At 48.3% G+C, this 288,358-nt stretch overlaps 1 protein-coding gene across 1 annotated transcript; it reads left to right on the top strand.

The window, feature by feature from the left end:
* The first annotated feature begins 147,377 nt into the window (after positions 1-147,377).
* LOC147083896 (uncharacterized) lies at positions 147,378-282,488 on the top strand. Its single transcript, XM_085980075.1, has 4 exons — positions 147,378-147,498; positions 158,694-159,950; positions 274,331-275,049; positions 282,179-282,488. Exons 2-3 carry the CDS (start codon positions 158,979-158,981, stop codon positions 275,027-275,029), a joined length of 1,671 nt encoding a protein of 556 aa, XP_085836201.1. The 5' UTR covers positions 147,378-147,498; positions 158,694-158,978; the 3' UTR covers positions 275,030-275,049; positions 282,179-282,488.
* The last annotated feature ends 5,870 nt before the right edge of the window (positions 282,489-288,358 follow it).

The raw sequence follows: 288,358 nt of genomic DNA, 5'->3' as shown, positions 1-288,358 counted from the left end.
ACCGTCAACCCTTTGAGTGCCATTCCCCAATCAATCCTACCCAACTCGCTCCTCAGACCATCGTAGTTTCCTTTATTTAAATTGAGGACCCTAGTCTCTGAGTCAACTACTTCATTCTCTATCTTAATGAAGAATTCAATCATATTATGATCGCTCAGACCCAAGGGGCCTCGTACAAAATAAAAAGTTGCCGCCCAACACCTGCCCTTTAAGTGGCGTCGCCATGGTTGCAGGAACGACCCCTGACCCTGTCAGACATATCGTCCAGCGATAGGTCAGAGGTCGCAACCCTAGGTTGCAGCCGGGGTGCTGCACATGGTGATGACGTCATTGCCGGCGGTGCAGTGCCATGGGGCGTTACCGGCTACCGCCACCGCTAACCTCCCACTGAATATCACAGGAGGCACAAAGCAACCCAATTTCACCCCCTTGTCCAAGTAGTGAGTGGCCTCCTTATTCTTCCCACCAAAACACACCACCTCACACTGACCTATAGTGAAATTCATTAACACACCACCTCACACTGATCTACAGTGAAATTCATTTGCCAATTACATGCTCATTCTGAAATTTATTAATGTCTTCTTGCATTTTGTCTTCCTCAGTATTAACTCTACCTCCCAATTTGGTGTCATCGACAAACTTTGAAATTGTTCTTCTGATTCCCGAGTCCAAATCGTTTATGAACAACAGTGATCCCAGCACCGATCCCTGTGGAACTCCACTTCCCACCTTTTGCCAGTCTGAGTAGCTGCTCCCAACCCCATCTCTCTGTTTTCTGACCAGCTTGCTATATCAATAAACAGTATGTAAGACCGACAAGATGACCAAGGTCAGGCCGTGTGGAGTGAAGGGCCCGGCAGCAGAATGGATGGAAAGCTGGCTACAAAACAGAAATCAGAGGGTTGGAGTTAAGGGAAGTTTGTTGCGATCTTTCCATCCATTCTGCTGCCTGGCCCTTGACTCCACATGGCCTGACCGTGTTCATCTTGTGGACCGTACATACTGCAGACACAGCGCACCAGTGGTGGATATTGAGTCCTGTGGCAGGGGCGTCCCTGACAGGGTTACAGACCCTTCAGCCACTGGAGCAACATGGAGGCTCTTGTTCGGGGCCTGAGGCCCACCCTGGGTGTTTGTAAAGCGGATAATGTTGAGTGTTTTAATAATGGGGCTCGGGGCCTACCTGCAGTTTATTAACCTCCCGACCCCGCTCCCGCCGACCAGCAGCTCCGCCCGGCGACCGCGCGGGGCTTTCTTTGTAAAGTCGGTGAGACACGTGACCCAGGCCCAGGGCCTGATTGACAGGAGCTTCTGACCAATAGGGAGCGAGCGGGGTGGGGCTGGAGGAGCAAGCCGGCAGCGGGTCCTCCAACCAATCGGGGAGCCTGAGGGGCGGGACTTGCGCCGGCTGATTGTCTGATCCACAGGGCAGCGAGTTTCTCCAGTCCCTTGTTCAGGGCCCGGGGCCAGGGGAGGCTGTGGGCCTTTATTCCCCTCATTGGACACAAGGCTCTTTGGCTCACAACACACGGGCTCAGATTGCAATACAGACTTTTTAAATTCATCAATAAAAGCAGATAAACCTCGTGCTTCTGTGGCACAAACTTTCTAATATTTGGGAGTAAAAGTACAAGTTTTTGTCCCTCTGGGGAATTTGTTATTAGTTTCAGGAAACAACAACCACTTGTATTTATAAAGCGCCTTTAATGTAGTAAAACATCCCAAGGCTCTTCACAGGAGCGTTAGAAAACAAAATTTGACACCGAGCCACATAAAGCGATATTCGGGCAGATGACCAAAAGCTTGGTCAAAGAAGTAGGTTTTAAGGAGCATCTTAAAGAAGGAGAGAGACAGGTAGAGAGATGGAGAGGTTTAGGGAAGGAATTCCAGAGCTTAGGGCCCAGGCAGCTGAAGGCACGGCCACCAATGGTGGAGCGGTTAAAATCGGGGAGGCTCAAGAGGCCGGAATTAGAGGAGCGCAAATATCTCGGAAAGTTGTGGGGCTGGAGGAGATTCCAGAGATAGGGAGGGGCGGGGCCACGGAGGGATTTGAAAACAAGGATGAGAATTTTAAGGATGAGACACTTGAGGAAAAGCAGGGAGTGGGGGAGGGTCAAGCCCTTATGGGACAGGGTCGCTAATTCTGTTGTGCGACAGTTACTGGGACAGACTGTATCTCCCCTCTCCTCCACACAGGGATTTGTGGTAGTTAAAGGGACAGTAATTCTCCTTGTTTTGCGAGATTGTAATTAAAGGGACACTACTTTGAGATGGCTGCGAACTTTTAGTGTCGCCAGCCTTTCTAAAACATCTTCCTTTTTTGAGGATCTGTGTGAACAGGCTGGTGACTCAGCAGGTGGGATGAACTCTGAAACCTCTTTGCACAGTCAGATCATTTAAAGGGTCTCTCATCGGTTCTGGGGCAGGAGGGATCTGGTTAACAGCAGCCAGGCTCATGGCACCATGACTGGCTCTGTTGCAAAGAAGGGAGGGAAAAAGAGTGGCAGGGCTATAGTAATAGGGGATTCGATTGTAAGGGGAATAGATAGGGGTTTCTGTGGTCGCGACCGAGACTCCAGGATGGTATGTTGCCTCCCTGGTGCAAGGGTCAAGGATGTCTCGGCGCGGGTGCAGAACATTCTGGAGGGGGAGGGGGAACAGCCAGTTGTCGTGATACATGTTGGTACCAACGACGTAGCTAAAAAAAGGGAAGAGGTCCTACAAGTAGAATTTAGGGAGTTAGGAGCCAAACTAAAAAGTAGGACCTCGAAGGTAGTAATCTCTGGATTACTACCAGTGCCACGTGCTAGTAAGAGTACAGAGAACAGGATAGTTAGGCTAAATACGTGGCTTGAGCAGTGGTGTAAGAGGGAGGGTTTTAAATTTTTGAGGCATTGGAACCAGTTTTGTGGTAGGTGTGACCTATACAAAAGGGACGGTCTACACCTGTGCAGAGATGGAACTGATGTTCTCGGGGTAATTTTTGATAAAGCAGTTCGGGAGCATTTAAACTAGTATGGCAGGGGGCTAGAAACCTATGCAGTGAAATAGAGGAAAGTGAAAGGCAGACAGAAATAAATGATAAAAGGGTGAGGAACAAAAAACAAAGGGCCAAACTAATTCATAAAAAATGTGAGCATAAAAAAAGCCTGAGGGTTTTATACCTTAATGCGAGAAGCATCAGGAACAAGGTAGATGAATTAGCTGTGGAAATAGAGGTTAATAATTATGATCTAATTGGGATTACGGAAACATGGTTGCAGGGTGAGCAGGGCTGGGAGCTTAACATACAGGGGTATTCAGTATTTAGGAAGGATCGACAAAAAAGAAAGGGAGGAGGGGTAGCATTGCTAGTAAAAGAGGGGATAAATGCAATTGAAAGGAAGGATATTAACTCAGTTAATACAGAATCTATATGGGTGGAGCTAAGAAATAGCGAGGGGCGAAAAACATTAATAGGAGTGGTATATAGGCCTCCAAATAGTAAAATAGAGGTTAGGGAGGGCATCACGAGGGAAATTAGAGAAGCGTGCAATAAGAGCACAGCTGTCATCATAGGTGACTTTAACTTACATATAGATTGGACTAGCCTAATCAGTAAAAATAATGAGGAGGAGGAATTCCTTGAGTGTTTGAGGGATGGTTATCTGGATCAATATGTCGAGGAACCAACTCGGGAACAGGCTATATTGGACTGGGTACTGTGCAATGAGAAGGGACTAATCAGTAATCTTGTTGTACGGGGACCCTTGGGTCAGAGCGATCATAACATGATCGATTTCTCACTCGAAATGGAGAGCGAAGAAATTGACTCAGAGACTAAGGTCCTGAATTTAAACAAGGGGAATTATGATGCCATGAGACGGGAACTGAGTAGGTCTGAGTGGACAACGTTCCTGGGAGGACTGGAGGTAGATAAACAATGGCAAACATTTAAAGATAGAATGACAAAATTGCAAAAATTGTTTATACCAATCTGGCATAAAAGGAAATCTAAAAAGGTGACTCAACCGTGGATAACAGGGGAAATTAGAGACAGCATAAAATCCAAAGATAGGGCGTATAAAATAGCCAAAAAAAGCGCCAGAGCGGAAGATTGGGAACAGTTTAAGATAGAGCAAAGGAGGGCAAAGGGCATAATCAAGAGGGGCAAAATAGCTTACGAAAACAAGCTGGCGGAAAATATAAAAACTAACTCCAAAAGCTTTTATAAGTATATCAAAAGGAAAAGACTGGTGAAAACCAAAGTTGGTCCATTGCAGTCAGATACGGGGGAATATATAATGGGAAATAAGGAAATGGCAGATCAACTAAATGCATACTTTGGGTCAGTCTTTACGAAGGAAGACACAAAAAACCTCCCTGGGATATCGGGAAAAATAGGGACATTGGCAAAGGAGGAACTGACGCAAATCAATATCTCTAAGGATATGGTGTTAAGGAAGCTAAAGGGATTGAAGGTGGACAAATCCCCAGGGCCTGATAACATGCATCCTAGGGTACTGAAGGAGGTGGCCCTAGAGATAGCGGATGCACTAAGGATGATTTTTCAGAATTCATTAGACTCGGGAACAGTACCGATGGATTGGAGGGTAGCTAACGTTACCCCACTATTCAAAAAGGGGGGTAGGGAAAAAGCAGGTAATTACAGACCTGTAAGCCTTACATCAGTTGTGGGCAAAATGCTGGAGTCCATCATTAAGGATGAAATAGCGGAGCACTTAGCAAATGGGGACAGGATAGGACAGAGTCAACATGGATTTACAAAGGGTAAATCGTGCTTGACTAATCTATTGGAATTTTTTGAGGGAGTAACTGGTAGAATAGATGGGGGAGAGCCAGTAGATGTGGTGTACCTGGACTTCCAAAAGGCCTTCGATAAGGTCCCACATAAAAGATTAGCATGGAAAATTGAGGCTCATGGGATAAAGGGGAAAGTTTTGGCGTGGATAGGGAACTGGCTGTCAGATAGAAAACAGAGAGTTGGAATAAACGGCTCATTTTCTGAATGGCAGGCAGTAACAAGTGGGGTACCACAGGGATCTGTCCTGGGCCCCCAGCTGTTCACAATTTACATTAATGACCTGGATCAGGGAGTCGGATGCAGCATTTCCAAATTTGCAGACGACACTAAACTAGGAGGGGGGGTGGGCTCAGAGGAAGAGACCAGGAAGCTCCAGAGCGATTTGGACAGACTGGGCGATTGGGCGGATAAATGGCAGATGCACTATAATGTGGACAAGTGCGAAGTTATCCACCTTGGGTGCAGGAACGGGAGGGCAAATTATTATTTAAATGGCAATAGATTGGGAGAGGGGGAAGTACAGAGAGACCTGGGTGTTCTTGTACACCAGTCACTGAAGGCGAGCATGCAGGTGCAACAGGCGGTCAAGAAGGCAAACGGTATGCTGGCCTTCATAGCAAAAGGGTTAGAATACAGGAACAGGGATACCTTGCTGCAGCTGTACAGGGCACTGGTGAGACCACACCTCGAGTACTGTGTACAGTTTTGGTCGCCTCATCTGAGGAAGGATGTTCTTGCCATGGAGGGGGTGCAGCGGCGATTCACCAGGCTGATACCAGGAATGGCGGGAATGACCTATGAGGAGAGACTATGTAGTTTAGGGATGTACACACTGGAGTTTAGAAGATTGAGAGGGGACCTCATAGAAGTGTATAAAATTCTGACAGGTCTAGACAGACTGGATGCAGAAGGAATGTTTCCCTTGGCGGGTGAGAACAGAACTAGAGGACATAATTTAAGGATAAGGGCTAAACCATTTAGGACAGAGATGAGGGGGAATTTCTTCACTCAGAGAGTGGTGAACCTGTGGAACTCATTGCCACAGAGGGCAGTGTACGCCAGCTCATTAAATATATTTAAGAGGGAATTAGATATATTTCTACGGGCAAAAGGGGTTAAGGGTTACGGAGAGAAGGCGGGGACGGGATACTGAATTAAAGGATCAGCCATGATCTCATCGAATGGCGGAGCAGGCACGAAGGGCCGAATGGCCTACTCCTGCTCCTATCTTCTATGTAAACAGTGATCACAATATCATTAGGTTTAAAGTAGTTATGGAAAGGGACAAAATAAAATCAACGGTGAAAAGACCCAGCTGGAAGAGAGCCAGTTTCAGTGATTTGAGAAGGGATCGAGCACAGGTGGACTGGAAACAAAGATTGTCCAGGAAAACAGTGAATGACCAATGGCAGGCCTTCAAGGCTGAGATAGTTCGGGTACAAACCAAGCATATTCCCATAAGGAGGAAAGATGGGCCATCCAAAGCTAGAGCTCCCGATGACAAAGGACATCGAGGTTAGAATAAAACAGAAAAAGGTTTACGACAAATGTCAGGTACAGAATACAGTCAAAAACCAGGCAGAATACAGAGAGTGCGGGGGAAATTGAAACAGGATATAAGAAGGGCAAAGAGAGAATATGAGAAAAGATTAGGGGGTAACATAAAAGGGAAAAAATCTTCTATAAACATATGAAAAGTAAAAGGATAGTTAAAGGAATGGTGGGACCAATTAGCGACCAAATAGGATCTCATCATAAGAACATAAGAAATAGGAGCAGGAGTCGGCCATTTGGCCCCTCGAGCCTGCTCCGCCATTCAATGAGATCATGGCTGATCTGATCTTGGGTTCAGCTCCATTTCCCTGCCCGCTCCCCATAACCCATCACTCCCTTATCGTTCAAAAATCTGTCTATCTCCACCTTAAATGTATTTAATGACCCAGCCTCCACAGCTCTCTGGGGCAGAGAATCCCACAGATTTACGACCCTCGGAGAGAAGAAATTCCTCCTCATCTCAGTTCTAAAAGGGCGACCCTTTATTCTGAAACTATGCCCCCGAGTTCTAGATTTCCCCACGAGGGGAAACATCCTCTCTGCATCTACCTTGTCGAGCCCCCTCAGTATCTTATATGTTTCAATAACATCCCCTCTCAGTCTTCTAAATTCCAGTGAGTACAGGCCCAACCTGCTCAACCTTTCTTCATAAGTCAACCCCTTCATCTCTGGAATTAACCGAGTGAACCTTCTCTGAACTGTCTCCAATGCAAGTATATCCCTCCTTAAATAAGGAGACCAAAACTGTACGCAGTACTCCAGGTGTGGTCTCACCAATACCCTGTACAGATGTAGCAGGATTTCCCTGCTTTTATACTCCAGCCCCCTTGCAATAAATGCCAACATTTCATTTGCCTTCCTGATTACTTGCTGTACCTGCATGTTAACTTGTGTTTCATGAACAAGGACCCCCAGGTCACTCTGTACTGCAGCATTTTGTAATCTCTCTCCATTTAAATAATAATTTGCTTTTTTACTTTTGTTACAGTTTGCCAACCTGAAAATACATAGAAACATAGAAGATAGGAGCAGGAGTCGGCCATTCGGCCCCTCGAGCCTGCTCCACCATTCAATGAGATCATGGCTGATCATCCAAATTCAGTACCCTGTCCCTGCCTTCTCCCCATATCCCTTGATCCCTTTAGCCTTAAGAAATATATCCAACTCCTTCTTGAATATATTTAGTGAATTGGCCTCCACCGCCTTCTGTGGTAGAGAATTCCACAGGTTCACCACTCTCTGGGTGAAGAAATTCCTCCTCATCTCTGTCCTAAATGGCTTACCCCTTATCCTTAGACTGTGACCCCTGGTTCTGGACTCCCCGACCATCGGGAACATCCTTCCTGCATTTGACCCATTTATCCCAACTCTCTGTTTTCTGTTAGTTAGCCAATCCTCTATCCATGCAATATATTACCCTCAACCCCGTGAGCTCTTATCGTGTGCAGTAACCCTTTATGTGGCACCTTATCAAATGCCCTCTGGAAATCCAAATGCACATCCGTTGTTTCTCCTTTATCCACCCTGCTCGTTACATCCTCAAAGAACTCCAGCAAATTTGTCAACAAGATTTCCCTTTCATAAAACCATGCTGACTCTGCTTGACTGTATTATGATCATACGGAGGCAGAGGGTGTGGCTGAGGTACTGAATGAGTACTTTGCATCTGTCTCCACAAAAGAAGAGGATGAAGTTAATGTCGCAGTAGAGGAGGGGGGGAGTAGAGAAATTGGATAAAAATGGATAGAAAGGAGGTGCTAAATAGGTTGGCATCACTCAAGGTTAACGAGTCACCCGGTCCAGATGTAATGCATCCTAGGTTGCTGAGGGAAGCTAGGGTGGAAATAGCAGAAGCTCCGACCACAATCTTTCAATCTCCCTCAGATATATGGGAGTGGTGCCAGAAGACTGGAGGATTGCAAATGTTGCACCCCTGTTTAAAAAAGGGGAGAGGGATAAACCTGGTAACTACAGGCCGATCAGTCTAATGTCAGTGGTGGGTGAACGATTAGAGACCATTGTCAAGGACAAAATTATTTCTCACTTGGAGAAGCATGGGTTAATAAGGGGCAGCCAGTATGGATTTGTTAAAGGTAAATCATGTCTGACTAACCTGATTGAGTTCTTTGATGAAGTAACAGAGGGTTGATGAAGGTATTGCGGTAGATGTTATATATATGGACTTTTAAAAGACATTTGATAAAGTACCACATAAAAGACTTACTCGGAAAAGAGAAGCACATGGTATTAAAGGGCTGATGGTAATTTGGGTATATAATTGGCTGAGGGATAGGAGACAGTCAGCGGTGCTGAGGGATGTTTTTCTGACTGGAGGGAAGTATGCAGTGGGTTCCCCCAGGGGTCGGGATTAGGACCATTGCTTTTCTTGTTATATATAACTGACCTGGACTTGGGTATAGGTGTACAAGTTTGAAGTTTACAGATGATACAAAACTTGGCAACGTAGTAAATAGTGAGCATAGTAGTAGCAGACTTCAGAAGGACAGAGACAGACTGTGAAATGAGCAGACACAAGGCAGATGGAATTAAATGAGGATAAGTGTGAAGTGATGCACTTTGGGAGAAACAACAGGGAGAGGCCGTATAATCTAACTGGGACTATTTTGAGGGGGTGCAAGAGCAGAGGGACCTGGGGGTCCATATTCACAAATCTTTGAAAGTGCCGCGGCAAGTTGGTGAGGCGGTTCAGAAAGTGTGTGGGATACTTGGCTTTGTAAATAGGGCCACTGAATACAAAAACAAGGAAGTTACACTAAACCTTTACAAAACACTAGTGAGGAACATAGGACAGGAGGAGGCCATTCAGCCCCTCGAGCCTGTTCTGCCATTCAATGAGATCATGGCTGATCTGTGACTTAACCCCATAGACCCGCCTTTGGCCCATATCCCTTAATACCTTTGGGTAACAAAAACCTATCAATCTCAGATTTAAAATTAACAATTGATCTAACATCAATTGCCATTTGTGGAAGGGAGTTCCAAACTTCTACCATCCTTTGTGTGTAGAAGTGTTTCCTAATTTCACTCCTGAAAGGTCTGGCTCTATTTTTAGACTCTGCCCCCTAGTCCTAGACTGCCCAACCAGCGGAAATAGTTTCTCTCTATCTACCCTATCTGTTCCCCTTAATATCCTGAAAACTTCGATCAGATCACAACTTAACCTTCTAAATTCTAGGGACTACAACCCTAATTTGTATAATTTCTCCTCGTAACTTAACCCTTGGAGTCCAGGTATCATTCTGGTAAACCTACGCTGCACTCCCTCCAAGGCCAATATATCCTTCCTAAGCTGTGATGCCCAGAACTGCTCACAGTGCTCCAGGTGTGGTCAAAACAAGGTATTCGGGAAAGATAGAGAACAAAAAAGAGAAGGGGTGGCCGTATTGATCAACTAAACTATTACAGCGCTGGAGAGGGTGATGTAGTCGAGGGAGCAAAGGCAGGTTTGAATTCAGGAACAATCGAGGAGCGATTACACTGCTGGGTGTTTACTACAGGCCACCAAATAGTGGGGAGGAGACAGAGGAGCGATTACACTGCTGGGTGTTTACTACAGGCCACCAAATAGTGGGGCGGAGATAGAGGAGCTATTACGCTGCTGGGTGTTTACTACAGGCCACCAAATAGTGGGGAGGAGATAGAGGAGCTATTACGCTGCTGGGTGTTTACTACAGGCCACCAATTAGTGGGGAGGAGATAGAGGAGCGATTACACTGCTGGGTGTTTACTACAGGCCACCAATTAGTGGGGAGGAGATAGAGGAGCTATTACACTGCTGGGTGTTTACTACAGGCCACCAATTAGTGGGGAGGAGATAGAGGAGCGATTACACTGCTGGGTGTTTACTACAGGCCACCAAATAGTGGGAAGGAGACAGAGGAGCGATTACACTGCTGGGTGTTTACTACAGGCCACCAAATAGTGGGGAGGAGATAGAGGAGCGATTACACTGCTGGGTGTTTACTACAGGCCACCAAATAGTGGGGAGGAGATAGAGGAGCGATTACACTGCTGGGTGTTTACTACAGGCCACCAAATAGTGGGGCGGAGATAGAGGAGCGATTACACTGCTGGGTGTTTACTACAGACCACCAAATAGCGGGGAGGAGATAGAGGAGCGATTACACTGCTGGGTGTTTACTACAGGCCACCAAATAGTGGGGAGGAGATAGAGGAGCGATTACACTGCTGGGTGTTTACTACAGGCCACCAAATAGTGGGGAGGAGATAGAGGAACAGATTTGCAGGCAAATTACAGAAAGATGCAAGAACTACAGAGTAGTGATAATGGGGGACTTCAATTATCTGAATATAGACTGGGATAATAACAGTGTAAAGGGCAAATTGGGGAGGAATCCCTGAAATTTGTACAAGAGAACTTTCTGGATCAGTGTGTTTCCAGCCCAATGAGGAAGGAAGCAGAGCTAGATCTAGTTCTGGGGAATGAAGTGGGGCGCGTGGAGCGTGTTTCAGTGGGGTGTATTTAGGGGATCAGTGATCATAATATCATCAGGTTTAGAATAGTTATAGAAAAGGACAAAGAACAATCAAGCGTAAAAAATAACTGCAGTGAGAGGAAAAGGGATCTGGCCCAGGTGATTGGAGTCAAAAATTGGGAGGCAAAACAGAAAATGACCAATGGGAGGCCTTCAAAGAGGAGCTGGTTCGGGTACAGAGCAGACACATTCCTATGAGCGGGAAAGGAAGGGCATCCAAAGCTAGAGCTCCCTGGATGACTAAAGATAGAGGTTAAAGTGAGAGAGAAAAAGGAGGTTTATGACAAATGTAAGGTTGATAATACAGTGGGGAATCATGCTGAATATAGAAAGTACAGAGGAGATCTAAACAATGGAATAAGAGGGGCAAAGAGAGAGTATGAGAGCAGATTAGCAGCTAACATAAAAGGGAACCCAAAAGTCTTTTATAAACACTTAACTAGTAAAAGGGCAGTCAAAGGAAGGGAGGGGCTGATTGGGGACCTAAAGGGAGATTGTCTTGTGGAGGCAGAGGGCTGGGCTGAGGGACTAAATGAGAACTTTGCATCTGTCTTCACTGGAGAAGAGGATGCTGCCAATGTAGCAGTAAAGGAGGAGGCCGGAGCGATACTGGACAGGATACAAATAGATAAAGAGGAGGGACTTCAAAGGTTGGCAGTCCTCAAAGTAGAAAAGTCACCGGTCCGGATGGGATTTGTCCTCGGTTACTGAGGGAAGTAGGGGTGAAAATTGCGGAGGCTCCGGCCACAATCTTCCAATCCTCCTTGGACATGGGGGTGGTGCCAGAGGACAGGAGGATTGCAAATGTTACAGCCCTGTTTAAAATAGGGGAGAGGGATAAACCCGGCAACTACAGGCCAGTCAGCCTAACGTCGGTGGTGGGGAAACTTTTAGAGACATTAATCCGGGACAAAATTCATTGGCCCTTAGAAAACTACCATGGGATTGAAGGGATCAAGGGATATGGGGAGAGTTGGAATAAACGGATCTTTTTCCGAGTGGCAGGCAGTGACTAGTGGGGTACCGCAGGGATCGGTCCTTGAACCCCAGCTATTCACAATATATATTAATGATCTAGACGAGGGAACTAGATGTAATATCTCCAAGTTTGCAGACGACACAAAGCTGGGTGGGCGTGTGTGCTGTGAGGAGGATGCTGAGAATCTCCAGCATGATTTGGACAGGTTGGGTGATTGGGCAGATGCATGGCAGATGCAGTATAATGTGGATAAATGCAAGGTTATCCACTTTGGTGGCAAAAACAGGAAGGCAGATTATTATCTGAATGGCAATAGATTGGGAGAAGGGGAAGTGCAACGAGACCTGGGTGTCCTTGTGCACCAGTCGCTGAAGGTAAGCATGCAGGTGCAGCAGGCGGTTAAGAAGGCAAATGGTATGTTGGCCTTCGTAGTGAGAGGATTCGAGTACAGGAGCAAGGATGTCTTGCTGCAGTTGTACAGGGCCTTGGTGAGACCACACCTTGAGCATTGTGTGCAGTTTTGGTCGCCTTATCTGAGGAAGGATGTTCTTGCCATGGAGGAAGTGCAGCGAAGATTCACCAGACTGATACCTGGGATGGCAGGAATGACGTATGGGGAGAGATTGGGTCGATTGGGCTTATACTTGCTGGAGTTTAGAAGAATGAGAGGGGATCCCATTGAAACTTATAAAATTCTAACAGGACTAGACAGACCAGATGCAGGAAGGATGTTCCCGATGGCTGGGAGTCCAGAACCAGGGATCACAGTCTAAGGATTAGGGGTAAGCCATTTAGGACAGAGATGAGGAGGAATTTCTTCACCCAGAGAGTGGTGAACCTATGGAATTCTCTACTACAGAAGGCAGTGGAGGCCAATTCATTAAATATATTCAAGAAGGAGTTAGATATATTTCTTAAGGTTAAAGTGATCAAGGGATATGGGGAGAAGGCAGGGACAGGGTACTGAATTTGGATGATCAGCCATGATCTCATTAAATGGCAGAGCAGGCTCGAGGGGCCGAATGACCGACTCCTGCTCCTATCTTCTATGTTTCTATATTTCTATTACTCTCACTATTACCTCAATGCTAATGAATTGGGGGGAAACTCTCCACTGGCTGGAGTCAGACCGAGCACATAGGAAGATGATCTTGGTGGTTGGAGGTCAATCATCACAGCCCCAGGATATCGCTGCAGGAGTTCCTCAGGGCAGTGTCCTCGGCCCAACCCTCTTCAACTGCTTCATCAATGACCTTCCCTCCAACATAAGGTCAGAAGTAGGAATGTTCGCTGATGACTGCACAGTATTCAATTCTATTTGCAACTCCTCAGATAATGAAACCGTCCATGCCCGCATGCAACAAGACCTGGACAACATTCAGGCTTGGGCTGATATGTGGCAGGTAACATTTGCACTACACAAGTGCCAGGCAATGACTATCTCCGACAAGCAAGCATCTAATCACCGCCCCTTGACATTCAACGGCATTCCCATCACCGAATCCCCCACCATCAACATCCTGGGGGTCACCATTGACCAGAAACTTAACTGGACCAGCCACATAAATATTGTGGTTACAAGAGCAGGTCAGAGGCTGGGTATTCTGCGGCGAGTGTCTCACCTCCTGACTCCCCAAAGCCTTTCCACCATCTACAAGGCACAAGTCAGGAGTGTGATGGAATACTCTCCACTTTTCTGGATGAGTGCAGCTCCAACAACACTCAAGAAGCTCGACACCACCCAAGACAAAGCAGCCCGCTTGATTGGCATCCCATCCACCACCTTAAACATTCACTCCCTCCACCACCGGTGCACCGTGGCTGCAGTGTGTACCATCTACAAGATGTACAGCAGCAACTCGCCAAGGCTTCTTCGGCAGCACCTCCCAAACCGACAACCTCTTCTACCTGGAAGGACAAGGACAGTAGGCGCATGGGAACACCTGATAGAATACACATATCCCTGAAGGCAGCAGGACAGACAGAAAAGGTGGTTAAAAAGGCTTATAGGATACTTGCCTTCATTAGCCGAGGCATAGAATATAAGAGCAGGGAGGTGATGATGGAGCTGTACAAAACGCTAGTTAGGCCACTGCTGGAATACTGTGTGCAGTTCTGGTCGCCACACTATAGGAGGGATGTGATTGCATTGGAGAGGGTGCAGAGGAGATTCACCAGGATGTTACCTGGGCTGGAGCGCTTCAGCTATGAAGAGAGACTGGACAGGCTGGGGTTGTTTTCCTTGGAGCAGAGAAGGCTGAGGGGGGACCTGATTGAGGTGTACAAAATTATGAGGGGCATAGATAGGGTAGATAGAAAGGAACTTTTCCCCTTAATAGAGGGGTCAATAACCAGGGGGCATAGTTTCAAGGTAGGGGGCAGGAGGTTTAGAGGGAATTTGAGGAAAAACTTTTTCACCCAGAGTGTGGTTGGAATCTGGAACTCACTGCCTGAAAGGGTGGTAGAGGCAGGAACCCTCACATAAGAACATAAGAAATAGGAGCAGGAGTAGGCCAATCGGCCCCTCGAGCCTGCTCCGCCATTCAATAAGATCATGGCTGATCTGATCCTAACCGCCAATCCACTATCACAGAACCATCTCCTGAATCTAACAGAATTAGACACGAAATAGGAGCAGGATCAGGCTACACGGCCCCTGGGCCCGCTCCGCTACCCACAGGGCCATGTCCAAATTCCTGCCCGCTCCTCGTAACCCTTAATTCCCTTTACTTCTAGGAAACTGTCTATTTCTGTTTTAAATTTATGTAATGATGTAGCTTCTACAGGTTTTTGGGGCAGCATATTCCATGGACCTACCACCCTCTGAGTGAAGTAGTTCCTCCTCATCTCAGTTTTGAAAGAGCAGCCCCTTATTCTAAGACTATGCCCCCTAGTTCTAGTTTCAACATTCAAGAAGCATTTAGATGAGCACTTGAACCGCCATAGCATACAAGGCTACAGACAAAGTGCTGGAAAATGGGATTAGAATAGACAGGGCTTGATGGCCGGTGTAGACACGATGGGCCGAAGGGCCTCTTTCTGTGCTGTATAACTCTATGACTCTATGACCACCAACTCCAAGTCAAACACCATTCTAACTTGGAAGTATATTGCCATTCCTTCATCGGCGCTGGGTCAAAGTCCTGGAACTCCCTCCCTGACAGCGCTGTGAGAGTACCTTCACCACACGGACAGCAGCGGTTCAAGAAGGTGGCTCACCACCACCTTCTCAAGGGCAATTAGGGTGGGCAATAAATGCTGGCCTTGCCAGTGATGCCCACATCCCATGAACGAATTAAAAAAAAACTTCATCCCATAACACGCGTACAAGGGCTCAGTAATGTTTAATTCATCAGAAAAAGACAAAGTACAACAAAATACTGGTCAGCTTAACAGAATCTCATCATATTTATATTGCTGCAGTTGTACAGGGCCTTGGTGAGACCACACCTTGAGTATTGTGTGCAGTTTCGGTCACCTTATCTGAGGAAGGATGTTCTTGCCATGGAGGGAGTGCAGCGAAGATTCACCAGACTGATACCTGGGATGGCAGGAGTGACGATTGGGCTTGTACTCGCTGGAGTTTAGAAGAATGAGAGGGGATCTCATTGAAATTTATAAAATTCTAACAGAACTGGACAGACTGGATGCAGGAAGGATGTTCCCGATGGTCGGGGGGTCCAGAACCAGGGGTCACAGTCTAAAGATAACGGGTAATCCATTTAGGACAGAGATGAGGAGGAATTTCTTCACCCAGAGAGTGGTGAACCTGTGGAATTCTCCACCACAGAAGGCAGTGGAGGCCAATTCATTAAATATATTCAAGAAGGAGTTAGATATATTTCTTAAGGCTAAAGGGATATGGGGAGAAGGCAGAGACAGGGTACTGAATTTGGATGATCAGCCATGATCTCATTGAATGGCGGGGCAGGCCCGAGGGGCCGAATGGCCTACTCCTGCTCCTATCTTCTATGTTTATGAGGCCACAAACTTAAAATAGTCACTAATAAATACAGGAGTGAATTCAGGAGAAACTTTTTTACCAAAAGAATGGTGAGAATGGGGAACTTGCTACCACAGGGAGTGGTTGAGGTGAACAGCATAGATAGATTTATGGGGAAGCCACATGAGGGAGAAAGGAATGGGAGGAGATGTTGATCGGGTTAATTGAAGTAGGGTGGGTGTGGAGCATAAACACTGGCATGGACCAGTTGGGCTGAATGGCCTGTTTCTGTGCTGTACATTCTATGTAACACCATGAACTGTCAAATCAAGGAAATCATCAGCACAACAGTCTTAAAGATTAAACAGCAGTCCAAGAATTTATAAAACATTCATCCATTCCACGTTCATGTCACCCCAACTGTCTCCAGGGCCCTGCACTACAGAACAGTGTGAACTCGCTGGTGTCTCAGTAGGTCCGATGACCGAGTGAATCCTTTCCCACACACGGAGCAGGTGAACAGTTTCTCATCAGTGTGAACTTGTTGATGGCTCAGTAGGTCCGATGACCGAGTGAATCCTTTCCCACACACGGAGCAGGTGAACGGTTTCTCATCAGTGTGAACTTGTTGATGGCTCAGTAGGTGGGATGACCGAGTGAATCCCTTCCTACACACGGAGCAGGTGAACGGTCTCTCCCCAGTGTGAACTCGCTGGTGTCCGTTCAGATTCCTGGAGCGTTTAAAGCTCATCCCACAGACAGAACATGTAAACGGTCTCTCATCGGAGTGAACTCGCTGGTGTCCGTTCAGATCCCCAGAGGTTTTAAAGCTCTTCCCACAGTCAGAACATTTAAATGGTCTCTCATCAGTGTGAACTTGCTGGTGTCTCAACAGGTCGGATGACTGAGTGAATCCCTTCCCACACACGGAGCAGGTGAATGGTCTCTCCCCAGTGTGAACTTGCTGGTGTCTCACCAGGTGGGATGGTCGAGTGAGTCCCTTCCCACACACGGAGCAGGTGAACGGCGTCTTTCCTGCTCTCTCCAGCTGGTGTCCCTTCAGCTCCTGGGACATTTGAAAGCTTTTCCCACAGTCGGAATGTTTCACCGGCCTCTCCCCAGTGTGAACTCGCTGGTGTGCCAGCAGATTTGAGGACCGAGTGAATCTCTTCCCACACAGGAAGCAGGTGAACAGAATCCCTCCTGCTGTCTCCAGCTGGTGTCTCTTCAAATCCTGGGACCTTTTAAATCTCTTCCCACAGTCAGAACATTTAATCGGTCTCTCATCACTGTGAACAAGCTGGTGTCTCAGGAGGGTGGCAGAATGAGAGAATTGCTTCAAAAACACGGAGCAGGTCAACAGTCCCTCTTCGGTGTGGACAAGCTGGTGTCTCAGCAGCACGGAGGGTAAAGGTCCCTCCCTCGTGTGAACTTGCTGGTGTATCATCGGAGCGGATGGCTGAGTGAATCCCTTCCCACACACGGGGCCCGGGTTTCCCCCAGTGTGTGGCCACTGGTGATGCTTCAGGTATTTGTAGATTTTGAAGCTCTTTCAGTACATTTAGAAGTTCTCTCCCCAGTGTGAACTCACGGGTGTGCCAGCAGATTGGAGGAGCGACTGAATCAGGTCCTGAGGAATCGTCTAACCCTCAGACCTTGAGGTGATGTTTGGTTTGAGCTTCCTGTCTGTAAATGCTCCACTTCTAAAACCCTGTAAAAGGAGTGTAGAAAGGGTAAGGGGGGAAGCAGGAATTTTTTTTGGCTTATTTTGCCTCAAAGAACAAACAGGGTAGAGCCGGTCCCACTGGTGTCTAGCCGTGCCGACAATAACTAGTGGGCCAGAAACAGCCCAATCCACCTCACTGACTTGGCCCTGAAGTCAAATCAAGTCTCAGCAAAGTCTCATCAAATGACATCCTTTGTGACTGTGACAAAGGTAAACTATCCCTCCTCGTCCTTCCTGACTTGTGTGCAGCCTTTGACACGGTTGACCACTCCATCCTTCTCCCAACGCCTCTCCACCGTCGTCCAGCTGGGTGGGACTGCACTCGCCTGGTTCCATTCTTATCTATCTAATCGTAGACACAGAATCACCTGCAACGGCTTCTCTTCCCACTCCCGCATCGTTACCTCTGGTGTCCCCCAAGGATCTATCCTTGGGCCCCTCCTATTTCTCATCTAAATGCTGCCCCTTGGTGACATCATCTGAAAACACAGCATCAGTTTCCACATGTACGCTGACGACACCCAGCTCTACCTCACCACCACTTCTCACGACCCCTCCACGATCTCTAATCCAGTTCTGTGTGAGCAGAAACTTTCTCCAATTAAATATTGGGAAGACTGAAGCAATTGTTTTCAGTCCCTGCCACAAACTCCGTTCCCTAGCCACTGACTCAATCCCTCTTGCTAACATCTCTCTGAGGCTGAACCACACTGTTCACAACCTTGGTGTCATCTCTGACCCTGAAATGAGCTTCCGACCGCATATCCGCAGCATAACAAAGACCGCCTATTTCCACCTTGGTTACATCGCCCGTCTCCACCATTGCCTCAGCTCATCCGCTGCTGAAACCCTCACCCGGGCCTTTGTTACCTCTAGACTCGACTATTCCAACGCACTCCTGGCTGGCCTCCCACATTCTACCCTATGTAAACTTGAGGTGATCCAAAACTACCCGTGTCGTAACTCAACGCCAAGTCCCGTTCACCCATCACCCCTGTGCTCGCTGACCTACATTGGCTCCCGGTTAAGCAATGCTTCGATTTCAAAATTCTCATCCTTGTTTTCAAATCCCTCCACGGCCTCGCCCCTCCCTATCTTAGTTATTCCCTTCAGCCTCACAACCACCCGCCCCCCGCGATAGAATCACAGAAAAATTAAGGCACAGAAGGAGGCCATTCGGCCCATCTTGTCTGTGCCGGCCGATTAAGTGCTATCCACACTAATCCCACTTTCCAGCACTTGGTCCGTGGCCTTGTAGGTTACAGCACTTGAAGTGCACATCCAAGTACTTTTTAAAATGTGATGAGAGTTTCTGCCTCTACCACCCTGTCAGGCAGTGAGTTCCAGACCCCCACCACCCACTGGGTGAAAACATTTCTCCTCAACAAACCTCCGACCAATTACTTTAAATCTTTGCCCCCTAATTGCGGACCTCTCTGCCAAGGGAAATAGGTCCTTCCTATCTAGGCCCCTCAGAATTTTATACACCTCAATCAGGTCTCCCCTCAGCCTCCTCGGTTCCAAAGAAAACAACGCCCCCCCCCCGAGACATCTGCGTTCCTCCAATTCTGCCCTCTTGAGCATCCCTGATTATAATCGCTCAACCATCAGTGGCCGTGTCTTCTGTTGCCTCGGCCCTAAGCTCTGTAATTCCCTCCCTGAACCTCTCCACCTCGCTATCCTCCTTTAAGACATAGAAACATAGAAGATAGGAGCAGGAGTAGGCCATTCAGCCCCTCGTGCCTGCTCCACCATTCAATGAGATCATGGCTGATCATCCAAACTCAGTACCCTGTTCCTGCCTTCTCCCCATATCCCTAGATCCCTTTAGCCTTAAGAAATATATCTAACTCCTTCTTGAATATATTTAATGAATTGGCCTCCACTGCCTTCTGTGGTAGAGAATGCCACAGGTTCACCACTCTCTGGGTGAAGAAATTCCTCCTCATCTCAGTCCTAAATGGCTTACCCCTTATCCTTAGACTGTGACCCCTGGTTCTGGACTCCCCTGCCATCGGGAACATCCTTCCTGCATCTAGTCTGTCTAGTCCTGTTAGAATTGTATAAGTTTCAATGAGATCCCCTCTCATTCTTCTGAATTCAAGAGAATACAGGCCTAGTTTACTCCATCTCTTCTCATACGACAGTCCCGCCATCCCAGGAATCAATCTCGTGAACCTTCATTGCACTCCCTCTATGGCAAGTATATCCTTCCTTAGGCAAGGAGACCAAAATTGTACACAGTACTCCAGGTGTGGTCTCACCAAGGCCCTATATAATTGGAGTAAGACTTCTTTACTCCTGTACTTATATAGTTCTTAAGGCTAAAGGGATATGGGGAGGAGGCAGGGACAGGGTACTGAATTTGGATGATCAGCCATGATCCCATTGAATGGGGGAACAGGCTCGAGGGGCCGAATGGCCTACTCCCGCTCCTATCTTTTATGTATTCAATCTTTCCTTGTAGCTGAAATTCTCTAGTCCTGGCAACATCCTCGAAAATCTCCCGTCTCGAGCAGTCACATCTTTCCTGCAATGGGGACGGCCAGAACTGCACGCGGTGCCCTAACTGGTGTTTTTGTAAAGTTCAAGCAGAACCTTCCTGCTCTTACATGATACAGAAAGAGAGAGGCACTGCCCCTTTAAATACCTGGGGGGCACCCATTCCCCTTTAAATGGCCAAGCAATTTGTTTTGTTGAAAAGGGGCCGCAGTCCCCTTTGACTCACCCCCCACCCTCTCACCCACCACAAATACTCACAAGAGAGAGAGAGAGAGAGGAGGAAGAATGCTGGTCTTTGTCCCTTTAAAAGTGGCTGCCCACCAAAATGTTCACAGCACCAGGGCTCTTTGTTCTGGATAAAAGTCAAAAAGAGAAAAGGTTCACTTATTTTTAAATGAATGCAGTTGATGAATAGCCTTGCAATAAAGGTAATGCAAAGGAATAAACACTCACAAGCTGGGTTTTTTTCCACCCCCTCCTCCTCCCCTTCCCTTTAACAGCTCCTGCAGACAATGAAAGCAGGAAAGCGGCCTGCAGCCCACCGAGGTCCCGCCCCCCTCCCTCCCGCGCCGCCATTGGTTGGAGGACCGTCAGCCCGCCCGGTCCTCCCAGCGTTTTCCGCGCTCCTGATTGGCGGGCGCCTCGCGTCAATCAACCCCCCCTCCGATTACGCGCTGACGCCAGCACGCAACGCCCAGGGGTCGGTTGGATCGGCGCACGCCACCGCAAGGTAAAAAAAAGACACCCCACACAAGTGAGGAAAAACAAAAATAATAATAATCGCACTTTAGAGGGGAGGAGGTTGCGGGAATTAATGAGTGTTTTCAATTTGTTTCGCAATAAAAAATATTTGAAAAGCTTCCCAACGGTGCGAGGCGGGCTGCGCATGCGCTTCAGCCAGCCTTTGACCCCCCCCACGTGGGCCCGGGGGCCGGACACGCCCACTTGCCTTCCCCTGCACCAATCACAGCGCGGGCAGGCGCTTCTATCAATCGTCACCTGTCAATCACCCTCCCTTCCCCAGCCAGTGCGCCTGCGCGGGGCCTCCGAGGTGCAGACGGAAGGCCGGGCCCGGTGAAGCGGCGGAATCAGCGGCCGGGGTAAAGTAGTGTTGGGGAATCGATTTAAATCGAGGTGAGGTGGGAGCGGAGAACGAGATTATAAAGTAAAATACGAGAAAAAACAAACCTGAGAGTCGGGCGGGCGGGACCTCCGCGGACGCCGAACGGAGCGATTGAACCGCGCGCGGTGGCGGAGTAAGCCGGAACAAAGTGATTGTGACTGACGGGAGCGCTGACCAATAGGAACAGGGCTGAGCTGGGAGGACTGAACTGGGCGGCCTGGTCCTCCAACCAATGGCGGCGCGGCAAGGGGGCGGGACCTTCTTCCCTGGCACTGGTGGGCTGGGGCCTGATTGTGACGTCACCAGAGGAAGAGGCCCAATCAGGTGGATGGAGGCCGGCCCGGGCCTATGACTGACGGGAGTTCTGACCAATAGGAAGAGGGCTGAGCTGGGAGGACTGAACTGGGCGGCCTGCTCCTCCAACCAATGGCGGCGCGGCAAGGGGGCGGGCCTCCTCTCCAGCTCAGGTGCGCTGGGGCCGATTGTGACGCGCTGTCCCCAGGTGAGAACAGCTCAGTCAGCACAGAGCTGGGGCTGGAATCTGGGAGAGGGCCCGCAGGCAGCGGGCCTGGCAAAGGGGCACAAGCTTCACAATACAAGCTGCTTTCAAATGCAAAATTGTTTCCTACAGACAGCCTTGGTCACTGTGCAAAAAAGGGGCCGCTCCAGGGACGTGAGCATATAAAGCGAGGCACTGTGGGAGGCGCAGTACTGAGGGAGCGCCGCACTGATGGAGGGGCAGTACTGAGGGAGCGCCGCACTGACGGAGGGGCAGTACTGAGGGAGCGCCGCACTGTCGGAGGGGCAGTACTGAGGGAGCGCCGCACTGACGGAGGGGCAGTACTGAGGGAGCGCCGCACTGTCGGAGGAGCAGTACTGAGGGAGCGCCACACTGTCGGAGGGACAGTACTTAGGGAGCGCCGCACTGTAGGCGGGGCAGTACTGAGGGAGCGCCGCACTGTCGGGGGGGCAGTACTGAGGGAGCGCCGCACTGTGGGAGGGGCAGTACTGAGGGAGCGCCGCACTGTGGGAGGGGCAGTACTGAGGGAGCGCCGCACTGTCGGCGGGGCAGTACTGAGGGAGCGCCGCACTGTCGGGGGGGCAGTACTGAGGGAGTGCCACACTGTCGGAGGGGCATTACTGAGGGAGCGCTGCAGTGTAGGCGGGGCAGTACTGAGGGAGCGCCGCACTGTCGGGGGGGCAGTACTGAGGGAGCGCCGCACTGTGGGAGGGGCAGTACTGAGGGAGCGCCGCACTGTGGGAGGGGCAGTACTGAGGGAGCGCCGCACTGTCGGCGGGGCAGTACTGAGGGAGCGCCGCACTGTCGGGGGGGCAGTACTGAGGGAGTGCCACACTGTCGGAGGGGCATTACTGAGGGAGCGCTGCAGTGTCGGAGTTGCTGTCCTACGGATGAGACGTTAAACCGAGGCCCCCGTCTGCCCCCTCAGGTGGGTGGAAAAGATCCCGTGGTGCTATTTCGAAGAAGTTATCCCCGGTGTTTTGAGCCCAATATTTATCCCTCAATCAACATGATGAAAAAACAGATTATCTGGTCATTATCACATTGCTGTTTGTGGGAGCTTGCTGTGCGCAAATTAGCTGCCACATTTCCCACATTACAACAGTGACTACACTTCTAAAGTACTTCATTGGCTGTAAAGCGCTTTGGGATGTCCGGTGGTCATGAAAGGCAGTTAAGAAGGCAAATGGTATGCTGGCCTTCATTACAAGAGGATTTGAGTACAGGAGTAAAGAAGTATTACTCCAATTATATCTTCTTCTTTCTCAGGCGGAACCGAGGGTGACTTGTTTCCACATTAAAAATGAGTTCTCGGGTGTAAGGGTAAACCGGGAGAGCTTCTTCTCCCCGAGACGGACCCTCTGATATAAAGGGTCGACTGGATCCATGTTTATCTGTAATTTAAACAGAGGTCTGGTCGTCTTCCGAGCTCTTTCCCCTGGAGGAGAGGGTAGAATGGGGGTCTTTAGTGTTAAATGGTTTCACCTAGGTCCATTGCTTCCATCGCATACCCATCGGTTCCTGTAGACAAACACACGTATCACTTGTCATTAATACAGTACATGGCCCCATCCAACGGGCCCCATTCCCTTTCTTCCGATAACTTGCGTCATTACTTGTTGACCTATTCTGGGCAACTCGTCTGGTTTAAGTCCAGCATTCTGCCTTTCTAGATCTTTAATCTGTTGTTGGTTCCTTACTTCTTTATTTAGTGCTTGTACCTCCTGATTTAGTTGCACTAATTATCGCCTTAATCTATCTTGCACTGGTCCTGGGCTTAAATACATATTTTGGTTCTGTCTTCACAAAGGAGGACACAAATAACATCCCAGAGATGTCGGGGGAACATCGGGTCTAATGAAAGGGAGGAACTGAATGAAATTAGTATCTGTAGGGAAATGGTGTTAGGGAAATTGATGGGATTGAAGGCTGATAAATCCCCAGGGCCTGATAATCTACATCCTAGGGTACTTAAGGAAGTGGCCCTAGAAATAGTAGATGCATTGCTGGTCATCTTCCAAAATTCGATAGACTCTAGAACAGTACCCATGGATTGGCGGGTAGCTAATGTTACCCCACTGTTCAAAAAGGGTGGGAGAGAGAAAATGGGGAATTACAGACCGGTAAGCCTGACATCGGTAGTGGGGAAAATGCTAGAGTCCATTTTAAAGGATGTAATAGCAGAGCACTTGGAAAACAGTGACAGGATCGGACAAAGTCAACATGGAGGGTCCCTAAACTGACATAGAAACACAGAAGATAGGAGCAGGAGTAGGCCATTTGGCCCCTCGAGCCTGCTCCGCCATTCAATGTTCAAGTTTCTGGAGTGGGACTTGAACCCACAACTTTGTGCCTCAGAGGCGAGAGTGCTACCCACTGAGTCACTGACTGACACTAAAGAACAAGCAGTTCTGACGAAAGGTCATTGACCTGAAACGTTAACTCTGTTTCTCTCTCCACAGATGCTGCCTGACCTGCTGAGTATTTCCAGCATTTTCTGTTTTTATTAAAGAAACGAGGGAGTGATTGCTGACAGGAGGAATGTTGGGTCGTCCTGCACATGCGCACCTCCTTGGCGGCTGAGGCGAAACACCGACTCGTCCCCACCTGAGCCGCTCATGCGTACCAGATGTTGCGGCTCCGCATGCGCGCCCGATGTTTCAACCGTGGGGTTTTTTGTGCTGATCATGCGCGTTGTGGACCGATTGGGACGGGCGATTGTGGAGCAGGAGGGAGAGCGCGGGGGCCATGAGCACATGTGCGGGACTCAGCGTCAACAGAGCGCTTTCTGCAGCTTGTGGGTATTGCAGCCGCCATTACTGCTGATATTTTCAAACAACCTGTGCAGCAGCTGGAGCCTGAAAATCAGCTTCACTGCCCCTAGGTTCGGAAAGGGGAAAATTAAACAACAGTTTGCCTCTGATCCTTTTCTGATCTCAATTTACAGGGTTATAGAAGTGCAGCAGTTACAGGAGGGAAGCTCAGACCAAACATTACGTCAACATCTGACAGAGTCGCTGGATTCATCAGGACCTGAATATCATCGGCCTTTGCACATGGAAGGAGAAAGCAGCGATCGCAGCGATGACAAACCGCACACGTGTTCGGTGTGTGGACGCGGATTCAGCCGATCGCCTGACCTGGCGCGACACATACACCATCACACCGGGGAGAAACCGGGTAAAGGTGGGGACGGTGGGAAGGGATTCAGTTCCCCGTCTGTTGGAAGTTCAACGGCGCAGTCACACCAGGGACAGTCCGTTCACCTGCTCCGTGTGTGGAAAGGGATTTGTTTGTTCATCCCACCTGCAAATACACCAGCGAGTTCACACTGGGGAGAGACCCTTTCAGTGTTCTGACTGTGGGAAGAGCTTTAAAAGCCCCGGGCATGTGAAGAAACACCAGCTTGTTCACACTGATGAGAGACCATTTCAGTGTTCTGACTGTGGGAAGAGCTTTAAAAGCCCCGGGGAACTGAAGGCACACCAGCTTGTTCACACTGATGAGAGACCATGTCAATGCTCTGACTGTGGGAAGAGCTTTAAAAGCGCCAGGGAACTGAAGGAACACCAGTTTGTTCACAAAGATGAGAGACCATTTCAGTGTCCTAACTGTGGGAAGAGCTTTAAAAGCCCCCAGTATCTGAAGCAACACCAGCGAGCTCACACTGATGAGAGGCCGTTTAAATGTTCTGACTGTGGGAAGAGCTTTAAAAGCTCCGGGGATCTGAAGCAACACCAGCGAGCTCACACTGATGAGAGACCCTTTAAATGTTCTGACTGTGGGAAGATCTTTAAAAGCTCCAGGGAGCTGAAGAGACACCAACACCTACACACTGGAGAGAGACCATTCACCTGCTCCGTGTGTGGGAAGGGATTCACTCAGTCATCCAACCTGCTGGCACACCAGCGAGTTCACACTGACGAGAGACCCTTTAAATGTTCTGACTGTGGGAAGAGCTTTAAAAGCTCTACAAGCCTTAAGAGACACCAGCGTGTTCACACTGATCATCGAATCTAACAGCACAGAAGGAGGTGATTCGGCCCATCCTGTCTGTGCCGGCTCTTTGAAAGAGCTGTCCAATTTAGTCCCAAACCCCAGCTTTATCCCCAGAACTCTGCAAACTAGTCCTCTTCAAGGACATGTCCAATCACTGTTTGAAAGTTCCTGTGCAACCTGATTCCAGCATCCTTTCAGATGGTGCGTTCCAGATCTGAACGACCCTCTGTGTGAAAACAATTCTCCTCATTCCCCTCTAGTTCTTTTTGCAACTATTTTAAATCTGAGACCTCTGGTTACCGACCCACTTGCCAGAGTGAACAGTTTGTTCCTACTTGCTCGATCAAAACCCCTCGTAATTTTGAACACCTCTATTAGGTCTCCTCTTAACCTTCTGCTCTAAGGAGAACAACCCCAGCTTCTCCAATCTCTCCACATAACTGAAGTCCCTCATCCCTGGTACCATCCTGGTCAACCTCCTCTGTCCAAGGCCTTGACATCGTTCCTAAAGTGTGGTGCCCAGAACTGTACACAATACTCCAGCCGAGGCCTAACTAGTGATTTGTAAAGGTTTAGTGTAACTTCCTTGTGTTTGTATTCAATGGCACTATTTACAAAGCCAAATATCCCGCACACTTTCTGAACCGCCTCACCAACTTGCCGTGGCACTTTCTAAGATTTGTGAATATGGACCCCCAGGTCCCTCTGCTCTTGCACCCCCTCAAAATAGTCCCATTTAGATTATACGGCCTCTCCCTGTTGTTTCTCCCAAAGTGCATCACTTCACACTTATCCTCATTTAATTCCATCTGCCTTGTGTCTGCTCATTTCACAGTCTGTCTCTGTCCTTCTGAAGTCTGCTACTACTATGCTCACTATTTACTACGTTGCCAAGTTTTGTATCATCTGTAAACTTCAAACTTGTACACCTATACCCAAGTCCAGGTCAGTTATATATAACAAGAAAAGCAATGGTCCTAATCCCGACCCCTGGGGGACCCACTGCATACTTCCCTCCAGTCAGAAAAACATCCCTCAGCACTGCTCACTGTCTCCTATCCCTCAGCCAATTATATACCCAAATTACCATCAGCCCTTTAATACCATGTGCTTCTCTTTTCCGAGTTGGTCTCTTGTGTGGTACTTTATCAAATGCCTTTTGAAAGTCCATAAGAACATAAGAAATAGGACCAGGAGTGGGCCATACGGCCCCTCGAGCCTGCTCCGCCATTCAATAAGATCAGAGCTGATCATCGACCTCAACTCCACATTCCCGCCCGATCTCCGTATCCCTTGATTCCCCTAGAGTCCAACAATCTATCGATCTCAGCCTTGAATATACTCCAAGACTCAGCATTCACAACCCTCTGGGGCAGAGAATTACAGAGATTCACAACCCTCTGAGTGAAGAAATTCCTCCTCATCTCAGTCTTAAATGGCCGGCCCCTTATCCTGAGACTATGCCCCCTAGTTCTAGACACTCCAGCCAGGGGAAACAACCTCTCCACATCTACCCTGTCAATCCCCCTCAGAATCTTGTATGTTTCAATGAGATCACCTCTCATTCTTCTAAACTCCAGAGAGTATCGGCCCAATCTACACAATCTCTCATCACAGGACAGCCCTCTCATCCCAGGAATCAATCTAGTGAACCTTCGTTGCACCGCCTCCAAGGCAAGTATATCCTTCCTTAGATAAGGAGACCAAAACTGTGCCCAGTACTCCAGGTGTGTTCTCACCAAGGCCCTGTACAATTGGAGCAAGACTTCCTTACTCTTATACTCCAACCCCCTTGCAATAAAGGCCAACATGCCATTTGCCTTCCTTATTACTTGCTGTACCTGCACGCTAGCTTTCTGTGTTTCTTGCACGAGGACACCCAAATCTCTCTGAACACCAACATTTGAAAGTTTCTCACCATTTAAAAAAGATTCTGTTTTTCTATTCTTCCTACCAAAGTGAATAACCTCACATTTCCCTCCATTACACTCCATCTGCCACCTTACTGCCCACTCACTTAGTCTATCTATATCCCTTTACAGACTCTGTGTTCTCCTCACAGCTTACTGTCCCACCTAGCTTTGTATCATCAGCAAACTTGGATACATGACACTCGGTCCCTTCATCTGGGTCATTAATATAGATTGTAAATAGCTGAGGCCCCAACACTGATCCATGCGGCACCCCACTAGTTACAGCCTGCCAACCTGAAAAAGATCCATTTATCCCTACTCTCTGTTTTCTGCCCGTTAACCAATCCTCTATCCATGCTACTATATTACCCCCAACCCCGTCAGCCCTAACCTTGTGTAATAATCTTTTATGTGGCACCTTGTCGAATGCCCTTTGGAAATCCAAATATACTGCATCCACTGGTTCCCCTTTATCTACCCTGCTAGTTACATCCTCAGATAACTCTAATAAATGTGTCAAACACGATTTCCTTTTCATAAAACCATGTTTACTCAGCCTACCCATGTTATGATTTTCTAAGTGCCCTGATACAACTTCCGTAACAATGGATTCCAGCATTTTCCCAACGACTGATGTCAGGCTAACTGGCCTGTCGGTCCCTGTTTTTTCTCTCCCTCCTTCCTTGAATAGCGGTGTTACATTTGCGACCTTCCAATCCGCTGGGACCGTTCTAGAACCTCGGGAATTTTGGAAGATCAAAACCAATGTATCCACTGTCTCTTCAGCCACCTCTTTAGAACCCGAGGATGTCGGCCGTCAGGTCCAGGGGATTTGTCGGCTTTTAGTCCCATTAGTTTCTCTAGTACTTTACATTAAGTTCCTCACCCTCATTAAACCCTCGGTTCCCCACCATCTTTGGTTTGCTTTTGTGTCTTCTACTGTGAAGACAGATACAAAATATTTGTTTTATCGTTTCTGCCATTTCCTTATTCCCCATAATAATTTCTCCTGTCTCTACCTCTAAGGGACCAACGTTGTCAGCTGTGGCTCAGGGGGCAGCTCACTCGCCTCTGGGTCAAAGGGCGGTGGGTTCAAGTCCCACTCCAGAGACTCCAGCACATAAAGCTAGGCTGACACTCCAGTGCAGTGCTGAGGGAGTGCGGCACTGTCGGAGGGGCCGTCTTTCAGATGAAACGTTAAACCGAGGCCCTGTCTGCTCTCTCGGGTGGATGTAAAAGATCCCATGGCAGTATTTTGAAGAAGAGCAGGGGAGTTCTCCCCGGTGTCCTGGCCAATATTTATCCTGCAACCAACATAACAAAACAGATTATCTGGTCATTATCACATTGCTGTTTGTGGGAGCTTGCTGAGTGAAAATTGGCTGCTGCACTTCCCACATTACAACAGTGACTACACTTCAAAAAGTAAAACGCTTTGAGACGTCCAGTGGTTGTGAATGGCGCTATAGAAATGCAAGTCTTTCTTTACTTTTGCTACTCTCTTCCTTTTTGATGCTTTTGATTTAATGATTAAACATTTAAGAAATTATTGCAGTGACAAAGGCTGTCTGAAACTGGAGGAAATTTGTCTTTAAATAATCTTTTAAAAAAATTTTTTAATGTAAAATTGAACATTTTATTGACAGTGAATGACATTTACAGAGCTCAGGTCTCAGCTCTTTGTACAAAGTCACAAGCCCTCATGCTTACAAGGCAGGGGTCCCAGTCTCTACAAGCTTCTTGGTCGTCTTCACTTGTTCATCTGGATAATGGGTCTCCAGGAATTCACACAGTTGAGGGTCGGCGCTCCCAGTGGAGAGTTTGTGCAGATCCAGCAGACTCTGGTTGACATTCTTCTCCATCTGCAGGGCTCTCTGCATCGCCGAGCGGAGCCTCTCGCTCTCCCGGCCGAACAAGTGGACTGTAATGAAATTTAAAAACTTAAATTAATTTTTGAAACTTATCAAATTAAATTAAATTCACCCCGGCCAGGGTGACAATGCACTCCAGTCCCCGCAGCGCCCACCGGTCTCGGAAGGTCTCAAGTGTGCCGGCAGACACCGCGTGCTCCATCTCCAGGGCCACCCGGGCGTGAACATGGCCGCGGAAGAGAGGCAGGCAATCAGGCCGAAGGACCCCCTCGACCGCCCGCTGCCTGGACCTGTTTATGGCCACTTTCACCAGGCCCAGGAGCAGTCCTATGAGGAGGTCCTCCGCCCTGCCCGCTCCCCTTCGCACCGGGTGACCAAAGATCAGGAGCATGGGACTGAAGTGCAGCCAAAAATCGAGGAGCAGCCCCTTCAAATAGTGAAAGAGGGGCTGCAACCTCTCACATTCCACGTAAATATGGAACACGGACTCCTCCAGGCCGCAGAAATAGCAAGCGGCCTGGGAGTCCGTGAACTTATCCAAAATCTTATTGCACGGGACTGCTCCATGCAACACCCTCCAGGCCAAGTCCCCAATAGATAAAGGGAGGACTCCCGCACAGAGAGCCCTCCATTGGGGACCTCTGCCTCTGCTGGACGGCAAGATGGCATGCCAAGGCGTGTCCGGACAGCAGGCGAAGATGACAAAGTGGAGAGTGTGCAGGAGCAGCCCATACAGGAAACCCCTCCACGCAGAACTAAACATCACGGAGGGCATTTCCCTGAGATGGCTCAAGTTGAGAGGCGCCGGTTCCCGAGAGGGGTTTTGGGGCCGTGCGCTGATGAGGAATTCCGTCTGAACGGGGGTCAGTTCGGACGGGACCACCCCATGTGCTTGAGCCTCCTCGATACACCTAGTGGAGTTGGGGCCCAGTGCTGCGGGATCACGGGTGTCAGACGCACCACCTAAGCTCCTACCTTACCTGTCAAGAGGGAAGGAGCTGTCTGTCACATCAGGATGCCTCCTTTGGGGCATGCGAGTGATCATACCACCAAAGCTGCGGAAACATGTCCTCAACGAGCTGCACTCAGGACATTGTGGTATTGTCCGGATGAAGGAGCTTGCACGAAGCTACTTCTGGTGGCCCGGTCTGGATCATGAAATTGAAGTTGAAGCGAAATCATGCCCATCATGCGAGACAACCAGGGATACGCCAAGAGCAGCGCCACTGCATCCATGGGAATGGCCAGCGACACCGTGGCAACGGATCCATTTGGACTTCGCAGGACCAGTGGAAGGAACGATGTTCCTGGTCGCGGTGGACTCCCATTCCAAATGGCCGGAGGTTGCAGTAATGTCCACTACCACTACGGAGAAAACCATCGAGACTCAGAGAGATGTTCGGGGGATTTGGTCTGCCGGAGCAGATCGTAGCCGACAATGGAACACAGTTCACATCCCAGGAGATGGAGGAGCTCCTCAAGAGCAATGGAATCCAGCACACATTCTCCGCACCTTATCATCCATCCATGAATGGATTGGCGGAGAGATTTGTCAGAACGCTGAAATGCGCGTTGAAAGCTGCAAGAAGTGATGCTCCTCTAAAGCAGCGCCTGAATGCTTTCTTGCTGAAATACCGAAACACGCCTCATGCTATGACTGGAGCATCTCCTGCTTACCTACTCATGGGAAGGCAGCTATGGACACGCCTTGATCAAGTCAGCAGACGAGCTCAGAGGTCCAAAGAACGACACTTTGTGGTGGGGGGCAAAGTCCTCACGCATAACTACACCACCCCGGAGTGGTGGGTCCCGGCTACGGTCATTCAAAAGACGGGCCCCGTTTCATACCGAGTCCGCACCGGAGACGACCGAACGTGGAGACGGCATGTAGACCAGTTACTGCCAAGACAGTTGCCACAGGTTACCCAAGAAACATAGGATCAAGGACCTGCTGGGGGCTCCAGCCGGGACTGGTCGTCCGACCGAGATGGTGGCACCATCCACTCTTGTGCCATCGAGGGAGGAAGCCACGCCTGCAGGGTCATGGGAGAGCCAGCCAGAGCCTGCTCCTGAGACTAGGCGTTACCCCCAAAGAGAAAGGCAGCCTCCAGAGCACCTTAGTTACAGTTAGTGCTAACCTGTGTGTATGGGGCAGAATAATCCCCAGGGTTAGCGGAGTGTAGAGGCAGTCTACCATCTCTTCCAAAGTTATAGTCATTTTCAGTTACTCTGTTTTGTGGACATTCTATTTTAAGGGGGAGGAAATATGTTGTGTATTTTGAATGTGTATTAGAATTGCCCACATGGGATACCGTAGTGGTGATTTGCAATGCACTATGGGAAATGTAGTGCATAGAGTGAAGAAGCACATTGTAAATAAAATGGCCATTAACTAAACTCTCCACCCCGGAGTCCTTCTTAATTGTTATATAGATAAGGGTATAAAACCCCTTGAGACACAACACTTGGGCTGATAAGTGGCAGGTAACATTCGCACCCCACAAGTGCCAGGCAATGACTATCACCGACAAGCAAGCGTCTAACTACCGCCCCTTGACATTCAACGGCATTACCATCGCTGAATCCCCCACCATCAACATCCTGGGGGTCACCATTGACCAGAAACTTAACTGGACCAGCCACATAAATACTGTGGCAACAAGAGCAGGTCAGAGGCTGGGTATTCATGGCGAGTGTCTCACCTCCTGACTCCCCAAAGCCTTTCCACCATCTACAAGGCACACGTCAGGAGTGCGATGGAATAATCTCCACTTGCCTGGATGAGTGCAGCTCCAACAACACTCAAGAAGCTTGACACCACCCAAGACAAAGCAGCCCGCTTGATTGGCATCCCATCCACCACCTTAAACATTCACTCCCTCCACCACCAGTGCACCGTGGCTGCAGTGTGTACCATCTACAAGATGTACAGCAGCAACTTGCCAAGGCTTCTTCGGCAGCACCTCCCAAACCCGCGACCTCTTCCACCTAGAAGGACAAGGGCAGCAGGTGCAGGGGAACACCTGATCGAATACACATATCCCTGAAGGCAGGACAGGTAGAGAAGGTGGTTAAAAAGGCATATAGGATACTTGCCTTCATTAGCTGAAGCATAGAATATAAGAGCAGGGAGGTTATGATGGAGCTGTACAGAATGCTAGTTAGGCCACAGCTTGAATACTGTGTGCAGTTCTGGTCGCCACACTATAGGAAGGATGTGATTGCATTGGAGAGGGTGCAGAGGAGATTCACCAGGGTGTTACCTGGACTGGAGCACTTCAGCTATGAAGAGAGACTGGACAGGCTGGGGTTGTTTTCCTTAGAGCAGAGAAGGCTGAGGGGGGACCTGATTGAGGTGTACAAAATTATGAGGGGCATAGATAGGGTAGATAGAAAGGAACTTTTCCCCTTAGTAGAGGGGTCAATAACCATTAGTTTCAAGGTAAGGGGCAGGAGGTTTAGAGGGGATTTTAGGAAAAACTTTTTCACCCAGAGGGTGGTTGGAATCTGGAACTCACTGCCTGAAAGGGTGGTAGAGGCAGGAACCCTCACAACATTCAAGAAGTATTTAGATGAGCACTTGAACCGCCATAGCATACAAGGCTACAGACAAAGTGCTGGAAAATGGGATTAGAATAGACAGGGCTTGATGGCCGGTGTAGACACGATGGGCCGAAGGGCCTCTTTCTGTGCTGTATAACTCTATGACTCTATGACCACCAACTCCAAGTCAAACACCATTCTAACTTGGAAGTATATTGCCATTCCTTCATCGGTGCTGGGTCAAAGTCCTGGAACTCCCTCCCTGACAGCACTGTGAGAGTACCTTCACCACACGGACTGCAGCGGTTCAAGAAGGCGGCTCACCACCACCTTCTCAAGGGCAATTAGGGATGGGCAATAAATGCTGGCCTTGCCAGCGAAGCCCACATCCCATGAACGAATTAAAAAAAAACTTCATCCCATAACACGCGTACAAGGGCTCAGTAATGTTTAATTCATCAGAAAAAGACAAAGTACAACAACATACTGGTCAGCTTAACAGAGTCTCATCATATTTATGAGGCCACAAACTTAAAATAGTCACTAATAAATCTAGTAATGAATTCAGGAGAAGTGTCTTTACCCAGAGAATGGTGAGAATGGGGAACTCGCTACCACAGGGAGTAGTTGAGATGAACAGCACAGATGGATTTATGGGGAAGCCACACAAGGGAGAAAGGAATGGGAGGAGATGTTGATCGGGTTAATTGAAGTAGAGTGGGAGTGGGGCATAAACACCGGCATGGACCAGTTGGGCCGAATGGCCTGTTTCTGTGCTGTACATTCTATGTAACACCATGAACAGTCAATCGAAGGGAATCATCAGCACAACAGATTGAAAGATTAAACAGCAGTCCAAGAATTTATAAAACATTCATCCATTCCATGTTCATGTCACCCCAGCTGTCTACAGGGCCCTGTGCTACAGAACAGTGTGAACTCACTGGTGTCTCTTCAGCTCCCCGGAGCTTTTAAAGCTCTTAGCACAGTCAGGGCATTTAAATGGTCTCTCATCAGTGTGAACAAGCTGGTGTCTCAGCAGGTGGGATGACCGAGTGAATCCCTTCCCACACGGAGCAGGTGAACGGCCTCTCCCCGGTGTGAACTCGCTGGTGTCTCTTCAGCTCCCTGGAACTTTTAAAGTTCTTAGCACAGTCAGAGCATTTAAATGGTCTCTCATCAGTGTGAACAAGCTGGTGTGTCAGCAGGTTGGATGAGTGAGTGAATCCCTTCCCACACACTGAGCAGGTGAACGGCCACTCCCCAGTGTGAACCAACTGGTGTACCTTCAGATTCCCAGAGGTTTTAAAGCTCTTCCCACAGTCAGAACATTTAAATGCTCTCTCATCAGTGTGATATTGCTGGTGTGTCAGCAGGTTGGATGACCGAGTGAATCCCTTCCCACACACGGAGCAGGTGAACGCCCCCTCACTGAACGCCCTCTCACCAGTGTGAACTCGCTGGTGTTCCTTCAGATTCCAAGAGGTTTTAAAGCTCTTCCCACAGTCAGAACATTTAAATGGTCTCTCATCAGTGTGAACTTGCTGGTGTCTCAACAGGTTGAATGACTGAGTGAATCCCTTCCCACACATGGAGCAGGTGAACGTCCCTCACCAGTGTGAAATCGCTGGTGTTTCTTCAGATCGATAGAGGTTTTAAAGCTTTTCCCACAGTCAGAGCATTTAAATGGTCTCTCATCGGTGTGAACCAACTGGTGTCCCTTCAGATCCCTAGAGGTTTTAAAGCTCTTCCCACAGTCAGAACATTTAAATGGTCTCTCATCAGTGTGATATTGCTGGTGTGTCAGCAGGTTGGATGACCGAGTGAATCCCTTCCCGCACACGGAGCAGGTGAACGCCCTCTCACTGAACACCCTCTCACCAGTGTGAACTCGCTGGTGTTCCTTCAGATCCCCAGAGGTTTTAAAGCTCTTCCCACAGTCAGAACATTTAAATGGTCTCTGATCAGTGTGAACTTGCTGGTGTCTCAACAGGTTGGATGACTGAGTGAATCCCTTCCCACACACGGAGCAGGTGAATGGCCTCTTCCCAGTGTGAACTGGCTGGTGTTTGTTCAGATTCCCAGAGCTTTTAAAGCTCTTCCCACAGACAGAACATGTAAATGGTCTCTGATCGGAGTGAACTCGCTGATGTTGCTTCAGCTCCCCGGAGCTTTTAAAGCTCTTCCCACAGGCAGAACATTTAAATAGTCTCTCATCAGTGTGAACTCGCTGGTGTGTCAGGAGGTGGGCTGACCGAGTGAATCTCTTCCCACACACGGAGCAGGTGAACAGAATCTCTCCTGCTCTCTCCAGCTGGTGTCTCTTCAGATCCTGGGACGTTTTAAATCTCTTCCCACAGTCAGAACATTTAATGTGAACAAGCTGGTGTCTCAGGAGGGTGGCAGAATGAGAGAATCGCTTCAAAAACACAGAGCAGGTCAATGGTCTCTCATTGGTGTGGACAAGCTGGTGTCTCAGCAGCACGGAGGGTGCAATTAATCCCTTCCCACACACGGAGCGGGTTAAAGGTCTCTCCCTAGTGTGATCTTGCTGGTGTATCATCGGAGCGGATGACTGAGTGAATCTCTTCTGGAACACGGGGCCGGTGAACGGGCTCTCCCCAGTGTGTAGCCACTGCTGTTGCTTCAGGTACTTGTATATTTTGAAGCTCTTCCCACACTCAGAACATTTAAAAGGTCTCTCATCAGTGTGGACTCGCTGGTGTGCCAGCAGATTGGAGGAGCGACTGAATCAGGTCCTGATGAATCGAGCGACTCTGTCTGTTCTTGACGTGATGTTCGGTCTGAGCTTCCTGTCTGTAAATGCTCCACTTCTAAAACCCTGTAAAAGAAGTGCAGAAAGGGGTAAGAGGGAGAAAGTTGCCTCATGTCCCCCTTTCCCAGCACAGGGGCAGTGAAGCTGATTTTCAGGTCCCAGCTGCTGCACAGGTTACATATGAACATACGAATTAGGAGCAGGAGTCGGCCATTCGACTCCTCGAGCCTGCTCCGCCATTCAATAAGATCATGGCTGATCTGATTACTCCACATTCCCACCTACCCCCGATAACCTTTCACCCCCTTGCTTATCAAGAATCTATCTACCTCTGCCTTAAAAATATTCAAAGACTCTGCTTCCACCGCCCTCTGAGGAAGAGAGTTCCAAAGACTCACGACCCTCTGAGAAAAAATTTCTCCTCATCTCTGTCTTAAATGGGCGACCCCTTATTTTTAAACAGTGACCCCTAGTTCTAGATTCTCCCACAAGGAGGAAACATCCTCTCCACATCCACCCTGTCCAGACCCCTCAGGATCTTATATGTTTCAATCAAGTCACCTCTTACTCTTCCAAACTCCAGCAGATACAAGCCTAGCCTGTCCAACCTTTCCTCATAAGACAACCCACCCATTCCAGGTATTAGTCTAGTAAACCTTCTCTGAACTGCTTCCAATGCATTTACATCCTTCCTTAAATAAGGAGACCAATACTGTACACAGTACTCCAGATGTGGTCTCACCAATGCCCTGTATAACTGAAGCATAACCTCCCTACTTTTGTATTCAGTTTCCCTCGCAATAAACAACAACATTCTTAGCTTTCCTGATTACTTGTTGTACCTGAATACTAACCTTTTGCGATTCATGCATTAGGACACCCAGATCCTTCTGCATCTCAGAGCTCTGCAATCTCTCACCATTTAGATAATATGCTTCTTTTTTATTCTTCCTGCCAAAATGGAACACTTCACATTTTCCCACATTATACTCCATTTGCCAGATCTTTGCCCACTCACTTAACTTATCTATATCCCTTTGTAGCCTCCTTATGTCCTCTTCACAATTTACTTTCTTACCTATCTTTGTGTCATCAGCTAATTTAGCAACCATGCCTTCGGTCCCTTCATCCAAGTCATTTATATAAATTGTAAAAAGTTGAGGTCCCAGCACTGATCCCTGTGGCACACCACTCGATACATCTTGCCAACCAGAAAATGACCCATTTATGCCTACTCTCTGTTTCCTATTAGCTAGCCAATCTTCTAGCCATGCCAACATGTTACTCCCTACACCATGAGCTTTTATTTTCCGCAATAACCTTTGATGTGGCACCTTATCAAATGCCTTCTGGAAATCTAAGTACAGTACATCCACCGGTTCCCCTTTATCCACAGCACATGTTACTTCCTCAAAGAACTCCAATAAATTGGTTAAACATGATTTCCCTTTCACAAAACCATGTTGACTCTGCCTGATTACCTTGAACTTTTCCAAGTGCCCTGCTATAAAGTTTTTAATAATAGCTTCTAACATCTTCCCGATGACAGATGTTAAGCTAACTGGCCTGTAGTTTCCTGGCTTTCTGTCTCCCTCCCTTTTTGAATAAAGGAGTTACATTCGCTATTTTCCAATCTAATGGAACCTTCCCCGAATCTGGGGAATTTTGGAAAATTAAAACCAATGCATCAACTATCTCACTAGCCATTTCTTTTAAGACCCTAGGATGAAGTCCATCAGGACCCGGGGACTTGTCAGCCCACAGCTCCAACAATTTGCTCAGTACCACTTCCCTGGTGATTGTAATTTTCTTGAGTTCCTCCCTCCCTTCCATTTCCTGATTTACAGCTATTCCTGGGATGTTACTTGAATCCTCTATAGTGAAGACCGATGCAAAATACCTGTTCAATTCAACTGCCATCTCCTTATTTTCCATTATTAATTCCCCAGACTCACTTTTTATAGGACCAACGCTCACTTTGTTAACTCTTTTCTTTTTTAAATATCTATAGAAACTCTTACTAACTGTGTTTATATTTCTAGCTAGCTTTCTCTGGTACTCTCATTTTTCTCTCCTTATTAATCTTTTAGTCATTCTTTGCTGTTTTTTATATTCTGTCCAATCTTCTGACCTGCCAGCCATCTTTGCACAATTATATGCTTTTTCTTTAAGTCTGATACTATCATTAACTTTTTTAGTTAACCACGGATGGTGGGTCCTCCCCTTGGAATTTTTCTTTCTCGTTGGAATGTATCTATTCTGTGTATTCTGAAATATCCCCTTAAATGTCTGCCACTGCAACTCTATTGACCTCTCCCTTAACCTAATTTGCCAGTTCACTTTAACTAGCTCTGCTTTCATGCCCTCATAACTGCCCTTATTTAAGTTTAAAATACTAGTCTTGGACCCACTCGTCTCTCCCTCAAACTGAATGTAAAATTCAATCATATTATGATCGCTGCTGCCTAGGGGCACCTTCACTATGAGGTCATTAATTAATCCTATCTCACTGCACAATACCAGGTCTGGTTGGCTCCAGAACGTGCTGTTATAAGAAACTATCCCAAAAACATTCTATGAACTCCTCATCCAGGCTACCTTTGCCCATCTGATTTTTCCAGTCTATATGTAAATTAAAATCCCCCATGATTATTGCCATACCTTTCTGACAGCACCCGTTATTTCTTCCTTTATACTCCATCCTACCGTGTGGTTACTGTCAGGGGGCCTGTACACCACTCCCACAAGTGACTTCTTGCCTTTATCATTTCTCATCTTAACACGTTGGTGCAGCAAGCAATTAGGAAAGCAAATGGTACGTTAGTCTTTATTACAAAAGGATTGGAGTATAAAAGAGTAAAGTCTTACCGCAATTATATAGGGTCTTGGCGAGGCCACACCTGGAGTATTGTGTACAGTTTTGGTCTCCTTACCTAAGGAAGGATATACTTGCCTTAGAGGGAGTGCAACGAAGGTTCACCAGACTGATTCCTGGGATGGGGGATTGTCCTATGAGGAGAGATTGAGGAGACTGGGCCTATATTCCCATGAATTTTGAAGAATGAGAGGTGATCTCATTGAAACATCTACAATTCTTACAGGGTTTGACAGGGTAGATGCTGGGAGACTGTTTCCCCTGGCTGGGGAGTCTAGAACCAGGGGTCACAGTCTCAGAATAAGGGGTCGGCCATTTAGGACTGAGATGAGGAGAAATGTCTTCACTCAGAGGGTGGTGAATCTTTGGAATTCTCTGCCCCAGAGGGCTGTGGAGGCTCAGTCATTGAGTATAATCAAGGCTGAGATCGATAGATTTTTGGACTCATGGGGAATCAAGGGATATGGGGATCGGGCGGGAAGGTGGGGATGAGGTAGAAGATCAGCCATGATCTTATTGAATGGCGGAGCAGGCTCGAAGGGCCGAATGGCCTGCTCCTACTCCTATTTCTTATGTTCTTAAGAAAGCTGTTTGCTATAGCCTGCTGCCCCACGACAAACACACAGAGGATTTCAGTTATGTGGAGAGACTGGAGAAGCTGGGATTGTTCTCCTTGAAGCAGAGAAGGTGCAGCGGAGATTTAATAGAGGTGTTCAAAACATGAAGGGTTTTGATAGAGTAAATAGGAGCATGGGAACAGGAGGAGGCCATTCAGCCCCTCCAGCCTGTTCCACCATTCAATGAGATCATGGCCGATCTGTGTCTTAACTCCACCCACCTGCCTTGGCTCCATATCCCTTTGCTCCCTTGTCTAGCAAAAATCTATCACTCTCGGATTTAAAATGATTAATTGAGCTGGCATCGACTGCTTTCTGTGGGAGAGGGTTCCACACTTCTACCACCCTTTGTGTGAAGAAGTGTTTCCCAACTTCTCTCCTGAATGGCCTGGCTCTGATTTTAAGGTGATGTCCCCTTGTCCTCGACTCCCCCACCGGCGGAAAAAGTTTCTCTCTATCTACTCTCCCAATTCCTTTCAAATTCCTAAAATCCTCAATCACTCCTTAACCTTCTAGATTCCAGGGAACACAAGCCTAGTTTATGTAATCTCTCCCTCATAATCTAACCCTTGGAGCCCGGGTAACATTCTGGTCAATCTGTGCTGCACTCCTTCCAAGGTCAGTATATCCTTTCTGAGGTGCGGTGCCCAGAACTGTACACAGTGCTCCAGGGAGTTCCTGGGAGTTACTGTGCGTAGGTCCCTGAAGGTGGCGGGACATATTGAGAGTGGTTAACAAAGCATATGGGATCTTGGGCTTCATAAATAGAGGAAATAACAACAGAAAATGCTGGAAATACACAGCAGGCCAGGCAGCATCCGTGGAGAGAGAAACAGAGTTAACGTTTCAGGTCTGGGACCCTTCCTCAGAACTGGAAAAAGCTGGAGGTGTAACAGATATTAAGCAGGTGCAGAGTCGGGGGGGTGGGGGGGGGTTAGGAGGGAGGAAGGAATTGAAAGAACATCCTGTACTTTTGTAAGAGGCAGGAAAGATAAAATGTTGCAAATGGGAATGGCAAAAATCATACTGCATGAAAAATGAGGTCAGGGATAATTATCTGAAATTGTTGAACTCGATGTTGAGTCCGGCAGGCTGTAAAGTGCCCAATCGAAAGATGAGGTGCTGTTCCTCGAGCTTACTTTGAGCTTCATTGCAGCAATGCAATAGCCCAAGGACAGAGAGATCAGAGTGGGAGTGAAGTGGTGAATTAAAGTGACAGGCGACCGGAAGCTCAGGGTCACCCGTACGGACTGAACGGAGGTGTTCCGCAAAGCGGTCACCCAATCTGAATTTGGTCTCGCCAATGTAGAGGAGACCGCATCGTGAGCAGCGAATACAGTATATTAAATTGCAAGAAGTACAAGTAAATCGCTGTTACACCTGGAAGGGGTGTTTGGGGCCCTGGACAGTGGGAAGGGAGGAGGTAAAAGGGCATGTGTTGCATCTCCTGCGCTTGCACGGGAAGGTGCCAGGTGAAGGAGGTGGTATTGAGTACAAAAGTAGAGAAGTTATGCTGAACCTTAATAAAGTGCTGGTTAGGCCACAACTGGAGTATTGCGTCCAGTTCTGGTCACCACGCTTTAGGAAGGATGTGAAGGCCCTCGAGAGGGTGCAGAGGTGATTTATCAGAATGGTTCCGGGGATGGAGGATCTTAGCTACAAGGACAGGTTGGAGAAGCTGGATTTGTTTTCATTAGAGCAAAGGAGGTTGAGTGCTGATTTGATAAGAGGTGTACAAGATTATGACGGGTTTGGATAGGCTAGACGGGGAAAGGCTGTTCCCACTAGTTGATGGTACAAGGACTAGGGGACACAGAGTTAAGGTTTTGGGCAAGAGATACAGGGGGGATGTGAGGGAAAACTTTTTTACGCAGCGAGTGGCGAGGACCTGGAACTCGCTGCCGACGGAAGTGGTGGAAGCGGAGACACTCAATGTTTTCAAGGGGAGACTGGATAGGCACTTGAGGGAAATAAACTTGCAGGGCTACGGGGATAGAGCGGGGGAATGGGACTGACTGGATTGCTCTACAGAGAGCCGGCACGGACTGGATGGGCCGAATGGCCTCCTTCTGTGCCGTTATGACTCTGTGACTCTCTGGGGTCTAACCAGGGCTTTGTATAGCTGTAGCTTATAAGGAGAAACTGTTTCCAGTGGCAGGAGGGTCGGTAACCAGAGGACACAGATATAAGGTCATTGACAAAAGAACCAGAGGCGAGGTGAGGGGAATTTTATTGACGCAGCGAGTTGTTGTGATCTGGAATGCGCTGCCTGAAAGGGCGGTGGAAGCAGAGTCAATAATAACGTTCACTGGGGAATTGGATAAATACTTGAAGGGGAAACATTTTCAGGGCCATGGGGAAAGAGCAGGGGAGTGGGACTAAATGGAGAGCTCTTTCAAAGATCCGGCACAGGCACGATGGGCTGAATGGCCTCCTTCTGTGCTGTATGATTCTAGGAGCCACTCCTAGAGTGGAGTGGTGCCCGCAGGGATCGCTTGGCAGGAAATTGGGAGGAGGTGGGTCACACGCAGACAGCACCCGATTTCGAGACACTGTCCTTTTAAAATTGGTCCTCCACAGGCAAGGAGTGACTCATCCCTTTAATGAAAATCACATTGAAAAGAAGAGTCCCTGTCCCTTTAAGAGCCCTCCGCCCACCATTCCCACCTTTTTCGTAAAGTCTTTGAAAGTAATAATAAAAGTTCATGCAGAAAAAATGTGAGTGTGTGTCTGACTGTATTTTAGTGAGTATCTGTGTCTGTCTGACTGTATGTGTGTGTGTCTGTGTAGAATAGCATCATAGAATGATACAGCACAGAAGGAGGCCATTCGGCCCATCGTGCCTGTGCCGGCTCTTTGAAAGAGCGATCCAATTAATCCCACTCCCCCTGCTCTTTCCCCAAAGCCCTGTAAATGTTTTCCCTTCAAGTATTTATCTCAATCTCTTTTGAATTATAATATCGAATCTGCTTCCACCGCCCTTTCAGGCAGCGCATTCCAGATCACAACAACTTGGTATAAAAATCTGTTTCCTCATGTCACCTCTGGTTCTTTTGCCAATCGCCTTAAATCTGGTTTCTGTCCCTTCAGCCATTGGAAACGGTTTCTCCTTATTTACTCTCTCAAAATCCATCCTGATTTTGAACAACTCTATCAAATCTCCTCTTAATCTTCTTTGCTTAAGGAGAACAACCCCAGCTTCTCCCGTCTCTCCACGTAACTCAAGTCCCTCATCCCTGGTCCCATTCTCGTAAATTTCTTCTGCACCCTCTCCAAGGCCTTGACATCCTTCCTAAAGTGTGGTGCCCAGCGGAAGCCTAGCCAGTGTTTTATAAAGGCTTAGCATAACCTGCTTGCTTTTGTACTCTATTCCTCTATTAATAAAGTCAAGGATCCTGTATGCTTTTTTAACAGCCTTCTCAACTTGTCCTGCCACCTTCTAAGATTTGTGTACATACACCCCGAGGCCTCTCTGTTCCTGCACCCTCTTTAAAACTGGACCATTTAGTTTATATTGCCTCTCCTCATTCTTCCTACCAAAATGAATCACTTCACACTTCTCTACATTAAATTTAATCTGCCACGTTTCTGCCCATTTCACCAGTCTGGCTACATCCTCCTGAATTCTGTTACTATCCTCATTGTTTGCTACATTTCCGAGTTTCGTGTCATCTGTAAGTTTTGAAATTTTGCCCTGGATCCCCAAGTCCAGGTCATTGATATATATCAAAAAAAGCAGTGGTCCGAATCAATGTTCACGTTAAGTTGCGTGGCCACGCAGCGGTCTGGAGGTCCCGCGCAGCCGGCTCACCGCCCTATAAATGGAATAAACGCGCATGCGCGGAAATTTGAATGGGCCGTGCAGCCCGTTAAAGGGGCCACGCACCTCAAAAGAAATTAGAGGGGACATTGGTCCTAATACCGACGCCTGGGGAACATCACTGTTTACCTCCCTCCAGTCTGAAAAGCAACCATTCACCACTACTCTCTGCTTTCTGTCCCTTGGCAGAAAATTGGGAGGGGGCGAGTGCAAACAGCACCTGATTTCTCGCTAAGCACTCAGGGGAGCAGGGGATTAGCCCTACTTTAAATGTCAGTCTCTTACATATATACATTATAAAAAGGGAGACGCTGTCCCTTTAAAATCGGACATCCAAGGGGACGCGGTCCATTTAATGAAAATCACACAGAAAAAGAGAGTGCCTGTCCCTTTAAAAGAACCCCCACCACTCCCATATTTCTCTTAATAATAAAGTGCTTGAAATTAATAATTAAAAACGCAGAAAATTAATATTTAAAAAATTAATTCAGGGAGAAAAAATATTTTTGATCACATTTGCTCCGCAGGGTTTCTTGTTTCTGTTTCATCAATTTAAAAACAAACTGCTTTTTTTATGATCAGCCATGATCGCATTGAATGGCGGAGCAGGCTCGAGGGGCCGAATGGCCGACTCCTGCTCCTATCTTCTATATTTCTATGTTTAAAACAAGCATCTTCTGTAAAATAAATTAGTTTGAGCTTTAAAATGTGAAAGGAACATTAAAAATAAACTTTCCCAGGATCACAGATCCTGACCAGGCCGCTTTACAAAATGGCGGCGGGCCGATCCCAGGTCCCGCCTCCTCCTTCGCCGCGATTGGTTGGAGGACCAAAGCCCCTCGGTCGGTCCTCCAGGCTCCGCCTCCCCTCGCTCATTGGTGGAGAGCTCAGTGTCAGTCAGTGCACGCCGGCGATGTCGTGACGTTGCAGGGTGGGCGGTTGGAGCAGGCGGGAAATTAAATTCACTTAAATTAAATCTCCCGTCAGCCTCCTCTGTCCCAATCAGCCGGCGCAAGTCCCGCCCCTCGGGCTCCCCGATTGGTTGGAGGACCCGCCGCCGGCTCGCTCCTCTAGCCCCGCCCCGCTCGCTCCCTATTGGTCGGAACCTCCCGTCAATCAGGCCCTGGGCCCGGGTCCAATCTTCTATGTACTTTCAATGATGACTTTTATAAACTGGTTTTGCAGGAAATTAGAAGAGGAGGGGAGAGATTTGAAGACACTCGATCCCTTTGTGACTCAAAAGTTGCAGCTGACCCCGCGCATGCGCTCCATGGCCCCGCCCTCTCCTGCTCCACAGGCGCCCGGCCCGCACCGCGCATGCTCAGCACACACCCTGGGCCCCTGTCAATCATCCTACCCCTCTGAACAGGCCCCGCCCCCTCTACCTACTCCGCATGAGCCGCCAGGCCCCGCTCTCGAAGTTGAGCCGGTACCGCGCCTGCGCAAGGCCTCGCATTCTGGGGAAGGCCCGGGCAACCGCGAGAGTCCGGATCACCGGCGGAAAGTGAGTTTTATCAGGGTTTTTTTTATATAGCGGAGAGAAGCGCGGGCGGGGAGATAAATAAATAGAAAATACAAACCGCACCGTCCCGGCACCGAGTGGAGCAGATTGAGCGGCCGCAGCCTCTTCTCGGAATGGCCTCTTCCAGTGATGACGTCACAACCGGGCCCCAGCCTCAGCGCCGGTGGAGGAAGGTCCCGCCCCCTAGCCGCACCGCCATTGGTTGGAGGACCAGGCCGCCGAGTTCAAGCCTCCCAGCTTAGCCCTTCTGCTATTGGTCAGCGCTCCCGTCAGTCAGAATCACGTTGCTCCGGCTCTTCCGTCACCCCGCGCAACTCAAACCCCTCCGTTCGGCGTCCACGGAGGTCCCGCCCGACTCTCAGGTTTGGTTTTTCTGGTATGTTACTTTATAATCTCGCTCTCCTCCTTACCTCGATTTAAATCGATTCCCCAACACTTTACTTTACCCCGGCCGCTGATTCCGCCTCTTCCCTGGGCCCGGCCTTCCGTTTTCGCCCCAAAGGCCCCGCGCAGGCGCACTGGCATAAGGACATAAGAAATAGGAGCAGGAGTAGGCCAATCGGCCACTCGAGCCTGCTCCACCATTCAATAATTTCATGGCTGATCTGATCCTAACCACCAATCTACTATCACAGAACCATCTCCTGAATCTAACATAATTAGACACACGAAATAGGAGCAGGATCAGGCTACGCGGCCCCTGGGCCCGCTCCGCTACCCACAGGGCCATGTCCGATCCGAACCTAGACTCATGTCCAAATTCCTGCCCGCTCCCCGTAACCCTTAATTCCCTTTACTTCTAGGAAACTGTCTATTTCTGTTTTAAATTTATGTAATGATGTAGCTTCTACAGCTTTTTGGGGCAGCATATTCCATGGACCTACCACCCTCTGAGTGAAGTAGTTCCTCCTCATCTCAGTTTTGAAAGAGCAGCCACTTATTCTAAGACTATGCCCCCTAGTTCTAGTTTCACCCATCATCGGGAACATCTTCCCCGCATCCACCCGATCCAACCCCTTCACAATCTTATATGTTTCAATAAGATCGCCTCTCATTCTTCTGAACTCCAATGAGTAGAGTCCCAATCTACTCAACCTCTCCTCATATGTCCATCCCCTCATCCCCGGGATTAACCGAGTGAACCTTCTTTGTACTGACTCGAGAGCAAGTATGTCTTTTCTTAAGTATGGACACCAAAACTGTACGCAGTATTCCAGGTGCGGTCTCACCAATACCTTGTACAACTGAAGCAATACCTCCCTATTTTTATATTCTATCCCCCTAGCAATGAAAGCCAACATTCCATTGGCCTTCTTAATCACTTGCTGCACCTGCACACTAACCTTTTGAGTTTCGTACACCAGGACACCCAGATCCCTTTGTACTCCAGTACTTTCCAGTTTCTTGCCATTAAGATAATAACTTGCTCTACGATTTTTCCTGCCAAAGTGCATAACCTCACACTTTCCAGTATTGTATTCCATCTGCCAAATCTCTGCCCACTTACTTAGCCTGTCTATGTCCCCTTGCAGGTTTTTTATGTCCTCACTCACTACTTTCCCTCCCATCTTAGTATCATCTGCAAACTTTGATATGTTACACTCGGTCCCCTCCTCCAAATCGTTAATATAGATTGTAAAGAGTTGGGAACCCAGCACTGACCCCTGCGGAACACCACTAGTTACTGATTGCCAGTCTGAGAATGAACCATTTATCCCAACTCTCTGCCTTCTGTTAGATAGCCAATCCTCTATCCATGCCAGAATATTACCCCCAACCCCGTAATTTTTTATCTTAAGCAATAATCTTTTGTGTGGCACCTTGTCAAATGCCTTTTGGAAGTCTAAATACACTACGTCCACTGGTTCCCCTTTATCCACCCTATATGTTACTTCCTCAAAGAACTCCAGCAAATTTGTCAAACCTGACTTCTCCTTCATAAAACCATGCTGACTTTGTCCTATTAAATTATGATTATCCAAATGTCCTGTTACTGTCTCCTTAATAATGGACTCCAAAATTTTACCTACCACAGATGTTAGGCTAACCGGTCTATAGTTTCCAGCCTTCTGTCTGCTGCCCTTTTTAAATAAGGGTGTTACATTAGCAGTTTTCCAGTCTGCCGGGACCTTTGCCGAGTCCAGGGAGTTTTGGAAAATTATTACCAATGCATCCACAATCCCTACCGCCACTTCCCTCAAGACCCTAGGATGTAAGCCATCAGGTCCAGGTGATTTATCTGCCTTGAGTCCCATTATTTTACCGAGTACCACTTCCTTAGTGATTTTGATCGTGTTTAGCTCCTCCCCTTTAGCCCCCTGTTTGTCCAGTGTTGGGATATTCTTAGTGTCTTCTACTGTAAAGACTGATATAAAATATTCATTCAGTGTTTTTGCCATCTCCATATTTCCCACCATTAATTTCCCGGTCTCATCCTCTAAGGGACTAACATTTACTTTAGCCACCCTTTTTCTTTTTATATAACTATAAAAACTCTTACTATCTGTTTTAATATTTTTTGCTCATTTACTTTCATAATCTATCTTCCCTTTCTTAATCAATCTTTTTGTTATTTTTTGCTGTCTTTTAAAGTTTTCCCAATCCTCTGTCCTCCCACTAGATTTGGCTACCTTATATGCCCTTGTTTTTAGTCTAATACTATCCTTAATTTCTTTACTTAGCCACAGATGTTGTGGTGGTGCCGAATGAGAATGCGTGGCCCCGCCTCTCCACATTTAAAGGGACACCCACCCCGTCCAAATTTAAAGGGAAACCCACCCCCTCCACATTTAAAGGGACACCCACACCCTGCACATTTAAAGGGGCACCCATCCTCTCCACATTTAAAGGGACACACACCCGCTCCACATTTAAAGGGACTCCCTCCCCCCCCTCATGTCCTCTACTGTGGAGGAGGAATTCCTTGAGTGTTTACGGGATGGTTTCCTGGACCAATATGTCGAGGAACCAACCAGAGATCAGGCCATCTTAGACTGGGTGTTATGTAACGAGAAAGGATTAATTAGCAATCTTGTTGTACGAGGCCCCTTGGGTCGGAGTGATCATAATATGATCGAATTCTTCATTAAGATGGAGAATCAAGTTGTTGACTCAGAGACTAGGGTCCTAAATTTAAATAAAGGAAACTACGATGGTCTGAGTAGCAAGTTGGGTAGGATTGATTGGGGAATGTCACTCAAAGGGTTGACGGTGGATAGGCAATGGGAAACATTCAAAGACCGCATGGATGAACTACAGAATTTGTTCATCCCAGTTTGGCATAAAAATAAAACAAGAGGTGACTCAACCGTGGCTAACAAGGGAAATTAGGGATAGCATAAGATCCAAGGAGAGGACATATAAATTGGCCAGAAAAAGCAGTAAACCTGAGGATTGGGAACAGTTTAGGATTCAACAAAGGAGGACAAAGGGATTAATTAAGAAGGGGAAAATTGAATATGAGAGTAAGCTTTCAGGGAACTTAAAAACTGACTAAAAGCTTTTATAGATATGTGAAGAGAAAAAGAACATAAGAACATAAGAAGTAGGAGCAGAAGTAGGCCACACGGCCCCTCGGCCCTGCTCCGCCATTCAATAGGATCATGGCTGATCCGAAACTAGACTCACGTCCACTTCCCTGCCCGCTCCCTGTAACCCCTAATTCCCTTATCAGTTAGGAAACTGTCTATCTCCATTTTAAATTTATTTAATGTTGCAGCTTCCACAGCTATCTGAGGTAGCAAATTCCATAGATTTACCACCCTCTGAGTGAAGAAGTTTCTCCTCATCTCAGTTTTGAAACGGCAGCCCCTTATTCTAAGATTATGTCCCCTAGTTCTAGTCTCACCCATCAGTGGAAACATCCTCCCCGCAGCCACCCGATCCTCAGGTTTACTGCTTTTTCTGGCCAATTGATATGTCCTCTCCTTGGATCTTATGCTATCCCTAATTTCCCTTGTTAGCCACGGTTGAGTCACCTCTATTGTTTTATTCTGAATTCCAATGAGTAGAGGCCCAACCTACTCAACCTTTCCTCATAAGTCAACCCCTTCATCTCCGGAATCAACCGAGTGAACCTTCTCTGAACTGCCTCGAGAGCAAGTATATCTTTTCTTAAATATGGAAACCAAAACTGTACGCAATATTCCAGGTGTGGCCTCACCAGTACCCTGTATAACTGAAGCAAGACTTCCCTGTTTTTATACTCCATCCCCCTTGCAATAAAAGCCAAGATTCCATTGGCCTTCCTGATCACCTGCTGTACCTGCATACTAACCTTCTGTGTTTCATGCACCAGGATCCCCAGATCCCTTTGTACTGTAGCACTTTGCAGTTTCTCTCCATTTAGATAATAACTTGCTCTTTGATTTTTTCTGCCAAAGTGCATAACCTCACACTTTCCAACATTATATTCCATGTGCCAAATTTCTGCCCATTCACTTAGCCTGTCTATGTCCTTTTCCCATGATTTTTTATCTTGTTCAGTAATCTTTTGTGTGGCACCTTGTCAAATGCCTTTTGGAAGTCCAAATACACCACATCCACTGGTTCCCCTTTATCCACCCTGTTTGTTACATCCTCAAAGAATTCGAGCAAATTTGTCAAACATGACTTCCCCTTTATAAAACCATGCTGACTCTGTCCGATTAAATTATGCTTATCCAAATGTCCTGTTACTGCTTCCTTAATAATGGACTCCAACATTTTACCAACCACAGATGTTAGGCTAACTGGTTAATAGTTTCCAACCTTTTGTCTACCTCCCTTTTTAAATAATGTCGTTACATTAGCAGTTTTCCAATCTGCTGGGACTTTGCCTGAATCCAGGGAGTTTTGGAAAATTACCACCAATGCATCTGCAATCCCCACTGCTACCTCTCTCAAGGTCCTAGGATGTAAGCCATCAGGTCCAGGGGATTTATCCGCCTTAAGTCCCATTATCTTACCGAGTACCATCTCCTTAGTGATTTGAATCGTGTTTAGCTCCTCCCCCCCCATAGCCCCCTGTTTGTCCAGTGTTGGGATATTTTTAGTGTCCTCTACTGTAAAGACTGATATAAAATATTTGTTCAGCGTTTTTGCCATCTCCATGTTCCCCACAACTAACTTCCCAGTCTCGTCCTCTAAGGGACCAACATTCACTTTAGCCACCCTTTTTCTTTTTATATAACTATAGAAACTCTGCTCTCATACCTTCATAGTCTCCTTTATTTAAGCTTAATACGCTGGTTTGAGATCCAACTCTCTCACCCTCCAACTGAATTTGGAATTCAACCATGTTATGGTCACTCATTCCAAGGGGATCCTTTACTAGGACATTTTTTATTAATCCTGTCTCATTCCGCACGACCAGATCTAAGATTGCCTGCCCCCTGGTTGGTTCAGTAACATACTGCTCAAGGAACCCGTCCGTAATGCACTCTGTGAACTCTTCCTCAAGGCTGCCCTGCCCAATTTGATTTGTCCAGTCAATATGAAAGTTAAAATCTCCCATGATTATAGCTGTTCCCTTAATACAAGGCCCAACTATTTCCTGATTTATACTCCGACCAATAGAGTTGCAACTGTTAGGAGACCTATAGAGTACGCCCACTAGTGACTTTTTCCCCTTATTATTCCTTATTTCCACCCAAACCGTTTCACTATCCTGATCCTTTGACCCAATATCATTTCTCACTATTGCAGTGATTCCATCCTTTATTAACACAGCCACCCCACCTCCTTTTCCTTCTTGTCTGTCCTTCTTAATAGTCAAATACCCCTGGATGTTTAGTTCCCAGTCATGGTCACCCTGCAGCCATGTCTCCGTAATGGCCACCAGATCATACCCATGTGTAGTTATTTGTACCGTCAACGCGTCTATTTTGTTACGAATGCTGCGTGCATTCAGATAAAGAACTTTTAAATATGTTTTGTGACAATTTATTCCTGCTTATACCCCCTTTACAACTTTACCTTTATCTTTATATATTGTGTTCCTTCCTGACACGCTCTGGTTTTTAATTCCTCCACTGCTACCTTGCTCTATTGCCTTCTCCGCTGACATTTTTATTTTTCGCTCTCTTGAAACCTCCCCCCCACTAATTAGTTTAAAGCCCTCTCTACAGCCCTAGTTATTCGATTCGCCAGGATTCTAGTCCCAGCACTGGCCAAGTGAAGTCCGTCCCAACGGAACCGCTCTCTCCTGTCCCAGTACTGGTGCCAGTGTCCCAAGAAGCAAAACCCATTTCTCCCACACCAGTCTTTGAGGCATGCATTTAACTCTCTGATTTTATTTACCCTAGCCAAATTTGCTCGTGAGGGCAGGTACAGCACAGGTTAGATACAGAGTAAAGCTCCCTCTACACTGTCCCATCAAACATTCCCAGGGCAGGTACACCATGGGTTAGATACAGAGTAAAGCTCCCTCTACACTGTCCCATCAAACACTCCCAGGGCAGGTACAGCACGGGTTAGATAGAGAGTGTCAGCCGTGGCTCAGGCGGCAGCACTCTCTCCTCTGAGTCAGAAGGTTGTGGGTTGAAGTCCCACTCCCGAGACTGGAGTCTAAAACTCTGTGCTGCCCCTCCAGTGCAGTGCTGAGGGAGTAAAGCCCAGTGCAGAGTAAAGTTCCCTCTGCACTGCTCCACTAACAGGCCTGAGCCCCAAATTCAGAAGAGCGCCCTCTGCTGCATTCCACTTGTCTCAGCAGCGGGAGAAGCGGGCGGCGGAAGTCCCGCCCCTCGGACACCCCGATTGGTTGGAGGACCCGCTGCCACCTCAGTCCTCCAAGCTCCGCCCGCTCTTTCCCTATTGGTCGCAGCTCCCGTCAGTCACCGCCGTGGAATTGATGACGTGCCCCAGTCTGGCTCCCCGCAGAAGAGAAGGGGCTGCGGCCGCTCAATCCGCTCCGCTCGGTGCCGGGACGGTCCGGTTTGTATTTTCTTTTTATTTATCTCCCCGCCCGCGCTTCTCTCCGCTATATATATAAAAAACCCTCATAAAACTCACTTTCCGCCGGTGATCCGGACACTCGCGGTTGCGCGGGCCTTCCCCATAATGCGTGGCCCTGCGCAGGCGCGGTAGCGGCTCATCCTCAGGAGCGGGGCCCGGCGGTGCATGCGGAGTAGGGGGAGGGGGCAGGGCCTGTTCAGACCCCGCGCTCACCTTGGAGCGGCGCATGCGGAGTAGGGGGAGGGGGCGGGGCCTGTTCGAGCCCGCGCTCACCTTGGCGCGGCGCATGTGGAGTAGTGGGAGGGGGCGGGGCCTGTTCAGAGCCTGCGCTCACCTTGGAGCGGCGCATGCGGAGTAGGGGGAGGGGGCGGGGCCTGTTCAGAGCCTGCGCTCACCTTGGAGCGGCGCATGCTGAGTACGGGGTGGGGGCGGGGCCTGTTCAGAGCTCACCTATAACAATAAGAACAACAACAACCTGTATTTCTATAGCGCCTTTAACGTAGGAAAACATCCCAAGGCGCTACACAGGAGTATTGTAAGACATTGAAAAATGTGACCCCGAGCCACAGAAGGAGAAATTCGGGCAGATGGTCAAAAGCTTGGTCACAGAGGTGGGTTTTGATCAGCCATGATCTCATTGAATGGCGGAGCAGGCTCGAGGGGCCGAATGGCCGACTCCTGCTCCTATTTTCTATGAAAGAGAGGCGGAGAGGTTCAGGGAGGGAATTCCAGAGCTTAGGGCCGAGGCAACAGAAGGCACGGCCACTGATGGTGCAGCGATTATAATCAGGGATGCTCAAGAGGGCAGAATTGGAGGAACGCAGGTGTCTCGGGGGGGGGCGGGGGGAGGAGGTTGTTTTCTTTGGAACCGAGGAGGCTGAGGGGAGACCTGATTGAGGTGTATAAAATGCTGAGGGGCCGAGATAGGAAGGACCTATTTCCCTTGGCAGAGGGGTCCACAACCAGGGGGCGTAGATTTAAAGAAATTGGTCGGAGTCTTAGAGGGGAGTTGAGGAGAAATGTTTTCACCCAGAGGGTGGTGGGGGTCTGGAACTCACTGCCTGACAGGGTGGTAGAGGCAGAAACTCTCATCACATTTTAAAAAGTACTTGGATGTGCACTTGAAGTGCCGTAACCTACAAGGCTACGGACCAAGTGCTGGAAAGTGGGATTAGTGTGGATAGCACTTAATCGGCCGGCATGGACAAGATGGGCCTAATGGCCTCCTTCTGTGCCGTAATTTTTCTGTGATTCTATCGCGGGGGGCGGGTGGTTGTGAGGCTGAAGGGAATAACTAAGATAGGGAGGGGCGAGGCCATGGAGGGATTTGAAAACAAGGATGAGAATTTTGAAATCGAAGCACTGCTTAACCGGGAGCCAATGTAGGTCAGTGAGCACAGGGGTGATGGGTGAACGGGACTTGGCGTTGAGTTACGACACGGGTAGTTTTGGATCACCTCAAGTTTACATAGGGTAGAATGTGGGAGGCCAGCCAGGAGTGCGTTGGAATAGTCGAGTCTAGAGGTAACAAAGGCCCGGGTGAGGGTTTCAGCAGCGGATGAGCTGAGGCAGGGGCGGAGAAGGGCGATGTTACCGAGGTGGAAATAGGCGGTCTTTGTTATGCTGCGGACATGCGGTCGGAAGCTCATTTCAGGGTCAGATATGACACCGAGGTTGTGAACAGTCTGGTTCAGCCTCAGAGAGATGTTAGGGAGAGGGATGGAGTCAGTGGCTAGGGAACAGAGTTTGTGGCAGGGACTGAAAACAATTGCTTTAGTCTTCCCAATATTTAATTGGAGAAAATTTCTGCTCACCCAGAACTGGATTAGAGACCGTGGAGGGTCGAGAGACGTGGTGGTGAGGTAGAGCTGGGTGTCGTCAGCGTACATGTGGAAACTGACGCTGTGTTTTCAGATGATGTCACCAAGGGGCAGCATTTAGATGAGAAATAGGAGGGGCCCAAGGATAGATCCTTGGGGGACACCAGAGGTAACGATGCGGGAGTGGGAAGAGAAGCCATTGCAGGTGATTCTGTGGCTACGATTAGATAGATAAGAATGGAACCAGGTGAGTGCAGTCCCACCCAGCTGGACAACGGTGGAGAGGTGTTGGGAGAAGGATGGAGTGGTCAACCGTGTCAAAGGATGCAGACAAGTCAGGAAGGACGAGGAGGGATAGTTTACCTTTGTCACAGTCACAAAGGATGTCATTTTTGACTTTGAAACTTGATTTGACTTCAGGGCCAAGTCAGTGAGGTGGATTGGGCTGTTTCTGGCCCGCTGGTTGTTGTGGGCACGGCTGGACACCAGTGGGACTGGCTCTACCCTGTTTGTTCTTTGAGGCAAAATAAGCCAAAAAAGGTTCCTGCTCCCCCCTTACCCTTTCTACACTCCTTTTACAGGGTTTTAGAAGTGGAGCATTTACAGACAGGAAGCTTAAACCAAACATCACCTCAAGATCTGAGAGTTACGCGATTCCTCAGGACCTGATTCAGTCGCTCCTCCAATCTGCTGGCACCCCCGTGAGTTCACACTGGGGAGAGAACTTTTAAATGTTCTGAAAGAGCTTTAAAATCTACAAGTACCTGAAGCAACACCAGTAGCCACACACTGAGGGAAACCCGGGCCCCGTGTGTGGGCAGGGATTTATTGCACCCTCCGTGCTCCTGGGACACCAGCTTGTTCACACTGATGAGCGACCAATTAAATGTTCTGACTGTGTGAAGAGATTTAAAAGGTCCCAGGATCTGAAGAGACACCAGCTGGAGAGAGCAGGAGAGATTCTGTTCACCTGCTCAGTGTGTGGGAAGAGATTCACTCGGTCCTCGAATCTGCTGGCACACCAGCGAGTTCACACTGGGGAAAGGCCAGTGAAACATTCCAACTGTGGGAAAAGCTTTCAAATGTCCCAGGTGCTGAAGGGACACCAGCTGGAGAGAGCAGGAAAGAGGCCATTCACCTGCTCCGTGTGTGGGAAGGGATTCACTCGGTCATCCGACCTACTGACACACCAGCGAGTTCACACTGATGAGAGACCGTTTACATGTTCTGTCTGTGAGATGAGCTTTAAAAGCTCCAGGAATCTGAGCGGACACCAGCGAGTTCACACTGATGAGAGACCATTTAACTGTTCTGCCTGTGGGAAGAGCTTTAAAACCTCTGAGGATCTGAAGCAACACCAGCGAGTTCACTCCGATCAGAGGCCATTTACATGTTCTGTCTGTGGGATGAGCTTTAAAAGCTCCAGGAATCTGAGTGGACACCAGCGAGTTCACACTGGGGAGAGACCGTTCACCTGCTCTGTGTGTGGGAAGGGATTCACTCAGTCATCAAGCCTGGTGAGACACCAGCGAGTTCACACTGGGGAGAGGCCGTTCACCTGCTCCATGTGTGGGAAGGGATTCACTCGGTCATCAAGCCTGGTGAGACACCAGCAAGTTCACACTGGGGCGAGGCCATGCACCTGCTCCGTGTGTGGGAAGAGATTCACTCAGTCATCCCACCTACTGTCACACCAGCGATATCACACTGATGAGAGACTATTTAAATGTTCTGTCTGTGGGATGAGCTTTAAAACCTCTGACGATCTGAAGCAACACCAGCGAGTTCACTCTGATCAGAGACCATTTACATGTTCTGTCTGTGGGATGACCTTTAAAAGCTCCAGGAATCTGCACGGACACCAGCGAGTTCACACTGGGGAGAGGGCGTTCACCTGCTCTGTGTGTGGGAAGGGATTCACTTGGTCCTCGAATCTGCTGGCACACCAGCGAGTTCACATTGTTCTGTAGTGCAGGGCCCTGTAGACAGCTGGGGTGACATGAACATGGAATGGATGAATGTTTTTTAATTCTTGTACAGCTGTTTAATCTTTAAGATTGTTGTGCTGATGATTCCCTTTGTTTCACTGTTCATAGACACATAGAAGATAGGAGCAGGAGTAGGCCATTCAGCCCCTCGAGACTGCTCCGCCATTCAATGAGATCATGGCTGATCATCCAAATTCAGTACCCTGTCCCTGCTTTCTCCCCATATCCCTTGATCCCTTTAGCCTTAAGAAATATATCTAACTCCTTCTTGAATATATTTAATGAATTGACCTCTACTGCCTTCTGTGGTAGAGAATTCCACAGGTTCACCACTCTCTGGGTGAAGAAATTCCTCCTGATTTCAGACCTAAATGGCTTACCCCTTATCCTTAGATGGTGTTACATAGAATGTACAGCACAGAAACAGGCCATTCGGCCCAACTTGTCTATGCCGGTGTTTATGCCCCACACCCACCCTACTTCAATTAACCCGATCAACATCTCCTCCCATTCCTTTCTCCCTCATGTGGCTTCCCCATAAATCCATCTGTGCTGTTCACCTCAACCACTCCCTGTGGTAGCGAGTTCCCCATTCTCACCATTCTCTGGGTAAAAAAGTTTCTCCTGAATTTCCTCTTGGATTTATTAGTGACTTTTATATTTATAGCCACATAAATATGATGAGATTTTGTTAAGCTGACCAGTATGTTGTTGTACTTTGTCTTTTTCTGATGAATGAAACATTACTGAGCCCCTGTACCCGTGTTATGGGATGAAGTGCCAGACAAGTAAAGACACAACATATGGGTGTGAATCTAATAATAACCTCACGGACCGTATAGGTGTGATAACCAGACGGGCTTGTGGTTATAGTCTGGTCACAGATGGACTAAATTCCCTGAATTAGCAGGAGTTCAGGAGGCGGTCAACAGATGGGTCCAAACAATCCCATTTCCTGAGCAGTAACCAAGCTTGTGTATAAGAACAGGCCACTTAAGCCGTTGTCAGTTGGAACAGACTCGAGAAGATCGCGCGAATCCACTGTACTTCTATTCTCCAGATTGAGGGAATTATCACCCGATCTGTGTTATGCTGCGCTCTTAATAAAGTCTGGAGACACAATTTGTGTTCTTGTGAGCTTGATTATCTGGTATCCGAAACCCTGGGACTCCCGATCATTAGAGTCAACCTCAGTGTGTGGAAAGGGATTCCCTGGTGTATCCCACCCGCTGACACACCAGAGTGTCCACATTGTGACTGCGGTGGTTCGATTCCACTGTATCCGATGCCTTTAATCACATCCAGGACTGAACCATGTTACTTCAGGCAACTGGGGCTTGTTAATGTTAAGAGCCCCCAATAACTGGGCTGGATTTAAAGATTATTCCCTGTTCTCTCAGTACTAGTGATATAGAATCATAGAGCACAGTAGGATGCCTTACGGCCCATCGTGCTGGTGCTGGCTCTCTGAAAGAGCGATGCAATTAGTCCCACTGCCCTGCTCTTTCCCCACAGCCCTGCAAATTTCTGCTTTTAGTATATATCCAATTCCCTTTTGAAAGTTACTATTGAATCTGCTTCCACCTCCCATTCAGGCAGTGCATTCCAGATCATCACAATTCGCTGTGTAAAAAAAGTCTCCTCATTTCCTCTCTAGATTCTTTTGCCAATGATCTGAAATCTGTGTCCTCTTGTTACCGACCCTCCTGCCAGTGACAACAGCTTCTCCTTGTTTGCTCGATCAAAACCCCTCCTAATTTTGAGCACCTCGATCACAGCTCCACTTAACCGTCTCTGCTCCAAGTTATATTGCCGTTGTTTTGTGAATTGTTGCTGTGATCGAGGTGCTGGATGTCCGTGCCTGGGGAATGGGACATTCTATCCTCGTGAGCACCGAGTGTCAGCATCCAGCAATCTCTGGTCAGGGACTGTCTTTTTAAACTGCCTCACCTGAGCTTTTTGACTCCCTGATTTCATTATTAAACATTTCAGAGTTTTTGCAGAGTGACCAAGGCTGAACAGATAAATGTGAGGTGTTACATTTTGGTAGGAAGAATGGGGAGGTCACTTATCACTTGGAGGGTGCGAGTCTAGGTGGGGTAGAAGAACAAAGGGATCTCGGAGTACAAATACACAAATCACTAAAAGTCGCGACGCAGGTTAGCAAGGCCATAAAATAAGCAAACCAAGCACTAGGGTTTATTTCTAGAGGGATAGAATTGAAAAGTAGTGAAGTTATGCTAAACCTGTATCGAACCTTGGTTAGACCACACTTAGAGTACTGCGTACAGTTCTGGTCACCATATTATAAAAAGGATATAGAGGCACTGGAGAGGGTGCAGAGAAGATTTACAAGGATGATACCAGAAACGCGAGGGTATACATATCAGGAAAGGATGAACAGGCTGGGTCTCTTTTCTCTTGAAAACAGAAGGCTGAGGGGTGACCTAATAGAGGTCTTTAAAATTATGAAAAATGTTGATAGAGTGGATACAGAGAGAATGTTTCCACTTGTGGGGAAGAGCATAACTAGAGGCCTCAATATAAGATAGTCACCAAGAAATCCAATGGGGAATTCAGAAGAAACTTCTTTACCCAGAGAGTGGTGAGAATATGGAACTCGCTGCCACAGGGAGTGGTTGAAGCGAATAGTATCGATGCATTTAAGGGGAGGCTAGACAAGCATATGAGGGAGAAGGGAATCGAGGGTTATGCTGATAGATTTAGATGAGGAAAGACGGGAGGAGGCTCGAGTGGAGCATAAACACCGGCATGGACTGGTTGGGCCGAATGGCCTGTTTCTGTGCCGTATATCCGATGTAATCCTATGTCAAGTATCCCAGCTGGCTTAGCTCCAGGCACTTTAGCTCAGTGGGCAGCACTCTCACCTCTGAGTCAGAAGGTCGTGGGTTCAAGTCCCAGTCCAGAGACTTGAGCATAAAAATCTAGGCTGACACTCCAGTACTGAGAGAGTGCTGCGCTGTCAGAGGTGCCGTCTTTCGGATGAGATGTTAAACCGAGGCCCCCGTCTGCTCTTTCAGGTGGATGTAAAAGATCCCATGGCACTACATTGAAGAAGAGCAGGGGAGTTCTCCCCGGTGTCCTGGGGCCAATATTTATCCCTCAATCAACATCACTGAAATAGATTATCTGGTCATTGTCACATTGCTGTTTGTGGGAGCTTGCTGTGCGCCAATTGGCTGATGCGTTTCCTACATTACAACAGTGACTACACTTCAGAAGTTCTTCATTGGCTGTAAAGCGCTCTGGGACGTCCTGAGGTTGTGAAAGGCGTTATATAAATGCAGGTCTTTCTTTCTCAGCAAGAGGGCGAGTGTCAGTGGTTGGAGGGAGGAGCTCAGTGTTGTCACTGGGTGGACACAGACAGATTGAAGCTAAAAGACAGAGAATGCTGAAGTTTGGAATGATAACACCCAAAGTCAGGAGATGAGCCCTTTGCCTAGATAAGGGAGGTGGTTGCTAAGAGACCCACAGACCTAATAACACTGCAAACTGCTCAGGCAGCAGACTTGTTGCAACATGTGAGGTCACGAGTGAGTTGGTGCCCAGACAACAGAGCCTTGGGCATTCCTGAGAGAGACAAACTGGTTCTGTAACCGGGAGAACAGGTTGAGGGAGTCACTCTACGTGGGACAACTCATCTGAAGTGTTAACACAGAGGCAGCTTGGGAATGGGATGATTAATGAATCATAGAATCATAGAAATTTACAGCACAGAAGGAGGCCGCTCGGCCCATCTTGTCCGTGCCGGCCGACAAAGAGCTATCCTCCCTAATCCCACTTTCCAGCACTTGGTCCGTAGCCCTGTAGGTTACGGCACTTCAAGTGCATATCCAAGTACTTTTTAAATGTGATGAGGGTCTCTGCCTCTACCACCCTTTCAGGCAGTGAGTTCCAGACCCCCACCACACTCTGGGTGAAAAAAATTTCTCCTCAAATCCCCTCTAAACTTCCGACCAATTACTTTAAATCTGTGCCCTCTGGTTATTGACCTCCCTGCTAAGAAACATAGAAACATAGAAGATAGGAGCAGGAGTCGGCCATTCGGCCCTTGGAGCCTGCTCCGCCATTCAATGAGATCATGGCTGTGATATACCTATCAATTCGTCCAATGAAAAGCGACGAGTTAAGAAAGTAACTATAGGTTTTTATTGACTAAATAACAGAGCCCACCCTCGTGGGTGATCGGATCCAAGAAGGAGGAATACCAGCCAGTCGACCACCTTTATACCCAGGCAGGTAGGTGGAGCCATGGGCGGAGTCGGCAGTGGTCAGCCCAGGTATAGGAGCGTGACGAGGCGACCTCGTACAGTGATACAACAATGTGAACAGTGATAACTATAGGGAAATGATCTAACAGTGATAACTATAGTGTAACGATAGTAAACGGTAAAAGTGGTTTACCACATTCACCCCTTGTTTAGATTTGAGTCCGGCGGGGTGAAGTGTACTACCAGTTCTGGTATGTCAGTCTGTCCGGAGGCCTCGTAAGCCTGTCTGATCGTCGCAGCGGCGGTGTTGCGTTCTCTGGTGTTAATGCTGGCGTCTGCGAGGTAGGCGAAGGCTCTTGGGGTTCCGGCGTACCGTCTACCTGGGCTGGAATTGGGGGGGTGGTGGGGGGGGTAGCGGTGGTGTCTCCGGAGTGCCCGAGGGTGCGAGGTCTCGTAAGGAGACTGTGTCCTCCCGCCCGTCTGGGTATGCCATGTAAGCGTACTGGGGGTTGGCGTGCAGGAGGTTCACCCTCTCGACCAGGGGGTCCATTTTATGGGCCCTCACGTGCTTTCGCAGCAAGACAGGCCCCGGAGAGGTCAGCCAGGTTGGTAGCGTGGTTCCCGTAGTCGACTTCCTGGGGAAAACAAACATTCGTTCATGGGGGGTGGCGTTAATGGCAGTGCAAAGTAGTGACCGGGTGGAATGCAGCGCCGCCGGGAGGACCTCCTGCCAGCGAGAGGTTGGGAGGCCCTTAGACTTTAAGGCTAAGAGGACGGCTTTCCATACCGTCGCGTTCTCTCTTTCCACCTGGCCGTTCCCTCGGGGGTTGTAGCTGGTGGTCCTGCTAGTGGCGATGCCTCTCGCTAGTAGGAACTGACGGAGTTCCTCGCTCATGAAGGAGGCGCCCCGGTCACTATGTATATAGTTTGGGAACCCGAACAAGGCAAAGAGGTCGTTCAGGCATTTGATGACCGTGGTACTGGTCATGTCTGGGCAGGGGAAGGCAAAGGGGAAACGGGAGTACTCATCAACAATGTTGAGGAAGTACACATTACGGTCAGAGGACGGGAGGGGCCCCTTAAAATCGATGCTCAAGCGCTCGAAGGGGCGGGTGGCCTTGATCAGGCTTGCTCTGTCCGGCCTAAAGAAGTGCGGTTTGCACTCGGCACAGGTCTGGCAGTTCCTGGTCATGGTCCTGACCTCCTCGATGGAGTAGGTCAGGTTGCGGGCCTTAATGAAGTGGTAAAGCCTGGTGACCCCGGGGTGGCAGAGGTCGTTGTGGAGGGTCTGAAGTCTATCAATTTGCGCGTTGGCGCATGTAATTCGCGATAGAGCGCCAGGGGGTTCGTTCAGCTTACCAGGCCGGTACAAGATATCATAATCGTAGGTGGATAGCTCGATTCTCCACCTCAAGATCTTGTCATTCTTGATTTTACCCCTCAGCTTGTTATTAAACATAAAAGCGACCGAACGCTGGTCGGTGAGGAGGGTAAATCGCTTGCCTGCGAGGTAATGCCTCCAGCGGCGTACCGCCTCCACAATCGCCTGGGCCTCCTTCTCGACCGAAGAGTGTCGGATCTCAGGGCCCTGTAGGGTCCTTGAGAAGAAGGCCACCGGTCTCCCCTCCTGGTTGAGGGTAGCGGCTAGGGCAAAGTCAGATGCATCGCTCTCCACTTGGAAGGGGATGGACTCATCCACTGCGTGCATAGTGGCCTTAGCAATGTCTCCCCTGATGAGGGAGAAGGCCGCGCGCGCTTCTTCCGTAAGGGGGAAGGAGGTGGACTTCATGAGGGGTCTGGCTTTGTCCGCATAATTCGGCACCCATTGGGCATAGTAGGCGAAGAGCCCCAGGGTTCTCTTCAGCACCTTTGGACAGTGGGGAAGGGGTAGCTCCATGAGGGGATGCATTCTTTCGGGATCGGGGCCGATGATTCCGTTCTCTACTACGCAGCCGAGGATGGCAAGGCGCGAGGTGTTAAACACACATTTATCCTTATTGTAGGTGAGGTTCAGCCGTTGGGCCGTACGGAGGAATCTTTCCAGATTAGCGTCATGGTCTTGCTGGTCGCGGCCGCAGATGGTGACGTTATCTAGATAGGGGAACGTGGCTTGCAGCCCGTTCTGGTCAACCATCCGGTCCATCTCCCTTTGGAAGACCGAAACCCCGTTGGTGACGCCGAAGGGGACCCTAAGGAAGTGGTAGAGGCGGCCATTCGCCTCGAAGGCGGTATACTGGCGGTCCTCGGGGCGGATAGGGAGTTGGTGGTAGGCCGACTTAAGGTCGATGGTAGAGAATACCCGGTATTGAGCAATCTGATTGACCATATCAGATATGCGGGGATGGGGGTATGCGTCCAGCTGGGTGTACCGGTTTATGGTTTGGCTGTAGTCGATGACCAGGCGGTTTTTATTGCCGGTCTTAACGACTACAACCTGGGCATGCCAGGGGCTGCTGCTCCCCTCGATGATGCCCTCCTTCAGGAGACGCTGCACCTCAGAGCTAATGAAAGCTCTGTCCCCGGCGCTGTACCGCCTGCTCTTGGTAGCGACGGGTTTGCAGTCGGGGGTGAGGTTAGCGAACAGGGAAGGTGGCGGGACCTTGAGGGTGGATAGGCCGCAGGTGTTACGCGGTGGGCGATTTAAAGGCTGCTGGTTGTCGACTGTGAGCGGGGGGAGGGGTCCACCGTATGCTAGAGTGACGCTTTGGAGGTGGGATTGAAAATCCAGCCCTAGTAGGACGGCAGCGCATAGCTGGGGCAGGACGAGGAGTTTAAAGTTTTTATACTCCGTGCCCTTAACCGACAGGGTCACAACACAGTAGCCGCTGATGTCTGTGGCGTGGGACCTCGATGCCATCGAGATCCAGTTGCGCGTTGGCTGGACAGTGAGGGAGTAGTGGCTCACCGTGTCTGGATGTATGAAGCTCTCCGTGCTTCCGCTGTCGAACAGGCAGGTCGTGGCGTGGCCGTCTACTTTGATGTCCATCATTGACTTGGACAGCTGATGCGGGCGAGCTTGGTCTAGTGTGACGGAGGCTAGTGTGTGGCTGAGCGGGTCGCTGTAGTCTGTAGGTGAAGCGGTCGTCAGGTCTGGAGGTAAGGTGGCGGTCGAGCGTGGTGGGTAAAATGGAGGCACCCACGAGGTGGGGCAAAATGGCGGAGAAGATGGCTGCCCCCACAACCCACATGAGGCACTGCTGGCGTCGGTTGCCTGGATCAAAGATGGCCGCCCCCATTGCTCATCTGTGGCCTTGATAAAAGATGGCCGCCCCCACAGTTCGCATGAGGCACTGCTGGCCTCTGCTGCTCTCCCTCTGCAGGCCTTCGCGAAGTGGCCTTTCTTCAGGCAGCTGGAGCACGTTGCGTTTTTGGCTGGGCAGCGCGACCTCGGGTGTTTCGCCTGCCCACAGAAGAAGCAGCCGGCGGCCCGGTCGCGGGGGTCCGAAGTCGCAGCCGGTACCGGGGGTGTTGGTCCCGATCGGGTCTGGGACGCCGACGCTGAGGTAGGTCCCGGGGGCGGCGCTACGAGGGGTATTGCGGTCGGGGTCGGGCCCGAGTCCCAGAGTCGCAAACTGTACCTGGAATACACCTCGAGGTCCCGCTGGGTCACTTCTAGGGAGTAGGCCAAGGCTGCAGCTGTGTTCAGGTCGAGGTCCTTTGATTCCAGCAGTCTCTGCCGTGAGTAGTCGGACCGAAGGCCTTTCACGAAGGCATCGCGGATGTTATCTTCAGTGTTTTCTGCAGCCGATACTGCTTTAAAGTCACAGTCCCTGCCGAGTGTTCGTAGCGCCCGTAAAAATTCAGCTACAGACTCTCCTGGCTGTTGCGGGCGGGATCTTAGGAGGTGTCTGGCATACATGGAATTTACCGGGCTCCGGTACTGCTGTTTCAGTAGGTTGATAGCGGCCTCGTAAGTAGTAATGTCCTGGATGAGTGCGTATACTTTAGGGCTCGCTTGGGCGGTCAGAACTCTTAGTTTGGATCTCTGAGGGATGCCGGATTCTTCCAGGTAGGATTCGAAGCAGCACAGCCAGTGTTTGAAGTCGAGGGCTGCGTTTGTTGCTTGTGGGTTTAGATCCAGGTACGGTGGTTTGAGGGCTCGCAGCCAAGCCGGCTGCTGTGGCTGTTGTAGCTGGGCGTCTGGCTGGTCGTTTGGCTGCTCCGTTGACTGGTTGTTTGGCTGCTCAAGTGACGACATTTTAAAATTTAGTCAATAAAATTGATATACCTATCAATTCGTCCAATGAAAAGCGACGAGTTAAGAAAGTAACTATAGGTTTTTATTGACTAAATAACAGAGCCCACCCTCGCGGGTGATCGGATCCAAGAAGGAGGAATACCAGCCAGTCGACCACCTTTATACCTGGGCAGGTAGGTGGAGCCATGGGCGGAGTCGGCAGTGGTCAGCCCAGGTATAGCAGCGTGACAAGAGGCGACCTCGTACAGTGATACAACAATGTGAACAGTGATAACTATAGGGAAACGATCTAACAGTGATAACTATAGTGTAACGATAGTAAACGGTAAAAGTGGTTTACCACAGGCTGATCATCCAAATTCAGGGAAATAGGTCCTTCCTATCCACTCTATCTAGGCCCCTCATAATTTTATACACCTCAATTAGGTCTCCCCTCAGCCTCCTCTGTTCCAAAGAAAACAACCCCAGCCTATCCAATTGTTCCTCATAGCTAAAATTCCCCAGCCCTGGCAACATCCTCATAAATCTCCTCTGCACCCCCTCTAGTGCAATCACATCCTTCCTGTAATGTGGTGACCAGAACTGCACGCAGTATTCTAGCTACTGCTCGGTCTCTCCAACAGGAAACCAAGACTGGTTCGACGAGAATGACCAGGAGATCCAGGAGCTAATAAGCTGCAAGTGCAAGGACTAATCAGTAATCTTGTTGTACGGGGACCCTTGGGTCAGAGCGATCATAACATGATCGATTTCTCACTCGAAATGGAGAGCGAAGAAATTGACTCAGAGACTAAGGTCCTGAATTTAAACAAGGGGAATTATGATGCCATGAGACGGGAACTGAGTAGGTCTGATTGGACAACGTTCCTGGGAGGACTGGAGGTAGATAAACAATGGCAAACATTTAAAGATAGAATGACAAAATTGCAAAAATTGTTTATACCAATCTGGCATAAAAGGAAATCTAAAAAGGTGACTCAACCGTGGATAACAGGGGAAATTAGAGACAGCATAAAATCCAAAGATAGGGCGTATAAAATAGCCAAAAAAAGCGCCAGAGCGGAAGATTGGGAACAGTTTAAGATAGAGCAAAGGAGGGCAAAGGGCATGATCAAGAGGGGCAAAATAGCTTACGAAAACAAGCTGGCGGAAAATATAAAAACTAACTCCAAAAGCTTTTATAAATATATCAAAAGGAAAAGACTGGTGAAAACCAAAGTTGGTCCATTGCAGTCAGATACGGGGGAATATATAATGGGAAATAAGGAAATGGCAGATCAACTAAATGCATACTTTGGGTCAGTCTTTACGAAGGAAGACACAAAAAACCTCCCTGGGATATCGGGAAAAATAGGGACATTGGCAAAGGAGGAACTGACGCAAATCAATATCTCTAAGGATATGGTGTTAAGGAAGCTAAAGGGATTGAAGGTGGACAAATCCCCAGGGCCCGATAACATGCATCCTAGGGTACTGAAGGAGGTGGCCCTAGAGATAGCGGATGTACTAAGGATGATTTTTCAGAATTCATTAGACTCGGGAACAGTGCCGATGGATTGGAGGGTAGCTAACGTTACCCCACTATTCAAAAAGGGGGGTAGGGAAAAAGCAGGTAATTACAGACCTGTAAGCCTTACATCAGTTGTGGGCAAAATGCTGGAGTCCATCATTAAGGATGAAATAGCGGAGCACTTAGCAAATGGGGACAGGATAGGACAGAGTCAACATGGATTTACAAAGGGTAAATCGTGCTTGACTAATCTATTGGAATTTTTTGAGGGAGTAACTGGTAGAATAGATGGGGGAGAGCCAGTAGATGTGGTGTACCTGGACTTCCAAAAGGCCTTCGATAAGGTCCCACATAAAAGATTAGCATGGAAAATTGAGGCTCATGGGATAAAGGGGAAAGTTTTGGCGTGGATAGGGAACTGGCTGTCAGATAGAAAACAGAGAGTTGGAATAAACGGCTCATTTTCTGAATGGCAGGCAGTAACAAGTGGGGTACCACAGGGATCTGTCCTGAGCCCCCAGCTGTTCACAATTTACATTAATGACCTGGATCAGGGAGTCGGATGCAGCATTTCCAAATTTGCAGACGACACTAAACTAGGAGGGGGGGTGGGCTCAGAGGAAGAGACCAGGAAGCTCCAGAGCGATTTGGACAGACTGGGCGATTGGGCGGATAAATGGCAGATGCACTATAATGTGGACAAGTGCGAAGTTATCCACCTTGGGTGCAGGAACGGGAGGGCAAATTATTATTTAAATGGCAATAGATTGGGAGAGGGGGAAGTACAGAGAGACCTGGGTGTTCTTGTACACCAGTCACTGAAGGCGAGCATGCAGGTGCAACAGGCGGTCAAGAAGGCAAACGGTATGCTGGCCTTCATAGCAAAAGGGTTAGAATACAGGAACAGGGATACCTTGCTGCAGCTGTACAGGGCACTGGTGAGACCACACCTCGAGTACTGTGTACAGTTTTGGTCGCCTCATCTGAGGAAGGATGTTCTTGCCATGGAGGGGGTGCAGCGGCGATTCACCAGGCTGATACCAGGAATGGCGGGAATGACCTATGAGGAGAGACTATGTAGTTTAGGGATGTACACACTGGAGTTTAGAAGATTGAGAGGGGACCTCATAGAAGTGTATAAAATTCTGACAGGTCTAGACAGACTGGATGCAGAAGGAATGTTTCCCTTGGCGGGTGAAAACAGAACTAGAGGACATAATTTAAGGATAAGGGCTAAACCATTTAGGACAGAGATGAGGGGGAATTTCTTCACTCAGAGAGTGGTGAACCTGTGGAACTCATTGCCACAGAGGGCAGTGTACGCCAGCTCATTAAATATATTTAAGAGGGAATTAGATATATTTCTACGGGCAAAAGGGGTTAAGGGTTACGGAGAGAAGGCGGGGACGGGATACTGAATTAAAGGATCAGCCATGATCTCATCGAATGGCGGAGCAGGCACGAAGGGCCGAATGGCCTACTCCTGCTCCTATCTTCTATGTATCTATGTATCTATGTATTCCTGATCTGGAAACAGCAACACAACTCGAGAGCAAGAAAGCAGCTCTACAGACGCCTGAAGGCCGAGGTCCAACAAAAAACTCACGACCTAAAGAACAGATGGTGGAGAAAGGGTAGGAGTTCCAGCAGCTAGCTGACAACCACAACGTGCGTGGATTTTTTGTGCAGTCAAGACCATCTACGGCGCAAGGTCCTACCCCACTGCGGGCCAAGAATGGAGAGGTACTCATCAAGGACAGAGAGGCAGTCAGTGCCCGCTAGAACAAGCACTTCAGAGATCTCCTTAACCGAGATGCTGTCTTCGACATGAGTGTCCTCAACTCCATCCCGCAGCATGCTACCCGCCACCATCTCAGCACAACCCTAGCCCGGCATAAGGTTGAAATGGCCATCCGAGAACTGAAGAACAACAAGGCCGCAGGAGCAGATGGAATAGAAACACAGAAGATAGGAGCAGGAGTCGGCCATTCGGCCCCTCGAGCCTGCTCCGCCATTCAATGAGATCATGGCTGATCATCCAAATTCAGTACCCTGTCCCTGCCTTCTCCCCATATCCCTTGATTCCTTTAGCCTTAAGAAATATATCCAACTCCTTCTTGAATACATTTAATGAATTGGCCTCTACTGCCTTCTGTGGTAGAGAATTCCACAGGTTCACCACTCTCTGGGTGAAGAAATTCCTCCTCATCTCTGTCCTAAATGGCTTACCCCTTATCCTTAGACTGTGACCCCTGGTTCTTGACACCCTGACCATCGGGAACATTCTTCTAGCATCTAGTCTGCCTAGTCCTGTTAGAATTTTATACGTTTCAATGAGATCCCCTCTCATTCTTCTAAACTCCAGCGAGTACAAGCCCAATCGACCCAATCTCTCCTCATACGTCATTCCTGCCATCCGAGGTATCAGCCTGGTGAATCTTCGCTGAACTCCTTCCATGGCAAGAACATCCTTCCTCAGATAAGGTGACCAAAACTGCACACAATACTCAAGGTGTGGTCTCACCAAGGCCCTGTACAACTGCAGCAAGACATCCTTGCTCCTGTACTCAAACCCTCTCGCTGCAAAGGCCAACATACCATTTGCCTTCTTAACCACCTGGTTATCTATACATCTATACTATTTGCTTCAACCACTCCCTGTGGCAACTAGTTCCACATTCTCACCACTCTTTGGGTAAAGAAGTTTCTTCTGAATTCCCTATTGGATTTCTTGGTGACTATCTTCTATTGAGGCCTCTAGTTATGCTCTTCCCCACAAGTGGAAACATTCTCTCTGTATCCACTCTATCAAAATCTTTCATAATTTTAAAGACCTCTATTAGGTCACCCCTCAGCCTTCTGTTTTCAAGAGAAAAGAGACGCAGCCTGTTCATCCTTTCCTGATATGTATACCCTCGCATTTCTGGTATCATCCTTGTAAATCTTCCCTGTACCCTCTCCAGTGCCTCTATATCCTTTTTATAATATGGCGACCAGAACTGTACGCAGTACTCTAAGTGTGGTCTAACCAAGGTTCAATACAGGTTTAGCATAACTTCACTACTTTTCAATTCTATCCCTCTAGAAATAAACCCTAGTGCTTGGTTTGCTTTTTTTATGGCCTTGCTAACCTGTGTCGCAACTTTTAGTAATTTGTGTATTTGTACTCCGAGATCCCTTTGCTCCTCTACCCCACCTGGACTCGCACCCTCCAAGTGATAAGTGACCTCCCTGTTATGTCTGACATTGGTGATAGGTACTCGATTGCCTTGGCCTGAGCACATGGAGTTTGATGGTACTGTTATCATTGTATTGTGTCTGACATTGGATATATGTATTCGATTGCTTTTGCCTGTGAGAGTTTGTTTGGATCAGCCATTAAAAGCAACATGAACTGAGCTCTGCAAACGGCCTCTGGATTATCTTTGCAAACGCAACATTTGGCGACGAGGATGGCTGAAATCTCACTTCCACCACCTCCTCCCTTCCTTGCACTACCCGGTGAGCCCCCGATCCCATGGGTTCACTGGTTACAGTCCTTTGAAACCTACCTCATTGCTCTTGGACTAGAAAATGTGAGTACAGCATGGAAAAAGGCACTGTTAGCCCATTGCTTGGGAGCGGAGGGCCAGCGTGTTCTTGGGACATTATGCACAGCAGACTCAATTCAAACGTATGATGTGCCTGTGGCTCTGTTAAGCACACACTTCTCTGCCCCACAAAGTGCCCTCCTGCAGTGATTCATTTTTAAACAGCGTCACCAACTCCCCGGTGAGTCGGTGCATCAATACGTGGCTAATTTGAGGGGGTTAGCTAGCTCATGCAAGTTCGGTGCACTACAAGACGAGATGGTGCGTGATCAACTAATAGAGCACACCAACAACGTGAGAGTGCGTGAAAGACTGTTACTCGAGTCCGACGATCTGTCGTTGTCACAGGCAGTTAAGGCAGTTAACATTGCCTTTCAAGTGGAGTCTGCAGCCGAATGTGCAGCGAAACTAGCACACACACCCAGTGACGGCGCCCTCGGCCCTGACAGCCCTGACACTGTAACGCTCGCGCGACGGCAGCAACGTGCGCTACCGCGGCAACAGTGTGGAAACTGCGGATCTCGTTCACATGCTACCAGAGCGCAGAATTGCCCCGCGCGCAGCCAAGCCTGTCGCAATTGTGCAAAACAAAATCACTTTGCCAATGTCTGCTGCTCTGCCCCTGTTGCTACAGATGAACACTCTCAGTCCTCAAGCAGTTGGCCTATAATTCACAATGTGAGCTCTGGGCCAGTAGTGGCTTTCAAGTCATGCACAATTAACCTGAATGACGTGTGCATCCCTCTGTTGTTGGATACCGGTGCCAGCGTCTCACTGCTGAATGTGAACACATTCAAATGCTTTTTCAGCTCCCTGCCACTCTCTGCGTCCTCCACTGCTCTTTGCGGGTATGGTAATTTGAAAATTGGACTAGTGGGCTCAGTCAACCTCACTGTACGCTATGGAACAAAAGTTTTGCTAGATTTTTGTTTTCATGTGGCACGCCAAGGAGCTAACCTGATGGGACTGGATCTTTTCACTGACCTGGGTTTTTCTCTCTTGGACACCGGCGGGTCTGCAATTCTGCACGTCACCTCACCGTGGCACCAAACATGACCAGCACTCTTCGAGGGTCTGGGCTGCCTGACTGCCTTCACCCACCAGCCCATGGTTGACTCCACCGTTACCCCTGTCATTCAGCCACTGCGCCGCATCCCGCTTGCTCTCTGTGACGGGGTCACAGCTGAACTAAAGCAGCTACTGGAAGCTGGCATCATCGAACCAGTTGATGCCTCCCCAGGGGTCTCCAACCTGGTGGTCGCAATGAAAAAGTCAGGTGGTCTATGCGTCTGTGTTGATCTTCGAGCAGTGAATAAGGCTGTAATCCCTGACAAATATCCACTGCCCACATCAGAGGAACTCACAGCGCAGTTCTATGGTTCCATCCTGTCCTCGAAACTGGACCTTCAACAGGGCTATCTACAGGTTCCCCTCCACCCCAGCAGCAGGGACCTCACTGCTTTTGTGACACATGCTGGCATCTTTCGGTACACCAGGATGCCATTTGGACTTAGCTCTGCACCCAGCTGCTTCCAAAAGGTGATGTCCTCTGTGCTCGCGGGCATTCCTGGGGTGGCCATCTACCTGGATGACATCGTTGTGCATGGGCCCTCGACCTCCACTCACGATGAACGCTTTCACAGAGTTTTCACGGCTCTAGCAAAACACAAGCTCACACTGAATGGCGAAAAGTGTGTCTTTGCTGTTTCAGAGATCGAATTTGTGGGGTTTCGGTTGTTGGCTGATGGTATATCCCCACTCCAATCAAACGTGAATGCCATTCACAGCATCCCAGAACCCAGCTCTGCAGCACAGGTTGCCTCCTTCCTTGGCATGACTGGGTACAACCTGAAGTTTTTGTCCCAGTACTCAGCCACCACAGCCCCACTGCGCCAGCTCCTGCGAAAGGATGAGCCCTGGGTGTGGTCACATGCCTGTACAGAAGCTGTTCACCTCCTCAAATCGCAGCTCACGTCGCCTCCAGTGTTGGCTCACTTTGACGTCGCCAGCCCCACCCTCGTCACCTGCGACGCGTCCGTTGCAGCTGTGGGGGCGGTATTATCGCAGATACAGAATGGAGTGGAGAAACCAATCACCTTTGCCTCCTGAGCCCTTAGCCCCACTGAACAGAAGTATTTAGTAGGCGAGCGTGAGGCACTGGCGTGCATCTGGGCATGTGAGCGGTGGCACCTGTACACGTATGACCATGCCTTCACCCTGCAAACCGATCACCAGGCTCTCACTGCTCTGCTGTCGACATCCGGCATGGGCCACAGACCACTGCGTCTACACCACTGGTCTGACCACCTCCGCCAATACAATTTCAGTCTCCAGTTCACACCAGGACATGACAATTTTGTTGCAGATCTGCTCTCCCGCACTGTCTCTGCCCCAGCCCCACTCGTCGGGTCTGAACATGTGGAACAGGATATCGTCCAGATGCTGCACACACCCCTCCAAACCACAGTCTCCAGGAGTTCAAAGAGGCCTCTGAACAGGATCCAGCTCTCTCCCAGCTGTGCACCTTCATCAGAGATGGCTGGCCTCGCAAGGTGCCTGAGGAACTGCCTGCCTACTCCAGAGTTAAAGAGGAGCTCTCCTGCTGGAATGACTCCTGTGTTGCACGTGGGCTCTGCACTGTGGTCCCAAGTGCCCTTCGTGCGCGTGTTTTAGCCATGGCACATGAGGGCCACTTGGGCATAGTGAAGCTCAAACAACGATGCCGAGACCTAGTGTGGTGGCCGGGTATTGACAGGGAAATCGAGGCCCTGGTCAAGGACTGTGCAGCCTGCCTTGTAAGTGGCAAGACTGGCCACCAAGCTCCTCCACCCCTGAAACCCCTTGCCTGGCCCTCTCAGCCCTGGGAGCACCTGCAGCTGGACATCTGCGGGGAGATCCATGGTGTCCCCCGCCATCAACGGTTCCTAGTGGTGACCTATGACCTGCACTCAAAATGGCCAGAGGTCACTGCCATGGGCTCCGTCAACACTCGGGTCATCGTCGATATCCTTGAGTCCCTCTGCTCCCGCTGGGGGCATCCAAAGGCCATCACCACAGACAATGGCCCCCAAATGGTCTCTTCGGAACTCTCCTCTTACCTTGAGAGCAAGGGCATCTGTCACATAAGCGTACAGCCACCCCGAGTCAAATGGGGGGGTGGAGCGTTTTAACCAGACAATGAAAAATGGCCTCAGAGCACACTTATCCCAGGGGTGTGCGTTTGACAAGGCCCTCCTCCACACACTGCTGCACTACAGAGCCTCCCAGCATTCACTACAGGGATCTCACCCGCATCCCTCATGCTAGGCCGTGAGCTCATGCTGCCCTTGGCAGGCTGCGCCCCTCGCTAGCTCAGAGCCCTGCTCCACGGGCTCAAGCCACAGTCGCTAGACAGCAGGAGAAGATGAAACTCCGCTTCGACCAGTCGAAGAGGGCCAAGGCGCCCAACATCTCAGTCTCCGACTGGTTCAGAGTCCGCAGGCCTCACCGCAACAATAAGATGGCCTCATTCTGGTCCTCCCCTCTCCAAATCAGCCGCCAACTTGGACCAGCCACTTTCTGCCTCACTGACAGCTCTCGGTGGCGTGCCAGCCGCCTTCGGAAGGTGCCAGCACCCCCTGATGCAGGATTATATGGACCTAATCCCCAAGCCTTACCCCCAGAGTGGCGGGATGCACATGTGGCTCAGCCAGCCAACCCTCAAGCAGATATTGTGCCTCAGCCTGCTCTTCAACAGTCCACACCACAGCCTGTCCGTACACGTTCTCGCCCTGGCCACCTACAGGACTTTGTCACTACATTTCATGTTTGAAATTCTGTGAGGGGGGAGGAAATGTTATGTCTGACATTGGTGATAGGTACTCGATTGCCTTGGCCTGAGCACATGGAGTTTGATGGTGCTGTTATCATTGTATTGTGTCTGACATTGGATATAGGTATTCGATTGCTTTTGCCTGTGAGAGTTTGTTTGGATCAGCCATTAAAAGCAACATGAACTGAGCTCTGCAAACGGCCTCTGGATTATCTTTGCAAACGGAACACTCCCCATTCTTCCTACTAAAATGAAATACCTCACATTTATCTGTTTAGCCTTAGTCAGTCTGCATAAACTCTGAAATGTTTAATAATGAAATCAGGCAGTCAAAAAGCTGAGGTGAGGCAGTTTAAAAAGACAGTCCCTGACCAGAGATTGCTGGATGCTGACACTCGGTGCACACGAGGATAGAATGTCCCATTCCCCAGGCACGGACATCCAGCACCTCGATCACAGCAACAATTCACAAAACACTGGCAATATAACTTGGAGCAGAGACGGTTAAGTGGAGCTGTGGTCGAGGTGCTCAAAATTATGAGGGGTTTTGATCGAGCAAACAAGGAGAAGCTGTTGTCACTGGCAGGAGGGTCGGTAACGAGAGGACACAGATTTCAGATCATTGGCAAAAGAATCTAGAGAGGAAATGAGGAGACTTTTTTTTACACAGCGAATTGTGATGATCTGGAATGCGCTGCCTGAATGGGAGGTGGAAGCAGATTCAATAGTAACTTTCAAAAGGGAATTGGATATATACTAAAAGCAGAAATTTGGAGGGCTGTGGGCAAAGAGCAGGGCAGTGGGACTAATTGCATCGCTCTTTCAGAGAGCCGGCACCAGCACGATGGGCCGAAAGGCATCCTACATAAGAACATAAGAAGTAGGAGCAGGAGTAGGGCACACGGCCCCTCGGGCCTGCTCCGCCATTCAATAGGATCATGGCTGATCCGAATCTAGACTCACGTCCACTTCCCTGCCCTCTCCCCGTAACTCCTTATTCCCTTATCAGCTAGGAAACTGTCTATCTCCGTTTTAAATTCATTTAATGTCGCATCTTCCACAACTCTCTGAGGTAGCAAACTCTATAGATTCACCACCCTCTGAGTGAAGAAGTTTATCCTCATCTCAGTTTTGAAAGGGCAGCCCCTTATTCTAAGATTATGCCCCCTAGTTCTAGTCTCACCCATCAGTGGAAACATCCTCACCGCATCCACCTGATCAAGCCCCCTCACAATCTTATATGTTTCGATAAGATCGCCTCTCATTCTTCTGAATTCCAATGAGTAGAGGCCCAACCTTCCCTCATAAGTCAACCGCCTCATCTTTGGAATCAACCGAGTGAACCTTCTCTGAACTGCCTCGCGAGCAAGTATATCTTTTCTTAAATATGGAAACCAAAACTGTACGCAATATTCCAGGTGTGGCCTCACCAGTACCCTGTATAACTGCAGCAAGACTTCCCTGCTTTTATACTCCATCCCCATTGCAATAAAAGCCAAGATTCCATTGGCCTTCCTGATCACCTGCTGTACCTGCACACTAACCTTCTGTGTTTCATGCACCAGGTCCCCCAGATCCCTTTGTACTGTAACACTTTGCAGTTTCTCTCCATTTAGATAATAACTTGCTCTTTGATTTTTTCTGTTAAAGTGCATAACCTCACACTTTCCAACATTATATTCCATCTGCCAAATTTTTGCCCACTCACCCAGCCTGTCTATGTCCTTTTGCAGGTTTTTTATGTCCTCCTCACTGTGGTGATTATTCTTGTTTTATAAGAAGCATTGTAATTGGTTGCCTGTTTTCCTGCCTTGAGATATATGCTGTAAACTTATTGGTTAGTTGATTCCATGTGACCTGTGGTGGCCATCTTAAATTCAGTTTTCTACAGTTTGGTTGAGACTGGGTGCTCAACATGTACTGCTGGTTTTTTAAGGTTAATAAAGCCTAGCTTTTGAAAGGCAATCTACTCTTTATTTCAATTTATTAACCTTTTGCTATAATGGAACGATATCTTCGACCGGAACGATTTAATGCTGACCCTAATTCTGCAGGAGTGGATGATCAATGGAAACATTGGTATCGTACATTTAAAAACTTTTTGGGTGTGTTGGATCAGCAATCTCTAAATAAGTTGGATATACTAATCAACTACATTGCTCTGGATGTGTATAAGTATATTTTGGACTGTGAAACTTATGAATTGGCTATTGCTACGTTGGAAATTTTTTTTGTTAAACCCAAAAATGAGCTATTTGCACGTCACCTTTTATCTGCTCATAGGCAGCAGGCGGGAGAATCCTTGGATGCTTATTTACAAGCACTCCGGCGCCTTGGTGCTAACTGTAATTATAAGGCCGTGTCTGCAGAAGAACATAGGGAAGAGTCGGTACTGTCTAGATCAATTCATCAGCGGTTATTAGAAAATAAGATCTTGGATCTTAAGAGTGCTTTTGAGCAAGCCTCTACATTGGATTTGGCTCAGAGAAGTTCGGATTCTTATGCTCTTTTTGATCGGCCTGCGACCGTGGTTTCGGCAGTTCCAGATGAAAGGGAGTTACGTGGATTTAATAGGAGTGGTTTGCCAGATTCCGAAACAGTTTCTACTTCGGCAGCTGTTGCCTCTAGGATTCAGAAGTGTTATTTTTGCGGGAACGCCCGGCACCCCCGTCTGAAGTGCCCTGCCCGGGAGGCTGTGTGTAGTAAATGCGGCAAGGGAGGTCATTACGCACGTGTTTGCAAATCGGTTGCCTCCTCTGCGACCATTCAGCCTTTAGATAGGGCATTTATTGCATCAGTTTCTGCCGCCTTTTCCCATGGCCTAAACAAAGCTATAGTTATGGCCCAAGTTAATGGGTTAGAAGTGAAGGCCCTTATAGATACGAGCAGTACGGAGAGCTTTATAAGTCTTCAGTTTGTGAGGGAGAAGCGTTTGAAAATTTTGCCTGTTTCCTATCAGGTGTGTATGGCTCAGACGACTCTCACCTCACAAGTAGCTGGTTGTTGCCTTGTGAAATTAATTCTCCTAGGTAATACGTATACTGATATACGCCTATCCATTCTGCCTAATCTCTGTGCGGACATTTTGTTTGGTCATGATGTACTTCAATTACATGAGTCCCTCGGTCTTTCTTTCAGAGGAACCAAGCCACCTTTGTCTATTTGTGGATTAACTTCTTTATTCATTTCTCCATTATCACTTTTTTCCAATTTGATGCCAGACTGTAAGCCAATTGCTACCAAGTCAAGAAGGTATAGCAGTCAGGATAAAGAATTTATTAATTCTGAAGTTCAACGTCTTTTATCGGAAGGAATCATTGAACCTAGTTTTTCGCCCTGGCGGGCACAGGTAGTTGTCACCACTAATGAGAGACATAAGAAGTGAATGGTGATAGACTACTCTCAAACTATTAACAGGTATACTCAATTAGATGCGTACCCCCTGCCTAAGATTGATGAGCTTATCAATAAAGTATCTCAATATAAGGTTTTTAGCACTATTGACCTAAAGAGTGCCTATCATCAGATTCCTATCGCTAAGAGGGACAAACCATATACGGCCTTTGAAGCTGGCGGAAAGCTGTACCAGTTTTGCCGAGTACCATTCGGTGTTACTAACAGTGTCGCCTGTTTTCAACGGGCAATGGATGCTTTTATAAGTGATAACTCTCTCTCTGACACCTTCTCATATTTAGATGACATCATGGTGTGTGGCAAATCAAGGGTGGAGCACGATTTTAATCTAGAAAGATTCCTTCAAGTTGCGGAAAAAGTTGGCTTAACTTTCAATAAAGAGAAGTGTATCTTTTCGACCACCGAGGTAAATTTACTGGGGTATATTATCTCGGGAAACAAGATTAAACCAGATCCAGAACGGCTGCGACCACTGATTGATTTACCTTGCCCTACTAATTCTAAGGCCTTGCAACGAGTTGTTGGACTGTTTTCTTATTATTCTAATTGGATTGCAAACTTCTTGCAGAAGATCTGGCCCCTTATTCGGGTTACGACATATCCTTTATCATGGGAGGCCAGGATGTGTTTTGATAATCTTAAAAAAGATATCCTTGGAGCAGTTGTGCATTCTATTAATGAGCAGGTTCCCTTTGTGATTGAGACGGACGTTTCCAATTTTGCAATTGGGGCTACCCTGAACCAAAATGGAAGACCTGTGGCCTTTTTCTCACGTACTCTGAGCAATAGTGAGCAGAGACATTCATCAATAGAGAAAGAGGCGTACGCAATAGTAGAAGCACTGCGTAAATGGAGACATTATTTATCTGGGCGACATTTTACGTTAGTAACTGACCAAAAATCTGTGTCCTTCATGTTTGATGTCAAACATTTCGGAAAGATTAAGAATGATAAAATAATGAGGTGGAGGATCGAGTTGGCATGCTACCATTTCGATATAGTCTATCGTCCGGGGAAGGATAATGTTGCCGCTGATGCGCTGTCGAGGGCTTATTGTTCTGTGCTTCACAGAGATATGCTTATTAATCTTCATAATGCTTTGTGCCATCCTGGTGTTACGAGGATGATACACTTCGTACGCAGTAAGAATTTGCCCTTTTCAGTTGAAGACGTCAAGCGGATGACTTCGTCATGTTCTGTCTGTGCCCGGTGTAAACTGAATTTCTTTAAGCCTCAATGAGCTCATCTTATAAAGGCTACTTCTCCCTTTGAACGTCTGAGCGTTGATTTTAAGGGGCCTCTTCCTTCAACGACTCAGAATCGATATATATTTACTGTTGTGGATGAGTTTTCAAGGTTCCCTTTTGCTTTTCCTTGTGCAGATGTATCAGCTGCTACAGTTATTAAATGTCTGACTCAACTTTTTGTCATCTTTGGGATGCCTGCGTATATCCATTCGGATCAGGGAAGTTCTTTTATGTCTTCCCAGTTGAAGGAATACCTCCAGAGTCGGGGAATTTCTGCTAGCAGAACTACCCCGTATAATCCCCAGGGTAATGGACAGTGCGAACGATACAATGGGGTGATCTGGAAGGCAGTTATGTTGGCTTTGACATCCTGGAACCGTAAGAATACACAGTGGGAAATGGTACTGCCTGATGCCCTGCATTCCATTAGATCATTGCTTTCAATGGCTACTAATGTGACCCCCCATGAAAGGCTCGTCAACTATCCACGGAGATCCACTACGGGATATTTGGTACCTTCATGGCTTACTATGCAGGGACCTGTGCTGCTCCGACGCCATGTTAGACTGTCAAAGTATGATCCTTTAGTGGAGGAGGTGGAGCTATTGGAGGCAAATTCCCAATATGCTCACATTCGATTCCAAGATGGGAAAGAAAGCACGGTTTCAGTTAAAGACTTAGCTCCTTGTGGTGGCCAGCCCTCTCCTGAAGAAGGGTCAAACCCGAAACGTCAACTCAAATTTCTCTCCACGGATGTTGCCTGACCTGCTGAGTTTTTCCAGCATTTTCTGTTGTTATTTCCTCTCCTGAGGACATTAACAATGGCCATAATTCAGATAATGTTGATGTCGTCGCAGATACTACGAACATTTCCAATCCTATTGCAGACACTTACAATTCTCTTAGTCTGCCCCCGATGGATGTTCATGACACTCCCAGTCTACCTTCTAATCGGGATATTGATAGCCTCCCTGCAGAAGATATTTCTGTGTCTCCTGGTGTGGGAGGGCAAGGAACTCCACCAAGGCTAAGAAGGTCGACACGAACAAGATATCCGGTCGACTGATTAAAAATGGACTTTTAAAATAATTAATAATTTAATAGTAACATTTTAAAATTGTTGAAGGCATTATACATGTATTGCTCTAGTCATAAATAACTAATTGTAAACTGTAAAGGCTACCTAGGTTGAAGTATATTTTAAAAGGAGGGGTGAATGTGGTGATTATTCTTGTTTTATAAGAAGCATTGTAATTGGTTGCCTGTTTTCCTGCCTTGAGATATATGCTGTAAACTTATTGGTTAGTTGATTCCATGTGACCTGTGGTGGCCATCTTAAATTCAGTTTTCTACAGTTTGGTTGAGACTGGGTGCTCAACATGTACTTGCTGGTTTTTTAAGGTTAGTAAAGCCTAGCTTTTGAAAGGCAATCTACTCTTTATTTCATAACCTGTGTCACAACTTTTAGTAATTTGTGTATTTGTACTCCGAGATCCCTTTGCTCCTAGAACTCGCACCCTCCAAGTGATAAGTGACCTCCCCATTCTTCCTACTGAAAAGTAATACCTCACATGTATCTGTTCAGCCTTGGTCAGTCTGCAAACACTCTGAAATGTTTAATAATGAAATCAGGGAGTCAAAAAGCTCAGGTGAGGCAGTTTAAAAAGACAGTCCCTGACCAGAGATTGCTGGATGCTGACACTCGGTGCTCACGAGGATAGAATGTCCCATTCCCCAGGCACAGACATCCAGCACCTTGATCACAGCAACAATTCACAAAACAATGGCAATATAACTTGGAGCAGAGATGGTTAAGTGGAGCTGTGATCGAGGTGCTTAAAATTATGAGGGGATTTGATCAAACAAACAAGGAGAAGCTGTTGTCACTGGCAGGAGGGTCAGTACCGAGAAGACACAGATTTCAGATCATTGGCAAAAGAATCTAGAGAGGAAATGAGGAGACTTTTTTTTACACAGCGAATTGTGATGATCTGGAATGCACTGCCTGAATGGGAGGTGGAAGCAGATTCAATAGTAACTGTCAAAAGGGAATTGGATATATACTAAAGGCAGAAATTTGCAGGGCTGTGGGGAAAGAGCAGGGCAGTGGGACTAATTGCATCGCTCTTTCAGAGAGCCGGCACCAGCACGATGGGCCAAAAGGCATCCCACTGTGCTCTATGATTCTATAACATCAGCTTCTCTCTGCTCACCAGTACTGAGAGAACAGGGAAGAATCGTTAAATCCAGCCCAGTTATTGGGGTTTTAACATTAACAAGCCCCAGTTGCCTGGTTCAGTCCTGGATGTGATTAAAGGCATCGGAAACAGTGGAATCGACCCACCGCAGTCACACTGTGGACACTCTGGTGTGTCAGCGGGTGGGATACACCAGGGAATCCCTTTCCACACACTGAGGTTGACTCTAATGATCAGGAGTCCCAGGGTTTCGGATACCAGATAATCAAGCCCACAAGAACACAAATTGTCTCTCCAGGATTTATTAAGAGCGCTGCATAACACAGATCGGGTGATAATTCCCTCAATCTGGAGAATAGAAGTACAGTGGATTCACGCGCGATCTTCTCGAGTCTGTTCCAACTGACAACGGCTTAAGTGGCCTGTTCTTATGCACAAGCTTGGTTACCGCTCAGGAAATGGGATTGTTTGGACCCGTCTGTTGACCACCTCCTGAACTCCTGCTAATTCAGGGAATTTAGTCCATCTGTGACCAGACTATAACCACAAGCCTGTCTGGTTATCACACCTATACGGTCCGTGAGGTTATTATTAGATTCACACCCAGATGTTGTGTCTTTACTTGTCTGGCACTTCATCCCATAACACGGGTACAGGGGCTCAGTAATGTTTCATTCATCAGAAAAAGACAAAGTACAACAACATACTGGTCAGCTTAACAAAATCTCATCATATTTATGTGGCTATAAATATAAAAGTCACTAATAAATCCAAGAGGAAATTCAGGAGAAACTTTTTTACCCAGAGAATGGTAAGAATGGGGAACTCGCTACCACAGGGAGTAGTTGAGGTGAACAGCACAGATGGATTTATGGGGAAGCCACATGAGGGAGAAAGGAATGGAAGGATGTGTTGATCGGGTTAATTGAAGTAGAGTGGGTGTGGGGCATAAACACCGGCATGGACCAGTTGGGCCGAATGGCCTGTTTCTGTGCTGTACATTCTATGTAACACCATCTAAGGATAAGGGGTAAGCCATTTAGGTCTGAAATGAGGAGGAATTTCTTCACCCAGAGAGTGGTGAACCTGTGGAATTCTCTACCACAGAAGGCAGTAGAGGTCAATTCATTAAATATATTCAAGAAGGAGTTAGATATATTTCTTAAGGCTAAAGGGATCAAGGGATATGGGGAGAAAGCAGGGACCGGTTACTGAATTTGGATGATCAGCCATGATCTCATTGAATGGCGGAGCAGTCTCGAGGGGCTGAATGGCCTACTCCTGCTCCTATCTTCTATGTGTCTATGAACAGTGAAACAAAGGGAATCATCAGCACAACAATCTTAAAGATTAAACAGCTGTACAAGAATTTAAAAACATTCATCCATTCCATGTTCACGTCACCCCAGCTGTCTACAGGACCCTGCACTACAGAACAATGTGAACTCGCTGGTGTGCCAGCAGATTCGAGGACCAAGTGAATCCCTTCCCACACACAGAGCAGGTGAACGACCTCTCCCCAGTGTGAACTCGCTGGTGTCCGTGCAGATTCCTGGAGCTTTTAAAGGTCATCCCACAGACAGAACATGTAAATGGTCTCTGATCAGAGTGAACTCGCTGGTGTTGCTTCAGATCGTCAGAGGTTTTAAAGCTCATCCCACAGACAGAACATTTAAATAGTCTCTCATCAGTGTGATATCGCTGGTGTGTCAGTAGGTGGGATGACTGAGTGAATCTCTTCCCACACACGGAGCAGGTGCATGGCCTCACCCCAGTGTGAACTTGCTGGTGTCTCACCAGGCTTGATGACCGAGTGAATCCCTTCCCACACATGGAGCAGGTGAACGTCTCTCCCCAGTGTGAACTCGCTGGTGTCTCACCAGGCTTGATGACTGAGTGAATCCCTTCCCACACACAGAGCAAGTGAACGGTCTCTCCCCAGTGTGAACTCGCTGGTATCCACTCAGATTCCTGGAGCTTTTAAAGCTCATCCCACAGACAGAACATGTAAATGGCCTCTGATCGGAGTGAACTCGCTGGTGTTGCTTCAGATCCTCAGAGGTTTTAAAGCTCTTCCCACAGGCAGAACAGTTAAATGGTCTCTCATCAGTGTGAACTCGCTGGTGTCCGCTCAGATTCCTGGAGCTTTTAAAGCTCATCCCACAGACAGAACATGTAAACGGTCTCTCATCAGTGTGAACTCGCTGGTGTGTCAGTAGGTCGGATGACCGAGTGAATCCCTTCCCACACACGGAGCAGGTGAATGGCCTCTTTCCTGCTCTCTCCAGCTGGTGTCCCTTCAGCTCCTGGGACATTTGAAAGCTTTTCCCACAGTCGGAATGTTTCACTGGCCTTTCCCCAGTGTGAACTTGCTGGTGTGCCAGCAGATTCGAGGACCGAGTGAATCTCTTCCCACACACAGAGCAGGTGAACAGAATCTCTCCTGCTCTCTCCAGCTGGTGTCTCTTCAGATCCTGGGACCTTTTAAATCTCTTCACACAGTCAGAACATTTAATTGGTCTCTCATCAGTGTGAACAAGCTGGTGTCCCAGGAGCACGGAGGGTGCAATAAATCCCTGCCCACACACGGGGCCCGGGTTTCCCTCAGTGTGTGGCTACTGGTGTTGCTTCAGGTACTTGTAGATTTTAAAGCTCTTTCAGAATATTTAAAAGTTCTCTCCCCAGTGTGAACTCACGGGGGTGCCAGCAGATTGGAGGAGCGACTGAATCAAGTCCTGAGGAATCGTGTAACTCTCAGATCTTGAGGTGATGTTTGGTTTAAGCTTCCTGTCTGTAAATGTTCCACTTCTAAAACCCTGTAAAAGGAGTGTAGAAAGGGTAAGGGGGGAGCAGGAACTTTTTTTGGCTTATTTTGCCTCAAAGAACAAACAGGGTAGAGCCAGTCCCACTGGTGTCCAGCCGTGCCCACAATAACCAGCGGGCCAGAAACAGCCCAATCCACCTCACCGACTTGGCCCTGAAGTCAAATCAAGTTTCAAAGTCAAAAATGACATCCTTTGTGACTGTGACAAAGGTAAACTATCCCTCCTCGTCCTTCCTGACTTGTCTGCAGCCTTTGACATGGTTGACCACTCCATCCTTCTCCCAACACCTCTCCACCGTTGTCCAGCTGGGTGGGACTGCACTCGCCTGGTTCCATTCTTATCTATCTAATCATAGCCACAGAATCACCTGCAACGGCTTCTCTTCCCGCTCCCGAATCGTTACCTCTGGTGTCCCCCAAGGATCTATCCTTGGGCCCCTCCTATTTCTCATCTAAATGCTGCCCCTTGGTGACATCATCTGAAAACACAGCGTCAGTTTCCACATGTACGCTGACGACACCCAGCTCTACCTCACCACCACTTCTCTCGACCCCTCCACGATCTCTAATCCGGTTCTGGGTGAGCAGAAATTTTCTCCAATTAAATATTGGGAAGACTAAAGCAATTGTTTTCAGTCCCTGCCACAAACTCTGTTCCCTAGCCACTGACTCCATCCCTCTCCCTAACATCTCTCTGAGGCTGAACCACACTGTTCACAACCTCGGTGTCATATCTGACCCTGAAATGAGCTTCCGAACACATATCCGCAGCATAACAAAGACCACCTATTTCCACCTCGGTAACATGGCCCGTCTCCACCCCTGCCTCAGCTCATCCGCTGCTGAAACCCTCGCCCGGGCCTTTGTTACCTCTGGACTCGACTATTCCAACGCACTCCTGGCTGGCCTCCCACATTCTACCCCACGTAAACTTGAGGTGATCCAAAACTACCCGTGTCGTAACTCAACGCCAAGTCCCGTTCACCCATCACCCCTGTGCTCACTGACCTACATTGGCTCCCGGTTAAGCAGTGCTTCGATTTCAAAATTCTCATCCTTGTTTTCAAATCCCTCCATGGCCTCGCCCCTCCCTATCTTAGTTATTCCCTTCAGCCTCACAACCACCCGCCCCCCGCGATAGAATCACAGAAAAATTACGGCACAGAAGGAGGCCATTCAGCCCATCTTGTCCATGCCGGCCGATTAAGTGCTATCCACACTAATCCCACTTTCCAGCACTTGGTCCGTAGCCTTGTAGGTTACGGCACTTCAAGTGCACATCCAAGTACTTTTAAAATGTGATGAGAGTTTCTGCCTCTACCACCCTGTCAGGCAGTGAGTTCCAGACCCCCACCACCCTCTGGGTGAAAACATTTCTCCTCAACTCCCCTCTAAGACTCCGACCAATTTCTTTAAATCTACGCCCCCTGCTTGTGGACCCCTCTGCCAAGGGAAATAGGTCCTTCCTATCTCGGCCCCTCAGAATTTTATACACCTCAATCAGGTCTCCCCTCAGCCTCCTCGGTTCCAAAGAAAACAACCTCCTCCCCCCCGAGACATCTGCGTTCCTCCAATTCTGCCCTCTTGAGCATCCCTGATTATAATCGCTGCACCATCAGTGGCCGTGTCTTCTGTTGCCTCGGCCCTAAGCTCTGGAATTCCCTCCCTGACCCTCTCTGCCTCTCTTTCATAGAAAATAGGAGCAGGAGTCGGCCATTCAGCCCCTTGAGCCTGCTCCGCCATTCAATGAGATCATGGCTGTTCAAAACCCACCTCTGTGACCAAGCGTTTGACCATCTGCCCGAATTTCTCCTTATGTGGCTCGGGGTCACATTTTTCAATGTCTTACAATACTCCTGTGCAGCGCCTTGGGACGTTTTCCTATGTTAAAGGTGCTATAGAAATACAGGTTGTTGTTGTTCCCATTGTTGGAGGTGAGCTCTGAACAGGCCCTGCCCCCTCCACCACACGCGCCGCTCCAAGGTGAGCGCAGGCTCTGAACAGGCCCTGCCCCCTACTCCGCATGCGCTGCTCCAAGGTGAGCGCAGGCTCTGAACAGGCCCCACCCCCTACTCCGCATGCGCCGCTCCAAGGTGAGCGCAGGCTCTGAACAGGCCCCGCCCCCTACTCCGCATGCGCCGCTCCAAGGTGAGCGCAGGCTCTGAACAGGCCCCACCCCCTACTCCGCATGCGCCGCCCCAAGGTGAGCGCAGGCTCTGAACAGGCCCCGCCCCCACCCCTACTCCGCATGCGCCGCCCCAAGGTGAGCGCGGGCTCTGAACAGGCCCCGCCTCCTCCCCCTACTCCGCATCCACCGCTCCAAGGGGAGCGCAGGCTCTGAACAGGCCCCACCCCCTACTCCGCATGCGCCGCCCCAAGGTGAGCGCGGGCTCTGAACAGGCCCCGCCCCCACCCCTACTCTGCATCCACCGCTCCAAGGGGAGCGCGGGCTCTGAACAGGCCCCGCCTCCTCCCCCTACTCCGCATCCACCGCTCCAAGGTGAGCGCGGGCTCTGAACAGGCCCCGCCCCCTCCCCCTACTCCGCATGGGCCGCTCCAAGGTGAGCGCGGGCTCTGAACAAACCCCGCCCCCTCCCACTACTCCGCATGCACCGCTCCAAGGTGAGCGCGGGCTGTGAACAGGCCCCGACCCCTCCCCCTACTCCGCATGCACCGCTCCAAGGTGAGCGAGTGCTCTGAACAGGCCCTGCCCCCTCCCCCTACTCCGCATGCGCCGCTCCAAGGTGAGCGCGGGCTCTGAACAGGCCCCGCCCCCTCCCCTACTCCGCATGCACTGCTCCAAGGTGAGCGCGGGCTCTGAACAGGCCCTGCCCCCTCCCCCTACTCCGCATGCGCCGCTCCAAGGTGAGCGCGGGCTCTGAACAGGCCCCGCCCCCTCCCCGAACTCTGCATGCACCGTTCCAAGGTGAGCACGGGCTCTGAACAGGCCCCGCCCCCTCCCCTACTCCGCATGCGCCACTCCAAGGTGAGCGCGGGCTCTGAACAGGCCCCGCCCCCTCCCCCTACTCCGCATGGCCGCTCCAAGGTGAGCGCGGGCTCTGAACAGGCCCCGCCCCCTCCCCCTACTCCGCATGCATTGCTGCAAGGTGAGCGCGGGCTCTGAACAGGCCCCACCCCCTCCCCGTACTCCGCATGCTCCGCTCCAATGTGAGCGCGGGCTCTGAACAGGCCCCGCCCCTCCCCCTACTCCGCATGCGCTGCTCCAAGGTGAGCGCGGGCTCTGAACGGGCTCTGAACAGGCCCCCCCCTCCCCCTACTCCACATGCGTCGCTCCTGAGGATGAGCCGCTACCGCGCCTGCGCAGAGCCTCGCATTCTGGGTCGGCCCGGGCAACCGCGTGAGTCCAGATCACCGGTGGAAAGTGAGTTTTATCAGGGTTTTTTATATATAGCGGAGAGAAACGCGGGCGGGGAGATAAATAAAAAGAAAATACAAACCGCACCATCCCAGCGCCCTCCCGGCACCCAGCAGAGGGTATTTAAAAATAATAAGAAGAAATGTAATTAATTACATAGAATGGGAGCGCAGGTGATGTGTTACTGCTGCAATATGTGGGAGCTGGTGGACACCATTGATGCTCACGGTGATCACATTTGCAGTAAGTGTTGGCTGCTCGAGGAATTCCGGCTCCATGTTGAGACACTGAGACACATCAGGGAGGGGGAGAGTTACCTGGACTCTGTGTTCCAGGAAGTATTCACACCAATTAGATTAATTAATTCAGATGTAGTCCGTGGTCAGGGACAGGACGGTGTGACTACAAGTGAGGCAGGTACGGGGATCCAGGAGGTAATGTTGGAGGAGCCGCAGCCCTTGCTCTTGTACAACAAGGTTTGAGGCTCTTACTCCCTGTGAGGACGGGAACGGGGACTGCGGGGAGGATGAGCAACCTGGCCACAGCACCGTGGAGCGGGGGAGCATTCAAGTGAGGGGAGTTAAAAGAAATGTTGTAGTGGTAGGGGATAGTATCGTTAGGGGGATAGATACGGTTCTTTGCAGCCGAGAGCGAGAGTCCCGAAGGCTGTGTTGCCTGCCCGGTGCCAGGGTTAAGGACATCTCCTCTGGGCTGGAGAGAAACTTGGAGTGGGAGGGGGAGGATCCAGTTGTCATGGTCCATGTTGGTACCAACGACATAGATAGGACAAGGAAAGAGGTTCTGCTGAGGGAGTTTGAGCAGCTAGGGGCCAAATTAAAAAGCAGAACCACAAGGGTAATAATCTCTGGATTACTACCTGAGCCACGTGCAAATTTGGCTAGGGTAAATAAAATTAGAGAGTTAAATGCGTGGCTCAAAGACTGGTGTGGGAGAAATGGGTTTTGCTTCTTGGGACACTGGCATCAGTACTGGGACAGGAGAGAGCTGTTCCGTTGGGACGGACTTCACTTGGCCAGTGCTGGGACTAGAATCCTGGTGAATCAAATAACTAGGGCTGTAGAGAGGGCTTTAAACTAATTAATGGGGGGGAGGTTTTAAGAGAGCGAAAAATAAAAATGACAGCGGAGAAGGCAATAGAGCAAGGTAGCAGTGGGGGAATTAAAAACCAGAGCGTGTCAGGAAGGGACAGAATGTATAATGATAAAGGTAAAGTAGTAAAAGGGGTAAAAGCAGGAATAAATTGTCAGAAAACATATCTGAAAGTTCTTTATCTGAATGCACGGAGCATTCGTAACAAAGTTGACGAGTTGACGGTACAAATAACTACACATGGGTATGATCTGGTGGCCATTACAGAAACATGGCTGCAAGATAATCATGACTGGGAACTAAACATACAAGGGTATTTGACAATTAGGAAGGACAGACAGGAAGGAAAGGGAGGTGGGGTTGCTATGTTAATCAAGGATGGAATCACTGCAATAGTCAGAAATGATATTGGGTCAAAGGATCAGGATAGTGAAACAGTTTGGGTGGAGATAAGGAATAATAAGGGGAATAAGTCACTAGTGGGCATAGTCTATAGCCCTCCTAACAGTTGCAAATCTGTTGGTCGGAGTATAAATCAGGAAATAGTTGGGGCTTGTAATAAGGGAACAGCTATAATCATGGGGGATTTTAACTTTCATATTGACTGGACTAATCAAATTGAGCATGGCAGCATTGAGGAAGAGTTCATAGAGTGTATTAGGGACGGGTTCCTTCAGCAGTATGTAACTGAACCAACCAGGCGGCAGGCAATCTTAGATCTGGTCCTGTGTAATGAGACAGGATTAATAAAAAATGTCCTAGTAAAGGATCCCCTTGGAATGAGTGACCATAATATGGTTGAATTCCAAATTCAGTTTGAGGGTGAGAGAGTTGGATCTCAAACCAGCGTACTAAGCTTAAATAAAGGCGACTATGAAGGTATGAGAGTAGAATTGACTAAAGTGGACTGGGAAAACAGATTAAAGTGTAAGACGGTACAAGAGCAGTGGTCTACATTCAAGGAGATATTTCACATCTTTCAAGATAAGTATATTCCACTGAGGAAAAAGGGGAGTAAAAGGAAAGACAGCCATCCGTGGCTTAGTAAAGTAATAAAGGATAGTATTTGACTGAAAATAAGGGCATATAAAGTAGCCAAATCTAGTGGGAGGATAGAAGATTGGGAAGCATTTAAAAGCCAGCAAACAATAACTAAAAGATTAATTAAGAAAGGGAAGATAGATTATGAAAGTAAATTAGCAAAATATATAAAAACAGATAGCAAGAGTTTCTACAGCTATATAAAAAGAAAAAGGGTGGCTAAAGTGAACATTGGTCCCTTAGAGGATGGGACCGGGAAACTAGTGGTGGGGAACATGGAGATGGCAAAGACGCTGAACGAATATTTTGTATCAGTCTTTACAGTAGAGGACACTAAAAATATCCCAACACTGGACAAACAGGGGGCAATGGGGGGGGAGTAGCTAAACACGATTAAAATCACTAAGGAGATGGTACTCAGTAAAATAATGGGACTTAAGATGGATAAATCCCCTGGACCTGATGGCCTACATCCTAAGGTCTTGAGAGAAGTGGCGGTAGGGATTGTGGATGCATTGGTGATCATTTTCCAGAACTCCCTGGACTCAGGAAAGGTCCCGACAGATTGGAAATCTGCTAACGTAACACCCTTATTTAAGAAGGGAAGTAGACAAAAAGCTGGAAACTATAGACCAGTTAGCCTAACATCTGTGGTTGGCAAAATGTTGGGGTCAATTATTAAGGAAACAGTAACAGAGCATTTGGATAAACATAATTTAATAGGACAGAGTCAGCATGGTTTTCTGAAGGGGAAGTCATGTTTGACAAATTTCCTCGAATTCTTTGAGCATGTAACATACAGGGTGGATAAAGTGGAACCAGTGGATGTCGTGTATTTGGACTTCCAAAAGGCATGTGACAAGGTTCCACACAAAAGATTACTGATCAAGATAAAAAATCACGGGATTGGGGGTAATATACTGGCATGGGTGGAAGATTGGCTATCTAACAGAAAACAAAGAGTTGGGATAAATGGTTCGTTCTCGGGCTGGCAATCAGTAACTAGTGGTGTTCCGCAGGGGTCAGTGCTGGGACCCCAACTCTTTACAATCTATATTAACGATTTGGAGGAAGGATTTGCCGACGATACAAAGATGGGAGGGAAAGCAGTGAGTGAGGAGGACATAAAAAACCTGCAAAAGGACATAGACAGGCTAAGTGAGTGGGCAGAGATTTGGCAGATGCAATATAATGTTGGAAAGTGTGAGGTTATGCACTTTGGCAGAAAAAATCCAAGAGCAAGTTATTATCTAAATGGAGAGAAACTGCAAAGTGCTACAGTGCAAAGGGATCTGGGGGTCCTGGTGCATGAAACACAAAAAGTTAGTATGCAGGTGCAGCAGGTGATCAGGAAGGCCAATGGAATCTTGGCTTTTATTGCAAGGGGGATGGAGTATAAAAACAGGGAGGTCTTGCTGCAGTTATACAGGGTATTGGTGAGGCCACACTTGGAATACTGCGTACAGTTTTGGTTTCCATATTTAAGAAAAGATATACTTGCTCTCGAGGCGGTTCAGAGAAGGTTCACTCGGTTGATTCCAGAGATGAGGGGGTTGACATATGAGGAAAGGTTGAGTAGGTTGGGACTCTACTCATTGCAGTTCAGAAGAATGAGAGGCGATCTTATCGAAACATATAAGATGGTGAGGGGGCTTGATCGGGTGGATGCGGTGAGGATGTTTCCACTGATGGGTGAGACTAGAACTAGGGGGCATAATAAGAACATAAGAACAGAAGAAATAGGAGCAGGGTAGGCCAATCGGCCCCTCGAGCCTGCTCCGCCATTCAATAAGATCATGGCTGATCTGATCCTAACCGCCAATCTACTATCACAGAACCATCTCCTGAATCTAACAGAATTAGACACACGAAATAGGAGCAGGATCAGGCTACATGGCCCCTGGGCCCGCTCCGCTACCCACAGGGCCATGTCCGATCCGAACCTAGATTCATGTCCAAATTCCTGCCCGCTCCCCGTAACCCTTAATTCCCTTTACTTCTAGGAAACTGTCTATTTCTGTTTTAAATTTATGTAATGATGTAGCTTCTACAGCTTTTTGGGGCAGCATATTCCATGGACCTACCACCCTCTGAGTGAAGTAGTTCCTCCTCATCTCAGTTTTGAAAGAGCAGCCCCTTATTCTAAGACTATGCCCCCTAGTTCTAGTTTCACCCATCATCGGGAACATCCTCCCCGCATCCACGCGATCCAACCCCTTCACTATCTTATATGTTTCAATAAGATCGCCTCTGATTCTTCTGAACTCCAATGAGTAGAGTCCCAATCTACTCAACCTCTCCTCATATGTCTATCCCCTCATCCCCGGGATTAACCAAGTGAACCTTCTTTGTACTGACTCGAGAGCAAGTATGTCTTTTCTTACGTATGGACACCAAAACTGTATGCAGTATTCCAGGTGCAGTCTCACCAATACCTTGTACAACTGAAGTAATACCTCCCTATTTTTATATTCTATCCCCCTAGCAATGAAAGCCAACATTCCATTGGCCTTCTTAATCACTTGCTGCACCTGCATACTAACCTTTTGAGTTTCGTGCACCAGGACCCCCAGATCCCTTTGTACTTCAGTACTTTCCAGTTTCTTGCCATTAAGATAATAACTTGCTCTACGATTTTTCCTGCCAAAGTGCATAACCTCACACTTTCCAGTATTGTATTCCATCTGCCAAATCTCTACCCACTTACTTAGCCTGTCTATGTCCCCTTGCAGGTTTTTTATGTCCTCCTCACTCACTACTTTCCCTCCCATCTTTGTATCATCTGCAAACTTTGATATGTTACACTCGGTCCCCTCCTCCAAATCGTTAATATAGATTGTAAAGAGTTGGGGACCCAGCACTGACCCCTGCGGAACACCACTAGTTACTGATTGCCAGTCTGAGAATGAACCATTAATCCCAACTCTCTGCCTTCTGTTAGATAGCCAATCCTCTATCCATGCCAGAATATTACCCCCAATCCCATGATTTTTTATCTTAAGCAATAATCTTTTGTGTGGCACCTTGTCAAATGCCTTTTGGAAGTCTAAATACACTATGTCCACTGGTTCCCCTTTATCCACCCTATATGTTACTTCCTCAAAGAACTCCAGCAAATTTGTCAAACATGACTTCCCCTTCATAAAACCATGCTGACTTTGTCCTATTAAATTATGATTATCCAAATGTCCTGTTACTGTCTCCTTAATAATAGACTGCAAAATTTTACCTACCACAGATGTTAGGCTAACCGGTCTATAGTTTCCAGCCTTCTGTCTACTGCCCTTTTTAAATAAGGGTGTTACATTAGCAGTTTTCCAGTCTGCCGGGACCTTTGCTGAGTCCAGGAAGTTTTGGAAAATTATTACCAATGCATCCACAATCCCTACCGCCACTTCCCTCAAGACCCTAGGATGTAAGCCATCAGGTCCAGGTGATTTATCTGCCTTGAGTCCCATTATTTTACCGAGTACCACTTCCTTCGTGATTTTGATCGTGTTTAGCTCCTCCCCCCCATAGCCCCCTGTTTGTCCAGTGTTGGGATATTCTTAGTGTCCTCTACTGTAAAGACTGATACAAAATATTCATTCAGTGTTTTTGCCATCTCCATATTTCCCACCATTAATTTCCCGGTCTCATCCTCTAAGGGACCAACATTTACTTTAGCCACCCTTTTTCTTTTTATATTGATGCGCTATCAACAATACTCTTTTTATATATCTATAAAAACTCTTACTGTCTGTTTTTATATTTTTTGCTAATTTACTTTCATAATCTATCTTCCCTTTCTTAATCAATCTTCTTGTTATTTTTTGCTGTCTTTTAAAGTTTTCCCAATCCTCTATCCTCCCACTAGATTTGGCTACCTTATATGCCCTTGTTTTTAGTCGAATACTATCCTTAATTTCTTTACTTAGCCACGGATGGCTGTCTTTTCTTTTACACCCTTTTCTTCTCAGTGGAATATATTTTTTTTGGAAGTTGTAAAATAACTCCTTAAATGTACACCACTGATCATGTATCGTCTTACCCTTTAATCTATTTTCCCAATCCACTCTACTCAATTCCGCTCTCATACCTTCATAGTCTCCTTTATTCAAGCTTAGCACGCTTGTTTGAGATCCAACCTTCTCACCCTCTAATTGAATATGGAATTCAACCATGTTATGGTCACTTGTTCCAAGGGGATCCTTTACTGGGACATTTTTAATTAATCCTGTCTCGTTACACAGGACCAGATCTAAGGTTGCTTGCCCCCTGGTCGGTTCAGTTACATACTGCTCAAGAAACCCATCCCTAATACACTCAATGAACTCATCCTCAAGGCAGCCCTGCCCAATTTGATTTGTCCAATTAATATGATAGTTAAAATCCCCCATAATTATAGATGTTCCCTTATTACAAGCCTCAACTATTTCCTGATTGATACTCCGTCCAACAGAGTTGCAACTGTTCGGAGACCTATAGTCTACGCCCACTAGTGTTTTTTTCCCCTTATTATTCCTTACCTCCACCCGAACTGTTTCATTATCCTGATCTTTTGCCCCAATATCATTTCTCTGTATTACAGTGATTCATTCCTTTATTAACATAGCCACCCCACCTCCCCTTCCTTCCTGCCTGTCCTTCCTGATTGTGCTGTCTCTCCCTCTAACTTAACCTTACTGTATGTACATAACCTACTTATATATGTATAACTTACCTGTTAGGGCCGTTGCCCCTTTAACTTACCTTTTAGGGCCATTGCCCCTTTAAGACGCGCCTTAGCATGCTGACGTCACGTCACGTACGACGTAGCGTGCTGACGTCACGGCACGTATGACGTGACGTGCGTGAGGCGGCTGCCGGCCCGACTCGGCCTTCCAGAAAGGCCGCCGGCACAGCCCGGCCTAGCGTCTTCGGCCGCATCTACCAGCCGCCGGGAGCGACGCGATCTTCCGCTCCCGCGGCAAGCACCGGCTCAGCCTGGCCTCCAGCTCCCGCTCCCGACTTCGGACTCAACGGCCAGAAACGCGACCACGCGCATCACGTGACGCCCCAAGCGCGGACAACGCGACCGAGCGTGATGAGGTCATCACGCTCCCCACAGGACTGCTACGTAGCCCTCGTGGAGTCCTCGCTGGGACACAGACCTACACCACGGTGCTCCTACAGCAGCAAAGGCTCCGGGCAGTTGTATTGTCCCCATGCTTGAGTCTTGGAAATTGTTTGTCTGTAAGTATTTTAGAATGCTATAGATGATTAGTGTACACTGTATGTTGTAGAAAATGTTTAGTTGTAACTTTTCTCTGTCTAGCTGATTAACTAGTAGCTGTATTTTGATACACTATGTACAGGGCTAATTTAAAGAGAATGCCTCCCAGTTTACTAAATGTACTGTGTCGCTCAGGCGTACCTAAATTTGTGTATACATATCAGTTATGCACTTGTATACTAATGTGTGCTTCCATTTCTGTGTTGTATTTCAGTTTTACAATAATAAGAATCTTTCAGTAAAGCGTTACAAGAAAAGTCAAGCCTTGTGATTTTATTGGAAGATATCAAGTTGTTCGCTATCTGTCTCGCTCTGCATAGGATCGCGTTGCGAGGGCAGAATACTGATCGTTAAATAACCTGGTATGTTTAATTCCCAGGCATTGTCACCCTGCAGCCATGTTTCTGTAATGGCCACAAGATCATACCCATATGTAGTAGTTATTTGTGCCATTAACTCATCTATTTTGCTACGAATGCTACGTGCATTCAGATAGAGAACTTTCAAATATGTTTTGTGACACTTAGTTCCTGCTTTTTGCCCTTTTTATTACTTTACCTTTTTCTCCATACCTTCTGCCCCTTCCTGACACGCTCTGGTTTTTAATTTCCCCACTGCTACCTAAGTCTATGACCTTCTCTGTTGTCATTTTTATTATTTGCTCTCTAGGAACCTCCCCACCACTAGTTAGTTTAAAGCCCTCTCTACAGCCCTAGTTATATGATCCGCCAGGACTCTAGTCCCAGCACTGGCCAAGTGAAGCCCGTCCCAACGGAACAGCTCCCTCCTGCCCCAGTACTGGTGCCAGTGTCCCAGGAAGCAAAACCCATTTCTCCCACACCAGTCTTTGAGCCACGCATTTAACTCTCTAATTTTATTTGTCCTAGCCAAATTCACTCGTGGCTCAGGTAATAATCCATTATTACCCTTGAGGTTCTGTTTTTTAATTTGACCCCTAGCTGCTCATACTCCTTTAACAGAACCGGCTTCCTAGTCCTATCTACGTCGTTTGTACCAACATGGACCACGACAACTGGATCCACCCCCTCCCACTGCAAGTTTCTTTCCAGCCCAGAGGAGATGTCCTTAACCCTGGCACCGGGTAGGCAACACAGCCTTCGGGACTCTCGCTCTCGGCTGCAGAGAACTCTATCTATCCCCCTAATAATACTATCCCCTACCACTACAACATTTCTATTTACTCCCCCCTCTTGAATGACCCCCCGTTCCACGGTGCTGTGGCCAGGTTGCTCATCCTCCCTGCAGTCCCTGCTCCTGTCCCCACAGGGAGTAAGAACCTCGAACCTGTTGGACAAGAGCAAGGGCTGCGGCTCCTCCAGCTCTACCTCCTAGATCCCCGTACCTGCCTCACTCGTAGTCACACCGTCCTGTCCCTGACCATGGGCTACATCTGAATTAATTAACTTCATAGGTGTGACCACCTCCTGATACACAGAGTCCAGGTACTTCTCCCCCTCCCTGATGTGTCACAGTGTCTGAAGCTCAGACGGCAGCTCATCAACACGGAGCTGGAGTTCCTGTAGCAGCAGACACTTGTCACAGATGTAATCACCGTGAGCCTCAATGGGGTCCACCGGCTCCCACATCTCGCAACAGTAACACATCACCTGCCCCATTCTATGTAATTAATTAAATTTTTTATTATTAGTTATGGACACCCTCTGCCCGATTTTAGATGCTAGTATCCCCTTTAATTAATTGGATTTAAATTAAATCAATCCCTCTAATTACACCAGTTAAATGGTTTACCAACAGTCACTCTGCACCAGAAAGGCCTTATTAACTACAACCCAGAGTTAAAGTTTGAAAAGAGCACCAAACACCCCACTTACCCAAACTCACACTTACCCAAACTCACAGCACTCTCTGATGACTCGCACTCAGTGCTTGCTCGCACTAGGACTGGTCTTTTTATACTGTTTGTTTGTTTACAGCCAAATGAGTCACCCCTGCTGATTGGTTAGAAAACTGGTTTCCACTGCCTGCTGTTCCAATTTACTCCTACTGCAGTGTAACCTTGTTTTACTCTTCTTAAACCAACAGAATCCCAAATATTTAACTTTTCCCCTTTACTTAAACTGCTTAAGTAATCTTATCAAGAATGATTTAAAGAGAAATAACAATTAAAGAACTCTCACACTTACCCAAACTCACAGCACTCTCTGATGACTCGCATCTTAGAATAAGGGGCTGCCCTTTCAAAACTGAGATGAGGAGAAACTTCTTCACTCAGAGGGTAGTAAATCTATGGAATTTGCTACCTCAGAGAGCTGTGGAAGCTGCAACATTAAATACATTTAAAATGGAGATAGACAGTTTCCTAGCAGATAAGAGAATTAGGGGTTATGGGGAGAGGGCAGGGAAGTGGATGTGAGTCTAGATTCAGATCAGCCATGATCCTATTGAATGGCGGAGCAGGCCCGAGGGGCCGTATGGCCTACTCCTGCTCCTACTTCTTATGTTCTTATTATGTTCTTATGATGGGTCAGTGTAGAGGGAGCTTTACTCTATATCTAACCCGTGCTGTACCTGCCCTTTGAGTGTTTGATGGGACAGTGTAGAGGGAGCTTTACTCTGTATCTAACCCGTGCTGTACCTGCCCTGGGAGTGTTTGATGGGACAGTGTAGAGGGAGCTTTACTCTGTATCTAACCCGTGCTGTACCTGCCCTGGGAGTGTTTGATGGGACAGTGTAGAGGGAGCTTTACTCTGTATCTAACCCGTGCTGTACCTGCCCTGGGAGTGTTTGATGGGACAGTGTAGAGGGAGCTTTACTCTGTATATAACCTGTGCTGTACCTGCCCTGGGAGTGTTTGATGGGACAGTGTAGAGGGAGCTTTACTCCGTATCTAACCCGTGCTGTACCTGCCCTGGGAGTGTTTGATGGGACAGTGTGGAGGGAGCTTTACTCTGTATCTAACCCGTGCTGTACCTGCCCTGGGAGTGTTTGATGGGACAGTGTACAGGAAGCTTAACTCTGTATCTAACCCGTGCTGTACCTGCCCTGGGAGTGTTTGATGGGACAGTGTAGAGGGAGCTTTACTCTGTATCTAACCCGTGCTGTACCTGCCCTCACGAGCAAATAAGGCTAGGGTAAATAAAATCAGATAGTAAAATGCGTGGCTCAAAGACTGGTGTGGGAGAAATGGGTTTTGCTTCTTGGGACACTAGCACCAGTACTGGGACAGGAGAGAGCTGTTCCATTGGGACGGACTTCACTTGGCCAGTGCTGGGACTAGAATCCTGCCGAATCGAATAACTAGGGCTGTAGAGAGGGCTTTAAACTAATTAGTCGGGGGGAGGTTTCAAGAGAGCGAAAAATAAAAATGTCAGCGGAGAAGGCAACAGAGCAAGATAGCAGTGGGGGAATTAAAAACCAGAGCGTGTCAGGAAGGGACAGAATATATAAAGATAAAGGTAAAGTAGTAAAGGGGGTAAAAGCAGGAATAAATTGTCACAAAACATATTTAAAAGTTCTTTATCTGCATGCACGCAGCATTCGTAACAAAATAGACGAGTTGACGGTACAAATAACTACACATGGGTATGATCTGGTGGCCATTACGGAGACATGGCTGCAGGGTGACCATGTCTGGGAACTAAACATCCAGGGGTATTTGACTATTAGGAAGGACAGACAGGAAGGAAAAGGAGGTGGGGTGGCTGTGTTAATAAAGGATGGAATCACTGCAATAGTGAGAAATGATATTCGGTCAAAGGATCAGGATAGTGAAATGGTTTGGGTGGAAATAAGGAATAATAAGGGGAAAAAGTCACTAGTGGGCGTAGTCTATAGGCCTCCTAACAGTTGCTACTCTATTGGTCAGAGTATAAATCAGGAAATAGTTGGGGCTTGTAATAAGGGAACAGCTATAATCATGGGAGATTTTAACTTTCATATTGACTGGACAAATCAAATTGGGCAGGGCAGCCTTGAGGAAGAGTTCATAGAGTGCATTAGGGACGGGTTCCTTGAGCAGTATGTTACTGAACCAACCAGGGGGCAGGCAATCTTAGATCTGGTCCTGTGTAATGAGACAGGATTAATAAAAAATGTCCTAGTAAAGGATCCCCTTGGAATGAGTGACCATAACATGGTTGAATTCCAAATTCAGTTGGAGGGTGAGAGAGCTGGATCTCAAACCAGCGTACTAAGCTTAAATAAAGGAGACTATGAAGGTATGAGAGCAGAGTTGACTAAAGTGGACTGGGAAAATAGATTAAGGTGTAAGGCGGTACATGAGCAGTGGTGTACATTCAAGGAGATATTTCACAACTTTCAAGAAAAATATATTCCACTGAGGAAAAAGGGGCGTAAAAAAAAAGACAGCCATCCGTGGCTAAGTAAAGTAATAAAGGATAGTATCCGACTGAAAACAAGGGCATATAAAGTAGCCAAATCTAGTGGGAGGATAGAAGATTGGGAAGCATTTAAAAGCCAGCAAAGAATAACTAAAAGATTAATTAAGAAAGGGAAGATAGATTATGAAAGTAAACTAGCAAAAAATATAAAAACAGATAGCAAGAGTTTCTAAAGTTATATAAAAAGAAAAAGGGTGGCTAAAGTGAACATTGGTCCCTTAGAGGACGAGACCGGGAAATTAGAAGTGGGGAACATGGAGATGGCAAAAACGCTGAACAAATATTTTGTATCTGTCTTTACAGTAGAGGACACTGAAAATATCCCAACACTGGACAAACAGGGGGCTATAGGGGGGGAGGAGCTAAACACAATTAAAATCACTAAGGAGATGGTACTCGGTAAGATAATGGGACTTAAGGCGGATAAATCCCCTGGACCTGATGGCTGACATCCTAGGGTCTGGCGAGAGGTAGCGATGGGGATTGCGGATGCATTGGTGGTAATTTTCCAAAACTCCCTGGATTCAGGCAAGGTCCCAGCAGATCAGAAAACTGCTAATGTAATGCCCTTATTTAAAAAGGGAGGTAGACAAAAGGCTGGAAACTATTGACCAGTTAGCCTAACATCTGTGGTTGGTAAAATGTTGGCGTCCATTATTAAGGAAGCAGTAACAGGACATTTGGATAAGCATAATTTAATCTGACAGAGTCAGCATGGTTTTATAAAGGGGAAGTCATGTTTGACAAATTTGCTCGAATTCTTTGAGGATGTAACAAACAGGGTGAATAGAGGGGAACCAGTGAATGTGGTGTATTTGGACTTCCAAAAGGCATTTGACAAGGTGCCACACAAAAGATTACTGCACAAGATAAAATATCACGGGATTGGGGGTAATATACTGGCATGCGTGGAAGATTGGCTATCTAACAGAAATCAGAGAGTTGGGATAAATGGTTCATTCTCGGGTTGGCAATCAGTAACTAGTGGTGTTCCGCAGAGGTCAGTGCTGGGACCCCAACTCTTTACAATCTATATTAACGATTTGGAGGAGGGGACCGAGTGCAACATATCCAAGTTTGCCGATGATACAAAGATGGGAGGGAAGGCAGTGAGTGAGGACATAAAAAACCTGCAAAAGGACATAGACAGGCTACGTGAGTGGGCAGAAATTTGGCAGATGGAATATAATGTTGGAAAGTGTGAGGTTATGCACTTTGGCAGAAAAAATCAAAGAGCAAGTTATTATCTAAATGGAGAGAAACTGCAAAGTGCTACAGTACACACGGATCTGGGGGTCCTGGTGCATGAAACACAGAAGGTTAGTATGCAGGTACAGCAGATGATCAGGAAGGCCAATGGAATCTTGGCTTTTATTGTAAGGGGGATGGAGTATAAAAGCAGGGAAGTCTTGCTTCAGCTATACAGGGTACTGGTGAGGCTACACCTGGAATATTGCAAACAGTTTTGGTTTCCATATTTAAGAAAAGATATACTTGCTCTCGAGGCAGTTTAGAGAAGGTTCACTTGGTTGATTCCAGAGATGAGGGGGTTGACTTATGAGGAAAGGTTGAGTAGGTTGGGCCTCTACTCATTGGAATTCAGAAGAATGAGAGGCGATCTTATCGAAACATATAAGATTGTGAGGGGGCTTGATCGGGTGGATGTGGGGAGGATGTTTCCACTAATGGGTGAGACTAGAACTAGGGGGCTTAATCTTAGAATAAGGGGCTGCCGTTTCAAAACTGAGATGAGGAGAAACTTCTTCACTCAGAGGGTGGTAAATCAATGGAATTTACTACCTCAGAGAGCTGTGGAAGCTGCGACATTAAATAAATTTAAAATGGAGATAGACAGTTTCCTAACTGATAAGGGAATTAGGGGTTAAGGGGAGCGGGCAGGGAAGTGGACGTGAGTCTAGGTTCGGATCAGCCACGATCCTGTTGAATGGCGGAGCAGGCCCGAGGGGCCGTATGGCCTACTTCTGCTCCTACTTCTTATGTTCTTTTTCTCTTCACATATCTATAAAAGCTTTTACAGTCAGTTTTTATGTTCCCTGCAACCTTACTCTCATATTCTATTTTCCCCTTCTTAATTAATCCCTTTGTCCTCCTTTGTTGAATCCTAAACTGCTCCCAATCCTCAGGTTTACTGCTTTTTCTGGCCAATTTATATGTCCTCTCCTTGGATCTTATGCTATCCCTAATTTCCCTTGTTAGCCACGGTTGAGTCACCTTTTTTGTTTTATTTTTATGCCAAACTGGGATGAACAAATTCTGTAGTTCATCCATGCGGTCTTTGAATGTTTGCCACTGCCTATCCACCATCAACCCTTTGAGTGACATTCCCCAATCAATCCTACCCAACTCGCTCCTCAGACCATCGTAGTTTCCTTTATTTAAATTTAGGACCCTAGTCTCTGAGTCAACAACTTCATTCTCCATCTTAATGAAGAATTCAATCATATTATTATCACTCTGACCCAAGGGGCCTCGCACAACAAGATTGCTAATTAATCCTTTCTCGTTACATAATACCCAGTCTAAGATGGCCTGATCTCTGGTTGGTTCCTCGACATATTGGTCCAGGAAACCATCCCGTAAACACTCAAGGAATTCCTCTTCCAGAGTAGAGGACATGAGAGGGGGGGGAGGGAGTCCCTTTAAATGTGGAGGAGGTGGGTGTCCCTTTAAATGTGGAGGGGGTGTGTGTCCCTTTAAATGTGGAGGGGGTGGGTGTCCCTTTAAATGTGCAGGGTGTGGGTGTCCCTTTAAATGTGGAGGGGGTGGGTTTCCCTTTAAATGTGGAGGGGGTGGGTTTCCCTTTAAATGTGGACGGGGTGGGTGTCCCTTTAAATGTGGAGAGGCGGGGCCGCGCATTCGGCCCCACCACAAAACGAGGCTGCCAGTGCGCCTGCGCGAGGCCTCCGGGGAGAAGGCAGAAGGCCGAGCCCGGGAAAGAGGCGAATTCAGCGGCCGGGGTAAAGTAAAGTGTTTGGGGAATTGATTTAAATCGAGGTGAAGGGGGGAGCGATGAGCGAGATTATAAAGTAAAATACCAGAAAAACCAAACCTGAGTGTCGGGCGGGCGGGACCTCCGCGGACACCGAACGGAACGGATTGAACCGCGCGGGGTGGCGGAGTGAGCCGGAACAATGTGATTCTGACTGACGGGAGTGCTGACCAATAGGAAGGGGGCTGAGCTGGGTGGACTGAACTGGGCGGCCTGGTTCTCCAACCAATGGCGGCGCGGCAAGGGGGCGGGACCTTCCTCCCTGGCGCTGAGGCTGGGGCCCGATTGTGACGTCATCCGGCTCCCTGCAGAAGACAAGGGGCTGCGGCCGCTCAATCCGCTCCGCGCTGGAAGGGTGCGGTTTGTATTTTCTTTTTATTTATCTCCCCGCCCGCGCTTCTCTCCGTTATATAAAAAAAAACTTTCATAAAACTCACTTTCCGCCGGTGATCCGGACTCTCGCGGTTGCCCGGGCCGACCCAGAATCCGAGGCCCTGCGCAGGCGCGGTAGCGGCTCATCCTCGGGAGCGGGGCCTGGCGGCGCATGCGGAGTAGAGAGAGGGGCGGGGCCTGTTCAGTGGGGGAGGATGATTGACAGGAGCCCAGGGTGTGTGCTGAGCATGCGCGGTGCGGGCCGAGCGCCTGTGGAGCAGGAGAGGGCGGGGTCATGGGGCGCATGCGCGGGGTCAGCTGCAACTTTAGCGTCACAAAAGGACCGAGTGTCTTCAAATCTCTCCCCTCCTCTTCTAATTTCCTGTAAAACCAGTTTATAAAAGTCATCACTGAAAGTGCATAGAAACATAGGACCCGGGCCCAGGGCCTGATTGACGGGAGCTTCCGACCAATAGGCAGCGAGCGGGGCGGGGCTGGAGGAGCGAGCCGGCGGCGGGTCCTCCAACCAATCGGGGAGCCCGAGGGGCGGGACTTGCGCCGGCTGATTGGGACAGAGGAAACTGACGGGAGATTTAATTTAAATGAATTTAATTTCCCGCCTGCTCCAACCGCCCACCCTGCAACGTCACGACGTCGCCGGCGTGCACTGACTGACACTGAGCTCTCCACCAATGAGCGAGGGGAGGCGGAGCCTGGACGGCCGACCGAGGGGCTTTGGTCCTCCAACCAATTCCGGCGAAGGAGGAGGCGGGACCTGGGATCGGCCCGCCGCCATTTTGTAAAGCGGCCTGGTCAGAATCTGTGATCCTGGGAAAGTTTATTTTTAATGTTCCTTTCCCATTTTACAGCTCAAACTAATTTTATTTTACAGAAGATACTTGTTTTAAACATAGAAACCTTGAAGATAGGAGCAGGAGTAGGCCATTCGGCCCTTCGAGCCTGCTCCGCCCTTCAATGCGATCATGGCTGATCTGATCCTAAACGCCAATCCACTATCGCAGAACCATCTCCTGAATCTAACAGAATTAGACACACGAAATAGGAGCAGGATCAGGCTACACGGCCCCTGGGCCCGCTCCGCTACCCACAGGGCCATGACCGATCCGAACCTAGACTCGTGTCCAAATTCCTGCCCGCTCCCCGTAACCCTTAATTCCGTTTACTTCTAGGAAACTGTCTATTTCTGTTTTAAATTTATGTAATGATGTAGCTTCTACAGCTTTTTGGGGCAGCATATTCCATGGACCTACCACCCTCTGAGTGAAGTAGTTCCTCCTCATCTCAGTTTTGAAAGAGCAGCCCCTTATTCTAAGACTATGCCCCCTGGTTCTAGTTTCACCCATCATCGGGAACATCTTCCCCCGCATCCACCCGATCCAACCCCTTCACAATCTTATATGTTTCAATAAGATCGCCTCTCATTCTTCCGAACTCCAATGAGTAGAGTCCCAATCTACTTAACCTCTCCTCATATGTCCATCCCCTCATCCCCGGGATTAACCAAGTGAACCTTCTTTGTACTGACGCGAGAGCAAGTATGTCCTTTCTTAAGTATGGACACCAAAACTGTACACAGTCTCACCAATACCTTGTACAACTGAAGCAATACCTCCCTATTTTTATATTCTATCCCCCTAGCAATGAAAGCCAACATTCCATTGGCCTTCTTAATCACTTGCTGCACCTGCATACTAACCTTTTGAGTTTCGTGCACCAGGACCCCCAGATCCCTTTGTACTACAGTACTTTCCAGTTTCTTGCCATTAAGATAATAACTTGCTCTACGATTTTTCCTGCCAAAGTGCATAACCTCACACTTTCCAGTATTGTATTCCATCTGCCAAATCTCTGCCCACTTACTTTGCCTGTCTATGTCTCCTTGCAGGTTTGTTATGTCCTCCTCACTCACTACTTTCCCTCCCATCTTAGTATCATCTGCAAACTTTGATATGTTACACTCGGTCCCCTCCTCCAAATCGTTAATATAGATTGTAAAGAGTTGGGGACCCAGCACTGACCCCTGCGGAACACCACTAGTTACTGATTGCCAGTCTGAGAATGAACCATTTATCCCAACTCTCTGCCTTCTGTTAGATAGCCAATCCTCTATCCATGCCAGAATATTACCCCCAATCCTGTGATTTTTTATCTTAAGCAATAATCTTTTGTGTGGCACCTTGTCAAATGCCTTTTGGAAGTCTAAATACACTACGTCCACTGGTTCCCCTTTATCCACCCTGTATGTTACTTCCTCAAAGAACTCCAGCAAATTTGTCAAACATGACTTCCCCTTCATAAAACCATGCTGACTTTGCCCTATTAAATTATGATTATCCACATGTCCTGTTACTGTCTCCTTAATAATGGACTCCAAAATTTTACCTACCACAGATGTTAGGCTAACCGGTCTATAGTTTCCAGCCTTCTGTCTACTGCCCTTTTTAAATAAGGGTGTTACATTAGCAGTTTTCCAGTCTGCCGGGACCTTTGCCGAGTCCAGGGAGTTTTGGAAAATTATTACCAATGCATCCACAATCCCTACCGCCACTTCCCTCAAGGCCCTAGGATGTAAGCCATCAGGTCCAGGTGATTTATCCGCCTAGAGTCATAGAGTTTTACAGCACAGAAAGAGGCCCTTCGGCCCATCGTGTCTGCGCCGCCCATCCATCCCTGTCCAGTCTAATCCCATTTTCCAGCATTTGGTCCATAGCCTTGTATGCAATGGCATTTCAAGTGCTCATCCAAATGCTTCTTGAATGTTGTGAGGGTTCCTGCCTCCACCACCCTTTCAGGCATTGAGTTCCACATTCCAACCACCCTCTGGGTGAAAAAGTTCCTCCTCAAATCCCCTCTAAATCTCCTGCCCCTTACCCTGAATCTATGCCCCCTTGTTATTGACCCCCCCACTAAGGGGAAAAGTTCCTCTTTATCTACCCTATCTATGCCCCTCATTATTTTGTACACCTCAATCAGGTCCCCCCTCAGCCTTCTCTGCTCCAAGGAAAACAACTCCAGCCTGTCCAGCCTCTCTTCATAGCTGAGGCGCTCCATCCCAGGTAACATCCTGGTGAATCTTCTCTGCACCCTCTCCAAAGCAATCACATTCTTCCTATAGTGAGGTGACCAGAACTGCACACAGTACTCCAGCTGTGGCCTCACCAGCGTTTTGTACAGCTCCATCATAACCTCCCTGCTCTTATATTCTATGCCTCGGCTAATGAAGGCAAGTATCCCATATGCCTTTTTAACCACCTTATCTACCTGCTCCGCTGCCTTCAGGGATCTATGTACATGTACACCAAGGTCCCTCTGACCCTCTGTACTTCCTAGGGTCCTACCACTCATTGTGTATTCCCTTGCCTTATTTGTCCGTCCAAAATGCATCACCTCGCACTTTTCAGGGTTAAATTCCATTTGCCACTTTTCCGCCCATCTGACCAACCCGTTTATATCGTCCTGTCGCCGGAGGCTTTCCTCCTCGCAATTTACCACCCTACCAATTTTCGTGTCATCTGCGAACTTACTGATCATACCTTTTACATTTTCATCCAAATCATTTATGTAGATCACAAACAATAAGGGACCCAGCACCGATCCCTGAGGTACCCCACTGGACACAGGCTTCCAGTCACAAAAGCAACCTTCGACCATCACCCTCTGCCTCCTGCCACTCAGCCAGTTTAGGATCCAACGCGCCAAGGCACCCTGGATCCCATGGGCTCTTACCTTCTTGACCAGTCTCCTATGCGGGACTTTGTCAAAAGCTTTACTGAAGTCCATGTACACCACATCCACAGCATTTCCCTCATCCACCCCACTAGTCACCCCCTCGAAAAATTCGATCAGATTTGTTAGACATGATTTACCCTTGACAAAGCCATGCTGACTATCCCCGATTAATCCTTGCCTCTCCAAGTGGAGATTAATTTTGTCCCTCAGAATTTTTTCCAATAATTTCCCCACCACAGATGTTAGACTCACTGGCCTGTAATTCCCTGGTTTATCCCTGCTACCCTTCTTGAATAATGGTACTACGTTAGCTGTTCTCCAGTCCTCTGGTACATCCCCTGTGGCCAGAGAGGTTCTGAAAATTAGTGTCAGAGCCCCTGCAATCTCCTCCCTTGCCTCCCACAGCAGCCTGGGATACATCTCGTCCGGGCCTGGGGATTTATCCACTTTTTGGCCCGCTAAAACCGCTAGCACCTCCTCCCTCTCGATGCTAATATGTTCAAGTATGTCACAGTCCCCTTGCCCGATTTCTATGTCTGCATCGTCTTTCTCCATAGTGAACACAGATGCAAAAAATTTATTTAAAACCCCGCCTACATCCTCTGGCTCTACACACAGATTGCCACTTTGGTCCCTAATGGGCCCTACCCTTTCCCTGGTTATCCTCTTGCCCTTAATATACTTATAAAACATCTTAGGATTTTCCTTTATTTTGCTCGCCAGTGTTATTTCATGGCCCCTCCTCGCCCTCCTAATTTCTTTTTTAAGTATGCCCCTGCACTTTTTATACTCCTCTAGGGCTTCTTCTGTCTTTAGTCTTTTGTAACTGCCAAAAGCCCCCCTCTTATTTCTAATGCATTTTTGTATATCCCTTGTCATGCAAGGTTCCCTTTGCTTGTTGGTCCCACCCTTGACCTTTACAGGAACATGTTGGCGTTGTACTCTCTCTATTTCCCTTCTGAAAGTCTCCCACTGTTTTGATGTGGATTTTCCTATAAGCAGCTGCTCCCAGTCCACTTTGGCCAGATCCTGCCTTATCATATTAAAATCGGCCTTCCCCCAATTTAGAACCCTTATTTCCGGGCCGTCTTTGTCTTTTTCCATGACCACCTTAAATCTCACCGAATTATGGTCACTGTCGCCAAAATGCTCTCCTACTGACACTTCCACCACTTGCCCGGCTACATTCCCCAGAATTAGGTCCAGTACCGCCCCCTCTCTTGTAGGACTTTCTACATGTTGGCTCAAAAAGCTCTCCTGGATGCACTTTAAGAATTCTGCACCCTCTAAGCCTTTCACACTCTGACTGTCCCAATTTATATTGGGGAAGTTGAAATCCCCCACTATTATTACCCTATTATTTTCGCACTTCTCTGAGATTTGCCTACATATCTGTTCCTCTATCTCCCCCTGACTGTTTGGGGGCCTATAGTACACTCCCAGCAAAGTGCTTGCCCCCTTTTTGTTTTTAAGTTCTACCCATATGGCCTCATTAGAGGAACCCGCTAATATATCATCCCTCCTTACAGCAGTAATTGACTCCTTAATTAATATTGCAACACCCCCTCCCCTTTTACACCCCCCTCTGTCTCGCCTGAAGATTCTATACCCCGGAATATTGAGCTGCCAGTCCTGACCCTCCCTCAACCATGTCTCCGTGATAGCAACAATATCGTACTCCCATGTGTTCAACAACAACTTCAGTTCATCCACCTTATTTGCAAGACTCCTTGCATTAAAATAAATGCCTTCCAGCCCTGCCATATTCTCTTTTGCCTTCACATATTTGCTCTGCCTTCCCAGCTGACTTGTTTTTCCCTCTGTATTTGGCCGTAAATCACCCCCTACTATAGCTCCACTCTGTACCCCAACCCCCTGCCAAGTTAGTTTAAACCCTCCCCAGCAGTGCTAGCAAACCTCCCCGCAAGGATATTGGTTCCCCCCTGGTTCAGGTGTAAACCGTCCGACTTGTACAAGTCCCACCTTTCCCAGAAGCAGACCCAGTGATCCAGGAAACTAAAGCCCTCCCCCTTGCACCATCCCTTTAGCCACGCATTCATCTGTTCTATCTTCCTATTCCTATACTTACTAGCGCGTGGCACCGGGAGTAATCCAGAGATTACAACCTTTGAGGTCCTGCTCCTTAATCCTTCACCTAGCTCCCTAAATTCTTGCTGCAGGACCTCATCCCTCTTTTTACCTATGTCGTTGGTACCAATGTGGACCACGACCACTGGCTGTTCTCCCTCCCCCTCCAGAATGCCCTGCAGCCGCTCAGTGACATCCTTGACCCTGGCACCAGGGAGGCAACAAACCATCCTGGATTCACGTCTACGGCCACAGAAACGCCTATCCGTTCCCCTTACTATAGAATCCCCTACCACTATTGCTCTCCCACTCTTTTTCCCCCCTTCCTGGGCAGCAGGAGCACCCCCAGTGCCAGGAAGTTGGCCGCTGCTGCCTTCCCCTGGTGAGTCATCCCCCTCAACAGTGTCCAAAGCGGTATACTTGTTTGAAAGGGGGATGTCCGCAGGGGTTCCCTGCACTACCTGCCTGCCTTTGTTGCTCCGCCTGATGGTCACCCCCTGTGCTGCCCTACCCTGAGGCGTGCACAACTCGCTAAACGTGTTATCCACGAGCCTTTCAGCATCGCGCATGCTCCAAAATTCATCCACCCGCAGCTCGAGCGCCGCAATGCGGTCTACAAGTAGCTGCAGCTGGATGCATTTCCCGCACACATGGTCATCAGGGACACTGGCAGCATCCCTGACTTCCCACATAGAGCAGGAGGAGCAGAGCACGGGTCTGAACTCTCCTGCCATGACTTACCCCTTTAATTTCTTTAAAAATTTATTCAATACCCCAGTTACAGGTATGCTCTAGGGCGCTTTATTTACCAACTATCCCCACTACACCACAGAAATTTAACACCACAGAATTCAAGCTTGTATTGAAAAAAGAGAAATACTCACCAACCAATCACCTACCTGCTCCCTGGTGACGTCACACACTGATTACTTTTTACCTCTGTCCCCGCTGCTGAGTTGGTATGCCTCGCCTCCTTCCGGTTTTTATACCGGGCTCCGACTCACTGCTCCCAACTGGTCTCGGGCCTCGCTGGTCGCCGGGTTTTCTCCCGAGCTCCTCTTCGCTGCTCCCGCTGGTCCCGACTGGTCTCGGGCCTCGCCTCTCTCCGGTTTTTATACCGGGCTCCGACTCACTGCTCCCGACTGGTCTCGGGCCTCGCTGGTCGCCGGGTTTTCTCCCGAGCTCCTCCTCGCTGCTCCCGCTGGTCCCGACTGGTCTCGGGCCTCGCCTCTCTCCGGTTTTTATACCGGGCTCCGACTCACTGCTCCCGACTGGTCTCGGGCCTCGCTGGTCGCCGGGTTTTCTCCCGAGCTCCTCCTCGCTGCTCCCGCTGGTCCCATTATTTTACCGAGTACCACTTCCTTAGTGATTTTGATCGTGTTTAGCTTCTCCCCCCCCCCCCCCTTTAGCCCCCTGTTTGTCCAGTGTTGGGATATTCTTAGTGTCTTCTACTGTAAAGACTGATATAAAATATTCATTCAATATTTTTGCCATCTCCATATTTCCCACCAGTAATTTCCCGGTCTCATCCTCTAAGGGACCAACATTTACTTTAGCTACCCTTTTTCTTTTTATATAACTATAAAAACTCTTACTACTGTATCTGTTTTTATATTTTTTGCTAATTTACTTTCATAATCTATCTTCCCTTTCTTAATCAATCTTTTTGTTATTTTTTGCTGTCTTTTAAAGTTTTCCCAATCCTCTATCCTCCCACTAGATTTGGCTACCTTATATGCCCTTGTTTTTAGTCGAATACTATCCTTAATTTCTTTACTTATCCATGGATGGCTGTCTTTTCTTTTACACCCTTTTCTTCTCAGTGGAATATATATTTTTTGGAAGTTGTAAAATAACTCCTTAAATGTACACCACTGATCATGTACCGTCTTACCCTTTAATCTATTTTCCCAATCCACTCTACTCAATTCCGCTCTCATACCTTCATAGTCTCCTTTATTCAAGCTTAGCACGCTTGTTTGAGATCCAACCTTCTCACCCTCTAATTGAATATGGAATTCAACCATGTTATGGTCACTCATTCCAAGGGGATCCTTTACTAGGACATTTTTAATTAATCCTGTCAATGCGATCATGGCTAATCATAAAAAAAGCAGTTCATTTTTAAATTGATGAAACAGAAACAAGAAACCCTGTGGAGCGAATGTGAGGAAAAAGATTTTTTCTCCCTGAATTAATTATTTAAATATTAATTTTCTGCGTTTTTAATTATTAATTTCAAGCACTTTAAGAGAAATATGGGAGTGGTGGGGGTTCTCTTAAAGGGACAGGCGCTCTCTTTTTCTAGGAGATTTTCATTAAAGGGACTGCCTCCCCATGGATGACCGATTTTAAAGGGACAGCGTCTCCCTTTTTATTAATGTATATGTAAGAGACTGACATTTAAAGTGGGGCTAATCCCCTGCTCCAGTGAGTGCTTGGTGAGAAATCAGGTGCTGTTTGCTCTCGCCCCCTCCCAATTTTCTGCCAAGGGACAGAAAGCAGAGAGTAGTGGTGAACGGTTTCTTTTCAGACTGGAGGGAGGTAAACAGTGATGTTCCCCAGGGGTTGGTATTAGGATCAATGTTCCCTCTTTTTTTGAGGTGCGTGGCCCATTTAACGGGCTGCACGGCCCATTCAAATTTCCGCGCATGCGCGTTTATTCCATTTATAGGGCGGTGAGCCGGCTGCGCGGGACCTCCAGACCGCTGCGTGGCCGCGCAACTTAACGTGAACATTGATTCGGACCACTGCTTTTTTTGATATATATCGATGACCTGGACTTGGGGATACAGGGCAAAATTTCAAAATTTACAGATGACATGAAACTCGGAAATGTAGCAAACAATGAGGATAGTAACAGACTTCAGGAGGATGTAGCCAGACTGGTGAAATGGGCAGAAACGTGGCAGATTAAATTTAATGTAGAGAAGTGTGAAGTGATTCATTTTGGTAGGAAGAATGAGGAGAGGCAATATAAACTAAATGGTCCAGTTTCAAAGAGGGTGCAGGAACAGAGAGGCCTCGGGGGGTATGTACACAAATCTTAGAAGGTGGCAGGACAAGTTGAGAAGGCTGTTAAAAAAGCATACAGGATCCTTGACTTTATTAATAGAGGAATAGAGTACAAAAGCAAGCAGGTTATGCTAAGCCTTTATAAAACACTGGCTAGGCTTCCGCTGGGCACCACACTTTAGGAAGGATGTCAAGGCCTAAGAGAGGGTGCAGAAGAAATTTACGAGAATGGGACCAGGGATGAGGGACTTGAGTTACGTGGAGAGACGGGAGAAGCTGGGGTTGTTCTCCTTGGAGCAGAGAAGATTAAGAGGAGATTTGATAGTTGTTCAAAATCAGGATGGATTTTGAGAGAGCAAATAAGGAGAAACCGTTTCCAATGGCTGAAGGGACAGAAACCAGATTTAAGGCGATTGGCAAAAGAACCAGAGGTGACATGAGGAAACAGATTTTTACACCAAGTTGTTGTGATCTGGAATGCGCTGCCTGAAAGGGCGGTGGAAGCAGATTCAATATTATAATTCAAAAGAGATTGAGGTAAATACTTGAAGGGAAAACATTTACAGGGCTTTGGGGAAAGAGCAGGGGGAGTGGGATTAATTGGATCGCTCTTTCAAAGAGCCGGCACAGGCACGATGGGCCGAATGGCCTCCTTCTGTGCTGTATCATTCTATGATGCTATTCTACACAGACACACACACATACAGTCAGACAGACACACAGACACAGATACTCACAAAAATACAGTCAGACACACTCACATTTTTTCTGCATGAACTTTTATTATTAATTTCAAAGACTTTACGAAAAAGGTGGGAATGGTGGGCGGAGGGCTCTTAAAGGGACAGGGACTCTTCTTTCCAGTGTGATTTTCATTAAAGGGACCGAGTCCCTCCTTGCCTGTGGAGGACCAATTTTAAAAGGACAGCGTCTCGAAATCAGGTGCTGTCTGCGTGTGAATCACCTCCTCCCAATTTCCTGCCAAGCGATCCCTGCGGGCACCACTCCACTCTAGGAGTGGCTCCTAGAATCATACAGCACAGAAGGAGGCCATTCAGCCCCTCGTGCCTGTGCCGGCTCTTTGAAAGAGCTCTCCATTTAGTCCCACTCCCCTGCTCTTTCCCCACAGTCCTGAAAATGTTTCCCCTTCAAGTATTTATCCAATTCCCCAGTGAACGTTATTATTGACTCTGCTTCCACCGCCCTTTCAGGCAGCGCATTCCAGATCACAACAACTCGCTGCGTCAATAAAATTCTCCTCACCTCGCCTCTGGTTCTTTTGTCAATGACCTTAAATCTGTGTCCTCTGGTTACCGACCCTCCTGCCACTGGAAACAGTTTCTCCTTATAAGCTACAGCTATACAAAGCCCTGGTTAGACCCCAGAGAGGCATAACGGCACAGAAGGAGGCCATTTGGCCCATCGAGTCTGAGCCGGCTCTCTGTAGAGCAATCCAGTCAGTCCCACTCCCCCGCTCTATCCCCGTAGCCCTGCAAGTTTATTTCCCTCAAGTGCCTATCCAGTCTCCCCTTGAAAACATTGAGTGTCTCCACTTCCACCACTTCCGTCGGCAGCGAGTTCCAGGTCATCACCATTCGCTGCGTAAAAAAGTTTTTCCTCACATCCCTCCTGTATCTCTTGCCCAAAACCTTAAATCTGTGTCCCCTAGTCCTTGTACCATCAACTAGTGGGCACAGCCTTTCCCCGTCTAGCCTATCCAAACCCGTCATAATCTTGTACACCTCTATCAAATCACCCCTCAACCTCCTTTGCTCTAATGAAAACAAATCCAGCTTCTGCAACCTGTCCTTGTAGCTAAGATCCCCCATCCCCAGAACCATTCTGGTAAATCTCCTCTGCACCATCTCAAGGGCCTTCACATCCTTCCTAAAGTGTGGTGACCAGAACTGGACGCAATACTCCAGTTGTGGCCTAACCAGCGCTTTATAAAGGTTCAGCATAACTTCTCTACTTATGTACTCAATACCTCTATTTATGAATGGTGTGGAGATGCCGGAGTTGGACTGGGGTGGACAAATGTAAGAAGTCACACAACACCAGGTTATAGTCCAACAGTTTTATTTGAAATCACAAGCTTTCGGAGCGCTGCTCCTTCTTCAGGTGAAGTGGAGAAATGCATAAAGACACAGCTTATATAGTCAGAGAATCATGTCAGATGTTTACAGGTAACCTTTCCAACTGCCATTTATCGCACCTCGGCAGAGAGATAATCACAGCAGTCAAAGGTGTGAATGGTGTCCAAACAGGTCAGTCAGGGAAACATTACATCAAAGAACAATGAGGTGGGGTCACAAGGGGTCAAATATTGCAGATGCTGGGGTCTGTATGAAAAACAAAAAAACAGACAAAAAACATTTTTTTTGGCTGGAAATCACAGCAGGTCCGGCCGCATCTGTGTAGAGAGAACAAGCCAATGTCGACTCGAGTCTGGATGACCCTGCATCAGGTGGGGTTACATGTAGCGTGACATGAACCCAAGATCTCGGTTGAGGCCGTCCTCATGAGTGCGGAACTTGGCTATCAGTTTCTGCTCGACGATTTTGCATTGTCGTATGTCTCGAAGGCCACCTTGGAGAATGCTTACCCGAAGATCGGAGGCTGAATGTCCTTGACTGCTGAAGTGTTCCCGACTGGGAGGGAACACTCCTGCCTGGTGATTGTTGCGCGGTGTCCGTTCATCCGTTGTCGCAGTGTCTGCATGGTCTCGCCGATGTACCATGCTCCGGGGCATCCTTTCCTGCAACGTATGAGGTAGACAACGTTGGCCGAGTCACATGAGTATGTACCATGTACCTGGTGGGTGGTGTCCTCACGTGTGATGATGGTATCTGTGTTGATGATCTGGCATGTCTTGCAGAGGTTGCTGTGGCAGGGTTGTGTGGTGTCGTGGTCGCTGTTCTCCTGAAAGCTGGGTAATTTGCTGCGAACGATGGTCTGTTTGAGGTTAGGCGGCTGTTTGAAAGCGAGTAGTGGAGGCGTGGGGATGGCCTTAGCGAGGTGTTCGTCGTCATCGATGACATGTTGAAGGCTGCGAAGAACATGGCGTAGTTTCTCCGCTCCGGGGAAGTACTGGACGACGAAGGGTACTCTGTTGGTTGTGTCCCGTGTTTGTCTTCTGAGGAGGTCTATGCGATTTTTCGCTGTGGCCCGTCGGAACTGTCGATCGACGAGTCGAGCGTCATATCCCGTTCTTACAAGGGCGTCTTTCAGTGTCTGTAGGTGTCCATCGCGTTCCTCCTCGTCTGAGCAGATCCTGTGTATTCGCAGGGCTTGTCCATAGGGGATGGCTTCTTTAACATGGTTAGGGTGGAAGCTGGAGAAGTGAAGCATCGTGAGGTTGTCCGTGGGCTTGCGGTAGAGTGAAGTGCTGAGGTGTCCGTCTTTGATGGAGATTCGTGTGTCCAGGAATGAGACTGATTCTGAGGAGTAGTCCATGGTGAGTTTGATGGTGGGATGGAACTTGTTGATGTTATCGTGTAGTCTTTTCAGTGATTCTTCGCCGTGGGTCCATAGGAAGAAAATGTCGTCGATGTATCTGGTGTATAGTGTTGGTTGGAGATCCTGTGCAGCAAAGAAGTCTTGCTCGAACTTGTGCATGAAGATGTTTGCGTATTGGGGTGCGAATTTGGTCCCCATGGCTGTTCCGTGTGTTTGGGTAAAGAACTGGTTGTCGAAGGTGAAGACATTGTGGTCATTTCTTCCACAAATCCCAAGATGTCAGTAGCGAACCCAATGAGACAATCAATGATCCGGAACAGCAGACAGAGGGATCCGCAGTGCAGCAACCGAAGAAGAAAGAGTCAAATTGGACCCCTCCGGAGGGTCGCTGCCCTAAGCTTGACATGTATGCTCAAGCTGTCAGGAGATGCATCAACGCCAGATTCATCAGCCGCACTCAAGACAGTCCAGAATGTCACCCGAGCACAACGCAACGCCATCCACGCTCTCAAGACCAACCGCAACATCGTCATCAAACCAGCAGACAAAGGAGGTGCCATCGTCATACAGAACAGAACGGACTATTGCAAAGAAGTATACCGACAACTGGACAACCAGGAACACTACAGACAGTTACCCGCAGATCCGACCAAAGAACACACCCGCCAACTCAACAGACTGATCAAAACCTTCGATCCAGACCTTCAAAGCATCCTACATGCTCTCATCCCACGTACTCCCCGCGTGGGAGACTTCTACTGCCTCCCAAAGATACACAAAGCCAACACACCTGGACGTCCTATCGCATCAGGCAGCGGAACCTTGTGTGAGAACCTCTCTGGATATGTCGAGGGCATCCTGAAACCCATCGTACAGGGAACCCCCAGCTTCTGTCGCGACACTACAGACTTCTTACAGAAGCTCAGCACCCACGGACCAGTTGAACCAGGAACACTCCTCGCCATGATGGACGTCTCGGCACTCTACACCAGTATCCCCCACGATGACGGCATCGCTGCGACAGCCTCAGTACTCAACACCAACAACAGCCAATCTCCAGACGCCATCCTACAACTCATCCACTTCATCCTTGACCACAATGTCTTCACCTTCGACAACCAGTTCTTTACCCAAACACACGGAACAGCCATGGGGACCAAATTCGCACCCCAATACGCAAACATCTTCATGCACAAGTTCGAGCAAGACTTCTTTGCTGCACAGGATCTCCAACCAACACTATACACCAGATACATCGACGACATTTTCTTCCTATGGACCCACGGCGAAGAATCACTGAAAAGACTACACGATAACATCAACAAGTTCCATCCCACCATCAAACTCACCATGGACTACTCCTCAGAATCAGTCTCATTCCTGGACACACGAATCTCCATCAAAGACGGACACCTCAGCACTTCACTCTACCGCAAGCCCACGGACAACCTCACGATGCTTCACTTCTCCAGCTTCCACCCTAACCATGTTAAAGAAGCCATCCCCTATGGACAAGCCCTGCGAATACACAGGATCTGCTCAGACGAGGAGGAACGCGATGGACACCTACAGACACTGAAAGATGCCCTTGTAAGAACGGGATATGACGCTCGACTCGTCGATCGACAGTTCCGACGGGCCACAGCGAAAAATCGCATAGACCTCCTCAGAAGACAAACACGGGACACAACCAACAGAGTACCCTTCGTCGTCCAGTACTTCCCCGGAGCGGAGAAACTACGCCATGTTCTTCGCAGCCTTCAACATGTCATCGATGACGACGAACACCTCGCTAAGGCCATCCCCACGCCTCCACTACTCGCTTTCAAAAAGCCGCCTAACCTCAAACAGACCATCGTTCGCAGCAAATTACCCAGCTTTCAGGAGAACAGCGACCACGACACCACACAACCCTGCCACAGCAACCTCTGCAAGACATGCCAGATCATCAACACAGATACCATCATCACACGTGAGGACACCACCCACCAGGTACATGGTACATACTCATGTGACTCGGCCAACGTTGTCTACCTCATACGTTGCAGGAAAGGATGCCCCGGAGCATGGTACATCGGCGAGACCATGCAGACACTGCGACAACGGATGAACGGACACCGCGCAACAATCACCAGGCAGGAGTGTTCCCTCCCAGTCGGGGAACACTTCAGCAGTCAAGGACATTCAGCCTCCGATCTTCGGGTAAGCATTCTCCAAGGTGACCTTCGAGACATACGACAACACAAAATCGTCGAGCAGAAACTGATAGCCAAGTTCCGCACTCATGAGGACGGCCTCAACCGAGATCTTGGGTTCATGTCACGCTACATGTAACCCCACCTGATGCAGGGTCATCCAGACTCGAGTCGACATTGGCTTGTTCTCTCTACACAGATGCGGCCGGACCTGCTGTGATTTCCAGCCAAAAAAAATGTTTTTTGTCTTTTTTTGTTTTTCATACAGACCCCAGCATCTGCAATATTTGACCCCTTGTGACCCCACCTCATTGTTCTTTGATGTAATGTTTCCCTGACTGACCTGTTTGGACACCATTCACACCTTTGACTGCTGTGATTATCTCTCTGCCGAGGTGCGATAAATGGCAGTTGGAAAGGTTACCTGTAAACATCTGACATGATTCTCTGACAAAATAAGCTGTGTCTTTATGCATTTCTCCACTTCACCTGAAGAAGGAGCAGCGCTCCGAAAGCTTGTGATTTCAAATAAAGCTGTTGGACTATAACCTGGTGTTGTGTGACTTCTTACATCTATTTTTGAAGCCCAAGATCCCATATGCTTTGTTAACCACTCTCTCAATATGTCCCGCCACCTTCAGGGACCTACACACAGTAACTCCCAGGAACTCCCTGGAGCACTGTGTACAGTTCTGGGCACTGCACCTCAGAAAGGATATACTGACCTTGGAAGGAGTGCAGCACAGATTCACCAGAATGTTACCCGGGCTCCAAGGGTTAGATTATGAGGAGAGATTACATAAACTAGGCTGGTGTTCCATGGAATCTAGAAGGTTAAGGAGTGATTGAGGATTTTAGGATTTTGAAAGGAATTGGTAGAGTAGATAGAGAGAAACTTTTTCCGCCGGTGGGGCAGTCGAGGACAAGGGGACATCACCTTAAAATCAGAGCCAGGCCATTCAGGAGAGAAGTTGGAAAACACTTCTTCACACAAAGGGTGGTAGAAGTGTGGAACCCTCTCCCACAGGAAGCAGTCGATGCCAGCTCAATTAATCATTTTAAATCCCAGAGCAATAGATTTTTGCTAGACAAGGGAGCAAAGGGATATGGAGCCAAGGCAGGTGGGTGGAGTTAAGACACAGATTGGCCATGATCTCACTGAATGGTGGAACAGGCTGGAGGGGCTGAATGGCCTCCTCCTGTTCCCATGCTCCTATTTACTCTATCAAAACCCTTCCTGTTTTGAACACCTCCATTAAATCTCCGCTGCACCTTCTCTGCTCCAAGGAGAACAATCCCAGATTCTCCAGTCTCTCCACGTAACTGAAATCCTCTGTGTATTTGTCATGGCGCAGCAGGCTATAGCAAACAGCTTTCTTAAGAACATAAGAAATAGGAGCAGGAGTCGGCCATTCGGCCCTTCGAGCCTGCTCCGCCATTCAATGAGATCATGGCTGATCTTCTACCTCATCTCCACCTTCCCACCCGATCCCCATAATCCCTTGATTCCCCATGAGTCCAAAAATCTATCGATCTCAGCCTTGATTATACTCAATGACTGAGCCTCCACAGCCCTCTGGGGCAGAGAATTCCAAAGATTCACCACCCTCTGAGTGAAGAAATTTCTCCTAATCTCAGTCCTAAATGGCCGACCCCTTATTCTGAGACTGTGACCCCTGGTTCTAGACTCCCCAGCCAGGGGAAACAGTCTCCCAGCATCTACCCTGTCAAGCCCTGTAAGAATTGTAGATGTTTCAATGAGATCACCTCTCATTCTTCAAAATTCCTGGGAATATAGGCCCAGTCTCCTCAATCTCTCCTCATGGGACAATCCCCCCATCCCAGGAATCAGTCTGGTGAACCTTCGTTGCACTCCCTCTAAGGCAAGTATATCCTTCCTTAGGTAAGGAGACCAAAACTGTACACAATACTCCAGGTGTGGTCTCACCAAGGCCCTATATAATTGCAGTAAGACTTCTTTACTCTTATACTCCAATCCTTTTGTAATAAAGACTAACGTACCATTTGCTTTCCTAATTGCTTGCTGCACCTGCGTGTTAAGATGAGAAATGATAAAGGCAAGAAGTCACTTGTGGGAGTGGTGTACAGGCCCCCTGACAGTAACCACACGGTAGGATGGAGTATAAAGGAAGAAATAATGGGAGCTTGTCAGAAAGGTATGGCAATAATCATGGGGGATTTTAATCTACATATAGACTGGAAAAATCAGATGGGCAAAGGTAGCCTAGATGAGGAGTTCAAAGAATCTTTTTGGGATAGTTTCTTAGAACAGCACGTTCTGGAACCAACCAGAGAGCCGGCTATACTAGACCTGGTATTGTGCAGTGAGATAGGATTAATTAATGACTTCATAGTGAAGGCACCCCTAGGTAGCAGCGATCATAATATGATTGAATTTTACCTTCAGTTTGAGGGAGAGACGAGTGGGTCCAAGACTAGTATTTTAAACTTAAATAAGGGCAATTATGAGGGCATGAAAGCAGAGCTAGCTAAAGTGAACTGGCAAATTAGGTTAAGGGATAGGTCAATAGAGTTGCAGTGGCAGACATTTAAGGGGATATTTCAGAATACACAGAATAGATACATTCCAACGAGAAAGAAAAATTCCAAGGGGAGGACCCACCATCCGTGGTTAACTAAAAAAGTTAAAGATAGTATCAGACTTAAAGAAAAAGCATATCATTGTGCAAAGATGGCTGGCAGTCAGAAGATTGGACAGAATATAAAAAACAGCAAAGAATGACTAAAAGATTAATAAGGAGAGAAAAATGAGAGTACCAGAGAAAGCTAGCTAGAAATATAAACACAGATAGTAAGAGTTTCTATAGATATTTAAAAAAGAAAAGAGTTAACAAAGTGAGCATTGGTCCCATAGAAAGTGAGTCTGGGGAATTAATAATGGAAAATAAGGAGATGGCAGTTGAATTGAACAGGTATTTTGCATCGGTCTTCACTATAGAGGATTCAAGTAACATCCCAGAAATAGCTGTAAATCAGGAAATGGAAGGGAGGGAGGAACTCAAGAAAATTACAATCACCAGGGAAGTGGTACTGAGCAAATTGTTGGAGCTGTGGGCTGACAAGTCCCCGGGTCCTGATGGACTTCATCCTAGGGTCTTAAAAGAAGTGGCTAGTGAGATAGTTGATGCATTGGTTTTAATTTTCCAAAATTCCCGAGATTCGGGGAAGGTTCCATTCGATTGGAAAATAGCGAATGTAACTCCTTTATTCAAAAAGGGAGGGAGACAGAAAGCAGGAAACTACAGGCCAGTTAGCTTAACATCTGTCATCGGGAAGATGTTAGAAGCTATTATTAAAAAAGTTATAGCAGGGCACTTGGAAAAGTTCAAGGTAATCAGGCAGAGTCAACATGGTTTTGTGAAAGGGAAATCATGTTTAACCAATTTATTGGAGTTCTTTGAGGAAGTAACATATGCTGTGGATAAAGGGGAACTGGTGGATGTACTGTACTTAGATTTCCAGAAGGCATTTGATAAGGTGCCACATCAAAGGTTATTGCGGAAAATAAAAGCTCATGGTGTAGGGAGTAACATGTTGGCATGGCTAGAAGATTGGCTAGCTAATAGGAAACAGAGAGTAGGCATAAATGGGTCATTTTCTGGTTGGCAAGATGTAACGAGTGGTGTGCCACAGGGATCAGTGCTGGGACCTCAGCTTTTTACAATTTATATAAATGACTTGGATGAAGGGACCGAAGGCATGGTTGCTAAATTAGCTGATGACACAAAGATAGGTAGGAAAGTAAATTGTGAAGAGGACATAATGAGGCTACAAAGGGATATAGATAAGTGAGTGGGCAAAGATCTGGCAAATGGAGCATAATGTGGGAAAATGTGAAGTTGTCCATTTTGGCAGGAAGAATAAAAAAGAAGCATATTATCTAAATGGTGAGAGATTGCAGATCTCTGAGATGCAGAGGGATCTGGGTGTCCTAATGCATGAATCGCAAAAGGTTAGTATTCAGGTACAACAAGTAATCAGGAAAGCTAAGAATGTTGTTGTTTATTGCGAGGGAAACTGAATACAGAAGTAGGGAGGTTATACTTCAGTTATACAGGGCATTGGTGAGACCACATCTGGAGCACTGTGTACAGTATTGGTCTCCTTATTTAAGATGGATGTAAATGCATTGGAAGCAGTTCAGAGAAGGTTTACTAGACTAATACCTGGAATGGGTGGGTTGTCTTATGAGGAAAGGTTGGACAGGCTAGGCTTGTATCTGCTGGAGTTTAGAAGAGTAAGAGGTGACTTGATTGAAACATATAAGATCCTGAGGGGTCTGGACAGGGTGGATGTGGAGAGGATGTTTCCTCTTGTGGGAGAATCTAGAACTAGGGGTCACTGTTTAAAAATAAGGGGTCGCCCATTTAAGACAGAGATGAGGAGAAATTTTTTCTTACAGACGGTCGTGAGTATTTCGAACTCTCTTCCTCAGAGGGCGGTGGAAGCAGAGTCTTTGAATATTTTTAAGGCAGAGGTAGATAGATTCTTGATAAGCAAGGAGGTGAAATGTTATCGGGGGTAGGTGGGAATGTGGAGTAATCAGATCAGCCATGATCTTATTGAATGGCGGAGCAGGCTCGAGGGGCCGAGTGGCCTACTCCTGCTCCTAATTCATATGTTCATATGTAACCTGTGCAGCAGCTGGGGCCTGAAAATTAGCTTCACTGCCCCTGGGCTGGGAAAGGGGGACATGAGGCAACATTCTCCCTCTTACCCCTTTCTACACTCCTTTTACAGGGTTTTAGAAGTGGAGCATTTACAGACAGGAAGCTCAGACCAAACATCACGTCAAGAACAGACAGAGTCGCTCGATTCATCAGGACCTGATTCAGTCGCTCCTCCAATCTGCTGGCACACCAGCGAGTTCACACTAATGAGAGACCTTTTAAATGTTCTGAGTGTGGGAAGAGCTTCAAAATCTACAAGTACCTGAAGCAACAGCAGTGGCTACACACTGGGGAGAGCCCGTTCACTGGCCCCGTGTTCCAGAAGAGATTCACTCAGTCATCCGCTCCGATGATACACCAGAAAGATCACACTAGGGAGAGGCCTTTAACCCGCTCCGTGTGTGGGAAGGGATTAATTGCACCCTCCGTGCTGCTGAGACACCAGCTTGTCCACACCAATGAGAGACCGTTGACCTGCTCTGTGTTTTTGAAGCGATTCTCTCATTCTGCCACCCTCCTGAGACACCAGCTTGTTCACATTAAATGTTCTGACTGTGGGAAGAGATTTAAAACGTCCCAGAATCTGAAGAGACACCAGCTGGAGAGAGCCGGAGAGATTCTGTTCACCTGCTCCATGTGTGGGAAGAGATTCACTCCGTCATCCCACCTCCTGACACACCAGCGAGTTCACACTGGTGAGAGACTATTTAAATGTTCTGCCTGTGGGAAGAGCTTTAAAACCTCTGGGGATCTGAAGCAACATCAGCGAGTTCACACTGGTGAGAGGGCGTTCAGTGAGAGGGCGTTCACCTGCTCCGTGTGTGGGAAGGGATTCACTCGGTCATCCAACCTGCTGACACACCAGCAATATCACACTGATGAGAGACCATTTAAATGTTCTGACTGTGGGAAGAGCTTTAAAACCTCTGGGGATCTGAAGGGACACCAGTTGGTTCACACCGATGAGAGACCATTTAAATGCTGTGACTGTGGGAAGAGCTTTAAAACCTCTGGCAATCTGAAGGAACACCAGCGAGTTCACACTGGTGAGAGGCCGTTCACCTGCTCCGTGTGTGGGAAGGGATTCACTCGGTCATCCAACCTGCTGACACACCAACGAGTTCACACTGATGAGAGACCATTTAGATGTTCTGACTGTGGGAAGAGCTTTAAAACCTCTGGGACTCTGAAGGAACACCAGCGAGTTCACACTGGTGAGCGGGCATTCACCTGCTCCGTGTGTGGGAAGAGATTCACTCAGTCATCCCACCTCCTGACACACCAACGAGTTCACACTGATGAGAGACCATTTAAATGTTCTGACTGTGGGAAGAGCTTTAAAACCTCTGGGAATCTGAAGGAACACCAGCGAGTTCACACTGGTGAGAGGGCGTTCAGTGAGAGGGCGTTCACCTGCTCCGTGTGTGGGAAGGGATTCACTCGGTCATCCAACCTGCTGACACACCAGCAATATCACACTGATGAGAGACCATTTAGATGTTCTGACTGTGGGAAGAGCTTTAAAACCTCTGGGGATCTGAAGGTACACCAGCGAGTTCACACCGGGGAGAGGCCATTCACCTGCTCCGTGTGTGGGAAGGGATTCACTCGGTCATCCCACCTGCTGACACACCAGCTTGTTCACACTGATGAGAGACCATTTAAATGTCCTGACTGTGCTAAGAGCTTTAAAAGCTCCGGGGAGCTGAAGAGACACCAGCGAGTTCACACTGTTCTGTAGCACAGGGCCCGGAAGACAGCTGGGGTGACATGAACATGGAATGGATGAATGTTTTATAAATTCTTGGACTGCTGTTTAATCTTTCAATCTGTTGTGCTGATGATTCCCTTCGATTGACTGTTGATGGTGTTACATAGAATGTACAACACAGAAACAGGCCATTCGGCCCAACTGGTCCATGCCGGTGTTTATGCCCCACACCCACCCTACTTCAATTAACCCAATCAACATCTCCTCCCATTCCTTTCTCCCTTGTGTGGCTTCCCCATAAATCCATCTGTGCTGTTCACCTCAACCACTCCCTGTGGTAGTGAGTTCCCCATTCTCACCATTCTCTGGGTAAAGACACTTCTCCTGAATTCATTACTGGATTTATTAGTGACTATTTTAAGTTTGTGGCCTCATAAATATGGTGAGATTCTGTTAAGCTGACCAGTATGTTGTTGTACTTTGTCTTTTTCTGATGAATTAAACATTACTGAGCCCTTGTACGCGTGTTATGGGATGAAGTTTTTTTTAATTCATTCATGGGATGTGGGCGTCGCTGGCAAGGCCAGCATTTATTGCCCATCCCTAATTGCCCTTTAGAAGGTGGTGGTGAGCCACCTTCTTGAACCGCTGCAGTCCGTGTGGTGAAGGTACTCCCACAGTGCTGTCAGGGAGGGAGTTCCAGGACTTTGACCAGCGACGATGAAGGAATGGCAATATACTTCCAAGTTAGAATGGTGTTTGACTTGGAGTTGGTGGTCATAGAGTCATAGAGTTATACAGCACAGAAAGAGGCCCTTCGGCCCATCGTGTCTGCACCGGCCATCAAGCCCTGTCTATTCTAATCCCATTTTCCAGCACTTTGTCTGTAGCCTTGTATGCTATGGCGGTTCAAGTGCTCATCTAAATACTTCTTGAATGTTGTGACGGTTCCTGCCTCTACCACCCTTTCAGGCAGTGAGTTCCAGATTCCAACTACCCTCTGGGTGAAAAGTTTTTCCTCAAATCCCCTCTAAACCTCCTGCCCCTACCTTGGTTATTGACCCCTCTACTAAGGGGAAAAGTTCCTTTCTATCTACCCTATCTATGCCCCTCATAATTTTGTACACCTCAATCAGGTCCCCCCTCAGCCTTCTCTGCTCTCAGGAAAACAACCCCAGCCTGTCCAGTCTCTCTTCATAGCTGAAGTGCTCCAGCCCAGGTAACATCCTGGTGAATCTCCTCTGCACCCTCTCCAATGCAATCACATCCTTCCTATAGTGTGGCGAGCAGAACTGCACACAGTATTCCAGCTGTGGCCTAACTAGCGTTTTGTACAGCTCCATCATCACCTCCCTGCTCTTATATTCTATGCCTCGGCTAATGAAGGCAAGTATCCCATAAGCCTTTTTAACCACCTTTTCTGCCTGTCCTGCTGCCTTCAGGGATATATGTATTCTATCAGGTGTTCCCATGTGCTTGCTGTCCTTGTTCTTCCAGGTAGAAGAGGTTGTCGGTTTGGGAGGTGCTGCCGAAGAAGCCTTGGCGAGTTGCTGCTGTACATCTTGTAGATGGTACACACTGCAGCCACGGTGCACCGGTGGTGGAGGGAGTGAATGTTTAAGGTGGTGGATGGGATGCCAATCAAGCGGGCTGCTTTGTCTTGGGTGGTGTTGAGCTTCACTCATCCAGACAAGTGGAGAGTATTCCATCACACTCCTGACTTGTGCCTTGCAGAGGGTGGAAAGGCTTTGGGGAGTCAGGAGGTGAGACACTCGCCGCAGAATACCTAGCCTGTGACCTGCTCTTGTAACCACAGTATTTATGTGGCTGGTCCAGTTAAGTTTCTGGTCAATGGTGACCCCCAGGATGTTGATGGTGGGGGATTCGGTGATGGGAATGCCATTGAATGTCAAGGGGCGGTGATTAGATGCTCGCTTGTTGGAGATAGTCATTGCCTGGCACTTGTGTAGTGCAAATGTTACCTGCCACTTATCAGCCCAAGCCTGAATGTCGTCCAGGTCTTGTTGCATGCGGGCATGGACGGTTTCATTATCTGAGGAGTTGCAAATGGAACTGAATACTGTGCAGTCACCAGCGAACATTCCTACTTCTGACCTTATGTTGGAGGGAAGGTCATTGATGAAGCAGTTGAAGAGGGTTGGGCCGAGGACACTGCCCTGAGGAACTCCTGCAGCGATGTCCTCGGGCTGTGATGATTGACCTCCAACCACCAAGAGCATCTTCCTTTGTGCTCGGTCTGACTCCAGCCAGTGGAGAGTTTCCCCCCGATTCATTAGCATTGAGGTAATAGAGTAATAGAAATATAGAAAATAGGAGCAGGAGTAGGTCATTCGGCCCCTCGAGCCTGCTCTGCCATTTAATGAGATCATGGCTGATCATCCAAATTCAGTACCCCGTCCCTGCCTTTCCCCCATATCCCTTGATCACTTTAGCCTTAAAAAATATATCTAACTCCTTCTTTAATATATTTAATGAATTGGCCTCCACTGCCTTCTGTAGTAGAGAATTCCACAGTTTCACCACTCTCTGGGTGAAGAAATTCCTCCTCATCTCCGTCCTAAATGGCTTACCCCTAATCCTTAGACTGTGACCCCTGGTTCTGGACTCCCCGGCCATCGGGAACATCCTTCCTGCATCGAGTCTGTCTAGTCCTGTTAGAATTTTATAAGTTTCAATGAGATCCCCTCTCATTCTTCTAAACTCCAGCGAGTACAAGTCCAATCGACCCAATCTCTCCCCATACGTCATTCCTGCCATCCCAGGTATCAGTCTGGTGAATCTTCGCTGCACTCCCTCCATGGCAAGAACATCCTTCCTCAGATAAGGTGATCAAAACTGCACACAATACTCAGGATGTGGTCTCACCAAGGCCCTGTACAACTGCAGCAAGACATCCTTGTTCCTGTACTCGAACCCTCTCGCTACGAAGGCCAACATACCATTTGCCTCCTTAAAATCGCCTGCTGCACCTGCATGCTTACTTTCAGCGACTGGTGCACATGGACGCCCAGGTCTCGTTGCACTTCCCCTTCTCCCAATCTATTGCCATTCAGATAATAATCTGTCTTCCTGTTTTTGCCACCAAAGTGGATAACCTCGCAGTTATCCACGTTATATTGCATCTGCCGTGCTTTTGCCCAATGACCTAACCTATCCAAATCATACTGGAGTTTCTCGGCATCCTCCTCACAGCACACACACCCACCCAGCTTTGTGTCGTCTGCAAATTTGGAGATATTACATCTAGTTCCCTTGTCTGGATCATTAATATATATTGTGAATAGCTGGGGTCCAAGGACCGATCCCTGCGGTACCCCACTAGTCACTGCCTGCCACTCGGAAAAAGACCCGTTTATTCCAACTCTTTTTGCTTTCTGTCTGCCAACCAGTTCTCTATCCAAGTTAATACCTTGCCCCCAATCCCACGTGCCTTAACTTTACACGCTAATCTCTTATGCGGGACAATATCAAAAGCCTTCTGAAAGTCCAAATACACCACATCCACTGGTTCTCCCTTATCTATTTTACCAGTTACATCCTCAAAAAATTCCAGTAGATTAGTCAAGCCATGGAATGAATTCAGCAAAGATTCACCAGGCTGACACCTGGGATGGCAGGAATGACGTATGAGGAGAGATTGGGACGATTGGGCTTGTACTCGCTGGAGTTTGGAAGAATGAGAGGGGATCTTATTGAAACTTATAAAATTCTGACAGGACTAGACAGACTAGATGCAGGAAGGATGTTCCTGATGGTCGGGGAGTCCAGAAACAGGGGTCACAGTCTAAGAATAAGGGGTAGGCCATTTAGGACTGAAATGAGGAGGAATTTCTTCACCCAGAGAGTGGTGAACCTGTGGAATTCTCTACCACAGAAGGCAGTAGAGGCCAATTCATTAAATATATTCAAGAAGGAGTTGGATATATTTCTTAAGGCTCAAGGGATCAAGGGGTATGGGGAGAAAGCAGGGACAGGGTACTGAAATTGGATGATCAGCCATGATCGCATTGAATGGCGGAGCAGGCTCAAGGGGCCGAATGGCCTACTCCTGCTCCTATCTTCTATGTTTCTATGTTCTTGCATCTTTCTGTAATTTGCCTGCAAATCTGCTCCTCTATCTCCTTCCCACTATTTGGTGGCCTACAGTAAACACCCAGTAGTGTAATAGCTCCTCTATTGTTCCTGAATTCAAACCAATCTTTGCTCCCTCGACTACATCAGCCCTCTCCAATGCTGTAATAGTTTATTTGATCAATACTGCCACCCCATCTCTTTTTCCTTTCCTATCTTTCCTGAATACCTAGTAGCGAGGAATATTAAGATCCCAATCCTCCCCTTCTTTGAGTCTGGTCTCTGTTATTGCCCCTATATCATAGTCCCCTGTGGCACCTTGTGCCTGCAGCTCACCAACCTTATTTACCAGGCTATGTGCATTTACACACATACGCTCCAAACCCATCTTAGTCTGCCTTGCTATTGCCCCGTCTGATTCCTCCTATTTCTGAACTTTTCTTTACTCTGGTGCTATTTCTCTCTCTTATATCTGATATCTATGACTGCGAGTTCTGGTCTCCCCCGACAAGTAGAAACATTTTCTCCACGTCTACCCTATCAAACCCTTTCATAATCTTGACGACCTCTATCTGGTCACCCCTCGGCCTTCTCTTTTCCAGAGAAATGAGCCCCCAGCCTGTTCAGCCTTTCCTGATCGGTATATCCTCCCAGTTCTGGTGTCATTCTTGTGAATCTTTTTTGCACGTACCACTGATGTCAGGCTAACTGGCCCAGGGGTCCTTGTTTTCTCTCGCCCTCCTTTCTTGAACGGCGGGTTACATTTGATACCTTCCGATCCCCGGGGACCATTCTAGAATCTAAGGAATTCTGGAAGATCATAACCAAGACTCGAGGAGTTATTGGTAAACTCCTGGAGTCTTTAATAGGGGATAAAGTTAATTACAAACTCGCAGAACAAGGAGAATCGCTGTCCCTTTAACCAGCACAAATCCCTGTGTGGAGGAGAGGGGGAGATACAGTCTGTCCCAGGAACTGTCGCACAGCAGAATGAGAGACCCTGTCCCTGTGATTGATGAATTTAAAAAGTCTGTATTGCAACCTGAGCCAGTGTGTTGTTAGCCAAAGAGCCTTGTGTCCAATGAGGGGAATAAAGGCCCACAGCCTCCCCTGGCCCCGGGCCCTGAACAAGGGACTGGAGAAACTCGCTGCCCTGCGGATCAGACAATCAGCCGGCGCAAGTCCCGCCCCTCAGGCTCCCCGATTGGTTGGAGGACCCGCCGCCAGCTCGCTCCTCCAGCCCCGCCCCGTTTGCTCCCTATTGGTCGGAAGCTCCCGTCAATCAGGCCCTGGGCCCGGGTCACGAGTCCCTCACAAAGAAAGCCCCGCATGGTCACCGGGCGGAGCTGCTGGTTGGCGGGAGTGGGGTCGGGAGATTAATAAACTGTGGGTAGTCCGCGCCGCAGGGTTTATAAAGCTGGAGAATGGCCTCAGGCCCAAATGAGATCCAGCGGCCTGGTCTCTGTTCCACCGGACTACAGTTGTGAGGCTTTTTCCCGGTGACAGGCCCGGGTTACATGCCGCCATCTTAGTGCAGGAAAGACAGACCGGTTCCACTGGCAGCACGGCGCATGCGTGGCCATCTTGGTACAGGAACAAAGAGTGGGCGGGGCTTCAGGGTCCCTGTGACCAGGAGAGACAATCATTGACTCATTGATTTTATTCTCGCTCTGCACACAGCGGGTGTAGAACTGAACCCAACCAAAGTAGAGTGAGGGAGAAAACTGGGAGTGGAGGAAAGAAATGTTGGAGATGGTGCGATGGGTTTGGATTTCAGCACAGGGAGGAGGGAGAGTGTGTGGGATGGGGATTTACAGCTTTGGGGAAACGAGAGGAAAGAATGTTCCACAGAAACTAGAATTGTCTGTTCTGAATTTCTATCCTGTATTTACAGTGATGGCTTTTGTAAACTCCTTTTACAGGGTGTGAGAAGGGCAGGATTTACAGACGGGAAACTCAAACCAAACATCACATCAAGATCTGACAGAGTCACTCCATTCATCAGGACCTGAATATCACTGACCTTTGAATATGGAAGGACAAATGTTTGTCTGTTCTGTCTGTGGGAAAAGATTTCAAATATCCGTGTGACTGGAAAACACACACCCGAGTGAGAGTGTTCCAGTGCACTGACTGTGGAAAGAGGTTTAACCAGTTACACAGCCTGAAAAAACATCGCACCATTCACAGCGGGGAGAAACCATACACGTGTTCTGGATAAACACAAGGACACCCGCACCACGGAAAAACAGTGGAAATGTGGGGATTGTGGGAAGAGATTCAATTATCCATCCAAGCTGGAAACTCATCGGCGCACTCACATCGGGGAGAGGCCGTTCACCTGCTCCGTGTGTGGGAAGGGATTCGCAGAGTTATCCAAGCTCCAGATACACCAGTGAGTTCATACTGGGGAGAGGCCGTTCACGTGTACTGAATGTGGGAAGGGATTCACTCAGTCATCCAGCCTCCATACACACCAGCAAGTTCACACTGGGGAGAAACCGTTCTCCTGCTCCGTGTGTGGGAAGGGATTTGCAGACTCATCCAAGCTCCAGATACACCAGAGAGTTCACACTGGGGAGAGGCGGTTCACCTGCTCCATGTGTGGGAAGGGATTCACTGGTTCATCCACCCTGCTGAGACACCAGCTTGCTCACACTGATAAGAGACCATTTAAATGTTCCCACTGTGGGATGAGCTTTAAAAACTCTGGGGAGCTGAAGGGACACCAGCGAGCTCACACTGGGGAGAGACCATTCACCTGCTCTGTCTGTGGGAAGGGATTCGCTCGGTCCTCCAACCTGCTGGCACATCAGTGAGTTCACACTGACGAGAGACCCTTTAAATGTTCTGACTGTGGGAAAAGCTTTAAAAGCTCCCGGGAGCTGAATGGACACCAACGATTTCACACTGGGGAGAGACTGTTCACCTGCACTGTGTGTGGGAAGGGATTCACTCGGTCCTCCAACCTGCTGGCACACCAGCTTGTTCACACTGACAAGAGATCTGTGAAATGTTCTGACTGGGAAGAGCTTTAAAAGCTTGAAGAGCCTTAAGAGACACCAACGTCTTCACACTGATCATAGAATCTAACAGCACAGAAGGAGGTGATTCAACCCATCGTGTCTGTGCCGGCTCTTTGAAAGAGCTGTCCAGTTTAGTCCCACACCCAGCTTTATCCCCAGAATTCTGCTAATTAGTCCTCTTCAAGTACATGTACAATTACCGTTTGAAAGTTGCTGTGGAACTTGATTCCAGCATCCTTTCAGATGGTGCGTTCCAGATCTTAACAACTATAGAAACATAGAAACACAGAAGATAGGAGCAGGAGTAGGCCATTCGGCCCCTCGAGCCTGTTCCGCCATTCAATGCGATCATGGCTGATCATCCAAATTCAGTACCCGGTCCCTGCCTTCTCCCCATATCCCTTGATCCCTTTAGCCTTAAGAAATATATCCAACTCCTTGAATATATTTAATGAATTGGCCTCTACTGCCTTCTGTGGTAGAGAATTCCACAGGTTCACCACTCTCTGGGTGAAGAAATTCCTCCTTAACTCTGTCTAAATGGCTTACCCCTTATCTTTAGACTGTGACCCCTGGTTTTGGACTCCCCGACCATCGGAAACATAGTTCCTGCATCTAGTTGTCCAGTCCTGTCAGAATTTTATAAGTTTCAATGAGATCCCCTCTCATTCTTCTAAGCTCCAGTGAGTACAAGCCCAATAATCCCAATCACTCCTCATGCATCATTTCTGCCATCCCAGGTATCAACCTGGTGAATCTTCGCTGAAATCCTTCCATGGCAAGAACATCCTTCTTCAGATAAGGCGACCAAAACTGCACACAATACTCAAGGAGTGGTCTCACCAAGGACTTGTACAACTGCAGCAAGACATCCTTGTTCCTGTACTCAAACCCTTTCGCTACAAAGGCCAACATGCCATTTTGCTTCTTAACCGCCTGCTGCACCTGCATGCTTACCTTCAGCGACTGGTGCACAAGGACACCCAGGTCTCGTTGCACTTCCCCTTCTCCCAACTATTGCCATTCAGATAATAATCTGCCTTCCTGTTTTTGCCACCAAAGTGGATAAGGTCACATTTATCCACGTTATATTGCATCTGCCATGCTTCTGCCCAATCACCCAACCTGTCCAAATCATCCTGGAGTTTCTCAGCATCCTCCTCACAGCACACACGCCCACCCAGCTTTGTGTCGTCTGCAAATTTGGAGATATTACATCTAGTTCCCTTGTCTAGATCATTAATATATATTGTGAATAGTTGGGGTCCAAGGACCGATCCCTGCGGTACCCCACTAGTCACTGCCTGCCATTCAGAAAAAGACCCGTTTATTCCAACTCTTTGCTTTCTGTCTGCCAACCAGTTTTCTATCAAAGTCAATACCTTGCCCCCAATCCCATGTGCCTTAACTTTACACGCTAATCTCTTATGCGGGACCTTATCGAAAGCCTTCTGCAAGTCCAAATAAACCACATCCACTGGTTCTCCCTTATCTATTTTATCAGTTGCATCCTCAAAAAATTCCAGTAGATTAGTCAAGCACGATTTACCTTTTGTAAATCCATGTTAACTTTGTCCGATCCTGTCACTGTTTTCCAAGTGCTCTGCTATTACATCTTTTATAATGGACTCTAGCATTTTCCCCACTACCGATGTCAGGCTTACCGGTCTGTAATTCCCCATTTTCTCTCTACCACCTTTTTTGAATAGTGGGGTAATATTAACTACCCTCCAATCCATGGGTTCTGTTCCAGATTCCATCAAATGTTGGAAGATGATAAGCAATGCATCTACTATTTCTAGGGCCACTTCCTTAAGTACCCTAGGATGTAGATTATCAGGCCCTGGGGATTTATCCGCCTTCAATCCCATCAATTTCCCTAACACCATTTCCCGACAAATACTGATTTCTTTCAGTTTCTCCCTTTCATCAAACTCTATGTTCCCCGACATCTCTGGGACGTTATTTGTGTCCTACTTTGTGAAGACAGAACCAAACTATGTATTTAATTGGTCTGCCATTTCTTTGTTTCCCATTATAAATTCCCCTGATTCTGACTGCAAGGGACCTATGCTTGACTTCACCAATCTTTTTCTCTTCACAAAGCTTTTACAGTCAGTTTTTATGTTCCCTGCAAGCTTACTCTCATATTCTATTTTCCCTTTCTTAATTAATCCATTTGTCCTCCTTTGTTGAATCCTAAACTGCTCCCAATCCTCAGGTTTACTGCTTTTTCTGGCCAATTTATATGTGCTCTCCTTGGATCTTATGCTATCTCTAAATTCCCTTCGTAGCCACAGTTGAGTCACCTTTTTTGTTTTATTTTTATGCCAAACTGGGATGAACAAATTCTGTAGTTCATCCATGCGGTCTTTGAAGGTTTGCCATTGCCTATCCACCGTCAACCCTTTGAGTGACATTCTCCAATCAATCCTACCCAACTCGCACCTCAGACCCTCATAGTTTCCTTTATTTAAATTCAGGACCCTAGTCTCTGAGTCAACTACTTCATTCTCCATCTTAATGAAGAATTCTATCGTATTATGATCGCTCCGACCCAAGGGGCCCCGTACAACAAGATTGCTAATTAATCCTTTCTCATTACATAATACCCAGTCTAAGATCACCTGATCTCTGGTTGGTTCCTCAACATATTCAGGAAACCATCCTGTAAGCACCCCAGGAATTCCTCCTCCACAGTATTGTTACTAATTTGGTTAGTCCAATCTATACGTAGATTAAAGTCACCCATGATGACTGCTGTGCCCTTATTGCACGCTTCTCTAATTTCCCTTTTAATATATACCACGCCCACTAACGTTATCTGCCGCTTGGTATTTCTCAGTTCTACCCATACAGACTCCACATCATCAGAGCCAATATCCTTCCATACAATTGTGTTAATCCCTTCTTTAACCAGCAATTCTTCCCCACCTCCCTTTCCTTTTTGCCTATCTTTCCTGAATATTGAATACCCCTGGATGTTGAGTTCCCAGCATTGGGAGCTTTACTCTGTATCTAACCCACGCGTTACCTGCCCTGGCAGTGTTTGATGGGACAGTGTAGAGGGAGCTTTACTCTGTATATGACCTGCGCTGTACCTGCCCTGGGATTGTTTGATGGGGACAGTGCAGAGGAAACTTTATTCTGTACCTAATCCGTGCTGTACCTGCCCTGGGAGTGTTTGATGGGACAGTGTAGAGGGAACTTTACTCTGTATCTAACCCATGCTGTACCTGCCCTGGGAGTGTTTCATGGGACAGTGTAGAGGGAGCATTACTCTGTACCTAACCCATGTTGTACCTGCCCTGGGGGTGTTTGATGGGACAGTGTAGAGGGAGCTTTACTCTGTATCTAACATGTGCTGTACCTGCCCTGGGAGTGTTTGATGGGACAGTTTAGAGGGAGCTTTACTCTGTATCTAACATGTACTGTACCTGCCCTGGGAGTGTTTGAAGGGACAGTGTAGAGGGAGGTTTACTCTGTATCTAACTCATGCTGTACCTGCACTGGGAGTGTTTGATGGGACAATGTAAAGGCAGCTTTACTCTGTATCTAAACCATGCTGTTCCTGCCCTGGGAGTGTTTGATGGGACAGTGTAGAGGGAGCTTTACTCTGTATCTAACCCGTGCTGTACCTGCCCTGGGAGTGTTTGATGGGACAGTGTAGAGGGAGCATTACTCTGCATCTAACCCGTGCTGTGCCTGCCCTGGGAGTGTTTGATGGGACAGTGTAGAGGGAGATTTACCCTGTATCTAACCCGTGCTGTACCTGCCCTGGGGGTGTTTGATGGGACAGTGTAGAGGGAGCTTTACTCTGTATCTAACCCGTGCTGTACCTGCCCTAGGAGTGTTTGAGAGGGAGCTTTACTCTGTATCTAACCCGTGCTGTACCTGCCCTAGGAGTGTTTGATGGGATAATACAGAGGGAGCCTATTGCCCATGATGCACCCTCCAATTAATGCTCCGATGGTCCCAGCACTTGATCCCCCTGAAGATTCCTCCACTTATTGCCTCTGATGCCCTTCCTGTTACACGGAATAGACTTGTTTCAGAGCACAAAGGAGGGAGAGCTGATATCCTTGCCATATCTCAAACACCATTCCCACAAACCGTCTCTCCCTGCCAAAGCAGGAGGGAGACACACCGATATAAAGAGAGGGGAGACTTTCTGGAGTATAAAGCAAGAGGTAGAAATGGGGGCCTTTAAATAGCGGGATCTCACATTCAGAGGATGGGAGGGAGAATTTATCAGTGGTAATTTTGGGAGTCAGTGCTCCCTGCCTGGAGTCTCAGTACTCGGGAGCAGGGCTGGAGACAGGACTGATTGTACTACCTGCGTTCATGCCCAGTGGGACTGCACACCAGGAGCAGAGCCTGGTCATGTGAGTCTGTAATACCTAGAGTGGGAGGGGTTTGGGCTGCTTTGTGACACGGTCCCTGGCTCCTTTCTGATGTCACCTGGAGATGGTTTACACCCCTGGTTACACAGCATCAGTGGGAGTCAGTGTGGGTGGAGCTGGACATGGCAGCTGACACTGCCGGTGAGTCCAGTCCATATAAATAGGGGAAAGGAAAGATCAATTTAATATTAAGGTAAGTAATTCAACCTAATGTCATTAATTACAAATATATTCAAATTAAATCTAATCATAGTCACAAAAATTGTATTCCAATTACAGATTCTAGAATTAATATTAATCAGTTTTATGTTAAAGGATTCTTGGACTGAACGGTATCTGTGAAAAGTGGAGAGAGGAGTCGAATCATCGTCACACTAACTGGGACTGGATGGAGGTGGCTGGATTCACAGAGCCGATCAGGTGGGTCTAAGACCCCTCCAGAGGTGAGAGTTTAACCAGCCACAGGGAGCTGTCTGACAGCTGCCAGAAGACTCGGCCTTTGATGCGACAAGTCGACCCGAGCTTAACTCGTGTGTGAAGCTACCTGGGAGTGCTTGACACTTACACGTAGAGCGATTTTTATTCTGCATTCTTACTATGCATTACCTGAGCTGGTGTGCATCATTGGATAGTATCAGTGGAGCTGGACACTGCATTTAACACATGCTGGATCTGAGTTGGCTGTGGTTGGTGAACCAATTTAGAGAGAGCTTTACTCTGTTTCTAACCCGTGCTGTACCAGCCCTGGGAGTGTTGATGGGACAGTGTAGAGGGAGCTTTACTCTGTATCTAACCCGTGCTGTACCTGCCCTGGGAGTGTTTGATGGGACAGTGTAGAGGGAGCTTTACTCTGTATCTAACCTGTGCTGTACCTGCCCTGGGAGTGTTTGATGGGACAGTGTAGAGGGAGCTTTACTCTGTATCTAACCCGTGTTGTACCTGCCCTGGGAGTGTTTGATGGGACAGTGTAGAGGGAGCTTTACTCTGTGTCTAACCCGTGCTGTACCTGCCCTGGGAGTGTTTGATGGGACAGTGTAGAGGGAGCTTTACTCTGTATCTAACCCGTGCTGTACCTGCCCTGAGAGTGTTTGATGGGACAGTGTAGAGGGAGCTTTACTCTGTATCTAACCCGTGCTGTACCTGCCCTGGGAGTGTTTGATGGGACAGTGTAGAGGGAGCTTTACGCTGTGTCTAACCCATGCTGTACCTGCCCTGGGAGTGTTTGATGGGACAGTGTAGAGGGAGCTTTACTCTGTATCTAACCCGTGCTGTACCTGCCCTGGGAGTGTTTGATGGGACAGTGTAGAGGGAGCTTTACTCTGTATCTAACCTGTGCTGTACCTGCCCTGGGAGTGTTTGATGGGACAGTGTAGAGGGAGCTTTACTCTGTATCTAACCTGTGCTGTACCTGCCCTGGGAGTGTTTGATGGGACAGTGTAGAGGGAGCTTTACTCTGTATCTAACCCATGCTGTACCTGCCCTGGGAGTGTTTGATGGGACAGTGTAGAGGGAGCTTTACTCTGTATCTAACCCGTGCTGTACCTGCCCTGGGAGTGTTTGATCGGACAGTGTAGAGGGAGCTTTACTCTGTATCTAACCTGTGCTGGACCTGCCCTGGGAGTGTTTGATGGGACAGTGTAGAGGGAGATTTACTCTGTATCTAACCCGTGCTGTACCTGCCCTGGGAGTGTTTGATGGGACAGTGTAGAGGGAGCTTTACTCTGTATCTAACTCGTGCTGTACCTGCCCTGGGAGTGTTTGATGGGACAGTGTAGAGGGAGCTTTACTCTGTGTCTAACCCGTGCTGTACCTGCCCTGGGAGTGTTTGATGGGACAGTGTAGAGGGAGCTTTACTCTGTATCTAACCCATGCTGTACCTGCCCTGGGAGTGTTTGATGGGACAGTGTAGAGGGAGCTTTACTCTGTGTCTAACCCGTGCTGTACCTGCCCTGGGTGTGTTTGATGGGACAGTGTAGAGGGACCTTTACTCTGTGTCTAACCCGTGCTGTACCTGCACTGGGAATGTTTGATGGGACAGTGTAGAGGGAGCTTTACTCTGTGTCTAACCCGTGCTGTACCTGCCCTGGGAGTGTTTGATCGGACAGTGTAGAGGGAGCTTTACTCTGTATCTAACCCGTGCTGTACCTGCACTGGGAATGTTTGATGGGACAGTGTAGAGGGAGCTTTACTCTGTGTCTAACCCGTGCTGTACCTGCCCTGGGAGTGTTTGATCGGACAGTGTAGAGGGAGATTTACTCTGTATCTAACCCGTGCTGTACCTGCCCTGGGAGTGTTTGATGGGACAGTGTAGAGGGAGCTTTACTCTGTGTCTAACCCGTGCTGTACCTGCACTGGGAGTGTTTGATGGGACAGTGTAGAGGGACCTTTACTCTGTATCTAAACCATGCTGTACCTGTCCTGGGAGTGTTTGATGGGACAGTGTAGAGGGAGCTTTACTCTGTGTCTAACCCGTGCTGTACCTGCACTGGGAGTGTTTGATGGGATAGTGTAGAGGGAGCTTTACTCTGTATCTAACCCGTGCTGTACCTGCCCTGTGGGTGTTTGATGGGACAGTGTAGAGGGACCTTTACTCTGTATCTAACCCGTGCTCAACCTGCCCTGGGAGTGTTTGATGGGACAGTGTAGAGGGAGCTTTACTCTGTGTCTAACCCGTGCTGTACCTGCCCTGGGGGTGTTTGATGGGACAGTGTAGAGGGAGCTTTACTCTGTATCTAACCTGTGCTGTACCTGCCCTGGGGGTGTTTGATGGGACAGTGTAGAGGGAGCTTTACTCTGTGTCTAACCCGTGCTGTACCTGCCCTGGGAGTGTTTGATGGGACAGTGTAGAGGGAGATTTACTCTGTATCTAACCCGTGCTGTACCTGCCCTGGGAGTGTTTGATGGGACAGTGTAGAGGGAGCTTTACTCTGTATCAAACCCGTGCTCCGCCATTCAATAAGATCATGGCTGATCTGATCTCGGCCTCACCTCCACTTTTCTGCCTGTTCCCCATGACCCTCGACCCCCCTGTAGTTCAAACATCTGTCTGTCTCAGCCTTGAATATATTCAGTGACTCCGCCTCCACAGCTCTCTGGGGTAGAGAATTCCAAAGATTCACGACCCTCAGAGAAGAAATTCCTCCTCATCTCCGTCTTAAATGGGCGACCCCTTATTCTGAGACTATGCCCCCGAGTTCTGGATTCCCCCACGAGGGGAAACATCCTCTCAGCATCCACCCTGTCGAGCCCCCTCAGAATCTTATGTTTCAATAAGATCACCTCTCATTCTTCTAAACTCCAGTGAGTATCGGCCCAACCTGCTCAACCTTCCTCATAAGACAACCCCTTCACCCCAGGAATCAACCTCGTGAACCTTCTCTGAACTGCCTCCAATGCAAGTATATCCCTCCTTAAATAAGGAGACCAAAACTGTACGCAGTACTCCAGGTGTGGTCTCACCAACACCCTGTACAGTTGTAGCAGGACTTCCCTACTTTTAATCCCCTTGTAATAAAGGCCAACAGTACCCGTGGATTGGAGGGTAGCTAATGTTACCCCAATATTTAAAAAGGGGGGTAGAGAGAAAGCAGGGAATTATAGACCAGTAAGCCTTACATCGGTTGTGGGCAAAATGCTAGAGTCCATTATTAAGGATAAAATAGCGGAGCACTTGACAAATGGGGAAAGGATCGGACAGAGTCAACATGGATTTACAAAGGGTAAATCGTGTTTGACTAATCTGCTGGAATTTTTTGAGGAAGTAACTGGTAAAATAGATGGGGGAGAGCCAGTGGATGTGGTGTACCTTGACTTCCAGAAAGCCTTCGATAAGGTTCCACACAAAAGATTATCATGCAAAATTAAGGCTCATGGGATTGGGGGCAAAGTATTAACGTGGATAGAGAACTGGCTGGCGGATAGAAAACAGAGAGTTGGAATAAACGGCTCGTTTTCGGAGTGGCAGGCAGTGACCAGCGGGGTGCCGCAAGGATCTGTCCTGGGACCCCAGCTGTTCACAATATATATAAATGATCTGGATCAGGGAATTGGATGCAATATTTCCAAATTCGCTGACGACACTAAACTAGGAGGAGGGGTGGGCTCTGATGAGGATGTCAGGAGGCTACAGTGCAATTTGGACAGGTTGGGGGAATGGGCAGATACGTGGCAGATGCACTATAATGTGGATAAATGCGAGGTTATCCACTTTGGGGGTAAAAACAGGAGGGTAGATTATTATCTAAATGGCAATAGATTGGGAGATGGGGAAGTGCAGAGGGACCTGGGTGTTCTTGTGCACCAGTCACTGAAGGAGAGCATGCAGGTGCAACAGGCGATCAAGAAGGCAAATGGTATGTTGGCCTTCATATCAAGGGGGTTCGAGTATAGGAATAGGGATACCTTACTACAGCTGTACAAGGTGCTGGTGAGACCGCATCTGGAGTATTGTGTACAGTTTTGGTCGCCCCATCTGCGGAAGGATGTTCTTGCCATGGAAAGAGTGCAACGGCGATTCACCAGGCTGATACCTGGAATGGCGGGAATGACCTACGAAGAGAGATTAAATAGTTTGGGCTTGTACTCACTGGAGTTTAGAAGATTGAGAGGGGATCTCATCGAAACATATAAAATTATGGCAGGCCTGGACAGGCTGAATTCAGAGAGAATGTTTCCAATGGCCGGGGAGCACAGAACCAGGGGCCACAGTCTAAAAATAGCGGGCAAATCATTTAAAACAGAGATGAGGAAGAATTTCTTCACTCAAAGAGTGGTGAGCCTGTGGAATTCCCTGCCACAGAGGGCTGTGAAGGCTAATTCAATAAATATTTTCAAGAGAGAATTGGATATATTTCTGAAGGCTAAGGGGATTAAGGGTTACGGAGAAAAGGCGGGGACGGGGTACTGAACTGGTAAGATCAGCTATGATCTCAGACGAAGATCAGCCATGATCTCATTGAATGGCGGAGCAGGCTCGAAGGGCCGAATGGCCTACTCCTGTTCCTATCTCTATGTTTCTATGTTTCTATTTCCCTTCCTAATTACTTGCTGTACCTGCATGTTAACTGTTTGTGTTTCATGTACGAGGACCCCCAGATCCCTCTGTACCGCAGCGTTCTGTAGTCTCTCTCCATTTAATAACAATTTGCTTTCCTATTTTTCCTACCAAAATGGAGAACCTCACATTTTCCCACATTATACTCCATCTGCCAATGTTTTGCCCACTCACTTAACCGATCGATATCCCTTTGCTGACTCTGTGTCCTCCTCACAACTTACTTTCCCACCTATCTTTGTATCGTCAGCAAATTTGGCTACAGTGCACTCGGTCCCTTCATCCAAGTCATTGATATAAATTGTAAATAGTTGAGGCCCCAGCACTGATCCCTGTGGCACCCCACTAGTTACAGTTTGCCAACCTGAAAATGACCCATTTATCCCGACTCTCTGTTTTCTGTAAGTTAGCCAATCCTCTATCCATGCTAATGTATTACCCCCAACCCCGTGAGCTCTTACCTTGTGCAGTAACCTTTTATGTGACACCTTTTTTTTGAGGATGTAACTGGTAAAATAGATAAGGGAGAACCAGTGGATGTGGTGTATTTGGACTTTCAGAAGGCTTTTGATAAGGTCCCGCATAAAAGATTAGCGTGTAAAGTTAAGGCACATGGGATTGGGGGCAAGGTATTGACTTGGATAGAGAACCGGTTAGCAGACAGAAAGCAAAGAGTTGGAATAAGCGGGTCTTTTTCCGAGTGGCAGGCAGTGACTAGTGGAGTATCGCAGGGATTGGTCCTTGGGCCCCAGCTATTCACAATATATATTAATGATCTAGACAAGGGAACTAGATGTAATATCTCCAAGTTTGCAGACGACACAAAGCTGGGTGGGCGTGTGTGCTGTGAGGAGGATGCTGAGAAACTCCAGGATGATTTGGACAGGTTGGGTGATTGGGCAGAAGCATGGCAGATGCAATATAACGTGGATAAATGCGAGGTTATCCACTTTGGTGGCAAAAACAGAAAGGCAGATTATTATCTGAATGGCAATAGATTGGGAGAAGGGGAAGTGCAACGAGACCTGGGTGTCCTTGTGCACCAGTCGCTGAAGGTAAGCATGCAGGTGCAGCAGGCGGTTAAGAAGGCAAATGGTATGTTGGCCTTCGTAGCGAGGGGGTTTGAGTACAGGAACAAGGATGTCTTGCTGCAGTTGTACAGGGCCTTGGTGAGACCACATCTTGAGTATTGTGTGCAGTTTTGGTCGCTTTATTTGAGGAAGGATGTTCCCGATGGTCGGGGAGTCCAGAACCAGGGGTCACAGTCGAAGGATAAGGGGTAAGCCATTTAGGACAGAAATGAGGAGGAATTTCTTCACCCAGAGAGTGGTGAACCTGTGGAATTCTCTACCACAGAAGGCAGTGGAGGCCAATTCATTAAATATATTCAAGAAGGACTTAGATATATTTCTTAAGGCTAAAGGGATCAAGGGATATGGGGAGAAGGCAGGGACAGGGTACTGAATTTGGATGATCAGCCATGATCGCATTGAATGGCGGAGCAGGCTCGAGGGGCTGAATGGCCTACTCCTGCTCCTATCTTCTATGTTTCTATGTTTACCTTCTCGAATGCCTTCTGGAAATCCAAATACACCACATCCACTGGTTCCCCTTTATCCACCCTGCTCGTTACATCCTCAAAGAACTCCAACAAATTTGTCAAACATGATTTCCCTTTCATAAAACCATGCTGACTCTGCTTGACTATATTCTGATTTTCTAAATGCCCTGCTATCACTTCCTTAATGGGACAAGTTAAGAAACAGAAGATGACACGAGATGAAGTGTAAATGGAAATGGCAGCTGCCATGTGAGAGAGAGACAAAAAATGAAAGAAAGAGATCGGGGCCGAGGTTATGGTCTGAAATTGTTGAACTCGATGTTGAGTCCAGAAAGCTGTAAAGTGCCTAATCGAAAGATGAGGTGCTGATCCTCGAGCTTACGTTGAGCTTCATTGGAACAGTGTAAGAGGCCGAGGACGGAGAGGTCAGAGTGGGAGTGGGGCGGAGAATTAGTGACAGGCGACCGGAAGCTCGGGGTCACCCTTACCGACTGAACGGAGGTGATCTGCAAAGCGGTCGCCCAATCTGCGTTTGGTCTCCCCAATGTAGAGGAGAATTAAAGTGACAGACTAATCTAACTGAAATTTTTGATGAAGCAACAGGGAGGATTGATGAAGGGAATGCAATGGATGTTGTTCACATGGATTTTAGGAAGGCGTTTGACAAAGTACCACATAGAAGGCTGGTTAACAAAAGTGAGGCTCATGGAATAGGTGGGTCAGTGGCAGCTTGGATAAGGAATTGGCTTAAGGACAGAAAACAGCGAGTTGTGGTAAATGGCTGTTTTTCAAACTGGAGGATGGTAGACAGTGGTGTTCCCCAAGGGTCAGTGCTGGGGCCACTTTTTTTTTTGATATATATAAATGACCTGGATATTGGAATACAGAGTAGAATTGCGAAATATGCCGATGACACCAAACTTGGGGGTGTGGCAAACAGTGAGGATGGTACCAGTCGACTGCAACAGGACATAGAAAGGCTAATAGAATGGGCAGAGTGGCAGATGGCATTTAATACAGAGAAGTGTGAGGTGATGCATTTTGGCAGAAGGAACAGGGAGAGGCAATATACACTTAATGGCACAGTTTTAAAGAGTGTGCAGGGACAGAGGGACCTGGGAGTTAATGTGCATAGGTCCCTGAAGGTGGCGGGACATATTGAGAGAGTGGTTAACAAAGCATTTGGGATCTTGGGCTTCATAAATAGAGGTATTGAGTACAAAAGTAGAGAAGTTATGCTGAACCTTTATAAAGCGCTGGTTAGGCCACAACTGGAGTATTGTGTCCAGTTCTGGTCACCACACTTTAGGAAGGATGTGAAGGCCCTTGAGAGGGTGCAGAGGAGATTTACTAGAATGGTTCCAGTGATGGGGGATCTTAGCTACAAGGACAGGTTGGAGAAGCTGGATTTGTTTTCATTAGAGCAAAGGAGGTTGAGGTGTGATTTGACAGAGGTGTACAAGATTATGACGGGTTTGGATAGGCTAGACGGGGAAAGGCTGTTCCCACTAGTTGATGGTACAAGGACTAGGGGACACAGATTTAAGGTTTTGGGCAAGTGATACGGGGGGATGTGAGGAAAAACTTTTTTACGCAGCGAGTGGTGAGGACCTGGAACTTGCTGCCGACGGAAGTGGTGGAAGCGGAGACACTCAATGTTTTCAAGGGGAGACTGGATAGGCACTTGAGGGAAATAAACTTGCAGGGCTACGGGGATAGAGCGGGGGAGTGGGACTGACTGGATTGCTCTACAGAGAGCCGGCACGGACTTGATGGGCCGAATGGCCTCCTTCTGTGCCATTATGACTCTGAGAGGAGACCGCATCGTGAGCAGCGAACACAGTTTACTAAATTGCAAGAAGTACAAGTAAATCACTGTTTCACCTGGAAGGAGTGTTTGGGGCCCTGGACAGTGGGAAGGGGGGAGGTAAAAGGGCAGGTGTTGCATCTCCTGCGCTTGCACGGGAAGGTGCCGGGCGAAGGGGAAGGGGTGTTGGGGGTGATAGAGGAGTGGACCAGGGTGTCGCGGAGGGAGCGGTCCCTTCGGAATGCTGAAAGGGGAGGTGAGGGGAAGATGTGTTTGGTGGTGGGATCACGCTGGAGGTGGCGGAAATGGCGGAGGATGATCCGTTGAATGTGGAGGCTGGTGGAGTGAAAGGTGAGGACAAGGGGAACCCTATCATGGTTCTGGGAGGGAGGGGAAGGGGTGAGAGCAGAAGTGAGGGAAATAGAATGGACTACACTACATCTACTGGTTCCCCTTTATCCACCCTGCTCGTTACATAACATAAGAACATAAGAAGTAGGAGCAGCAGTAGGCCATACGGCCCCTCGGGCTTGCTCCGCCATTCAACAGGATCGTGGCTGATCCGAACCTAGACTCATGTCCACTTCCCTGCCCGCTCCCCGTAACCCCTAATTCCCTTATCAGTTAGGAAACTGTCTATCTCCGTTTTAAATTTATTTAATGTTGCAGCTTCCACAGCTCTCTGAGGTAGCAAATTCCATAGATTTACTACCCTCTGAGTGAAGAAGTTTCTCCTCGTCTCAGTTTTGAAAGGGCAGCCCCTTATTCTAAGATGACTCCCCCAGTTCTAGTCTCACCCATCAGTGGAAACATCCTCCCCGCATCCACCTGACCAAGCCCCCTCACAATCTTATATGGTTCGATAAGATCGCCTCTCATTCTTCTGAATTCCAATGAGTAGAGGCCCAACCTACTCAACCTTTCCTCATAAGTCAACCCCCTCATCTCCGGAATCAACCGAGTGAACCTTCTCTGAACTGCCTCGAGAGCAAGTATATCTTTTCTTAAATATGGAAACCAAAACTGTATGCAGTATTCCAGGTGTGGCCTCACCAATACCCTGTATAACTGCAGCAAGACTTCCCTGCTTTCATACTCCATCCCCCTTGCAATAAAAGCCAAGATTCCATTGGCCTTCCTGATCACCTGCTGTACCTGCATACTAACCTTCTGTGTTTCATGCACCAGGGCCCCCAGATCCCTTTGTACTGTAGCACTTTGCAGTTTCTTTCCATTTAGATAATAACTTGCTCTTTGATTTTTTCTGCCAAACTGCATAACTCACACTTTCCAACATTATATTCCATCTGCCAAATTTCTGCCCACTCACTAAGCCTGTCTATGTCCTTTTGCAGGTTTTTTATGTCCCCCTCACTCGCTGCTTTCCCTCCCATCTTTGTATCGTCGGCAAACTTGGATACGTTGCACTCGGTCCCCCCTCCAAATCATTAATATAGATTGTAAAGAGTTGGGGTCCCAGCACTGACCCCTGCGGAACACCGCTAGTTACTGATTGCCAACCCGAGAATGAACCATTTATCCCCACTCTCTGTTTTCTGTTAGATAGCCAATCTTCCACTCATGCCAGTATATTACCCGCAATCCTGTGATTTTTTATCTTGTGCAGTAATCTTTTGTGTGGCACCATGTCAAATGCCTTTTGGAAGTCCAAATACACCACATCGACTGGTTCCCCTTTATTCACCCTGTTTGTTACGTCCTCAAAGAATTCGAGCAAATTTGTCAAACGTGACTTACCCTTCATAAAACCATGCTGACTCTGTCCGATTAAATTATGCTTATCCAAATGTCATGTTACTGCTTCCTTAATAATGGACTCCAACATTTTACCAACCACAGATGTTAGGCTAACTGGTCTATAGTTTCCAGCTTTTTGTCTACCTCCCTTTTTAAATAAGGGCATTACATTAGCCCTTAGGTTGGGTGATTGGGCAGAAACATGGCAAATGCACTATAATGTGGATAAATGTGAGGTTATCCACTTTGGTGGTAAAAACAGGAAGGCAGATTATTATTTGAATGGCAATAGATTGGGAGAAGCGGAAGTGCAAAGAGACCTGGGTGTTCTTGTGCACCAGTCACTGAAGGTAAGCATGCAGGTGCAGCAGGTGGTTAAGAAGGCAAATGCTATGTTGGCCTTCATAGCAAGAGGGTTCGAGTACAGGAACAAGGATGTCTTGCTGCAGTTGTACAGGGCCTTGGTGAGACCGCACCTTGAGTATTGTGTGCAGTTTTGGTCACCTTACCTGAGGAAGGACGTTCTTGCCATGGAAGGAGTGCAGCGAAGATTCACCAGGCTGATACCTGGGATGGCAGGAATGACGTACGAGGAGAGATTGTGTCGATTGGGCTTATACTCACTGGAGTTTAGAAGATTGAGAGGGGATCTCATCGAAACCTATAAAATTCTGTCAGGTCTGGACGGACTAGCTGCAGAAAGGATGTTCCTGATGGTCGGGGAGTCCAGAACCAGGGGTCATAGTCTAAGGATAAGGGGTAAGCCATTTAGGACTGAAATGAGGAGGAATTTCTTCACCCAGAGAGTGGTGAACCTGTGGAATTCTCTGCCACAGAGGGCGGTGGAGGCCAGTTCATTAAATATATTCAAGAAAGAGTTGGATATATTTCTTGAGGCTAAAGGGATCAAGGGATATGGCGAGAAGGCAGGGACAAGGTACTGAATTTGGATGATCAGCCATGATCTCATTGAATGGCGGAGCAGGCTCGAAGGGCCGAATGGCCTACTCCTACTCCTGCTCCTATCTTCTATGTTTCTATGTATCTGCTGGGACCTTTCTTGAATTCAGGGAGTTTTGGAAAATTACCAACAATGCATCCGCAATCCCTACCGCTACTTCTCTCAAGACCCTAGGATGTAAGCCATCAGGTCCAGGGGATTTATCCGCCTTAAGTCCCATTATCTTACTGAGTACCATCTCCTTAGTGATTTTAATTGTGTTTAACTCCTCCCCCCCTATAGCCCCCTGTTTGTCCAGTGTTGGGATATTTTTAGTGTCCTCTACTGTAAAGACTGATACAAAATATTTGTTCAGCGTTTTTGCCATCTCCATGTTCCCCACTACTAATTTCCCAGTCTCGTCCTCTAAGGGACCAACATTCACTTTAGCCACCCTTTTTCTTTTTATATAACTGTAGAAACTCTCATAGTAAAGGATCCACTAGGGACCCTGCTCATAACATGATAGAATTTCACATTCAGTTTGAGGGTGAGAAACTTGGGTCTGAAACTAGTGTCTTAAACTTAAATAAAGGCAATTACAAGGGTATGAAGACAGAGTTGGGTAAAGTGGACTGGGAAAATAGATTAAAAGGTAAGACGGTAGATAAGCAGTGGCAGACTTTTAAGGAGATATTTCATAACACTCCACAAAGATATATTCCAGTGAGAAAGACTCTGAGAAGGATGAACTAAGGAAGTTAAGGAGGGTATCAAATTGAACGAAAAGGCATACAATGTTGTGAAGATTAGTGGTAGGCCAGAGGATTGGGAAATTTTTAAAAACTTGGAAAGGATGACTAAAAAAATAAAAAAGTGAGAGAAGATGAATTAGGAGAGTAAACTGGCAAGAAATATAAAAACAGACAGTAAGAGCTTCTACAAGTATATAAAAAGGAAGAGAGTAGCTAAAGTAAATGTTGATCCCTTAGAGGATGTGACTGGGCAATTAATAATGGGAAACAAGGAAATGGCAGAGACTTTGAACAAATATTTTGTATCTGTCTTCAAGGGAGAAGACACTAAAAGCATCCCAATAATAGTGGAAAATCAAGGGGCAAAAGGGAGGGAGGAACTTAAAACAATCACTATCACTAGAGAAAAAGTACTAGACAAACTAATGGGACTACAGGCTGACAAGTCCCCTGGACCTGATGGCCTGCATCCTGGGGTCTTAAAAGAAGTGGCTGCAGAGATAGTGGATACATTGGTTGTAATCTTCCAAAATTCCCTAGACCCTGGAAAGGTTCCAGCAGATTGGAAAACTGCAAATGTAACGCCCATATTCAAGAAAGGAGGGAGACAGATGGCAGGAAACTATAGGCCAGTTAGCCTAACATCTGTCATTGGGAAGATGCTGGAATCCATGATTCAGGAAGCAGTAGCAGGATATTTAGAAAATCATAATACAATCAAGCAGAGTCAACATGGTTTTATGAAAGGGAAATCGTGTTTGACAAATTTATTAGAATTCTTTGAGGAAAGGTTGAGTAGGTTGGCCCTCTACTCATTGGAATTCAGAAGAATGAGAGGCGATCTTATCGAAACATATAAGATTGTGAGGGGGCTTGATCGGGTGGATGCGGTGAGGATGTTTCCACTGATGGGTGAGACTAGAACTAGGGGGCATCATCTTAGAATAAGGGGCTGCCCTTTCAAAACTGAGATGAGGAGAAACTTCTTCACTCAGAGGGTGGTAAATCTATGGAATTTGCTACCTCAGATAGCTGTGGAAGCTGCAACATTAAATAAATTTAAAACGGAGATAGACAGTTTCCTAACTGATAAGGGAATTAGGGGTTATGGGGAGCAGGCAGGGAAGTGGGCGTGAGTCTAGGTTCGGATCAGCCACGATCCTGTTGAATGGCGGAGCAGGCCCGAGGGGCCGTATGGCCTACTTCTGCTCCTACTTCTTATGTTCTTTTTCTCTTCACATATCTATAAAAGCTTTTACAGTCAGTTTTTATGTTCCCTGCAACCTTACTCTCATATTCTATTTTCCCCTTCTTAATTAATCCCTTTGTCCTCCTTTGTTGAATCCTAAACTGCTCCCAATCCTCAGGTTTACTGCTTTTTCTGGCCAATTTATCTCCTTGGATCTTATGCTATCCCTAATTTCCCTTGTTAGCTACGGTTGAGTCACCTTTTTTGTTTTATTTTTATGCCAAACTGGGACGAACAAATTCTGTAGTTCATCCATGCGGTCTTTGAATGTTTGCCAGTGCCTATCCACCATCAACCCTTCGAGTGACATTCCCGAATCAATCCTACCCAACTCGCGCCTCAGACCATCGTAGTTTCCTTTATTTAAATTTAGGACCCTAGTCTCTGAGTCAACAACTTCATTCTCCATCTTAATGAAGAATTCGATCATATTATGATCACTCCGACCCAAGGGGCCTCGTACAACAAGATTGCTAATTAATCCTTTCTCGTTACATAATACCCAGTCTAAGATGGCCTGATCTCTGGTTGGTTCTTCGACATATTGGTCCAGGAAACCATCCCGTAAACACTCTAGGAATTCCTCCTCCACAGTAGAGGACATGAGAGGGGGGGAGGGAGTCCCTTTAAATGTGGAGGAGGTGGGTGTCCCTTTAAATGTGGAGGGGGTGTGTGTCCTTTTAAATGTGGAGGGGTGGGTGTCCCTTTAAATGTGGAGGGGTGGGTGTCCCTTTAAATGTGGGGGGGTGGGAGTCCCTTTAAATGTGGGGGGTGGGTGTCCCTTTAAATGTGGAGGGGGTGGGTGTCCCTTTAAATGTAGAGGGGGTGGTGTCCCTTTAAATGTGGAGAGGCGGGGCCGCGCATGCTCATTCGGCCCCACCACAAAACGAGGCTGCCAGTGCGCCTGCGCGGGACCTTCGGGGAGCAGACGTTAGGCCGGGCCCGGGGAAGAGGCGGAATCAGCGGCCGGGGTAAAGTCAGGTGTTGGGGAATCGATTTAAATCGAGGTGAGGCGGGGGAGCGGAGAGCGAGATTATAAAGTAAGAGACGAGAAAAACCAAACCTGAGAGTCGGGCGGGCGGGACCTCCGCGGACGCCGAACGGAGCGGATTGGGCCGCGCGGGGTGGCGGAGTGAGCCGGAGCAATGTGATTCTGAGTGACGGGAGCACTGACCAATAGGAAAAGGGCTGAGCTTGGAGGACTGAATTGGGCGGCCTGGTCCTCCAACCAATGGCGGCGCGGCTATGGGGCGGGACCTTCCCTCCCCGGGGCTGGTAGGCTGGGGCCCGATTGTGACATCATCAGAGGAAGAGGCACAATCAGGTGGATGGAGGCCTGGCACCGGGCCTGTGACTGACGGGAGCTCTGACCAATAGGAAGAGTGCAGAGCTGGGAGGACTGAACTGGGCGGCCTGGTCCTCCAACCAATGGCGGCGCGGGAAGGGGGCGGGGCCTCCTCTCCAGCTCAGGTGCGCTGGGGCCGATTGTGACGCGCTGTCCCCAGGTGAGAGCAGCTCAGTCAGCACAGAGCTGGGGCTGGAATCTGGGAGAGGGGCCGCAGGCAGCGGGCCTGGCAAAGGGGCACAAGTTTCACAATACAAGCTTCTTTCAAATGCACAATTGTTTCCTACAGACAGCCTTGGTCACTCTGCAAAAAATAACTGTTTAACAATTCATCATAACTCCCCTGCTTTAGGAGAGGCATAGAGTGCAAAAGCAAGGAAGTTATGATGAAACTGTGTAAAAGACTGGAGTCAGCTGTGGCTCAGTGGATAGCAGAGTCAGAAGGTTGTGGGTTCAAATCCCGCTCCAGGAACTTGAGCATATAAAGCGAGGCTGACACTCCAATGCGGTGCTGAGGGAGCGCTGCACTGTCGGAGGGGCAGTACTGAGGGAGCGCCTCACTGTCGGGGGGGCAGTGCTGAGGGAGTGTCGGACGGGCAGTGCTGAGGGAGTGTCGGACGGGCAGTGCTGAGGGAGCGCTGCACTGTCGGAGGGGCAGTACTGAGGGAGCGCCTCACTGTCGGGGGGGCAGTGCTGAGGGAGTGTCGGACGGGCAGTGCTGAGGGAGTGTCGGACGGGCAGTGCTGAGGGAGCGCCGCACTGTCGGAGGGGCAGTACTGAGGGAGCGCCGCACTGTCGGAGAGGGCAGTACTGAGGGAGCTCCGCACTGTCAGAGGGGGCAGTACTGAGGGAGCGCCGCACTGTCGGAGGGGCAGTACTGAGGCAGCGCCGCACTGTCGGAGGGGCAGTGCTGAGGGAGCGCCGCACTGTCGGGGGGGCAGTACTGAGGGAGCGCCGCACTGTCGGAGGGGCAGTACTGAGGGAACGCCGCACTGTCGGAGGGGCAGTACTGAGGGAGAGCCGCACTGTCGGAGGAGGCAGTGCTGAGGGAGCGCCGCACTGTCGGAGGGGGCAGTGCTGAGGGAGCGCCGCACTGTCGGAGGGAGCGCTGCACTGTCGGAGGGGCAGTACTGAGGGAGCGCCGCACTGTCGGAGGGGCAGTACTGAGGGAGCGCAGTACTGAGGGAGCGCCGCACTGTCGGAGGGGCAGTACTGAGGGAGCGCCGCACTGTCGGAGGGGCAGTACTGAGGGAGCGCCGCACTGTCGGAGGGGCAGTACTGAGGGAGCGCCGCACTGTCGGAGGGGCAGTACTGAGGGAGCACCGCACTGTCGGAGGGGCAGTACTGAAGGAGTGCCGCACTGTCGGACGGGCAGTGTTGAGGGAGTGCTGCTTCATCGGCGGGACAGTACTGAGGGACTGCTGCACTGTCGGAGGGGCAGTGCTGCGGGAGAGCCGCATTGTCGGAGGGGCAGTACTGAGGGAGTGCTGCACTGTCGGAGGGGCAGTGCTCAGGGAGCGCTGCACTGTCGGAGGGGCAGTGCTGCGGGAGAGCCGCATTGTCGGAGGGGCAGTAATGAAGGAGCGCTGCAGTGTCGGAGGTGCCGTCCAACGGATGAGACGTTAAACCGAGGCCCCCGTCTGCCCCTCAGGTGGATGTAAAAGATCCCGTGGTGCTATTTCGAAGAAGTTATCCCCGGTGTTTTGAGCCCAATATTTATCCCTCAATCAACATGACAAAAAAACATTATCTGGTCATTATCACATTGCTGTTTGTGGGAGCTTGCTGTGTGCAAATTGACTGCTGCGTTTCCCACATTATAACAGTGAATACACTTCAAAAGTACTTCATTGGCTGCAAAGTGCTTTGGGACGTCCGGTGGTTGTGAAAGGCAGTTAAGAAGGCAAATGGTATGCTGGTCTTCATTACAAGAGGATTTGAGTACAGGAGTAAAGAAGTCTTATTCCAATTATATCTTCTTCTTTCTTCTTAGGAAGTCCCTCGGAACCGAGGATGACTTGCTTCCACATTAAAAATGAGTTCTCGGGTGTAAGGGTAAACCGGGAGAGCTTCTTCTCCCCGAGACGGACCCTCTGATATAAAGGGTCGACTGGATCCATGTTTATCTGTAATTTAAACAGAGGTCTGGTCGTCTTCTGAGCTCTTTCCCCTAGAGGAGAGGGTAGAATGGGGGTCTTCAGTGTTAAATGGTTTCACCTGGGTCCATTGCTTCCATCGCATACCCATCGGTTCCTGTAGACAATCACACGTATCACTTGTCATTAATACAGTACATGGCCCCATCCAACGGGCCCCATTCCCTTTCTTCCGATAACTTGCGTCATTACTTGTTGACCTATTCTGGGCAACTCGTCTGGTTTAAGTCCAGCATTCTGCCTTTCTAGATCTTTAATCTGTTGTTGGTTCCTTACTTCTTTATTTAATGCTTGTACCTCCTGATTTAGTTGTACTAAGTATCTCCTTAATCTATCTTGTACTGGTCCTAGTTCTCCCACCCCTCCAGCCAAATCCTCTGGCAGTCTCATAGCTCGTCCTGTCATTAGTTCATAGGGGGTCAGTCCAGTCGTTCGTCCTGGGGTGGCTCGCAGCCTCATTAGTATGCTGGGTAATAATTCCGACCATCCCGTCCCTGTTTCTTGGATGGCTTTTGTCAGCGCGTTTTTCAGTGTCCTATTCATTCTTTCTACCATCCCCGAGCTCTGGGGGTGATATGGTATGTGATATTTTTGTGTCACATGTAGCAGCTTACAGATTTCTTTCATTATTTTGCTGGTGAAATGAGTGCCGTTGTCTGAGTCAATTTGCAGAGGCACTCCCCAACGGGGTATAACCTCGGTAGCCAATATTAGTGCAACTGTTTTTGCAGAGCAATCTCGGGTGGCAAAGGCTTCCACCCACCTGGTAAATTGGTCAATTATTACCAGGCAATATTTCTTCCCCCGGTCCTGCGCTAAGGGGCCGGTAAAGTCAATTTGTAAGTTTTCACAGGGTCCTTGGGGCCTGGGTTGGTTTGCTACTCTAACTCTACATCTCTGTCCTACATTATTCTTGCACATATTATACAGCGGTGGCAATATTTCGCTACTTCCCAACCTATCTTTGGCCACCACCAGTACTGTGTCAGTAGGTGCAACATGTTACTTCTGCCAGTATGTGTTACACCATGGTATAGCGCCATCAGTTGTTGTCTACAACATTCCGGTGCCACCACCTGGTTACGTGGGCCCCATTTCCAAATTCCATCTTGTAATTGCGCGCCAGCTTGTCTCCATTTCTCCTTTTGCTCTTTACTAGTATTTTCTTGTAGCTCCATTATATTCACTTCCTGTACCCCACTGACTATCATGACCATATTTATTTAGTTTTTGAACGCGTCCTCTGGTTGCATGTCTTCCGCAGCTAGTTTCGCGGCTAGATCTGCATACCTATTCCCCATAGGGGCCTGGTCCTGGGGGTCATAGAAACACAGAAGATAGGAGCAGGAGTAGGCCATTCGGCCCCTCGAGCCTGCTCCGCCATTCAATGAGACCATGGCTGTTCATCCAAATTCAGTACCCTGTTCCTGCCTTCTCCCCATATCCCTTGATCCCTTTAGCCTTAAGAAATATATCTAACTCCTTCTTGAATATATTTAATGAATTGGCCTCTACTGCCTTCTGTGGTAGAGAATTCCACAGGTTCACCACTCTCTGGGTGAGGAAATTCCTCCTCATCTCTGTCCTAAATGGCTTACCCCTTATCCTTAGACTGTGACCCCTGGTTCTGGACTCCCCGACCATCGGGAACATCCTTCCTGCATCTAGTCTGTCTAGTCCTGTTAGAATTTTATAAGCTTCAATGAGATCCCCTCTCATTCTTCTGAACTCCAGCGAATATAAGTCCAATCGACGCAATCTCTCCTCATACGTCATTTCTGCCATCTCAGGTATCAGCCTGGTGAATCTTCGCTGCACTCTTTCCATGGCAAGAACATCCTTCCTCAGATTTTCCCCACTACCGATGTCAGGCTTACCGGCCTGTAATTCCCCGTGTTCTCTCTACCACCTTTTTTGAACAGTGGGGTAACATTAGCTACCCTCCAATCCATGGTACTGTTCCAGAGTCTACTGAATTTTGGAAGATGACCAGCAATGCATCTATTATTTCTGGGGCCACTTCCTTAAGTACCCTAGGATGTAGATTATCAGGCCCTGGGGATTTATCGGCCTTCAATCCCATCAATTTCTCTAACACCATTTCCCTAGAAATACTGATTTCTATCAGGGTTTAATGAAAGGGAGGAACTATGTTTCCCAACATCTCTGGGAGGTTATTTGTGTCCTCCTTTGTGAAGACAGAACCAAAGTATGTATTTAATTGGTCAGCCATTTCTTTGTTCCCCATTATAAATTCCCCTGATTCTGACTGCAAGGGACCTACGCTTGACTTCACCAATCTTTTTCTCTTCACATATCTATAAAAGCTTTTACAGTCAGTTTTTATGTTCCCTGCCAGCTTACTCTCATTCTCTCTTTCCCCCCTCTTAATTAATCCCTTTGTCCTCCTTTGTTGAATCCTAAACTGCTCCCAATCCTCAGGTTTACTGCATTTTCTGGCCAATTTATATGTCCTCTCCTTGGATCTTATGCTATCTCTAATTTCCCTTGTTAGCCACGGTTGAGTCACCTTTTTTGTTTTAATTTTATGCCAAACTGGGATGAACAAATTCTGTAGTTCATCCATGCGATCTTTGAATGTTTGCCATTGCCTATCCACCGTCAACCCTTTGAGTGACATTCCCCAATCAATCCTACCCAACTCGTGAAGAAGGATCAAGAAGGAGTTACATATATTTCTTAAGGCTAACGGGATCAAGGAATATGGGGAGAAGGCAGGGACAGGGTACAGAGTTTGGATGATCAGCCATGATCTCATTGAATGGTGGAGCAGGCTCGAGGGGCCGAATGGCCTACTCCTGCTCCTATCTTCTATGTTTCTATGCTTCTAAAATTGTGCTAGTTGCCCATGCGCTGAGTGTATCCGAGCATTGCTCCAATGGACGCCGCGCGACTCAATCCGGTGTCTGAAATCACAGGAATCAACTTTCATTGATTTTCTCATCCTCCTCCTATTGCTTGCTCTAAATATATCTCTGCGCTCCTCAGCCGGCTGAGACAATGGCGATGGCTGTTACCCAGAATGCTCCGCGGGGTAGAATACGCCCTATCAATGCTGCAGGGGCCTTGTGTGCAGGCGCGGCGTGGGGGCAGGGCGGGTCCCGCGCGTGCGCAGTCAGTGCCGCCAGTCGGGTGATGGCGGCGGAAGGCGGAGAGAAGATTCTGGAACGGGGAGGCGGAGGGGTGCAGGGGAGCAATGGAACCGGCGGGGAGGCTTTATAAACACCCGGTGTAGGCCTCAAACCCCCGAATAAGAACTTACGGGCCCTGCGTTTGCCCCGAGCGGGGCGGTGGCTGCGGGACTTTCTCCCGGTGACAGGCCCGGCTCAATGGCCGCCATCTTGAGAGGCCGAGTGTGCAGTGGGGCGCATGCGCGGCCCCCTTGGGCCAGGGAGCAGGAGGAGAGAATGTTGTCAATTTCTGTCCTGGACACTCAGTGATGGCTTTTGTAAACTCCTTTCACCGGCTGTGAGAAGGGCAGGATTGACAGATGGGGAAACTCAAACCAAACTTCACATCGAGATCTCAGAGAGTCACTCCATTCATCAGGACCTGAAATTCATCGGCCTTTTGAGTGTGGAAGGAGAAATGTTTGGGAGGTAAGTAGCACGGAGTCCAGTTCTACGGAGTACGGCTTCTACAGAGTACTTAACTCGGGAATTGGGTGAGTGAGCGAATTCGATGAGATGGGGGTAAGAGGTGCTGCTTGATACGTGAAAAAATATAAACAACTAGGGTTTAATTAGGACTGTGGGCTAAGTTACAGTAAAGATCTAAAGCGTATAACTAAATGTAATAAATTAAACAAGGTTATTACCTAGATTAAAAACTATTAATAGACAATTGGGTATTTCAAAACTTGAAAACCTAATTAGTTAAATAAAATACAATAGAGATGGCGGGGCAGGTGATGTGTTGCAGCTGTAGCATGTGGGAGCTGGTGGACCCCAGTGTGATCCACAGCAACCACATAGAGTCATAGAGGCACAGAAGGAGGCCATTCGGCCCATCGAGTCCGTGCCGGCTCTCTGTAGAGCAATCCAGTCAGTCCCATTCCCCGCTCTATCCCCGTAGCCCTGCAAGTTTATTTCCCCCAAGTGCCTATCCAGTCTCCCCTTGAAAACATTGAGTGTCTCCGCTTCCACCACTTCCATCGGCAGCGAGTTCCAGGTCCTCACCACTCACTGCGTAAAAAAGTTTTCCCTCACATCCCCCCTGTATCTCTTGTCCAAAACCTTAAATCTGTGTCCCCTAGTCCTTGTACCATCAACTAGTGGGCACAGCCTTTCACCGTCCAGCCTATCCAAACCCGTCATAATCTTGTACACCTCTGTCAAATCACCCCTCAACCTCCTTTGCCCTAATGAAAACAAATCCAGCTTCTCCAACCTGTCCTTGTAGCTAAGATCCCCCATCCCCGGAACCATTCTGGTAAATCTCCTCTGCACCCTCTCAAGGGCCTTCACATCCTTCCTAAAGTGTGGCGACCAGAAGTGTCTGCAACTCGAGGAACTTCGGCTCAGAGTTAGAGTCATAGAGTTATACAGCACAGAAAGAGGCCCTTCGGCCCATCGTGTCCACGCCGGCCATCAAGCCCTGTCTATTCTAATCCCATTTTCCAGCACTTGGTCCGTAGCCTTGTATGCTATGGCGCTTCAAGTGCTCATCTAAATGCTTCTTGAATGTTGTGAGGGTTCCTGCCTCTACCACCCTTTCAGGCAGTGAGTTCCAGATTCCAACCACCCTCTGGGTGAAAAAGTTTTTCCTCAAATCCCCTCTAAACCTCCTGCCCCTTACCTCGAAACTATGCCCCCTGGTTATTGACCCCTCTACTAAGGGGAAAAGTTCCTTTCTATCTACCCTATCTATGCCCCTCATAATTTTGTACACCTCAATCAGGTCCCCCCTCAGCCTTCTCTGCTCTAAGGAAAACAACCCCAGCCTGTCCAGTCTCTCCTCATAGCTGAAGCGCTCCAGCCCAGGAAACATCCTGGTGAATCTCCTCTGCACCCTCTCCAATGCAATCACATCCTTCCTATATTGTGGCGACCAGAACTGCACACAGTATTCCAGCTGTGGCCTAACTAGCATTCTGTACACCTTCATCATAACTTCCCTACTCTTATATTCTATGCCTCGGCTAAGGAAGGCAAGTATCCCATATGCCTTTTTAACCACCTTATCTACCTGTCCTGCTGCCTTCAGGGATCTATGTACATGCACACCAAGGTCCCTCTGATCCTCTGTCCTTCCTAGGGTCCTACCATTCATCGTGTATTCCCTTGTTAGTCCTCCCAAAATGCATCATCTCACACTTTTTAGGGTTAAATTCCATTTGCCACTGTTCTGCCCATCTGACCAATCTGTCTATATCGGCCTGTGGCCTGAGGCTTCCCTCCTCGCTATTTACCAATCCACCAATTTTTGTGTCATCTGCGAACTTACTGATCATACCTCCTACATTCATATCTAAACCATTAATGTACACTACAAACAGCAAAGGACCCAGCACCGATCCCTGCGGTACACCACTGGACACAGGCTTCCAGTCACAAAAACAACCTTCGACCATCACCCTCTGCTTCCTGCCACTAAGCCAATTTTGGATCCAATGTGCCAAATTGCCCTGGATCCCATGGGCTCTTACCTTCTTGACCAATCTCCCATGTGGGACTTTGCCAATAGCCTTACTGAAGTCCATGTCGACTACATCAACTGCACGACCCTCATCCACACACCTAATCACCCCCTCGAAAAATTCAATCAAATTGGTTAGACATGATCTCTCCCTGACAAAGCCATGCTGACTATCCTTGATTAACCCTTGCCTCTCCAAGTGGAGACTAATTCTGTCTCTCAGAATTTTTTCCAATAATTTCCCTACCACTGATGTTAGGCTCACTGGCCTGTAATTTCCTGGTTTATCCCTACTACCCTTGTTGAATAATGGTACTACGTTAGCTGTCCTCCAGTCCTCCGGCACCTCCACTGTGGCCAGAGAGGTTCTGAAAATTTGTGTCAGAGCCCCTGCAATCTCCTCCCTTGCCTCACACAGCAGCCTGGGATACATCTTGTCTGGGCCTGGGGATTTATCCACTTTAAGCCCACTAAAACCACTAGTACCTCCTCTCTCGCAATACTAATTTGTTCAAGTATATCACAATCCCCCTGCCTGATTTCTATGCCTACATCGTCCTTCTCCATAGTGAACACAGATGCACAATATTCATTTAAAACCTCACCCACATCTTCTGGCTCTACACACAGATTGCCACTTTGGTCCCTAATGAGCCCTACTCTTTCCCTGGTTATCCTCTTGCCCTTAATATACTTAAACTTTATTTTGCTCGCCAGTGTTATTTCATGCCCCCTCTTCGCTCTCCGAATTTCTTTTTTAAGTACCCCCCTGCACTTTCTATGCTCCTCTAGGGCTTCCACTGTTTTTAGTCCTTTGTATCTGCCAAAAGCCTCCCTTTTTTTTCCTAATCCATTCTTGTATGTCCCTTGACATCCAGGGTTCCCTGGGCTTGTTGGTCCCACCCTTGACCTTTACGGGAACATGTTGCCATTGTACTCTCTCTATTTTCTTTCTGAAAGACTCCCATTGCCCCGATGTGGATTTTCCTACAAGTAGCTGATCCCAGTCCACTTTGGCCAGATCCTGCCTTATCATATTAAAATCGGCCTTCCCCCAATTTAGAACCTTTATTTCTGGTCCATCTTTGTCCTTTTCCATGACTACCTTAAATCTCACCGAATTATGGTCACTGTCACCAAAATGCTCTCCTACTAATACTTCTACCACACGCCCAGCTACATTCCCTAGAATTAGGTCCAGTACCACCCCCTCTCTTGTAGGACTTTCTACATGCTGGCTCAAAAAGCTCTCCTGGATGCACTTTAAGAATTCCGCACCCTCTAAGCCTTTCACACAGATGAATGCTGGAGGAGGGGCGTGTCTGGAGTAAAAAGGCAGAGGTTGTGAATATTTATTTTATATTTAATCATATTTTCTAAAGTATTGTCTTATTTTAAATTAAATTGAAAAGGGTTTATTTTTTGCTTTGAGGTGCCTGCTGTACATGGTCCATGTCTCTGAGGCATACAGGAGGGCAGGTATCACTACTGCTCTGTAGACCATGAGCTTAGTGCCAGGTTTGAGGTCCTGGTCTTCAAACACTCTCTTCCTCAGGCGACCGAAGGCTGCACTGGCACACTGAAGGCGGTGTTGGACTTTGTTGTCGATGTCTGCCCTTGTTGACAGTAGGCTCCCGAGGTATGGAAAGTGGTCCACGTTGTCCAAGGCCTTGTCGTGGATTTTGATAATCGGGGGGCAGCACTGCGCAGCGGGGGCAGGTTGGTAGAGGACCTTTGTCTTACGGCTGCACTCCGCCAAATTGGAGAAGCTCCGCTCGGGGCCCGGATCCGCGGACTCTCAGGTTTGGATTCCCCTTTATTCTCTCCCCTCCTCTGATCTCAATCGGATCTGGGGGAAAACTCACTTTCCCTCACTGATTGTGGCTCTTCACCAACACCGACTTTACAAAGAAAGCCCCGCGCGGCAGCCTGGAGCTCAGGGGCCCAGCGCGCAGGCACGGGGGGAGGATGATTGACAGGGGCCCAGGGTGTGTGCTGAGCATGCGCGGTGCAGGCCGGGCGCCTGTGGAGCAGGAGAGGGCGGGGCCATGGGGCGCATGCGTGGGGTCAGCCACAACTCAGCGCGGCAGCCGGAGCGCTTTCTGGAGCGCGGGGGTTTGTGGGTATTGTAGCCGCCATTACTGCTGATCCTTTCAACCAACCTGTGCAGCAGCTGGGGCCTGAAAATCAGCTTCACTGCCCCTGGGCTGGGAAAAGGGGGACATGAGTACAGGTATCGTACCATAGTGGTTATGTTACTGGACTAGTTCTCCAGAGGCCTGGACTAGTGATCTGGAGAATTGAGTTCAAGTGAAAACTATATCTAACTCCTTCTTGAATATATTTAACAATTCATTAAATATATTCAAGAAGGACTTAGATATATTTCTTAAGGCTAAAGGGATCAAGGGATATGGGGAGAAGGCAGGGACAGGGTACTGAATTTGGATGATCAGCCATGATCTCATTGAATGGCGGAGCAGGCTCGAGGGGCCGAATGGCCTACTCCAGCTCCTATCTTCTATGTTTCCATGTAATCCCAGCACGGCAGCTGCAGAACTTAAATTCAGTTAATTAAATAAATCTGGAATTAAAAGGCTAGTAATGGTGACCATGAAACCGTCGTTAAAAACCCATCTGGTTCACTAATCTGACTGGCTTAGATGTGACTTCAGACTCACAGCAATGTGGTTGTCTCTTCACTGCCCTCTGAAGCGGCCTAGCAAGCCCCTCAGTTGTACCGAACCACTGCAAAGAAGTGTAACCGCACTGTGGGAGCACCTTCACCACACGGACTGCAGTGGTTCAAGGCGGTGGCTCGCCACCACCTTCTCAAGGGCAACTAGAGATGGGCAATAAATGCTGGTGTTGCCAGCGACGCCCACATCCCGTGAAGGCTAAAGGGATCAATAGAATGGCGGAGCAGGCTCGAGCGGCCGAATGGCCGACTCCTGCTCCTATCTTCTATGTTTCTATGAATGATTATATTAAAAAAATGGAGACCACATTCTCCCTCTTACCCCTTTCTACACTCCTTTCACAGGGTTTTAGAAGTGGAGCCTTTACAGACAGGAGGCTGAGACCTAACATCACATCAAGATCTGACAGAGTTACAGGATTCCTCAGGACCTGATGCAATCGGTCCTCCAATCTGCTGGCACACCAGTGAACCAGAGTTCACACTGATGAGAGACCTTTTAAATGTTCTGAGTGTGGGAAGAGCTTCAAGATCTACAAGCACCTGAAGCGACACCAGTGGCTACAGATTGGGGAGAGCCCGTTCACCGGCCCCGTGTTCCAGAAGGGATTCACTCAGCCATCCGCTCCGATGATACACCAGCAAGATCACACGAGGGAGAGACCTTTAACCCGCTCCGTGTGTGGGCAGGGATTAATTGCACCCTCCGTGCTGCTGAGACAGCAGCTTGTCCACACCAATGAGAGACCTTTAACCCGCTCCGTGTGTGGGATGGGATTAATTGCACCCTCCGTGCTGCTGAGACACCAGCTTGTCGACACCGATGTGAGACCGTTGACCTGCTCCGTGTTTTTGAAGCGATTCTCTCATTCTGCCACCCTCCTGAGACACCAGCTTGTTTACAGTGATGAGAGACCAATTAAATGTTCTGACTGTGGGAAGAGATTTAAAAGGTCCCAGGATCTGAAGAGACACCAGCTGGAGAGAGCAGGAGAGATTCTGTTCACCTGCTTCGTGTGTGCGAAGAGATTTACTCGGTCCTCGAATCTGCTGGCACACCAGCGAGTTCACACTGGGGAGAGACCGGTGAAGCACTCTGACTGTGGGAAAAGCTTTAAAAGGTCCCAGGAGCTGAAGGGACACCAGCTGGAGAGAGCAGGAAAGAGGCCGTTCACCTGCTCCGTGTGTGGGAAGGGATTCACTCAGTCATCCAACCTACTGACACACCAGCGAGTTCACACCGGGGAGAGACCATTTACATGTTCTGCCTGTGGGAAGAGCTTTAAAAGCTCCACGGAACTGACGTTACACCAGCGAGTTCACACTGATGAGAGACCATTTACATGTCCTGCCTGTGGGAAGAGTTTTAAAAGCTCTGGGGATCTGAACGGACACCAGCGAGTTCACACTGATGAGAGACCATTTACATGTTCTGCCTGTGGGAAGAGCTTTAAAACCTCTCGGGATCTGAAGCAACACCAGCTTGTTCACAGTGATGCGAGACCATTTAAATGTTCTGCCTGTGGGAAGAGCTTTAAAACCTCTGGGGATCTGAAGCAACACCAGCAAGTTCACTCCGATCAGAGACCATTTACATGTTCTGTCTGTGGGATGAGCTTTACAAGCTCCAGGAATCTGAACGGACACCAGCGAGTTCACACTGGGAAGAGGCCATTCACCTGCTCCGTGTGTGGGAAGGGATTCACTCTGTCATCGCACCTGTTGACACACCAGCGGGTTCACACTGATGAGAGCCCATTCACCTGCTCCGTGTGTGGGAAGGGATTCACTCTGTCAGCCAACCTGTTCAGACACCAGCAAGTTCACACTGATGAGAGACCATTTAACTGTTCTGACTGTGGGAAGAGCTTTAAAAGCTCCGGGAATCTGAAGCAACACCAGCTTGTTCACAGTGATGCGAGACCATTTAAATGTTCTGTCTGTGGTAAGAGCTTTAAAATCTCTGGGGATCTGAAGCAACACCAGCAAGTTCACTCCGATCAGAGACTATTTACATGTTCTGTCTGTGGGATGAGCTTTACAAGCTCCAGGAATCTGAACGGACACCAGCGAGTTCACACTGGGAAGAGGCCATTCACCTGCTCCGTGTGTGGGAAGGGATTCACTCTGTCAGCCAACCTGTTGAGACACCAGCAAGTTCACACTGATGAGAGACCATTTAACTGTTCTGACTGTGGGAAGAGCTTTAAAACCTCTGGGGATCTGAAGCAACACCAGCAAGTTCACTCCGATCAGAGACCATTTACATGTTCTGTCTGTGGGATGAGCTTTAAAAGCTCCGGGAATCTGAAGGGACACCAGCGAGTTCACACTGATCTGTAGTGCAGGGCCCTGTAGTAAGCTGGGGTGACATGAACATGGAATGGATGAATGTTTTATAAATCTTGTACTGCTGTTTAATATTTAAGACTGTTGTGCTGATGATTCCCTTCGATTGACTGTTCATGGTGTTCCATGGAATGTACAGCACAGAAACAGGCCATTCGACCCAACTGGTCCATGTCAGTGTTTATGCCCCACACCCACCCTACTTCAATTAACCCGATCAACACATCCTCCCATTCCTTTCTCCCTTGTGTGGCTTCCCGTTAAATGCATCTGTGCTGTTCACCGCAACTACTCCTTGTGGTAACAAGTTCCCCATTCTACCACTCTCTGTGTAAAGATTTTTCTCCTGAATTCACTACTGGATTTCTTAGTGCCTTTTATATTTATAGCCACATAAATATGATGAGATTCTGTTAAGCTGACCAGTATGTTGTTGTACTTTGTCTTTTTCTGATGAATGAAACATTACTGAGCCCCTGTACCCGTGTTATGGGATGAAGTGCCAGACAAGTGAAGGCACAACGTCTGGGTGTGAATCGAATAATAACCTCATGGACCGTATAGGTGTGATAACTGGACGGGCTTGTGGTTATAGTCTGGTCACAGATGGACTAAATTCCCTGAATTAGCAGGAGTTCAGGAGGCGGTCAACAGACGGGTCCAAACAATCCCATTTCCTGAGCGGTAACCAAGCTTGTGTATAAGAACAGGCCACTTAAGCCGTTGTCAGTTGGAACAGACTCGAGAAGATCGCGCGTGAATCCACTGTACTTCTATTCTCCAGATTGAGGGAATTATCACCCGATCTGTGTTATGCAGCGCTCTTAATAAAGTCTGGAGACACAATTTGTGTTCTTGTGAGCTTGATTATCTGGTATCCGAAACCCTGGGACTCCCGATCATTAGAGACAACCTCAGTGTGTGGAAAGGGATTCCCTGGTGTATCCCACCCGCTGACACACCAGAGTGTCCACAGTGTGACTGCGGTGGGTCGATTCCACTGTTTCCGATGCCTTTAATCACAGGCATGTACGGCCCAGTTAAAGGGACATCGACCGTCACATCCTCTTCCCTCGGAGTATTGGTGTCAGTTAAAGAGTCTGCGATCTTTTTGTCTTCTCCTTTGTAACTAAAGGGACAATGTGTCTCCTTCCCTCAGCGTAACACCTCGATATTTAAAGGGACATTGTCTCTCTGTATTCATAGAATCACAGAATAGCACAGAAGGAGGCCATTCGGCCCATCGAGTCTGTGCCGGCTCTTTCGAAGAGCAATCCAGTTAGTCCCACTCCTCCGCTCTTTCCCTATATCCCTGCAATTTATTTCAGTTCAAGTATTTATCCCGTCCCCTTTTGAAGGCTCCTGTTGAATCTGCTTCCACCGCCCTATCAGGCAGCGCGTTCCCCATCACAACAACTCGCTGTGGGGAAAAAAAGTTTCCTCAGGTCACCTCTGGTTCTTTTGCCAATCACCTTAAATCTGTGTCCTCTGGTTACCGACCCTTCCTCCACTGGAAACAGTTTCTCCTTATTTACTCTATCCAAATTATTCATGATTTTTAACACCTCTATCAAATCTCCCCTTAACCTTCTCTGCTCCAAGGAGAACAACCCCAGCTTCTCCAGTCTCTCCACATAACTGAAGTCCCTCATCCCCGGTACCATTCTAGTAAATCGCCCCATAACCTTCTCTGCTCCAAGGAGAACAACCCCAGCTTCTCCCGTCTCTCCACATAACTGAAGTCCCTCATCCCCGGTACCATTCTAGTAAATCTCCCCTTAACCTTCTCTGCTCCAAGGAGAACAACCCCAGCTTCTCCAGTCTCTCCACATAACTGAAGTCCCTCATCCCCGGTACCATTCTAGTAAATCTCCCCTTAACCTTCTCTGCTCCAAGGAGAACAACCCCAGCTTCTCCAGTCTCTCCACATAACTGAAGTCCCTCATCACTGGTACCATTCTAGTAAATCTCCCCTTAACCTTCTCTGCTCCAAGGAGAACAACCCCAGCTTCTCCAGTCTCTCCACATAACTGAAGTCCCTCATCCCTGGTACCATTCCAGTAAATCTCCCCTTAACCTTCTCTGCTCCAAGGAGAACAACCCCAGCTTCTCCAGTCTCTCCACATAACTGAAGTCCCTCATCCCCGGTACCATTCTGGTCAATCTCCCCTTAACCTTCTCTGCTCCAAGGAGAACAATCCCAGCTTCTCCTGTCTCTCCACATAACTGAAGTCCCTCATCCCTGGTACCATTCCAGTAAATCTCCTCTGCACCCTCTCCAAGGCCTTGACATCCTTCCTAAAGTGTGGTGCCCTGAATTGAACACAATACTCCAGCTGAGGCCTAACCAGTGTTTTATAAAGGCTTAGCATAACCTGCTTGCTTTTGTACTCTATTCCTCTATTAATAAAGTCAAGGATCCTGTATGCTTTTTAACAGCCTTCTCAACTTGTCCTGCCACCTTCTAAGATTTGTGTACATACACCCCGAGGCCTCTCTGTTCCTGCACCCTCTTTAAAACTGGACCATTTAGTTTTATTGCCTCTCCTCATTCTTCCTACCAAAATGTATCACTTCACACTCCTGTGTTAAATTTCATCTCACGTTTCTGCCCATTTCACCAGTCTGTCTGTGTCCTCCTGAAGTCTGTTACTATCCTCACTGTTTACGACATTTCCAAGTTTCATGTCCTCTGCAAACTTTGAAATTGAGCCCTGTACACCCAAGTCCCGGTCATTAATATGGATCAAAAAGAGCAGTGGTCCTAATTGCGAGCCCTGGGGATCCCCACTGAATCCCTCCCTCCAGTCTGAAACACAGCCGTTCCCCACTACTCTCTGCCTTCTGTCCCTGAGCCCATTCTAGATCCATGCTGTCACTGTCCCTTTAATCCCATGGACTAAGGCCAACAAGTCTATTATGTGGGACTTTGTCAAACACCTTTTCAGAGTCCATATACACAACATCAACCGCTCTACCCTCAACCCTCTCCATTACTTCATCAAAGAACTCCATCAAGTTAGTCAGACATGATTTGCCTTTAACAAACTGACTTTCAGTTACTAGCCCAGACTTTTCCCAGGGCCAATGAATTTTGTCCCGGATTATTGTCTCTAAAAGTTTCCCCACCACCGACGTTAGGCTGACTGGCCTGTCGTTGCCGGGTTTATCCCTCTCCCCTATTTTAAACAGGGCTGTAACATTTGCAATCCTCCAGTCCTCTGGCACCACCCCCATGTCCAAGGAGGATTGGAAGATTGTGGCCGGAGCCTCCGCAATTTTCACCCCTACTTCCCTCAGTAACCGAGGACAAATCCCATCTGGACCGGGCGACTTTTCTACTTTGAGGACTGCCAACCGTTGAAGTCCCTCCTCTTTTTCTATTTGTATCCTATCCAGTATCGCTCCGGCCTCCTCCTTTACTGCTACATTGGCAGCATCCTCTTCTCCAGTGAAGACAGATGCAAAGTTCTCATTTAGTCCCTCAGCCCAGCCCTCTGCCTCCACAAGACAATCTCCCTTTCGGTCCCCAATCAGCCCCGCCCTTTCTTTGACTGCCCTTTTACTAGTTAAGTGTTTATAAAATACTTTTGGGTTCCCTTTTATGTTAGTTGCTAATCTGTTCTCATACTCTCTCTTTGCCCCTCTTATTCCATTGTTTAGATCTCCTCTGTACTTTCTATATTCAGCATGATTCCCCACTGTATTATCAACCTTACATTTGTCATAAACCTCCTCTTTCTCACTTTAACCTCTATCTTTAGTCATCCAGGGAGCTCTAGCTTTGGATGCCCTTCCTTTCCCCCCCATAGGAATGTGTCTGCTCTGTACCCGAACCAGCTCCTCTTTGAAGGCCTCCCATTGGTCATTTACTGTTTTGCTTCCCAATTTTTGACTCCAATCCACCTGGGTCAGATCCCTTTTCCTCTCACTGCAGTTAGCCCTCCTCCAGTTAAATATTTTTTATGCTTGATTGTTCTTTGTCCTTATCTATAACTATTCTAAACCTGATGATATTATGATCACTGTTCCCCCAAATACTCTCCCACTGAAACACACTCCACGCGCCCCACTTCATTCCCCAGAACTAGATCCAGCTCTGCTTCCTTCCTCCTTGGGCTGGAAACACACTGATCCAGAAAGTTCTCTTGTACACATTTCAGGGATTCCTCCCCAATTTGCCCTTTACACTGTTATTATCCCAGTCTATATTCGGATAATTGAAGTCCCCCATTATCACTACGCTGTAGTTCTTGCATCTTTCTGTAATTTGCCTGCAAATCTGCTCCTCTATCTCCTCCCCACTATTTGGTGGCCTGTAGTAAACACCCAGCAGTGTAATCGCTCCTCTGTTGTTCCTGAATTCAAACCAATCTTTGCTCCCTCGACTACATCACCCTCTCCAGCGCTGTAATAGTTTAGTTCATCAATACTGCCACCCCCTTCTCTTTTTCGTTCTCTATCTTTCCTGATTACCTTGTAGCCAGGAATATTAACATCCCAATCCTCCCCTTCTTTGAGTCTGGTCTCTGTTATTGCCCCTATATCAGAGTCCCCTGTGGCACCTTGTGCCTGCAGCTCACCAACCTTATTTACCAGGCTATGTGCATTTACACACATGCACTCCAAACCCATCTTAGTCTGCCTCGCTTTTGCCCCGTCTGATTCCTCCTATTTCTGAACTTTTCTTTACTCTGGTGCTATTTCTCTCTCATATATTATTATATCTATGACAGCTAGTTCTGGTCCCCCCCGACAAGTGGAAACATTTTCTCCACGTCTACCCTGTCAAACCCTTTCATAATCTTGATGACCTCTATCTGGTCACCCCTCAGCCTTCTCTTTTCCAGAGAAATGAGCCCCCAACCTGTTCAGCCTTTCCTGATCGGTATATCTTCCCAGTTCTGGTGTCATCCTTGTGAATATTTTTTGCACGTACTACTGATGTCAGGCGAACTGGCCCAGTGGTCCTTGTTTTCTCTTGCCCTCCTTTCTTGAACGGCGGGGTTACATTTGACACCTTCCAATCCCCAGGGACCATTCTACAATCTAGGGAATTCTGGAAGATCATAACCAAGACTCGAGGAGTTATTGGTAAACTCCTGGAGTCTGTAATATGGGATAAAGTTAATTACAAACTCGCAGAACAAGGAGAATCGCGGTCCCTTTAACCAGCACAAATCCCTGTGTGGAGGAGAGGGGGAGATACAGTCTGTCCCAGGAACTGTCGCACAACAGAATGAGAGACCCTGTCCCTTTGATTCATGAATTTAAAAAGTCTGTATTGCAATCTGAGCCCGTGTGTTGTGAGCCAAAGAGCCTTGTGTCCAATGAGGGGAATAAAGGCCCACAGCCTCCCCTGGCCCCGGGCCCTGAAGAAGGGACTGGAGAAACTCGCTGCCCTGCGGATCAGACAATCAGCCGGCGCAGGTCCCGCCCCTCAGGCTCCCCGATTGGTTGGAGGACCCGCCACAGGCTCGCTCCTCCAGCCCCGCCCCACTCGCTCCCTATTGGTCGGAAGCTCCCATCAATCAGGCCCTGGGCCACGTGTCACTGGAGTGCACTCCGCCAAACTGAAGAAGCTCTGCTCGGGGCCCGGATCCGTGGACTCTCAGGTTTGGATTCCCGTTTATTCTCTCCCCTCCTCTGATCTCAATCGGATCTGGGGGAAAACTCACTTTCCCTCACTGATTGCGGCTCTTCACCAACACCGACTTTACAAAGAAAGCCCCGCGCGGCAGCCTGGAGCTCGGGCCCAGCGCGCAGGCGCGGGGGAGGATGATTGACAGGGGCCCAGGGTGTGTGCTGAGCATGCGCGGTGCGGGCCGGGCACCTGTGGAGCAGGAGAGGGCGGGCCATGGGGCGCATGCACAGGGTCAGACACAACCGGAGCTGATGAGAGACACAAGAACATAAGGCGTAGGAGCAGGAGTAGGTCATTTGGCCCCTCGAGCCTGCTCCGCCATTCAATAAGATCATGGCTGACCTGATCTTGGCCTCAACTCCACTTCCCTGCCCGCTCCCCATAACCCTTGACTCCATTATTGTTCAAAAATCTGTCTATCTCCACCTTAAACACACTCAACGACCCAACCTCCACAGCTCTCTGGGGAAGAGAATTCCAAAGGTCAGAGGCTGGGTATTCTGTGGCAAGTGTCTCACCTCCTGACTCCCCAAAGCCTTTCCACCATTTACAAGGCACAAGTCAGGAGTGTGATAGAATACTCTCCACTTGCCTGGATGAGTGCAGCTCCAACAACACTCAAGAAGCTCGACACCATCCAGGACAAAGCAGCCCGCTTGATTGGCACCCCAGCCACCACCTTAAATATTCACTCCCTCCACCACCAGCGCACTGTGGCTGCAGTGTGTACCATCTACAAGATGCACTGCAGCAACTCGCCAATACTTCTTCGGCAGCACCTCCCAAACCCACGACCTCTACCACTTAGAAGGATGAAGGCAGCAGGTGCATGGGAACACCACCACCTGTAAGTTCCTCTCCAAGTCACACACCATCCTGACTTGGAAATATATCGCCGATCCTTCATCGTCACTGGATCAAAATCCTGGAACTTCCTCCCTAACAGCATTGTGGGAGACCTACACCACAAGACTGCAGCAGTTCAAGAAGGCGGCTCACCACCATCTGCTCAAGGGCAATTAGGGATGGGCAATATATGCTGGCCTTGCCAGTGATGCCCACACCCCATAAATGTAGAGGGAGCTGTATTCTGTATCTCATCCCTGCTGTACCTGTCCTGGGAGTGTTTAATGGGACAGTGAGGGGGGAGTCTTAATCTGTATCTTACCCATGCTAATCATCCACTTAATTTTCTAAATAGAATAATAAACAATAACATATTAATCTCATCTTCTAACCCTTTCTAAAATTGTGCTAGTTGCCCATGCGCTGTGTGTATCCGAGCATTACTCCAATGGATGCCGCGCGGCTCATCCCGGTGTCTGAAATTACAAGAATCAACTTTCATTGATTTTCTCCTCCTCCTCCTATTGCTTGCTCTAAATGTATCTTTGCACACCTCAGGCAGCAGAGACAATGGCGATAGTTGTTACCCAGAACGCACCGCGAGGTAGAATAGGCCCTATCAATGCTGCAGGGGCCTGGTGTGCAGGCGCAGGGTGGGGGTGGGGCGGGTCCCGCACGTGCGCAGTTAGTGCCGCCAATCGGGTGATGGCAGCGGAAGGCGGAGAGAAGATTCCGGAGCGGGGAGGCGGAGGGGTGCAGGGGTGCAATGGAACCGGCGGGGAGGCTTTATAAACACCCGGTGTAGGCCTCAAGCCCCCGAATAAGAACCTACGGGTCCCCCATTTGCCCCGAGCGGGGCGGCGGCTGCGGGGCTTTCTCCCAGTGACAGGCCCGGCTCAACGGCCGCCATCTGCTTGATACATTAAAAAATATATAAACAACTAGGGTTTAATTAGGAGTGTGGGCTAAGTTACAGTAAAGATCTAAAGCATATAACTAAATTTAATAAATTAAACAAGGTTATTACCTAGATTAAAAACTATTAATAGACAATTGGATATTTCAAAACTTGAAAACCTAATTAGTTAAATAAAATACAATAGAGATGGCCGGGCTGGTGATGTGTTGCAGCTGTAGCATGTGGGAGCTGGTGGACCCCAGTGTGATCCACAGCAACCACAAAGAGTCATAGAGGCACAGGAGGCCATTCGGCCCATCGAGTCCATGCCAGCTCTCTGTAGAGCAATCCAGTCAGACACATTCCCCCGCTCTATCCCCGTAGCCCTGCAAGTTTATTTCCCTCAAGTGCCAATCTAGTCTCATCCCAGTTTGGAATAAAAATAAAACAAAAAAGGTGACTCAACTGTGGCTAACAAGGGAAATTAGGGATAGCATAAGATCCAAGGAGAGGACATATAAATTGGCCAGAAAAAGCAGTAAACCTGAGGATTGGGAGCAGTTTAGGATTCAACAAAGGAGGACAAAAGGATTAATTAAGAAGGGGAAAATAGAATATGAGAGTAAGCTTGCAGGGAACATAAAATCTGACTGTAAAAGCTTTTATAGATATGTGAAGAGAGAAAGATTGGTGAAGTCAAGCGTAGGTCCCTTGCAGTCAGAATCAGGGGAATTTATAATGGGGAACAAAGAAATGGCAGACCAATTAAATACATACTTTGGTTCTGTCTTCACAAAAGAAGACACAAATAACCTCCCAGAGATGTCGGGGAGCAAGGGGTCTGATGAAAGGGAGGAACTGAAAGAAATTAGTATTTCTAGGGAAATGGTGTTAGGGAAATTGATGGGATTGAAGGCCGATCAATCCCCAGGGCCTGATAATCTACATCCTAGGGAACTTAAGGAAGTGGCCCTAGAAATAGTAGATGCATTGCTGGTCATCTTCCAACATTCGATGGAATCTGGAACAGTTCCCATGGATTGGAGAGTAGCTAATGTTACCCCACTATTCAGAAAAGGTGGTGGGGAGAAAATGGGGAATTACAGACCGGTAAGCCTGACATCGATAGTGGGGAACATGCTAGAGTCCATTATAAAAGATGTAATAGCAGAGCACTTGGAAAACAGTGACAGGATCAGACAAAGTCAACATGGATTTACAAAAGGTAAATCATGCTTGACTAATCTACTGGAATTTTTTGAGGATGTAACTGGTAAAATAGATAACGACGAACCAGTGGATGTGGTGTATTTGGAGTTTCAGAGGGCTTTCGATAAGGTCCCGCATAAGAGATTAGCGTGTAAAGTTAAGGCACATGGGATTGGGGGCAAGGTATTGACTTGGATAGAGAACTAGTTGGCAGACAGAAAGCAAAGAGTTGGAATAAACGGGTCTTTTTCCGAGTGGCAGGCAGTGACTAGTGGGGTACCGCAGGGACCGGTCCTAGGACCCTAGCTATTCACAATATATGTTAATGATCTAGACGAGGGAACTAGATGTAATATCTCCAAGTTTGCAGATGACACAAAGCTGGGTGGGCGTGTGTGCTGTGAGGAGGATGCCGAGAAACTCCAGTATGATTTGGACAGGTTGGGTGATTGGGCAGAAGCATGGCAGATGCAATATAATGTGAATAAATGCGAGGTTAGCCACTTTGCTGTCAAAAACAGGAAGGCAGATTATTATCTGAATGGCAATAGATTGGGAGAAGGGGAAGTGCAACGAGACCTGGGTGTCCTTGTGCACCAGTCGCTGAAGGTAACCAGGCAGGTGCAGCAGGCGGTTAAGAAGGCAAATGGTATGTTGGCCTTCGTAGCAAGAGGGTTTGAGTACAGGAACAAGGATGTCTTGCTGCAGTTGTACAGGGCCTTGGTGAGACCACACTGAGTATTGTGTGCAGTTTTGGTCGCCTTATCTGAGGAAGGATGTTCTTGCCATGGAGGGAGTGCAGCGAAGATTCACCAGGCTGATACCTGGCATGGCAGGAATGATGTATGAGGAGAGATTGGGGCAATTGGGCTTATATTCCCTGGATTTAAGAAGAATGAGGGGGGATCTCATTGAAACTTATAAAATTCTAACAGGACTAGACAGGCTAGATACAGGAAGGATGTTCCCGATGGCGGTGGAGTCTAGAACCAGGGGCCACAGTCTAAAGATAAGGGGTAAGCCATTTAGGACTGAGATGAGGAGGAATTTCTTCACCCAGAGAGTGGTGAACCTGTGGAATTCTTTACCACAGAAGGCAGCAGAGGCCAATTCATTAAATATATTCAAGACGGAGTTAGATATATTTCTCAAGGCTGAAGGGATCAAGGGATATGGGGTGAAAGCAGGGACCGGGTACTGAGTTTGGATGATCAGCCATGATCTCATTGAATGGCGGAGTAGGCTTGAGGGTCTGAATGGCCTACTCCTGCTCCTATCTTCTATGTTTCTATGTCTCCCCTTGAAAACATTGAGTGTCTCCGCTTCCACCGCTTCTGTCGGCAGCGAGTTCCAGGTCCTCACCAGTGGCTGCGTAAAAAAGTTTTTCCTCACATCCCCCCCTGTATCTCTTGCCCAAAACCTTAAATCTGTGTCCCCTAGTCCTTGTACCATCAACTAGTGGGAACAGCCTTTCTCCGTCTAGCCTATCCAAACCGGTCATAATCCTGTACACCTCTATCAAATCACACCTCAACCTCCTTTGCTCTAATGAAAACAAATCCAGCTTCTCCAACCTGTCCTTGTAGCTAAAATCCCCCACCACCGGAACCATTCTGGTAAATCTCCTCTGCACCCTCTCAAGGGCCTTCACATCCTTCCTAAAGTGTGGTGACCAGAAGTGTCTGCAATTCGAGGAACTTCGGCTCAGAGTTAGAGTCATAGAGTTATACAGCACAGAAAGAGGCCCTTCGGCCCATCGTGTCTGCGCCGGCCATCAAGCCCTGTCTATTCTAATCCCATTTTCCAGCACTTGGTCCGTAGCCTTGTATGTTATGGCGTTTCAAGTGCTCACCTAAATGCTTCTTGAATGTTGTGAGGGTTCCTGCCTCTACCACCCTTTCAGGCAGTGAGTTCCAGATTCCAACCACCCTCTGGGTGAAAAAGTTTTTCCTCAAATCCCCTCTAAACCTCCTGCCCCTTACTTTGAACCTATGCCCCCTGGTTATTGACCCCTCTACTAAGGGGAAAAGTTCCTTTCTATCTCCCCTATCTATGCCCCTCATAATTTTGTACACCTCAATCAGGTCCCCCCTCAGCCTTCTCTGCTCTAAGGAAAACAACCCCAGCCTGCCCAGTCTCTCTTCATAGCTGAAGCACTCCAGCCCAGGTAACATCCTGGTGAATCTCCTCTGCACCCTCTCCAATGCAATCACATCCCTCCTATAGTGTGGCTACCAGAACTGCACACAGTATTCCAGCTGTGGCCTAACCAGCATTTTGTACAGCTCCATCATAACCTCCCTGCTCTTATATTCTATGCCTCGGCTATTGAAACCAAGTATCCCATATGCCTTTTTAACCACCTTATCTACCTGTCCTGCAGCCTTCAGGGATCTATGTACATGCACACAAAGGCCCCTCTGATCCTCTGTCCTTCCTAGGGTCCAACCATTCATTGTGTATTCCCTTGCCCTGTTAGTCTTCCCAAAATGCATTACCTCACACTTTTCAGGGTTAAATTCTATTTGCCACTGTTCTGCCCATCTAACCAACCCGTCTATATTGTCCTGTAGCCTGAAGCTTCCCTCCTCGCTATTTACCACTCCACCAATTTTCGTGTCATCTGCAAACTTACTGATCATACCTCCTACATTCATATCTAAATCATTAATGTACACTACAAACAGCAAAGGACCCAACAGCGATCCCTGCGGTACACCACTGGACACAGGCTTCCAGTCACAAAAACAACCTTCGACCATCATCCTCTACCTCCTGCCACGAAGCTAATGTTGGATCCAATGTTCCATAGAAACATAGACGATAGGAGCAGGAGTCGGCCATTCGGCCCCTCGAGCCTGCTCCGCCATTCAATGAGATCATGGCTGATCATCCAAATTCAGTACCCTTTCCCTGCCTTCTCCCCATATCCCTTGATCCCTTTAGCCTCAAGAAATATATCCAACTCCTTCTTGAATATATTTAATGAACTGGCCTCCAGCGCCCTCTGTGGCAGAGAATTCCACAGGTTCACCACTCTCTGGGTGAAGAAATTCCTCCTCATTTCAGTCCTAAATGGCTTACCCCTTATCCTTCTGGACTCCCCGGCCATCAGAAACATCCTTCCTGCATCTAGTCTGTCCAGACCTGACAGAATTTTATAGGTTTCGATGAGATCCCCTCTCAATCTTCTAAACTCCAGTGAGTATAAGCCCAATCGACACAATCTCTCCTCATACGTCATTCCTGCCATCCCAGGTATCAGCCTGGTGAATCTTCGCTGCACTCTACAACACTGGCATCTACCCAGCAATGTGGAAAATTGCCCAAGTATGTCCTGTCTACAAAAAGCAGGACAAATCCGACCCGGCCAATTACCGTCCCATCAGTCTACTCTCAATCATCAGCAAAGTGATGGAAGGTGTCGTCAACAGTGCTATCAAGCGGCACTTATTCAGCAAAAGCCTGCTAACTGACGCCCAGTTTGGGTTCCGCCAGGGCCACTTAGCTCCTGACCTCATTACAGCCTTGGTCCAACCATGGACAAAAGAGCTGAACTCAAGAGGTGAGGTGAGAGTGACTGCCTTTGACATCAAGGCAGCATTTGATCGAGTGTGGCATCAAGGAGCCCTAGCAAAACTGAAGTCAATGGGAATCAAGGGGAAAACTCTCCATTGGTTGGAATCATACCTAGCACAAAGGAAGTTGGCTGTGGTTGTTGGAGGTCATTCATCTCAATCACATGACATCACTGCAGGAGTTCCTCAGGGCAGTGTCCTAGGCTCAACCATCTTCAGCTGTTTCATCAATGACCTTCCCTCCATCATAAGGTCAGAAGTGGGGATGTTCGCTGATGATTGCACACTGTTCAGCACCATTCGAGACTCATCAGATACTGACGCAGTCCGTGTCCATATGCAGCAAGACCTGGACAACATTCAGACTTGGGCTGACAAGTAACATTCGCACCACACAAGTGCCAGGCAATGACCATCTCCAACAAGCAAGACTCTAACCATCTCCCCTTGACATTCAATGGCATTACCATCACTGAATCCCCCACTATCAACATCCTGGGGGTTACCATTGATCAGAAACTGAACTGGACCAGCCATATAAATACCGTGGCTACAAGAGCAGGCCAGAGGCTGGGAATTCTGCGGCGAGTGTCTCACCTCCTGACTCCCCAAAGCCTTTCCACCATCTACAAGGCACAAGTCAGGAGTGTGATGGAATACTCTCCACTTGCCTGGATGAGTGCAGCTCCAACAACACTCAAGAAGCTCGACACCATTCAGGATAAAGCAGCCCGCTTGATTGGCACTCCATCCACCTTCAACATTCACTCCCTCCACCACCGGCACACTGTGGCTGCAGTGTGTACCATCTACAAGATGCACTGCAGCAACTCGCCAAAGCTCCTTCAACAGCACCTTCCAAACCCGCGACATCTACCACTTAGAAGGACAAGGGCAGCAGATGCATGGGAACATCACCACCTACAAGTTCCCCTCCAAGCCACACACCATCCTGACTTGGACCTGTATTGTCGTTCCTTCACTGTCGCTGGGCCAAAATCCTGGAACTCCCTTCCTAACAGCATTGTGGGTGTACCTACACCATATGGACTGCAGCGGTTCAAGAAGGCGGCTCACCACCATCTTCTCAAGGGCAATTAGGGATGGGCACTAAATGCAGGCCTAGCCAGCGACGCCCACATCCCATCAATGAATTTAAAAAAAAAATTGCCCTGGATCCCATGGGTTCTTACCTTCTTGACCAATCTCCCATGTGGGACTTTGTCAATAGCCTTACTGAAGTCCATGTAGACTACATCAACTGCACTACCCTCATCCACACACCTAGTCACCCCCTCAAAAAATTCAATCAAATTGGATAGACAGCATCTCTCCCTGACAAAGCTATGCTGACTATCCTTGATTAATCCTTGCCTCTCTAAGTGGAGACTAATTCTGTCCCTCAGAATTTTTTCCAATAATTTCCCGACCACTGATGTTAGGCTCACTGGCCTGTAATTCCCTGGTTTATCCCTACTGCCCTTGTTGAATAATGGTACTACATTAGCTGTCCTCCAGTCCTCCGGCACCTCCCCTGTGGCCAGGGAGGTTCTGAAAATTTGTGTCAGAGCCCCTGCAATCTCCTCCCTTGCCTCACACAGCAGCCTGGGATACATCTCATCTGGGCCTGGGGCTTTATCCACTTTTAAGCCCGCTAAAACTGCTCGTACCTCCTCCCTCTCGACAATAATTTGTTCAAGTGTATCACAATCCCCCTGCCTGATTTTTATGCCTACATTGTCCTTCTCCATAGTGAACACAGATGCAAAATATTCATTTGAAGCCCCACCTATATCTTTTGGCTCTACACACAGATTGCCACTTTGGTCCCTAATGGGCCCTGTTCTTTCCCTGGTTATCCTCTTGCCCTTAATATACTTATAAAACACCTTGGGATTTTTCTTTATTTTGCCCACCGGTGTTATTTCATGCCCCCTCTTTGCTCTCCTAATTTATTTTTTAAGTACCCCCCAGCACTTTCTATACTCCTCTAGGGCTTCCACTGTTTTTAGTCCTTTGTATCTGCCAAAAGCCTCCCTTTTTTTCCTAATCCATTCTCGTATATCCCTTGACATCCAGGGTTCCCTGGGCTTGTTGGTCCCACCCTTGACCTTTACGGGAACATGTTGCCATTGTACTCTCTCTCTTTCCTTTCTGAAAGACTCCCATTGCTCCGATGTGGATTTTCCTACAAGTAGCTGATCCCAGTCCACTTTGGCCAGATCCTGCTGCATCATATTAAAATCAGCCTTCCCCCAATTTAGAACCTTTATTTCTGGTCCATCTTTGTCCTTTTCCATGACTACCTTAAATCTCACTGAATGATGGTCACTGTCACCAAAATGCTCTCCTACTGACACTTCTACCACACACCCAGCTACATTCCCTAGAATTAGGTTCAGTACCGCCCCCTCTCTTGTATGACTTTCTACATGCTGGCTCAAAAAGCTCTCCTGGATGCACTTTAAGAATTCCGCACCCTCTGAGCCTTTCACACAGATGAATGCTGGAGGAGGGGCGTGTCTGAAGTGAAAAGGCGGAGGTTGTGAATATTTATTTTATATTTAATACTATTTTCTAAAATATTGTCTTATTTTAAATTAAATTGAATAGGGTTTATTTTTTGCTTTGAGGTGCCTGCTGTACATGGTCCATGTCTCTGAGGCATACAGCAGGGCGGGTATCACTGCTGCTCTGTAGACCATGAGCTTAGTGCCGGGTTTGAGGTCCTGGTCTTCAAACACTCTCTTCCTCAGGCGACCGAAGGCTGCACTGGCACACTGAAGGCGGTGTTGGACTTTGTCGGCGATGTCTGCCCTTGTTTACAGTAGGCTCCCGAGGTATGGAAAGTGGTCCACATTGTCCAAGGCCTTGTCGTGGATTTTGATAATCGGGGGGCAGCACTGCATGGTGGGGGCAGGTTGGTAGAGGACCTTTGTCTTACCGGTGCGCTCCACCAAACTGAAGAAGCTCTGCTTGGGGCCCGCATCCACGGACTCTCAGGTTTGGATTCCCCTTTATTCTCTCCCCTCCTCTGATCTCAATCGGATCTGGGGGAAAACTCACTTTCCCTCACTGATTGCAGCTCTTCACCAACACCGACTTTACAAAGAAAGCCCCGCGCAGCAGCCTGGAGCTCAGGGGACCAGCGCGCAGGCACGGGGGAGGATGATTGACAGGGGCCCAGGGGGTGTGCTGAGCAACAGAAAATGCTGGAAAAACTCAGCAGGCCAGGCAACATCTGTGGAGAGAGAAATCGAGTCAACGTTTCAGGTTGAAACCCTTCGTCAGGACTGAGAGGAAACACAGGAAATGAAACCGATTAAAAGGCCAGTTTGGGGGCTGGGAAATGGGGATGAAAGAACAAAAGAGAAGTGAAGATCGGACCAGTAAAGAGACAAAAGACGGCTCGAGATGTTTATTCAATGGATGCAGTGTGAAGTGTGAAATATTCTGGGAGAATGAGAGACAGCTGCCATGTGGGAGAGAGAAAAAGGGGGAAGGGCCAAAACAAAGGGGTGGATAAAAAATATGTAAAAATGTATTGGGGGCCGTGGTTATGATCTGAAATTGTTGAACTCGATATTGAGTCCGGAAGGCTGTAAAGTGCCTGATCGGAAGATGAGGTGCTGTTCCTCGAGCTTACGCTGGGTTTCCATGGAACAATGCAAGAGCCCGAGGACGGTGAGGTCTGAATGGGAATGGAGCGGTGAATTAAAACAACAAAGGCAGGCAGGTAGTGCAGGGAACCCCTGCGGACATCCCCCTTTCAAACAAGTATACTGCTTTGGATACTGTTGAGGGGGATGACTCACCAGGGGAAGGTGGCAGCAGCCAACTTCCTGGCACTGGGGGTGCTCCTGCTGCCCAGGAAGGGGGGAAAAAGAGTGGGAGAGCAATAGTGGTAGGGGATTCTATAGTAAGGGGAACAGATAGGCGTTTCTGTGGCCGTAGACGTGAATCCAGGATGGTTTGTTGCCTCCCTGGTGCCAGGGTCAAGGATGTCACTGAGCGGCTGCAGGGCATTCTGGAGGGGGAGGGTGAACAGCCAGTGGTCGTGGTCCACATTGGTACCAACGACATAGGTAAAAAGAGGGATGAGGTCCTGCATCAAGAATTTAGGGAGCTAGGTAACAGATTAAAGAGCAGGACCTCAAAGGTTGTAATCTCTGGATTACTCCCAGTGCCACATGCTAGTAAGTATAGGAATGGGAGGATAGAGCAGATGAATGCGTGGCTAAAGAGTTGGTGTAGGGGGGAGGGTTTTACTTTCCTGGATCACTGGGCCTGCTTCTGGGAAAGGTGGGACTTGTACAAGTCAGACGGGTTGCACCTGAACCAGAGCGGGACAAATATCTTTGCGGGGAGGTTTGCTAGCACTGTTGGGGGGGGTTTAAACTAACTTGGCAGGGGGATGGGATACAGAGGGGAGCTGAAATAGGGGGGGATGTGCTGCCAATTATAGAGGAAAAAACAAGTCAGCTTGGTAGACAGGGCAAATATATAAGGGCAAGGCTGGATGGCATCTATTTTAATGCAAGGAGTCTTGCAAATAAGGTGGATGAACTGAAGGTGTTGATAAACACATGGGAGTATGATATTGTTGCTATCACGGAGACATGGTTGAGGGAGGGGCAAGACTGGCAGCTCAATATTCCAGGGTACAGAATCTTCAGGCGAGACAGAGGGGGAGGTATAAGAGGAGGGGGTGTCGCAATATTAATTAAGGAGACAATTACTGCAGTAAGGAGGGATGATATATTAGCAGGGTCCTCTAATGAGGCCATATGGGTGGAGCTTAAAAACAAAAAGGGGGCAAGCACTTTGCTGGGAGTGTACTATAGGCCTCCAAACAGTCAGGGGGAGATAGAGGAACAGATATGTAGGCAAATCTCAGATAAATGTGCAAATAATAGGGTAATAATAATGGGGGATTTCAACTTTCCCAATATTAACTGGGATAGTCAGAGTGTGAAAGGCTCAGAGGGTGTAGAATTCTTAAAGTGCATCCAGGAGAGCTTTTAGAACCAGCATGTAGAAAGTCCTACAAGAGAGGGGGCGGTACTGGACCTAATTCTAGGGAATGTGGCCGGCCAAGTGGAAAAAGTGCTAGTAGGTGAGCACTTTGGTGATAGTGACCATAATATGGTAAGATTTAAGGTGGTCATGGAAAAGGACAGGGATGGGCCGGAAATAAAGGTTCTAAATTGGGGGAAGGCCGATTTTAATAGGATAAGGCAGGATCTGGCCAAAATGGACTGGGATCAGCTACTTGTAGGAAAATCCACATCGGAGCAATGGGAGGCTTTCAGAAGGGAGATTGAGATCATACAATGGCAACATGTTCCCGTAAAGGTCAAGAGTGGTTCCAAAAACCACAGGGAACCGTGGATGTCAGGGGATATACGAGAATGGATTAGGAAAAAAAGGAGGGCTTTTGGTAGATACAAAAGGCTAAAGACGGAGGAAGCCCTAGAGGAGTACAAAAAGTGCAGGGGGATACTTAAAAAAGAAATTAGGAGATCAAGGAGGGGCCATGAAATAACACTGGCGAGCAAAATAAAGGAAAATCCGAAGATGTTTTATAAGTATATTAAGGGTAAGAGGATAACTAGGGAAAAAATAGGGCCCATTAGGGACAAAAGTGGCAATCTGTGTGTGGAGCCGGAAGATGTAGGAGGGGTTCTAAATGAATTTTTTGCATCTGTTTTCACTATGGAGAAGGACGATGTAGACATAGAAATAGGGCGGGGGGACTGTGATATGCTCGAACATATTAACATCGAGAGGGAGGAGGTATTGCCGGTTTTAGCTGGCCTAAAAATGGATAAATCCCCAGGCCCGGATGAAATGTATCCCAGGCTGCTGTGTGAGGCAAAGGAGGAGATTGCGGGGGCTCTAACACATATATTCAGGACCTCTCTGGCCACAGGGGATGTGCCAGAGGACTGGAGAACCGCTAATGTAGTACCATTATTCAAGAAGGGTAGTAGGGAAAAACCGGGGAACTACAGGCCAGTGAGCCTAACATCAGTGGTAGATAAATTATTGGAGAAAATCCTGAGGGACAAAATTTGTCTCCACTTGGAGAGGCAAGGATTAATCAGGGATAGTCAACATGGTTTTGTCAAGGGAAGATCATGTCTGACTAATTTGATTGAATTTTTTGAGGGGGTGACTAGGTGTGTGGATGAGGGTAACGCAGTGGATGTGGTATACATGGATTTCAGTAAGGCCTTCGATAAAGTCCCGCACAGGAGACTGGTCAAGAAGGTAAGAGCCCATGGGATCCAGGGTGCCTTGGCACATTGGATACAAAACTGGCTTAGTGGCAGAAGGCAGAGGGTGATGGTCGAAGGTTGTTTTTGTGACTGGAAGCCTGTGGCCAGTGGGGTACCACAGGGATCGGTGCTGGGTCCCTTGCTGTTTGTGGTCTACATTAATGACTTGGATATGAATGTAAAGGGTATGATCAGTAAGTTCGCGGATGATACAAAAATTGGTAGGGTAGTAAATAGCGAGGAGGGTAGCTTCAGTCTGCAGGACGATATAGATGGGTTGGTCAGATGGGCGGAACAGTGGCAAATGGAATTTAACCCGGAAAAGTGCGAGGTGATGCACTTTGGGGGGACTAACAAGGCAAGGGAATACACAATGAATGGAAAGACCCTAGGCAAGACGGAGGGTCAGAGGGATCTGGGTGTGCAAGTACACAGATCCCTGAAGGCGGCGGAACAGGTGGATAAGGTGGTAAAAAAGGCATATGGGATACTTGCCTTCATTAGCCGAGGCATTGAATATAAGAGCAAGGAGGTTATGATGGAGCTGTATAAAACACTGGTTAGGCCACAGCTGGAATACTGTGTGCAGTTCTGGTCGCCACACTACAGGAAGGATGTGATCACGTTAGAGAGGGTGCAGAGGAGGTTCACCAGGATGTTACCAGGGCTGGAGCGCTTCAGCTATGGAGAGAGACTGGGCAGATTGGATTTGTTTTCCTTGGAGCAGAGGAGGCTGAGGGGGGACATGATTGAGGTGTACAAAATTATGAGGGGCATAGATAGGATGGATGCTGAGGAGCTTTTTCCCTTAGTAGAGGGGTCAATAACTAGGGGGCATAGATTCAAGGTAAAGGGCGGGAGGTTTAGAGGGGATTTGAGAAAGAACTTTTTCACCCAGAGGGTGGTTGGAGTCTGGAACTCACTGCCTGAAAGGGTTGTGGAGGCAGAAACCCTCACAACATTTAAGAAGCATTTGGATGAGCACTTGAAATGCCATAGCATACAAGGCTACAGGCCAAATGCTGGAATATGGGATTAGATTAGACAGGGCTTGATGGCCGGCGCGGACACGATGGGCCGAAGGGCCTCTATCCGTGCTGTATTACTCTATGACTCTATGACAGGCGACCGGAAGCTCGGGGTCACCCTTACGGACTGAGCGGAGGTGTTCCGCAAAGCGGTCACCCAATCTGCGTTTGGACTCCCCAATATAGAGGAGACCACATCGTGAGCAGCGAATTCACTCTGTATCCACTCTATCAACATTTTTCATAATTCTAAAGCCCTCTATTAGGTCACCCCTCAGCCTTCTTTTTTCAAGAGAAAAGAGACCCAGCCTGTTCATCCGTTCCTGATATGTATACCCTCGCATTTCTGGTATCATCATCCTTGTAAATCTTCTCTGCACCCTCTCCAGTGCCTCTATATCCTTTTTATAATATGGCGACCAGAACTGTACACAGTACTCCAAGTGTGGTCTAACCAAGGTTCGATACAGGTTTAGCATAACTTCACTACTTTTCAATTCTATCCCTCTAGAAATAAACCCTAGAGCTTGGTTTGCTTTTTTTATGGCCTTGCTAACCTGTGTCGCAACTTTTAGTGATTTGTGTATTTGTACTCCGAGATCCCTTTCCTCCTCAACCCCACCTAGACTCGCACCCTCCAAGTGATAAGTGACCTCCCCATTCTTCCGACCAAAATGTAATACCTCACATTTATCTGTTCAGCCTTGGTCACTCTGCAAAAACTCTGAAATGTTTAATAATGAAATCAGGGAGTCAAAAAGCTGAGGTGAGGCAGTTTAAAAAGACAGTCCCTGACCAGAGATTGCTGGATGCTGACACTCGGTGCTCATGAGGATCGACTGTCCTATTCCCCAGGCACGGACATCCAGCCCCTCAATCACAGCAACAATTCACAAAACAATGGCAATATAACTTGGAGCAGAGACGGTTAAGTGGAGCTGTGATCGAGGTGCTCAAAATTATGAGGGGTTTTGATCGAGCAAACAAGGAGAAGCTGTTGTCACTGGCAGGAGGGTCGGTAACGAGAGGACACAGATTTCAGATCATTGGCAAGGAATCTAGAGAGGAAATGAGGAGACTTTTTTTACACAGCGAATTGTGATGATCTGGAATGCACTGCCTGAATGGGAGGTGGAAGCAGATTCAATAGTAACTTTCAAAAGGGAATTGGATATATACTAAAAGCAGAAATTTGCAGGGCTGTGGGGAAAGAGCAGGGCAGTGGGACTAATTGCATCGCTCTTTCAGAGAGCCGGCACCAGCACGATGGGCCGAAAGGCATCCTACTGTGCTCTATGATTCTATAACATCAGCTTCTCTCTGCTCACTAGTACTGAGAGAACAGGGAATAATCTTTAAATCCAGCCCAGTTATTGGGGGCTTTTAACATTAACAAGCCCCAGTTGCCTGAATTAACATGGTTCAGTCCTGGATGTGATTAAAGGCATTGGAAACAGTGGAATCGACCCACCGCAGTCACACTGTGGACACTCTGGTGTGTCAGCGGGTGGGATACACCAGGGAACCGCTTTCCACACACTGAGGTTGATTCTAATGATCGGGGGTCCCAGGGGTTCGGATACCAGATAATCAAGCTCACAAGAACACAAATTGTCTCTCCAGGCTTTATTAAGAGCGCTGAATAACACAGATCGGGTGATAATTCCCTCAATCTGGAGAATAGAAGTACAGTGGATTCGTGCGCGATCTTCTCGAGTCTGTTCCAACTGACAACGGCTTAAGTGGCCTGTTCTTATACACAAGCTTGGTTACCGCTCAGGAAATGGGATTGTTTGGACCTGTCTGTTGACCGCCTCCTGAACTCCTGCTAATTCAGGGAATTTAGTCCATCTGTGACCAGACTATAACCACAAGCCCATCTGGTTATCACACCTATACGGTCCGTGAGGTTATTATCAGATTCACACCCAGACGTTGTGCCTTCACTTGTCTGGCACTTCATCCCATAACACGGGTACAGGGGCTCAGTAATGCTTCATTCATCAGAAAAAGACAAAGTACAACAACGTACTGGGCAGCTTAACAGAATCTCATCATATTTATGGGGCCATAAATATAATAGTCATTAATAAATCCAGGAGGGGATTCAGGAGAAACTTCTTTACCCAGAGAGTGGTGAGAATGGGGAACTCGTTACCACAGGGAGTAGTTGAGGCCAATGGTATAGATGTATTTAAGGAGAAGCCAGATAAACATAGTGTTGTGTATGTAATATGTGTGCTACTTTGAACCTATGGACAGGACTGCACTACTTGTTGGGCGTAGTGATACGCAGTACCACTCCTGGCCATAGGGGTATAAATAGTACTGTGGGTACTGATCTCCCCTCAGTTCCCGCCTGTGGGCATGAAGTAAAGACCTATGTATAGTCCCTACCTCCAACCAGTAAAGACCTGTTTTATTGTTACTGATTAAGTCTTGAGTATTAATTACTTGAACAACTCACAGATTTAACACTGGCGACGAGTTTGATTCGGACCCTGCGGCAGTCACTCCACGGCAGCTTCGTCCAAAGCCAGGATGTTGCAGAGAGGTTTCCACCCTCTCCACCCCACTGGAAGACATCCTGACCTCGGAGCCTCCATCGGCGACCGTCAGCTTCTTCTCCAGCTTGGTGGTGGGTAAGCCGTTGTCTGAGCCGGGCAGCGACGCGACAGGCAGTCGACCGCGTTGGCCGCACGAACGGGGCTGGGGGAGCTGGAGGAATAGGGCGCGAGAGCCGCTTCGAGCGGGAGGCGTTTCAACAGAGCGATCGCATCTGCTGATAAGAGCCGAGAGCTGCTTCGCGATCCAGCGATCGCATCCGCTGATAAGGGCCGCACTCGGGCGATCGCGGCGAAGATAAGGGCCGCACTCGGGGGCTGAAGGGAGACGGCGTTGGGGGACGGGTGAAGACCACCAAGCGTGGGAAAACCGCCATTTTGTGGGTGGAGGACGACGGCAAGAGCGGGAAGCCGCCATCTTGGATAGCAGTAAAAAAAAAATTAAAAATCTGAGAAATTGCAAATCTACAATGCCTAAACACGGGAATATTAGCACCTTTGATAGTGACCTCGAAGATTGGGCCATATATGTTGAAAGAGTAAAAAATTATTGTAAGGCCAATAAAATTCGTGACCAAGATAAAGCTCTAACATTATTAAATTTAATGGGTGCGAAGACATACGGGCAATTGAAACACCTGTTATCACCAGATGAACCGGCGGATAAGACGTTCGATGAGATTGTTACTGTCCTGAAAGATCATCTAAACCCCACGCCGCTGATGCTAGCGGAACGATTTAAATTTTATGACAGAAGGCAGCTACAGCATGAAAGCAATGCTGATTATTTGCTGGAATTGCGTAAATTAGCGAAATATTGCCAGTTTGGAACGGGACTGACAGAGGCACTTCGAGACAAATTTGTGTGTGGTTTATTTAAACAGGATACACAAAAGCGACTGCTCGAGGAGAATGAGCTGACGCTTGAGAAGGCGGTCACTATGGCAGCAGCACACGAAGCCGCAGTGAGAGGCACGGCAGTAATGCAGCTACGGTCACCGGAGCTCAGTGCACACAAATTGGGTGTGAGTTCTGGCAAATGTTATCGTTGTGGAAAGACAACGCATGATCAGAACCAGTGTTGGTTTAAAAACCAAGAATGTAGAACTTGTGGTAGGCTTGGACATATAGCTAGAGTATGCAGGTCAGCGAAGAAGACCAACAACAAGAAGTCACCGCAAGGAAAATACGCAAAGGTACACAAGGTGACCGAACAGGAGTCCGATTCAGACGCTAGCAGTAATGAACTGGCTAGCTTAAGAGTACTCAACGCTGGTAAGGGTGCAGACCTCCAGACAATTTGGGTCACTCTTCAGATAGAAGGAGTCCAAGTAAAACTGGAATTGGACACTGGATCGGCATTGACGGTCATAAATAAGAAAGATTACGGAAAGTTATTCCAACATATTCCCCTACAGGATACGGGGATTATATTGGAAACATACACGGGGCAAAGAGTGTACCCCATCGGGAAAATAGAGGTTGCAGTGGTCCACAAGGGCGAAGACAGTCAAATAATGGACTTATATGTGATATCTGAAGGAGGTCCTCCACTACTAGGACGGGAGTGGATTAGGAAAATGAATATGGACTGGCATTTCCTACAAACAATAACGAGTGAGAACTCGGTGAAGATAGTCGGCCCAGACTCTGGAACGGATGATGGTAAGCCCAACTCCGGTGCAAAAGACAAAGTTTCAGCACAGAATTCCACTGAGCAACAACAACATAGTTTAACTGTGGATTCTGAGTCTGGCAAGTCTACTGATGTGCCCATTTCTGAGGGACACCGGGCTCGAACTCAACTCCATTTCAAACTACAACAGCAATTAGAACAAATGCTTCGCCGTTGTGAGCAAGAGTTGAATGCAACGAAAGAGTTCTTTGATATAGAGTTGGAGAATCTGGAAAGACAACAGAAGCAGCTGATGGAGAAAATGGAGCAGGAGCACACAAAACGTCTGATGTCAGAGGAGTTAATGGTCAGCCAACTCCTGCATATGCTGAAGGACAGGACTCTGAAATGGGAAAAACTTGAACACGAACTTCAATATTCAAACGAAAGGGGTTCGGAGCTCTCAAAGGTTATTGGAAGAGCTGAGGTGGCAACACAGACTGAGATGACTGCAACAGAGCAGCCCTTGGATGCCAAAAGTACGCTGACTCACGTCAACGTAGAACAACAGACCGCTGAAACAGCTGCTCCGGTAGAGGGATTGAATAGTCCGATCAATCAATCTCCAAAAGAAGTTGAAGTAGTAAAATCTCAAATGAGGTCATTAGTAAACGACTTGCTGAAAGCCCAGAAAAAGCTGGATGAAGAGGTACGCATGAAGAAGTCTCTTCAGGAAAGATGTCTGGACTTGGAACAAAAGCTGGCTAACGCCCAGCTGGGTATGGAGGAAATAGAAGACCCTCTCGCTGGCCTAGATCAGGACGACACCGAATATTACTATGTCCTGTCCTGCCCAACTTATAACTTCGACTCCCACCATACAGAAATCATGGAGGAGCACCAAAAGTCTACGGAACATCGGGAGAAGGTGGCTCTACTACGGAAAAAGGAGGGAGAAAAGGAGGAACTGCGCATGCAGCTGGCAGCTGACAGTGGAGCCCAGAGAGTCTCCAAAAAGCAGAAAAGGAAAAGTCGAAACAGAAGATGACCCATCTGAACTATTATTACCTCTACCAGATCACACACGTGGTCCCTCCGAACGGAGCCAATTCAGTTCGGAAGTTCAAACTGTTAAATCCATGGAAGGACTATTGAATGAGTCACTCCAGCAACGTGAACCGACTCCACCACAGAGATTGAATCTGTGAACTGTTTTCCGCAGAGACTGAATCTGTGATCTGTTTTGACATGAAGTTATCTATGTATCTATGTTATTCTGTTATGTAAACCTGAAGTTATATATGTATATATGTTATTACGTTATGTTAAATGGGGAGATGACTGTAAAGCTAGGAAGGGAGGAATGTTGTGTATGTAATATGTGTGCTACTTTGAACCTATGGACAGGACTGCACTACTTGTTGGGCGTAGTGATACGCAGTACCACTCCTGGCCATAGGGGTATAAATAGTACTGTGGGTACTGATCTCCCCTCAGTTCCCGCCTGTGGGCATGAAGTAAAGACCTACGTATAGTCCCTACCTCCAACCAGTAAAGACCTGTTTTATTGTTACTGATTAAGTCTTGAGTATTAATTACTTGAACAACTCACAGATTTAACACATAGGAGGATATGTCGGAGGAGGCTCGCGTCGAGCATAAACCCCGGCATGGACCAGTTGGGCCGAATGGCCTCTTTCTGTGCTGTACATTCGATGTAATAACATGAACAGTCCACCGGCGTGCTCGAGGCCTTCCGTGACCGGTGGGTACCGGAGGGACTGGCATGCATCATCACCACCAAAAATAGAATCTTCATTTAATTTAAGTTTCCTTTAAACTTTTTTGGTTATGTTACAGGTTTTATTGGTTGTGATGGTTGACTTTTAATAGGCAATTGCCTGTGATAAGGAGAAAAACAAAAATAACATTAACAGTCATATCAAGGGAATCATCAGCACAACAGATTGAAAGTTTAAACAATAGCACAAGAATTTATAAAACATTCATCCATTCCACATTCATGTCACCCCAGCTGTCTACAGGGCCCTGCGCTACAGAACAGTGTGAACTCGCTGGTGTCTCAGCAGGTCATTGGAGCTTTTAAAGCTCTTCCCAAAGTCAGAACATTTAAAGGGTCTCTCATCAGTGTGAACAAGATGGTGTTGCTTCAGGTCTGTGGAGCTTTTAAAGCTCTTCTGACAGACAGAACATTTAAAAGCTCTCTCATCAGTGTGAACTCGCTGGTGTGTGCTCAGAGCCCTGGAGCTTTTAAAGCTCTTCCCACAGTCTGAACATTTAAAGGGTCTCTCATCAGTGTGAACAAGATGGTGTTGCTTCAGGTCTGTGGAGCTTTTAAAGCTCTTCTGACAGACAGAACATTTAAACGGTCTCTCATCAGTGTGAACAAGCTGGTGTATCAGCAGGTTGGATGACTGTGTGAATCCCTTCCCACACACAGAGCAGGGAAATGGCCTCTCCCCAGTGTGAACAAGCTGGTGTACCAGCAAGTTGGTGGACTGCAAGAATCCCTTTCCACACATGGAACAGGTGAATGGCCTCTCCCCAGTGTGAACTCGCTGGTGTCTGGTCAGAGCACTGGAGCTTTTAAAGCTCTTCCCACAGTCAGAACACGTAAACGGTCTCTCATCAGTGTGAAGTTGCTGGTGTTGCTTCAGGCCCCTGGAGCATTTAAAGCTCTTCCCACAGTCAGAACATTTAAATGGTCTCTCATCAGTGTGAACAAGCTGGTGTATCAGCAGGTTGGATGACTGAGTGAATCCCTTCCCACACACAGAGCAGGGAAATGGCCTCTCCCCAGTGTGAACAAGCTGGTGTGCCAGCAGTTTGGTGGACTGCAAGAATCCCTTTCCACACACGAAGCAGGTGAACGGTCTCTCCCCAGTGTGAACTTGTTGGTGTCTGGTCAGAGCACTGGAGCTTTTAAAGCTCTTCCCACAGTCAGAACATGTAAACGGTCTCTCATCAGTGTGAACTTGCTGGTGTTGCTTCAGGTCCCTGGAGCATTTAAAGCTCTTCCCACAGTCAGAACATTTAAATGGTCTCTCATCAGTGTGAACTTGCTGGTGTTGCTTCAGATCCCCAGAACATTTAAAGCTCTTCCCGCAGTCAGAACATTTAAATGGTTTCTCATCAGTGTGAACAAGCTGGTGTCTCAGCAGGTGGGATGAATAAACAAATCCCTTCCCACACACGGAGCAGGTGAATGGACTGTCCCCAGTGTGACTGCGCTGATGAACTTCTGATGTAGACGGGGAACTGAATCCATTCCCACCATCCCCACCTTTACCCGGTTTCTCCCCGGTGTGACAGTGCACGTGTCTCGCCAGGTCAGGCGATCGGCTGAATCCGAGTCCACACACGGAACACGTGAGCGGTTTGTCTGCGCTGTGATCGCTGCTCTCTCCTTCCATGTGCAAAGGCCGATGATATTCAGGTCCTGATGAATCGAGCGACTCTGTCTGATCCTGACATGATGTTTGGTCTGAGCTTCCTGTCTGTAAATGCTCCACTTCTAAAACTCTGTAAAAGGAGTTTAGAAATGAGTAAGAGGGAGAATGTTGTCTCATGTCCCCCTTTTCCCAGCCCAGGGGCAGTGAAGCTGATTTTCAGGCCCCAGTTGCTGCACAGGTTTGTTGAAAGGATCAACAGTAATGGAGGCTGCAATACCCACAAGCCACCGCGCTCCAGAAAGCGCTCCAGCCGCCGCGTTGAGCTGTGGCTGACACCTCGCATGCACCCCATGGCCCCACTCTCTCCTGCTCCACAGGCGCCCGGCCCGCACCGCGCATGCTCAGCACACACCCTGGGCCCCTGTCAATCATCCTCCCCTGCACCTGCGCGCTGGACCCGAGCTCCAGGCTGCCGCACGGGGCTTTTTTTGTAAAGTTGGTGTTGTTTAAGAGCTGCAATCAGTGAGGAAAACATAGAAACATAGAAGATAGGAGCAGGAGTAGGACATTCGGCCCCTCGAGCATGCTCCGCCATTCAATGAGATCATGGCTGATCATCCAAATTCAGTACCCTGTCCCTGCCTTCTCCCCATATCCCTTGATCCCTTTAACCTTAAGAAATATATCCAACTCCTTCTTGAATATATTTAATGAATTGGCCTCTACTGCCTTCTTTGGTAGAGAATTCCACAGGTTCACCACTCTCTGGGTGAAGAAATTCCTCCTCATCTCTGTCCTAAATGGCTTACCCCTTATCCTTAGACTGTGACCCCTGGTTCTGGACTCCCTGACCATCGGGAACTTCCTCCCAACATTTAGTCTCTCTAGTCCTGTTAGAATTTGGAGATATTACATCTAGTTCCCTCGTCCAGATCATTAATATATATTGTGAATAGCTGGGGTCCAGCACGGGTTAGATACAGAGTAAAGCTCCCTCTACACTGTCCCATCAAACACTCCCAGGGCAGGTACAGCACGGGTTGGATACAGAGTAAATCTCCCTCGACACTGTCCCATCAAACACTCCCAGGGCAGGTACAGCACGGGTTAGATACAGAGTAAAGCTCCCTCTACACTGTCCCATCAAACACTCCCAGGGCAGGTACAGCACGGGTTAGATACAGAGTAATGCTCCCTCTACACTGTCCCATCAAACACTCCCAGGGCAGGTACAGCATGGGTTTAGATACAGAGTAATGCTCCCTCTACACTGTCCCATCAAACAAGCCCAGGGCAGGTACAGCACGGGTTATCCTTAGACTGTGACCGCTGGTTCTGGACTCCCCGACCATCGGGAACTTCCTCCCAGCATCTAGTCTGTCCAGTCCTGTGAGAATTTTATAAGTTTCAATGAGATCCCCTCTCATTCTTCTAAACTCCAGTGAGTACAAGCCTAATCGACCCAATCTCTCCTCATACATCATTCCTGCCATCCCAGGTATCAGCCTGGTGAATCTTTGCTGCACTCCTTCCATGGCAAGCACATCCTTCCTCAGATAAGGCGACTAAAACGGCACACAATACTCAAGATACGGTCTCACCAAGGCCCTGTACAACTGCAGCAAGACATCCTTGTTCCTGTACTCAAACCCTCTCACTACGAAGGCCAACATACATTTGCCTTAGCCGCCTGCTGCACCTGCATGCTTACTTTCAGCGACTGGCACAGAAGGACGCCCAGGTCTTGTTGCACTTCCCCTTCTCCCAATCTATTGCCGTTCAGATAATAATCTGCCTTCCTGTTTTTGACACCAAAATGGATAACCTTGCATTTATCAATGTTATATTGCATCTGCCATGCTTCTGCCCAATCACCCAACCTATACAAATCATACTGGAGTTTCTCGGCATCCTCCTCACAGCACACACGCCCACCCAGCTTTGTGTCATCTGCAAACTTGGAGATATTACATCTAGTTCCCTTGTCCAGATCATTAATATGTATTGTGAATAGCTGGGGTCCAGCACAGGTTAGATACAGAGTAAAGCTCCCTCGACACTGCCCCATCTGACACTCCCAGGGCAGATGCTGCACTGGTTAGATACAGAGTAAAGCTCCCTCTACACTGTCCCCATTAATCACTCCCAGGGCAGGTACAGCAAGGGTTAGGTACAGAGTAAAGCTCACTCTACACTGTCCCATCAAACACTCCCAGGGCAGGTACAGCACGGGTTAGATACAGAGTAAAGCTCACTCTACACTGTCCCATCAAACACTCCCAGGGCAGGTACAGCACGGGTTAGATACAGAGTAAAGCTCACTCTACACTGTCCCATCAAACACGCCCAGGGCAGGTACAGCATGGGTAAGATACAGAGTAAAGCTCCCTCTACACTGTCCTGTCAAACACTCCCAGGGCTGGTAAAGCATGGGTTAGAAACAGAGTAAAGCTCCCCAACACTGTCCCATCAAACACTCCCAGGGCAGGTACAGCACGGGTTAGATACAGAGTAAAGCTCCCTCTACACTTCCGCATCAAACACTCCCTGGGCAGGTACAGCACGGGTTAGAAACAGGGTAAAGCTCTCTCTAAATTGGTTCACCAACCACAGCCAACTCAGATCCAGCATGTGTTAAATGCAGCGTACAACTCCTCTGACACTATCCAATGATGCACACCAGCTCAGGTAATGCATAGTAAGAATGCAGAAAAAAATCCCTCTTCGTGTAAGTGTCAAGCACTACCAGGTAGCTTCACACATAAGTTAAGCTCGAGTCAACTTGTCGCATCAAAGGTCGAGTCTTCTGGCAGCTGTCAGACAGCTCCCTGTGGCTGGTTAGACTCTCACCTCTGGAGAGGTCTTAGTCCCACCTGATCGGCTCTGTGAATCCAGCCACCTCCAGCCAGTCCCAGTTAGTGTGACGATGATTCGACTCCTCTCTCCACTTTTCACAGATACCGTTCAGTCCAAGAATCCTTTAACATAAAACTGATTATTATTAATTCTAGAATCTGTAATTGGAATACAATTTTTGTGACTATGATTAGATTTAATTTGAATATATTTGTAATTAATGACATTAGGTTGAATTACTTACCTTAATATTAAATTGTTCTTTCCTTTCCCCTATTTATATGGACTAGACTCACCGGCAGTGTCAGCTGCCATGTCCAGCTCCACCCACACTGACTCCCACTGATGCTGTGTAACCAGGGGCGTAAACCATCTCCAGGTGACATCAGAAAGGAGCCAGGGACCATGTCACAAAGCAGCCCAAACCCCTCCCACTCTAGGTATTACAGAGTCACATGACCAGGCTCTGCTCCTGGTGTGCAGTCTCACTGGGCATGAACGCAGGTTGTACAATCAGTCCCGTCTCCAACCCTGCTCCCGCGTACTGAGACTCCAGGCAGGGAGCACTGACTCCCAAAATTACCACTGATAAATTCTCCCTCCCATCCTCTGAATGTGAGGTCCCAATATTCAAAGGCCCCCATTTCTACCTTTTGCTTTATACTCCAGAAAGTCTCCCCTCACTTTATTTCAGTGTGTCTCCATCCTGCTTTGGCAAAGAGAGAAGGTTAGTGGGAATGGTGTTTGGGATACGGCAAGGATATTACATCTCCCTTCTTGTGCTCTGAAACAAGTCTATTCCCTGTAACAGGAAGGGCGCCAGAGGCAAGAAGTGGAGGGATCTTCAGGGGGATCAAGTGCTGGGACCATCGGAGCAGTAATTGGAGGGTGCATCATGGGCAATAGGCTCCCTGTGTATTATCCCATCAAACACTCCCAGGGCAGGTACAGCATGGGTTAGATACAGACTAAAGCTCCCTCTACACTGTCCCATCAAACACACCCAGGGCAGGTACAGCACGGGTTAGATACAGACTAAAGCTCCCTCTACACTGTCCCATCAAACACACCCAGGGCAGGTACAGCACGGGTTAGATACAGAGTAAAGCTCCCTCTACACTGCCCCTTCAAACACTCCCAGGGCAGGTAGAGCACGGGTTAGATGCACAGAAAATCTCCCTCCACACTGTCCCATCAAACACGCCCAGCGCAGGTACAGCATGGGTTAGATACAGAATAAACGGCCTAGAAATTCAGTTTGGGTCGCCCAGCGCGCCTGGGCGCCGGAATTACCGCTGCACGCGGATCCACTTGCGCCAGCAGGATATTCAGTTTCAGCGCCCCAAGTGGAAGCCGGCCGTTAAACAGGGGTTTCGGCGCCCCGCTTGGGGGCGCTGAAACTGAATATCGGCGCGCAAGGTGCCGCAGCGCCACCCGCGGCGGCACGGCAGCCTGTGGTACTGCAGGCCTTCCTCTCACCCTTAAGGGGGAGGTGCCTGCAACAGCGCGATCTCCGCTCGCGAGTGCCGGCAAATGAGCCCGGCACCAAGGAGAAGTGCCGGACACTCTGGAAACAGCCGGCAATGCCGCGGGGGGGGCGGTGTAGGAGGCCGGAGACGGAGGTGTGGGCAGGCGGCCGCCGAAAATGCGGCCGGCCGCACCTCCACCTTAATTACCGCCACTACCGCCACAGGTAGGCCCCTGTGTACCGGTCGCTGTTTGCGGCCGGCGCGGAGGAGGCGGCCGCTACTAAATATGGCCAGCGGGGCGATAGCAGGGCGCTGCGCACACCGATGACGTCATCGGTGGCGGCGCAGCGCTACAGCCTAACGCCGCCATTAGCGCACCACTGAATTTCAACGGAGGTTTGCAGACTGGCGCAAAAGCCCTCTTTGGGCGCAAACTGGTGGCGCAGGCCACTGAATTTCTAGGCCAAGGTCCCTCTACACTGTCCCATCAAACACTCCCAGGGCAGGTACAACACGGGTTAGGTACAGAGTAAAGCTCCCTCTACACTGTCCCATCAAACACTCCCAGGGCAGGTACAACACGGGTTAGGTACAGAGTAAAGCTCCCTCTACACTGTCCCATCAAACACTCCCAGGGCAGGTACAACACGGGTTAGGTACAGAGTAAAGCTCCCTCTACACTGTCCCATCAAACACTCCCAGGGCAGGTACAACACGGGTTAGGTACAGAGAAAAGCTCCCTCTACACTGTCCCATCAAACACTCCCAGGGCAGGTACAGCATGGGTTAGATACAGAGTAAAGCTCCCTCTACACTGTCCCATCAAACACTCCCAGGGCAGGTACAGCACGGGTTAGATACAGAGTAAAGCTCCCTCTATGCTTTCCCATCAAACATTCCCAGAGCCAGGACAGCACGAGTTAGATACAGAGTAAAGCTCCCTCTACACTGTCCCATCAAACACTCCCAGGGCAGGTACAGCACGGGTTAGATACAGAGTAAAGCTCCCTCTACACTGTCCCATCAAACACTCCCAGGGCAGGTACAGCACGGGTTAGATACAGAGTAAAGCTCCCTCTACACTGTCCCATCAAACACTCCCAGGGCAGGTACAGCACCGGTTAGACACAGAGTAAAGCTCCCTCTACACTGTCCCATCAAACACTCCCAGGGCAGGTACAGCACGGGTTAGATACAGAGTAAAGCTCCCTCTACACTGTCCCATCAAACACTCCCAGGGCAGGTACAGCATGGGTTAGATACAGAGTAAAGCTCCCTCTACACTGTCCCATCAGACACTCCCAGGGCAGGTACAGCACGGGTTAGATACAGAGTAAAGCTCCCTCTACACTGTCCCGTCAAATACAGCCAACCCAGATCCAGCATGTGTTAAATGCAGCGTACAGCTCCTCTGACACTATCCAATCATGCACACCAGCTCAGGTAATGCATAGTAAGAATGCAGAATAAAAATCCCTCTACATGTAAGTGTCAAGCACTCCCAGGTAGCTTCACACACGAGTTAAGCTCGGGTCAACTTGTTGCATCGAAGGCCGAGTCTTATGGCAGCTGTCAGACAGCTCCCTCTGGCTGGTTAAACTCTCACCTCTGGAGGGGTCTTAGTCCCACCTGATCGGCTCTGTGAATCCAGCGACCTCCATCCAGTTCCAGTTAGTGTGACGATGATTCGACTCCTCTCTCCACTTTTCACAGATACTGTTCAGTCCAAGAATCCTTTAACATAAAACTGATTATTATTAATTCTAGAATCTGTAATTGGAATACAATTTTTGTGACTATGATTAGATTTAATTTGAATATATTTGTAATTAATGACATTAGGTTGAATTACTTACTTCAATATTAAATTGTTCTTTCCTTTCCCCTATTTATATGGACTAGACTCACCGGCAGTGTCAGCTGCCATGTCCAGCTCCACACACACTGACTCCCACTGATGCTGTGTAACCAGGGGCGTAAACCGTCTCCAGGTGACATCAGAAAGGAGCCAGGGACCATGTCACAAAGCAGCCCACACCCCTCCCACTCTAGGTATTGCAGTGTCACATGACCAGGCTCTGCTCCTGGTGTGCAGTCTCACTGGGCATGAACGCAGGTTGTACAATCAGTCCCGTCTCCAACCCTGCTCCCGCGTACTGAGACTCCAGGCAGGGAGCACTGACTCCCAAAATTACCACTGATAAATTCTCCCTCCCATCCTCTGAATGTGAGGTCCCACTATTCAAAGGCCCCCATTTCTACCTCTTGCTTTATACTCCAGAAAGTCTCCCCTCACTTTATTTCGGTGTGTCTCCATCCTGCTTTGGCAGAGAGAGACGGCTTGTGGGAATGGTGTTTGGGATACGGCAAAGGTATTACCTCTCCCTCCTTTGTGCTCTGAAACAAATCTATTCCCTGTAACAGAGAGGGCACCAGAAGCAATATGTGGAGGGATCTTCAGGGGGATCAAGTGCTGCGACCATCAGAGCATTAATTGGAGGGTGCATCATGGGCAATAGGCTCCCTGTGTATTATCCCATCAAACACTCCCAGGGCAGGTACAGCACGGGTTAGATACAGAGTAAAGCTCCCTCTACCTTGTCCTATCAAACACTCCCAGGGCAGGTACAGCACGGGTTAGAAACAGCATAAAGCTCTACTCTACACTGCCCCATCAAACACTGCCAGGGCAGGGACAGCACAGGTTAGATACAGATTAAGGATCCCGCTACACTGTCCCATCAAACACTCCCAGGGCAGTTACAGCACGGGTTAGATACAGAGTAAAGCTTCCTCTACACTATCCCATCAAACACTCCCAGGGCCGATCCAGCACGGGTTAAAAAAGAGTAAAACTCCCTCTACGCTGTCCCATCAAACACGCCCAGGGCAGGTACAGCACGGATTAGATACAGAGTAAATCTCCCTCTACACTGTCCCATCAAACACTCCCATGCTGTCCCTGCCCTGGCAGTGTTTGATGGGACAGTGTAATGCCTGCCCGGACAGCAGGCATTAGATACAGAGTAAAGCTCCCTCTAAACTGCCCCATCAAACACTCCCAGGGCAGGTACAGCACGGGTTAGATACAGAGTAAAGCTCCCTCTACACTGTCCTGTCAAACACTCCCAGGACAGGAACAGCACAGGTTAGATACAGAGGAAAGCTCTCTCTAAATTGGTTCACCAACCACAGCCAACTCAGATCCAGCATGTGTTAAATGCAGCGTACAGCTCCTCTGACACTATCCAATGATGCACACCAGCTCAGGTAATGCATAGTAAGAATGCAGAATAAAAATCCCTCTACATGTAAGTGTCAAGCACTCCCAGGTAGCTTCACACACGAGTTAAACTCGGGTCAACTGGTCGCATCAAAGGCCGAGTCTTCTGGCAGCTGTCGGACAGCTCCCTGTGGTTGGTTAGACTCCCACCTATGGAGGGGTCTTAGTCCCACCTGATCGGCTCTGTGAATCTAGTGACCTCCATCCAGTCCCAGTTAGTGTGACGATGATTCGACTCCCCTCTCCACATTTCACAGATACCGTTCAGCCCAAGAATCCTTCAACATAAAACTGATTATTATTAATTCGGGTACAGCACGGGTTAGATATAGAGTAAATCTCCCTCTACACTGTCCCATCAAACACTCCCAGGGCAGGTACAGAATGGGTTAGATACAGAGTAAAGCTCCGTCTATACTTTCCCATCAAACACTCCCAGGGCAGGTTCAGCATGGGTTAGATACAGAATAAAGCTCCCTCTACACAGTCCCATGAAACAATCCCAGGACAGCTACAGCATTGTTTAGATACACAGTAAAGCTTCCACTACACTGTCCCATCAAGCACTCCCAGGGCAGGTACAGCATGGGTGAGATACAGAGTAAAGCTCCCTCTACAGTGTCCCATCAAACACTCCCAGGACAAGTACAGCATGGGTTAGATACAGAGTAAAGCTCCCTCTAAACTGTCCCATCAAACACCCCCAGGGAAGGTAAACCATGGGTTAGATACAGAGTAAATCTCCCTCTACATTGGCACATCAAACACTCCCAGGGTAAGTACAGCATGGGTCAGATACAGAGTAAAGCTCCCCTTACACTGTCCCATCAAACACTCCTAGGGCAGGTACAGCACGGGTTAGATACAGAGTAAAGCACCCTCTACACTGTCCCATCAAACACTCCCAGGGCAGGTACAGCACGGGTTGAATACAGAGTAAAGCTCCCTCTACAGTACCCCATCAAACCTCCTCATGGCAGGTACAGTGCAATTTAGATACAGCGTAAAGCTCCCTCTACACTGTTCCATCAAACACTCCCAGGCCAGCTACAGCATGGGTTAGGTACAGAGTAAAGCTCCCTCTAAACTGTCCCATCAAACACCCCCAGGGCAAGTAAAGCGTGGGTTAGATACAGAGTAAATCTCCCTCTGCATTAACCGATCAAACACTCCCAGGACAGGTACAGCATGGGTTAGATACAGAGTAAAGCTCCCTCTATAATGACCCATCAAACACTCCCAGGGCAGGTACAGCACGGGTTACATACAGAGTAAAGGTCCCTCCACACTGTCCCATCAAACACTCCCAGGGCAGGTACAGCACGGGTTAGATACAGAGTAAAGGTCCCTCTACACTGTCCCATTAAACACATCCAGGGCAGGTATAGCATGAGTTAGATACAGAGTTAAGCTCCCTCTACACTGTCCCATCAAACACCCCCAGGGCAGGTACAGCGCAGGTTAGGTACAGGGTAAAGCTCCCTCTAAACTGTCCCATCAAACACCCCCAGGGCAGGTACAGCACGGGTTAGATACAGAGTAAAGCTCCCTCTACAGTGTCCCATTAAACCTCCCATGGGCAGGTAATTCACGTGTAAGATATAGAGTCAAGCTCCCTCTACACTGTCCCATCAAACACTCCCAGGGCAGGTACAGCACGGGTTAGATACAGAGTAAAGCTCCCTCTACACTGTCCCATCAAACACTCCCAGGGCAGGTACAGCACGGGTTAGATACAGAGAAAAGCTCCCTCTACACTGTCACATCAAACACTCCCAGGGCAGATACAGCATGAGTTAGATACAGAGTAAAGCTCCCTCTAAATTTTCCCAACAAACACCCCCAGGGCAGGTACAACATGGGTTAGATACAGAGTAAAGCTCCCTCTACATTGTCCCATCAAACACTCCCAGGGCAGGTACAGCATGAGTTAGATACAGAGTTAAGCTCCCTCTACACTGTCCCATCAAACACCCCCAGGGCAGGTGCAGTGCGGGTTAGATACAGAGTAAAGCTCCCCTTACACTGTCCCATCAAACACTCCCAGGGCAGGTACAACGTGGGATAGGTACAGAGAAAAGCTCCCTCTAAATTGTCCCAACAAACACTCCCAGTGCAGGTACAGCATGATTTAGATACAGAGTAAAGCTCCCTCTACAGTGTCCCATTAAACCTCCCCAGGGCAGGTACAGCACGGGTTAGATACAGAGTAAAGCTCCCTCTAAAGTGTCCCATCAAACACCCCCAGGGCAAGTAAAGCGTGGGTTAGATACAGTGTAAATCTCCCTCTGCATTAACCAATCAAACACTCCCAGGACAGGTACAGCATGGGTTAGATACAGAGTAAAGCTCCCTCTGTAATGTCCCATCAAACACTCGCAGGGCAGGTACAGCACAGGTTAGATACAGAGTAAAGCTCCCTCTACACTGTCCCATTAAACACACCCAGGGCAGGTATAGCATGAGTTAGATACAGAGTTAAGCTCTCTCTACACTGTCCCATCAAACACCCCCAGGGCAGGTACAGTGCGGGTTAGATACAGAGTAAAGCTCCCTCTAAATTGTCCCAACAAACACCCCAGGGCAGGTACAACATGGGTTAGATACAGAGTAATGCTCCCTCTACACTGTCCCATCAAACACTCCCAGGGCAGGTACAGCGCGGGTTAGATAGAGAGTAAATCTCCCTCTACACTGTCCCATCAAACAGCCCCAGGGCAGGTACAGCGCAGGTTATATACAGAGTAAAGCTCCCTCTGCAGTGTCCCACTAAACACACCCAGGGCAGGTATAGCATGTGTTAGATACAGAGTAAAGCTCCCTCTACACTTTCCCATCAAACACTCCCAGGGCAGGTACAGCATGAGTTAGATACAGAGTAAAGCTCCCTCTAAATTTTCCCAACAAACACCCCCAGGGCAGGTACAACATGGGTTAGATACAGAGTAATGCTCCCTCTACACTGTCCCATTAAACACTCCCAGGGCAGGTACAGTGCGGGTTAGATAGAGAGTAAAGCTGCCTATACACTGTCCCATCAAACACTCCCAGGGCAGGTACAACGTGGGATAGGTACAGAGAAAAGCTCCCTCTAAATTGTCCCAACAAACACTCCCAGTGCAGGTACAGCATGATTTAGATACAGAGTAAAGCTCCCTCTACACTGTCCCATCAAACACCCCCAGGGCAGGTGCAGTGCGGGTTAGATACAGAGTAAAGCTGCCTATACACTGTCCCATCAAACACCCCCAGGGCAGGTACAACATGGGTTAGGTACAGAGTAATGCTCCCTCTACACTGTCCCATCAAACACTCGCAGGGCAGGTACAGCATGGGTTAGATACAGAGTAAGGCTCCCTCGACACTGTCCCATCAAACACTCCAAGGGCAGGTACAGCATGGGTTAGATACAGAGTAAAGCTGCCTCTACACTGTCCCATCAATCACTCCCCGGGCAGGTACAGCACGGGTTAGATACAGAGTAAAGCTCCCTCTACACTGTCCCATCAAACACTCCCAGGGCAGGTACAGCGCGGGTTAGATACAGAGTAAATCTCCCTCTACACTGTCCCATCAAACACTCCCAGGGCATGTACAGCATGAGTTAGATGCAGAGTGAAGCTCCCTCTACACTGTCCCATCAGCACTCCCAGGGCAGGTACAGTGTGGGTTAGTTAGAGAGTAAAGCTCCGTCTACATTGTCCCATCAAACACTCCCAGTGCAGGTACAGCATGAGTTGGATACAGAGCAAAGCTCCCTCTACACTGTCCCATTAAACACTGCCAGGGCAGGTAACGCGCGGGTTAGATACAGAGTAAAGCTCCCAATGCTGGGAACTCAACATCCAGGGGTATTCAATATTCAGGAAGGATAGGCAAAAAGGAAAGGCAGGTGTGGAAGCATTGCTGGTTAAAGAAGGGATTAACACAATTGTAAGGAAGGATATTGGCTCTGACGATGTGGAATCTGTATCGGTCGAACTGAGAAATACCAAGGGGCAGAAAACGTTATTGGAAGTGGTATATATTAAAAGGGAAATTAGAGAAGCGTGCAATAAGGGCACAGCAGTCATCATGGGTGACTTTAATCTACATATAGATTGGGCCAACCAAATTAGTAACAATACTGTGGAGGAAGAATTCCTGGGGTGCTTACAGGATGGTTTCCTGGACCAATATGTCGAGGAACCAACCAGAGATCAGGTCATCTTAGACTGGGTATTATGTAATGAGAAAGGATTAATTAGCAATCTTGTTGTACGGGGCCCCTTGGGTCGGAGCGATCATAATATGATAGAATTCTTCATTAAGATGGAGAATGAAGTAATTGACTCAGAGACGAGGGTCCTGAATTTAAATAAAGGAAACTACGATGGTCTGAGGCGCGAGTTGGGTAGGATTGATTGGAGAATGTCACTCAAAGGGTTGACGGTGGATAGGCAATGGCAAACATTCAAAGACCGCATGGATGAACTACGGAATTTGTTCATCCCAGTTTGGCATAAAAATAAAACAAAAAAGGAGACTCAACCGTGGCTAACAAGGGAATTTAGGGATAGCATAAGATCCAAGGAGAGGACATATAAATTGGCCAGAAAAAGCAGTAAACCTGAGAATTGGGAGCAGTTTAGGATTCAACAAAGGAGGACAAAGGGATTAATTAAGAAAGGGAAAATAGAACATGAGAGTAAGCTTGCAGGGAACATAAAAACTGACTGTAAAAGCTTTTATAGATATGTGAAGAGAAAAAGATTGGTGAAGTCAAGCGTAGGTCCCTTGCAGTCAGAATCAGGGGAATTTATAATGGGGAACAAAGAAATGGCAGACCAATTAAATACATATTTTGGTTCTGTCTTCACAAAGTAGGACACAAATAACCTCCCAGAGATGCCGGGGAACATAGAGTTTGATGAAAGGGGGGAACTGAAAGAAATCAGTATTTGTCAGGAAATGGTGTTAGGGAAATTGATGGGATTGAAGGCGGATAAATCCCCAGGGCCTGATAATCTACATCCTAGGGTACTTAAGGAAGTGGCCCTAGAAATAGTAGAAGGAATCTGGAACAGAACCCATGGATTGGAGAGTAGCTAATGTTACCCCACTATTCAAAAAAGGTGGTAGATAGAAAATGGGGAATTACACACTGGTAAGCCTGACATCGGTAGTGGGGAAAATGCTAGAGTCCATTATAAAAGATGTAATAGCAGAGCACTTGGAAAACAGTGACAGGATCGGACAACGTTAACATGGATTTACAAAAGGTAAATCATGCTTGACTAATCTACTGGAATTTTTTGAGGATGTAACTGGTAAAATAGATAAGGGAGAACCAGTGGATGTGGTGTATTTGGTTTCAGAAGGCTTTCGATAAGGTCCCGCATAAGAGATTAGCATGTAAAGTTAAGGCACATGGGATTGGGGGCAAGGTATTGACTTTGATAGAGAACTGGTTGGCAGACAGAAAGCAAAGAGTTGGAATAAGCAGGTCTTTTTCTGAATGGCAGGCAGTGACTAGTGGGGTACCGCAGGGATCGGTCCTTGGACCCCAGCTATTCACAATATATATTAATGATCTAGACAAGGGAACTAGATGTAATATCTCCAAATTTGCAGACGACACAAAACTGGGTGGGTGTGTGTGCTGTGAGGAGGATGCCGAGAAACTACAGGTTGGGTGATTGGGCAGAAGCATGGCAGATGCAATATAACGTGGATAAATGTGACGTTATCCACTTTGGTGGCCAAAACAGGAAGGCAGATTATTATCTGAATGGCAATAGTTGGGAGAAGGGGAAGTGCAACGAGACCTGGGTGTCCTTGTGCACCAGTCGCTGAAGGTAAGCATGCAGGTGCAGCAGGCGGTTAAGAAGGCAAATGGCATGTTGGCCTTTGTAGCGACAGGATTCGAGTACAGGAACAAGGATGTCTTGCTGCAGTTGTACAGGTCCTTGGTGAGACCAATCCTTGAGTAATGTGTGCAGTTTTGGTCGCCTTATCTGAGGAAGGATGTTCTTGCCATGGAAGGATTTCAGCAAAGATTCACCAGGCTGATACCTGGGATGGCAGAAATGACGCATGAGGAGAGATTGGGTCGATTGGGCTTGTACTCACTGGAGTTTAGAAGAATGAGAGGGGATCTCATTGAAACTTATAAAATTCTGACAGTACTGGGGAACTAGATGCAGGAACGATGTTTCCGATGGTCAGGGAGTCCAAAACCAGGGGTCACAGTCTAAAGACAAGGGGTAAGCCATTTAGACAGAGTTAAGGAGGAATTTCTTCACCCAGAGAGTGAACCTGTGGAATTCTCTACCACAGAAGGCTGTAGAGGCCAATTCATTAAATATATTCAAGGAGTTGGATATATTTCTTAAGGCTAAAGGGATCAAGGGATATGGAGAGAAAGCAGGGACAGGGTACTGAATTTGGATGATCAGCCATGATCGCATTGAATGGCAGAACAGGCTCGAGGGGCCAAATGGCCCATTCCTGCTCCTATCTTCTGCGTTTCTATGTTTCTATGGTTGTTAAGATCTGGAACGCACCATCTGAAAGGATGCTGGAATCAGGTTCCACAGCAACTTTCAAACGGTAATTGTACATGTACTTGAAGAGGACTAGTTTGCAGAGTTCTGGGGATAAAGCTGGGGTTTGGGACTAAATTGGACAGCTCTTTCAAAGAGCCAGCACAGACAGGATGGGCCGAATCATCACCTTCTGTGCTGTTAGATTCTATGATCAGTGTGAAGATGCTGGTGTCTCTTAAGGCTCTTCAAGCTTTTAAAGCTCTTCCCAGTCAGAACATTTCACAGATCTCTCGTCAGTGTGAACAAGGTGGTGTGCCAGCAGGTTGGAGGACCGAGTGAATCCCTTCCCACACACAGTGCAGGTGAACAGTGAATCAAATCAAATCAAATTAAATCAACTTTTATTGTCATTGTTAGTGCACAAGTGCAGTACAACTAAATGTAGGCTTGCGGCTCCCGAGAGTGTACATTTAGATTAAGACATTTAAACATTCAACATACATTTGGCTTGTAATACATTAACATAAACATAACCATAATAAAGTGCATTGGCAGATGTGCAGGCTTTAGAGTTTATTTGTGGAGTTCAGTAGGATGACAGCCCTGGGAAAGAAGCTGTTCCTAAATGTGGTCGTACGGGTGCAAATGCATCTGTAGCATCTCCCAGATGGCAGGAGGGTGAACAGACTGTGGCTGGGGTGGGTAGGGTCTTTGATGATGGACCGTGACCTCCGTAAACAGCGTTTCTGGTATATGTGCTCTATGGTCGGTAGCCAGTGTGAAATCGTTGGTGTCCATTCAGCTCCCGGGAGCTTTTAAAACTTTTCCCACAGTCAGAACATTTAAAGGGTCTCTCGTCAGTGTGAACTCGCTGATGTGCCAGCAGGTTGGAGGACCGAGTGAATCCCTTCCCACAGACAGAGCAGGTGAACGGCTTCTCCCCAGTGTGAGCTCGCTGGTGTCCCTTCAGCTCCCCAGGACTTTTAAAGCTCATCCCACAGTGGGAACATTTAAATGGTCTCTTATCAGTGTGAGCAAGCTGGTGTCTCAGCAGGGTGGATGAACCAGTGAATCCCTTCCCACACATGGAGCAGGTGAACCGCCTCTCCCCAGTGTGAACTCTCTGGTGTATCTGGAGCTTGGATGAGTCTGCAAATCCCTTCCCACACACGGAGCAGGAGAACGGTTTCTCCCCAGTGTGAACTTGCTGGTGTGCATGGAGGTTGGATGACTGAGTGAATCCCTTCCCACATTCAACACACGTGAACGGCCTCTCCCCAGTATGAACTCACTGGTGTATCTGGAGCTTGGATAACTCTGCGAATCCCTTCCCACACACGGAGCAGGTGAACGGCCTCTCCCCGATGTGAGTGTGCCGATGAGTTTCCAGCTTGGATGGATAACTGAATCTCTTCCCACAATCCCCACATTTCCACAGTTTTTCCGTGGTGCGGGAGTCCTTGTGTTTATCCAGGTTGGACGATCAGTTAAAGCCTCATCCACACACAACACGTGTACGGTTTCTCCCCGCTGTGAATGGTGCGATGTTTTTCAGGCTGTGTAACTGGTTAAACCTCTTTCCACAGTCAGTGCACTGGAACACTCTTACTCGGGTGTGTGTTTTCCAGTCACACGGATGTTTGAAATCTTTTCCCACAGACAGAACAAACAAACATTTGTCCTTCCATATTCAAAGGTCAATGATATTCAGGTCCTGATGAATGGAGTGACTCTGTCAGATCTTGATGTGATGTTTGGTTTGAGTATCCCATCTGCAAATCCTCCCCTTCTAATACCCTGTAAAAGGAGTTTAGAAAAGCCATCACTGTAAATACAGGATAGAAATTCAGAACAAACAATTCTAGTTTCTGTGGAACATTCTTTCCTCTCATTTCCCCAAAGCTGTAAATCCCCATCCCACACACTCTCCCTCCTCCCTGTGCTGAAATCCAAACCCATCGCACCATCTCCAACATTTCTTTCCTCCACTCCCAGTTTTCCCCCTCACTCTACTCTGGTTGGGTTCAGTTCTACACCCGCTTTGTGCAGAGTGAGAATAAAATCAATGAGTCAATGATTGTCTCTCCTGGTCACGGGGACCCTGAAGCCCCGCCCACTCCTTGTTCCTGTACCAAGATGGCCACGCATGCGCCGTGCTGCCAGTGGAACCGGTCTGTCTTTCCTGCACCAAGATGGTGGCGCGTAACCCGGGCCTGTCACCGAGAAAAAGCCTCACAACTGCAGTCCGGTGGAACAGAGACCAGGCCGCTGGATCTCATTCGGGCCTGAGGCCGTTCTCCAGCTTTATAAACCCTGCGGCGCGGACTACCCGCAGTTTATTAATCTCCCGACCCCACTCCCGCCGACCAATAGCTCCGCCCGGTGACCGTGCGGGGCTTTCTTTGTGAGGGACTCGTGACCCGGGCCCAGGGCCTGATTGACGGGAGCTTACAACCAATAGGGAACGAGCGGGGCGGGGCTGGAGGAGCGAGCTGGCGGCGGGTCCTCCAACCAACCGGGGAGCCTGAGGGGCGGGACTTGTGCCGGCTGATTGTCTGATCCGCAGGGCAGCGAGTTTCTCCAGTCCCTTGTTCAGGGCCCGGGGCCAGGGGAGGCTGTGGGCCTTTATTCCCCTCATTGGACACAAGGCTCTTTGGCTCACAACACACGGGCTCAGGTTGCAATACAGACTTTTTAAATTCATGAATCAAAGGGACAGGGTCTCTCATTCTGTTGTGCGACAGTTCCTGGGACAGACTGTATCTCCCCCTCTCCTCCACACAGGGATTTGTGCTGGTTAAAGGGACCGCAATTCTCCTTGTTCTGCGAGTTTGTAATTAACTTTATCCCATATTACAGACTCCAGGAGTTTACCAATAACTCCTCGAGTCTTGGTTTTGATCTTCCAGAATTCCTTAAATTCTAGAATGGTCCCCGGGGATCGGAAGGTATCAAATGTAACCCCACCATTCAAGAAAGGAGGGCGAGAGAAAACAAGGACCCCTGGGCCAGTTAGCCTGACATCAGTGGTACGTGCAAAAAAGATTCACAAGAATGACACCAGAACTGGGAGGATATACCGATCAGGAAAGGCTGAACAGGCTGGGGGCTCATTTCTCTGGAAAAGAGAAGGCTGAGGGGTGACCAGATAGAGGTCATCAAGATTATGAAAGGGTTTGATAGGGTAGACGTGGAGAAAATGTTTCCACTTGTCGGGGGAGACCAGAACTAGCTGTCATAGATATCAGATATAAGAGAGAGAACTAGCACCAGAGTAAAGAAAAGTTCAGAAATAGGAGGAATCAGACGGGGCAAAAGCGAGGCAGACTAAGATGGGTTTGGAGGGCATGTGTGTAAATGTACATAGTCTGGTAAATAAGGTTGGTGAGCTGCAGGCACAAGGTGCCACAGGGGACTATGATATAGGGGCAATAACAGAGACCAGACTCAAAGAAAGGGAGGATTGGGATCTTAATATTCCTCGCTACAAGGTAATCAGGAAAGATAGAGAACGAAAAAGAGAAGGGGTGGCAGTATTGATCAACTAAACTATTACAGCATTGGAGAGGGTGATGTAGTCGAGGGAGCAAAGATTGGTTTGAATTCAGGAACAATAGAGGAGCGATTACACTGCTGGGTGTTTACTACAGGCCACCAAATAGTGGGGAGGAGATAGAGGAGCTATTACACTGCTGGGTGTTTACTACAGGCCACCAAATAGTGGGGAGGAGATAGAGGAGCGATTACACTGCTGGGTGTTTACTACAGGCCACCAAGTAGTGGGGCGGAGATAGAGGAGCGATTACACTGCTGGGTGTTTACTACAGGCCACCAAATAGTGGGAAGGAGATAGAGGAGCGATTACATTGCTGGGTGTTTACTACAGGCCACCAAATAGTGGGGAGGAGATAGAGGAGCGATTACACTACTGGGTATTTACTACAGGCCACCAAATAGTGGGGAGGAGATAGAGGAGCAGATTTGCAGGCAAATTACAGAAAGATGCAAGAACATAGAAACATAGAAGATAGGAGCAGGAGTAGGCCATTCGGCTCCTCAAGCCTGCTCTGCCATTCAATGCGATCATGGCTGATCATCCAATTTCAGTACCCAGTCCCTGCTTTCTCCCCATACCCCTTGATCCCTTTAGCCTTAAGAAATATATCCAACTCCTTCTTGACTATATTTAATGAATTGGCCTCTACTGCCTTCTGTGGCAGAGAATTCCACAGGTTCACCACTCTCTGGGTGAAGAAATTCCTCCTCATTTCAGTCCTAAATGGCCTACCCCTTATCCTTAGACTGTGACCCCTGTTTCTGGACTCCCCGACCATCGGGAACATCCTTCCTGCATCTAGTCTGTCTAGTCCTGTCAGAATTTTATAAGTTTCAATAAGATCCCCTCTCATTCTTCCAAACTCCAGCGAGTACAAGCCCAATCGTCCCAATCTCTCCTCATACGTCATTCCTGCCATCCCAGGTGTCAGCCTGGTGAATCTTTGCTGAATTCATTCCATGCCTTGACTAATTTACTGGAATTTTTTGAGGATGTAACTGGTAAAATAGATTAGGGAGAACCAGTGGGTGTGGTGTATTTGGACTTTCAGAAGGCTTTTGATAATGTCCCGCATAAGAGATTAGCATGTAAAGTTAAGGCACGTGGGATTGGGGGCAAGGTATTGACTTGGATAGAGAACTGGTTGGCAGACAGAAAGCAAAGAGTTGGAATAAACGGGTCTTTTTCCGAGTGGCAGGCAGTGACTAGTGGGGTACCGCAGGGATCGGTCCTTGGACCCCAGCTATTCACAATATATACTAATGATCCAGACAAGGGAACTAGATGTAATATCTCCAAATTTGCAGACGACACAAAGCTGGGTGGGTGGGTGTGCTGTGAGGAGGATGCTGAGAAACTCCAGTATGATTTGGATAGGTTAGGTCATTGGGCAAAAGCATGGCAGATGCAATATAACGTGGATAAATGTGAGGTTATCCACTTTGGTGGCAAAAACAGGAAGACAGATTATTATCTGAATGGCAATAGATTGGGAGAAGGGGAAGTGCAACGAGACCTGGGCGTCCATGTGCACCAGTCGCTGAAAGTAAGCATGCAGGTGCAGCAGGCGATTTTAAGGAGGCAAATAGTATGTTGGCCTTCGTAGCGAGAGGGTTCGAGTACAGGAACAAGGATGTCTTGCTGCAGTTGTACAGGGCCTTGGTGAGACCACACCTTGAGTATTGTGTGCAGTTTTGATCACCTTATCTGAGGAAGGATGTTCTTGCCATGGAGGGAGTGCAGCGAAGATTCACCAGACTGATACCTGGGATGGCAGGAATGACGTATGGGGAGAGATTGGGTCGATTGGACTTGTACTCGCTGGAGTTTAGAAGAATGAGAGGGGATCTCATTGAAACTTATAAAATTCTAACAGGACTAGACAGACTCGATGCAGGAAGGATGTTCCCGATGGCCGGGGAGTCCAGAACCAGGGGTCACAGTCGAAGGATTCGGGGTAAACCATTTAGGACGGAGATGAGGAGGAATTTCTTCACCCAGAGAGTGGTGAACCTGTGGAATTCTCTACCACAGAAGGCAGTGGAGGCCAATTCATTAAATATATTAAAGGAGTTAGATATATTTTTTAAGGCTAAAGTGATCAAGGGATATGGGGAGAAGGCAGGGACGGGGTACTGAATTTGGATGATCAGCCATGATCTCATTAAATGTCAGAGCAGGCTCGAGGGGCCGAATGGCCTACTCCTGCTCCTATCTTCTATGTTTTTATATTTCTATTACTCTCACTATTACCTCAATGCTAATGAATCGGGGGGAAACTCTCCACTGGCTGGAGTCAGACCGAGCACAAAGGAAGATGGTTGTGGTGGTTGGAGGTCAATCATCACAGCCCCAGGACATCGCTGCAGGAGTTCCTCAGGGCAGTGTCCTCGGCCCAACCCTCTTCAACTGCTTCATCAATGACCTTCCCTCCATCATAAGGTCAGAAGTAGGAATGTTCGCTGGTGACTGCACAGTATTCAGTTCCATTTGCAACTCCTCAGATAATGAAGCAGTCCATGCCCGCATGCAACAAGACCTGGACAACATTCAGGCTTGGGCTGATAAGTGGCAGGTAACATTCACACCACACAAGTGCCAGGCAATGACTATCTCTGACAAGCGAGCGTCTAATCACCGCCCCTTGACATTCAACAGCATTCCCATCACCGAATCCCCCACCATCAACATCCTGGGGGTCACCGTTGACCAGAAACTTAACTGGACCAGCCACATAAATACTGTGGTTACAAGAGCAGGTCACAGGCTAGGTATTCTGTGGCGAGTGTCTCACCTCCTGACTCCCCAAAGCCTTTCCACCCTCTGCAAGGCACAAGTCAGGAGTGTGATGGAATACTCTCCACTTGTCTGGATGAGTGCAGCTCCAACAACACTCAAGAAGCTCAACACCACCCAAGACAAAGCAGCCCGCTTGATTGGCATCCCATCCACCACCTTAAACATTCACTCCCTCCACCACTGGCGTACCGTGGCTGCAGTGTGTACCATCTACAAGATGTACAGCAGCAACTCGCCAAGGCTTCTTCGGCAGCACCTCCCAAACCGACAACCTCTTCTACCTGGAAGAACAAGGACAGCAAGCACATGGGAACACCTGATAGAATACATATATCCCTGAAGGCAGCAGGACAGGCAGAAAAGGTGGTTAAAAAGGCTGATGGGATACTTGCCTTCATTAGCCGAGGCATAGAATATAAGAGCAGGGAGGTGATGATGGAGCTGTACAAAACGTTAGTTAGGCCACAGCTGGAATACTGTGCAGTTCTGCTAGCCACACTATAGGAAGTATGTGATTGCATTGGAGAGGGTGCAGAGGAGATTCACCAGGATGTTACCTGGGCTGGAGCGCTTCAGCTATGAAGAGAGATTGGACAGGCTGGGGTTGTTTTCCTTAGAGCAGAGAAGGCTGAGGGGGGACCTGATTGAGGTGTACAAAATTTTGAGGGGCATAGATAGGGTAGATGGAAAGGAACTTTCCCCTTAGTAGAGGGGTCAATAACCATTCGTTTCAAGGTAAGGGGCAGGAGGTTTAGAGGGGATTTGAGGAAAAACTTTTTTCCCCCCAGAGGGTGGTTGGAAACTGGAACTCACTGCCTGAAAGGGTGGTAGAGGCAGGAACCGTCACAACATTCAAGAAGCATTTAGATGAGCACTTGAACCGCCATAGCATACAAGGCTACGGACAAAGTGCTGGAAAATGGGATTAGAATAGACAGGGCTTGATGGCCGGTGTAGACACGATGGGCCGAAGGGCCTCTTTCTGTGCTGTATAACTCTATGACTCTATGACCACCAACTCCAAGTCAAACACCATTCTAACTTGGAAGTATATTGCCATTCCTTCATCGTCGCTGGTCAAAGTCCTGGAACTCCCTCCCTGACAGCACTGTGGGAGTACCTTCACCACACGGACTGCAGCGGTTCAAGAAGGTGGCTCACCACCACCTTCTAAAGGGCAATTAGGCATGGGCAATAAATGCTGGCCTTCCCAGCGACGCCCACATCCCATGAACGAATTTAAAAAAAACTTCATCCCATAACACGCGTACAAGGGCTCAGTAATGTTTAATTCATCAGAAAAAGACAAAGTACAACAACATACTGGTCAGCTTAACAGAGTCTCATCATATTTATGAGGCCATAAACTTAAAATAGTCACTAATAAATCCAGTAATGAATTCAGGAGAAGTGTCTTTACCCAGAGAATGGTGAGAATGGGGAACTCGCTACCACAGGGAGTAGTTGAGGTGAACAGCACAGATGGATTTATGGGGAAGCCACACAAGGGAGAAAGGAATGGGAGGAGATGTTGATCGGGTTAATTGAAGTAGAGTGGGTGTGGGGCATAAACACCAGCATGGACCAGTTGGGTCGAATGGCCTGTTTCTGTGCTGTACATTCTATGTAACACCATCAACAATCAATCGAAGGGAATCATCAGCACAACAGATTGAAACATTAAACAGCAGTCCAAGAATTTATAAAACATTCATCCATTCCATGTTCATGTCACCCCAGCTGTCTTCAGGGCCCTGTGCTACAGAACAGTGTGAACTCGCTGGTGTCTCTTCAGCTCCCCGGAGCTTTTAAAGCTCTTAGCACAGTCAGGACATTTAAATGGTCTCTCATCAGTGTGAACAAGCTGGTGTGTCAGCAGGTGGGATGACCGAGTGAATCCCTTCCCACACACGGAGCAGGTGAACGGCCTCTCCCCGGTGTGAACTCGCTGATGTTGCTTCAGATCCCCAGAGGTTTTAAAGCTCTTCCCACAGTCAGAACATCTAAATGGTCTCTCATCAGTGTGATATTGCTGGTGTGTCAGCAGGTTGGATGACCGAGTGAATCCCTTCCCACACACAGAGCAGGTGAACGCCCGCTCACCAGTGTGAACTTGCTGGTGTTCCTTCAGATTCCCAGAGGTTTTAAAGCTCTTCCCACAGTCAGAACATTTAAATGGTCTCTCATCAGTGTGAACTTGTTGGTGTGTCAGGAGGTGGGATGACTGAGTGAATCTCTTCCCACACACGGAGCAGGTGAACGCCCGCTCACCAGTGTGAACTCGCTGGTGTTCCTTCAGATTCCCAGAGGTTTTAAAGCTCTTCCCACAGTCAGAACATCTAAATGGTCTCTCATCAGTGTGAACTCATTGGTGTGTCAGCAGGTTGGATGACCGAGTGAATCCCTTCCCACACACGGAGCAGGTGAATGGCCTCTTCCCAGTGTGAACTGGCTGGTGTCTGTTCAGATTCCCGGAGCTTTTAAAGCTCTTCCCACAGACAGAACATGTAAATGGTCTCTGATCGGAGTGAACTCGCTGATGTTGCTTCAGATCCCCAGAGGTTTTAAAGCTCTTCCCACAGGCAGAACATTTAAATAGTCTCTCATCAGTGTGAACTCGCTGGTGTGTCAGGAGGTGGGATGACTGAGTGAATCTCTTCCCACACACGGAGCAGGTGAACAGAATCTCTCCTGCTCTCTCCAGCTGGTGTCTCTTCAGATCCTGGGACGTTTTAAATCTCTTCCCACAGTCAGAACATTTAATGTGAACAAGCTGGTGACTCAGGAGGGTGGCAGAATGAGAGAATCGCTTCAAAAACACAGAGCAGGTCAACGGTCTCTCATTGGTGTGGACAAGCTGGTCTCTCAGCAGCACGGAGGGTGCAATTAATCCCTGCCCACACACGGAGCGGGTTAAAGGTCTCTCCCTAGTGTGATCCTGCTGGTGTATCATCGGAGCGGATGACTGAGTGAATCTCTTCTGGAACACGGGGCCGGTGAATGGGCTCTCCCCAGTGTGTAGCCACTGCTGTTGCTTCAGGTACTTGTATATTTTGAAGCTCTTCCCACACTCAGAACATTTAAAAGGTCTCTCATCAGTGTGAACTCGCTGGTGTGCCAGCAGATTGGAGGAGCGACTGAATCAGGTCCTGATGAATCGAGCGACTCTGTCTGTTCTTGACGTGATGTTCGGTCTGAGCTTCCTGTCTGTAAATGCTCCACTTCTAAAACCCTGTAAAAGGAGTGTAGAAAGGGGTAAGAGGGAGAATGTTGCCTCATGCCCCCCTTTCCCAGCCCAGGGGCAGTGAAGCTGATTTTCAGGCCCCAGCTGCTGCACAGGTTACATACGAACATACGAATTAGGAGCAGGAGTAGGCCACTCGGCCCCTCGAGCCTGCTCCGCCATTCAATAAGATCATGGCTGATCTGATTACTCCACATTCCCGCCTACCCCCGATAACCTTTCACCCCCTTGCTTATCAAGAATCTATCTACCTCTGCCTTAAAAATATTCAAAGACTCTGCTTCCACCGCCCTCTGAGGAAGAGAGTTCGAAATACTCACGACCCTCTGTAATAAAAAATTTCTCCTCATCTCTGTCTTAAATGGGCGACCCCTTATTTTTAAACCGTGACCCCTAGTTCTAGATTCTCCCACAAGAGGAAACATCCTCTCCACATCCACCCTGTCCAGACCCCTCAGGATCTTATATGTTTCAATCAAGTCACCTCTTACTCTTCTAAACTCCAGCGGATACAAGCCTAGCCTGTCCAACCTTTCCTCATAAGACAACCCACCCATTCCAGGTATGAGTCTAGTAAACCTTCTCTGAACTGCTTCCAATGCATTTACATCCTTCCTTAAATAAGGAGACCAATACTGTACACAGTGCTCCAGATGTGGTCTCACCAACGCCCTGTATAACTGAAGCATAACCTCCCTACCTTTGTATTCAGTTTCCCTCGCAATAAAGAATAACATTCTATTAGCTTTCCTGATTACTTGTTGTACCTGAATACTAACCTTTTGCGATTCATGCATTAGGATACCCAGATCCCTCTGCATCTCAGAGCTCTGCAATCTCTCACCATTTAGATAATATGCTTCTTTTTTATCCTTCCTGCCAAAATGGACAACTTCACATTTTCCCACATTATACTCCATTTGCCAGATCTTTGCCCACTCACTTAACTTATCTATATCCCTTTGTAGCCTCATTATGTCCTCTTCACAATTTACTTTCCTACCTATCTTTGTGTCATCAGCAAATTTAGCAACCATGCCTTCGGTCCCTTCATCCAAGTTATTTATATAAATTGTAAAAAGTTGAGGTCCCAGCACTGATCCCTGTGGCACACCACTCGTTACATCTTGCCAACCAGAAAATGACCCATTTATGCTTACTCTCTGTTTCCTATTAGCTAGCCAATCTTCTAGCCATGCCAACATGTTACTCCCTACACCATGAGCTTTTATTTTCCGCAATAACCTTTGATGTGGCACCTTATCAAATGCCTTCTGGAAATCTAAGTACAGTACATCCACCAGTTCCCTTTTATCCACAGCACATGTTACTTCCTCAAAGAACTCCAATAAATTGGTTGAACATGATTTCCCTTTCACAAAACCATGTTGACTCTGCCTGATTACTTTGAACTTTTCCAAGTGCCCTGCTATAACGTCTTTAATAATAGCTTCTAACATCTTCCCGATGACAGATGTTAAGCTAACTGGCCTGTAGTTTCCTGCTTTCTGTCTCCCTCCCTTTTTGAATAAAGGAGTTACATTCACTATTTTCCAATCTAATGGAACCTTCCCCGAATCTAGGGAATTTTGGAAAATTAAAACCAACGCATCAACTATCTCACTAGCCACTTCTTTTAAGACCCTAGGATGAAGTCCATCAGGACCCGGGGACTTGTCAGCCCACAGCTCCAACAATTTGCTCAGTACCACTTCCCTGGTGATTGTAATTTTGTTGAGTTCCTCCCTCCCTTCCATTTCCTGATTTACAGTTATTTCTGGGATGTTACTTGAATCCTCTATAGTGAAGACCGATGCAAAATACCTGTTCAATTCAACTGCCATCGCCTTATTTTCCATTATTAATTCCCCAGACTCACTTTCTATAGGACCAATGCTCACTTTGTTAACTTTTCTTTTTAAAATATCTATAGAAACTCTTACTATCTGTGTTTATATTTCTAGCTAGCTTTCTCTGGTACTCTCATTTTTCTCTCCTTATTAATCTTTTAGTCATTCTTTGCTGTTTTTTATATTCTGTCCAATCTTCTGACCTGCCAGCCATCTTTGGACAATTATATGCTTTTTCTTTAAGTCTGATACTATCTTTAACTTTTTTAGTTAACCACGGATGGTGGGTCCTCCCCTTGGAATTTTTCTTTCTCGTTGGAATGTATCTATTCTGTGTATTCTGAAATATCCCCTTAAATGTCTGCCACTGCGACTCTATTGACCTATCCCTTAACCTAATTTGCCTGTTCCCTTTAGCTCGCTCTGCTTTCATGCCCTCATAATTGCCCTTATTTAAGTTTAAAATACTAGTCTTGGACCCACTCTTCTCTCCCTCAAACTGAATGTACAATTCAATCATATTATGATCGCTGCTACCTAGGGGCGCCTTCACTATGAGGTCATTAATTAATCCTATCTCATTGCACAATACCAGGTCTAGTATAGCCTGTTCTCTGGTTGGCTCCAGAACGTGCTGTTCTAAGAAACTATCCCAAAAAGATTCTATGAACTCCTCATCTAGGCTCCCTTTGCCCATCTGATTTTTCCAGTCTATATGTAGATTAAAATCCCCCATGATTATAGCCATACCTTTCTGACAAGCTCCCATTATTTCTTCCTTTATACTCCATCCTACCGTGTGGTTACTGTCAGGGGGCCTGTACACCACTCCCACAAGTGACTTCTTGCCTTTATCATTTCTCATCTTAACACGTTGGTGCAGCAAGCAATTAGGAAAGCAAATGGTACGTTAGTCTTTATTACAAAAGGATTGGAGTATAAGAGTAAAGTCTTACCGCAATTATATAGGGCCTTGGTGAGACCACACCTGGAGTATTGTGTACAGTTTTGGTCTCCTTACCTAAGGAAGGATATACTTGCCTTAGAGGGAGTGCAACAAAGGTTCACCAGACTGATTCCTGGGATGGGGGGATTGTCCTATGAGGAGAGATTGAGGAGACTGGGCCTATATTCCCAGGAATTTTGAAGAATGAGAGGTGATCTCATTGAAACATCTACAATTCTTACAGGGCTTGACAGGGTAGATGCTGGGAGACTGTTTCCCCTGGCTGGGGAGTCTAGAACCAGGGGTCACAGTCTCAGAATAAGGGGTCGGCCATTTAGGACTGAGATGAGGAGAAATTTCTTCACTCAGAGGGTGGTGAATCTTTGGAATTCTCTGCCCCAGAGGGCTGTGGAGGCTCAGTCATTGAGTATAATCAAGGCTGAGATCGATAGATTTTTGGACTCATGGGGAATCAAGGGATATGGGGATCGGGCGGGAAGGTGGGGATGAGGTAGAAGATCAGCCATGATCTTATTGAATGGCGGAGCAGGCTCAAAGGGCCGAATGGCCTGCTCCTGCTCCTATTTCTTATGTTCTTAAGAAAGCTGTTTGCTATAGCCTGCTGCCCCACGACAAATACACAGAGGATTTCAGTTACGTGGAGAGACTGGAGAAGCTGGGATTGTTCTCCTTGGAGCAGAGAAGGTGCAGCGGAGATTTAATAGAGGTGTTCAAAACAGGAAGGGTTTTGAAAGAGTAAATAGGAGCATGGGAACAGCAGGAGGCCATTCAGCCCCTCCGGCCTGTTCCGCCATTCAATGAGATCATGGCCGATCTGTGTCTTAACTCCACCCACCTGCCTTGGCTCCATATCCCTTTGCTCCCTTGTCTAACAAAAATCTATCGCTCTGGGATTTAAAATGATTAATTGAGCTGGCATCGACTGCTTTCTGTGGGAGAGGGTTCCACACTTCTACCACCCTTTGTGTGAAGAAGTGTTTCCCAACTTCTCTCCTGAATGGCCTGGCTCTGATTTTAAGGTGATGTCCCCTTGTCCTCGACTGCCCCACCGGCGGAAAAAGTTTCTCTCTATCTACTCTACCAATTCCTTTCAAAATCCTAAAATCCTCAATCACTCCTTAACCTTCTAGATTCCAGGGAACACAAGCCTAGTTTATGTAATCTCTCCTCATAATCTAACCCTTGGAGCCCGGGTAACATTCTGGTCAATCTGTGCTGCACTCCTTCCAAGGTCAGTATATCCTTTCTGAGGTGCGGTGCCCAGAACTGTACACAGTGCTCCAGGGAGTTCCTGGGAGTTAATGTGCGTAGGTCCCTGAAGATGGCGGGACATATTGAGAGAGTGGTTAGCAAAGGATATGGGATCTTGTGCTTCATAAATAGAGGTATTGAGTACAAAAGTAGAGAAGTTATGCTGAACCTTTATAAAGCGCTGGTTAGGCCACAACTGGAGTATTGCGTCCAGTTCTGGTCACCACACTTTAGGAAGGATGTGAAGGCCCTTGAGAGGGTGCAGAGGAGATTTACCAGAATGGTTGCGGGGATGGGGGATCTTAGCTACAAGGACAGGTTGGAGAAGCTGGATTTGTTTTCATTAGAGCAAAGGAAGTTTAGGGGTGATTTGATAGAGGTGTACAAGATTATGACGGGTTTGGATAGGCTAGACGGGGAAAGGCTGTGCCCACTAGTTGATGGTACAAGGACTAGGGGACACAGATTTAAGGTTTTGGGCAAGAGATACAGGGGGGATGTGAGGAAAAATATTTTTACGCAGCGAGTTTTGATGACCTGGAACTCGCTGCCGACGGAAGTGGTGGAAGCGGAGACACTCAATGTTTTCAAGGGGAGACTGGATAGGCACTTGAGGGAAATAAACTTGCAGGGCTACGGGGATAGAGCGGGGGAGTGGGACTGACTGGATTGCTCTACAGAGAGCCGGCACGGACTCGATGGGCTGAATGGCCTCCTTCTGTGCCTCTATGACTCTCTGGGATCTAACCCGAGCTTTGTGAAGAAGTTAAGCCTGGTCAAAGAGTTAGGTTTGAAGGAGCGTCTTAAAGGAGGAAAGCGAGGCGGAGAGGTTTAGGGAGGGAATTCCAGAGCTTAGGGCCCAGGCAGCTGAAGGCACGGCCAATGGTGGAGCGATTAAAAACCAGGGATGCTCAAGAGGCCAGAATTGGAGGAGCGCAGAGATCTCTTTTGGAGGGGGGGGGGGTGGGCGGCTGGAGGAGATTGCAGAGATGGGGAGGGGGGGGGGTGAGGCCACAGAGGGATTTGCACCAGGATGAGAATTTTGAAATCGATTGTACAAACAGTTCTCCACCCAGATTTCATCCTCTGTCAGCCTGACTGTCTACCCTGACTGTAACTGGTAGAATAGATAAGGGAGATAAGTGGATGTGCTGTATTTGGGACTTTCAGAAGGCTTTCGATAAGGTCCAAAATAAGAGATTAGCGTGTAAAGTTAAGGCACATGGGATTGGGGGCAAGGTACTGACTTGGATAGAGAACTGGTTGGCAGATAGAAAGCAAAGAGTTGGAATAAACGGCTCTTTTTCCGAGTGGCAGGCAGTGACTAATGGGGTACCGCAGGGATCGGTCCTTGGACCCCAGCTATTCACAATATATATTAATAATCTAGACAAAGGAACTAGATGTAATATCTCCAAGTTTGCAGATGACACAAAGCTGGGTGGGCGTGTGTGCTGTGAAGAGGATGCTGAGAAACTCCAGGATGATTTGGACAGGTTGGGTGATTGGGCAGATGCCTGGCAGATGCAGTATAACATGGATAAATGCGAGGTTATCCACTTTGGTGGCAAAAACAGGAAGGCAGCTTATTATCTGAACGGCAATAGATTGGGAGAAGGGGAAGTGCAACGAGACCTGGGTGTCCTTGTGCACCAGTCGCTGAAGGCAAGCATGCAGGTGCAGCAGGCGGTTAAGAAGGCAAATGGTATGTTGGCCTTCATAGCGAGAGGGTTCGAGTACAGGAACAAGGATGTTTTGCTGCAGTTGTACAGGGCCTTGGTGAGACCACATCCTGAGTATTGTGTGCAGTTTTGGTCGCCTTATCTGAGGAAGGATGTTCTTGCCATGGAGGGAGTGCAGCGAAGATTCACCAGGCTGATACCTGGGATGGCAGGAATGACGTATGAGGAGAGATTGGGTCGATTGGGCTTATACTCGCTGGAGCTTAGAAGACTGAGGAGATCTCATTGAAACGTATAAAATTCTAACAGGACTAGACAGACTTGATGCAGGAAGGTTGTTCCCGATGGTCGGGGAGTCCAGAACCAGGGGTCACAGTCTGCGGATAAGGGGTAAGCCATTTAGGACAGAGATGAGGAGGAATTTCTTCACCCAGAGAGTGGTGAACCTGTGGAATTCTCTATCACAGAAGGCAGTTGAGGCCAATTCATTAAATATATTCAAGAAGGCGTTAGATATATTTCTTAAGGCTAAAGGGATCAAGGGATATGGGGAGAAGGCAGGGACAGGGTACTGAATTTGGACGATCAGCCATGATCTCATTGAATGGCGGAGCAGGCTCGAGGGGCCAAATGGCCTACTCCTGCTCCTATCTTCGATGTTTCTATGTTTAATGGAATGGGCGGACACGTAGCAGATGAAATTTAACGCAGAAAAGTGCAAAGTGATACATTTTGGTAGGAAGAACAAGGAGAGGCAATATAAACTAAAGGGTACAATCCTAAAGTGGGTGCATGAACAGAGAGACCTGGGGGTATATGTGCACAAATCGGTGAAGGTGGCAGGGCAGGTTGAGAAAGTGGTTAAAAAAGCTTACGGGATCCTGGGCTTTATAAATAGAGGCACAGAGTCCAAAAGCAAGGAGGTTATGATGAACCTTTATAAAACACTGGTTTGGCCTCAACTGGAGTATTGTGTCCAATTCTGGGCACCGCACTTTAGGAAGGATGTGAAGGCTTTAGAGAGGGTGCAGAAAAGATTTACCAGAATGGTACCAGGAATGAGGGACTTCAGTTACGTGGAGAGACTGGAGAAGCTGGGGTTGTTCTCCTTGGAGCAGAGAAGGTTAAGGGGAGATTGACCAGAATGGTACCGGGGATGAGGGACTTCAGTTACGTGGAAAGACTGGAGAAGCTGGGATTGTTCTCCTTAGAGCAGAGAAGGTTGAGAGGAGATTGGATAGAGGTGTTTAAAATCATGAGGGGTCTGGACAGAGTAGATAGAGAGAAACTGTTCCCATTGGTGGAAGGGTCGAGAACCAGAGGACACAGATTTAAGGTGATTGGCAGAAGGTCCAAAGGCGACATGAGGAAAAACTTTTTTACGCAGCGAGTGGTTAGGATCTGGAATGCACTGCCTGAAAGGGTGGTGGAGGCAGATTCAATCACCGCTTTCAAAAGGGAATTGGATAAGTACCTGAAGTAAAGAAATGTGCAGGGTTACGGGGAAAGGGCGGGGGAGTGGGACTAGCTGAGAATCGGCACGGGCTCGACAGGCCGAATGGCCTCCTTCTGTGCTGTAACCACTCTGATTCTATAGGAGCAGGAGTGGGCCATACGGCCCCTCGAGCCTGCTCCGCCATTCAATAAGATCATCGACCCCAACTCCACTTTCCCGCCCGATCCCCATATCCCTTGATTCCCTAAGAGCCCAAACACCTTTCGATCTCAGCCTTGATTATACTCAATGACTGAGCCTCCACAGCCCTCTGGGGCAGAGAATTCCAAAGATTCACCACCCTCTGGGTGAAGAAATTCCTCCTCACCTCAGTCTTAAATGGCTGACCCCTTATCCTGAGACTGTGACCCCTGGTTCTAGACTCTCCAGAACTTCAGCCAGGCAAAGCCGCCATCGGTCACTGCAAGAACGGTAAAATGTTTAAAAATGAAACACAACAATTTGTATCTGAGGATGTTCTTGCCATGGAAGGAGTGCAGCGAAGATTCACGAGACTGATACCTGGGATGGCAGGAATGACGTATGAGGAGAGATTGGGTCGATTGGGCTTATACTCGCTGGAGTTTAGAAGAATGAGAGGGGATCTCATTGAAACTTATAAAATTCTAACAGGACTAGACAGACTAGATGCAGGAAGGATGTTCCAGATGGTCGGGGAGTCCAGAACCAGGGGTCGCAGTCTAAGGATAAGGGGTAAGCCATTTAGGACAGAGATGAGGAGGAATTTCTTCACCCAGAGAGCGGTGAACCTGTGGAATTCTCTACCACAGAAGGCAGTGGAGGCCAATTCATTAAAAATACTCAAGATGGAGTTAGATATATTTCTTAAGGCTAAAGGGATATGGGGAGAAGGCAGGGACAGGGTACTGAATTTGGATGATCAGCCATGATCTCATTAAATGGTGGAGCAGGCTCGAGGGGCCGAATGGCCGACTCCTGCTCCTATCTTCTATGTTTCTATGTATTTATATAGCGCCTTTACTGTAGTAAAACATCCCAAGGTGCTTCACAGGAGTATTTTAAGACAAAAAAAGTGACACCGAGCCACATAAGGAGAAATTAGGGCAGGTGACCAAAAGCTTGGTCAAAGAAGTAGGTTTTAAGGAGCGTCTTAACAGAGAAACATAGAAGATAGGAGCAGGAGTAGGCCATTCGGCCCCTCGAGCCTGCTCCGCCATTCAATGAGATCACGCCTGATCATCCAAATTCAGTACCCTGTCCCTGCCTTCTCCCCATATCACTTGATCCCGTTAGCCTTAAGAAATATATCCGACTCCTTCTTGAATATATTTAATGAATTGGCCTCCACCGCCCTCTGTGGCAGAGAATTCCACAGGTTCACCACTCTCTGGGTGAAGAAATTCCTCCTCATCTCTGTCCTAAATGGCTTACCCCTTATCCTTAGACTGTGACCCCTGGTTCGGGACTCCCCGGCCATCAGAAACATCCTTCGTGCATCTAGTCTGTCCAGGCCTGACAGAATTTTATAGGTTTCGATGAGTCCCCCTCTCAATCTTCTAAACTCCAGTGAGTACAAGCCCAATCGACACAATCTCTCCTCATACGTCATTCCTGCCATCCCAGGTATCAGCCTGGTGAATCTTCGCTGCACTCCTTCCATGGCAAGAATGTCCTTCCTCAGATAAGGCGACCAAAACTGCACACAATACTCAAGGTGTGGTCTCACCAAGGCCCTGTACAACTGTAGCAAGACATCCTTGTTCCTCTACTCGAACCCACTTGCTACGAAGGCCAACATACCATTTGCCTTCTTAACCGGTGCACAAGAACACCCAGGTCTCTTTGCACTTCCCCTTCTCCCAATCTATTGCCATTCAAATAATAATGTGCCTTCCTGTTTTTGCCACCAAAGTGGATAACCTCACATTTATCCACATTATAGTGCATTTGCCATGTTTCTGCCCAATCACCCAACCTGTCCATATCGTACTGGAGTTTCACGACATCCTCCTCACAGCTTACCCTCCCACCCAGCTTTGTGTCGTCTGCAAATTTGGAGATATTACATCCAATTCCCTTGTCCAGATCATTAATATATATTGTGAAGGAGGAAAGAGAGGTAGAGAGGCGGAGAGGTTTAGGCAGGGAATTCCAGAGTTTAGGGCCCAGGCAACAGAAGGCACGGCCGCCAATGGTTGAGTGATTATAATCAGGGATGCGCAAGAGGGCAGAATTAGAGGAGCGCAGATATCTCAGGGGGGTTGTGGGGCTGCAGGAGATTACAGAGATGGGGAGGGGTGAGGCCATGGAGGGATTTGAAAACAAGGATGAGAATTATACTTATATGTTTATGCTACCGAGAACATTATGTAGAAGAAAGGTTTAAAAGTAATGCATAACATTTTTCTTTTAAAAGGGGATGTAACATTTGCATATTGAATTATCATTGGCCCGCAGGCATCTGTAAGGAATACGTATTATATTCACATGTGATCACATGCTGAGTTGTCATTGGCCTGCAGGCATCTGTAAGGACCACTATTGTTTTGAAGACCCAGGCTAGGGGTCTTAATGCCAGGCTTTTCCCCACTGGTGCTGCTATGAGTAAGATCACAGACCTAATGCTTAATAAGAGCTAAACTGAAATACTCCGTTGTCCTGCAATTTATTATTTTTATACAAAGTGTGTAAAACAAAACAAGGCACTGCCCCTTTAAATACCCAGGGGGCACCCATTCCCCTTTAAATGGCCAAGTTATAATTTTTTTTGTTGAAAAGGGGCCGCAGTCCCCTTTGACTCACCACCCCCCCCCCCACCCCACCCCACCCCACCCCACCCCTCCCCTCTCACCCACCACAAATACTCACAAGAGAGAGAGGAGGAAGAATGCTGGTCTTTGTCCCTTTAAAAGTGGCTGCCCACCAAAATGTTCACAGCACCAGGGCTCATGGTTTTGGATAAAAGTCGAAAAGAGAAAAGGTTCACTTATTTTTAAATGAATGCAGTTGATGAATAGTCTTGCAATAAAGGTAATGCAAAGGAATAAACACTCACAAGCTGGGTTTTTTCCACCCCCTCCTCCCCTTCCCTTTAACAGCTCCTGCAGACAATGAAAGCAGGAAAGCGGCCTGCAGCCCACCGAGGTCCAGCCCACCGAGGTCCCGCCCCCCTCCCTCCAGCGCCGCCATTGGTTGGAGGACCGTCAGCCCGCCCGGTCCTCCGAGTTTTTCTCGCTCCTGATTGGCGGGCGCCTCGCGTCAATCAATCCCCTTCCGATTACGCGCTGACGCATGCACGCAACGACAAGGGGTCGGTTGGATCGGCGCACGCCACCGCAAGGTAAAAAGAAAGACACCCCACACAAATGAGGAAAAACTAAAATAATAATAATCGCACTGTAGAGGGGAGGATGTTGGGGGAATTAATGAGTGTTTTCAATTTGTTTCGCAAAAAAAATATTTGAAAAGCTTCCCAACGGTTGGAGGCGGGCTGCGCATGCGCTCTAGCCAGCCTTTGACTCCCCCACGTGGGCCCGGGGGCCGGACACGCCCACTTACCTTCCCCTGCACCAATCACAGCGCGGGCAGGCGCTTCTATCAATCGTCACCTGTCAATCATCCTCCCTTGGGTGTCGATTGACAGCGGTGTCAGCCAATGAGGTGCAGGAAGGGGCGGGACCAGGGCCAGGACTGACAGCAAGCCTGAACTAACTCAATTAAATACCTGCATGCAGCCAAAAAAAAACTTTTATTTAGTCAGCCAAAAAACAGCAAAGCAAATGAGGTTTCCTGAGTCAGCAAAGCCTATTTTAAAGAATTATAGAGCGATTTCGCAGGGATCGGTGCTAGGACCCCAGCTATTTACAATATATATATATATATATATAGATGATCTAGACAAGGGAACGAGATGTAATATCTCCAAGTTTGCAGACGTCACAAAGCTGGGTGGGCGTGTGTGCTGTGAGGAGGATGCCGAGAAACTCCAGTATGATTTGGACAGGTTGGGTGATTGGGCAGAAGCATGGCAGATGCCGTATAGTGTGGATAAATGCGAGGTTATCCACTTTGGTGTCAAAAACAGGAAGGCGGATTATTATCTGAATGGCCATAGATTGGGAGAAGGGGAAGTGTAACGAGACCTGGGTGTCCTTGTGCACCAGTCACTGCAGGTATGCATGCAAGTGCAGCAGGTGGTTAAGAAGGCAAATGGTATGTTGGCCTTCGTAGCGAGAGGGTTTGAGTACAGGAACAAGGATGTCTTGCTGCGGTTGTACAGGGCCTTGGTGAGACCCCATCTTGAGTATTGTCTGCAGTTTTGGTCGCCTTATCTGAGGAAGGATGTTCTTGCCATGGAGGGAGTACAGCGAAGATTCGCCAGACTGATACCTGGGATGGCAGGAATGACGTATGAGGAGAGATTGGGTCGATTGGGCTTATACTCACTGGAGTTTAGAAGAATGCGAGGGAATCTCATTGAAACATATAAAATTCTAACAGGACTAGACAGACTTGATGCAGGAAGGCTGTTCCCGATGGTCGGGGAGTCCAGGACCAGGGGTCACAGTCTAAGGATAAGGGGTAAGCCATTTAGGACTGAAATGAGGAGGAATTTCTTCCCCCAGAGAGTGGTGAACCTGTGGAATTCTCTACCACAGAAGGCAGTGGAGGCCAATTCATTAAATATATTCAAGAAGGAGTTGGATATATTTCTTAAGACTAAAGGGATCAAGGGATATGGGGAGAAGGCAGGGACAGGGTACTGAATTTGGATGATCAGCCATGATCTCATTGAATGGCGGAGCAGGCTCGAGGGGCCGAATGGCCTACTCCTGCTCCTATCTTCTATGTTTCTATACAGTGCAAGAGGAGGCCATTCAGTCCCTCGAGCCTGTTCTGCCATTCAATGAGATCATGGCTGGTCTGCAGCCTCACTCCATACACCCGCCTTTGGCCCATATCCCTTAATACCTTTGGTTAACAAAAATCTATCAGTCTCCGATTTAAAATGAACGATTGATCTAGCATCAATTGCCGTTTGCGGAAGAGAGTTCGAAACCTCTCCCACCCTTTGTGTGTAGAAGTGTTTCCTAATTTCACTCCTGAAAGGTCTGGCTCTAATTTTTAGACTCTGCCCCCTAGTCCTAGAATCCCCAACCAGCGGAAATAGTTTCTCTCTATCGCCCCCTCTCTATTTCCCCTCAATATCTTGAAAACTTCCATCAGATCGCCCCTTAACTTCTAAATTCTAGGGAATACAACCCTAGTTTGTGTAATCTCTCCTCATAACTTAACCCTTGGAGTCTTTGAAAGAGCTCTCCAATTAATCCCACTCCCCTCATATCCCTGCAAATTTTTCCCCTTAAAGTATCGATCCAATTCTCTTTTGAAAGTTACTATTGAATCTGCTTCCACCGCCCTTTCAGGCAGCGCATTCCAGATCACAACAACTCGCTGTGTAAAAAAATGTTTCCTCATGTCACCTCTGGTTCTTTTACCGATTATCTTCAATCTGTGTCCTCTGGTTACCGACCCTCCTGCCGCTGGAAACAGTTTCTCTTTATTTACTCTATCCAAACCCTTCATGATTTTGAACGCCTCTATTAAATCTCTCCTTAACCTTCTGCTCTAAGGATAACAATCCCAGCTTCTCCAGTCTTTCCACATAACTGAAGTCCCTCATCCCTGGAACCATCCTGGTAAATCTCCTCTGCACCCTCTCCAAGGCCTTGACATCCTTCCTAAAGTGTGGTTCCCAGAATTGGACACAATACTCCAGCTGGTGCCTAACCAGTGATTTATAAGGGTTTAATAACATAAGAAACAGGAGCAGGAGTCGGCCATTCGGCCCTTCGAGCCTGCTCCGCCATTCAATGAGATCATGGCTGATCTTCTGTCTCAACTCCATTCACCGGCCCTATCGCCATGTCCCTTGATGCCCTTACTGGTCAGAAATCTATCGACTTCTGTTTTGAATATACCCAATGACTGAGCCTCCACAGCCCTCTGGGGTAGAGAATTCCAAAGATTCACCACCCTCTGTGTGAAGAAATTTCTTCTCATCTCAGTCCTGAATGGCCTACCCTTTATCCTGAGGCTGTGGCCCCTGGTTCTAGACTCCCCAGCCAAGGGAAACATTCTCCCAGCATCCACCCTATCAAGCCCTGTAATCATTTTGTATGCTTCAATGAGATCCCCTCTCATTCTTCTGAATTCAAGAGAATACAGGCCTAGTTTACTCAATCTCTTCTCATACGACAGTCCCGCCATCCCAGGAATCAATCTCATGAACCTTCATTGCACTCCCTCTATGGCAAGTATATCCTTCCTTAGGTAAGGAGACCAAAATTGTACACAGTACTCCAGGTGTGGTCTCACCAAGGCCCTATATAATTGGAGTAAGACTTCTTTACTCCTGTACTCAAATCCTCTTGTAATGAAGGCCAGCATACCATTTGCCTACCTAATGGCTTGCTGCACCTGCACATTCACTTTCAGTGACTCATGTACAAGGACACCCAGGTCCCTTTGAGCATCTGCATTCCCCAATCTTTCACCATTTAGGAAATATTCTACCTTTCTGTTTTTTCTACCAAAGTGGATAACTTCACATTTATCCACATTATATTCCATCTGCCATGTTCTCACCCACTCACTGAGCCTGTCGAGATCCCCTTGAAGCCTCATCACATTGTAAGAACCGGGTTTTTCTGGTCCTCTTCTTGAGTTCTGTAGTACGAAGAATTCCAGGCTCGAGGGTTCGGAGAGTTAAAACAACATCATTTTATTCATTACTGTTCGGAGTGGTCATACAGCATATCGACAGTACATTCGTGTCCCGAGGGTCACACCGGGTTAGACACGTGGTGCCAGCATTGACGTCCCCGGGAGATGTCTGACCCTCTTGATGTTCCACACGCCTTCTGGCTAAGAGAGAGAGAGTACCGGTGGGGAAGCCCCTATTATACCGTGGGACAAGGGTCACTACATCACTTCCCTGGCAACAAGTGTTTCATTACATCACTTCCCTGGCAACAAGCATTCTCTGATAAGGGTCATTACATCACTTCCCTGGCAACAAGTTGATGCACTATCAATTGCTACAAAAGACTGGAAGTTGAGAGAGCAACAAACAGGCTTTTATTACCAAAGAGCAGAGCATGCCTCTTGTGGTTACCTGGTATCCAAAAGGGCCGGGGGCTGCCGAGCAGGCACCTTTATACCCAGCCATGAGGGTGGAGCCAGGGGCGGAGTCAGCTGAGGCATGCACAGACAAGTACAACAATATGCAAGAGTGAACAACAGTACTAACAACAGTGGTGAACAACAATACTAACAACAGTGGTTTACCACATTCACCCCTTGTTTAGAATTGAGTCCGGCGGGGTGAAGTGCACTAAACATTCGTGTACTGAAGTCTATCAGGAGGCCTTGTAAGCCGTCCTGAGTGTCGCAGCAGCGGCGGTGATGGTGCAGCATCCAACGTTGAACCCGGTGTCTCGTTCAGAGGAGGCGTAGCAGGTGGCGGACCCTGGGGCTGCTGCATGCCATCTACAGGTGCGAGGTCTCGTGCGGGGACTGTGTCCTGGGGGTAGGCAGGAGTAGCGGTGGGTGGCGAAGAGGGTGTTTCAGGAGCACCCGCAGGTGCGAGGTCTTGAATGGAGACTGTGTCCTCCCGCCCGTCCGGGTACACCACGTAAGCATACTGCGGGTTGGCGTGGAGGAGGCTCACCCTCTCGACCAGGGGGTCCACCTTATGGGTCCTCACGTGCTTCCGCAGCAGGACGGGTCCTGGAGAAGTCAGCCATGTTGGTAGCGAAATCCCCGACGTGGACTTCCTGGGGAAGGAGAACATTCTCTCGTGAGGAGTGGCATTGGTGGGTGTACAGAGCAGCGACCGAATGGAATGGAGCGCCGCAGGGAGGACCTCCTGCCAGCGGGAGGTCGGAAGGCCCTTAGATTTTAAGTTTAAAAGGACTGCCTTCCAGACTGTCGCATTCTCCCTTTCCACCTGGCCGTTACCCCGGGGGTTGTAGCTGGTGGTCCTGCTTGTAGCAATGCCTCTCGCGAGCAGGTACTGCTGAAGTTCGTCGCTCATAAAAGATGAGCCCCTGTCGCTATGGATATAGCTAGGGAAACCGAACAATGCGAAGAGGTCATTCAGACATTTAATGACCGTGGTACTGGTCATGTCCGAGCAAGGGATGGCAAACGGGAAACGGGAGTACTCATCAATTATATTGAGGAAGTACACATTGCGGTCAGAGGAGGGGAGGGGCCCTTTAAAATTGATGCTCAGCCGCTCGAAGGGGCGCGTGGCTTTGATCAGGCTCGCTCTGTCTGGCCTATAAAAATGCGGCTTGCACTCGGCACAGATCTGGCAGTTCCTGGTCATGGTCCTGACCTCCTCGATGGAGTAGGGCAGGTTACGGGATTTGATAAAATGGAAGAACCTGGTGACCCCCGGGTGGCAGAGGTCATTGTGGAGGGTCTGTAGTCTATCAACCTGCGCGTTGGCGCACATACCACGTGATAGGGCATCTGGGGGCTCATTGAGTTTCCCGGGCCGGTACAAGATATCGTAATTGTAGGTGGAGAGTTCGATTCTCCACCTTAATATCTTGTCATTCTTGATTTTGCCCCGCTGCTTATTATGAAGCATAAAAGCTACTGAATGCTGGTCAGTGAGCAGGGTAAATCGTTTTCCGGCCAGGTAATGCCGCCAATGTCGCACGGCTTCCACAATGGCCTGGGCCTCCTTTTCGACAGAGGAGTGTCGAATCTCGGGGCCCTGGAGGGTCCTTGAGAAAAAGGCCACGGGTCTCCCCGCCTGGTTAAGGGTTGCAGCTAGGGCAAAGTCGGATGCGTCGCTCTCCACTTGAAAAGGGAGGGACTCATCCACAGCGTGCATTGTGGCCTTCGCAATATCGCTTTTTATGAGAGTGAAGGCTGCACAGGCCTCTGCTGTCAGGGGGAAAGAGGTGGACTTGATGAGGGGTCGGGCTTTATCCGCATAGTTGGGCACCCACTGAGCATAGTAAGAGAAAAACCCCAGGCATCTCTTCAGTGCTTTCTGGCAGTGGGGGAGGGGGAGCTCCATAAGAGGGCGCATTCTGTCGGGGTCTGGGCCGATGACTCCATTCTCCACTACGCAGCCAAGAATAGCAAGGCGCTTAGTACGAAACATACATTTGTCTTTGTTGTATGTGAGATTCAGCCGCTGGGCCGTCCGGAGGAATTTCCCTAGATTAATGTTGTGGTCCTGCTGGTCGTGGCCGCAGATGGTGACGTTGTCTAGATATGGGAAAGTGGCCTGGAGCGCGTTCTGGTCAACCATCCGGTCCATCTCCCGTTGGAAGACAGAAACTCCGTTGGTGACGCCGAAGGGAACTCTGAGAAAGTGATAGAGCCGACTGTCAGCTTCAAAAGCTGTGTACTGGCGGTCCTCAGCCCTGATGGGGAGCTGGTGGTATGCCGACTTCAGATCAATCGTCGAGAACACCCGGTATTATGCTATCTGATTGACCATGTCAGATATGCGGGGGAGTGGGTATGCATCCAACTGGGTGTAGCGATTGATCGTCTGGCTGTAGTCAATAACTAGGCGCTGTTTTCCGCCAGTCTTCACCACCACCACTTGTGCTCGCCATGGGCTATTGCTGCTCTCGATAATCCCTTCCTTCAGGAGTCTCGCTACCTCGGATTTAATGAAACCCCTATCCCCGGCACTGTAACGCCTACTTTTGGTAGCGATGGGCTTACAGTCGCGGGTGAGGTTAGCGAACAAGGAGGGGGGGGAGACTTTAAGGGTGGAGAGGCTGCAAATGGCGCGCGGCGGGCGATTTAAAAACTGCTGGCTGCAGACCGTGAGAGGGGGGAGGGGTCCACTGTACGCTAAAGTGACACTCTTAAGGTGGCACTGAAAATCGAACCCCAGTAGGACGGCAGCGCAGAGATCGGGCAGGACCAGAAGTTTACAATTTTTGTATTCAGTACCCCGCACTGAAAGAGTCACCATACAGTAGCCACCGACTTCCGCTGACTGGGCTTTGGAAGCCATAGAGATGCGATGACGCGTCGGCAGGACTGGGAGAGAGTAACTGCGCACCGTGTCGGGGTGTATAAAACTCTCCGTGCTCCCGCTGTCAAAAAGGCAGGTAGTGGCGTGGCCGTTTACCATAATGTCCATCATGGACCTGGACAGTTGATGCGGGAGAGATTGATCCAGCGTCACGGAAGCCAGTGTATGTTCAAGCGCGTCGATGCGGTCGTCCGATGAGGCGGTGGTGGAGTCCGGGTCCCCCGTAACCGAAGTCGGAGGCGTCCAAGATGGCGGACAAAATGGCGGCACCCACGGTCCCGATCCCCACGCGGCTGGGGGAGCCCAAGATGGCGGGCAAGATGGCTGCGCCCACGGTTTGCACACGGCGCTGCTGGCGTTAGCGGTCTTCCCTTTGCAGGCGCAAACGTAGTGACCTTTCTTCCCGCAGCCGGAGCAGGTAGCATTCTTCGCAGGGCAGCGTGCTCTAGGGTGTTTAGCTTGGCCACAAAAATAGCATTTTTGTGCCTTGGACATCGCTGCAGCAGTCGGAGGTGGCGGTCCCATGGCCCAAGATTGCGGCGTCCACGGCGTGGGACGATTAGGGGAGAAAGCGTCCATATATCTGTGGGCCGCGTCGAGCGAGAGCGCGAGGGACACTGCCTTTGTCAGGTCTATTTCACCCTTCTCCAGCAGCCTCTGCCGGGAGTAGTCGGACCTTAGACCCGCAACGAAAGCGTCTCGTATCAGTCCCTCCGCATGTGCCGTGGCCGATACTTCCTTGCAGTCGCAGCCGCGTCCGAGTACCCGCAGTGCCCGTAGGAAGGCCTCCACCGATTCCCCGGGCTGCTGTCTGCGAGATCTTAAAAGGTGCCTGGCATAGACCGTGTTAACCGGGCGTGCATACTGCCCTTTCAGTAGGTCGATAGCCGCCGCGTAGGTCGTCGCATCTTGGATTAAAGTATAGACTTGGTGGCTCACCTTCGAGGCCAGGATTTTCAGTTTATTTTCATCGAGAGTCACGGTCGAGGCTTCCAGATACGCCTCAAAGCAACGCAGCCATTGTGCGAATTTAGTCGACGAACCCGCTCCTTGGGGGTCTAGGTCCAGGCATGTTGGTCTGAGGGCTTGCAGCAGTGCCTGCTGCTCAGCGTTTTGCGCCATCGGTTGATCAGCATTCGCAGCCAACATTTAACTTTGGTAATAAAATTGATGCACTATCAATTGCTACAAAAGACTGGAAGTTGAGAGAGCAACAAACAGGCTTTTATTACCAAAGAACAGAGCATGCCTCTTGTGGTTGCCTGGTATCCAAAAGGGCTGGGGGCTGCCGAGCAGCCACCTTTATACCCAGCCATGAGGGTGGAGCCAGGGGCGGAGTCAGCTGAGGCATGCACAGACAAGTACAACAATATGCAAGAGTGAACAACAGTACCAACAACAGTGGTGAACAACAATACTAACAACAGTGGTTTACCACACAAGTGTTCTCCAATGGGGATCACTCAAGCCCTTTCGGTTTGACCATGATCTGGTCTTCAGTCTGGCACGCAGGTCCTGACTTGTCTCACTGCTGTGGGCACTGAACAATGGCTAGTCAATCATTCTCTAGTCAGCAGTTAGGCCCTTTCAGTGGCCCTGATCTGGTCGTTAGCACTTCGTTAACGCTTGGCCTCAGGCTGAGGCAGATTCTCTCTGTTCTGCTAGCTTTTGCACTTTGCAAAGCTGGGGCTGCTTTTTAATCTAATCTAGACTTTCCTTGTGTGAAGCCATTTTTGTAAGCCAATTCATTGTCCATTTTATTCCCATTTCCACATCCAAACCATTTTTGTAAGCCAATTCATTGTCCATTTTATTCACGTTTCCACAACATCCTCTTCACAATTGACACCTAGCTTTGTATCATCAGCAAATTTGGAAATGTTACATTTAGTCCCCTCATCCAAATCATTGATCTAGATTGTGAATAGCTGGGGCCCAAGCACCGATCCTTGCAGTACCCCACTAGTCACAGCCTGCAATCCTGAAAAAGATCCGTTTATCCCTACTCTTTGTTTTCTGTCTGTTAACCAGTTCTCAATCCATGCTAGTATATTACCCCCAATTCCATGTGCCCTTATCGAAGGCCTCCTGAAAATCCAGATACACCACATCTACCGGTTCCCCTTTGTCTACTCCACTAGTTACATCCTCAAAGATGGTTTGTCAAACAGGATTTCCCTTTCATAAATCCATGTTGACTCTGCCCAATCTTACTATTAGTTTCTAAGTGCCCAGTTATTGCATCCTTTATAATAGATTCCAGCATTTTCCCAACTACTGATGTGAGGCTAACAGGTCTGTAGTTCCCCGCTTTCTCTCTCCCTCCTTTCTTAAATAGCGGGGTTACATTTGCGATCTTCCAATCTGCAGGAACCGTTCCAGAATCTATAGAATTTTGGAAGATGACAACCAATGCATCCACTATCCCAATGGCCACCTCTTTCAAAACCCTAGGATGTAGGTCATCCTGTCCTTGGGATTTATCGACTTTTAGTCCCATTAATTTTGCTAGTACTGTTTTTCCACCAATAATAATTTCTTTAAGTTCCTCATTCTCGCCACACCCTTGGTTTTCTCGTATTTCTGGGAGTTTTTTTTTGTCTTCCTCCGTGAAGACAGAAACAAAGTATTTATTTAATTTCTCTGCCATTTCCTCATTCTCCATTATAAATTCTCCCGTCTCTGACTGTAAAGGACCTACATTTACCTTCGCCAGTCTTTTCCTTTTCACATACCTATAGAAGCTTTTACAATCCGTTTTTATATTTTCGCTAGTTTGTGCTCATATTCCATTTTCCCTTTTATCAATTTCTTGGTCCCCTTTTGCTGATTTCTAAAAAGATTCCAATCCTCAGGCTGACCGCTTTTTCTGGCAACTCTATAAGCTTCCTCCTTTGACTTAATACTCACTTTAATTTCTTTTAGCCATGCTTGGATCACTTTTCCTTTTGAGTTTTTATGCCCTAGAGGAATATATGCTTGTTGCAAATTATGCATTATTTCCTTGAATAAGAACATAAGAAATAGGAGCAGGAGTAGGCCAATCGGCCCCTCGAGCCTGCTCCGCCATTCAATAAGATCATGGCTGATCTGATCCTAACCGCCAATCCACTATCCCAGAACCATCTCCTGAATCTAACAGAATTAGACACACGAAATAGGAGCAGGATCAGGCTACACGGCCCCTGGGCCCGCTCCGCTACCCACAGGGCCATGACCGATCTGAACCTAGACTCATGTCCAAATTCCTGCCCACTCCCCGTAACCCTTAATTCCCTTTACTTCTAGGAAACTGTCTATTTCTGTTTTAAATTTATGTAATGATGTAGCTTCTACAGCTTTTGGGGGCAGCATATTCCATGGACCTACCACCCTCTGAGTGAAGTAGTTCCTCCTCATCTCAGTTTTGAAAGAGCAGCCCCTTATTCTAAGACTATGCCCCTAGTTCTAGTTTCACCCATCATCGGGAACATCCTCCCCGCATCCACCCGATCCAACCCCTTCACGATCTTATATGTTTCAATAAGATCGCCTCTCATTCTTCTGAACTCCAATGAGTAGAGTCCCAATCTACTCAACCTCTCCTCATATGTCCATCCCCTCATCCCCGGGATTAACCGAGTGAAACTTCTTTGTACTGACTCGAGAGCAAGTATGTCCTTTCTTAAGTATGGACACCAAAACTGTACGCAGTATTCCAGGTGCGGTCTCACCAATACCTTGTACAACTGAAGCAATACCTCCCTATTTTTATATTCTATCCCCCTAGCAATGAAAGCCAACATTCCATTGGCCTTCTTAATCACTTGCTGCACCTGCATACTAACCTTTTGAGTTTCGTGCACCAGGACCCCCAGATCCCTTTGTACTTCAGTACTTTCCAGTTTCTTGCCATTAAGATAATAACTTGCTCTACGATTTTTCCTGCCAAAGTGCATAACCTCACACTTTCCAGTATTGTATTCCATCTGCCAAATCTCTGCCCACTTACTTAGCCTGTCTATGTCCCCTTGCAGGTTTTTTATGTCCTCCTCACTCACTACTTTCCCTCCCATCTTAGTATCATCTGCAAACTTTGATATGTTACACTCGGTCCCCTCCTCCAAATCGTTAATATAGATTGTAAAGAGTTGGGGACCCAGCACTGACCCCTGCGGAACACCGCTAGTTACTGATTGCCAGTCTGAGAATGAACCATTTATCCCAACTCTCTGCCTTCTGTTAGATAGCCAATCCTCTATCCATGCCAGAATATTACCCCCAATCCCGTGATTTTTTATCTTAAGCAATAATCTTTTGTGTGGCACCTTGTCAAATGCCTTTTGGAAGTCCAAATACACTACGTCCACTGGTTCCCCTTTATCCACCCTATACGTTACTTCCTCAAAGAACTCCAGCAAATTTGTCAAACATGACTTCCCCTTCATAAAACCATGCTGACTTTGTCCTATTAAATTATGATTATCCAAATGTCCTGTTACTGTCTCCTTAATAATGGACTCCAAAATTTTACCTACCACAGATGTTAGGCTAACCGGTCTATAGTTTCCAGCCTTCTGTCTACTGCCCTTTTTAAATAAGGGTGTTACATTAGCAGTTTTCCAGTCTGCCGGGACGTTTGCCGAGTCCAGGGAGTTTGGGAAAATTATTACCAATGCATCCACAATCCCTACCGCCACTTCCCTCAAGACCCGAGGATGTAAGCCATCAGGTCCAGGTGATTTATCCGCCTTGAGTCCCATCATTTTACCGAGTACCACTTCCTTAGTGATTTTGATCGTGTTTAGCTTCTCCCCTCCTTTAGCCCCCTGTTTGTCCAGTGTTGGGATATTCTTAGTGTCTTCTACTGTAAAGACTGATACAAAATATTCATTCAGTGTTTTTGCCATCTCCATATTTCCCACCATTAATTTCCCGGTCTCATCCTCTAAGGGACCAACATTTACTTTAGCCACCCTTTTTCTTTTTATATAACTATAAAAACTCTTACTATCTGTTTTTATATTTTTTGCTAATTTACTTTCATAATCTATCTTCCCTTTCTTAATCAATCTTTTTGTTATTTTTTGCTGTCTTTTAAAGTTTTCCCAATCCTCTATCCTCCCACTAGATTTGGCTACCTTATATGCCCTTGTTTTTAGTCGAATACTATCCTTAATTTCTTTACTTAGCCACGGATGGCTGTCTTTTCTTTTACGCCCTTTTCTTCTCAGTGGAATATATATTTTTTGGAAGTTGTAAAATAACTCCTTAAATGTACACCACTGATCATGTATCGTCTTACCCTTTAATCTATTTTCCCAATGCACTCTACTCAATTCCGCTCTCATACCTTCATAGTCTCCTTTATTCAAGCTTAGCATGCTTGTTTGAGATCCAACCTTCTCACCCTCTAATTGAATATGGAATTCAACCATGTTATGGTCACTCATTCCAAGGGGATCCTTTACTAGGACATTTTTAATTAATCCTGTCTCGTTACACAGGACCAGATCTAAGGTTGCTTGCCCCCTGGTCGGTTCAGTTACATACTGCTCAAGAAACCCATCCTTAATACACTCAATGAACTCATCCTCAAGGCAGCCCTGCCCAATTTGATTTGTCCAATTAATATGATAGTTAAAATCCCCCATAATTATAGATGTTCCCTTATTACAAGCCTCAACTATTTCCTGATTGATACTCCGTCCAGCAGAGTTGCCACTGTTCGGAGGCCTATAGACTACGCCCACTAGTGTTTTTTCCCCCTTATTATTCCTTACCTCCACCCAAACTGTTTCATTATCCTGATCTTTTGACCCAATATCATTTCTCTGTATTACAGTGATTCCTTCCTTTATTAACATAGCCACCCCACCTCCCCTTCCTTCCTGCCTGTCCATCCTGATCGTTAAATAACCTGGTATGTTTAATTCCCAGGCATTGTCACCCTGCAGCCATGTTTCTGTAATGGCCACAAGATCATACCCATATGTAGTTATTTGTGCCATTAACTCGTCTATTTTGTTACGAATGCTACGTGCATTCAGATAGAGAACTTTCAAATATGTTTTGTGACACTTAGTTCCTGCTTTTGCCCTTTTTATTACTTTACCTTTTATTCCATACCTTCTGCCCCTTCCTGACACGCTCTGGTTTTTAATTTCCCCACTGCTACCTAAGTCTATGACCTTCTCTGTTGTCATTTTTATTATTTGCTCTCTAGGAACCTCCCCCCGACTAGTTAGTTTAAAGCCCTCTCTACAACCCTAGTTATATGATCCGCCAGGACTCTAGTCCCAGCACTGGCCAAGTGAAGCCCGTCCCAACAGAACAGCTCCCTCCTGCCCCAGTACTGGTGCCAGTGTCCCAGGAAGCAAAACCCATTTCTCTCACACCAGTCTTTGAGCCACGCATTTAACTCTCTAATTTTATTTGTCCTAGCCAAATTTGCTCGTGGCTCAGGTAAGGGATTATTACCCTTGTGGTTCTGCTTTTTAATTTGGCCCCTAGCTGCTCAAACTCCCTCAGCAGAACCTCCTTCCTTGTCCTATCTATGTCGTTGGTACCAACATGGACCACGACAACTGGATCCTCCCCCTCCCACTCCAAGTTTCTCTCCAGCCCAGAGGAGATGTCCTTAACCCTGGCACCGGGCAGGCAACACAGCCTTCGGGACTCTCGCACTCGGCTGCAAAGAACTCTATCTATCCCCCTAATGATACTATCCCCTACCACTACAACATTTCTTTTAACTCCACCCACTTGAATGGCCCCCCGCTCCACGGTGCTGTGGCCAGGTTGCTCATCCTCCCCGCAGTCCCTGTTCCCATCCTCACAGGGAGTAAGAGCCTCGAACCTGTTGGACAAGTGCAAGGGCTGCGGCTCCTCCAACACTACCTCCTGGATCCCCGTACCTGCCTCACTTCTAGTCACACCATCCTGACCCTGGCCACGGAATACATCTGAATTAATTAATCTAATTGGTGTGAATACCTCCTGATACACAGAGTCCAGGTAACTCTCCCCCTCTCTGATGTGTCTCAGGGTTTGAAGCTCGGACTCCAGCTCTTCAACACGGAGCCGGAATCCCTCGAGCAGCCAACACTTACTGCAAATGTGATCACCGTGAGCATCAATGGTGTCCACCAGCTCCCACATATTGCAGCAGCAACACATCACCTGATCTCCCATTCTATGTAATTAATTACATTTATTAATATTATTCTTAAATACCCTCTGCCCCGATTATAGATGGTGAATATCACACCTTAGAAACTATAAACCAAAGAGATTTAAGCTTAAAAAGGGAGAAATACTTACCAACCAATCACTTACCCGCTTTCTGGTGACGTCACACTTGGATTACGCCTTACCTGGTCTCTGGGGCCTTTTATAGCCCCGCTCTGCCGCTCAAGTTTCCCGCCGACGCTGTGAGGCCTTACCTCGTCTCTGGGCCTTTTATAGCCCCGCTCTGCCGCTCGAGTTTCCCGCCGACGCTGTGAGGCCTTACCTGGTCTCTGGGCCTTTTATAGCCCCGCTCTGCCGCTCGAGATTCCCGCCGACGCACTGAGGCCTTACCTGGGTCTCTGGGACTTTTATAGCCCCGCTGCTGCTGCTGAAACACCCGCCGACGCACTGAGGCCTTACCTGGTCTCTGGGACTTTTATAGCCCCGCTGCTGCCGCTGAGTTCCTGCCGATGCCCCGAGGCCTTACCTGGTCTCTGGGACTTTTATAGCCCCGCTGCTGCCGCCGAGTTCCCGCCGATGCACTGAGGCCTTACCTGGTCTCTGGGACTTTTATAGCCCCGTGATGTGCCATCAATAACTCAAAGACAAGGGCCTAGAAATTCAGTTGTGTTTGCGCCCACTTATTGGCTATAAAGTGGTTTGCGCCTAAAGTTTTTTACCGCCTGAAATTCAGATGGACCCTAACATCGGCGTTAGCCGGTAGCGCTGCGCCGGCACCGATGATGTCATCGGTGTGCGCAGCGCCCCGGTTGCAATGCTATTCCGGCCCGATGGCCAAATTCAGTTGCGGCCGCCTCGCCCGTGGCAGCCGCAAACAGCGTTTGTGAAACGGGGTCTTGCAGCTCCGAAAGGCCGGCGCATAAAGGTGGAGCGGCGGCCGGCCGCTTTCCCGGCGGCCGCCTGCCCGCACCTCCCTCCCCGGACTCCTGCACCACCCCCCGCGGCACTGATGTCTGTGTCCCGCGAGCCCGGCACTTCTCCGTGGTGCCGGGCTCATTTGCCGGGGGAATCCACCGGTGATCTGATGGCTGCAGGCAGCTCCTCCTTAAGAGAAGGAGGAGGCCTGGAGTACCCCAGCCTGCCGCACCGCATCGGGTGCTGCAGCGGGAGCTGAACGCCTGAAAGTGACATTCAACGCCCCTAGCGAGGCGGCCAAACCCTGCAATAGCGCCCGCCGCCGTCTTGGCCCGTCGCAACTGAATTTTAGGCGGGCGCTACGGGAATCCTGGTGAGCGCTAAATTTCGGGCGCAAAAGACCTGGCGGGGCCATACCGAATTTCTAGGCCAAGGAGTTTAAAGGATTCAACTGAAGGCTTTTAATCACTAAGAACATTGCAGGTCTTTCCACATCGGGTTCGTCTGATAGAATGACTCATACAGCTCTTGAGACCTTTATATGACAAAAGACAGGGGCGTAGCCAATACACACAATAGGAAAAAGGGGGCGGTACACACAATACAAAGCAGGTAAAACACAGGGGCTGATGAAGGCATATATTTCATCACATTCACCCCTTCTACAGATTTAGCCTGTCCGGGGGTGTGATAGTCCTTCCTGAACGTCACAACAGTACCTCGGGTTCCGACCGGGAGTCCGTGGTGCCCTCCTGGGCATACCCATGTGTTGGGGGTGTTGCAGGTACTTCTGGGGGTGGTGAGCCTGGGGATGGTGGAGGTTCTTCTGGGGGTGGTGATTGATGTGCCTCAATAAATCCGAGACTCGACGTTAGCGAAACAAAACAAGGCTTTTATTGACTTAGAAGGTAACACACAGAGGAGAATGTATCTTCCATCCAGAGGTCTGCCGTACTGGATGTGCTGCAGGCTGGGCCAGCTTACATAGGAGCCAGGTATGGGTGGAGCCCTACACACAGTACAATACAATGGAAATGAAACTGAAACCAACCACAGTCACAGGCAGAGAAATACTGATGAGTGATGAATGGAATATTTCATCACATTCACCCCTTCTATAGATTTAGTCTGTTCGGGGGTTTGATAGTCCTCTGCGACCGACGTGGCTGTTGTGGAGCCGCGGGTGTCGGCTGGCTGTCCCCGGTGGCCTCCTGGGTCTCTGCCGGGGGTGCCGCCAGGGTTGTTGAAGGGGTAGTTGGTGGGGGTACCGTTGGTCGATGTTCTTCCGGGGGTGATGAAAGAGTAGTGGGTGGGTAAGAGTTGCTGTGGTCGTTGTTGCTGCTGTTGTCGTGGTTGTTGTCGTTACCGGCTGGGGCGACATCTTTTATGGACACGGTGTCCTCCCTTCCGTCGGCGTGCCGGACATACGCGTATTGGGGGTTGGCGTGGAGTAGGTGCACTGACTCCATGAGAGGGTCCGTCTTGTGGCCCCTCACATGCCTTCGCACGAATACCGGACCTGGGGTGGAGAGCCATGACGGCATGGATACACCTGAGGTGGATTTCCGGGGAAAGACAAACATTCGCTCGTGAGGTGTGGCATTAGTGGCAGTACACAATAGCGACCGTATCGAATGGAGCACATCCGGGAGGACTTCCTGCCAGCGAGAGATAGGGAGGCCTTTGGTCCTTAGAGCTAGAGTGACTGCTTTCCATACTGTCCCGTTCTCTCGCTCCACTTGACCGTTACCCCGGGGGTTGTAGCTGGTGGTACGGCTTGTGGCGATCCCCCTGGACAGCATGTACTGGCGTAGCTCTTCACTCATGAAGGACGCCCCCCTATCCGTATGGATGTAGCTCGGCATACCGAACAGGCAGAACAGGCTGTTGAGGCATTTAATGACCGTGGCGCTGGTCATGTCTGGGCAGGGGAAGGCGAATGGGAAACGAGAGTATTCGTCCACAATGTTCAGGAAGTAAACATTGCGGTCGACGGACGGGAGGGGGCCCTTGAAATCTAAGCTGAGCCGCTCAAAGGGCCGTGTAGCTTTGATTAAGTGGGCTCTATCTGGGCGGTAGAACCGAGGCTTGCACTCAGCGCAAGTGCGACAGTTCCTGGTCAGGGACCGAACTTCCTCAATCGAGTAGGGTAAGTTGCGGGACTTTATGAAGTGGAACAGCCGCGTGACCCCTGGGTGGCAGAGGTCATTGTGGAGGGTCTGTAGCCGATCCCCGGTGGCGCTGGCAGACATCCCTCGTGAGAGGGCGTCGGGGGATTCGTTAAGGGCCCCTGGCCGGTAAATGATGTCACAATCGAAGGTGGAGAGCTCGATCCGCCACCTAAGAATCTTATCATTTTTAATCTTCCCCCTCTGTTTATTATTGAACATAAACGCTACCGACCACTGGTCGGTAAGTAGAGTGAAGCGTTTGCCGGCTAGGTAGTGGCGCCAGTGGCGCACTGCCTCCACGATGGCTTGGGCCTCCTTTTCTACGGAGGAGTGTCTGATCTCAGGCCCTTGGAGGGTCCTCGAGAAGAAAGCTACGGGCCGCCCCGCCTGGTTGAGGGTAGCCGCCAAGGCAAAGTCAGACGCATCACTTTCCACTTGAAAGGGAGTGTTCTCGTCCACTGCCTGTAGTGTGGCCCGCTCAATATCCTGCTTAATGCTTTTGAAGGCGGCATGGGCCTCAGCAGAGAGCGGAAAAGAGGATGCTTTCAAGAGGGGGCGGGCTTTGTCGGAGTAGTTGGGGACCCATTGGGGATAATAAGAAAATAACCCCAGGCACCTTTTCAGGGCTTTGGGAGTGTTGGGCAGGGGCAGCTCCCGTAGGGGGCGCAATCGGTCGGGGTCTGGTCCGATTTCCCCATTCTCCACCACGCTGCCTAGTATGCAGAGGCGCGTGGTGTTGTAAACGCACTTGTCCTCGTTGTAGGTGAGGTTGAGTTTTTGTGCGGTTTTCAGGAACCTCTCGAGGTTCGAGTCGTGATCCTGCTGGTTGTGACCGCAGATGGTGACGTTGTCGAGGTAGGGGAAGGTTGCCTGCAAGTGGTGGTCATCGACCATGCGGTCCATCTCCCTCTGGAAGACCGAGACCCCATTCGTCACCCCAAAGGGGACTCTGAGGAATTGGTAGAGGCGTCCGTTCACCTCGAAGGCGGTGTACGGGCGGTCCTCTGGTCTGATAGGGAGCTGGTGGTACGCTGACTTGAGGTCGATGGTGGAGAACACCCGGTATTGGGCGATTTGGTTCACCATTTCTGATATGCGGGGTAGCGGGTAGGCATCTAGTTGGGTGTACCTGTTGATCGTTTGGCTATAGTCGATCACCATCCATTTCTTCTCGCTACCCCTTACCACCACCACTTGGGCGCGCCACGGGCTATTGCTGCGTTCAATAATGCGCTCTTTCAGGAGCCTGTCTACCTCGGTCGCGATAAACTGCCTGTCCTCCCAGCTGTACCTCCTGCTTTTGGTCGCTATTGGCCGGCAGTTAGGGGTAAGGTTCGCGAATAGCGAAGGCGGCTTTACCTTCAGGGTAGCCAGACCGCACACTGTGAGGGGCGGCTGGGACCCACCGTAATTGAGCGTGATGCTTTGGTGGTAGCACTGGAAATCCAGGCCCAAGATCACGCTCGCACATAGATTCTTCATGATTAATACTTTAAAATTATCGTATACAGTTCCGTTAACGGACAATTGTACCGTGCAGCAACCCATAATGGTCGATGTCTGGGTTTTATCAGCCATAGAGATGGTACCCCGAGTAGGGACCACCTTTAGGGAGAGTTGTTGTACCAGTTCAGGGTGGATAAAACTCTCCGTGCTTCCACTGTCAATTAAACATTTAACCCTGCACCCGTTTACCTCGATGTCCACCATTGATTTGGATAGCGGGTGCGGCCTGGTCTGGTCCACTGTGACCGATGCCACTGTAGGGCCCTGATCGAGACAAGATGGCGTCCACGCTGTCTGTTCACAAGATGGCGGACACCACGAGGTCGGGCAAGATGGCGTCCAAGATGGCCGCTCCCACGGCGCACACGTGGCGGTGGCGGGTTTTCCGGCGGGGTTCCCTCTGCACACCTTCCCGAAGTGCCCCTTCTTACCGCACTTAAAGCAGGTGGTGCCTTTCGCCGGGCACAGGTTTCTGGTGTGCTTCGGCTGCCCGCAGAAGTAGCAGTTGGGTCCCCGACGCATCGCGGCTGTCGTAGGGCTTCTGGGGGGAGAGCGGGGCCCCGACGGTGTCGGGCTGCCGGGCGGGGAAGATGCCTTCCAAGATGGCGGCGCCCTTGGTGCACACGTGGCGGCGTGGATGGCGCGGGCTGAAGTGTAGGCGTCCGAGTTTCTCTGGGCCACATCCAGGGATCGTGCTGTGTCCGCAGCCTGTTTCAGGTCCAATCCCGTTTTTTTCCAGCAGTCTCTGCCGGATGTAAGTGGAGCTGAGGCCTGTGATAAAGGCATCGCGAACAAGCTCGTCAGTGTACACTGCGGCTTTTACATCTTGGCACTTGCAGTCTTTGCCAAGCGTTTTCAGGGTGCCTAGGAACTCCTCCACCGATTCCCCAGGTCGCTGTGCGCGAGTAGCGAGCAGATGCCTAGCATACATCTCATTCGTAGGCTGCTCGTAATGCACCTTTAAGATGTCGCAGGCGGCCGGGTACGTGTCGGCGTCTTGGATGAGGGGGTAAACCCGGTGGCTTACCCAATTCCGCAGAATTCCGAGTTTCATACTCGCAGCGTCCGTAGCGTCTTTGACGGCTGCGGAATTGTCCAGGAAGAATTCCATACACATAAACCAGTGTCCGAAGCGTGCCGATGCGTCCGAAGCATGCTGGTCCAAATCCAAACGTTCGGGTTTCAAGAGTTGATCCATTGTGTTGAAAATTAAGTCAATAAAATTGATGTGCCTCAATAAATCCGAGACTCGATGTTAGCGAAACAAAACAAGGCTTTTATTGACTTAGAAGGTAACACACAGAGGAGAATGTATCTTCCATCCAGAGGTCTGCCGTACTGGATGTGCTGCAGGCTGGGCCAGCTTACATAGGAGCCAGGTATGGGCGGAGCCCTACACACAGTACAATACAATGGAAATGAAACTGAAACCAACCACAGTCACAGGCAGAGAAATACTGATGAGTGATGAATGGAATATTTCATCACAGTGGTGATGGGTCGTCGTCGCTTCCTGCCGAGGCGAGGTCCTTTATGGACACGGTGTCCTCTCGCCCGTCGGCGTGCTTGACGTACGCGTACTGTGGGTTTGCGTGGAGTAGGTGTACTGCCTCCACGAGGGGATCCGTTTTGTGGCCCCTCACATGCTTCCGTAATAGGACTGTCCCTGGGGTGGAGAGCCACGAGAGTAGGGACACTCCTGAGGTTGATTTGCGGGGAAAAACAAACATCTTCTCATGAGGAGTGGCGTTAGTAGCAGTACACAGTAGCGACCTTATCGAGTGGAGTTCATCTGGGAGGACCTCGTGCCAGCGGGAGGTGGGGAGGCCTTTAGACCTTAGTGCTAAGGTGACCGCCTTCCACACTGTCGCGTTCTCCCTCTCCACTTGCCCATTACCCCGGGGGTTATATCTAGTGGTCCGACTCGTGGCTATCGACTTCGACAGCAGGTTTTGGCGCAGTTCGTCGCTCATGAACGATGCCCCCCTGTCAGTGTGGATGTAGTTAGGCATGCCGAACGTGCAAAACAGGTTGCCGAGGTACTTGATGACTGTGGCACTGGTCATGTCTGGGCAGGGGTAGGCGAATGGGAAGCGGGAGTACTTGTCCACAATGTTGAGAAAGTACACATTGCGGTCGGTGGAGGGGAGTGGTCCCTTGAAATCTAAGCTAAGGCGCTCGAATGGCCGTGTAGCTTTGATCAGGTGGGCTCGGTCGGGCCTGTAAAAACGGGGCTTGCATTCCGCACAGGTGCGGCAGTCCCTGGTCATAGACCAGACCTCCTCGATGGAATAGGGCAGGTTACGGGATTTTATAAAGTGAAATAGCCGGGTGACCCCCGGGTGGCAGAGGCCATTGTGGAGGCCCTGTAGCCTGTCCCCCTGGATGCTGACACACATCCCTCGTGATAGGGCATCGGGGGATTCGTTGAGGGCCCCTGGCCTATATATTATGTCGTACTCAAACGTGGAGAGTTCGATCCGCCACCTGAGAATTTTGTCGTTCTTGATCTTCCCCCTCTGTTTGTTGTTAAACATGAAGGCTACCGACCGCTGGTCGGTAAGCAGGGTGAAGCGTTTGCCGGCTAGGTAGTGCCTCCAGTGCTGCACTGCCTCCACTATGGCCTGGGCCTCCTTCTCTACCGAGGAGTGCCTGATCTCGGGCCCTTGGAGGGTTCTTGAGAAAAAGGCTACAGGCCGCCCATCCTGGTTGAGGGTGGCTGCTAAAGCGAAGTCGGACGCATCGCTTTCGACCTGGAAAGGGATGTTTTCATCCACTGCCTGCAGCGCAGCCTTCTCAATGTCGTGTTTAATGCTGTTGAAGGCGGCGTGGGCCTCGGCCGTGAGCGGGAAGGACGTTGATTTCAGGAGGGGACGGGCCTTGTCGGAATAATTGGGGACCCATTGGGCGTAATAGGAGAAGAACCCCAGGCACCTTTTCAGGGCCTTGGGAGTGTTTGGTAGGGGTAGCTCCTGTAGGGGGCGCAATCGGTCGGGGTCCGGACCGATTTCCCCGTTTTCCACCACGCAGCCCAGGATACAGAGGCGCGTGGTGCTAAAGACACACTTATCCTCGTTGTAGGTGAGATTGAGTCTGAGGGCGGTTTTCAGAAATCTCGCGAGGTTCGAGTCGTGGTCTTGCTGGTCGTGGCCGCAGATGGTGACGTTGTCTAGGTATGGGTAGGTGGCTGTTAACTGGTTCTCATCGACCATGCGGTCCATCTCCCGCTGGAAGACCGAGACCCCATTCGTTACCCCAAAGGGGACTCTGAGGAAGTGGTAGAGGCGTCCGTTCGCCTCGAAGGCGGTGTATGGACGGTCCTCCAGCCTAATGGGGAGCTGGTGGTATGCCGATTTTAGGTCGATGGTGGAAAACACCCGGTATTGCGCAATTTGGTTAACCATATCCGCTATGCGGGGCAGAGGGTAGGCGTCTAGCTGGGAGTATAGATTAACCGTCTGGCTATAATCTATCACCATCCGCTTCTTTTCGCTACTCTTAACTACTACTACCTGGGCGCGCCATGGGCTGGTACTGCATTCGATGATACCCTCCCGCTTGAGTCTTTCTACTTCCGACGCAATGAACCGTCTATCCTCCCAGCTGTACCGTCTACTCTTGGTCGCTATGGGTCGACAGTTGGGTGTGAGGTTGGCGAACAGAGAGGGCGGCTTGACCTTCAGGGTAGCCAGACCGCACACTGTGAGGGGCGGCTGGGACCCACCGTAGGTAAGCGTGATACTTTGGTGGTGGCACTGGAAGTCCAGACCCAAGATCACGCTCACACAGAGATCTGGCATTATCAATAGTTTAAAATCTCTGTAATCAGTGCCTTTTACTGACAACATAACCGCGCAGAAACCTGTAATTTTTGAGGTATGAGTCTTATCAGCCATGGCGATTTTGCCCTGTGTGGGGACTATCGTTCGTGAAAGTCGTTTTACCAGGCTAGGATGAATAAAGCTTTCGGTGCTCCCGCAGTCAATCAAGCATTTAACCTTGTTCCTGTTTACCTCTATGTCCATCATCGATTTAGACAACGGATGCGGCCTGGATTGATCCACTGTGATCGAGGCCACCAGTGGGTCCTGGAGGTCCGTGTAGTCGGGGCAAGATGGTGGACTCCATGAGGGTGGACAAGATGGCGTCCAAGATGGCCACCCCCACGGCGCGCACGCGGCGGTGGTGGAGTTGGAGGCAGGGTTCCCTCTGCAGACTTTGCTGAAATGTCCTTCCCGCATTTAAAACAGGTGGTGCCCTTCGCTGGGCACAGATGCCTGGAGTGTTTGTCCTGGCCGCAGAAGTAGCATTTCGGGCCCCGATGCATCGCGGTAGTAGTGGGGCTCCTGGGTGGGGGCTGGGGCTCCGATGGTGCTGGGCTGGCCTGAGACCTGGGAGGTGAAGATGGCTTCCAAGATGGCGGCCCCCACGGCGCGCACGAGGCGGAGTGGGCCGCGTGGCCTGAGGAACAGGATTCAGAGTTCCTCTGGGCCATATCCAGCGATCGCGCTATGCCCATAGCCTGTTTTAAGTCCAGTCCCTCCTTTTCAAACAGTTTCTGCCAAATGTACATAGATACATAGATACATAGAAGATAGGAGCAGGAGTAGGCCATTCGGCCCTTCGTGCCTGCTCCGCCATTCGATGAGATCATGGCTGATCCTTTAATTCAGTATCCCGTCCCCGCCTTCTCTCCGTAACCCTTAACCCCTTTTGCCCGTAGAAATATATCTAATTCCCTCTTAAATATATTTAATGAGCTGGCGTACACTGCCCTCTGTGGCAATGAGTTCCACAGGTTCACCACTCTCTGAGTGAAGAAATTCCCCCTCATCTCTGTCCTAAATGGTTTAGCCCTTATCCTTAAATTATGTCCTCTAGTTCTGTTCTCACCCGCCAAGGGAAACATTCCTTCTGCATCCAGTCTGTCTAGACCTGTCAGAATTTTATACACTTCTATGAGGTCCCCTCTCAATCTTCTAAACTCCAGTGTGTACATCCCTAAACTACATAGTCTCTCCTCATAGGTCATTCCCGCCATTCCTGGTATCAGCCTGGTGAATCGCCGCTGCACCCCCTCCATGGCAAGAACATCCTTCCTCAGATGAGGCGACCAAAACTGTACACAGTACTCGAGGTGTGGTCTCACCAGTGCCCTGTACAGCTGCAGCAAGGTATCCCTGTTCCTGTATTCTAACCCTTTTGCTATGAAGGCCAGCATACCGTTTGCCTTCTTGACCGCCTGTTGCACCTGCATGCTCGCCTTCAGTGACTGGTGTACAAGAACACCCAGGTCTCTCTGTACTTCCCCCTCTCCCAATCTATTGCCATTTAAATAATAATTTGCCCTCCCGTTCCTGCACCCAAGGTGGATAACTTCGCACTTGTCCACATTATAGTGCATCTGCCATTTATCCGCCCAATCGCCCAGTCTGTCCAAATCGCTCTGGAGCTTCCTGGTCTCTTCCTCTGAGCCCACCCCCCCTCCTAGTTTAGTGTCGTCTGCAAATTTGGAAATGCTGCATCCGACTCCCTGATCCAGGTCATTAATGTAAATTGTGAACAGCTGGGGGCCCAGGACAGATCCCTGTGGTACCCCACTTGTTACTGCCTGCCATTCAGAAAATGAGCCGTTTATTCCAACTCTCTGTTTTCTATCTGACAGCCAGTTCCCTATCCATGCCAAAACTTTCCCCTTTATCCCATGAGCCTCAATTTTCCATGCTAATCTTTTATGTGGGACCTTATCGAAGGCCTTTTGGAAGTCCAGGTACACCACATCTACTGGCTCTCCCCCATCTATTCTACCAGTTACTCCCTCAAAAAATTCCAATAGATTAGTCAAGCACGATTTACCCTTTGTAAATCCATGTTGACTCTGTCCTATCCTGTCCCCATTTGCTAAGTGCTCCGCTATTTCATCCTTAATGATGGACTCCAGCATTTTGCCCACAACTGATGTAAGGCTTACAGGTCTGTAATTACCTGCTTTTTCCCTACCCCCCTTTTTGAATAGTGGGGTAACGTTAGCTACCCTCCAATCCATCGGCACTGTTCCCGAGTCTAATGAATTCTGAAAAATCATCCTTAGTGCATCCGCTATCTCTAGGGCCACCTCCTTCAGTACCCTAGGATGCATGTTATCAGGCCCTGGGGATTTGTCCACCTTCAATCCCTTTAGCTTCCTTAACACCATATCCTTAGAGATATTGATTTGCGTCAGTTCCTCCTTTGCCAATGTCCCTATTTTTCCCGATATCCCAGGGAGGTTTTTTGTGTCTTCCTTCGTAAAGACTGACCCAAAGTATGCATTTAGTTGATCTGCCATTTCCTTATTTCCCATTATATATTCCCCCGTATCTGACTGCAATGGACCAACTTTGGTTTTCACCAGTCTTTTCCTTTTGATATATTTATAAAAGCTTTTGGAGTTAGTTTTTATATTTTCCGCCAGCTTGTTTTCGTAAGCTATTTTGCCCCTCTTGATCATGCCCTTTGCCCTCCTTTGCTCTATCTTAAACTGTTCCCAATCTTCCGCTCTGGCGCTTTTTTTGGCTATTTTATACGCCCTATCTTTGGATTTTATGCTGTCTCTAATTTCCCCTGTTATCCACGGTTGAGTCACCTTTTTAGATTTCCTTTTATGCCAGATTGGTATAAACAATTTTTGCAATTTTGTCATTCTATCTTTAAATGTTTGCCATTGTTTATCTACCTCCAGTCCTCCCAGGAACGTTGTCCAATCAGACCTACTCAGTTCCCGTCTCATGGCATCATAATTCCCCTTGTTTAAATTCAGGACCTTAGTCTCTGAGTCAATTTCTTCGCTCTCCATTTCGAGTGAGAAATCGATCATGTTATGATCGCTCTGACCCAAGGGTCCCCGTACAACAAGATTACTGATTAGTCCCTTCTCATTGCACAGTACCCAGTCCAATATAGCCTGTTCCCGAGTTGGTTCCTCGACATATTGATCCAGATAACCATCCCTTAAACACTCAAGGAATTCCTCCTCCTCATTATTTTTACTGATTAGGCTAGTCCAATCTATATGTAAGTTAAAGTCACCTATGATGACAGCTGTGCTCTTATTGCACGCTTCTCTAATTTCCCTCGTGATGCCCTCCCTAACCTCTATTTTACTATTTGGAGGCCTATATACCACTCCTATTAATGTTTTTCGCCCCTCGCTATTTCTTAGCTCCACCCATATAGATTCTGTATTAACTGAGTTAATATCCTTCTTTTCAATTGCATTTATCCCCTCTTTTACTAGCAATGCTACCCCTCCTCCCTTTCTTTTTTGTCGATCCTTCCTAAATACTGAATACCCCTGTATGTTAAGCTCCCAGCCCTGCTCACCCTGCAACCATGTTTCCGTAATCCCAATTAGATCATAATTATTAACCTCTATTTCCACAGCTAATTCATCTACCTTGTTCCTGATGCTTCTCGCATTAAGGTATAAAACCCTCAGGCTTTTTTTATGCTCACATTTTTTATGAATTAGTTTGGCCCTTTGTTTTTTGTTCCTCACCCTTTTACCATTTATTTCTGTCTGCCTTTCACTTTCCTCTATTTCACTACATAGGTTTCTAGCCCCCTGCCATACTAGTTTAAATGCTCCCGAACTGCTTTATCAAAAATTACCCCGAGAACATCAGTTCCATCTCTGCACAGGTGTAGACCGTCCCTTTTGTATAGGTCACACCTACCACAAAACTGGTTCCAATGCCTCAAAAATTTAAAACCCTCCCTCTTACACCACTGCTCAAGCCACGTATTTAGCCTAACTATCCTGTTCTCTGTACTCTTACTAGCACGTGGCACTGGTAGTAATCCAGAGATTACTACCTTCGAGGTCCTACTTTTTAGCTTGGCTCCTAACTCCCTAAATTCTACTTGTAGGACCTCTTCCCTTTTTTTAGCTACGTCGTTGGTACCAACATGTATCACGACAACTGGCTGTTCCCCCTCCCCCTCCAGAATGTTCTGCACCCGCGCCGAGACATCCTTGACCCTTGCACCAGGGAGGCAACATACCATCCTGGAGCCTCGGTCGCGACCACAGAAACCCCTATCTATTCCCCTTACAATCGAATCCCCTATTACTATAGCCCTGCCACTCTTTTTCCCTCCCTTCTTTGCAACAGAGCCAGTCATGGTGCCATGAGCCTGGCTGCTGGTGCCTTCCCCCGATGCGTCACCCCCCCCGACAACAGTACCTAAGACGGTGAACCTGTTGCTAAGGGAGACAACCCCAGGGGATTTCTGCACTACCTTCCTGCCCTTGCTCTGCATAGAAGATAGGAGCAGGAGTCGGCCATTCGGCCCCTCGAGCCTGCTCCGCCATTTAATGAGATCGTGGCTGATCATCCAAATTCAGTACCCGGTCCCTGCCTTCTCCCCATATCCCTTGATCCCTTTAGCCTTAAGAAATATATCCAACTCTTTCTTGAATATATTTAATGAATTGGCCTCAACTGCCCTCTGTGGTAGAGAATTCCACAGGTTCACCACTCTCTGGGTGAAGAAATTCTTCCTCATCTCAGTCCTAAATGGCTTACCCCTTATCCTTAGCTTGTATTGTGAAGCTTGTGCCCCTTTGCCAGGCCCGCTGCCTGCGGCCCCTCTCCCAGATTCCAGCCCCAGCTCTGTGCTGACTGAGCTGCTCTCACCTGGGGACAGCGCGTCACAATCGGCCCCAGCGCACCTGAGCTGGAGAGGAGGCCCCGCCCCCTTGCCGCGCCGCCATTGGTTGGAGGACCAGGCCACCCAGTTCAGTCCTCCCAGCTCAGCCCTCTTCCTATTGGTCCATGCTCCTGTCAGTCAGAATCACATTGCTCCGGCTCACTCCGCGTGATTCAATCCGCTCCGTTCAGCGTCCGCGGAGGTCCCGCCCGCCCAACTCTCTGGTTTGGTATTTCTCCTATTTTACTTCATAATCTCCCCCTCCCCCCTCCTCCTCCCTCTCCTCCTCCCCCCTCCCCTCCACCGCCCCTCCCCCCTCCCGTCCCCTCCACCCTCCCCACCCCCTCTCCTCCCGTCCCTCCCCCCCACCCTCTCCCCACCCCCCTCCTCCCCACCCCCCGCCTCCCCTCCCTCCCCCCCACCCTCTCCCCACCCCCCCACTCTCCCCCTCCCCCCCACTCTCGCACTCCCCCCCCCTCTCGCACCATTCTGACTTGGAAGTATATCACCATTCCTTCATCGACGCTGGTCAAAGTCCTGGAACTCCCTCCCTAACAGCACTGTGGGAGTACTTTCACCACACGGACTGCAACGGTTCAAGAAGGCGGCTCACCACCACCTTCTCAAGAGCAATTAGGGTGGGCAATAAATGCTGGCCTTGCCAGCGATGCCCACATCCCATGAACAAATAAAAAAAGTCATCCCATAACACGCATACAAGGGCTCAGTAATGTAATTTGAACTGAGGCCCACAATAAAGGAGTCTCGGATCAGCTCCTCCGTGTACACGATGGCAGACACGGCCTTACAGTTACAGTCTCTGCCCAGTACTTTTAGGCTTAGCACAAAGTCCTCTAGTGACTCACCATGCCGCTGCGTGCGGGTAGTCAGAAGATGCCTGGCGTACACCTCGTTTATTGACCGCACGTAGTGGGCCTTCAGAATGGTGCAGGCATCCCCGTAGCTGGTGGCATCTTGGATGAGAGGGGAGACCCGATGGCTCACCCAGTTTCGCAGGATTCCCAGTTTCACGTCTCTGGTGGCGGTTGCGGCTGCTATGGTGGTGGATGAGTTTGCGATGAAAAATTCAAAGCATTGGAACCAGTGTCCGAACTGTGTGGCTGCGTCTGAGGCATGGGGGTCCAGATCCAAGCGCTCTGCTTTCAGGAGTCGATCCATCTTGGTGTTTTAGTGATTAAAATTGATGTGCCATCAATAACTCAAAGACAAGGAGTTTAAAGGATTCAACTGAAGGCTTTTAATCACTAAGAACATTGCAGGTCTTTCCACATCGGGTTCGTCTGATAGAATGACTCATACAGCTCTTGAGACCTTTATATGACAAAAGACAGGGGCGTAGCCAATACACACAATAGGAAAAAGGGGGCGGTACACACAATACAAAGCAGGTAAAACACAGGGGCTGATGAAGGCATATATTTCATCACACCCCGCTGCTGCCACCGAGTTCCCGCCGACGCACTGAGGCCTTACCTGGGTCTCTGGGACTTTTATAGCCCCGCTGCTGCTGCCGAGTTCCCGCCGACGCACTGAGGCCTTACCTGGTCTCTGGGACATTTATAGCCCCGCTGCTGCCGCTGAGTTCCCTCCTCCCCTTTCCTTGCCCCTGCACTTGCTTAAAATCTGTTACATAGAAACATAGAAGATAGGAGCAGGAGTCGGCCATTCGGCCCCTCGAGCCTGCTCCGCCATTTAATGAGATCGTGGCTGATCATCCAAATTCAGTACCCGGTCCCTGCCTTCTCCCCATATCCCTTGATCCCTTTAGCCTTAAGAAATATATCCAACTCTTTCTTGAATATATTTAATGAATTGGCCTCAACTGCCCTCTGTGGTAGAGAATTCCACAGGTTCACCACTCTCTGGGTGAAGAAATTCTTCCTCATCTCAGTCCTAAATGGCTTACCCCTTATCCTTAGCTTGTATTGTGAAGCTTGTGCCCCTTTGCCAGGCCCGCTGCCTGCGGCCCCTCTCCCAGATTCCAGCCCCAGCTCTGTGCTGACTGAGCTGCTCTCACCTGGGGACAGCGCGTCACAATCGGCCCCAGCGCACCTGAGCTGGAGAGGAGGCCCCGCCCCCTTGCCGCGCCGCCATTGGTTGGAGGACCAGGCCACCCAGTTCAGTCCTCCCAGCTCAGCCCTCTTCCTATTGGTCCATGCTCCTGTCAGTCAGAATCACATTGCTCCGGCTCACTCCGCGTGATTCAATCCGCTCCGTTCAGCGTCCGCGGAGGTCCCGCCCGCCCAACTCTCTGGTTTGGTATTTCTCCTATTTTACTTCATAATCTCCCCCTCCCCCCTCCTCCTCCCTCTCCTCCTCCCCCCTCCCCTCCACCGCCCCTCCCCCCTCCCGTCCCCTCCACCCTCCCCACCCCCTCTCCTCCCGTCCCTCCCCCCCACCCTCTCCCCACCCCCCTCCTCCCCACCCCCCGCCTCCCCTCCCTCCCCCCCACCCTCTCCCCACCCCCCCACTCTCCCCCTCCCCCCCACTCTCGCACTCCCCCCCCCTCTCGCACCATTCTGACTTGGAAGTATATCACCATTCCTTCATCGACGCTGGTCAAAGTCCTGGAACTCCCTCCCTAACAGCACTGTGGGAGTACTTTCACCACACGGACTGCAACGGTTCAAGAAGGCGGCTCACCACCACCTTCTCAAGAGCAATTAGGGTGGGCAATAAATGCTGGCCTTGCCAGCGATGCCCACATCCCATGAACAAATAAAAAAAGTCATCCCATAACACGCATACAAGGGCTCAGTAATGTTTAATTCATCAGAAAAAGACAAAGGACAACAATATACTGGTCAGCTTAACAGAATCTCATCATATTTATATTGCTGCAGTTGTACAGGGCCTTGGTGAGACCACAGCTTGAGTATTGTGTGCAGTTTCGGTCGCCTTATCTGTGGAAGGATATACTTGCCATGGAGGGAGTGCAGCGAAGATTCACCAGACTGATACCTGGGATGGCAGGAATGACGTATGAGGAGAGATTGGGTTGATTGGGCTTGTACTCGCTGGAGTTTAGAAGAATGAGAGGGGATCTCATTCTAACAGGACTGGACAGACTGGATGCAGGAAGGATGTTCCCGATGGTCGGGCAGTCCAGAACCAGGGGTCACAGTCTAAGGATAAGGGGTAAGCCATTTTGGACAGAGATGAGGAGGAATTTCTTCACCCAAAGAATGGTGAACCTGTGGAATTCTCTACGACACAAGGCAATTGAGGCCAATTCATTAAATATATTCAAGAAGGAGTTAGATATATTTCTTAAGGCTAAAGGGATATGGGGAGAAGGCAGGGACAGAGTACTGAGTTTGGATGATCAGCCATGATCTCATTGAATGGGGGAGCAGGCTCGAGGGGCCGAATGGCCTACTCCTGCTCCTATCTTCTATGTTTCTATGTTTATGAGGCCACAAACTTAAAATAGTCACTAATAAATACAGGAGTGAATTCAGGAGTAACTTTTTTACCCAAAGAATGGTGAGAATGGGGAACTCGCTACCACAGGGAGTGGTTGAGGTGAACAGCATATATGCATTTATGGGGAAGCCACATGAGGGAGACAGGAATGGGAGGAGATGTTGATCGGGTTAATTGAAGTAGGGTGGGTGTGGGGCATAAACACCGGCATGGACCAGTTGGGCTGAATGGCCTGTTTCTGTGCTGTACATTCTATGTAACACCATGAACAGTCAAATCAAGGGAATCATCAGCACAGCAGTCTTAAAGATTAAACAGCAGTACAAGAATTTATAAAACATTCATCCATTCCACGTTCATGTCACCCCAGTTGTCTTGCAGGGCCCGGCACGACAGAACAGTGTGAACTCACTGGTGTTTCAGCAGATTCGAGGACCGAGTGAATCCCATCCCACACACACAGCAGGTGAACGGCTTCTCCTCAGTGTGAACTTGTTGGTGTCTCAGCAGGTGGGATGACCAAGTGAATCCTTTCCCACACACGGAGCAGGTGAACGCTTTCTTATCAGTGTGAACTTCTTGGTGTGTCAGCAGGTGGGATGACCGAGTGAATCCCTTCCCACACACGGAGCAGGTGAACGGCCTCTCCCCAGTGTGAACTCGCTGGTGTCCGTTCAGATTCCTGGAGCTTTTAAAGCTCATCCCACAGACAGAACATTTAAATGGTCTCTCATCAGAGTGAACTCGCTGGTGTCCGTTCAGATCCCCAGAGGTTTTAAAGCTCTTCCCACAGTCAGAACATTTAAATGGTCTCTCATCAGTGTGATATCGCTGGTGTATCAGTGATACGCTTATCAATTACTTCATAAAAGGTGATGAGTCGAAGAAGAGATGACGAGTCGAAAGAAGAGATGAATAAGGCTTTTATTAGCTAAGAAGAGACCATGCTTCTTCGTGAGTGACTGAACAAGTCTGAACGAAACCCACACAGTGGTGGGTGGAGTCAGCTGAGGCATGCCTCCATACACAGCGCCACCCAGAGGTGGCAATATACAATACAGTGGTTTACCACATTCACCCCTTGTTTAATGTGAAGTCCAGCGGGGTGAAGGGTACTACAAGTTAAGTCTATCAGGAGGCCTTGTCTGACGTCCTGATCGTCGTGGTGGCGGCGGTGGTGTTGCAGCATCCGACGTCGGGTCTGGTGTCTGGGTGGTTGGCGAAGATTCCTGGGGCTTTGGCATGCCGTCTGCAGGGGTTGGGTTGGGAGGGGTGGTGGGGGATAACAGTGGTAAGGGGGATAACGGTGGTAAGGGGGATAACGGTGGTAATTCAGGGGTACCCGAGGGTGCGAGATCTCGTATGGAGACCGTGTCCTCCCGCCCGTCTGGGTATGTCACCCAGGCATACTGGGGGTTGGCGTGTAGGAGGTGCACCCGCTCGACCAGGGGGTCCGTTTTATGCGTCCTCACGTGCCTCCGCAGTAGGACGGGCCCAGGAGAAGTCAACCATGCCGGTAGCGAGGTTCCCGATGTAGACTTCCGGGGGAAAATGAACATTTTCTCATGAGGGGTCGCATTAGTGGCAGTACAAAGCAGTGACCGAATGGAGTGGAGCGCTGCAGGGAGGACCTCCTGCCAGCGGGAGGTCGGAAGGCCCTTAGATTTTAGTGCTAAGAGGACTGCCTTCCAAACCGTCGCGTTCTCCCTTTCCACCTGGCCGTTCCCCCGGGGGTTGTAACTGGTGGTCCTGCTCGTGGCGATACCTCTTGTTAGCAGGTACTGCCGAAGTTCGTCGCTCATGAACGATGAGCCCCTGTCGCTATGTATATAGCTGGGGAACCCGAACAGAGCGAAGATGTCATTCAGACACTTGATGACCGTGGTACTGGTCATGTCTGGGCAAGGGATGGCAAAGGGGAAACGGGAGTACTCATCAACTATGTTGAGGAAGTACACATTGCGGTCAGCGGAGGGGAGGGGCCCTTTAAAATCGACGCTCAGGCGTTCGAAGGGGCGGGTGGCCTTGATCAGGCTTGCTCTGTCCGGCCTATAGAAGTGCGGTTTGCACTCGGCGCAGATTTGGCAGCTCTTGGTCATGGTCCTGACCTCCTCGATGGAGTAGGGCAGGTTACGGGATTTGATAAAATGGAAAAACCTGGTGACCCCCGGGTGGCAGAGGTCATTGTGGAGGGACTGCAGCCTATCACTCTGCGCGTTGGCGCATGTACCACGTGATAGGGCATCTGGGGGCTCATTGAGTTTCCCTAGCCGATACAAGATATCATAATTGTAGGTGGAGAGTTCGATTCTCCACCTCAAGATCTTGTCGTTCTTGATTTTACCCCTCTGCTTATTATTAAACATAAAAGCTACTGAACGCTGGTCAGTGAGCAGGGTAAATCGTTTCCCGGCCAGGTAATGCCTCCAGTGATGCACCGCTTCTACAATAGCCTGGGCCTCCTTTTCGACGGAGGAGTGTCTCGTCTCGGGGCCCTGGAGGGTCCTTGAGAAAAAGGCCACGGGTCTGCCCGCCTGGTTAAGGGTCGCGGCTAGGGCGAAGTCGGAGGCATCGCTCTCCACTTGGAAGGGGATGGACTCATCCACCGCGTGCATTGCGGCCTTCGCGATATCGTTCTTGATAAGAGTGAAGGCTGCACACGCCTCTGGTGTCAGGGGGAAGGAGGTGGCTTTGATGAGGGGCCTGGCTTTGTCTGCATAGAGGGGCACCCACTGGGCGTAGTAGGAGAAAAACCCCAGGCATCTCTTCAGTGCTTTTTGGCAGTGGGGAAGGGGTAGCTCCATTAGGGGGCGCATTCTGTCGGGGTCGGGCCCGATGACTCCGTTCTCCACCACGCAGCCGAGGATGGCCAGGCGCTTGGTGTGAAACATACATTTTTCCTTATTGGACGTTAGGTTCAGCCGTTGGGCCGTACGGAGGAAATTTGCTAGATTAACGTCGTGGTCCTGCTGGTCGTGGCCGCAGATGGTGACGTTATCCAAATAGGGGAAGGTTGCCCGCAGCGCGTTCTGGTCAACCATTCGGTCCATCTCCCTTTGGAAGACCGAAACCCCGTTGGTGACGCCGAAGGGGACCCTAAGGAAGTGGTAGAGGCGGCCGTTTGCCTCGAAGGCAGTATACTGGCGGTCCTCATGGCGGATGGGCAGCTGGTGGTACGCTGACTTAAGGTCGATGGTGGAGAATACTTTGTATTGCGCAATCTGATTGACCATATCAGATATGCGAGGGAGGGGGTACGCGTCCAGCTGGGTGTACCGGTTTATGGTTTGGCTGTAGTCGATTACCATGCGGCGTTTTGCAGTGGTTTTAACGACTACAACCTGGGCTCGCCAGGGGCTAGTGCTACCTTCGATAATGCCCTCCTTCAATAGCCGCTCCACCTCAGAGCTGATAAAAGCTCTGTCCCCGGCACTGTACCGCCTGCTTTTGGTAGCGATGGGTTTACAGTCGCGGGTGAGGTTAGCGAACAGGGGAGGGGGGGGGACTTTTAATGTGGAAAGGCTGCAGACTGTGAGTGGGGGGAGGGGTCCACCGTATGCTAGTGTGACACTCTTAAGGTGGCACTGAAAATCCAACCCTAGCAGGACGGCAGCGCAAAGACGGGGCAGGACTAGCAGTTTAAATTTTTTATATTCAGTGCCCCCTACTGACAGGGTCACCACACAGTAGCCGCTGATGTCCATTGACTGGGACTTGGACGCCATAGAAATGCGATGGTGCGTTGGCAGAATCGTGAGGGAGTGGCTACGTACCGTGTCGGGGTGGACGAAACTCTCTGTGCTCCCGCTGTCGATCAGGCAACTGGTGGCGCGGCCGTTTACCGCGATATCCATCATGGAGCTGGATAGATGGTGAGGGAGGGCTTGATCCAGCGTCACGGAGGCCAGTATGTGGCTTAGTGAGTCACTATAGTCATCCGCCGAGACGGTGGTCGGTTCCGGTGACGAAATGGCGGTTGAGTGCGTTGGATACGATGGCGGCGGATGCCATGCGGCCGGGGGTACACAAAATGGCGGATAAGATGGCTGCTCCCACGGCCCGCACGCTGCGCTGCTGGCTGGCTTCCCCTTGCAGGCGTTAGCGTAATGGCCTTTCTTCCCGCAGCCCGAGCAGGTAGCTGTCTTAGCTGGGCAGTGCGCTCTGGGATGTTTTAACTGGCCACAGAAATAGCATTTTTGGGCCTGGTTACTGGGCATCGAAGCAGTTCTTACCGGAGGCTGCTGTCTCGGTTGGGTCGCTGCAGCGGTTGGTGCCGGGGGCGGCGGTCCCGTGTCCCACGGTTTCGATTGCCATGTCTCGGCGCCGTTACGGGGGTATGCCTCGAGGTTTCGGTGGGCCTCCTCTAACGAGAGCGCAAGGGCAATGGCCGTCTTCAGGTCGGGTTCCTTGCTTTCTAGCAGTCTCTGCCGGGTGTGGTCTGACTGGAGGCCCCTGACGAAGGCATCACAGGCGAGTCCCTGCGCGTGCTCCACAGCCGTTACCGCTTTACAATCGCAGTCTCTGCAGAGTGCCAGTAGCGCCCGTGCAAATGCCCCTACCGATTCTCCCGGTTGCTGCCTGCGGGATCCCAAGAGGTGTCGGGCGTAAATTGTGTTCACTGGGCGTGTATATTGCCCTTTTAGTAGCTCGAGGGCCGCCACGTACGTATTAGAGTCCCGGATTAGCATATATACTTGATGGCTCACCTGGGCGGTCAAAATTTTCAGTTTGTGATCCTCCTCTGTAACCTGTGAGATTGCGAGGAAGGATTCAAAGCAGCTCAGCCAGTGTTCGAACTTGGCTGATGCACCCACCTCTTGAGGGTCGAGGTCCAGGCGTGATGGTCTGAGGGCTCTCAGCAATGTCTGCTGTATCCGTTGCTGTTGTTGCTCCTCAGGTGTCGCCATTTAACTTTTAGCTAATAAAATTGATACGCTTATCAATTACTTCATAAAAGGTGATGAGTCGAAGAAGAGATGACGAGTCGAAAGAAGAGATGAATAAGGCTTTTATTAGCTAAGAAGAGACCATGCTTCTTCGTGAGTGACTGAACAAGTCTGAACGAAACCCACACAGTGGTGGGTGGAGTCAGCTGAGGCATGCCTCCATACACAGCGCCACCCAGAGGTGGCAATATACAATACAGTGGTTTACCACAATCAGTAGGCTGGATGACTGAGTGAATCCCTTCCCACACACAGAGCAGGTGAACGGTCTCTCCCCAGTGTGAACTCGCTGGTGTGTCAGTAGGTGGGATGGCCGAGTGAATCCCTTCCCACACACAGAGCAAGTGAATGGCCTCTTTCCTGCTCTCTCCAGCTGGTGTCCCTTCAGCTCCTGGGACATTTGAAAGCTTTTCACCTGTTGTGGTGAAAATAAATTCACATCTAAACCGTGTAAAAGTAAAAAGATGCAGTTTATTATCAGAGCTCTGGGAGAAGAGTCTTAGACCCCGCGGTCTGTGCGAGCACCTTCTCGTTCTCTCTTGGTTGGTACAGCTTTTTATTCTATTTTCATCCAATCACATTGTATTACAATAATCACCTGATCACACTGTATTACAATAATCACCTGATCACACATGGATTCTTCTCAGTATTAATAAAGGTTAGTTACATCTTACTATGCCTTTGGTCACAGGTCAAATTCCCATGACCCCTATATTCTGCTGTGTCGACAATTTTTAGCTAAAGCAGCATATTCCTTATCACTTACGCATAACGCACTTATTCTGTCTGGTCCCACAACTGCGTCTTATCTTGGTTTTTCGAAGCTTCTCACATTGTTCTTTGTTTAGTTTCGCCTCTTTACGTAAGTCAATTTTTATTGTGATAGTTCTTATCTTATTCACTTTCACATGACCCCACTCCTTTGTTCTGAGTTTAATTTTGCTGGCATCACTTAATTAGCGGTCACCTCGGCTGTCCGAATTCTGAGAGGGTTCAATTTAACCCCTTCAATACAATAGCTAATTAATCCTCCCCTGCAATGATTCTGGCGGTTAGGCCCTCGTGACTCTTCTTGGTCTGCAACACTGGGCTGCAGGTCATAGGTTACAGTATCAACAACTCGTTTATAACTGAGCCCATTCTTTCTGTTCTGTTTCTTATCTCTGCCACCTGGATTATGACGTCTGGTTCTACAGGCTGCCAGACCATAGTTGCTAGGCTGAGGTTTCTTTAATAATCTACGCAAGCCATTTTGTTTCTTTATGTTACTAGTTTAAGTTTATTAAATCTTTCTCACAGTTCAGCATTAGTTGTGTGTAACTTGGTGGCTACGCCTTATCTTATTCTTGTAAGGCTCCATTGTATAAAGTCCTTGAGCTGGGCAGACATTTTATCGTCACCTGGCTTCTCCTCAGCTCTTCGTGATCTCACACATGACCCCTTTCTCTTTCCTTTGTCTAAAGTAATTTGTTTGCTCTGCATTTTAAACACTGAGAGGATTTGCTTTTAACCCTTTCAATCCCTGCTGTTGGTCCCGCACCAAATTTAAACTTTAGCTAGGGATACCAACTTCTCTTCCACTTTTATCTTCCCCGGGATTACTCCTATACTGATGGCTTAAACTTAGTACCTAAGTTCGTCTTTCCCCTCTGTCTACCTTGTTATGCTAGGCGTGGTAGTCTGTGAAAATGAACAAAGAACATTACATGTATGTTCCTATCGCTATCAGTTCATTATCCAGCATTAACTGTTCGGTTTCTGGCTCAATATTGATTATATCAACTGGAGCAACCGGCACTATTCGGGACACAGCTGCCCTACAGCATGCTTTCAGAACCGTCATTATAACACAAAATAATACTACAACTATAATGACAATTATAAGTCCTTATCATTTCTATTTGTCTTTTGATGCTTGATATTCAACCTTGCTGGCATTTATGCTATCTTTTTCCGCTTGCCTGTTGTCGGTCCCTGGTCTAAGAATTAAAACCCATCTTTGAATCTAATAGCTATTTCTTTATTGACTTCTCACAATCGGCTCTTGACTAATCTAACCAGCTCTTATTGCTCTCTCAACTTGGGCGTTAGTTAGTAGGGAGTCTTGAAGATTTCTCCCTTCCTTACAGTCCATTCCTTTGAGGAGAAGGAGCGACATCTGACCCCTTACTCAAATTCAATTCACTGTTCCGGTGTTCCAATTCTGCCCCGCCTGGGATATCCTCTGTTTCTTCTATCTTTCATGATGTTACCCCGCCTGGGGTCTCCTCTACATTACTTCGGATCTTCTCTTTTGGTGTGCTCAATTAATTTGTTAGTGCTTGTCAGTCATGGGCATGAGAACCCAATTGGCTTATGTATCAAAGTCTTACTACACACGTTACGTATATTATTACAAGTTGGATAATTACCAGAGCATGTGAAATAATACGAACCTAAGGGTGTGCTGATGTATTAAGCCCAATATCCCATCAATGTGAGTTGTCCCCTATGCTGTCAATTTCAATATCTATTCTCGAGTTGTCTTGCTCCAAAACATAAAAATGCTTTAGGGAGGAGTTCAGTCGCATCATGAGCTCACTGAAACCCACAAACAACAGGGGAATGTTATATCCGAGTATCCGAATTGTGCCACATAATTGTGTAGCTCATACTTAAAAACGTGTTGGTTGATGGGACAGGTCCTGTTAGACCCGTAAAGCATGGTAATGGCAGTAGTAGTGACACAGGAGGCACCACTAAAATCACCTCATACTGGATTCGTACTGGTTTTTCCCCACGCTCTGTTACCTATAAAACACAATTATTACAGTCACAGTTAAATTCAGTCTTACAATCATATCAAATACATTACAGTTCAACATCTAATCAACAAATCATGGATTTAAAAGATTCTCCAGATCGCTCTTTTGCTCGTATCCATCTTGTGGATAATTCTTACTAATCATGATTTCTCCTTAGCCCTCGATTGTCCCAATCCAGATCCCATGCAACTCTCCACTTCAACTTTAATCCCTCTAACAGGTACCCGTGTGTTTAACTCTATTCTGATTGTTTCATTAATTAGATAGTTTCTCAATGGAGTATGCTTTAAAAGTTGTCTCGCTCTCCTGAGCCACATTAACCATTTCATGTATTGCTGTTGTCAAGTAACTGAGCATGTCTGAGACCCATTCTTCAGTGCAAATTCACCACACATTCCTGGATGGTAATTACCTCATACGTATCGAATCACATTTGCACACTCATACCGGTATCTCAATATCATGCCACCCATTCCATCCGATACAAGCCTTTCTCGGGCTTTCAGGTATCTTATCGAAAGATTGTAGTCGCCTGGAGATCTTTGCTCATCTTCCTCTGCATGGTCCCGATGTCTTGGGTAGTGGCCAGACTATCAAATTCAGTTTTCTTAAAAGTTCATTAACGGCAGGGACACAAATGTCTCCAAGAGAAAGCTATCAATTTACTATTCTTAACTACATTTTCCTGACTTTCACTAGAAAATTTTGAAAATTCCCATTCAGTAGTGTAATTCTCCTGTTTCAATCCTACACTCTCAATCACTTTCCTTTAATTACCATTCATATCTCATTCATGAGTCCTGGAAAAACTTTACTGTCCAGTACAATATTTAAGATAGAAAGCATAGATCAAACGTTCTCACTTGATCCAAGTTATTAACACATTTTATTATCATTATTTTTAGAGGATCTTTTATTTTCCCCAAAGTAACCAAATATATAGTGCCTGAGTCCATTTTGTCATTTCAAAATTATCCCAAAATCCAAATAGCAGTACAGTTGAACTGACAGGTTTTGTCAATGTTCAATTTCATCTCTATCAATTTATCTTCCATTTCCAATTTCAGAAACAAGTGATTCTCAGGCTAGGTAGCTTACACAGTGTTTTTAACATTAGAGACAGAAGTGCTGCAATTAGTTTACAAGGTAACTTCCATATAACAAAAGAAAGAAGGGAATCCATTGTGACTCTGCTTAGAGCCCAAGGGGTTAATTTATCAAATCTTAATTTTCCCTCTGTCACTGTGGTGAAATAATAACTTAAAATTAAGAAACTTAAATTTAATAATGTCCAATATCTTTAGATTTCATACTAAAGTTGTTGCTTGGTGAACTTAAGCAGCTGTCAGTGGAAAGGGTTAACTCCTTTGCAGGTTTTTAAGAAGGTGGAGCAAAACATTATCAAATGCACGCAACTGCGTCAATTCACGTAAATAAAAAAAAAGAACTTTCCTGATCGAAAGACAGTTGTGTTTTCACACTTTAACTAAACATGAACATGGAGGTAATATGGACAGTGAAGAAAGACGGGATTGAGCAAAGTCCACAAGCTAAGTGAGTCTTTGTAAGGAACTCTGCAACTATCGGATGTTCTTGCGGAGCGGAGTTATCTTATTCAATGCGGTCTACACAAGTTTACACCAACCAAAATTTCACTGTGGCCACAATGAAAGTCTGGTTTTAATAGGTTAATTAACCTCATAACTCCAATTTAATCCAGATCTTGTAAACATTCAAATTAATTTTCTTCCAAGCACATTGGTAACTGTAACTTTAAGGCAGAAGCTTATCTTTTGTAAAACTATGAACAAACAAAACAAAATAGCACATTCTTGCAGAAAACAGTAAATTACGTCATATTTTCTTATCAAATCAAACTGCTTTAGAAGATTTCACCATAGCAACCGTGACTCCAAGGTTAAATCTTAGACTGAAACTTAATCTTTCGTTAAACAAACTTTTTGTTGCTCTTCTCAGTTTTCACACACCAGCTTAACTTAAATTAGTTCAAAGGTTTTTTTTCCAATTCTTGGGGCACAATCTTATTCGCACATTCTTAAAACTTCCAAAATCCAAGACAAGACAAAAGATTTAAACGCTTTTAACACAGAGAAGTGGGTGGAGCTAAACCACACATAACAGAATCTTTCTTTTAAAGAACATCTAATCAGACAAAAGAAATACTGTAACTTCTTAAACATTCATAGTCAGGAAAACTTTCACACAAACTGAAATTCCAGCATTTTTTAAGGTTCATTTCACTCAGAAAATCTTGTGTTTTATTTGTCTCAGCACAAATGTTAATAACTTCCATGTCAGTAAAACTTTAAGTTCCTCTTTTTCCATCGGTGCCCCAATCTTCTTTCTCCTTGTTTATCCTTTAGTTTTGCCCATTTTTTTTCTCTAATTTTGTCACCTGCTCCTGTAGATTTTCGTTTTAATTTCCTCGGTCTTTTGAATGACCGTTACTAATTGGTGAACCAATATAACTCCCGCTTTCTTTGTCTTACTTCCCTTCTGTGTCTCCCACCATTCTCGTTGGTACACTGGTACCTTAGACGGATCCCATCCATCCTTTTTCATCTTATCTATCAAACCTTTCTGATCGTCAGCATAGAGCCAACTCAATGATCCCAGCGGTCCCCAATCTGGGCCTCCGCCTTCTGCCATAATGTATTATTTTTGATACTAGTCTACCGCGTTCCGGTCCTCCCTAGTAACTCGTTCTCAGAGGTCTACCTATCATCCACCACTAGCGATGGCGGTCCTGACTTGTAACTATCTCGCTCTCAGAGGTGATTGTTTCACTTGTAGCCGTTAATACATTATTACCATACGTCGCGCATGCAATACAACAGAGAGACTTTTAGTCTGTCTCGGATTCCCAACTAACTCTGGCCTTCACGTGGGGCCCAATTGCCCTCTTAATTCCAGCTCAATATGGGTCCTCGAGACATTTACATTCCAAAATAACACATCCGATGTCAATCAACTTAACCACTTATTTAGACTTATCCACTATTTAAACTGTATCTCTCACCCGTCACGGATACCAGATTCTTTTGGTACTGCGTCACTGTCACACCGCCCTTCCGAGTGATCCTATTTCTGGACGGTCAAGATTTGACGACTCGCCCCGTTCACTGGTGCAGGCGGTCTTCCAGCTCCAAAGTACCCCGCTCGCAGCGCCAATTTGTTGTGGTGAAAATAAATTCACATCTAAACCGTGTAAAAGTAAAAAGATGCAGTTTATTATCAGAGCTCTGGGAGAAGAGTCTCAGACCCCACGGTCTGTGCGAGCACCTTCTCGTTCTCTCTTGGTTGGTACAGCTTTTTATTCTATTTTCATCCAATCACATTGTATTACAATAATCACCTGATCACATTGTATTACAATAATCACCTGATCACATATGGATTCTTTTCAGTATTAGTAAAGGTTAGTTACATCTTACTATGCCTTTGGTCACAGGTCAAATTCCCATGACCCCTATATTCTGCTGTGTCTACAATTTTTAGCTAAAGCAGCATATTCCTTATCGCTTACTCAGAACACACATATTCTGTCTGGTCCCACAACTGCGTCTTATCTTGGTTTTTCAAAGCTTCTCACATTGTTCTTTGTTTAGTTTTGCCTTTTTACGTAAGTCAATTTTTATTGTGATATTTCTTATTCACTTTCACATGACCCCACCCCTTTGTTCTGATTTTAATTTTGCTGGCATCACTTAAGTAGTGGTCACCTCGGCTGTCCGAATTCTGAGAGGTTCAATTTAACCCCTTCAATACAATAGCTAATTAATCCTCCCCTGCAATGATTCTGGCAGTTAGGCCCTCGTGACTCTTCTTGGTCTGCAATACTGGGCTGCAGGTCATAGGTTACAGTATCAACAACTCGTTTGTAACTGAGCCCATTCTTTCTGTTCTGTTTCTTATCTCTGCCACCTGGATTATGACGTCTGGTTCTACAGGCTGCCAGACCATAGTTGCTAGGCTGAGGTTTCTTTAATAATCTACGCAAGCCATTTTGTTTCTTTATGTTACTACTTTAAGTTTAGCTGATTTTATTCAATCTTTCTCACAGTTCAGCATTAGTTGTGTGTAGCTTGGTGGCTGTGCCTTATCTTATTCTTGCAAGGCTCCATTGTATAAAGTCCTTGAGCTGGGCAGACATTTTATCATCACCTGGCTTCTCCTCAGCTCTTAGTGATCTCGCACATGACCCCTCTCTCTTTAATTTGGCTAAAGTAATTTGTTTGCTCTGCATTTTAAACACTGAGAGGATTTGCTTTCAACCCTTTCAATGGCAAGGCCAGCATTTATGGCCCACCCTAATTGCTCTTGAGAAGGTGGTGGTGAGCCGCCTTCTTGAACCGCTGCTGTCCATGTGGTGAAAGTACTCCCACAGTGCTGTTAGGGAGGGAGTTCCAGGACTTTGACCCAGCGACGATGAAGGAATGGCAATATACTTCCAAGTCAGAATGGTGTTTGACTTGGAGCTGGTGGTCATAGAGTCATAGAGTTATACAGAAAGAGGCCCTTCGGCCCATCGTGTCTACACCGGCCATCAAGCCCTGTCTATTCTAACCCCATTTTCCAGTACTTTGTCTGTAGCCTTGCATGCTATGGCGTTTCAAGTGCTCATCTAAATGCTTCTTGAATGTTGTGAGGGTTCCTGCCTCTACCACCCTTTCAGGCAGTGAGTTCCAGATTCCAACCACCCTCTGGGAAAAAAGTTTTTCCTCAAATCCCCTCTAAACTTCCTGCCCTCTACCTTGGAACTATGCCCCCTGGTCATTGACCCCTCTACTAAGGGGAAAAGTTCCTTTATATCTACCCTATTTATGCCCTCAAAATGCTGTACACCTCAATCAGGTCCCCCCTCAGCCTTCTCTGCTCTAAGGAAAACAACCCCAGCCTGTCCAGTCTCTCTTCATAGCTGAAGCGCTCCAGCCCAGGTAACATCCTGCTGAATCTCCTCTGCACCCTCTCGAATACAATCACATCCTTCCTATAGTGTGGCGACCAGAACTGCACACTGTATTCCAGCTGTGGCCTAACTAACGTTTTGTACAGCTCCATCATAACCTCCCTGCTCTTATATTCTATGCCTCGGCTAATGAAGGCAAGTATCCCATAAGCCTTTTTAACCACCTTTTCTGCCTGTCCTGCTGCCTTCAGGGATCTGTGTATTCTATCAGGTGTTCCCATGTGCCTGCTGGCCTTGTCCTTCCAGGTAGAAGAGGTTGTCGGTTTGGGAGGTGCTGCCGAAGAAGCCTTGGCAAGTTGCTGTTGTACATCTTGTAGATGGTACACACTGCAGCCATGGTACGCCAGTGGTGGAGGGAGTGAATGTTTAAGGTGGTGGATGGGATGCCAATCAAGCGGGCTGCTTTGTCTTGGGTGGTGTTGAGCTTCTTGAGTGTTGGAGCTGCACTCATCCAGGCAAGTGGAGAGTATTCCATCACACTCCTGACTTGTGCCTTGTAGAGGGTGGAAAGGCTTTGGGGAGTCAGGAGGTGAGACACTCGCCGCAGGATACCTAGCCTGTGACCTGCTCTTGTAACCACAGTATTTATGTGGCTGGTCCAGTTAAGTTTCTGGTCAATGGTGACCCCCGGGATGTTGATGGTGGGGGATTCGGTGATGGGAATGCCGTTGAATGTCAAGGGGCGGTGATTAGATGCTCGCTTGTCGAAGATAGTCATTGCCTGGCCCTTGTGTGGTGCGAATGTTACCTGCCACTTATCAGCCCAAGCCTGAATGTCGTCCAGGTCTTGTTACATGTGGGCATGGACGGTTTCATTATCTGAGGAGTTGCAAATGGAACTGAATACTGTGCAGTCACCAGCGAACATTCCTACTTCTGACCTTATGTTGGAGGGAAGGTCATTGATGAAGCAGTTGAAGAGGGTTGGGCCGAGGACACTGCCCTGAGGAACTCCTGCAGCGATGTCCTGGGGCTGCGTTGATTGACCTCCAACCACCACGATCATCTTCCTTTGTGCTCGGTCTGACTCCAGCCAGTGGAGAGTTTCCCCCCAATTCATTAGCATTGAGGTAATAGTGAGAGTAATAGAAACATAGAAGATAGGAGCAGGAGTAGGTCATTCGGCCCCTCGAGCCTGCTCTGCCATTTAATGAGATCATGGCTGATCATCCAAATTCAGTACCCCGTCCCTGCCTTCTCCCCATATCCCTTGATCACTTTAGCATTAAGAAATATATCTAACTCCTTCTTGAATATATTTAATGAATTGGCCTCCACTGCCTTCTGTAGTAGAGAATTCCACAGGTTCACCACTCTCTGGGTGAAGAAATTCCTCCTCATCTCCGTCCTAAATGGCTTACCTCTAATCCTTAGACTGTGACCCCTGGTTCTGGACTCCCCGGCCATCGGGAACATCCTTCCTGCATCTAGTCTGTCTAGTCCTGTTAGAATTTTATAAGTTTCAATGAGATCCCCTCTCATTCTTCTAAACTCCAGCGAGTACAAGTCCAATCGACCCAATCTCTCCCCATACGTCATTCCTGCCATCCCAGGTATCAGTCTGGTGAATCTTCGCTGCACTCCCTCCATGGCAAGTACATCCTTCCTCAGATAAGGTGACCAAAACTGCACACAATACTCAAGGTGTGGTCTCACCAAGGCCCTGTACAACTGCAGCAAGACATCCTTGTTCCTGTACTCGAACCCTCTCACTACGAAGGCCAACATACCATTTGCCTTCTTAATCGCCTGCTGCACCTGCATGCTTACTTTCAGCGACTGGTGCACAAGGATGCCCAGGTCTCATTGCACTTCCCCTTCTCCCAATCTATTGCCATTCAGATAATAATCTGCCTTCCTGTTTTTGCCACCAAAGTGGATAACCTCGCATTTATCCACATTATACTGCAGCTGCCATGCATCTGCCCAATCACCAACCTGTCCAAATCATGTTGGAGTATCTCAGCATCCTCCTCACAACACACACACCCACCCAGCTTTGTGTCATCTGCAAACTTGGAGATATTACATCTAGTTCCCTCGTCTAGATCATTAATATATATTGTGAATAGCTGGGGTTCAAGGACCGATCCCTGCGGTACCCCACTAGTCACTGCCTGCCACTCGGAAAAAGATCCGTTTATTCCAACTCTCCCCATATCCCTTGATCCCTTTAATCCCATGGTAGTTTTCTAAGGACCAATTAATTTTGTCCCGGATTATTGTCTCTCACAGTTTCCCCACCACCGACGTTAGGCTGACTGGCCTGTAGTTGCCGGGTTTATCCCTCTCCCCTATTTTAAACAGGGCTGTAACATTTGCAATCCTCCTGTCCTCTGGCACCACCCCCATGTCCAAGGAGGATTGGAAGATTGTGGCCGGAGCCTCCGCAATTTTCACCCCTACTTCCCTCAGTAACCGAGGACAAATCCCATCCGGACCAGCGACTTTTCTACTTTGAGGACTGCCGACCTTTGAAGTCCCTCCTCTATCTATTTCTATCCTGTCCAGTATCGCTCCGGCCTCCTCCTTTACTGCTACATTGGCAGCATCCTCTTCTCCGGTGAAGACAGATGCAAAGTTCTCATTTAGTCCCTCAGCCCAGCCCTCTGCCTCCACAAGCCAATCTCCCTTTAGGTCCCCAATCAGCCCCGCCCTTCCTTTGACTGCCCTTTTACTATTTAAGTGTATATAAAAGACTTTTGGGTTCCCTTTTATGTTCGCTGCTAATCTGTTCTCATACTCTCTCTTTGCCCCTCTTATTCCATTGTTTAGATCTCCTCTGTACTTTCTATATTCAGCATGATTCCCCACTGTATTATCAACCTTACATTTGTCATAAACCTCCTCTTTCTCTCTCACTTTAACCTCTATCTTTAGTCATCCAGGGAGCTCTAGCTTTGGATGCCCTTCCTTTCCCCCCATAGGAATGTGTCTGCTCTGTACCCGAACCAGCTCCTCTTTGAAGGCCTCCCATTGGTCATTTTCTGTTTTGCCTCCCAATTTTTGACTCCAATCCACCTGGGCCAGATCCCTTTTCCTCTCACTGCAGTTAACCCTCCTCCAGTTAAGTATTTTTTATGCCTGATTGTTCTTTGTCCTTTTCTATAAATACTCTAAACCTGATGATATTATGATCACTGATCCCCCAAATATACTCCCACTGAAACACGCTCCACTCGCCCCACTTCATTCCCCAGAACTAGATCCAGCTCTGCTTCCTTCCTCCTTGGGCTGGAAACACACTGATCCAGAAAGTTCTCTTGTACACATTTCAGGGATCCCTCCCCAATTTGCCCTTTACACTGTTACTATCTATATTCGCATAATTGAAGTCCCCCATTATCACTACTCTGTAATTCTTGCATCTTTCTGTAATTTGCCTGCAAATCTGCTCCTCTATCCCCTGTAAGGGGTTTTCTCTCCGAGATCGCAGAGGTCTCTCTCTCTCTCTCTCTTGCACAGCAAAACCTTGAGTGGTTCGACCCACTCGCCCCTTAGGTTCTAGACACTGGACTTAGGTGCAGGAACTGCAATGCAGAGAATACTCTTATAGACCAAGTTTAATGAAACGAAATGAAATTTTATTGCATAAGGAAAAACAAATCAAATGCAAGCAAATAAGAGGGTACATGGGAGGGAAAAACAAATCGTAACAATACAGTACTAGCTAAAATAGGTACAGGCACATTATACCTTACAACAGTCATCATGAAATGGGGAAACACACGGAACATTGAGGGACAACAACTCATATTAATTATACCCAAAATGACCACCCCCTTTAACCTATCTAGATCCGATTATGAAGGGCCAGAAACATGCTCACCAATCCAACTAAGAATTGCAAGGTTTTGAAAACAGGTCTGCATTTTGATCCTTTCAGGCGTCCTGTCTCCATGTGGTCATTGGGCTGTGGGAGCAGCGGGCTGCTCAGGCTGATGGTTCCTCTACTTCAGCAAGACGAGCGGACCATCATCTTGTTCACAGCTCGTTTTTCTCTGTGCTCCAGCCCACGATGTGGTGGGGCGTTTCGTCCTCTCTTCTTCTCCTTGACTTTCTCCTCGTTTTGCTGCGGCCCCGGGGTTTTTGGTCGATGATCTCCCGACGAATACCCCGGAGGCCGAACGCAAACTTGAACCACCTTCTCGACTCGGGAATGGCCGAGGCGTTCCCGCTACCGACTTCTGTCTCTGGCTATGAGGTTTTAGTGTGCTCGTCTTCCAGAAGCATCTACAAGCTTCCTCCTAGATTTTCGATGGATCCCCAATGCCATCGGCTATCTGGGCGCTCAATTCTTCAACCAGCAGCCCTGTCTTTTCCCGAGATCCCCAATTATACTTCTCAATTGAGGCCTTATCTCCCGCTTAATCAAGGTTAGTCTTTGTTTAACTTTTGGCGGGCTTATAGCACAGCGGGGTAGTTATTATATTTAAACTGCTTTTGGGATGGCCTGTGATGGCCATCTCTGGTCTAGAATGACCTGGTAATGTTTTAATGTTTTCTTGATGTCTTTAACGGGCCCTTGATGCGTTCTTTATGAATATGGAACTGTCCCCCTTTGCCTGGGTAAACATTTAGATGGCCTTTATCTACAGGCCGACCTGACTGGATCTGCATCCAATCTTTATGTATGTGTTAAAGTCTGGTTTCGTTTTCTCAGAAACGGCTTCCAGAACTTACTGTGGGTTGAATCCACAAAGGCTGTCTGGGGAACTGCAGGAACCATTTTAAAGTGTCCCAATAAGTCGGTCACGGGGTCTGGCGGCCATTTTATGTGTCCCTTTTCTGGGCTTCTTTTAAAACAGTCTTTTAAAATCAAGGCCTCTTCTGCCAGAGGACCCTTATAGTACAATATTAATTTTGCGAATTCTACACTCCTCCCCACTATTTGGTGGCCTGTAGTAAACACCCAGCAGTGTAATAGCTCCTCTATCTCCTCCCCACTATTTGGTGGCCTGTAGTAAACACCCAGCAGTGTAATCGCTCCTCTATCTCCTCCCCACTATTTGGTGGCCTGTAGTAAACACCCAGCAGTGTAATCGCTCCTCTATCTCCTCCCCACTATTTGGTGGCCTGTAGTAAACACCCAGCAGTGTAATCGCTCCTCTATCTCCTCCCCACTATTTGGTGGCCTGTAGTAAACACCCAGCAGTGTAATCGCTCCTCTATCTCCTCCCCACTATTTGGTGGCCTGTAGTAAACACCCAGCAGTGTAATCTCTCCTCTATCTCCTCCCCACTATTTGGTGGCCTGTAGTAAACACCCAGCAGTGTAATAGCTCCTCTATCTCCTCCCCACTATTTGGTGGCCTGTAGTAAACACCCAGCAGTGTAATCGCTCCTCAATTGTTCCTGAATTCAAACCAATCTTTGCTCCCTCGACTACATCACCCTCTCCAGCGCTGTAATAGTTTAGTTGATCAATACTGCCACCCCTTCTCTTTTTCGTTCTCTATCTTTCCTGAATACCTTGTAGCGAGGAATATTAAGATCCCAATCCTCCCTTTCTTTGAGTCTGGTCTCTGTTATTGCCCCTATATCAGAGTCCCCTGTGGCACCTTGTGCCTGCAGCTCACCAACCTTATTTACCAGGCTATGTACATTTACACACATGCCCTCCAAACACATCTTAGTCTGCCTTGCTTTTGCCCCGTCTGATTCCTCCTATTTCTGAACTTTTCTTTACTCTGGTGCTATTTCTCTCTCTTATATCTGATATCTATGACAGCGAGTTCTGGTCCCCCCCAACAAGTAGAAACATTTTCTCCACGTCTACCCTATCAAACCCTTTCATAATCTAATGACCTCTATCTGGTCACCCCTCAGCCTACTCTTTTCCAGAGAAATGAGCCCCCAGCCTGTTCAGCCTTTCCTGATCGGTATATCCTCCCAGTTCTGGTGTCATCCTTGTGAATCTTTTTTGCACGTACTACTGATGTCAGGCTAACTGGCCCAGTGGTCATTGTTTTCTTTCGCCCTCCTTTCTTGAACGGCGGGATTCCATTTGCCACCTTCCGATCCCCGGGCACCGTTCTAGAATCTAAGGAATTCTGGAAGATCATAACCAAGACTCGAGGAGTTATTGGTAAACTCCTGGAGTCTGTAATATGGGATAAAGTTAATTACAAACTCACAGAACAAGGAGAATCGCTGTCCCTTTAACCAGCACAAATCCCTGTGTGGAGGAGAGGGGGAGATACAGTCTGTCCCAGGAACTGTCGCACAACAGAATGAGAGATCCTGTCCCTTTGATTCATGAATTTAAAAAGTCTGTATTGCAATCTGAGCCCGTGTGTTGTGAGCCAAAGAGCCTTGTGTCCAATGAGGGGAATAAAGGCCCACAGCCTCCCCTGGCCCCGGGCCCTGAACAAGGGACTGGAGAAACTCGCTGCCCTGCGGATCAGACAATCAGCCAACGCAAGTCCTGCCCCTCAGGCTCCCCAATTGGTTGGAGGACCCGCCGCCAGCTTGCTGCTCCAGCCCTGCCCCGCTCGCTCCCTATTGGTCGGAAGCTCCCATCAATCAGGCCCTGGGCCCAGGTCACGTGTCCCTCACCGACTTTACAAAGAAAGCCCCGCGCAGTCGCCAGGCTGAGCTGCTGGTCGGCGGGAGCGGGGTTGGGAGATGAATAAACTGCGGGTAGGCCACGCCACAGGGTTTATAAAGTTGGAAAACGGCCTCAGGCCCGAATGAGATCCAGCGGCCCGGTCTATGTTCCACCGGACGGCAGCTGTGAGGCTATTTCTCAGCGACAGGCCCGGGTTACACGCCGCCATCTTGGTGGAGGAAAGACAGTGGAGAGGAACCAGTGGACGTAGTGTATTTAGACTTCCAAAAGGTATTTGACAAGGTGCCACGCAAAAGATTATTGCTTAAGATAAAAAATCACGGGATTGGGGGTAATATTCTGGCATGGATAGAGGATTGGCTATCTAACAGAAGGCAGAGAGTTGGGATAAATGGTTCATTCTCAGACTGGCAATCAGTAACTAGTGGTGTTCCGCAGGGGTCAGTGCTGGGTCCCCAACTCTTTACAATCTATATTAACGATTTGGAGGAGGGGACCGAGTATAACATATCAAAGTTTGCAGATGATACTAAGATGGGAGGGAAAGTAGTGAGTGAGGAGGACATAAAAAACCTGCAAGGGGACATAGACAGGCTAAGTAAGTGGGCAGAGATTTGGCAGATGGAATACAATACTGGAAAGTGTGAGGTTATGCACTTTGGCAGGAAAAATCGTAGAGCAAGTTATTATCTTAATGGCAAGAAACTGGAAAGTACTGAAGTACAAAGGGATCTGGGGGTCCTGGTGCACGAAACTCAAAAGGTTAGTATGCAGGTGCAGCAAGTGATTAAGAAGGCCAATGGAATGTTGGCTTTCATTGCTAGGGGGATAGAATATAAAAATAGGGAGGTATTGCTTCAGTTGTACAAGGTATTGGTGAGACTGCACCTGGAATACTGCATACAGTTTTGGTGTCCATACTTAAGAAAAGACATACTTGTTCTCGAGTCAGTACAAAGAAGGTTCACTCGGTTAATCCCGGGGATGAGGGGATGGACATATGAGGAGAGGTTGAGTAGATTGGGACTCTACTCATTGGAGTTCAGAAGAATGAGAGGCGATCTTATTGAAACATATAAGATTGTGAAGGGGTTGGATCGGGTGGATGCGGGGAGGATGTTTCCGATGATGGGTGAAACTAGAACTAGGGGGCATAGTCTTAGAATAAGGGGCTGCTCTTTCAAAACTGAGATGAGGAGGAACTACTTCACTCAGAGGGTGGTAGGTCCATGGAATATGCTGCCCCAAAAAGCTGTAGAAGCTACATCATTACATAAATTTAAAACAGAAATAGACAGTTTCCTAGAAGTAAAGGGAATTAAGGGTTACGGGGAGCGGGCAGGAATTTGGACATGAGTCTAGGTTCGGATCGGTCATGGCCCTGTGGGTAGCGGAGCGGGCCCAGGGGCCATGTAGCCTGATCCTGCTCCTATTTCATGTGTCTAATTCTGTTAGATTCGGGAGATGGTTCTGTGATAGTGGATTGGCGGTTAGGATCAGATCAGCCATGATCTTATTGAATGGTGGAGCAGGCTCGAGCGGCCGATTGGCCTACTCCTGCTCCTATATCTTATGTTCTTATGTTCTTATGTAGACCAGTTCCACCTGCAGCATGGTGCATGCATGGCCATCTTGGTACAGGAACATGATGTGGGCGGGGCTTCTGGGTCCCCGTGACCAGGAGAGACAATCATTCACTCATTGATTTTATTCTCACTCTGCACACAGCGGGTGTAGAACTGAACCCAACCAGAGTAGAGGGAGGAGGAAAACTGGGAGTGGAGGAAAGAAAAGTTGGAGATGGTGCGATGGGTTTGGATTTCAGCACAGGGAGGAGGGAGAGTGTGTGGGACGGGGATTTACAGCTTTGGGGGAACAAGAGAGGAAAGAATGTTCCACAGAAACTAGAATTGTCTGTTTTAAATTTCTATCCTGTATTTACAGTGATGACTTTTGTAAACTCCTTTTACAGGGTGTGAGAAGGGCAGGATTTACAGACGGGAAACTCAAACCAAACATCACATCAAGATCTAACAGAGTCACTCCATTCATCAGGACCTGAATATCACTGACCTTTGAATATGGAAGGACAAATGTTTGTCTCTTCTGTCTGTGGGAAAAGATTTCAAACATCCGTGTGACTGGAAAACACACACCTGAGTGAATGTTCCAGTGCACTGACTGTGGAAAGAGGTTTAACCAGTTACACAGCCTGAAAAAACATCGCACCATTTACAGCGGGGAGAAACCGTACACGTGTTCTGTGTGTGGACGAGGCTTCAACTGATCATCCAACCTGGAGAAACGCAAGGACACCCACACCACGGAGAAATGGTGGAAATGTGGGGACTGTGGGAAGGGATACAATTGCCCATCCCAGCTGGAATCTCATCGACGCAGTCACACCGGGGAGAGGCCGTTCACATGCTCCGTGTGTGGGAAGGGATTTGCAGAGTCATCCAAGCTCCAGATACACCAGCGAGTTCACACTGGGGAGAGGCCGTTCACCTGCTCCGTGTGTGGGAAGGGATTCACTGGTTCATCCACCCTGCTGAGACACCAGCTTGCTCACACTGACGAGAGACCCTTTAAATGTTCTGACTGTGGGAAAAGCTTTAAATGCTCCCGGGAGCTGAATGGACACCAACGATTTCACACTGGGGAGAGACTGTTCACCTGCACTGTGTGTGGGAAGGGATTCACTCGGTCCTCCAACCTGCTGGCACACCAGCTTGTTCACACTGACGAGAGATCCGTGAAATGTTCTGACTGTGGGAAGAGCTTTAAAAGCTTGAAGAGTTTAAGAGACACCAGCGTCTTCACACTGATCATAGAATCTAACAGCACAGAAGGAGGTGATTCGGCCCATCGTGTCTGTGCCGGCTCTTTGAAAGAGCTGTCCAATTTAGTCCCACACCCCAGCTTTATCCCCAGAATTCTGCTAATTAGTCCTCTTCAACTATACGTCCAATTACTGTTTGAAAGTTCCTGTGGAACCTGATTCCAACATCCTTTCAGATGGTGCGTTCCAGATCTTAACAACCCTCTGTGTGAAAACAATTCTCCTCATTTCCCTCCAGTTCTTTTAGCAACTATTTTAAATCTGTGACCTTTGGTTACCGACCCACTTGCCAGAGTGAACAATTTGTTCTTACTTACTCGATCAAAACCCCTCATCATTTTGAACACCTCTATTTGGTCTCCTCTTAACCGTCTCTGCTCTAAGGAGAACAATCTCAGCTTCTCCAGTCTCTCCACATAACTGAAGTCCCTCATCTATGGTACCATCCTGGTCAACCTCCTCTGTCCAAGGCCTTGACATCCTTCCTAAAGTGTGGTGCCCAGAACTGTACACAATATTCCAGCTGAGGCCAAAACCATGCAGCTGTACAAAACCCTGGTTAGACCACACCTGGAGCACTGTGAGCAGTTCTGGGCATCACAGCCTAGGAAGGATATATTTGCCTTGGAGGGAGTGCAGCGTAGGTTTACCAGAATGATACCCGGACGCCAATGGTTAAGTTACGAAGAGAGATTATACAAATTAGAGTTGTAGTCCCTAGAATTTAGAAAGTTAAGGCGTGATCTGATCGAAGTTTTCAGGATATTAAGGGGAACAGATAGGGTCGATAGAGAGAAACTATTTCTGCTGGTTGGGCAGTCTAGGACTAGGGGGCAGAGTCTAAAATTAGAGCCAGACCTTTCAGGAGTGAAATTAGGAAACACTTCTACACACAAAGGATGGTAGAAGTTTGGAACTTCCTTCCGCAAATGGCAATTGATGCTCGATCAATTGTTAATTTTAAATCTGAGATTGATAGGTTTTTGTTACCCAAAGGTATTAAGGGATATGGGCCAAAGGCGGGTGTATGGAGTTAGATCGCAGATCAGCCATGATCTCATTGAATGGCGGAGCAGGCTCGAGGGGCTGAATGGCCTCCTCCTGTCCTATGTTCCTCACTAGTGATTTGTAAAGGTTTAGTGTAACTTCCTTGTTTTTGTTTTCAATGGCACTATTTACAAAGCCAAGTATCCCATACACTTTCTGAACCACCTCACCAACTTGCCATGGCAATTTCAAAGATTTGTGAAGAGGGACCCCCAGGTCCCTCTGCTCTTGCACCCCCTCAAAATAGTCCCATTTAGATTATACGGCCTCTCCCTGTTGTTTCTCCCAAAGTGCATCACTTCACACTTATCCTCATTTAATTCCATCTGCCTTGTGTCTGCTCATTTCACAGTCTGTCTCTGTCCTTCTGAAGTCTGCTACTACTATGCTCACTATTTACTAAGTTGCCAAGTTTTGTATCGTCCATAAACTTTGAAATTGTACACCTATACCCAAGTCCAGGTCAGTTATATATAACAAGAAAAGCAATGGTCCTAATCCCGACCCCTGGGGGAACCCACTGCATACTTCCCTCCAGTCAGAAAAACATCCCTCAGCACTGCTCACTGTCTCCTATCCCTCGGCCAATTATATACCCAAATTACCATCAGCCCTTTAATACCATGTGCTTCTACTCTCTGAAAAATTCTCTTATGTGGTACTTTATCAAATGCCTTTTGAAAGTCCATATATGTAACATCTACTGCAATACCTTCATCAACCCTCTGTTACTTCATCAAAAAACTCAATCAGGTTAGTCAGACACGATTTACATAGATACATAGAGATAGGAACAGGAGTAGGCCATTCGGCCCTTCGAGCCTGCTCCGCCATTCAATGAGATCATAGCTGATCTTACCAGTTCAGTACCCCGTCCCCGCCTTTTCTCCGTAACCCTTAATCCCCTTAGCCTTCAGAAATATATCCAATTCTCTCTTGAAAATATTTATTGAATTAGCCTTCACAGCCCTCTGTGGCAGGGAATTCCACAGGCTCACCACTCTTTGAGTGAAGAAATTCTTCCTCATCTCTGTTTTAAATGATTTGCCCGCTATTTTTAGACTGTGGCCCCTGGTTCTGTGCTCCCCTGCCATTGGAAACATTCTCTCTGAATTCAGCCTGTCCAGGCCTGCCATAATTTTATATGTTTCGATGAGATCCCCTCTCAATCTTCTAAACTCCAGTGAGTACAAGCCCAAACTATTTAATCTCTCTTCGTAGGTCATTCCCGCCATTCCAGGTATCAGCCTGGTGAATCGCCGTTGCACTCTTTCCATGGCAAGAACATCCTTCCGCAGATGGGGCGACCAAAACTGTACACAATACTCCAGATGCAGTCTCACCAGCACCTTGTACAGCTGTAGTAAGGTATCCCTATTCCTATACTCGAACCCCCTTGATATGAAGGCCAACATACCATTTGCCTTCTTAATCGCCTGTTGCACCTGCATGCTCTCCTTCAGTGACTGGTGCACAAGAACACCCAGGTCCCTCTGCACTTCTCCATCTCCCAATCTATTGCCATTTAGATAATAATCTACCCTCCTGTTTTTACCCCCAAAGTGGATAACCTCGCATTTATCCACATTATAGTGCATCTGCCACGTATCCGCCCATTCCCCCAACCTGTCCAAATCGCACTGTAGCCTCCTGACATCCTCATCAGAGCCCACCCCTCCTCCTAGTTTAGTGTCATCAGCGAATTTGGAAATATTGCATCCAATTCCCTGATCCAGATCATTTATATATATTGTGAACAGCTGGGGTCCCAGGACAGATCCTTGCGGCACCCCGCTGGTCACTGCCTGCCACTCCGAAAACGAGCCGTTTATTCCAACTCTCTGTTTTCTATCCGCCAGCCAGTTCTCTATCCACGTTAATACTTTGCCCCCAATTTACCTTTAACAAATCCATACTGGCTGTCCTTTATTAACCCATGCTTCTCCAAGTGAGAATTAATTTTGTCCTTGACAATGATCTCTAGTCGTTCACCCACCACTGACATTAAACTTTTTTTTTATTATTCATTGATGGGATGTGGGCGTCGCTGGCTAGGCCTGCATTTAGTGCCCATCCCTAATTGCCCTTGAGAAGATGGTGGTGAGCCGCCTTCTTGAACCGCTGCAGTCCATATGGTGTAGGTACACCCACAATGCTGTTAGGAAGGGAGTTCCAGGATTTTGGCCCAGCGACAGTGAAGGAACGGCGATACAGGTCCAAGTCAGGATGGTGTGTGGCTTGGAGGGGAACTTGTAGGTGGTGATGTTCCCATGCGTCTGCTGCCCTTGTCCTTCTAAGTGGTAGAGGTCGCGAGTTTGGAAGGTGCTGTTGAAGGAGCTTTGGCGAGTTGCTCCAGTGCATCTTGTAGATGGTACACACTGCAGCCACAGTGCGCCGGTGGTGGAGGGAGTGAATGTTGAAGGTGGTGGATGGAGTGCCAATCAAGCGGGCTGCTTTATCCTGAATGGTGTTGGGTTTCTTGAGTGTTGTTGGAGCTGCACTCATCCAGGCAAGTGGAGAGTATTCCATCACACTCCTGACTTGTGCCTCGTAGATGGTGGAAAGGCTTTGGGGAGTCAGGAGGTGAGACACTCGCCGCAGAATTCCCAGCCTCTGGCCTGCTCTTGTAGCCACAGTATTTATATGGCTGGTCCAGTTCAGTTTCTGACCAATGGTAATCCCCAGGATGTTGATAGTGGGGGATTCAGCGATGGTAATGCCATTGAATGTCAAGGGGAGATGGTTAGAGTCTCGCTTGTTGGAGATGGTCATTGCCTGGCACTTGTGTGGTGCGAATGTTACTTGCCACTTGTCAGCCCAAGTCTGAATGTTGTCCAGGTCTTGCTGCATATGGACATAGACTGCGTCAGTATCCGACGAGTCTCGAATGGTGCTGAACAGTGTGCAATCATCAGCGAACATCCCCACTTCTGACCTTATGATGGAGGGAAGGTCATTGATGAAACAGCTGAAGATGGTTGGGCCTAGGACACTGCCCTGAGGAACTCCTGCAGTGATGTCATGTGATTGAGATGAATGACCTCCAACAACCACAGCCAACTTCCTTTGTGCTAGGTATGATTCCAACCAATGGAGAGTTTTTCCCTTGATTCCCATTGACTTCAGTTTTGCTAGGGCTCCTTGATGCCACACTCGATCAAATGCTGCCTTGATGTCAAGGGCAGTCACTCTCACCTCACCTCTTGAGTTCAGCTCTTTTGTCCATGTTTGGACCAAGGCTGTAATGAGGTCAGGAGCTGAGTGGCCCTGGCGGAACCCAAACTGGGCGTCAGTTAGCAGGTTATTGCTGAGTAAGTGCCGCTTGATGGCACTGTCGACGACACCTTCCATCACTTTGCTGATGATTGAGAATAGACTGATGGGACGGCAATTGGCCGGGTCGGATTTGTCCTGCTTTTTGTAGACAGGACATACTTGGGCAATTTTCCACATTGCTGGGTAGATGCCAGTGTTGTAGCTGTACTGGAACAGCTTGGCTAGCGGCGCAGCTCGTTCTGGAGCACAAGTCTTCAGTACTATTGCCAGAATGTTGTCAGGGCCCATAGCCTTTGCAGTATCCAGTGTCTTCAGCTGTTTCTTGACATCACGTGGAGTGAATTGAATGGGCTGAAGACTGGCATCTGTGATGCTGGGGACCTCAGGAGGAGGCCGAGATGGATCATCCACTCGGCACTTCTGGCTGAAGATAGTTGCAAATGCTTCAGCCTTGTCTTTTGCACTCACGTGCTGGGCTCCACCATCATTGAGGATGGGGATATTTTTGGAGCCTCCTCCTCCTGTTAACTGTTTAATTGTCCACCACCACTCACGACTGGATGTGGCAGGACTGCAGAGCTTTGGTTTGATCCGATGGTTGTGAGATCGCTTAGCTCTGTCTATCGCATGTTGCTTCCATTGTTTGGCATGCAAGTAGTCCTGTGTTGTAGCCTCACCAGATTGACACCTCATTTTTCGGTATGCCTGGTGCTGTTCCCGGCATGCTCTCCTGCACTCTTCGTTAAACCAGGGTTGATCACCCGGCTTGATGGTAATGGTAGAGTGAGGGATATGCCGGACCATGAGGTTACAGATTGTGGTTGAATACAATTCTGCTGCTGCTGATGGCCCACAGCGCCTCATGGATGTCCAGTTTGAGTTGCCAGATCTGTTCGAAATCTGTCCCATTTAGCACAGTGGTAGTATGCTGCTGCGGAGTGTCTGATTAAAGTTAACGGGTCCTTGACGGCGCCCCTTTGCTTCGGGAGGTGGTGCGTCAGGGATGCCCCATGTCCGGTCAGTTATACGTCGTCTGCGTGGAGCCTTTCCTGTGCCTCTTGTGGAAGAGGTTGACGGGACTGGCTCTTCAAGGGCCGGGTGTGGAGTTCGTCCTCTCGGCTTACGCCGATGACGTGTTCCTCATGGTCACGGACCCCGTCGACTTGCGGAGGGGGTGCGACAATGCCAGCAGATTTACTCGGACGCATCCTCCTCCAGGATCAACTGGGAGAAATGCTCCGGGCTCCAGGTGGGTCAGTGGTGGGTGGACTCACTGCCGGAAGAGTTCAGGCCCTTTGCCTGGAGCACCATGCACCTCCTCTACTTGGGAGTCTACCTTAGCCCTGCCATGGACACCTGGCTGGCAATCTGGCAATAGCTATAGGCCAAAGTCACCGCTCGCCTAGGACGCTAGACAGGACTGCTCCGAGTGTTGGCCTACAGGGGTCGAGCGCTGGTCATAAACCAGCTGGTGGCCGCCATGTTGTGGTACCGGTTGGTCACTTTGATCCCGCCCCCTGCGTTTGTCGCCAAGATGCAGAAGAAGCTCATCGACTTCTTCTGGGACAAAGGGAAGCACTGGGTCTCTGCCGCGGTTCTGAATCTCCCGCTTAGGGAGGGCGGTCAGGCGCTGGTGTGCCTTCGCACCCAGGCTGCGACTTTCCGTCTTCGGACCCTGCAGAGATACCTGTACGTCGAGAATCCTACCAGATGGTGTGCGCTGGCGACGTATTACTTCTGCCAGCTGCATGGCCTCAACTACGACACGCAGCTCCTGTTTGTGGAATTGGGCCATATGCGTGCCTACCTGCAGGAGCTGCCTGTCTTCTACCAGGAAATGCTGTGGGTCTGGAACAGCGTTGCCTCCAGGTGGAGTTCTCCCCCGTCAGGAGTGGTGGTCGTCCTTCGGAAGCCGCTGCTCAGGAATCTGCACCTCCAGGACCGCCGGATCGGGCGGCTGGCGGAGGGCGGGGCTGTGCCTGGCAAGGTGACTAGAGTCGGGGACCTGCTCGATGGTGGAGGAGCGGGCTGGATGGCGCCAGAGGAGCTGGTGCAGCGCCGGTCTTAGGCCAATGTCCGGCTCACGGCCAAAGCCATCGAGACGCTGAAAGCAGCACTGGGCCCCGACTCCACTATGTGTATCGAGGAGGTTCAAGCACGTGGGGCAATCCCGCCCAAACTGACCCCCTTTCGGATGGAATTCCTTATCGGCGCGCGGCCCTTAAACCCCTCTCGGAACCGACGCCTCACAACTTGAGCCGTCTCGGGGAAATGCCCTCCATGCCTTTTAGTTCTGCACGAAGGGGTTTCCTGTACAGGCTGCTCCTGCACACTCTCCACTTTGTCATCTTCGTCTGCCATCCGTACACACCTTGGCGTGCTATCTTGCCATCTGGCAGAGGTGGAGGTCCCCAATGGAGGGCTCTCTATGCAGGAGTCTTCCCTTTATCTATTGGGGACTTGGCCTGGAGGGTGTTGCACGGAGCAGTCCCGTGCAATAAGATTTTAAGTTGGTTCATGGACTCCCAGGCCGCCTGCCTTTTCTGCGGCCTGGAGGAGTCAGTGTTCCACGTTTATACCAAATGTGAGAGGCTGCAGCCCCTCTTTCGCTATTTGAAGGGGCTGCTCCTCGATCTTTGGCTGCACTTCAGTCCCACACTCCTGATCTTTGGTCACCCGGTGCGGAGGGGAGCGGGCAGGGCGGAGGACCTCCTCATAGGACTGGGCCTGGTGAAAGTGGCCATAAACAGGTCCAGGCAGCGGGCGGTCGAGGGGGTCCTTCGGCCTGATTGCCTGCCTCTCTTCCGCGGCCATGTTCACGCCCGGGTGGCCCTGGAGATGGAGCACGCGGTGTCCGCCGGCACACTTGAGACCTTCCGAGACCGGTGGGCGCCGCGGGGACTGGAGTGCATTGTCACCCTGGCCGGGGTGAATTTAATTTAATAAGTTTTAAAAATTAATTTAAGTTTTTAAGTTTCTTTACAGTCCACTTGTTCGGCCGGGAGAGCGAGAGACTCCGCTCGGCGATGCAGAGAGCCCTGCAGATGGAGAAGAATGTCAACCAGAGTCTGCTGGATCTGCACAAACTCTCCACTGGGAGCGCCGACCCTCATCTGTGTGAATTCCGGGAGACCCATTATCCGGATGAACAAGTGAAGACGACCAAGAAGCTTGTAGAGACTGGGACCCCTGCCTTGTAAGCATGAGGGCTTGTGACTTTGTACAAAGAGCTGAGACCTGAGCTCTGAAAATGTCATTCACTGTAAATAAAATGTTCAATCTTACATTTAAAAAAGTTTTTTAAAAGATTATTTAAAGACAAATTTCCTCCAGTTTCACAGACAGCCTTTGTCACTGCAATAATTTATTAAATGTTTAATCATTAAATCAAAAGCATCAAAAAGGAAGAGAGTAGCAAAAGTAAAGGAAGACTTGCATTTCTATAGCGCCATTCATGACCACTGGACGTCTCAAAGCGCTTTACCTTTTGAAGTGTAGTCACTGTTGTAATGTGGGAAGTGCAGCAGCCAATTTTCACTCAGCAAGCTCCCACAAACAGCAATGTGATAATGACCAGATAGTCGGTTTTGTTATGTTGGTTGAGGGATAAATATTGGCCAGGACAGCGAGGATAACTCCCCTGCTCTTCTTCAAAATACTGCCATGGGATCTTTTACATCCACCCGAGAGAGCAGACGGGGCCTCGGTTTAACGTCGCATCTGAAAGACGGCCCCTCCGATAGTGCAGCACTCCCTCAGCACTGCACTGGAGTGTCAGCCTAGCTTTATGTGCTCGAGTCTCTGGAGTGGGACTTGAACCCACCACCCTTTGACCCAGAGGCGAGTGAGCTGCCCACTGAGCCACAGCTGACAACGTTGGTCCCTTAGAGGTAGAGACAGGAGAAATTATTATGGGGAATAAGGAAATGGCAGAAACGTTAAAACAAATATTTTGTATCTCTTCACAGTAGAAGACACAAAAGCAAACCAAAGATGGTGGGGAACCGAGGGTTTAATGAGGGTGAGGAACTTAATGTAAAGTACTAGAGAAACTAATGGGACTAAAAGCCGACAAATCCCCTGGACCTGACGGCCTACATCCTAGGGTTCTAAAAGAGGTGGCTGAAGAGATAGTGGATACATTGGTTTTGATCTTCCAAGATTCCCGAGATTCTAGAATGGTCCCAGCGGATTGGAAGGTCGCAAATGTAACACCGCTATTCAAGGAAGGAGGGAGAGAAAAAACAGGGAACGACGGGCCAGTTAGCCTGAAATCAGTCGTTGGGAAAATGCTGGAATCCATTGTTACGGAAGTTGTATCAGGGCACTTAGAAAATCCTAACATGATTAGGCAGAGTAAACATGGTTTTATGGAAGGGAAATCGTGTTTGACACATTTATTAGAGTTATCTGAGGATGTAACTAGCAGGGTAGATAAAGGGGAACCAGTGGATGTAGTATATTTGGATTTCCAAAGGGCATTCGACAAGGTGCCACATAAAAGATTATTACACAAGATTAGGGCTCACGGGGTTGGGGGTAATATAGTAGCATGGATAGAGGATTGGTTAACAGGCAGAAAACAGAGAGTAGGGATAAATGGATCTTTTTCAGGTTGGCAGGCTGTAACTAGTGGGGTGCCACAAGGATCAGTGTTGGGGCCTCAGCTATTTACAATCTATATTAATGACCTAGATGAAGGGACCGAGTGTCATGTATCCAAGTTTGCTGATGATACAAAGCTAGGTGGGACAGTAAGCTGTGAGGAGAACACAGAGAGTCTGTAAAGGGATATAGATAGACTAAGTGAGTGGGCAGTAAGGTGGCAGATGGAGTATAATGTAGGGAAATGTGAGGTTATTCACTTTGGTAGGAAGAATAGAAAAACAGAATCTTTTTTAAATGGTGAGAAACTTTCAAATGTTGGTGTTCAGAGAGATTTGGGTGTCCTCGTGCAAGAAACACAGAAAGCTAGCATGCAGGTACAGCAAGCAATAAGGAAGGCAAGTGGTATGTTGGCCTTTATTGCAAGGGGGTTGGAGTATAAGAGTAAGGAAGTCTTCCTCCAATTGTACAGGGCCTTGGTGAGACCACACCTGGAGTACTGGGCACAGTTTTGGTCTCCTTATCTAAGGAAGGATATACTTGCCTTGGAGGCGGTGCAACAAAGGTTCACTAGATTGATTCCTGGGATGAGAGGGCTGTCCTATGATGAGAGATTGTGTAGAATGGGCCGATACTCTCTGGAGTTTAGAAGAATGAGAGGTGATCTCATTGAAACATACAAGATTCTGAAGGGGATTGACAGGGTAGATGCTGAGAGGTTGTTTCCCCTGGCTGGAGTGTCTAGAACTAGGGGTCACAGTCTCAGGATAAGGGGTTGGCCATTTAAGACCGAGATGAGGAGGAATTTCTTCACTCAGAGGGTTGTGAATCTTTGGAATTCTCTGCCCCAGAGGGCTGTGAATGCTGAGTCTTTGAGTATATTCAAGGCTGAGATCGATAGATTGTTGGACTCTAGAGGAATCAAGGGATATGGAGATCGGGCGGGAATGTGGAGTTGAGGTTGATCAGCCATGATCTTATTGAATGGCGGAGCAGGCTCGAGGGGCCGTATGGCCCACTCCTGCTCCTATTTCTTATGTTCTTATGGACTTTCAAAAGGCATTTGATAAAGTACCACACAAGAGACCTACTCGGAAAAGAGAAGCACATGGTATTAAAGGGCTGATGGTAATTTGGGTATATAATTGGCCGAGGGATAGGAGACAGTGAGCAGCGCTGAGGGATGTTTTTCTGACTGGAGGGAAGTATGCAGTGGGTCCCCCAGGGGTCGGGATTAGGACCATTGCTTTTCTTGTTATATATAACTGACCTGGACTTGGGTATAGGTGTACAAGTTTGAAATTTACAGATGATACAAAACTTGGCAACTTAGTAAATAGTGAGCATAGTAGTAGCAGACTTCAGAAGGACAGAGACAGACTGTGAAATGAGCAGACACAAGGCAGATGAAATTAAATGAGGATAAGTGTGAAGTGATGCACTTTGGGAGAAACAACAGGGAGAGGCCGTATAATCTAAATGGGACTATTTTGAGGGGGTGCAAGAGCAGAGGGACCTGGGGGTCCATAATCACAAATCTTAGAAAGTGCCGCGGCAAGTTGGTGAGGCGGTTCAGAAAGGGTGTGGGATACTTGGCTTTGTAAATAGGGCCATTGAATACAAAAACAAGGAAGTTACACTAAACCTTTACAAATCACTAGTGAGAAACATAGGACAGGAGGAGGCCATTCAGCCCCTCGAGCCTGTTCCGCCATTCAATGAGATCATGGCTGATCTGTGATCTAACTCCATACACCCGCCTTTGGCCCATATCCCTTAATACCTTTGGTTAACAAAAACCTATCAATCTCAGATTTAAAATTAACAATTGATCGAGCATCAATTACCATTTGTGGAAGGGAGCTCCAAAGTTCTACCACCCTTTGTGTGTAGAAGTGTTTCCTAATTTCACTCCTGAAAGGTCTGGCTCTAATTTTTAGACTATGCCCCCTAGTCCGAGAATCCCCAACCAGCGGAAATAGTTTCTCTCTATCTACCCTATCTGTTCCCCTTAATATCCTGAAAACTTCGATCAGATCACACCTTAACCTTCTAAATTCTAGGGACCACAACCCTAATTTGTATAATCTCTCCTCGTAAGTTAACCTTTGGAGTCCGGGTATCATTCTGGTAAACCGATGCTGCACTCCCTCCAAGGCCAATATATCCTTCCTAAGGTGTGGTGCCCAGAACTGCTCACAGTACTCCAGGTGTGGTCTAACCAGGGTTTTGTACAGCTGCAGGGTTTTGGCCTCAGCTGGAGTCTTGTGTACAGTTCTGGGCACCACACTTTAGGAAGGATGTCAAGGCCTTGGAGAGGGTACAGAGGAGGTTCACCAGGATGGTACCAGGGATGAGGGACTTCAGATATGCGGAGAGATTGGAGAAGCTGGGATTGTTCTCCTTAGAGCAGAGACGGTTAAGAGGAGACCTAATAGAGGTGTTCAAAATGATGAGGGGTTTTGATCGAGCAAGTCGGAACAAACTGTCTCCTCTGGCAAGTGGGTCGGTAACCAAAGGTCACAGATTTAAAATAGTTGCTAAAAGAACTAGAGGGGAATGAGGAGAATTGTTTTCACACAGAGGGTTGTTAAGATCTGGAACGCACCATCTGAAAGGATGCTGGAATCAGGTTCCACAGGAACTTTCAAACGGTGATTGGACATGTAGTTGAAGAGGACTAGTTTGCAGAGTTCTGGGGATAAAGCTGGGGTTTGGGACTAAATTGGACAGCTCTTTCAAAGAGCTGGCACAGACACGATGGGCCGAATCACCTCCTTCTATGCTGTTAGATTCTATGATCAGTGTGAAGACGCTGGTGTCTTTTAAGGCTCTTAGAACTTTTAAAGCTCTTCCCACAGTCAGAACATTTGACAGATCTCTCGTCAGTGTGAACAAGCTGGTGTGCCAGCAGGTTGGAGGGCCGAGCGAATCCCTTCCTACACACAGTGCAGGTGAATGGTCTCTCCCCAGTGTGAAATCATTGGTGTCCATTCAGCTCCCGGGAGCGTTTAAAGCTTTTCCCCACAGTCAGAACATTTAAAGGGTCTCTCGTCAGTGTGAACAAGCTGGTGTGCCAGCAGGTTGGAGGACCGAGTGAATCCCTTCCCACACACAGTGCAGGTGAACGGTCTCTCCCCAGTGTGAAATCGTTGGTGTCCATTCAGCTCCCGGGAGTGTTTAAAGCTTTTCCCACAGTCAGAACATTTAAAGGGTCTCTCGTCAGTGTGAACTCGCTGATGTGCCAGCAGGTTGGAGGACCGAGCGAATCCCTTCCCACAGACAGAGAAGGTGAACGGTCTCTCACCAGTGTGAGCTCGCTGGTGTCCCTTCAGCTCCCCAGAGCTTTTAAAGCTCATCCCTCAGTGGGAACATTTAAATGGTCTCTTATCAGTGTGAGCAAGCTGGTGTCTCAGCAGGGTGGATGAAGCAGTGAATCCCTTCCCACACACAGAGCAGGTGAATGGGCCCTCCCCAGTGTGAACTCTCTGGTGTATCTGGAGCTTGGATGACTCTGCAAATCCCTTCCCACACACGGAGCAGAAGAACGGTTTCTCCCCAGTGTGAACTCGCTGGTGTGTATGAAGGCTGGATGACTGAGTGAATCCCTTCCCACATTCAATACACGTGAACGGCCTCTCCCCAGTGTGAACTCACTGGTGTATCTGGAGTTTGGATAACTCTGCGAATCCCTTCCCACACACGGAGCAGGTGAACGGCCTCTCCCCAGTGTGAACTCGCTGGTGTTCGTTCAGATTCCTGGAGCTTTTAAAGCTCGTCCCACAGACAGAACATTTAAATGGTCTCTCATCGGTGTGAACTTGCTGGTGTCCCTTCAGATCCCTAGAGGTTTTAAAGCCTTCCCCACAGTCAGAACATTTAAATGGTCTCTCATCAGTGTGATATCGCTGGTGTGTCCGTAGGTGGGATGACTGAGTGAATCCCTTCCCACACACAGAGCAGGTGAACGCCCTCTCCCCAGTGTGAACTCGCTGGTGTCCCTTCAGATCCCCAGAGGTTTTAAAGCTCTTCCCACAGTCAGAACATTTAAATGGTCTCTCATCGGAGTGAACTCGCTGGTGTCTCACCAGGCTTGATGGCTGAGTGAATCCCTTCCCACACACAGAGCAGGTGAATGGTCTCTTTCCTGCTGCCTCCAGCTGGTGTCCCTTCAGCTCCTGGGACCTTTGAAAGCTTTTCCCACAGTTAGAATGTTTTACCGGCCTCTCCTCAGTGTGAACTCGCTGGTGTGCCAGCAGGTTAGTGGACCGAGTGAATTCCTTCCCACACACTGAGCAGGTGAACGGCCTCTCCCCAGTGTGAACTTGCTGGTGTCTCTCATCGGTGTGGACAAGCTGGTGTCTCAGCAGCATGGACAGTGCAATTAATCCCTTCCCACACACGGAGCGGGTTAAAGGTCTCTCCCTAGTGTGATCTTGCTGGTGTGCCATCGGAGCGGACGACTGACTGAATCCCTTCCCACACACGGGGCCGGTGAACGGGCTCTCCTCAGTATCGCTTCAGGTACTTGTAGATTTTGAAGCTCTTCCCACACTCAGA

Source organism: Somniosus microcephalus, unplaced genomic scaffold (genome assembly GCF_052327205.1).
Source record: "Somniosus microcephalus isolate GS21.2 unplaced genomic scaffold, FLI_Smic_1.0 scaffold26, whole genome shotgun sequence".
NCBI classification, from domain to species: Eukaryota; Metazoa; Chordata; class Chondrichthyes; order Squaliformes; family Somniosidae; genus Somniosus; species Somniosus microcephalus.
Note: the sequence above shows the minus strand (reverse complement) of the source record. Positions and strands in the feature narration are given on the sequence as shown.

What these genes read in the sequence shown, in the direction of transcription:
- LOC147083896 (XM_085980075.1), top strand. Translation starts at nt 158,979, where the DNA reads ATGATACACCAGCAAGATCACACGAGGGAGAGACCTTTAACCCGCTCC. An exon ending in AGAGACCATTTACATGTTCT is followed by an intron (nt 159,951 to 274,330) that starts GTCTGTGGGATG and finishes TCCAACCTGGAG; the next exon opens with AAACGCAAGGACACCCACAC.